Source organism: Sander lucioperca, chromosome 6, assembly GCF_008315115.2.
Source record: "Sander lucioperca isolate FBNREF2018 chromosome 6, SLUC_FBN_1.2, whole genome shotgun sequence".
Classification (NCBI taxonomy): domain Eukaryota; kingdom Metazoa; phylum Chordata; class Actinopteri; order Perciformes; family Percidae; genus Sander; species Sander lucioperca.
Window position 1 is genome coordinate 2543315 of NC_050178.1, and position 260391 is coordinate 2803705.

General features: G+C 39.7%; 17 protein-coding genes and 1 pseudogene across 41 annotated transcripts in view; 10 read left to right on the top strand and 8 right to left on the bottom strand.

Moving 5' to 3' along the window:
- The first annotated feature begins 6366 nt into the window (after nucleotides 1-6366).
- thumpd3 (THUMP domain containing 3) lies at nucleotides 6367-15948 on the top strand. 3 transcript variants are annotated; one of them, XM_031287739.2, is made up of 10 exons: nucleotides 6367-6487; nucleotides 6893-7234; nucleotides 7464-7541; nucleotides 7624-8052; nucleotides 8881-9011; nucleotides 11723-11792; nucleotides 12012-12127; nucleotides 12222-12326; nucleotides 12548-12671; nucleotides 15600-15948. In XM_031287739.2, exons 2-10 carry the CDS (start codon nucleotides 6986-6988, stop codon nucleotides 15789-15791), a joined length of 1494 nt encoding a protein of 497 aa, XP_031143599.1. In that variant the 5' UTR covers nucleotides 6367-6487; nucleotides 6893-6985; the 3' UTR covers nucleotides 15792-15948. The 3 variants fall into 3 exon arrangements, with proteins under 3 accessions (XP_031143599.1, XP_031143602.1, XP_031143601.1); XM_031287742.2 differs by having other exon boundaries at nucleotides 6430-6491; XM_031287741.2 differs by having other exon boundaries at nucleotides 6479-6607.
- A 983-nt stretch (nucleotides 15949-16931) lies between these two features.
- LOC116041731 (prostacyclin synthase) lies at nucleotides 16932-26832 on the top strand. The gene is made up of 10 exons (XM_031287776.2): nucleotides 16932-17183; nucleotides 18527-18650; nucleotides 20362-20537; nucleotides 21156-21299; nucleotides 21826-21953; nucleotides 22653-22834; nucleotides 25235-25388; nucleotides 25645-25826; nucleotides 26239-26390; nucleotides 26530-26832. The coding sequence occupies exons 1-10, from the start codon at nucleotides 17116-17118 to the stop codon at nucleotides 26678-26680; spliced, it is 1461 nt and encodes a 486-aa protein (XP_031143636.1). The 5' UTR covers nucleotides 16932-17115; the 3' UTR covers nucleotides 26681-26832.
- A 942-nt stretch (nucleotides 26833-27774) lies between these two features.
- On the top strand, nucleotides 27775-65713 carry LOC116041720 (potassium voltage-gated channel subfamily B member 1-like). Its single transcript, XM_031287760.2, has 3 exons — nucleotides 27775-28077; nucleotides 28813-29481; nucleotides 61896-65713. Exons 2-3 carry the CDS (start codon nucleotides 28927-28929, stop codon nucleotides 63750-63752), a joined length of 2412 nt encoding a protein of 803 aa, XP_031143620.1. The 5' UTR covers nucleotides 27775-28077; nucleotides 28813-28926; the 3' UTR covers nucleotides 63753-65713.
- Nucleotides 65714-70117: 4404 nt separating this feature from the next.
- On the top strand, nucleotides 70118-73477 carry LOC116041694 (retinol dehydrogenase 10-like). The gene is made up of 5 exons (XM_031287719.2): nucleotides 70118-70695; nucleotides 72173-72271; nucleotides 72373-72518; nucleotides 72608-72739; nucleotides 72846-73477. The coding sequence occupies exons 1-5, from the start codon at nucleotides 70246-70248 to the stop codon at nucleotides 72961-72963; spliced, it is 945 nt and encodes a 314-aa protein (XP_031143579.1). The 5' UTR covers nucleotides 70118-70245; the 3' UTR covers nucleotides 72964-73477.
- On the bottom strand, nucleotides 73340-85248 carry cse1l (CSE1 chromosome segregation 1-like (yeast)). Of its 2 annotated transcripts, none has more exons than XM_031287717.2 (25): nucleotides 85111-85248; nucleotides 84207-84299; nucleotides 83916-84058; nucleotides 83590-83691; nucleotides 83345-83490; nucleotides 83164-83254; nucleotides 82932-83039; nucleotides 82124-82216; nucleotides 81855-82022; nucleotides 81626-81755; nucleotides 81410-81475; nucleotides 80909-81111; nucleotides 80693-80777; nucleotides 80469-80530; nucleotides 80240-80376; nucleotides 78532-78635; nucleotides 78314-78411; nucleotides 78054-78204; nucleotides 77160-77368; nucleotides 75983-76080; nucleotides 75758-75843; nucleotides 75498-75579; nucleotides 74676-74822; nucleotides 74224-74455; nucleotides 73340-74014 (listed from the first exon to the last, which is right to left on the bottom strand). In XM_031287717.2, the coding sequence occupies exons 2-25, from the start codon at nucleotides 84289-84291 to the stop codon at nucleotides 73925-73927; spliced, it is 2916 nt and encodes a 971-aa protein (XP_031143577.1). In that variant the 5' UTR covers nucleotides 84292-84299; nucleotides 85111-85248; the 3' UTR covers nucleotides 73340-73924. The 2 variants fall into 2 exon arrangements, with proteins under 2 accessions (XP_031143577.1, XP_031143578.1); XM_031287718.2 differs by having other exon boundaries at nucleotides 85086-85231.
- Nucleotides 85249-85572: 324 nt separating this feature from the next.
- pbrm1 (polybromo 1) lies at nucleotides 85573-101947 on the bottom strand. Of its 7 annotated transcripts, none has more exons than XM_031287693.2 (30): nucleotides 101821-101947; nucleotides 99727-99777; nucleotides 99104-99201; nucleotides 98848-98995; nucleotides 98611-98760; nucleotides 98131-98247; nucleotides 97976-98044; nucleotides 97786-97884; nucleotides 97616-97701; nucleotides 97457-97542; nucleotides 97126-97342; nucleotides 96146-96287; nucleotides 95959-96053; nucleotides 95580-95859; nucleotides 95358-95463; nucleotides 94604-95243; nucleotides 94259-94470; nucleotides 93974-94159; nucleotides 93197-93354; nucleotides 92839-93090; nucleotides 92182-92327; nucleotides 91859-92016; nucleotides 91544-91727; nucleotides 90916-91117; nucleotides 90630-90831; nucleotides 90386-90538; nucleotides 89533-89694; nucleotides 89081-89127; nucleotides 86336-86549; nucleotides 85573-85982 (listed from the first exon to the last, which is right to left on the bottom strand). In XM_031287693.2, exons 2-30 carry the CDS (start codon nucleotides 99766-99768, stop codon nucleotides 85819-85821), a joined length of 4815 nt encoding a protein of 1604 aa, XP_031143553.1. In that variant the 5' UTR covers nucleotides 99769-99777; nucleotides 101821-101947; the 3' UTR covers nucleotides 85573-85818. The 7 variants fall into 7 exon arrangements, with proteins under 7 accessions (XP_031143553.1, XP_031143551.1, XP_031143552.1 ...); XM_031287691.2 differs by having other exon boundaries at nucleotides 89533-89691; nucleotides 99628-99777; nucleotides 101821-101937; XM_031287692.2 differs by having other exon boundaries at nucleotides 86360-86549; nucleotides 99628-99777; nucleotides 101821-101937.
- A 2361-nt stretch (nucleotides 101948-104308) lies between these two features.
- On the top strand, nucleotides 104309-107625 carry wdr77 (WD repeat domain 77). Its single transcript, XM_031287711.2, has 10 exons — nucleotides 104309-104708; nucleotides 105267-105452; nucleotides 105544-105685; nucleotides 105830-105879; nucleotides 106043-106113; nucleotides 106366-106423; nucleotides 106629-106700; nucleotides 106785-106893; nucleotides 106976-107044; nucleotides 107132-107625. Exons 1-10 carry the CDS (start codon nucleotides 104600-104602, stop codon nucleotides 107280-107282), a joined length of 1017 nt encoding a protein of 338 aa, XP_031143571.1. The 5' UTR covers nucleotides 104309-104599; the 3' UTR covers nucleotides 107283-107625.
- A 931-nt stretch (nucleotides 107626-108556) lies between these two features.
- LOC116041690 (uncharacterized protein C6orf132 homolog) lies at nucleotides 108557-118517 on the bottom strand. Its single transcript, XM_031287710.2, has 5 exons — nucleotides 118278-118517; nucleotides 115284-115372; nucleotides 112222-112312; nucleotides 109629-111588; nucleotides 108557-109543 (listed from the first exon to the last, which is right to left on the bottom strand). The coding sequence occupies exons 1-5, from the start codon at nucleotides 118354-118356 to the stop codon at nucleotides 109447-109449; spliced, it is 2316 nt and encodes a 771-aa protein (XP_031143570.1). The 5' UTR covers nucleotides 118357-118517; the 3' UTR covers nucleotides 108557-109446.
- A 3364-nt stretch (nucleotides 118518-121881) lies between these two features.
- On the top strand, nucleotides 121882-123539 carry LOC116041522 (guanylyl cyclase-activating protein 1). The gene is made up of 4 exons (XM_031287434.1): nucleotides 121882-122190; nucleotides 122693-122842; nucleotides 123111-123201; nucleotides 123409-123539. Exons 1-4 carry the CDS (start codon nucleotides 121993-121995, stop codon nucleotides 123537-123539), a joined length of 570 nt encoding a protein of 189 aa, XP_031143294.1. The 5' UTR covers nucleotides 121882-121992.
- Nucleotides 123540-130054: 6515 nt separating this feature from the next.
- Nucleotides 130055-134880, top strand: irf6 (interferon regulatory factor 6). Of its 2 annotated transcripts, none has more exons than XM_031287735.2 (8): nucleotides 130055-130332; nucleotides 130640-130814; nucleotides 131302-131497; nucleotides 131590-131688; nucleotides 131812-132078; nucleotides 132769-133161; nucleotides 133301-133419; nucleotides 133794-134880. In XM_031287735.2, the coding sequence occupies exons 2-8, from the start codon at nucleotides 130641-130643 to the stop codon at nucleotides 134022-134024; spliced, it is 1479 nt and encodes a 492-aa protein (XP_031143595.1). In that variant the 5' UTR covers nucleotides 130055-130332; nucleotide 130640; the 3' UTR covers nucleotides 134025-134880. The 2 variants fall into 2 exon arrangements, with proteins under 2 accessions (XP_031143595.1, XP_031143594.1); XM_031287734.2 differs by having other exon boundaries at nucleotides 130056-130332; nucleotides 130636-130814.
- Nucleotides 134881-137417: 2537 nt separating this feature from the next.
- On the top strand, nucleotides 137418-145157 carry eps8l3a (EPS8-like 3a). 4 transcript variants are annotated; one of them, XM_036002048.1, is made up of 20 exons: nucleotides 137418-137601; nucleotides 138210-138388; nucleotides 138506-138579; nucleotides 138674-138738; nucleotides 138822-138980; nucleotides 139625-139774; nucleotides 139957-140021; nucleotides 140100-140227; nucleotides 140322-140506; nucleotides 141312-141417; nucleotides 141566-141639; nucleotides 141738-141812; nucleotides 142241-142386; nucleotides 142931-143075; nucleotides 143192-143238; nucleotides 143322-143418; nucleotides 143558-143665; nucleotides 143780-143865; nucleotides 144565-144697; nucleotides 144797-145157. In XM_036002048.1, the coding sequence occupies exons 2-20, from the start codon at nucleotides 138294-138296 to the stop codon at nucleotides 144806-144808; spliced, it is 1950 nt and encodes a 649-aa protein (XP_035857941.1). In that variant the 5' UTR covers nucleotides 137418-137601; nucleotides 138210-138293; the 3' UTR covers nucleotides 144809-145157. The 4 variants fall into 4 exon arrangements, with proteins under 4 accessions (XP_035857941.1, XP_035857942.1, XP_031143285.1 ...); XM_036002049.1 differs by having other exon boundaries at nucleotides 137423-137601; nucleotides 138310-138388; XM_031287425.2 differs by having other exon boundaries at nucleotides 137442-137595; nucleotides 138294-138388.
- A 9-nt stretch (nucleotides 145158-145166) lies between these two features.
- Nucleotides 145167-177710, bottom strand: LOC116041512 (AMP deaminase 2). 11 transcript variants are annotated; one of them, XM_031287417.2, is made up of 18 exons: nucleotides 177659-177710; nucleotides 156838-156953; nucleotides 156178-156308; nucleotides 155525-155593; nucleotides 153419-153530; nucleotides 153120-153306; nucleotides 152386-152524; nucleotides 152218-152307; nucleotides 151999-152128; nucleotides 151655-151849; nucleotides 151383-151514; nucleotides 151115-151278; nucleotides 150644-150770; nucleotides 150388-150551; nucleotides 150137-150257; nucleotides 149599-149772; nucleotides 149371-149481; nucleotides 145167-149087 (listed from the first exon to the last, which is right to left on the bottom strand). In XM_031287417.2, the coding sequence occupies exons 1-18, from the start codon at nucleotides 177699-177701 to the stop codon at nucleotides 148872-148874; spliced, it is 2421 nt and encodes an 806-aa protein (XP_031143277.1). In that variant the 5' UTR covers nucleotides 177702-177710; the 3' UTR covers nucleotides 145167-148871. The 11 variants fall into 11 exon arrangements, with proteins under 11 accessions (XP_031143277.1, XP_035857937.1, XP_031143282.1 ...); XM_036002044.1 differs by having other exon boundaries at nucleotides 156178-156305; nucleotides 177659-177706; XM_031287422.2 differs by lacking the exon at nucleotides 177659-177710 and adding an exon at nucleotides 175092-175181.
- Nucleotides 177711-184941: 7231 nt separating this feature from the next.
- Nucleotides 184942-190310, bottom strand: LOC116041736 (G-protein coupled receptor 61-like). Its single transcript, XM_031287782.2, has 2 exons — nucleotides 189965-190310; nucleotides 184942-188587 (listed from the first exon to the last, which is right to left on the bottom strand). Exon 2 carries the CDS (start codon nucleotides 188370-188372, stop codon nucleotides 186975-186977), a length of 1398 nt encoding a protein of 465 aa, XP_031143642.1. The 5' UTR covers nucleotides 188373-188587; nucleotides 189965-190310; the 3' UTR covers nucleotides 184942-186974.
- A 13815-nt stretch (nucleotides 190311-204125) lies between these two features.
- LOC116041719 (amphoterin-induced protein 1-like) lies at nucleotides 204126-207872 on the top strand. Its single transcript, XM_031287759.2, has 2 exons — nucleotides 204126-204355; nucleotides 204723-207872. Exon 2 carries the CDS (start codon nucleotides 204786-204788, stop codon nucleotides 206316-206318), a length of 1533 nt encoding a protein of 510 aa, XP_031143619.1. The 5' UTR covers nucleotides 204126-204355; nucleotides 204723-204785; the 3' UTR covers nucleotides 206319-207872.
- Nucleotides 207873-211880: 4008 nt separating this feature from the next.
- LOC116041521 lies at nucleotides 211881-212535 on the bottom strand (annotated as a pseudogene).
- A 7151-nt stretch (nucleotides 212536-219686) lies between these two features.
- LOC116041672 (RNA-binding protein 15-like) lies at nucleotides 219687-224357 on the bottom strand. Its single transcript, XM_036002162.1, has one exon. The coding sequence runs from the start codon at nucleotides 224149-224151 to the stop codon at nucleotides 221629-221631; it is 2523 nt and encodes an 840-aa protein (XP_035858055.1). The 5' UTR covers nucleotides 224152-224357; the 3' UTR covers nucleotides 219687-221628.
- A 7120-nt stretch (nucleotides 224358-231477) lies between these two features.
- On the top strand, nucleotides 231478-248935 carry LOC116041695 (sodium-dependent neutral amino acid transporter SLC6A17-like). Its single transcript, XM_031287721.2, has 12 exons — nucleotides 231478-231822; nucleotides 235719-236178; nucleotides 238211-238368; nucleotides 239299-239425; nucleotides 241668-241849; nucleotides 241939-242049; nucleotides 242124-242365; nucleotides 243842-244034; nucleotides 244152-244344; nucleotides 244598-244757; nucleotides 244914-245076; nucleotides 245866-248935. The coding sequence occupies exons 2-12, from the start codon at nucleotides 235896-235898 to the stop codon at nucleotides 246271-246273; spliced, it is 2220 nt and encodes a 739-aa protein (XP_031143581.1). The 5' UTR covers nucleotides 231478-231822; nucleotides 235719-235895; the 3' UTR covers nucleotides 246274-248935.
- A 4092-nt stretch (nucleotides 248936-253027) lies between these two features.
- LOC116041733 (tripartite motif-containing protein 16-like) overlaps nucleotides 253028-260391 on the bottom strand; it is a 7472-nt gene continuing 108 nt past the window's right edge. Inside the window, exons 1-7 of one of the 2 annotated variants that reach the window (XM_031287778.2) lie at nucleotides 259819-260391; nucleotides 257723-257812; nucleotides 257372-257605; nucleotides 257111-257279; nucleotides 256942-257031; nucleotides 255646-255714; nucleotides 253028-253797 (exon numbers count right to left, since the gene is read on the bottom strand). The exon at nucleotides 259819-260391 is cut by the window's right edge and continues 105 nt beyond it. In XM_031287778.2, coding sequence (XP_031143638.1) covers nucleotides 253250-253797; nucleotides 255646-255714; nucleotides 256942-257031; nucleotides 257111-257279; nucleotides 257372-257605; nucleotides 257723-257812; nucleotides 259819-260151 — 1533 coding nt within the window. In that variant the 5' untranslated portion in view covers nucleotides 260152-260391 and the 3' untranslated portion in view covers nucleotides 253028-253249. The remainder of the gene's footprint in view (nucleotides 253798-255645; nucleotides 255715-256941; nucleotides 257032-257110; nucleotides 257280-257371; nucleotides 257606-257722; nucleotides 257813-259818) is intronic. The other variant, XM_031287779.2, reaches the window with a different exon arrangement.

Sequence of the window (260391 nt, forward strand, 5' to 3'; positions counted from 1 at the left end):
CTGCACCACACAGGCTTCAGTGCATATTTCAAGCTGACAGGTGGGAGGACATTTCTGCCACATTTGAAAAAACAGATAAAAAGGATTTTTATTTTTTAAAAATCGTCCCACTTACAATTTATAAAAATAAAATTCAACGGCTGCAGATGGCTTATTAGAACATGAGAAAGTTATTTCATTGTTGTCATTAACAGATTACCTACACACTTAACTGCATTATTACCAAAAAGAAACAAGAAAGAGAAGGATTTTTCCCAACCTGGCAACCCAGGTTGTTTGTTATGGTATATTTGATCTTTAATAAACCATTAGTTATTGATGTATTAAACATTAATGATACAACTGTAAACTATTTACAATTGACTGTACTATAATTTTAACATTTCTGAGTTTTGTTACAATAATTCAGTCTATTCGATAAGCATATTATTCTATCGAGTTTTACATGGTGTGGACATGAATGGTTTTCAGAATGTAGCTGAAAAAACGTCATGTTTCTAAAAGGACCTCAGTATAAGGCACATTACCATAAGCTAGAGCCTAATGTTAATATGCAACCAGCAACACCAACTTAAAAGACAATGCCATTTGAACAATCACAGAGATGAGGAAGATGTCTAGTGTTTCTCCCCCCTCAAAGAATATCTGTTCACACAAATGCAGGCATACTCCTGCTCCCCTGTTTTCCCACCAGTAATGACTTAGGAACTCAGGTTTGAATTCTTAGCTGGCATTGTGATGTACAAAGTTCTGGCCGTTGAACACAGCATGCACGGCCTCTTCGCAGGAATAAAAGCGCCTGAGGATTTTTCAATGGCCTCTAGCAGTGAATGTGTGTGTCTGCATTACCTATATGTCTGTCTTCAGCGAGTCTGGATATGAGAGAGAGACAGAGAAAGGGTGAGTGTCTTTCTGTGTTATGTGTCTCACTGCATCACGCTCTCTTTTGTATCTTCGCAGTTCCATCGGTGAGTCAAAGTTGATTTCCAGGCATTATGGATCATCTACATGTCTGAGGACAGAGTAGAGCAACGAGAGAGCACACACTCCACTTGTGACACATCAGCTGTGACAGAAGAGAGGCCTGCTGGAGGGCCAGAGTGACAGCAGGGTGGATTTTGCTTTTGTTGATGTATACCATAGAGAAGTCAGCGGGGTAACCTTTCTGCAGTCCCGTCATCCCTCCCACAATCCCTCTGCTCCTCACCCCTACCTCTCTCTCATCAGGCATCTCAGGGGGGAAGCCTGGGAAAACTGTGACTTAACTGTTTTTATGGCACAAAGATCCATTGTGAGATCATTTTACTTTTTCTTTCTATAGAACAAGAGTGGGAACTGTTCTTATCTCCATACCCAACATGTGAAGAAATGCCACCCTGGGCTACAGTCTGGGCCTGAATGCTGTAATAGATAATTATTTGTAAGTGTTGAGGCATGCATCCGCATTGTTTTTGGCAAATGGAACAAATGCAATATTTCTAATTATAATGAATTTCTCAGATTTGATTAGTCAGAAATGTCATTGCTTAATTGATTTTTAAAGAAAATTTCTTTGATTTCTTTGATCATTTGACAGTAGAAAGTGACAGGAAACTTAGGGATGACTTCTAACAGAGGTCGCCTGGTGACCCAAATCAGGGTTGTCACGGTTACAGGCATCTCGGTCACCAGGACATCGTACTGTAAATTGCCTTTTAATACTTCAGATTGCCTACGTGTACCGCATGTCAAATAAAAGTGACAACGTGGGCCCAAAAAGAAACTGACTTCACATTAATACATGTTCATGTCTACATTATATGTTCACATACATATACAATACAATTCACACTTGGATCTGAAAAGGTCTAGAGAATAGTTTTACATAGTATATTGAGAAAAAAAGCATTAGTGAGACTTTATGTGAAGGTGCTCAACAAAAGTGTCAGAGTGATTATAATTTTATAATTTATACTGTTTATTGATCCCCAATGGGGAAATTACAATTTACACTCAGTTAGTTAGAAATCACTACACACACATGCTCAGGACCTATTCATGCACAAATGGAGAGATGTCAAAGTGAGTGGGCTGCCAGTACTGGACCAGCACCCTGAGCAGTTGGGGGGGGGTACGGTGCCTTGCTCAAGAGCACCTGGCAGTGCCCAGGAGAAGAACTTGCATCTCTCCAGCTACCAATCCACACTCTGTACTTTGGTCCGTACTGGGACTTGAACCAGCGACCCTCCGGTTCCCAACCCAAGCCCCTACGGACTGATCTACTGCCACCCCCGAAATTATCAAAACTGTGGGAAAGAAGACAGCAGAGAAGCCTTTATAGGGCTGCTTCTTCCTAATATTTTCCTTTTTCTACATCCAGATGAATCGTTGTACGGACATGTGTGGGTTCTCATATTACATAATTGCACCTTTTTTAATTAAAAAGATCTTTGCCCTGTGTGAATCTTGATAAAGGCAGCATGTGATGTGTGATGTGAGTGTTTAATATGTAGTAAATGTCCAAAAATTTTCATATATTGTATTTGGCTATGCTATTCTAAGGCACTAAAAAGCTCAAATCGTCACTATGAGTAACTAATGTGATATGTATTTATTAGATTGAACATTGTTGATAAATGTATACTTAATTACTAAGTTATTTTGAACACAGAAAACTATTGTACCTCTGTCAAGCCAATGTCCATGAAATGCATTACAATCACTGGTGAATGTGATTAACAAACCATAATAACAGAAAAAAACATAAGACTGAAATTTAGGGACAATAAATTATCAATTTATTTCTCCATAATGCCTTTATTCTCTCCCACTAGATCCCCTGAGATTGTTTTGCTGTCTCTTGCATATGTTTTATCCTGCCTTCTTTACTTTCATAGTGGTGGGGTCTCTCTTTTCATACCTCTCTAATTCAACTTCTATATTGTTTGTTGTTTACATATAAGCAGGGTTCAAAATCAGCCAAATGCTGGTAAAATATGCAATTGGCTGGTAGATTTGCTTCACTCACCAGCCAAAAAACAATAGTAATCTTTTGAGTGAATTTGAACATTCACTAGCCATTTGGCTGGTGGACGAAAAAGTAAATTTTGAACCCTGCATATAAGGTGATGTATTATAAGGGGGCGGTTTCCCAGACAGAGATTAAGGCTAGTCCTAGACTGAAAAGGCCTTTTAACGCAGACTAACAGAAATCTGCTTTCTTGGTCATGTTGTAAAATAGTCCTAGACTTGGCCTAGTCCTGGATAAACTAAGCTGATTTCCTGAAGGAAGATCAGAGATACTTCAGGACTAAATTGAGGCTTAAATTAAACCACCCAGGAGGCAGGTTTAACTTCAGATTACAAGTTGTTTGTTAAAGAAGACACATGGATTACTTGGAGTATGTCAATGAAGAACAACGAATACCACCAGCTAGGCAAGTTCTTGCTGACAGAAGTGACCCATTGCAATGCTTTGATGACATTAGTTTTCGAGATCGTTTTCGAATGCATAAAGTAAATGTTGTGGATCTCATTTCACTTTTGGAACCAAGGCTTTCATCTGTTACCCAAAGAGGACGGCCTGTAGCAGTTTGTCTGCAGGTGCTCATAACTTTACGATTTTTGGCATGTGGCACCTTTCACAGAGAAACTGGGGACTTATGTGGTGTCAGTGAACCTACAGTATGTAAAGTCATTCACAGAGTATGCATGGCTATTTGTGAATTGAGAAGACATTACATAAACTTCCCTGATGCTGCGACCCAGGCAAACTACAAGGTACAATTCTATGAATATGGGAACTTCCCAGGAGTCATAGGCTGCATAGATGGAAGCCATATTCCCATAAAACGTCCCTCTTCTCCAGATGCTGAGGAATACAGGAACCGCAAGAACTGGTTTTCTATAAATGTCCAAGGTGTATGCACTCCCCAGTTACAGTTTTCAAACATTGTTGCACGTTGGAAAGGTGCAACTCATGATTCCCGGATCTTCCTTAACTCATCTCTGTGTTCTCAGTTTGAAAGAGGAGATCACAAGGGAATATTGCTTGGTGACAGTGGGTATGCTCAGAAGAATTTTCTGTTTACACCATACTTGCACCCAACAACTACTGAGCAAAGGCGCTACAACCAGGCTCATATGCGCACTAGGAGACTAGTAGAGCGCATGTTTGGGGTTTGGAAGAGTCGCTTTCAGTGCCTTCGGAAAACACTTAGATTCCAACCAAGAAGATGCTGCACCGTTATCATTGCAACAGCCGTTCTTCACAACTACCTGAAACAGCATGGATGCCCAGATCCCCCGATACAGGAGGATGACAATCTAGATATACCACCATTTACAACAGACCACACAGAAGGACTTGCTTACAGAGATGCTTTTGCATTGTGTCACTTTTGACATTGCCTTGTCACACTTCTGCTGGGATCTGACACATTTTCACATGTAATGAGCGAATGACTATTTTAAAAGTATTTGTCTGGTATATTAAAGAAACACCAAAAACATCAAAAATGATTTAATAAACAATTTTTATTCCATATTCATTGTTGTCATATTTGAGACAGTTGCATCTCTCTCTCCTTCATCTTCATTTCCAGTTCTACTTGGAGGATCTTCATTTTCATTTCATGCTCCTCCTTAAGGTACTAAGGTCAACTTGTGTTCATGAAATTCAATGGCCAGCTTTTCGTGGATTGTAACTCTTTTGTTTTGATGACCGGTACTGGCAGACACTGCCACCATAGTTTCTGAGGATGTGGAGGGTAAATTACCTTGCAGCGCTTCAGTTATGTCCCTTTGACTTTCTCCTTGAAAGAAAGAACAGTTCATATATAATCAAATAAATGCACATTAAATGAGAAATGTTCCACATCAAATGAAAGAGAATGAAACAAAGAAAGGAAAGTTTGAAAGGGGAGTATGAAATGCCAAAATATACCCAGTATGTGTAGTATGTGTATTGTAGTATGTGTGTGTGATCCCTCATCTGAACTGTCTAGATGGTCATCATCTGGTATGTTCTCCAAAGGTTGCTGGTTCTCCATTATTCCTGTCAGTAAGTCATCCAACTGATCAGTATCTTTATTTGCAGGTCCTCCACCAGTCTTAAACCTCTCTCTTCGGGCTGCAGTTTTTTATATATATTTTTATATTCTTCCACAAAACATGTACCGAATATAATACTGTAGTGTCAATCCATTGATATCACAGAACAGTAATAAAATACAGCTATCAAGGTAATACAAATTGACAATCCTTACCTGAAGCTGTTGTATTGTTCTTGTGGATGTTTGTTCATTTGCATTAAATTCATTACAGATGGATTTCCATGCATTCCTTTTCTTTGATTCCACAGCAGATGTGTGCTGTTTGTCTTCAATGACCGGGTGTCTTTATACTATTGTTTTTAAAAGACTTTTCTCATGCTCACTAAAGTTTTTTGATCGCAGTCTCTTTTCTGCTGCCATTGCTTTCCTTGAATTTCCTTCTCCAGTTCCTTATGTTTTAGGTGTTTCTTTGTCCATTCCATGTTTTATAGGCAACCTCAGTCCAGCTAATTCAGACTGGCACAGGTGGTTTTAAATTAATCTTGTTTACTTTAGTACAAGACTTCATAGTCCAGGTGTTCTTAATCTCTAATTAGTCTGTGTTTCAGAAAGCCATTTATTGAGCAGTGATTAACTATTCTAGATTAAGGCCTAGTCTTGGCCTAATTTAAACACTGTCTGGGAAACCGCCCGAAGGTGTTCTTCCACTAAACTCAAAAAGTTATATTATGGCGCCCTCTGTCGATCACTTACGGGAAACATGTACCCGGAAGTAGTGAAAATTAACCATAACACTAGATCAAGATGAGTCCACCATGGATGTATTAAGAGCATAGACAGTATAGAAGGAGTCCACCGGCACCAACAGGTTTCCTGTTTGGGCTTTATGGGCTTTCAAAACAAAACCAAAGTTTTTAAGATAATTGGTTATGCAGCAGTTGGAGGCATACATTTAGCAAACATAAAAAACAAAGGACAAATAAATATAAGTCCAAACATAAATAAACACTAAAAAATACTCAGTCAATTAAAACGATAAAAAAAAAAAAAACAGTAAGTCAAACCGTTATGCAAATAACCTTTTCCTCCTAGAGGAGGAGGGATATGGCAGCTGAGGGTATTAAGGAGTGTTTGAATATATTGGTTTTAGCTAATGGAAGTCTGAGGAGGGTTCCTGATGTTCCTATGCATGCCAGTTATTTTGCTGCATACACTGACCACCTTAATGTGTGTGAGTATTTTTGGCATAAAGTATAAAACCTTAACAATAATTGTACAATGGACACTGTACAGTATTTTTAAAATGTCACTCTTGTGCAGGTCATGGTTTTGAGGAGTATTTTTTTGTCAGATTAAATTTGTAGAGATGATGCTTTTATTCTGGAGCATTCCCGTCGGAAGCCTCGGTATTGTTGCAGCTGAGCGAAAGCATGTTTCCGCCTCGTGTTTGACAGGTTGGTCAGTACAGTTAGCAAGTTTAATATAACTAATTCTTAAACTATTGTCTGTCGCTGCTAAAGATCACATAAACACGTATTGCGATGTGGCAGCGGTTTAATATAAAAGCCGTATCTGTGGGTACCGTTAGCATGGTTATTAATCGTAACAACTTTTTAGCTCCTTAAAGCTAACGTTAGCCAGCTAAGTTAACCGGTAACGTTGCTTCTCTAGCAACGACGTTACAGGTTTATTCACAATGTTCAAATAAAAGTTGTTAATGAATTGAAATTGAAAATGATAGTGCTCAATAGATATGTAGCTATAACACGTTGCTCTCTTGCAAAATGACTTATCATGCCTGAGTAACTTGGGGCAAAATATGCAGGATTGACAGTTTGAATACCTCTCTCTTCCACCAGGTTACATTTGACCCTCTGAGCTTGGCACCAGCTGTGATACACATCTGCCAGTTATACCTCTGTGTCTAGTGAAGTGCAGCCCACAAATACAGCATGTCCTCCCAGGAAGAAGATGGGACTGCAGAGCCGGGCCATAACACTGCGGGACCATCCACTTCTTCCTCCACTGAGAATGATAAGATCACTGGGGACATCATTACTGTCACCATTGGAGCAACCGTGCCCACAGGGTTTGAGCACACCGCTGCAGAAGAGGTCAATGAGAAGATTGGGGTTGATGCACGAATCAGCAAAGATCGTGGTCGCATATACTTTCCAATAACCACTGACAAGCTGTATCAGGTAGGAAACCTGGAGCCAATGCATGCCTTGCTCTTCCAAAGTTTTCTTCACCATCAATTTGCATTATACACGCAGAAAACTTTGCATTGATGCTGAATGGCAATAGCTGTTTATATGGAGCCCATTGATTATGTTGATCCAGTTTAATTTTGCCAGGTGAAAAAATGGGTACAGAAAACCTACATCTAAAATGTATCTGTCTACCTGTTCATTGAACTCCCTACTGTAGGTCCATCTTCTGAGGTCTGTGGACAACCTGTTTGTTGTGGTTGAGGAATATGATCATTACCAGTTCAAAGAATCAAAGGTAACTTACAGCCAGCGTTATTCGTTTGTAGCTGATGTTTAGCACATTTTTGTAAGGGTAATAAACACTGTGTTTTGTGCAGGAGGAGACATTGATGGAGATGCAGCAGCTTGCCTCCAAACTCCCCTGGACTAATGCCTTAGAGGTTTGGAAACTAAATGGCGCCCTAAAAAAGAAGAAAGGCTACCGGAAAGGAGGAAATGGTACCAAAGTAAAACCTAATAGTGAGGCCACTGATGCAGCCATTGCTGACACTGAGCAGCAAGAGCCACCGCAGGCGGCGTCTGCTGCTGAAAGCCCGACAAAGGCGGAGAGCACAGCTGACACGGAGACCAGCACGCAGGACTCAGAGGAGACAGCACCCGAGGCCAAACCCATCAAGTTTCGTGTGACGTGCAACAGGGCTGGTGACAAACACAGCTTTTCCTCTAACGAGGCAGCCAGAGACTTTGGTGGGGCCGTGCAAGAATACTTCCTGTGGAAAGCAGACATGACAAAGTTTGACATAGAGGTATGCTTGTTCAGACTAGACCGACACAAAGTGAATACAATCGCATTGGCCAAATAAAACTCTGCCTGTTCAGATACATTTGCAAGGCATAACCTAATGTTTAGTTTAAGGGGTAACAAAAGAAAAAATAACAACTCTGTTAGAGAACATTTTCTGTGAAGATAAGCTGTTCACATTATGTGAGAAGTTGAAAAATGCTTCATTGTATCATGATGAAGATGATGTGTATGTTCCTTGAATTCAAGGCTTCACACAATGATGACAATCTGTGGCTGTCTACATTTTGTAGAAAAGGGTTTTACTGCTGTGTGTGTGTGTGTGTGTGTGTGTGTGTGATAGATAGATAGATAGATAGATAGATAGATTTTTATTGATCCCAAAAGAAATGGGAAATTCCAGTGTTGCAGCAAAAAAATATCAGGCTCACATACAGAATATACATGAAATAATAATAGGATAGAATATAAGAACAGATAATTTAAAATATATACAAGTTTACTACAAAAACTTAAAACTAAAATGTTTGTCCACATCCTAAATTCAGTTTTAGTGCCTACTCTGAGTGAGCAGATATTTAAAGGTGTGGTTGGATACATGTTGAAATATTTTGTAAATTCTGTATGTGTTTGCTTTGTGCTGGCAAGTTTCAGTTTACTAAAGATAATACTGTAGACTGGAATATTAACCTAAGAAACAATAAATCCACATCAAAATAGTTGGCGATAATTTTTGTTTCCGATTATTTCAGCTCCATAGAATATAAGGATGTATGCATGGTTATGTTGATAAGTGCTTTCTAATCATGCACCATATGTTCCTGTACTGTAGGTGTTACTAAACATACACAATGAAGAGGTGGTGATCGGCATTGCACTCACAGAAGAGAGTCTTCACAGGAGAAACATCAGTCACTTTGGACCCACTACTCTGCGGTCTACCTTGTGCTATGGCATGCTCAGGTAATTCTACAACACTGTTTAAGCTCTGTTTTTGAATGTCTCAGGGATTTTATCAGGATATAGTTGATTCCCCAAATTTGTTTAAAAGTCAAGGGTTTTATTAACATGTATATTATTCAAACAAGGTGCAATTCCAAATGTCTGATTGGCTGATCATTGTGGTTCCCAACGTAAAGGTTGTTTTGATGTGACAAAGTTTTAGTCAAACAAATTCCACATTTAAACTGCTGTCATAATGACACCTTGGACAGCTACCAAGGTCATGGAGGAAGGAGGAAGACTCTTTGACAAAAATTACCGCCAAGCTGCAACCGCAGACTCTCATCTACAGTTACAGCAGATTTTAGGCTACGCCCATTCAAACAAATAGATGCAAAAGGTGCAAACAGGCAAAGATAATGACACATACTAAATTCTCATCAGCTGGAATCGGAAGCTGGAAAAACAGTGCTCCATAAAGTGTCCAATCATAATCCGAGAACAATGTCTTTGTCTGTTCACATTAAAGTTGGCCAAAAGACAGAGACAATAAAAGGATCAATTTGTTTTTACTGATACTTTGTAATGGAATATTTCCTGAAGACATTGTGGGGGCTGTGCAACAATTCTTCTCTGAGAGTAACCATGCAGGTGCTTTCCGTGACTGAATACTGGCATATCCAATACCACCATTCTAGCCAAGAACAACACTTCTCTGTTGAGATAAATATGTAAGTCACACCTTAGTTTTTATTTTAAGGCGTAACAAAATTGAGAAATAAAAACACCTCTGCTAGGTAACATGTAACCCTTATTACAATGTAGTAAGAATGTACATTTATGAAATAGCTTGTAGTAGTGTTATGTAGTTGATATCAGTGTGAATTTGGACCAGAATCAGAAGAAAACTAGATTGTTAAGAGCCAGAGAATTGAACATCAATAAAGAAACTAAGACACCAGGATAAAGTTGAGAAATTTGGCATACATACAGATAAAACACAGGTATGAAAAACAACAAACTAAAATAATAAAGTGCACACATAAAAGAAACCCTTTTCAGTTTTATGAGCTCAATTGTTCTTTGACGTGAGTTCAGAGATGTTCAACGTTGGGGCCCATATGAGTTTTGGTTCTGTTTGTCCTACCACCATGAAGAAGGAAATCCAGGGCAATCCGTCTAAGTTCAGATTCTCGATCCTGTAGCTCGCCACCCAGCCAAGTGGACTGGGAATCTTGAAACTCTTGTGATCTCTGGGACCTCAGGAGTCGATGTGGTTCAATATCCTTCTGTGTACTGGACCTCCCCTGCGTAGCATTTCTCAAATCTCCACCAAAAACCTGACCATTAAAATGTAATTCACTGCCTTTAACCCCGTGACCACAGTGGATTCAGGCACACCTCTTTCGCTCGAGTGAATGACGGCAGCCTCCTACGTCCCGATGCAGGCGCCAAAAGGGACGTGAGGAGACGTAAATCTAGTGATCTAACGCAGCCTAGTTGATAGCTGATTGGTCAGCTCACGGACCCAAGTTCACCCGTTGGCTTATTCACAAGCCCATCAAAGCTAACAAAAGAATAAGTGAAAGTTAAATCATTTTCCACTATTTTCTCCCATAGCTTTTACTGACTACTTTTGACCACATTTAAATAACTTGGAAAATAAAAGGAATGCCTTAAAATAATATAGGGGTGTCATTATCAAGCCTGGGCTACAAACAGTTTCCAGGAAGATAGGCACATACATAAACAGTTAAAATAGCAGTTTTTGATGTTTCTGTTTTGAAACACCAGTTTTTCTAAATGATTTAGTAAGCCTCTCGCACAGAGATATGTGCATTTTATCTAGAATATTTGTGTTTTGTTTTGGGCATCATCAGCATCATCAGCATTAGTGACAGTGCTTGCCAGATTTATGGATGAAGCACTGAGTAGCAGTGGGACCACAACAGAGGCTTGTGGTGCATTTAAGTACACATTACAAGTAGAAGAGAGGTGGAATTAGAGACAGTAGTTGGCAAAGGTTATTGACCAAGTTGAAAGCCTTCAGTAATTTTAGGCATCATACAGGGAGGAGAATGGTTTGTCAAGGCAGATTTGTCTAGTCCAGATACATGCGAGTCATTACTTTAATAGTTAATTTAAACACACTACACAAGAACAGTATTATCTGTCCTGAGTTTCAGAGGTTCATTCAGTATATGATCCAAAATAAATAAATAATAATCAGCAATTACACAGGTACTTCATGAAACAAAAATATTGTTTGTGTACATTTCAAATCAGTACAACGAGAACAGTACAAACCAAAGAACTATACAAAATTACTTAGATGAAATTCAAGAATTTTACATTTATAGATTCTACTTGTTGTAATTTGGCAGGTCAAACCTGTATCCACTGCTGCTAAGTGCGGTAGATTTGCGCTTAATTAACGTTAAAAGTTAAAAGTTGGTTATTTGTGATGATAAAAAACAATGAAATCAAGTAAAAGGCTCTTAACTATTCTAGTTTTAAGACAGCATGACTGGACTATAGAAATGTATGTGTAATGTAAATCGTTAGGGGAAGTGCTCAAATTAATCGGGGTCTAATGAGTTAGAGCAGCAGGCATGATGTCAGTCAGGACCTGAAACATGTTGCGGACATCTGAGGGGAAGAACAGCAGAATTGGTGGATGCTATATATTGACATGATGTTGCACTGGAGTTATTTTCATACTGTCTTGACAGGCTGTGTAAACCTCAGGCATCGGATGTAATACTTGATCCAATGTGCGGTACTGGAGCTATACCATTGGAGGTAAGACATAACTTCTGTAGCTAGACTACAGTATTGCCTAAATGAAAAGAAAAAGTGCAATATATAAACAGTGTCATTTGCCTAGCACCTCTTCTGATCTTCATCAAATTCATTTCATGAGTGAACTACAGACTGAAGACTTCAAGTGCCAAACAATCAATGTACTCCTCAACATGCACTTTTACTTGTACTTTCTTGAATTTTGTTTTTCTTCTCCAGGGGGCCATTGAATTTAACAGTTCATTCTATGTTGCCGGTGACAACAATGACATGGCAGTTAACCGCACTGTCAATAATATATGTCACATCCAGAAACGGAGGGCAATCAAGGGCAGGTGAGAGGGTGCACAGCTGGACATCATTATACAATTGTGTGTAGTTGATGATCTTCATAATGATTTATAATCCTTTTTGGATCCTTTCAAACAGTGCTTCTGGATTGCCTATTGACACAGTGCGTTGGGATCTGTGCAATTTACCCATAAGGACCGGCTCTGTTGACATTATCATCACTGACATGCCCTTTGGGAAGAGGTACAACAATAACAGTGGTGTACAGTAAATTATGTTAAATGAGTCGATGTTTTGAATACTTTAATGTCCCAGTCGAGGTCTAAGCTGACTCTAACGTAACCACGGTGCTATAGCTGTTAGTTGACAATTTGATTTTTGAAACAGAAAATACTTAATAGTGGATTTATCTTTAAGCACTTTTCACGTCAACCATGAGGTAAAATCTCTCTGTTTTCTTGAAGAATGGGCTCTAGGAAGAAAAACTGGGACCTGTACCCCTCCTGTCTGAGGGAAATGGCCCGTGTGTGCACACCAGGCTCAGGAAAGGCTGTCTTGTTGACGCAGGACAAGAAATGCTTGGCCAAGGTAACCGTATATCTCATGTAGAAAGCAGGATTTTCAGCTAAGATAAGAGAATTTTTTCCAGGAATATACATTTCAAATACCGGTAAATCACAGTGCAATCCTGTCCTGATGACAATTCATGCTAGCTGTTGTTTGCTTAATCCAAATGTTAATGTTAACCTGTTGGCGGGCTATGCATGCAGCACGACTGCCTTTCCCAGCAGCCGTATTATTCATAAAGCCACACCTAACTCAAACGAATAAACAAATGGCAAGGAAATTCAGAAGAAATGCATCTGGGTTCGACTCCGCCCTGCGGCCCTTTGCTGCATGTCCTTCCATGTCTTCAGCTGTCCTTTATAAATAAAGGCCTAAAATGCTCAAAAAATAATCTTAAAAAAAGAAAGAAATGCCTTTGTTAGAAACGTATCCACATGGGCCGTGCTGGGAAGGGGGGCTAAGCCATGCCCACTCACCCTTCTGTGACCTCAGAGCTGCAGATTGCAGCTCTGCATGGGCTGGGACACACATTCATACAGTTTGATAAAGTAACGTTACTTATTGGACTTAGAACTTATCATTGCACTTACAATAATGAGCGTAGCTGTCCTCAATTTAGGTCATCCTCTACGTCTCAGCTCCGGTTTTTCGTGTGTGTGTGTGTGTGTGTGTGTGTGTGTGTGTGTGTGTGTGTGTGTGTGTGTGCGCGCGCGCACGTCAGTCGCGGGGGAACTTGGCAGCAGCCTCGCCTGCTGCAGAGAGCCAACAGGATCGAAACAGCGTACATTGATGTTAAAATGTATACAGGTTGGCAGGACGGTCTGAAATGCACAGTGTTTCGCTGTACGTTTTGTTGGTAAATGTGAGCTGTTCGAGTCACACCATGGATGTATTAAGAGAACACGTCTCGTCTTCATATCAGAAACAAGGAAATTAATTTGGCAACGTACGTGTGTTACGTCAACCCGTTCTCACTCCCGCTTGGTCAGTGGCTCTCAGTGTCACATAACTGACGCAAAGTCTGGCACGTGGGACTGTTGTGATTGGTTGAAGTTGCGGGAAACTCCAGTTATTGGTGAAATTTGCTGTAAAGTTGCGGTGATTGGTCAAAATTGCGCACCGAATTCACAGTAATTGGTTGAATTTGCGTGAATTGTTGCGATCGCGACATCGCAAATTCCTAGAGGGACTGATTTATCATTAACTGTTGATGAATGGACCGGGTGCAGCTGCAACCTGCGCGTCCACTGATGCTCCGCCATTTGCGTTGAGTAGATATGTGTTCCTAGTACAGAAAGACAATACACACTATAAATACCACGTTCCACCCAAGAACGACTGTATTTGTTTTGATCTCCACCCCTTGTATAATCAATGGTTCTGGTTTTTCCACACCTCAGGGAGCTTAGGATGGAGACGTGTCAAGATTGAACTAAATAGTACACTGTGTGTACAAGATTAGTATACAACCTGTTCCCATGGAAGTAATTCTAAAAATAATTAATTCAAATTGGGTTTTTTCTTTTTTGTAATTCTTAAACAGCAGTGGTCATCTTGTAAGCCTGAGCAACTGGCTAACCACAGTCACTTTTTGCAAATCTGTACATCTATGCAATAATCTATTTTTCTTTCAGTGTTTTGCTTAGTGCTACTTTATATTTCTGATAAATCAGAAGCCCACAGGATATGCCATGTGTGTATGTGTATAGCAAAAACATGAAATACATGTTATTGCAGTTAAAACTTCTCCTATAGGGTTTGAAATCACCATAATGTAAATAGATGAAATAGTGGTAGCCAAAATGCGTAACATCCTTTGCTATAAGCACAGCAGAAATAAATGGCAGTCTGACGCAACATTCGGAAGTGCAAGAAACAAAAGCCACACTTACTCATTACTTCCTTGGCTTCCTGTGAAAACCGTTAAATACAATTCCCCTGGTTTTTACATGATGAAATATCAAAACCTGCCCATCAACTATATTTATTTAAATTTGAATGAATCTGTCAAAAATAATTAAAAGGATGTGCATTGAGACGACTCTTGTCAACAATGAACTGTGAGCACACCTCTTAAGGTGGCTGGACTTTCTGCTGTCATGTCTCATGAGGGGCAGACTGAACATCTGTTCTTTACACATAAATGAGACATACCTATTTGGCATTTTAGGTATTTTAGTAAAGTAGGTGGGCCAGTGTATTATGTCACTATGGGCGTTGTCATATACAGCCATGACAAAAAAAGATGATACAAGTTATGCAAAGTAACATCATTCATTATCTTCTAGCAGTATTTAAAGTGGTGCACTGACAGACGGACTGATAGTGTATATATGAGGTCAATGAGGTGATGGTGGTGTTTTTGTATCTACATTTAGAAATAACAGTACACAGAAAGAATGTTACAAATGGCGAGTAAAATGGTGAATCAGATTAAGAGTGTTAAGTGTGCTATGAAAATGTTGGACCTCTGAATGGGGTCATGGGTTGCAAAAGTTTAACTCTGTTAATTACACAGTTTACTGTTGACACTTTGTGTTATATGTGCTTTACTAGATTTAGTCAAACTCAAATAATGAATATTATTATATAGAAAAATGGTGTTCTATTGTGAAATGGAAAAATCCAGTGTTGGTTTTATTTTCCCTACTGAAGTGTGATCATTTGTAAATGCCAGTGTTTTTTTATGTTTATGCAGCTTTCCATCAAGTTTAAACAACCTAATATAGTCCTGCTTAAAAGTTTGCGTGCAGAATCAATTTACCTTGAAATAATCTCTAACTCATCCCACGAGTTTGAGTGATGCAGGTTTAACTTAGCTCAGTCTCTGAGTCATGGAACAAGACTTACCAGCTGTATTTGTCTAAGCACAGATATCTTTTTTTCGTTTTACACAAAACAAATGTGTAATTTGTTAGTTTGCCCTCACATGATTTATGTTGTCTCCAGGCTATCTCGAGGATGGGAGGGCTGTGGAGGAAGCTGCACACTGTTTGGGTCAATGTCGGGGGTTTACATGCTGGAGTCTACCTCCTCAAGCGAACCGGGGCCGTGTTTGGCCAAACTCCGGAGGATGTCTATGAATCACGAGGGACGGTTAATGAAAAAGGGGATGAGAAGGGCGAAAAGGAGCTCTCTTAATTCTTGCTCTGCATTTAGGTTCTGAATTTATATTTAAGGCCATTACGGATTGACATTTTTTATATTTTCATTATTTTTTTCAGGTTTCAGATTCTCTGGTCAAGCTTGCCAAGCATTTGTGTGTACATTTTTATTTCTCATTTAGTTTAATGTGAAAAATGGCTAACTGGAAAGAGAAAAGCTATTTTTATGTTCAGAAGCAGTGTATTGGTTCTCACACTCTGTATGACAGTTCATTTGTCATATTGCTGTTCATAAACCTGCTGAAGGTGGTTTTAACTGCACCCCTCAGACCGACTCTGCCCCCCCCCCCCCCCCCCTGCACATATTGCCATATTGTTCTGATTAATAAAGATTCAAACAAAATGTCAGTTGATGTAAACATTCTTTGTCAGTGCCACGCAGCAATAAGACGTGCAGAGTAGAATGGGAAGGTGTACTTTTATATTTATTATTAATATTATTTCATATTTGACCTGCTGAAAAAGTGTGTGCTTTCCAGTCTTTTATTTAATGTCTACTTGCGAGCCAGCACATGTCTAGACTCGTTCCTTCTTTTCTCCAAAAGCGACGTGCAGATCTGAGCAGACAGGACACAACAATAACAATATCAACTGATATTGAGTAAAAAAGGAAGGCTATTTGTGTGTAACTCAGACTGAGTAATAGTAATAACTTGTGTGCGTGAACATTTGCACGCGGTATAAAACTCCCTTTGGCCTTTCAATAAAGTATTGCCTAACCCAAAACATCAAAGGGATAGTTCCAAACAGGGAAAATAGTATAGAATTGTGTAGCAGTTATTGTTAATGAAAATCGAGTTAGCATGAAACTAAAAAGCAAAGACAGAAAGGTTGTGCGGTGAATTTAATGTAGATTTAACTCGGGTCTTGATAGTAGGAATGAACTGAAGTTAACATGGGAGGATAATTCTGCTTTAACTATTGTGCTGTAAACAGGATTAATATTAATAGTTTGAACACGAGCATATTTCAAAGTCAGGCAGACGTTAAGTGCGGGTACTTCCCCATCATAGGTCACCACCTAAAGCCCAAATCTCCAGGAACACATACGGGCAGCTGTACACAGCCTGTAAAACCCGTAAAACGTGCGTTAAGGGGAATTAAAAGTATTGTTTCATTTCCTTGTATTAATCAAAGTCACTGGGTCGCAGGTTGTACTCAGGATGACGGGCATGACGTCAACGTCTTCGATTTAGCAATGAGCAGCGCAGATGACAGTGACGTGCCTGTGAGTTCATAAAAAGCCATGAGAGCTGAAGGGACTCCATTGACTCAGCGCAGCGGGAAAGTAAACACACGAGATGATCTGGACCATTTTTCTGCTTGCCCAAGCTGTCCTGCTTTATTTGATCCTCACAAACAGATCGAGGTGAGTTAATAGGCCTATTAGATTCACTTGTAGCCTACTGTCCTATGCATGTTGTAGACTAAATACTGTAATATTTGCCAGAACAAAGAAAACGGGGAAAATACTGCTTTTGACACTGAATCTGATGATGTGCTCATGTCAACTGATTTCTTGTAACATCTATGTGTTTTTGCTGTCGATTGTGATGTAAATTCGCGCCTGGTTTAAAATCCTTTTGACCTAGTTATTTTTTTAAACAGTATTATTAACACATTATTAACAGTAATAGTAACACTATTATTGGTTTTCTTTACATAGCCTACTTTTAAGTAGTGTATGGATAATAAGACTGTGGTGATGATAATAATAAAGGACTCACTGCGCATCATTACGTCAAGTGAACCCATTTATTAGTTGAATGGGTTGTTCTTGATCCTAAGGAATGTGGTTAAACTACAGTGTTACATTTAGAAGCGTCCTATTTGAGAGTCTACACTTAACTGGTTTTTGTTTTCCTCTGAGGCAAATGGTCTACAAAATGAATCTCTGATGTACTCCTTTTTGTGATGTAATTTATATTTTTAACTGATCCCTGTTAATGGGTTTGACTAAAAGGTTAGTCATACAAACAGACTGCACTGTGTGTACAATGACACCAAACACTTGCGGCGTTGTGGCACTTGTGTAGCCTATGTGGCAGACAACGAAGGACATGCATGTGTCAAATAAGCAGTGGTGGAATGTAACGAAGTACAAGTACAAAACATTCTCGGTCCTCCTCAGCTGTGAAGTCACGTACTTGTTGTCCAAGCCCGTGCGTTCTCGCTAAATAAATGTGTGCAGCATTCACTGTCCCGTGGGAAATAATGCAAAGTCGAGCTTCATGCAGATCACCCTGATAGATAACCAGAATTGTAAGTCAGAATGTAAACTGGGCCACAGATGGTAAGCACAATTACATTAACCTAAAACTAACTTAATTAAAATACGACAGCCCATACTGTTTTTTTTTAATGATTAGAATATAGACATTAAGAGAATAAATCGTTATGCAAGTACTTTTACTTTTAATACTTAAAGTACATTTAAAATCAGGTACTTTTTACTTTTACTTAAGTAGAGTTTTCATTGTTGTACTTTTACTTTTACTAAAGTAAATATATCTCTGGTTATTTGTACTTTTACTTAAGTACTGAGATTCAGTACATCCTCCACCACTGCAAATAAGATTCACTGTGTTGTTTATTGTCCACAGGACTGTGTGTTTAAGTATCCCCAATTTACAGTCAGATCAGATAAGCCAACTTTTTCAATACACAAAATCAGTTGAATCATTAATTTGTAATTTTTTATTTTTTTTTTAGATCCAAGAGTGATCCACCTCTAGACAAAGGCGTTATCCCATGGTTAGGCCATGCACTTGAATTTGGAAAAGATGCATCCAAGTTCTTGAATCGAATGAAGCAGAAACATGGTGACATTTTCACAGTGAGTAGAAGAAACCTGAAGATGATGTACTGTACATTTGACAGAACAATCTCACCTCTGTAAATACTTACATTTTAATTTTCCTTAGCACTTTTAAGGATGTCATATTAGTGTAAAGGTTCAGCTTTAAAGTCTTCTCAGAAAAAAATTTAACTTTTACAATTCTGGGCAAACTCCCTCCACTGAAGAAGATAATTTAATACAATTAAAAACTCCATCAGCTACAAAATGGTCCTTGAGGTGAGATTGTTTCCAAAGTCAAGAATTAACTTAATATATTGTATATATTGAATGCTTGGTAGTCACTTCTGATGCTAAATTTAGAAAGATTGAAACAAAAGAAAAAGGCAAGTCCCGTGTTGCGGTTTGGACATTTCTGTTATGGTTTCTGTATTTTGCCTTGTGTTTTGTGCTTTTCTGTTGCTTCCTTGTTGTTTTCTGTAAGTTCCCTGTTTTTGTTGGTTATTCTGTTATGGTTTCTGTATTTTGCCTTGTGTTTTGTGCTTTTCTGTTGCTTCCTTGTTGTTTTCTGTAAGTTCCCTGTTTTTGTTGGTTATTCTGTTATGGTTTCTGTATTTTGCCTTGTGTTTTGTGCTTTTCTGTTGCTTCCTTGTTGTTTTCTGTAAGTTCCCTGTTTTTGTTGGTTATTCTGTATTGTGTATGTTTTGGTTAATCGCTGTTGCGAGGAGTGAGTAATAGTGGACCCAAACGCAGAGAGAGGCAGGCAGGCAGGAGAAAGTTGGCGTAGAGGATTTATTGCAACCAAAAAAACACAGCACAGAGGCTGGAAAAACCACAGGAAAAGAATCACATGGAAAAACTCACAAAAGAACGCAGGGAAGGACATGAACATACACAGGGTGGCAGGGCACGGGCACAAACAGACACAAAACAATCTGACAAGAGGAAAAGGGAACACAGAGGTTAAATACACGAGGTAATGAACAAATGAGGGACAGGTGATACAACAGGTGAAACACATCAGGGCGGGGCAGGGTAATCAACAAAGGCGGGAACACAGAGAGTAAAACTAGACATGACAAGACAGAAATCAGACTATCAAAATAAAACAGGAACTTCAACTAAACACAGAAACTTGACACAACACAAGGGAGAACAGAACTCAGGGATTAACCAAAACATACACAATACAGAATAACCAACAAAAACAGGGAATTTACAGAAAACAACAAGGAAGCAACAGAAAAGCACAAAACACAAGGCAAAATACAGAAACCATAACAGAAATGTCCAAACTGCAACATCCTGTTTGTAAAGTAATAAAGGGAAACTTTAATTCACACTGGTATATACTTTTCTGCTTGTTTTCATATAGAATATAATCTGGAATCTCCAAATGTGTCTGTAAAATACATTTTAGAGATTAAAGAATATATATTCATATCTATGTAACAGCATGTTACAGATACCACCATGCAACATGAATTTACATCAGGATACACTATGATTTTTAAATTATCCTGAAACAGTTTCATGTTTTTTGTGTGACACTAACAAATGATGTTTCCAATAAGTGTGATCCTGACTTTTTTAAGTTATTCAAAAGATTTGAGGAATACTGCATTTCATCAGAAATTTACTGTATTGGGATACAATATAGTTAAACCTTCAGAAATGCATGCAAAATAATTTGCTGCATTATACCTGAATGTATCTCATGTATTTTTACTTTTGCACCGATAATGTACAGGTACGTGTTGCTGGACGTTACGTGACTGTGCTGCTGGATCCGCACTCATACGACACGGTCATCAATGACTCCGACTCCCTGGACTTCACTCGCTATGCACAGGTGCTCATGGAACGGATCTTTAACCTGCGGCTCCCGCATCACCAGCCGGCTAAAGCGAAAGCAATGACCAAAAGGTATGTCCTCATTACTTTATACTCCAAACTGAAAGCTTGTTCTGTATATTTTCATTTTCATTTTATGTAAATGTAAACGGAAAAATTGTTCGTGGGAATCCACCCATTCAAGTCTCATGAATAGCATCACTGTGGGTAATTCAGAAAAACACCATTCCTATTTTTCAGAATTTCGTTTTTAGGGCCTCTTGTTTTGTTATTGCTCAGTTGTTCTACACAGTTGTTCATTGTGTAGAACTGAAAGAAATCTTACTCCAGTGTGATATTGGCAGACATCAAAGAAAGCAGGGGCGAGCCACATACTCAGTGTTATCTTTATAGGTTTATAAGAGGGACGCTTGGGCACACTGCCTTCTTCAGGTTGCATATGAGTTATTTGTCTTTGCAGCTTTCTCCTCCTTTCTTTGCTTATTGTGTTACCACTTTACCCACATTTGCTAAATGTAAAACCTATGTTATATTACCTCAGAGAAAATAAGGCAACTAGGTCAACAAGTAGCAGTAATAATGCGTGTCATGTCAACACCATCAATCAGCGTGACATGATTTACATAGTTCCCCTCCATGGTCCCGCAGTTAACATTTACTTATCGCCGCTGCAACGTTTTGTGTCCGCAGGCACTTCACAGGAATGGATTTGTCCGCTCTCAACAGCACCATGAGCAGACACCTGCAGGCCTCACTGAAAGCTGAGATGCCTCAGAACCAGAAAGACTGGAAAGAGGAGGGACTGTTCAACCTCTCCTACAGCTTACTCTTCAAGTAAGAGTGCCCCCTCCTCCCACACAAACACGCGTGCACACACACACACACACACACACACACACACACTCACACACTCACACACACACACACACACACACACACACACACTCTTAACTATGTTAAAAGAAGCATTCATGTCAAAAGCCTTCCGCTAAACAGTTTACACACCAGTCAACCCTGTAGTCTTCTGTTTGTAAACACAGCAAGAAAAATGTAGGATGACTACACTCTTTCACATAAATATTTGAGGTCACCTTTCCGGTCGAGCATTTTGGCTGAATCTCAATGGAGCTATCATTAGTAAACAAAGGATCGAGTAGATATCTGGAATTTGAAACGCTATATGATAGTAATGTTTCCTGTGAAACCATGAGGAGAGTGGAAAGGGCTTGTGTGCATTCAAACAGAAAAAAACTGTGTGGGCTGGTTATCGTTCCATCAAGACAAAAAACAATGTCCGCCATTCATCAACCGGAGAGTTCCGCACATTCCCACACTTATTGTATCTCTACTTTCTCTGCAGGGCGGGGTATCTGACGCTGTTCGGAGGAGAACAGAACAACAACAGCGCAGATCCCTCAAGCATCTATGAGGAGTACAAGAAGTTTGATGGTCTCTTGACCAAAATGGCGAGAGGCACACTAAAGCCAGGTAGTGACACTGACAACACCTCTCACAATTAAGTCAAAACTTCCCCACTGCCCACTGATATTCTTTATCAGTTGATCAGTAGCTTCAGCCAGGGAGCCTGCAGTTATCTGAGAGCATTGTGACGAATAAATGAGAAAAAAAGTCTGTCACTTATAATAATAATAATAAATTGAATTTGTATAGCGCTTTTCAAGGACTCAAAGTCTAGATTTGGATCATCAGCATTACAGTCCATGAGTCATAAGATGGCGTTGCATGGGTTTCACTGTTTACATCTGTCACTAACTTGCGTTGACGACATCGATGGATGTTTTGATTTGTTTTGCAGTTGCCATGGCGAGTTTCACTTACTCAGTTGCTTGCATAGCGTCTAGGAGCCCTTTTTTTTTTTTTTGCTTTTGAAGACTTAAACAATTCACAGTTCATCATCATAGTCTTCTACAGATTGTGATCTAACTTGTATCGTTAGCTCACTAGATACACCTTATTTCCCAACGGCCTTGTCTTTCTTTGTGTGCTGTATCATTGTTTAGAGTTGCATTTGTTCTATATGACTATACAAGTCGGACAATTACAATACAATGCACACCACCTCCAGTCGTGCCTGTCATACCTTTATTTACACTAGGCTCAAATGTTTATGTTCTGCCTGTGATTCACCCACCCACTCACTCACATTGTGATGTTTATCTGTGACAGAGGAGAAGAGGACAGTCCAGAGTGTTCGGCAGAGACTGTGGGAGCTTCTGGCTCCAGCAGGTCTGACTGAGGACTCGGGGTCGAGCCCTTGGCTCCACGCCTACAGGCGGCTCCTGCAGGAGGAGGGAGCCAATGAAGAGACGCAGAAGAAAGCTGTACTGATGCAACTCTGGGCCACACAGGTGAGTCAGAAGAAACATTCTGTAACAACAGAATTCCAGTCAGTGATCACCTCTAGAGATTAGGAAAAATGTCTGCTCAGTCAGATGACCTTGATGCCGCTGTGTCTCTACAGTATCCTCAGTGGTGGGAAGTAACCAAATACATTTTATCAGTTCAAGTTTTGAGGTACTTTACACAAGTATTTCAATGTTCTGCTACTTTAAACTTCTAATCCACTAGATGTACTTTTTACTTCACTCCTTTTACATGACACCTGCCCTTACTACTACTTACTTTACAGATGGATATTTTACCTAAAACAAAATATGGTAAGCTTATAAAATACAACACATTGTTAAAGATTAAACCAATGGGTCCAAACTCTTTTCTTGTGTGACCTAACAGAAGTTGGGGCCCCAAATAAGTCTCTGATGTCTATGAGAGATATTTCCCCTTTAAACTTCTTATATAGTTTAAATTAAATAGCAGTTTGAGGCCCAAAGAGGTAGAATTATCTAATATTTCACAAATACTGGCAAAGATCAGAGAAAAATCCCCCCAAAAAATAATAGGAATTTATACAGCTGAACTTTTGTTTTTTCTTCTTTCCAACCACATTAATCATCTCAGGACCCCTCAGATTCATCTTGTGACCCTGGACTAAACTACCTAACTGTATATAAAGTAGTTAAAACTAGCTCCACCTCGATCAGCTCCAACAGTAAAATGCTATTTATACATTTGCATCAGTATTAACAATCTAGTAATTTAATCTATCTCAAAATATATCACGCACAGGGGCTATTTTTAGTACTTTTAGTTTTGATACTTTAAATACATTTTGCTGATAATTTTTTAACTTTTACTTAAAAAAGGTTTTGAATGCAGGACCTTTACTTGTAGTTGAGAATTTTCGACTTCGTTGTATTGGTACCTTAAGTAAAAAATCAGTATTTCCTCCCCCCCCTGTGCAGTACTCTTATTTAGCACATGAGTGTGCTGTTCACTTCTGCTTTCACAGCAGTTACTCTGCCTTTAAGTGAGAATTCAAGTCATGAAAGGGCTTCAGAAATATAAGCTAGAGTACTTTACAGTAATGGTTTTGGACTTAGGCTGAATGTTGTCATGACTATTTCTTGCGTCAAAAAAAAAAAAGGATATGACTTGAAATTATTGTCTACTTACAGCTTTTCTGTGTCACTACAGTACCCAGTTTACAGTGTTTCTCCTGAAAAACTGACAAAACCTTTCAATTGGTTTGTCAGGTGTTTAAATGTCAGGTAATACATAACTGCATCTCTTCCAAGAAAATTATTGCTATTTCTAAATTTACAAAACAAAAAGTAGGTTATTAGTTATATTGGTTTTAGTCTTGAATGAGCTGGTCTTGACTTACTTACATGGGACTTGGCATTGACTCATACAGTCTTGCCCATAGCCCTGCTGGAGGGGTTTATTTCATCAAAGGCATTAATCAGATATTTCCTTAAAAATTTGTCTTACCCTGTAGGCTGCTTACTCATCCTTTTTTTGTGGTAATTGTCACTGTGTTTTATTTCCATTTAATTACAAGTCATAATTTTTTTTAGTTATCTCTGAGTCACATTTTTAATTTCCCCAAAACTTAAGTGAAATAAATTAACATGTATTTGTTGGCTAGTTAACTATCCAACAAATCCTCTGTATGTTATGCAAATACATGTTCATTTCACACACATTCATTGCGGTAGGGACAAACAGTATTGTGATCACTGTCAATACAGTGTTATTGGTTTAAACTTCAAGCTTTCCCACACTCAGGTCTGTGATACCTCTGCATAAAAGTTTGGACAATGTCACGTTTTTGTGACGCATGTTTTAACACTACGTTTGTCATCGGCAGTGTTTATGTATGTTAACATAAGCATTAATTACACTTTGTGGTGTAACTGCAGTGACTTAAAAGCCAATACTGTGGTAATGTATTCGCTGTGTTAAATTTCCACAGTGCACTATTTTTTTTACAGTTTGCTGTAAAGAATAAATAGCTTCATAGGTTGCCCTGCCCTTGGACGCAGGCAAATGGCAGGGGACCTCAGGTTTCCAACGGCTTTCCTTATTAAGTAAACGGTTACCGCCAGAGCTTTGCCAGTAGTGAGACTATCCAGAGCTAGCTCCTCTCGTCCCAGGCACATGAAAGGAAACTGTTTGTTTTTTTTATCTCGTCAGCACTAAAGATTCATTAGGCTTTTTATTTAATTGAACTTAACTTTAGTTTACATGTGTGCTTCGTTGCAACTCTAACAGAAGATAGACGTGAGTACCATGGGTGTCATGTTCTTATTTGCTATAACCAAATAACCACCTGCGCTGTCACTATGCAACGCCACAGTGAGAGAGATCTTATCATTGTCGTCATGTTAGTCTTTGTTTGTTTTCAGGGTAATGTTGGTCCTGCTGCTTTCTGGCTGTTGGGCTACTTATTGACAAATCCTGAAGCTCTGACAGCAGTGAAGAGGGAGTTAAGCGGGATCTCCCTGATGGAAACCTCAGAGACCTCATTACTGGACAGACCTGTGAACACCCCTGTGTTTGGTGAGGGCTTGATCCCAACACTTGTGTAAACCTAGAGAAATCTATTGGCAGTAGCTTGTTCCTATTGTCAGTAAGATGAGGCAGAAACTAAAGTCTGGATTCACATGTCAAGAAATCTAATACACAGTATGCACTTAAATGCATACATAATACAAATTAGTAAAAGAATTCATAAAAACCAGAGAAATATTGCGGATGAAAAAAACCCGCTGCTGCTCTTTTTCTGTTATTAACATTTCTTTCTGCCCCTCCCCAGATAGCGTCTTGGAAGAGACACTTAGACTCACTGCTGCCCCCTTCATCACCAGAGAGGTCGTGCAGGAAAAGACCCTCCACATGGCTGATGGCCAAGAGTACATGCTAAGAAAGGGAGACAGGGTGTGTTTGTTCCCCTTTAACAGCCCTCAAATGGACCCTGAGATTCACCACGAGCCACAGGTTAGTTGTCCTGTCTTGTTAAAGTGAAAAATGTTCTGTTTCCAACCTCTTTAGTCTATCAAAACCTTCTTGTGCTGCCAACAGGAATAGTAGTAATTGTCTTTGGGACTATTTGGAGGCAGACTTAAATGTAATCAGCGTAGTTGTTTATGTAAGGTGGAATCAACGCCTACACAAGGCTGACCCTGTATTACCCAGGGAGAGGTCAAGCTTTGGACCATTCAGGGATTAGCTGAGCACGGGAACAGAAACACGGCTAATAGGCGTGGGAAGGACATCGCAGTTAGGCTGCATTAAGAAACTCTGTCCACCAGAAACGAACAGACATCAAACTGAATGCTCCAGCAAATTTTCATACATATATACATGTCCTTTCTAATTGGTTGCATCTCTAAATGTGTTTCCTTTTTAGAAATACAAGTACGATCGCTTCCTGAATGAAGATGGATCAGTGAAGAGAGATTTTTATAAAGGAGGGAGGCGGCTGAAATATTACACCATGCCATGGGGCGCAGGGACCAATGGCTGTGTGGGAAAAGAATTTGCCATCAATACCATCAGAAAGTGAGTGTCCTAGAAGTAGTGCACCATGTAACTTTATGATCTGTTAAGACCTAAAAATGTTCCACAATGGAGAAGTTTGTTAACTTTAATTTCTGCTTTAATGTTCTAATTTCATGTTTCATCCGCGTTCACTCGGCAGGTTTGTTTACATGGTGTTGACCAACTATGATTTGGAGCTGTGTGACCCAAATGCTCAGATGCCGGAGGTAAATGCCAGTCGTTATGGATTTGGAATGCTACAGCCAGAGGGAGACCTGCTTGTCCGATACAAACCTAGGAATACACACTAGGACTTCAAAAACAAGCACATATCTTGTATGCACATTTCAACACATGCACATTATTTATAGTGTTAATATGCTCTTTGTACTTTTATACTCCATATTTATATTATACAGTATCTAATTGTTATTTATAAATAAATAATACATTGTGTACAATATTGTGTTGTCAAATTTCTTTAAGGTTTTTGGGTAAAGTGATTGGTGAGTCTATTACAGTCATATACGTTTGTGCTGCACCCCACATTATTATTTTATGAGTGAAACTAATGACGTTGACATTTGTCTTCACAAGGTGCCATTTTTAGCAGCTCTAAAAAGTTCCGCTTTGGCACATGTTTCTGTATGTTAAATACAGAGCATGAGCATAATGAGGGGACTGCTTGTACTGTAAACAGAACTGGCCACACATCTGTCACACTGACACATGCCCGCTGTTTGCAGAGTGAAGCTGAGTGGAAAGTTTAGAGATATATGTCTTTTGGAAAGCAACTAATCACTTAATGGTAGGAGCAGATCCACCATGGGCCACAGATTGAAAGGTACAGTGCAGGAACAACAAAGAACATGCTCTTATTTGTATTTTATGCATACAAAGTTGGGGCACAATTATAGACTAAATCAGCCCTATAAGTCCCCAATATATTTTGCTTCAGTTTAATTGTGTGTCCTAATTGTTAAGTCTTGTTGCATGGATTAATGAGTAACTTTTCCACTGAGCCTGACTGTGTGCCAGTTACTGTAGGTTGTCTCTGCCAAGACTGATTATACTGTTGCCCAGACTTACTGTATATTAGATATTGTATTTTTCACCGCTTCCCTGTTTAGTAAGCATGCACAGGCATAAACAAGAAATAACATAACTTTCGAATTTTGTAATCCTGATAAAATTACAGTTTTGTTGTAATACTTATATTTACTACCTTCTTAAAATGATTTTGATCCAGTTCAGGCCAAGTATATGAGTTCCTATAGCATTGTTTGCTGGCCTACAACACTGCTGCACAAAGCAGCAACACAGTGTGATGCACTGAGCTGTGGCTCACTGGCTCTGTGAGGGTTAAACTCACACAGGCAGCAGCCGCTGGAGGAACCTGAGTGAAATCAGCCTCCTGCAGGATTCTGTTCACAGTCACAGGCGCCGGCCAGCACTCACACTGTGAGCAGGTAGAGGTGACCGAGAGTGTTCTCCAGTCTACTTGTTGCTTCGCCCCAGGAGGGGTGGACAGAGCGGACTGGACATGGTGATGTCTGTGTAAAACAGTAACATGTCACCACATAGCCCATGATGCCTCCATCAGCTCCCAGCACAGCACCGGAGATCTGCACGGACATAAGTTTTTACGCGTATTCTCTTGAAATGTTGCTGATCTCCGTCCTTAAGGTGAATCGGGAGAAACGGAAACGTATGTATCATATTTCTTTATTGCGTTCATATCAGGTTTCATTTGTATAGGCTATAGGGTTTTATAGCCTACTTGGTTTCACTTTGATATTTTATGTCTATTTGGCGTAGCTGACCATCATTACAATATGTATTACTTTGACGGCCAGCTCATATAGGTATTCATATATTTCCCCAAAATGCAGTTGTGTTGCATGACTCAGATGTGCGCAAAATAATGTAGTTATTATGGCATGTTTACCTCAGCTAAAATCAACTTTATAAATTGCTCTAATTGTCTTTTGAAACTGGACGGTGTTATAATCGGTGTTATTATACGTCGAGCCTAATATCCCTCTAGAGAACAATTCAGCAACACATTCACATGTGTCGTTCACAACTACGCTGCCATTGAATCGGGATTGATCGCTGTCCCACCCGAACTGAGACTTTTCAGCACCAGAGCGTGCGGACAGCAACAGACAGACAGACAGCGGTCTGCAGAGTGACAGAGAGGCGTTTCAGCACCGGACAGCGCTCACAAGTGGAGTCCAGTTAATCATTGGCCCGGAACTCCGACCCCACCGCCACCGCCAGCCTTGTCAGCAAGAAAAGCGGCTGTGCCTCTTAAAGCTGATTAAAATATCTATTTGGTTCTCTGATGAGTGGATAAACCACCTGACATTGCTACTGTAGGACACAGGCACTGGCTGTTCAACAGCGCCTAAATCATTTCTTTTTTTTCCTTTTATTATAGCCACAAGAAGAAACGAGGAGGGACCCTGATGTGGTCATCAACAGGACTATGTCTTCTTAATCTGACGGACTGTATCTTCCAGTCTTTTCTAGTGACCGACTGACTTGAGTGAAGATGATCAAAGAGGGGTCTCGGTCGGCCACCTCGCTGCCACCGGATGCCATGGACATCATCCGCAGCAAGACCAACACCCGCCGAGTGAGACTCAATGTCGGGGGCCTTCTCCACGAAGTCCTGTGGAGGACGCTGGACAGGCTGCCCCGCACAAGACTGGGCAAACTGAGAGACTGCAGCACCCACGACTCTATCATCGAGATATGCGACGACTACAGCTTGGACAGCAACGAGTACTTTTTCGACAGACACCCCGGCGCCTTCACCTCCATTCTGAACTTCTACCGCACCGGAAAGTTGCACATGATGGAGGAAATGTGCGCCCTGTCGTTCAGTCAAGAGCTGGACTTCTGGGGCATCGACGAGATCTACCTGGAGTCCTGCTGCCAGGCCAGGTACCACCAGAAAAAGGAGCAGATGAATGAAGAGCTGAAAAGAGAGGCCGAGAACATGAGGGACATGGGTGGAGAGGAGTTTACAACCACATGTTGTTCCGAGAAGAGAAAGAAACTCTGGGACCTCTTGGAGAAGCCGAGCTCATCATTTGCTGCTAAGGTAATGTTCAACACAGCCACCAAACTACCAGGGCAGATCAAGTGAAAGCAGTGGGTAACCTGAGAGAGGGTAACACTGGCATACAGCCAACAGGCCCATATTACTTAAGTTTTAAATAACGATTTCTCCATCAAGAAGTGGAAGGGGGGTTGCTGAGTAGAGTTTGGTCCTAATGAATAGGGGTTACATTTAGAAAAATAGTTAAAGGTAAAAACAAGAAAAGGTGCAGCATGAGAAATGTAGTTTAACATCCAGAGGCTCTTTAAGACTGGCTTGATCTTATGTCTGACTTTCTTTTAACCTGAACCAGTGCTTTTAAGTACTCCTGTACTCCAGCAGCTGGAGTACAGGAGGGAGAGAGAATGAGTAATGGATGTTGTTGTACTCAGAGGTGAATGTCAAAGCTGTCGGCAAACTTTAGCTTATTCATCAGTGTGTATTGAATAGTATGACTTTGGAAATTATTTTTGTTACTCCACTTAAATTAATATTCTTAACTAGGTGTACTATCCTGAGAAGAAAAGAATCAGGTGGTGCTGCTTTTCTGGTGACTCAATTAAAACCCTTTTTTGTTGGTGGAAACATGACAGCCTTTATTGTCTCCCTTAATTGGTTTCAGTCAGATAGTTGTTCCCAAGCCAGTGTTGTCTGTACACTGGTCTCTGGGGGTAATTATTGAATGTGTGTTTTGCATTGGTAACAGCAGAGAGGATCAAAAGAGTGACACTTATTGTTAATACTTTAATCCTGACTGCAAGAAACTCTACTGCACAGAATATATATTTTTAGAGCATCATATAATGCCCCCATTCTCCCCTCCTTTCAACAGTCACCCCCTCTTGGCTTCATTAGCCTACCCTGCCTCATTTCCAGTCCAGTATTCAATCATCCAGCTTATTAACTCTCAGGCTCATAGCTCAAACTCCAGGAACAAGAGTACTTCACTTTGCTGGATCAATGGATATAGTCATGTTAAAAGCATGTTTAAGTGAACTGGTTCAAAGAGGTGATTGGGTCAATATACAATTAAAATGTTAAATAACTACCCAATTGCATTTTTAACCAATACAACAACTGTTTGGAGAGTCTGCTCCTTCAGAGAAGTTGCCCTTTTCAGTCACTCAGTTACCAGAGAGTAAAATAAAAAGTTCAACTAATGATGTGCTACACTTCCAGTGAGCATGTTAAGCATTTATTTTCAGATGCAATTTAGAATATTTTTACTGTGTCATTGGTGTATCAGTTTAGAAAGCCTGAAGATGTCACATTTGTGTGTAAGATATCATGTCAAATGATTACTCAAAGACATTTTAAACACCTCCTTGAACAGGGGTTCCTGCATAATGTATTCAACTCATCTATTGAAAGAGAACCTGCTCCATCTCTGGCCTTGAATTACTGAAGCTCTTAATCACTTTTCTTTAATATTCAATCACAATTGCTTCAGGACATGATCCATTTATGACATTCAGTGCCCCTCAGAATTCTCATTAACCACACAGACAAAGCAACATCCAACACCAGGTCCTCTGGTATTCAAGCTGACTGATAGAACTCCTGGCATCAGACGAAACCAGTGTCTTAACAAGAAAGAAAAGTCTGAGTATTACTGGTCCTTTCTGTCAGACTTTAATGTTAATACATCTTCCACACATTTTATCTATGAAACAACTCCTATCTCCAAGATAAATAATGTAGCTGAAGCTGTTTATCAGAATTTTTTGAACCAGCAGAGATAGCTTTACCTGAGCCATCTCCCTTGAAGGCTTTTAATATTGTTTGTGATAGTTTTTTATTTAACAAATCACATTGGTAGATTTTGATAACAGCTGCTTTATTGCATCTAATAACTCAGGTTATTGTTGCTAATATTAAATCAACCCCCCCTAAAATTGAGTAAGTAATTGAGTAATTGAATAAGGTTCCTCAAGAGTCTACTCTGGGTCATTTATTATTGCCAGTGTAAATTAATAACATCATTTTCGAATACTGACAAATTTTTCATGCAGATAACACCATCTTGTGTCCACAAGATCCTTTGTTTTAAATGTTAGAATAAATGTGTTTACACAAACACACATGTTGCTCTTCCTCTTCTTGCTATCCAAACATATGACAATAATACAATTTAATGTACTTAACAAAAACTTTGGCTGGGTAGAAATTTTCTCTTTTAAATCCAGCCAAGAGATTGGCTCAAATGTAAAATAAGAATATATGCACAGTACAAAACAATTACAAAGTATGTTTTCTTTTGAAAATAAAAAGGAAAACATTATACAATGGACCGTCATGTCCACATTTGATTTGATGGAGATGAAGTAATTTGTACTCTCATATGCTCATTCTACCCAAAATGACTTGATATGGTCTACAGATGTAATACAGATACAACATTAATTAATATGAGAGACATAACAATGATGAAGACTGGCCTATTTATCAGACATAAGAATGTAACTATGATTATTTTGCAAATTAATAATAGGCTCAAGACATGATCAATGGCACAGTCATTAATGAATAATCAGCTCCATTTTGCATTTATGCAATATTTTGTAAACTTATCACACAACAGTTTAAAAGAAATCGTAACAATCACAAATTCTACCTCATGATGTGCCTCCAGGTTCTTCATACATCATTGTACATTTTAGCATTGGCTCATGTCTCTCCTTCACTGTGGTTGCGTCATTCACCATGACTTTCTTTACACTGTCCAACAGAGAAATAGAAATAGCATGCAAGCTCTTCGCCTTCAGCTAAACAAACCAGAGCTGCACAGTGAGTACAATTAAGGGGCCCAGAAACCTTTAAATGGAAAAAGGCTAGGAAAGCAGCCGTTTTTTGAGAAACAGGGCAATTTCCTCATGGTTTAGTTTTCCCACATGAAACAGAAAAAAAGTCAAATTTAGGTTAAATGGCAGCCATTAAAAGCAGTCTTGTTTCTGAGGCTTAATTGAAGAGTTGCATCGGTGAAATGACTTGTTCCCAAACATATTCTGCCTCATTTATTTTTCAGTGCTGAGATGAAATTTTAATTGCACATTTGCAACACTTGACTTAATGCTGAAGTAAGATAGTGTGATCCAGAATATCTATAGCTCCAGATGTCACCTCATCCTCAACCTTATATAATATAATATAATATAAATACACATTTAATATAATATATATAAATATACATAGGCACCAGCGCCTGCTTTCTCAGACAAGCCATTTTTCAGACCACAGCAGCGGGACACCATGTGTGCAGCACTTGATAGTCTGTCTGGGAGTGTTGAGGTGTTACTGAGTAGTGATAGACCCACTTGAGTCTGCATTTCCACCATGGGTCTGCCCACTAAATTATTTAGTTATTTTATAACAATATGGGCTCTTGGAAACTCATAGAAAACTTGCTGTAATAATTTCATTAATAAAAGAGACGAATGAATGAATGAATGCCCATGTCGTCATTTTTAGCATGGCCCAGGCCAGTGGGAGGAAATGGTAATTGGGCTGTGAGTGAAAACAGTAATACAGCATGTCATAGCATGTCTCTGTTGCTCAATTCTCCCTAAGGTGCAGCTCAGTCTCGGAGGGATCAAAGTTGTCCTATCAATTACACTCCCAGGGGTTTGGCTTTACGGTCATTGCTGAACACCTGTTTCCTCAATCAGTCTGCTATAAGTGATTAAGTCATACATGAACACATCATTTTTTGCATAAGTCATAAGCAGTTTTGGTAAATCCAGAGAGATCTCTGCCAGTTCGGTTTCGTCCGTGCTTGTCTCACTGGTTTTGAAAAGGCGGGGCTTAGATGGAAAAAAGTGATGTCATGTACCTCCATGCACCAATCAGGATTTAGCCAAATTTTAATCATGTGGTGACAGGTGTGATGTTGTTAGCTTGACAGGCCACTATCAATCAAATCTGATTAAATATTTCAAACTTTAAGTTTTGATTTCAAGTTTCAGGTGCTTTCAGAGGAACAAAGAAAGTTAGTTTCACAAAAGCGGTATGCTACAGTATAACATCAAGTCACCTTTCACTGTTGTAGGTCTTAATATTTGTTTAAAGAGTTTTATTACAAAGTTATTATTAAAGTAAATTATAACCAGATTTTCCAAAGAAATACACCTCGTAATTTACCTCACATATCTCACACGCTCACGGCATCCAGAATCTTTAGTGGAGCCAAGATGAATTGGTTAGAGTGAAATGATGACTCTTGTCATGCCTTGGTTTTGTTTTAACATTGTAGATATCAGTTACAGGTCATAGCTTAAAAACATGACAAAACAAAAACAAATTGTTGTGTGAATTCTTTATAAATGAATGATTGTATACAACACAACAAAGAGATTCAACATATCAAAGAGACGCAACACACACAAACATGAACAAACAAACAAACAAAATTGGATTGATAATCCAATTCTGTCATTGAAGGGATGTTGTGAGATATTGAAAAATACTGCACTGCAAAACCCATATTGTAAAGTCACCTACAACAAAGTTTATGAAAATACAATAGTTGGTACGTTAACTGACCATAATGATAACTTACAAACAGAAAAGGTGCAGGTTCTGATTGTGAAGTTCCTGTTAAGTTTTACAGACTTTCACTTAACAGACTTTGTTGACACTTCTACACTCTGGGAATTTGAATTCCTGTCTCCTAAACGCCCTGCAGCGTTCGGAAGCGTTGGTCCAGAACAGGATACTGAGCTATAAAAACTGACACTTAGTTCTCTAGCCTTGGCAGAGGCTGTTTGAAATAATTGCATGGAAACCTCTCCTCTTAGTAAGCCAGAGACAGCCATGACTAGAGGCAGTTAACTGCACTTCTTACCGCACATCAGATATGCCCGGTTGACTTCACTGTAAGCACTTTGCTTTGTTGTTTGTGAAGATTGCTCTGTGCACCCTGGCTATGGCTCTGTGTGGAGATATCCACTGTGTTCTATTACCTGCTGCACACTCACCACATGCAACCTGGCTCAAAACGTTTTGTAAGAACAGGAGGAAATCGATGGCAAACACATTAAGATGTAAGGCAAGCTTGGTTGAGTGAGGACACACCTTGACCAGCCATTAGAGGGACTAGGATGTGTCACTTCCCACGGACCATTGCCTGCTGATAGCTCTGCATGAGGGCAGAGCGCAATCACTCATGCTAACTTCTAGGGCTGTGTCACGGGGAGTGCAGTGGGACCAGACGAGACGCGGCAGTACAGCCACTATGATTTTATGGTCTCTGTGGTATTTGTTTCGAGTAAAGGAGCTGGGAGTTTCCTCTGTCTCCTTGTGTTTCTGTCTCTCCTTCCCTCCCCACCTTTCTCTTACTGTATTTGTGTGTGTATGTATGCTAATAGCCAGGCATGGGCCTATCCAACAGAGTGTATTTTCATTAGTTGTTTTCAAGGGTTGTGATGGCAATTCTTCTGTCATGCTTAGGTGAGTTTTGAATAACCACTAATCAATGGCACACAGTTTTCCAGCTGCCTGACTGATTGTAGTGCCATATATCACCAAGTGGGCTCACTCAAAGTCACAAGGATTGTTTGGCAGACTGACGTAGGGAACCAAAGTCTCTCTGTCTCTTCCTTACTCTCCTATCACCTCATCTTCTTTTTTCTGTTTTCTTCTTTTGTACTTCCTCCTCTTATTATTCAAGTCCAACTAATCAGCATGCAAGCTCTCATTGTTGTATTCTAAAGATAGAAAAAAACTGTTAATATATTTGTTTTATTCATCTAAATGCATCGAGATAATAGCTATCCTCATATTAAATAACATGCATGGATGGTTCATTTTCTAGCTTGTTATAGTCAGCTCTCAGGCCAACAGTTCCCTCTAGATCCACGGATGGATCAAAAATGTATATTTAGTAGAAATATAAAAAGAAATAGATTATGTATAAGTTAATTCTACACAAACCATCCATATACTGATAACAATAAAGGTACAATGTGTTACTACTGCCCATACTATTTTTGGGCTGAAGATCTTCATTTTGCAATTGCAACCTCACAGACTGTAATGAAACTATTCTAAACGGAGAGAAACATTTAGCATTATTGATTTCAAACATGCTTCTGATGCCGTTTGATTAGCATGAGGAAACACATGAATAGAAAGTAAGGAAGTAACACGTCCCATCAAAGTGACTGGTAATCGATAGAGAAAAGCTGCCCAACTGCAGAGAGGAGGATTAAATTGTTTGTGTGTTGGCGAGAGTGTTTCACATGCTAAGCCGAAATGATTTATCTGAGACTTCAAAGACTTATGTTGCAATAAGAGCTTCCACATTGCATCAGAGCCAGTTCCATATAGTACATTTGACCTTTAGATGCTTCATGTGTTTTCATTAAGACCTACTGAAAAGTACTCTACAATGTATTGAGATGTAGAAGAAATCTGCTGTTGGGAACTGAAGTTATACCCAGGCACATCTCTTCTATTCCCTCAGAAATTACAAATGCAGAACAAGATTCTGCTCCTATGGTCTGTAAATTACTTATTTGATGGAGGTGCTGTGTAACCAGCATGGACAGACTGCTTACTTGCCTGTCCTGTCTTCTCCTTCTGGATCTCTTTCGTGTTTGACTAAATACTGTCTGTGACTACATAAATGACCTAATGCACAGGCTGGCTATACATTATTTTATTTCCCTTGTGAGGTAATACATTGCTTCACAGATTTTGAACATTGTAGGGAGGTCAAAACTATGCCTAAAAAGGTAACATTTTGAAGTTAGACCATACATATGGACATGGTTATACTGTACATGATACAACAAGGGTTGCGAAATTCTCCATCTAAAGCCGCATATACATGATACGCGATTTGCTCTCTGCGCACCGCTATGTAGGGGGCAGAGCAAAGCGCAGAGAGCAAAGTGCAGCGCAGGTATTCGTCATCAAGGGTGGCAAGGAAGCTTTTTCCCGTTGCTAGGTAATGACAGGCTGTTATCTCATTGGTTGCGCTTTCAAAAGGTCAGCAGCAACTAGGTCAAAGTTGACATAATTTGAACTTAGAGCGCAGCTCAAAGTGGCAAATCCAAGCGGTGCGTGATGCCAGGGGTAGCGCAGCGTATAGTTGGGCGGCAATGCTCTCCTTGTAGGAAATCAATGGAACAGCCAGCGCAAAGCTGTCATGTGTAGGCGGCTTAAGGTTCAATTAGAAGCTCTCTTTAATTAAAAATGATTCATAAACACAGTCTCACTCATGAAGCATCTATAATCAATACAATAATATCAAACAGACAAAGTTAGCAACTAGTTGGTGAACATAGGGAAGCAATTAGCAGCTGAAGAGCTAGATAATTCCCGTGGTGGAGACCAAAAACAGATCTAAAAGAAGAGTGGCTATTTAAGTTTGTGTGTAGTGTAATATTGTTATGTTTACAGCTGTTTTCCATTGCACCCAAGTTGCCAAAAAATCAATCATAATGGTTTATGGGTATATTATTCTTTAAGCTAAATTATATGAATGATAGTTTCTGCTTGTGGCTAGTATTTGGAATATTGATTCGACTGTGCATTTGCCAAATACCGACATTGTGATTTAAGTTGATAGAAATGACGAATAATCAATCCATTTTATCAGAGTACGGATGTCTCCTTTCTACTAGTTGTAGTGCATATGGTTTTAGGATACGGAACTGCAGTCTCTCCATTGGCCTGCAGTTTCCATGGAGAGAGGTGATCTAGTATGGTACATTAGCTTATCGTGCAAGCCAGTATGCACACACAGACTCCCACTGAATAGTATCTCTGTATGACAGACCTACCAAATCCATGCTTTATTTTTAGTACAATGCCTTATCTGGCTTTCCTGATTTTCCTCACACATTGGTGCAACGGGGTTGCAGGCTATAGACACCGATGCTGACATTCAAAAAGGTGAGAGGCCAATCATAAGGGGACAGAGACATGACTACTTTGCTGCAGAACTTCATTCATTATTCAGACAGGCCTGTCAGCGAGAGAACATCACTCAGAAAGATGCAGAGTGGTGTGAGGCCAAGTGGTCACCCGCAGAGTAAAACCAAAGAGACATAGACATTATAAGTCAAAGCCAATGCATGTTAAAACTACTTCTTAAGCTACAGTTGCACACCAAGGTTTACTCGGCAGGCTGAGACTGAAAAGGTCAGTTTCAAGCCACCTGTATAGGAATGACAGACATGACTGAATAATGCAATGAAATTCTGTAGTCAGTCCAAGACATTTTCTGACAGCAAATATATTTTCTGTCCAGCCTCAATCTATGTAATCCATCGCTGAGCTTTCATAGATTTGTCCTTTACCTTTTTTCCTGCTTTACATGACACTGCTCTCTGATGTTGCTTTTTTGGCTTCTTACACAAACTCAAGTGCTACATGTGCTAGTCATCAATTGGTGACAGCAGAACAAAAAGATGGCTTGTGCATTTTTAAACAGCTGCCTTCAACATGTGCATCTCATCCAGGGTCACTTAGCTGCCAAGCATATAGTAAAAAAGCACAGTGTAGCTGAGGAAGTTTAGAGCTTTGCACTTTTGTTTGGCTATAGTACCAGAGCTCAACAGATTTTCCGATGGTTACATCCACTCCTAGTCTTTGCTCCTCAACCATGATATCCTCTTGCCACATGATATGGTTGAAGGAGAAGGAGAGCTCAGTTGTCTTTAGAGGGAGCTGAGCCTGGGAGAAAAGACTTCAGTGCTATCATTTGTAATGCAAGTTATCCTGAAGCAATTTCCTGCGAAGAACAGTGCTGCTCTTCTCCAAAAAGTTTCTGAATGACAGAGCATAGTTTATTCCAAGGGAAAGAAAATACAACGAAATATACTGTAATCTCACTGAGATACTGACTCCACTCCATGTGTGCTCTGTTGCTCACAGCGGCTGCCAGACTAAAGCAACAGTAATTACCAGAACTTGATACAGAACCCAACACCTGAAAGCTCCATGGACGAAGAGTCAACAACAGGGTTCAACAATATCACCTCCAGTCTCTTACTGTGAAGCATCACATCTGCCATGGTAGACAAGCTGAATTAAGCAAAGCGTCAGGCTGTTGTGAGCATATAACCTGACATCATTTATTTAGGTAGATGCTGGTGACATATTTAGGTATGACAGTACAGTAAACATTCATTTCCAATAGTTTTTTTTTTACCTGTGACAAATGCAGTTTCAAATTAACTGACATACATGAAAAGAGTAAAACAGAGTCTGTGTACGTTATGTGACAGAGTGAAAATGTCAGCAAGAATAGAGGCAGAAGGGTGACAGAAATGCCCATTGTTCTCCAGACACGTCTGACTCAATTGCTTTTGCTCTTTAGCAAATTAAACGAAACGAGCGAAAAAGCAAACAGGGGAGCTATGTTTAAATCCCGTCATCTGCAGTTCAGTTTTACAGCTCGCATTCAGAGTGAGATGTGTGCATTCACGAATAAAGAAATTAGCTTTATATCCTGTTGCGTGACTGGTGCACATTTCAAAATAAACTTTACAATGAGCAGTGTGAGGAGGTTGAGTTTATCAAGCCCCCACACAAATCTTGTGATGCTTGGTTTCTGAGAAAAGTCCCAGCGTGGTTTATAGAAATAATGCAGCTCTTGAGGTCGGGTTGGTTTGAGTGGGAGTTTGGAGGTTTCCCCAGTGTCCCCACCTCTGGTGATCATAACAGATTAAGCCACCACAGGAAGATAAGATCTTTCCTTCGCTTCGCTGTGACCTTCTCACCTTTCTGCTCACCTGTGTGGACCAAAAAAAGAGAGCTGTTGCAAAAGGTATTACCAGAACGGAGGCAGTGTGTCTGCTAAGAGAGAATCAGTCATGGGGAGTTCAATTCGATTTCATGATCAATGTGTCCGCCTACTCTCTTTAATTCTTATGCAACAGAATAACTCAAACAAAGGCAATCAATAATGACAGAATGAATGAATTTTGTATGAAAAACAAGAACCCCAGCATGTATTTACAGAGAAGACTGTGACATTGTGGTGTTTTTAACAACTACTGGTACTATCCCAAGAGAGGTTGTTGTGGGTATTTTTTTTAACGGTGTTTGCACAAAGAGATTTAGAAGGACAATGCGGAAGAGGTCTGGTTGTTGATATTATACAGGGTGTTGCTCATCCTAATGAGGCACAGCCCGCAAGGAGTGATGAAGCCACCTTAGTGTGACATTTAACACAACCCCACCAGATGTTCTACCTTAGCACACTAATGGCACTCCTCTCCCAAGGGCCCTCTATAAATAAATATGCTGCCACACATGTATACACACACACACACACACACACACACACACACACACACACACACACACACACATACATGCATGCACATAACTTGCACATTTTCCCATCCTTTCTCCAGCTTTCTTTTAAACACGTTCCCTTTTTATTCTGTTATTTTCCCACTCATTCTCCCCGTGAAACACACATACACACACACACACACACACACACACACACACACACACACACACACACACACACACACACACACACACACACTTATTGTCTCAATCTGTTTGGCAGTTGTTTAATTTCCCAACAGCAGACTGTCAGATTCCCAAGTATCTTTCTTTTCTAAATCAGAAGAGGGTACAGCAAAGGTTTGCTTTTATACAGAGGGAGACTGGAAGGAGAAAGAGAGGTTTGTTAGACTGGCACTTAACTAATTGGTGTGATAGCAGATACTTTAGCGCCTGTGGTGACGGAGAGTGGTCAGAATGTTGTGGTTTTCCAGTGAACTCAGTGCTCCTCAACATAGCTGGAAGGGCTGCCACATAATGTAATATTAATTTGTAAAGGTAAGCACTGAAATGCAAATAACTTAAAGGAACTGTTAAACATTTGGGAAATATGTTTATTCGCTTTCTTGCCGAGAGATCAGAAGATTGATACTACTCGCACGTCTATACACTGAATATGAACCTGCAGCCAGCAGCCAGTTAGCTAAGCCAAACATGAAGACTGAGGAAAAAAAGTTAGCCTGGCTCCATACAGTATGAAGGTAACTGACTGCCAACAAAACTAATTTACATATTAAAGCTTGTTTGTTTAATACATACAAAAAAAGTGTAAAAACAATTTGCTGTTTTCTGTGGGGGACTATTTCTTGGCCCAGGTGCAGCAAATTTCTTTAGTCTCTGCTACTGCAACTCTGACCCTGTCCAAGAAATAGTCCGGCTCATAACCACTCATAAAACTGCAACCGATTACACATATGTGTTAGTTAGTGAGCTTTAGAAGTGTTGGTCGGTGGATTTTGTTATCTTTGGACAGAAAACGGGTTTCAGTCTTTATGCTAAGATAAACTGACGGGGTGCAGGTGCTGGCTCCATACTGAATGGACAAGTTGTGAGTGGTATTGATCTCGGCTAAATCTATGCAAGAAGGCAAATAACCATATTTCCCAAAATAGACAAACTATTACTTTGAATTGAATTAGCCAGTGGTGTCTTGTGTGCACTTTATCCAAAAGTAAAAAAAAATGTATTAACTTCTTACCTAATGGTTGCTGTAATTTGTACCAAATTGGTGTTTAATTTGCACTTGATGGCAAAGAACAAATTGTACTCTGAAGAATCTCAGAAACCCAGAAACAATATTTGCTCAGAAAACCCACTGAAGTACCAAAGAGTAGAAGATTAGAGGAGGTTATTGACCAACAGAGGCAGTGCTGCTGTGACCTCAACTACATCATCTGCTACTCATCTACAAACTTCAATGCAGGTAACATCAGGAATTAGATGAGAGTAAAATGGATAATAGGCTCCTCATGTGCAAAACAGTTTTTCAAAATCATCACCTCAATTCTTAAAATAGAAATACACAGACTGGTTACCACACCTGTCTGCATGATACACTGCACTGTATGAGTGTTTGTGTGCACTGTTTTTACAGTACCACATACTGTATGTGGGTGTGTGTATTTATCATGCTCGCCTGAGTGAGTGAGTGAGTGAGTGAGAGAGAGAGAGAGAGAGAGAGAGAGAGAGAGAGAGAGAGAGAGAGAGAAAGAGAGGACATGGAAGAGAAGAGTTTTTCTGGGTCAACACAGCAAAGAATTGCAGCTGATTTTGCTTCTATCTAAAACTGAATATAAGGACATACTTTTGTTTCTGTCTCTTTCAAAATGTTTCTGTTGTAGAGGAAGTCTGGGTTTTTCTGCCAATAGACTGTGTATTTTATCAGTCAGGTCACAAAGTTCACTGCCGGGCCTGCCAGTTACCAATACCTAGACATTTAAGTGAGAAGGGCAAAAGTCAATTTAAAATATGTGGAATCCGGTCTTAACACATGGTGATGTGAGATATGATCAAAGGCCACATCCTTGTGGTATTTGTATGCTAATGTTGATGGTAATTATGTGAGACTCCTGTGGTGTGCTGACTGAGGAGGAACTAATGTGCATTTGGTGTAATTACATCCAGAAGTGGTGCTTTTGGTAGCATAGTAATGTAGACGAGCCGTACCAGACTTAGGAGATCACCTTAGTGGTACGTGGCTCTGTCCGCAGGATGAAACCACAGAGGAAGTCCCTCAGGCGCAGCTGAAAACAGTACACCTCCTCAGATAGCTCACCTGAGACTCTGTGGCCACTCGGCACATAGAATGACTGTCACATGCAGGTGTTTCTCATTAAATGGTCCTACGCATTTATCTGAATTTAAATGCTGTCCTTAACATACTGCACTGCGTTATACTAAGAACCAGTGTGGCTGATAGTCTGGCAGTGCAGAGTGGGTGGATTGTGTGAGTTTTAATCACTATCCCACTAATTTCCAGGCAGCAGTCCCAGGAGTCCCTGTTCTCCCCAGTCTGCTGCCAGAGCCCCAGCCTACTCGCTGCTCTCATTTCTCTTGCTCCTTCCTCCGCCTCCCAGACACCAGTCACGAGCACATTACCATACCTCTGTCTGTTGAGAGATATTAGGCCATGGAGATATATAGGCATGTTGGTCTTAAGTGGGCCAAGCAGGAGAGGAGAGGATGTGGGTCGTAGGTTGAAAGTTGGAAAATTATGGAAGGTGAGTGGCCAAAGCTGTTAGATTGAAGCTCGCAGTTCTTGGAAATTCATCATCTGGCTGCCTCATTCTGTGTGCAAAATCCATCTCTCAAACTACCTCAGGCAGCTCCATCTCCCACGAGAACAGAAGCTGAGAGTTGATGGGTCTTGTGTAAACTGAGAAGCATGATGTCAATTGAAAGGATTACTGATCAGTGGGAAACTTGACTCCATTGTCGTCACATTAACACAATTGTGGTTCCAGATGTAGCTTTCTGAGGACAGAAATACAGACTCAACTGGGACAGTTTAGGAAGCCAAGGGTAGAAGCTGAGGACAGCGAAACAACTAAGTGTTACATTCACTGGCTGATGAATGAATTGACTGATTGTTTAACTGACTGTTCACCAAGCCCTGCCCTCTCACTCACTGTCACACTGTCAAGCTTTCTCACACATATGCAGTTTATAGGCATTACGGTAGCAGCTTCACTTCTTGAAATTCTTAATATTCTCCCTCCCAGCCGACGTTGATTTTGTCCGCTTAAATGGCAACTGTAGCTGTCAAATTCTATCAGCTGTAGCTAGCTAACTAATTTAGCTTACATTAGCTTGATGGATTTCAATTTAATGAATGAGGTTCTTAAATATACAATAAATGGCTAGCTACATGATATTGTGCTAAAAGACTGAGGCTAACTTGTGACCTAGGAATGACTTGATGTTATCCAAGTTTCCTCTTAGTCTCATTTTACCACGACATGGTATTTCTTTAAATTCCACCACACCTGTAACCCCACAAAACAATGTTGGCCTTAGAAGTGATGCTCAGTTATTAAAAGTTGTAGGCTAAGCTAGTTGCCAGATATGCTAACAATTGCAGCTATCAAGGAGCATTCCTTCCTTGGACTTTTGCTCTTGTTTTTTGGAAAAGGATAAAAAAATACTCTTCCCTCCAAACACCACCATTACTACAGTGCCAGGCACACTGCTTTAGCATGTAGAGAAATCCAAAGCTTGACAGGCTTGCCATATGGTTGCCACTTGCTACATGTTTAACTATAATAGAAGCTATCTTGTGTTATATGTTATCTAAATAGGACTTGTAATTAACATTGACAGATAACATCCTCATAAGACAAATTGGTGATGGCAACAGCTTTTCCAAGTCATTTTAATCTTGTTATGCCTTTATGTAAAACACTTCCTCTTGTGGTCTCTTGGGTTTGTAGCAGGACAGAGCTTTGTGAAAATGAGACAAGAAGGCTGCTCATTAGAGCCTCTTCATCAACCCTCTGCCCAGATCAAAATCAGTATTAGATGGAAATCCCAGGGGCTATCCCATGAAAACCTTGGCTCTGTGGATAATGCCAGCAACAGCGCTGCCAAATCTCTGCGGATTTGCTTTCTAATCTTAGTGTGATCTCTCACTGTCAGAGTCTAATGCCAAAAAGTGATTACAGAAATACAGCAGTCCTGTTTGTGATACATACTCACTGTGAACAAAGAGGATATATTGCATTGCTAACAGAGTTGTAAATTCAACACCTTTTCTGCCTTGTGTGTAAATATTTCACAAAGTATGAAATAGTTTGTAAATGGAACAAAGAATGATTTTTATATGATGGGGATCATACAAGAGGATATGATCAAGAATATCCACTGGCTAAATGTGTATAGATCGAGGCGTATAGTTCAAATAGGAGAGCCCAACCTTAGAATAAAGATTAATCAATTAGGTTACTTAAACCCCAATGCAAGCATTAATTGTTCAAGTTTGGTATGATGAGACACTTCATCACTCCCATAGCACTGAAAAAGAATGACGTGCATGTAGCGTGTACAGTATATACATTAGCAAAGGGAGGTTGAAATTGGTAGAAGAGTAACCATAAAACGAGATAATTAATTAATTAATTGCACTAAAATGGTGTGAAAGTGACCATGGAAAGAGAGGGAGATGGATGAACTGATTTGGGAATAACGAGAAAGAGAGGGGGAAGATGGCTGGTTAAAATTACTTTATAAGGAGAAATATACTGTTGGCATGTGTTTGGAGTGTCACTGCAATGTGGATGAATATCAGCTACAGCTTCTTTTATACTTTAAGATTAAGATGAAATCTTTGCTATAAATCAATGTCCCAAGAGGATCCGAAATGTGAATGTGGCACTTTATAGATCCCTGCTGAATTATCTTTTCGCTTGCACCCTTCACATATCGAAGAGTCGGGTCACAGTAACAGAACAGGGGAAGACGGTTTCTGTAACAGCCAGGACAGCGTGCAGCCTCACTAACAGCTGCAAAAGCAGCAGAAGAGGCAGATTAGGAGTGGGAAGGATAACAGCTGCAAATTAAAATGGCTCTGTGATTGATTTCTTTCATAAAGGGAAGCACTATGACTGCCCATTGGACAGGCAATAAAGTGCTGTTTACTCGACCTAAAGTAAGGTTTGATCCATAATGGGGAAGTGAAGTCAGATCAGGTAAACTGATGATCATCTTAAATGGGTGGTAATGGATGTAGAAATGTTGTCTTGAGGAGAGCGTAGTGAGGGTCAGGAGAAGCAGGAAGAACAGTTAAGTGTGTTTTAATTTGGGGTCCGAATCTCCATGTATGGCAGTGATTGGCCGGGCCAGCATGCTTGACTGTCGGCCAGTTTACAGGACGCCTGGATGGATACAGGTAGTGTGCGAAGCATCAAGCACCAGTCTGACATGTGTTTAGGCTTTTTTCTAAGTGAGTGTAGCTCTCCATTTGAGCTCCATGCCTGGGAAACTAGAGCGAGAGCACAGAATTAGAGGGACAAAGGTGTGTTTTTTTATCATGATTTTGTCTGGCACAGTTGGATTGCACCTACTCAAATCTGACCAGATACTTGTCTTTATCTCTGCCTAATGTCTCAGCTCCAGGACCCTGAGGATGGCAGTAGCATTACCTAAACACGTCCTTCTATAATTTAGAGTTTTGTTCCACTAGCAAATCATCGCCACTCTTACTTTATACAACTGGGATGCTCGCCCATTCCAGCCTGGAAATCAGCCGTCTGCTAGAGTCAATGCTGGCTCTGTCGATCTGCAGACATTTCTCATTTTGACAATATTATGATGGCAAGAGTTGGTCTGGACAGAGGGAGCACATCATTACACAATTACAGCTACTAGCCCATATATGATATACAAACCATATTTGATATATTTAGATTGGCTGTATGAGCTTGGCAGCCAATCACCTCACTAAAACAGAGGTGATTGGATCTTTATTGTGTGTCATAGTCTGAGGCAATGCCAACAAAGTGGTATAAAGCAAGGCAGCCGTCATGGAAGCTTGACTCCCTATGAGGCTCTTATCAGGTGTTTTTTTTCTTTCCTGTAATTGAGGGTCTGAGCTTGATATTGAGTTTTTATCCTATATTGCTTACATAACACGGGCACTGTGAATCTCTTTGACACTGTTTATTATTATTTAGGGCTGTACAACTTTGAGTACTTGACCTTGTTTAGTAGCAGTAGTAATAATTGTAGCATACACTGAAGAACTGTAGTGGGACTGTTTTTGCTGACGCCAAGAATTTCCCTGAGGCACTTATATTATGAATACACATTTATGTATGTGTGTGTGTGTGTGTGTGTGTGTGTGTGTGTGTGTGTGTGTGTGTGTGTGTGTGTGTGCGTGTGTGCGTGTGTGCGCGCATGGTGCGTACACACACACACACACACACACACACACACACACACACACACATACACCTAGCCAAACACTAGGTTATGTTCGGCATTTGTGCTTGAAAAATGACTGACCCAAAGAATTGATTATTTTTCTGTCAATCTACTAATTGATTAATGGAAAAATTATTTCAGCTCTAGTGTGAATAGTTTTCATAGAATTTGTAGCAGGAGCTTGAACTTTTTACTTACTAACTACTGAGCACTACATTGTCAGAAATTAAATCCAAAATATTTTTTTCCAAATTAGCGGTAGAGAGATTGGGCCTCAGAGAAGAAGCAGGTAGCAGCGTGCCAAATGAACTTTGAGTGTCATTGAGAAGTAACTGATGCAACTCGGGCATTGATTTAATACAAGTCAGAGAGCTGTGCTACCAAAAATTAAAAGAGCTGTGTTTTCTCCATTGTGTGGTTCAGTATGCTCACATGTCCCCTGGCCTCTGTGTCCTGTTTTTGTAAATGTCTTGCTGCAACTGTTATGCAAATGCTAAAAAGCCTCACGTCACCATGGAAACTATCAGCTGAGCTGTACGCCACAGTACTGCAGTCTCGTCCTCTTGAGAAGATCTGTGTGCACCCCGTGCTGCTGACTGCCAGTTCATGTGTGTGTGAGTGTGAATGTATATGTGTGAGTAAGAAGATGGTGGGAAAGATGCAGAGATGGTAAGCCTGTGTTTTCTTTCCTCCTCCATCATTACACCATGACGATTTATTCCACTGCATTCATGCACTGACAGAGCTAGCCCTTTTTTTGATCACCACTGTGCAAATCCTGGTTCATTCACACAGATCGCATGAAGCTACCTGCCATTGTTTAGTTTGCCATATGTTGTGAGTGACGGACAGCTAGCTAGGCACGCTTTTCTGTCTGATTACAAACTCTGTTCTTACTACAGCATGAGGCCCTGTGGCCCCGATGTACGCCGAAAATGTCCCATACTTTCATTTCACTGTAAACACAAACAATAAGTTTAGCCTGCATTGAAAGGCTCAATCTCAAAGTCAGTTGTAATGAAGGTTTTATTTTTGTATCTCAGGCCTCTAAGCTCAAAGTGAATGTTCATCTTTTAAAGGTTAGATCCATCTAAACTTCTTGTTGTAAATGTCAGACTCTCAGTTTCTTTCTTTCTTTCTTCCTTTCTTACTTACTTACTTGGTAAAGTTGTAGGACATAAAACTAATTGTGTTTTATTATTCTATTCCATATATTGATCACAATTAAACAACTTTGTTGTAAACATTTCATTGAGGTGTTTAAGAAAATAGGTCACTTCTGAAGTTTATTTTTCTACATGTGGCCTTAGGGTGCTTTAATGCTTTTAAAAGTGTCCTTTTGATCCCTGATGCATACATTATACACTATATGCTCCTCTCCAAACATCCTTTTTCTCTTGGTCTCTTTCTGCATTATGTATCTCTGACCTTGCATTACCACTGAGGATGATCAGGTGTCTCTGAGTGCCGTGGCCTCCAGAGTACAGTGCAGTTGGACAGAAATGACTGGGAGACATTTAGTTGTCTGACACTGATGTAGGAGACATACTGTACAGACACACACACACACACACACACACACACACACACACACAGAGCTGTGGTCTTCAATGGTCAGGCAAGAAGGTCTTTGGTCTGCCCTTCCATTCCTACTGAATCATTTCAGAGGAGACTGGTTTCACTCCTACAGAATAAAAAATATATGCTTTTAATGTTACACTTTAGATATGTGTTAAGTGTTTTAAAGGAGTATTCTTAGATTTGATTTGTGTAAAGTTGAGTATTCAACACAGTGTTACTGAAGAAAAGTGGCGTGTATCGATGGATATTTTCATCCCAATTATCACTTTTGGCTAATTTCGTTTTACAAAAAAGCAACAGATCTTAAAGGGCTGAATCTAAAGTTGCCATGTTGTGATACTGAGTTTAGATATTTAATGCTGTGTCAGCTGGATGCTTAATTCTCCAAGGAAACGAGTGCTTTTAAAGCAAGACTGTGGGTCAGTTCTGTTTTCTCGTCACAGATTTTTATACAAAGACAATGTAGAATGGAGCACAGTGTGTGTGCCATCTAATGTTAGAACGTCAACGTAGCTATATAAATACTGTGAAAGTATCAAAATCCTTAATCCAAGTAGAAATGCATGCAGCCCGTAATCAGAAACGGTGCCTTTAAACAAGTCGTCAGGACTTCCGTACGGTTGTGATGTCATAACTATGCTACATATAGGTAGAAAGAACCGCTAGAAATTAGAGCAGACTGGGCTTTTTCAGAAGGGGGGCTTAAAGAGCTAAAACGGAGTGTTTCAGACAAAGGGTGAATACAGATCAATTTTGACAGACAGTATGAGAAAAATAATGTGTTTTTTTAACCTTAAAACATATAAACATGTTTTAGTAAAAACCCAAAATACAAGTATAAACCTGAAAATGAGCATAATATGGGACCTTTAAACAGAATTCTATTCTTATTCAGACAGAGAGGGATATGACCGACATGTGCATTAAGAGAGACGTAAAGTAACAGTGTGAGAAAAGGTACAGAAGGAGGTTCTGCTAGACATCCGGTGGTGCAGCACTTTCTATAAATGCAACCGGGTACATTTGTTGTCATGGCTACACTGAGTGGTGGGCCTGGCGCACTGGCGCCAGTTAAAATAATTTGTTTTGTTGCATTAGCAATTTCACAGTTACATACAGACAGATCTCTAAAATGACAAATTATCAAAAGACAGATGACACAGAAGTCATGTTGAAGAAATAGTTTGACATTTTGTGAACTGTAAATTTCTTGCTGAGAGTTAAATGAGAAGATGTACCACTTGGCAGCACTATTGATCTTCTTCTCTAACTTTTGAAAAGAAACAAATAAGTAATAATATACTAATATATTATATATTATAATAATAATAATTTCCCAAAATGTAAAAACATTTCTCTAAAATACCATTAAAGCACATTTTGTTGTAATTACACCTGAGCATCACACCTATTAGTCTTGAATGTCATCAACTGCCTATCACTGAATTTGTAGTGTAGAACTGATATGGCATCATATAGGGTCATGGGCAGCGACCAGGCCTCTCTTGTTTCAGGTGGTGTTCACTGTAAGCAGCCCAGATAACTCTCTCCACTCAGTACTGACACCTAATCATGTCATAGGAACCCAGTGACATCTGCTCTTTATGGTAAACACCGAACAGGGCCGCAGGGGCAGGTCACCGGAGACGGGAAATGTAGTGAACGTTACTTAGCTGTCAACAGAAACCAGATCAGTGAAGGCATGTTCTTGGCCTCTGTGTCCACTGCTTGGCACAGGCTCGTATCAAGCTTCAGGTCTGAGATCCTACTGTACCATATATGATTAGGATTTGCACTTTGTAGCCATGGAGGTGGTTGCCAAGTAAACAGCAGAGCTTGACGACAGAAAAGAGATATTCCTTTTCATCAGAATGGTGTAATGATGTCTAGTCTAATGTAGTCTTGCATTGCCAGACCTTCCTCCACAGCACTGCGGAGGAGGACCTGTCTGTCTTCTGATGTTGATTACTTGCTCTAATTGCAATTAAGCCTGACTTGACTAGACGGATTTAAATATTAATAATGCCACTGCAACCTAGCAGCTTTCTTTACTGGTGCTTATCCTCTTGTGTAATACCACACACCTATAATAAAAGAAGAAAAATAAAACAAAGATTTTGTTGTGCATTGTGCTGCCAAATGGTCCATTTTCACAGAGTTGGAAGTGATTCAGCATGCTACATTCTGTTCATTTTTTTGCATTTGCCTGCCAACACTGCTGCCAGTTTCAGAGTGAGTAAAGACCATAGCAACAAGAGACAGCTGGAGCTCCAGCTGGCACAAAACAAGTAACAAGAACAAAGACAGATTTTGAGTACTTGTCATTTTCAGCTGGGTGTGATGCGTCAAAGCTGAGTGTTGATACAATTGTGCTGTGAACCACGAGTCTTACTGGTGTGCTGCATTTCAGCCATACACAAAAACGCCCTCTGTAATCAGGACTGTACATTTCAGGATCACAGATACCTAATACTTAAGCCGTGTAGGCTGTATGGGCTGTGAGGAAGACCTCAGACCCAGCAGAGTCCAGCGGAGGATGGCACACCGTTCGTTAAAGATTCAGCCCTTTCATTAAAAATGTAATTTAATTTATTAAAAATATATTTTAAATATGCAGTATGAAAGGATTCTTACAACCTGCCAGGGGCTGCAGATGAAAATTAGCCTGTATGGCTAAAGCTGGCACATTTGCATGTTGGACTTAATTAATGTGAATTGTCCTTTCTTAAATAAAATAAACATAAATGTAAAACACCAGAAATTCATATAAGCGAAGCCAAGCTCAGAATGCTGCATAGCCTTTACATTTTCAAACAATACTACAAAATGTCCAAAAACAAAACCGGCCTTCAACATCTAATACTGCCCCCACATTATGAGGTGCACTCTGTTTGAACAGTGCATGGTGCAGCAATGAAGACTAACAAGTTATGAAATAAATAACATAGGTATAGTAAAAAATAATTTGGCCTACCAGATTTGTTTCAACAATAGTGCTTTCATTCTACCGTTCATCAAGAAGACCACTTTTTACCAAAAACGTATTAACATAAGAGGCTGTAACTCACATACTAATGGGAAATATGACCTATACAATCCTAAAAAGTTAAATCAATTTAATTCTTAAATGAATATAAACAAACAAAACATATTGAAAACATATTCATGTATAATACTGGAGAATTGTTAAATAATCTATCTTGCCTTCTTTTTCCGGCTTTTGAGACAAAGTTAGAAAATTGAAGAGCCATTCAAATAATGATCATCTATGCTCCAGAATGTTTCAGGATTTTTTGATTGACAAATCTTTATGTCTGTACAATACAAAAGAAAATGTTACTCACTTTCCACCTTTCCCAAATCACATCATTTTGCCATATGTACCACTTATTATAAAATAAAACAAGTATAGATTATATATTCATCTTATATTGAGATAAATACTGTATGTATGAAATACACATTGATTAAATAAATAGTAATACATTTTATTATTTATTTATTGACATATTTAACAGTATTACTGTAGATCTGTACATATGAAATGAAATTTTTGCTGCAGAAGGGCTCAAACACCCATAATACAGATAATAAAATATCAACACATAGATATGACAGCAGCAGGATGTAGAGTGATTTCTGGGGATCAGGAAACAATTTATAGTTGGATATCAATAGTCTTACATCTTGGTGGTGATTTGTATATGTAAGCCTCTTTTGCTCTGCCAGTAGAAAAGCTCCCGTCTGGTATTTCATCACTTAAAATCTCGGATCAGTCTTTCATTTTATGCTTAAACTGATTTGCCTTGCATACATGAGATAGTTTTGCTATTGAATTATCTAAAATATTGTAAAAATAATCTTACATATAGACCCACAGGAGGGAGTCTGTTGTTTAAATATTGGCATATATTCTTCAATGTACGCCTGATAACACAGATGTTTCAGAGTCAAGGTTTTTTTGTCCCAAGTGAAAGGTTTGTGGCGATAGCAGATAGCAGCCCAGATGTTTGATCAGGGGGAGGACTGACACTCAGAGCAACAGCACTGGTTTGTACATGAGCCACAGGGGATCAATCTCTCATCTCACTTTCTCACTCTGCCACTCTCCTATTGTGTCTTTATTTTTCACGCCATCTATGTCCCTTTTCTCTTTCTTTTCTCTGTCATTTATGCGAGAGAAAAATTAATCCATGTCCTCAGTCAACACTTGCCAGCACCCAATGATGAGCTTGAGTACAGTAAAAAGCAGAGGTGGAAGAAGTATTCAGATCCTTTATTTCAGTAAACGTATCAATACAACAATGTAAAAAATACTTCGCTGCAATAAAAGGGAGAAGTTTAGATAGAAAATCACTCACTTTTTGTAGGGTTACAAGCCAAAAAGTTTGGGAACCACTGTTTTAATCTTAAACAATATGTTGTATTTTATAAGCTTATTGTGTGTTTTTTAGGTAAAATCTTAAACCCTAAAATAACAAGTAACTACAGCTGTCAGATAAATGCAGTGGAGTAAAAGTATAAAGTAATATAAACTACAAAGTACAGTACAAGTACATTAAGTAAAGTACAAGTACTGGAAAATGTTACTTAAGTACAGTACTTGAGTAAATGTACTTACTTAGCACCACTGGTAAAAAAAAAACCGCAATGCACGTACATTTATATTTTTAATTTCACAAACCTTTTATTGAATTACATTTATTCCCAAACTATTAAAACAAACTAAATAGTGTTTTGCTAATGACAAAGAAGTCATTCATCAGTGCACACACAATGCTCTGCGTCTGTGTGCCTCATAATTTTAGCACCACCTTCACACTTCCGAAAGGACACATCCTGTGCGTAGCCGCAAGCTCAGTAATCCATCTCCCTTTCTCCTCCTCAGTACACGGCACAGGATAGGCACATGCTCCCTGCTATTGGCTTAAAGGTGGGACAGGCAAGGTTGACAGGCAATGTGAAACAAGGCAGATGAGGTGGAGGGCACATCTGTGGGACACAGGGGGTCTTGACAATTTGGGAGATGTTTTATCTGGTTTGAACAGATGGGAAAGTTAGACTGGGGGCACTTATGTAACTAGAATCTGTTCATTGCTTTTTAACCAGATTGTGAAGTAAAGTAATAATTAAAATACTTTTCATCATTACGTGATGTGTTATTGTTTATTGTTCCTCCTTATTGTTGTATGGTTGTCATCTTTTCACACCAATTTGATTTTAATCAGGGGTAGGACTGACATGCAACAGCACTGGTTTGTACATGAGCCACAAGGGAGCATCTCTCATCTCACTTTCTCATTCTGTCACTCTCTAAATATGTCTTGACTTGCTTCAGTGGACACCTGCCAGTCCCAATGATGAGCTTGAGTGCAGAAAAAAGCAATGGGAGAAGTATTCAGATATTTTAGTTCGGCAAAAGTATCAAAACAACAATGTAAAAACACTCCACTGCAAGTTAAAGTCCTTCAGTCAAACTATACTAAAAGTATTATCAGCTAAATGTACTTATAGTAGGAAAAGTAAAAGTACTCGTTTTGCATAATTGTATTGTTAATACTGAAGTTGTAGTGTGTGAGTAACATTGTACTGTTGCTGTCTCAACCTTATTCAAGCTTTTTTATTTAGGGCATGACATCTGTGAATAATATGTGTTAGAAAAATACTAAATAATACAATGCTTTACAAAACTAAAACTAAATCAATAAACAGTATTTATAGGGGATGTACTCGATATTCAGAAAAAAACGTTGTTTGGATTGCGTCCGCAGGCTCTCACAGTCCGTTATCCAACTTGTTTTGTCATGGCCCTCAGCGTCAGATACCAACGCACAAGGCACTCACATGCACTAACATGCATGTGTGGCCTGACCAGCTATCAAAACAAAGAACAGAGAAACTCGGATTACAACACACAGCGGGAGTGTGACTTCATTCTCTGCTCAGGACGCCATTACTCCACTATATCTTTACATAGCAAATAGTTGTTTGCTGCTATATTAGTGTTCTAAATATCGAGTACAGCCCCTTTAAGGAAAAGAAGCATCAGTGAATGACAGCTGACCTCTCAGTGATCTCTCAGAGTTTATGTCCCTCTGCTCGCTCCCTAAAAAACCTGCAGGTCGTTATTCCTGCCAATCTCTTGACTCAGATCTGTTCAGTCTCTTATGCCATCATTTGTGACTTGTAACGTCTACATTTCTAGTGTTGACAAGTCTGTTGCTTTTTGTTTTAGGAGGTTTAAAATCCCTGCGGGTCATTATAAATTCCAAACATTGTTTAAAACTACAGACCTTTATTTGAAATTCTGGTGGAGATTCAAAAATGTCCAAAGATACTTAATATATCAGGCTGAACTTTTGGGAAATGTATATAAAAAAGATGCACAAGACATATAGAATATTTCCATTTGATGGATTGGTGCATGCAGTATAAAAAAAAAACAACATGTGTTTCTTCAGCAAAGAGTTGAAACAATCCAATACAGAATGAATACTGTTTCTGTGGATTTCACAGGCTGATTTTAAAGGTGAAAGTCTGGTGATATTCTATGTTTTTCTCACTGTCAACAACTCGCATTAGCAAGCAATGAATTGATCCTGCTAGCAAGTAGGCATTGTTTGTGTAGCTAAAGCCTGATATAGCTTATCAAACTTAGCAACATTAAACTACATAAGGGGAAACAAAAGAGGGAAACGGTATGTTAAGGGTTTCATTGTAATTAGTTTATATAAGAGGGCAGCAGGTGAGAGTAGTTTTACTGCACCACGGTCCCTTTGTGGAACTTTCCAAGAACGTGATCATAACCCTGGGGAGGAAGTGATTACAGCTGCAAAGGGCTTCTCTACTTTGTTTACTTGCAGCGTAATTCCATCCTTCTTTCCTATTGAAGTCTTTGCTAAAAACAAAAACACTGACACTGTATCCCACGGAAGGAACAACAGCAGACTATGTAGGAGGAAGGTCAGCTGTCAGCGCACAGAGCCACAAAACATTTATTGGCAAATCACTGAAGTAGTAGGCCTACAATAAAAGGATTAGAGATGGCACTTTGCACCTAATATGCCCACAGAAAATAAAGTGAGTGAGTCACTGTGATATAATCCCTCTATTGATTCAGCTTGTGTGGTGAAAAGGGCTAATGTACATAGTTACGATGAGGAGGGACCAGAAGTGAATCAACATGTTACACAACATGACGCAAGGGAAAGCCCTAAATACCAGACAGAAAGACTTAATCTGGCAATTACGATGTCACTTTGTTCATCACATCATTTATTATTGTTTTCATTCATTCCTTACACACCAGTCATACGTGACTCTACTCTCTTTGTGTCTGGCTGCTGCCTTCCCTCTGTCTTATGCCTTCTGCCTGGACTTCTCTGTCACATAATATTTCAATATGTAAATCTTTACATGATCCACCAATAACTAGAAATCCTTACCATATCTGCCCAAATGTATCGGCTCAGTTTTGTGACTCTAAACTGCCTTTATGACAAAAGGATACGCTTTGACAGTATTCTGGCAGCAACTTTAATTCCGTCAAGCCAAACACTGGACACTAATAATATCAGCGTATCCTGATCACTCAGTTATTTCGAGTTATTTTATTTTCAGTTATTTTGAGAGTGAGGACGTGATCCTAACAGAGCTGATGCAGTAAATATTTTAAAAAGTAAATTTTGGAGAGAATTTGATGGGAGGTGGACACGCATTTATCTGCATATACAGTTTTGCTGGTACTCCATTTTGCTTTCATTTGTTACATAACCACCAGTATCAATTTATGTTGTATTCCTTGTTTGTTTTGCCTTATGTCTGTGTTTTTATTTTGTAGTGTATTTTGAGCCTGTTTGTTTTTGTCGTATATGTCTCCGTCTTACAATATATAACCTTTTTTTGCCTTTTATGTTTTCCTTGTTCTGTGATCACTTTCTTTCACATTACATAAAAAAAAAAAGATTAGTGTTGATCGGATGAGTGCCGTTTCCACTGAACTGTCCATTTTAGATCAGTGGTTTGGTAGCCAATGCCTCTCTGTCTTTTAAAATGTTGCTGCAATCAATGCACATATATTTCCTTTTTTTCAACCTCTACACACTTTGCAGTGTCTGATAATATGACTATTACTATTACAGTAATGATAATGTTAATGTTAACAAGACCCTATATTTGGGTCGTATTCAAGAGTTTTCATCCATCACTTTGGTCTCGAGGGATTCAGACCAGGAGGCAGGCTATTTCAGGGAATTGTCTGCCCTTTAATTTGCTCTCACAGCTGAACTGCTTGGCTGCTGAAGTTAAAAAAGCCTTTACTCTACTTTTTCTCATGTCCTCTCTCACCTCCACTTCTCTGCTTGTAGTCCCTCTCTCCTAAAATGCCAAGGTAGGTGTACAAGCAGTTACCTGTCAAGATTAATTAAAGTTTATGGCCACTGATTGGTGCCAGAGAATAATCCTGCTCGCCACTGCCCTGGGACACAGCCTCCACAGTGACCTTGTGGTGGATTTTACATCAACTATTGGACAGGAATTATAGGTGTGACACACCTACACACCCACAACTGTGCAGCCTTCTTAATCCCCAGCACTATGGCCCTATGCCCTGCGCGGGACTGCTTTTTAAATCCCGCTGCTGCCCGCTCCAGTTGGATTTCTGACCATTATCGCCCGCTCCCGCAGAGTGTGTGTGTGTGTGTGTGTGTGTGTGTGTGTGTGTGTGTGTGTGTGTGTGTGTGTGTGTGTGTGTGTGTGTGTGTGTGTGTGTGTGTGTGTGTGTGTGTTCTGCCACCGCCCGTTCCCGCAGCTTGTGTGTTGGGTCCCGCCCGCACGGCAAACATTAGATTGATTATCAATGAATTGGCCATTGATTTTGTGTCTTCTCCCCTCCCGTAGGGAAACTAGTTATTTTACGGTGTAGTAATAGCAACGGCATCTGTTGGTCCATTATATATATGTCAATGCTTTTAACGCACTCTCTAACGATTTTATGTTAAAGTCCGTGTTGATTGGATCCCTCAGGTCGCCATAGGAGAAAGGGGCGGGGCCATAGAGTCTATGGGCGGGGCACAGTGCCTCGGGAAAGAAGTGAGTGAGAGAGAGGGAGTAGAGGATAGGGATGGGCGATACCACACTTTTAGGATTCGAGACGATACCGATACTTTTTCTTGCATTTTCATCGATATCGATACCGATACCGATACCGTTAATTTCTTATTGGCAATTTTTGTCAGTAAAAATATTATTACATTTAAGACAAATCACAAGACAAATACAGACCATTTATACAAAATGTATTATGGTCAATACATAATACAATTTAAATTAAAACAAATAACATAAATATGAATTAAATAAATTAAATATGAACAAAAACATACACATTTTCAGGCCCTTGGCTGTGTCGCTGTCGGCTGTGTTGCACGTTGACGCTCATTCGCTCGTCTCCTGTCACGTGACATGGGCCAGCTCAATACGCCGTCAGGTACACGGGTGTCCGGGCACATAGTAATTTAAGTAAGTAATCTAAAACATCTGAAAGTGATGCATACACCCCCAATTATTATTTTTTAGTTTATATCGATATTTTTTTAAGGAAATCAATGCCAAATGAGTAGCGTGAGTATATCGATCTATCGATACCACAGGATCGATACGCCCATCCCTAGTAGAGGAGTGTTAATAAAGCGTTTGGCTGGTGTTTAACTGGATGCACCGTGTGCGTTGCTTTATTTGTTATGAAAACAAGCTATAAGAACCTAATAGTCGGTTACAGCACTGATCAGTCTATTTTTGGACCGCCCGCTCCCGCGATATTTGTGTTGGGCCTGCGGGATCCCAATCACAATTACCTCTACCCCTGAGCCATAGAGATATCTATGTCTTTCTCTATCACTCTGCTCTACCCTATTGTACAGTACTAGCAGATTATATCATTAGTAGGTGGCTCAATGCGTCATAGGTCTCCAGTAGTCTGTCAGGCAGGCTCACTGACCATGGTGTGCATTGTATAACAAGTAATACATTGTGGTTTTCTTGTATCCTTGGGCATTTAAGAATTGAAGCAGACTAAGTAGAAAAAATGGAGAGACGGTGAAGAACAAGTGTGGCAGGGGTCATAGGCAGCGGGTGAGGTGGAGGTTTGGAGTCAAAGAATGTCTGAAGTTCACCATAAAACAAGTATGTGCTGGGAAGAAACTAAAGAAATCTGGCCTTGTGAATATGCTATTTGCCCAAAAGTAACAACAATGTTATCATGTTATCAACTTCCTTGTTGTTCGACTCTACATTCAAATATAAGACCATACATTGTGTTATAGGGACCAAGACCTTATGAGTCTCCCAAATTAATAAAGAAATTGATCCGACAGCTATTTAGAGATCACTGGATTAATGGCCATCTGAAAAAAAACAAGGATTTCAACTTCCGAACCGAGACGGTTGTTACACAGTCACACATGTCAGAATTCAACACTTATGTTTTACCCTTCAAAATAAAAAGCTCTGCGACCTATGAATATTTCACTGAGAGGTTACACAATACAATACATTACAATATTAATTATATTTTCCACACATGGCATATCAATACATTACTGTCATTTAAAAAACTAACCAAGTCTTGCCTTAATGTAGCAATATGCGCTGCTTCTTTTTGGCATTGTAAGCATCAATTATTTCCTATGCTTTGACTTTTTCTGTGAGGTCACTCTTGATGTGTAGCAGGCTCAGTGTTGACAAATTTACGACATTGTCATCAGTATATTTTATGTAGCCTGATTATTTTTTTAGTCCACTCCTGCAGCACCCATTCCCTTTTTCCCGACATTGCCTTTGATTACCATGACAACCAAACCAAACAGACGAACACTACACAGAGAGTGGCCCAACCAAGGGGGTAAGCCAGCCTCCACAAAGCGTACCTCCTATGGAGCCATTTTGTTGCTATCAAGCCATCACCCGCCGTTAGCATCCCATTGACTGCCATTCATGGCGCCACTTTGACAGCGAATAACTTTACATCTGAAGCGCTTAAATACTTTATTTGTCCATTGTTTATTTCTAAAGAAACACAACAATGTATAAAAGGCTCCATTACCTGTATCTCACGTTATGGCTCCGTAGCAGACGTTTTTGTAAAAATAGGCTAACGATTGTGTCATAACCAACAAGCTCGCAGGCAGTTTTGACTTACATTAGCTGTTTAAATTTAATTACTAATGTTAACTAGCATTTTAGTTAGCAATAATTAGCCTGTGTCTATGTTATCTCCTTACATATACCTACGCTCTCCGTCTCTGCAAGATTGGGAATGATTGAGATTTCTCTTGGCACAGCTACCAGAAGACTTACAACTTTCAGACAGGTTGCTCACGTCACATCTACGTCGTCACCGGAAAAGTGCTTCTAATAGACTTCACCGGTCTCTGTGGAAATCTACGGCGTCACATTGTCCATTTCTTTAACTGTCTATGGGTACAAGCCACCCAGGAACAGCGCCATGTCTTAAAGCAACTTAGCGGCCAAAGGTGGAACTGCACCCCTCTGGCTACACTGTTGCTAGTGCGCATGTCCATCATGACGTCATGGGCCAGTCAATGCGGAAGATCGAGCTCCATGACTGCGGAAGACCCGGATATTTTCGAGCTCCATGACTACTTTATGCGCTTTTGAGCAACTCTCATTGAATGAACGGGGCTTTGCGCCGAACGCTGTATCCAGTTCTTAATTTTCTCCTGATGTGTCTGTCTGAAAAATGCCATTTTAGTGTCAGATATGTGGCTTATGAGAATTGGGTCCAATATCGACTTTGGTGACTATGGGGCGAAATAATCGCTCATAATCTGTGTTCACGTTCACTATTCCCATTGGAATCAATACACTCTGACCTGCCGCTAGTCTCCTTAAGAAGCGTGGCAGTGGCACAGATACAGGAAACTACTCCGAGTTGGGGTGTTTCGGTTGTAAACCGTCTCTGTCTTAATACATCCATGGGCCACAGTGCTTCAGAGGCGCATTCAAATAAACGTTAAAGGTGGAGAAGGTGGTCGTAGCGACAAAAGCAGTAGGGTAATACAAAGAATACACAGGGGTTTGTATTCTTTTACTTTAGCGTAATTGTGTGCACAATACTGTAACGGCCTACAGGACGCCGTTGTGTTCTGTGCTGAAGAACTGCAAAGGCTCATGAGACTGTGTTCTGAACGGTTCCTGTCTCAATGATGTTTTGTGTGTGCATTTATGTTACCTTTTAGTGTTGTGGGGTTGATTTAGTGTTCAGGTTTATCTACATGTATTGGTGTAACCATGACCGAGGCTTGGTTGGGGATTGATAGCTTCTGGGCCGTGAGGGTGCAATCAATGTCTGTGAGTAATGTGGGAATTATCCTGCATATTGTCACAATGCAGTATCACGGATCGCCGTCTGTCCAAATTTGTAGGATGGAATATTTGGACTACATGACCTGCTGCCCTGAAAAATGTATCAATACAATCTCAAACTCTCTCTCTCTCTTGTCGCCCTGCGTTACTGTCTATGTCTGTATAAATATGTCAAGAATATGTCTTGAAGCGCAAGAAAAACAAACTGTCCCAGAGATCGCATTAGCTCTGACCTTGACATTGCTGACATGGCATTTCCTGAATACTTTGGAGAAAGTAGCCAGAAAGTTAAATGGGCCATTAACTAATATCATCAGAAAATGCCATCACTAGTTAGGATATTTTAGCCAGTACTAAAATGCAATTTAGTATCACAAATGTAACCGCACTGGTTTGACACGTTAAAATGGAGTTTCTCACGGGACTGACCTTCCTCTGACTTGTTAACGCACTATTTCACTTTGATGGAGCGTTTTTACTTTCAGAATGTAGTTCAGGGACAACTGCTAACTTTAGCTCCAGTGGTCTCCGTCACATTCGTCCTTTAATATACCTTTTAACATTGCAAATTCAAAAGAGGCTAAATGAGTGATACCTGCTGTAGTATATCACCAGGATCCTTTTTTGTTTTGAGTATAATTGTGATCATTTTCAAAATGAAAGCTTAAAGTGTGGTGCCAACTACAGGTTCAAGGTAATGAGAAGGACCCTCACATAAACACAAAACAGATGGCCTTAGACTTATTGCATATTCTGTGCAGTCTTTTAATCTTTAAGTCTTTCAATTGTTTCAGTCTGGCGACCATCATCAGTGCAGCGATGTACTGATGATCAAGCGTTTGCTGCTTGCCTCACTAAGATTAAAAGACTGGATAGAACAGACAATTAGTCTGAAGCCATCCATACTTTTGTTAGCGTGCATACGCTAATAAGTACTTTGCATTCAATTTGTTGCCTGACCAACACACCCTCCAATTTTATAAAGTGAGCTGTTTTTCAAAGTGACCCTCAAAAGAACTCTATGAACTACAGATTGCTAAACAAGACTATGAGTCTAAAGCCATGCTAGTAACTCTGTGAGCCTGTACATAGGCACAGCGGTGCTTTTAGCTAAATGCTAACATCAGCATGCTAACATGCTTACAGTGATGCTACCATGCTGATGTTTAGCAGGTTATAATAACCATGTTCCACATCTTTGTTTAGCCTGTTAGCATGCTAACATTTCATAGTTAGTACTAAATACAAAGTACGGCTGAGGCTGATGGGAATGTCATTAGTTTTGCAGAATTAAGGGTGAGTTTTTGTTTTGTGCATTGCACAACTAAAAATGTTCACTTGATGGTGGCGCTAGATAAAAAGTAATTATGTCATTGTCATTATTAGTTATTGTAATACATTCTAATGGGAACATGAATGTCTGCACCAAATTTCATAGCAATCCATCCAAAAGTTGCCTATACATTTCACTTAAAGCCATAATGTCAACTTTGTAGTGGCACTAGAAGAAAAGTCAGGGGATTGCCAAATTCTGTATGATTCATCCTCTGAGCACCTTGAATATCTGCATACAATTTCAAAATAATTATACCAATATTTGTTGAGATATTTCAGTCTAGATCGACCAACTTTTCTATCCCGAGAAAATGGCACAAGATGAGTAACACTACATTATTGTGTGTTCTTCTATTTTTCATTGTTGTTATCTTCTGTGTTTTGTTTTCCAGATCCTGGCAATTATCTCCATCCTCTTCATTGTGTTGTCTACCATTGCCTTGTCTCTGAACACCCTTCCAGAGCTGCAGGACACAGATGAGTTTGGTCATTCCACAGACAACCCGCAGCTGGCCCATGTGGAAGCTGTGTGTATTGCCTGGTTTACCATGGAGTACCTACTTCGCTTTCTCTCTTCCCCCAACAAGTGGAAGTTCTTTAAGGGTCCTCTGAATATAATCGACCTGCTGGCCATCCTGCCCTACTACGTCACCATCTTCCTGACAGAATCCAACAAGAGTGTGCTGCAATTTCAAAACGTGCGCCGCGTGGTTCAGATTTTCCGAATCATGCGGATCTTGCGTATTTTGAAGCTGGCTCGTCACTCCACAGGTCTTCAGTCTCTAGGTTTCACTCTTAGGAGGAGCTACAATGAGCTGGGTCTGCTTATCCTTTTCTTGGCCATGGGCATCATGATATTCTCCAGTCTGGTGTTCTTTGCCGAAAAGGATGAAGAGGACACCAAGTTCAAAAGCATCCCAGCTTCCTTCTGGTGGGCTACCATTACTATGACCACAGTAGGCTATGGAGATATTTACCCCAAAACTCTACTGGGAAAGATAGTTGGAGGTTTGTGCTGCATCGCCGGAGTACTGGTGATAGCCCTGCCTATCCCCATCATCGTGAATAACTTCTCTGAGTTCTACAAAGAGCAAAAGAGGCAGGAGAAAGCCATTAAAAGAAGGGAGGCTCTGGAGAGGGCTAAGAGAAATGGTAGCATTGTTTCTATGAACACGAAAGATGCATTTGGCCGCAGTATAGAGCTCATGGATATAATGGTGGAAAATACTGAGCAAAAGAAGGAGAAGGTGCATGATAATCATGTGTCTGCTAGTCGGCAAAAAGGGACACTCAAACTCAAGTCACATATGAGCCCCAGCAGCCCCACCAAAAACCTTGAATCCAACTACCAAGAGCAGGCCAAGCCCTCAAGCAGCCCTCAGCATCTCAGTGCACAGAAACTGGAGGAGATATACAACAAGATGGCCAAGGCCCAGTCACAACTCGACATCAACAGCAAGGAAAAAGGGCTGCCATCCAAAGCAGTTGGGCAGGTATCTGAATTAGAGATGGGAAGTATTCCCACTGAAGCCATCTCAAGCAAAGCAGAGGCAGTTGTAGACATAAGGAGCATGTCCAGCATTGACAGCTTCATCAGCTGCGCCACTGACTTACCTGAGAGCTCTCGTTTTCCCCACAGCCCCGCCAGCAGCATGCTAGGGAGGGTCAGTACCAACCCCAGCCTGGAGCCCACCCTGGAGAATGAGCATGAAGGATCCCAGGGTACCACTACACCCCTGACAGGACAAGGCACCAAGCCTGGCCTGCATTCTGACAGCCCCAGGAGTCTGCCCTTCAACAAACCACATAAAAGCCACTCACTCAAGGTCAACTTCAGAGCTCGGGAGGATTCAGGGACAGGGGCTCTCTCAGACAGCTCATCAGTCCGGAGCCCTGAGGTGTCCATCTACACAACTGCCAGCAGCAGGACACCCAGCAAGAGCCCAGAGAATGTAATGCCTAGCAGCCTCTTCACATTCCACGATGCATCCATCAATACATTCATAGATGCTGACACAGATGAGGAGGAGCACCTGTATGATGGTTCAGGCACCAAACCATCCCAAAGACTTCTGGAAAGAACCAGGCACACGTTTGGCCATCACTCCAGCTTCCAGCAAGGGGCCAACCACATGGAGGGCCTACAGAGGAAGCTGGAAAACAGCACACTGCCGCCAGAAGGGCAAGAGAACCATGTGGCTCAGGAACTACAGCCATTTCAGGGAGAGAAGAGTCACTCTAACGCTTAAAGTAGGAGTGACCACGGAGGAAACATACAGGAGAGGAGGAAGCAGAAAGGAAAATGTAAGAAGCACAGTGAACTCAGAAAAACTGAACCTCCCAAAAATATGAAAGACAATGAAAACATTTGCAGGAACATTTGAAGAATTACAACACAAAATGCTTCTCCCATGAAAATAGATGCAGACAATGGGAAATATGTTTGTGTTTTGCTCTCAAACCTTTGCCTACCAAGGACTCCTGAATTAGTTAGTTTAGCAGAGGACTCTGATCTAAGAGGTTTTAAAAGTGTCTGTCTGATAATTTTTACTATTTATACATCTGTTTTAGCCCAGATCATCATATAATAATCACCGCCTAGTTTTAAGAGTATAGGATATCATTTTTATAAGCAAAAACCTATTTTTCTGACATCCCCTGGGTACTACTTTAAAGCCACTATAGCAAACACTGTCCAATCAGTAGCAACCCACAGAGGGCATTGAAACATGGCACTGCAAAATGGGAAACTCATTCAGCTGAGGTATTTCAAATAATTACGTTGTTGTGTGAAACGAGAACTTACATTTGTCTTTAAGTTATTGGTAACACAGTGTATAAATATGGCATTACAAAGGCAACAGTGTGTTGTGAAAATGTATAGTTTGCTTCCTTTAACTTCCTTCCTCAAAACTGGCCTTAGTTTATGTTGTCACCCATGTTTAATGTTTGTATGAGTGAGAAAGAGAGACATATATACGGGCAGACAGTACACACAAAAAACAGTACTGTATATTCATTGTTATGTAGCGTTCTTGATCTCTTAAGTGTGAAGTTGAGGAGCATCAAGTATTTCCGTCTGAGTTTAGTGTCATGCTCGTCCATGTTTTTTTACTGCACAGAAAACATTTAGACAACACAAAGAGACACTGTGAGGCTGCATCCATCGATTTCCTTCTTGTTCCAATGGTGCCCGACTGCTGGCAAGAGAGAGCACTTTAACATGATATTATTTTCATTATAAACAGAAAAAACTCTTTATTCTTGTTTGTAGTGGTGTTATCAGAGTTTTAACCTGCAGAAAATCTAAATTTCTTTATGTGTTATTTCAAAATGTTCTCAAAGGTGTCTCGAAGGAGGAGTCATCATACCTATTGTAGCTGATAACTTCATATAAAATGACAGGTCTGATGAGCATCACTAGCTGGAAAGACAGCACTGAAAATCACTGAGATTTTTTACATTGAACCTCCACTTTTGGAATGTGACTACTGTACATGTATAACTACAAAAGTAGAATATTACACATACAAAAAAAGCATTAAATGTACAAGGTACAGAATGAAAATAATTTATATTTTAAAGATATTTTCTAAAAGAATTGACTCTTAGACAAATATATTGTGCTAATTTCGTAGTTTTGCATTTCGATATATGTACTGCATAATTTTGATGGAGTTGCATTTGTTAGACAATATACTGTAGTAGATGAATTTGTATTGTTTGCTACTGTCTCCCCGTAAATGTCTGTTCCTCTATCCTTATTTACAATGTGAAGAACCAAAGAATTGTTCTTTCTGATAACTTGTACAGATGATGGTAAGTTTTACTGTTTTATCTCAAAAATGTAAGGCATTTAGGCCTTACTTAGGCATTCCTTTTCTAAATCTGACATACTTCAGGGAGCCATACTTGCTCATGCGGTACAAACATGTAAGTAGACGTGAGGACTGCCCTTTGAAGAAGAAAGCTGTTGACAGGGAATGAAAAGAATAGATGGAAAATGAAGAGGGAACATGGCACTTTATTTCACACCCATTTCAAAAGCTAAAATTGGATTATTTACACACTGTGGATCTTGGCAAGTGGTTCGCTTCCAGAGATCCAAAACATTACACTCACATGAGTTCATGTGACATCTCTTACAAACACAAAGCCACCTCGCAGCAGTTCAACCAAATATCCTGCATCCTGCACCTGACTCCAAACATATGACCAATCTGGGTGTTGATCATCTGGTGCTCTCATGCTCTCTGTTACATTACACATGCAAGCATGTTTTTAGTTAGTAGTGAGTCTAGAAATAGAAGTATTTACGCTGTGTGGTTGTTTGCAATCATTAGACATTATATGAGTAAGATATTTCCGTGCCTTTGCTTTTAACAGACGCCTGCCCCGCACACTGAATCTGTCGCTGTCTACTGAAGCCTGAATGACAATTTAACAAACAGTTCAGCAAATAAACACACAGATAACTAGGTCATCAAGCTGTCAGACTGCTGTATTAGATACCCACCCCCTCCCTCTACTGTCTTTCTTGTACACTAAAATGCACCAAACATTTACATGATTAAGGCCCAATCCACAAAAACAAACATGTGCAGACTCAGTGAAGTGAATGACCACTGTTTCCATGGTGATGGTTGAGATGACTCAATGGCTCGCATTTGATACAAGCATGTAGACTAATTTGTAGAGACAACTTGCAAATATACACAGTTTACATTCTGTTCATGCATTCACTCAATCATTCATCTCTTCTTCCCTGCTCACCTGTGGCTGTGATCTGGTGAAGCCTCAATTATCGATAAAATGATGTAAACAGAAAGCTGGATTGTGGGCCTTTAAATCAGACTGCCACACCATCCCTTTACTGCACTTTTTCATAGAAACATTGACACATCTCAGCAAATTACAAAATAATAGGTAGCATGACCACAGCTATGTAAGGTGCTGTTGCTATGGTGTATGCTTACTTCAGCTACGGACCCCCATGGTGGGAGTGAGTGTGAAATGTGAATGGAATAGGAACAAGAGGTGTGTGACAGAGAGAGCTGTGCAGCCTGATGACAACTGACATCACTAATGATGGCTGTAGCACTCTGCTCCTTCACCTCATGCCCAACTTCACATCATCATTCAAGACATGATCTGTGAGCTCTCTCAACTCTTTTATTGTCCTGTCTTTTAAAGACAGGACAATCGCCATCATCCTCTCATTTAGAAAGTTATGCAGCCAGATTATGCACACTCATGCAGTCATGTGGGTTTTTCCATTACAAGCACCAGCCCTGTGCTTGAGTCTTTTGTGCAGAATGACAGTGCAGAAATGCCATGCTTTTGAGGATGTGTTCATTTCTGTGATTCTATTATTATCATCCTGGGCATGCAAAGGGAGGGTCTGGGCCAGAAGGCAAGGCTCAGTTACAGCAATGTCTTTTGTCTGACGATGTCATAGAGGAACCAACTTTGTAACAGAGGACATGCAGTAAATACTCACTGATCTTTGGAATTGAGCCTCTTGTCATCGTGGACTTACAAACAAGCCATAATCTATTTAAATGGTTACAACTCCTTCCTCTGTTGAATTAATGTTAACAATGTCCTTATTGCCCTGTCTTTATTATTATCCTGTTTTCTGAACTGCACTTTATTGATTTTTCTTCTGCTTTCTTGTAACCATGCAAATAAAAATGTCAACATACAAACGGTCAAATACAATTTCCAAAGCACAAAGTATAATGTCAATAAGTATCATAATTTTCTTTAAGCACAATATGCCACACTAGAGGTTCAAGCCAAATGCAGACACATCATTTAATTTTCAGAATCTTCCCCCTTATTTAGGGAATAAATAACCTCTGTTCAACTCACACAGGTCTGTATGCTGCCCTTACTGTGTGTGGGGAAATGTTTGTTTTGTAAGGTTTCATACTTTGTACCAGTTGACTTTATAGAATATTATCTTTGTGGTTTCCTGTTGTTCAACGCATGTAGCTCAATTAAACTTTGACCCACATAACTTGTAAATATCATCTTATAAGCTATAGGAAAATGTCTATGATCAGCAATTTGGAAGCAATTTTCTCCTTTTACTGACGAATGCTTAATAAAAGACAATAATCCAGTGTTGGTGCTGCACTTTATTAACTGAATTGTATTTTCATAAAAAAACAGTGAATTCACACAAGAGGAATGTAATGCATGGAGAGCAAACACTGAGATTGGGCAAGGACTGAGCTTGTGGTTTGTGGAAGGAAACTGCATATCTTATAAAACAGCACCCTCCAGTGTTATCTTCTGTATTCAATGAGAAATATACTGTATATATTAAAATACTCACTACACCCAATGGCACATGATTATTTCATTTTAAGGGCTGCAACTAAAAAAAAATTTTCATTATCAATTGTCCATAACAATTTCCCTCAGACGAAAGTGACATTTTAAAATGTCTTGTTTTGACCGACCAACAGTCAGAAACCCAAACATATTCAGTTTCCAGTTATATAAAACAGAGAGCCAGCAAATATTTGGCATTTGCTTGATAAATGACTTAAATGATTAATTAGTTATCAAAATTTGTTTTGAATTTTCTGTTGATCGACTAAATGATTAATTGATTCATCATTTTGGCGCTGTCTAATGTCTGTATTTTCCTCTATTTTGGTTTAATATAAAGATTGTGAGAACATGTACAATATAACAGCTGTTTCAATCATAGGTTTAACCTCTAACCATTATCGTATTCAATAACTTTTTTTTTTAACCAATAAAGTCTTTTTAGATGGTCAGTTATGTATTTTGGGTCCTTGGCATGTAAAAGGTTGTAATTGTCATTACCAGTGAAATTCTCTTCCAAAGCAGGCTACAGATTCCCATTTGTTATGTTACATTACATTGTGCTACGTCATGACCAAAGTTTTGAACAGGATTACATCACAGTCAATGTGTCACAGTCACAACCTAAGGCTTTTCACAAGACAAAAACTTAACTTACTAACTTCCACGAGCAACAATCACTCTGCAGAAAAAACTTAAACAAAACCACTAAAGTCTGGGTCACTAGTACAGTAACATGTTTCAATATAATAAATTAGATGTATAATGTTATAGAGAGAGCGTACTTATGAAACATACTAAACATTAGGGATTTGTGCACATGTGCTAAGCAGTTCATCACCTTAACATTTTATTCATAGTTGGATAATCCGCCTCACATCATGAATCAGGAATAACTTTGTATAACAGATGAAAGGACTGGCTACATAAGAGGGGACCAGCCATGAATAAAATACTAAAAATATACTTGTGTAAAATAAGTTTATGGTTGTCAATTGTGGGTAAAGATTTTATATAAAAGTCAAACACAGCTCCGAGTAAAAGTAATGAGTTACTTTTTACATAAGACAGCATTGTTGTTGGTGATCTTTTCCAGGCAACTCTAACTAAAGAAATTGAAAGAGAATTAACCCTCTTCTCAGCTGACTGTCCAAAAGCTGTAAATGCCTTATCCAAATCAATACAATATAAGACATTGATATTTCTTTTGGATCTAATGGTTACAGGTAGAAAAGAAGGAAAGCCCTTATTTGAATATGACTACATTTTAGAGTGTAGACAGAAAAAGCTATGACTGTGACTGTGACAACAGTAGCTATATTCAGTTACTTCCATCTTTAAGTGACACTTAACACAGGAAATACCTTTGAACTGTGTCCTTTTTGTCCAGGTGTCTTTCTTCACTATGATTTGGCCTTTAAACGCTGAACACTAAATACCACTTATAATTCAAGGCTGGTTTTGTCTGAGTCAGTGTCCACTGTGTACTGTCTCAGCAGAGTCACAGCAAAATTCTGACACACAAAAAAAACTTAAGGTACTGGCAGTACCTTAAGTATGCAGTACAATACTGCATACTTTGGACTTCACTGCCCAAGGCCATAGTTCATTATTTCAATTCATTTAAAAAAATAAAAAATGTCTTAAAACCACTAGCATGCTCATGTGTTCAGGTGAAAGTTACTGATCACTGTAATCATTCCTCCTCTCCATACTGGTTGTGTTGTGAAGAAATCCCTTCCTAAAGCGATTGATGAAGTGATGGAAGACTAAATTCACAGTCCTGGTCCTGTGTGAACAATACATTCAAAGGATCAGGGTAGACAACTCAAGTGTGTATTTTCCTAAGTTGCAGTATTTTAACTTTGTAAGACTGTCTTTAAAAAAAAGTGCACCTAACCTTCCAGCAGAAAAGGCCTCAAATTAACATGAAAGTGAAATGTCTTTATGGTCACTTGTCCTTTTGTTGAAGGAGTTTGTGCCAAACGTTTTTTTCTGAACTGAACTGACTTACCAATAAATAACAAGCTATTGTTTAAATAAAAAACATGTTATGTTATGTTATAATGTGGCCTGCTCAGGTAGCCACACAGGATGCAGAAGTTTAACATTATAATCTATGCTGGTATATGTACATTCTGGCTTTGGTTCTGGACTTGGGTGTTAACTTAATCCCTGCCTCATACTCAGCCACTGTTTATGAACGTGATATGAATGTGCACGGGTTAGTTAGTCAACTCCTCAGTCATCAGTCAAAAAGACCTTCTATTGGTGGCCACCGCGTCCTAATCCGGCACACACACATTATATAAAAATGGCCATTCAATCCCGCGTCACACAGAGAAACAAGTCTAGGCGGTCTGCTTGTGTGGCTCATTAACAGGACTGGACTGGAGCATCATGAGTGTTATAGTGGACCTGCTGCTGATGCTTATCCACCTGAGCTACTCCATCCTGCATGCCGTCATCCAGACTTTCCTCAGGCCAAGGCTCAAGTGCATTGAGGGGGAGCTCTGTCTGATAACAGGGGCCGGGGGCGCGCTGGGTCGGCTGTTTGCCCAGGAGTTTGCCAAAGAAGGAGCGCACCTAGTGCTGTGGGATTGCAACACGGCTGCCAACGAGCAGACCGCCAAGGTGGTGCGGGAGCTGGGAGTTCAGGTGCACACATACACGGTGGACCTGTCCAAGCGTCAGAACATCTATGAGACGGCGGACAGGGTGAGAGCTGAGGTCGGGGAAGTCTCCTTTCTGGTCAACAACGCTGGCGTGGTGGCCGGACGGAGGCTGCTGGACTGTCCTGACGAGCTTTTGGAGAGGACTCTGCTGGTGAACTGCCACGCGCTGTTTTGGGTGAGACTAACGCACGCACCTTTTACGCACATTTGAAGCCGTAAAACTCCACCTTTGCTAGACACAGAGCAAACATCTTCTACCAGCCTGACATGAATTACGTAACATCTATTCAATTTAGTCCTCCCCGCTGATCTGTATTTGTGCACTGATGTGTGAAGGGATCAGAGCACCCTGTGCCGCCGCGGGGCTCCATTATGTCCTAGTTGTGGCCTTAATATGAGGTTACGCGGCAGTAACCTTAAACACTCAGTCCCCAGAATAGAAAGAGCCCACAGCGAGCCCCCCAGTTAAGACAGCATGTGATTCTGCCCTTGATCATCGTAAAGCCTCAGTCTCATGCTCATATTAAACGGGTAAGCTCATTAGCACCAAATATCAAGGATATCAGCAACATACAGTGGGCGGGTGCTCATTTTTGTGAAAGCACCTCTAACCTCTAATGCACCTGATCTGGCAAAGGAGAATGCCTCTCTGTTGGGAACAGTTGGCAGCTGCAAAAGGGCCTACTGTATGTTGGCAAATGGGCACCACTGAGATGCTGGGCTCTTCATAAACTAGTCGCTTCCACTCTGTGCATTCATTCTTCACTGGCATTCGACATTGCCCCAGCTTTAAAAGATAAGAACATGCACCATATGACCAGTGTCAAGTTAATTAATAAAGGCCTTAAAACTAGATTTTGACACAAGGCCCCTTTTTAAAGACATGGCCTAAACAGGCCCTTATCATGTCAGTTAATATTGTGCTTAAGTGGTGCATATTTTCATATTCCCTAACAGTCATGATTAATGAAATTACCACAGTCCAGCTGCCAACAGTAAAGTTGGGGCTTTGTAGGGCCCCTCTGGGTCTGAGGCCCTTCAACAGTTGCCCACTTGGTAATCCAGCCTTGCCTTTGAGGCCACAGGTTCACGATGTTGTGAATAGATTTGTCGTGAAAAAATAATTTTACAATTTACAATTGACGATATGCACCTTTCAAACACACTTAAATATAAACTCATTGACATGACAGGGACCCTAAAAGGGAGCCGGCTGCATTTGGTCTTGAAGCTTAAAGGTGTAGAGGCCCTGTGTCAAAATCTACAGTATACACTATTGCCATTTCAGTTGATATTGTAATACATGTTAAAGCAAACATATTGATCCTAAGGTGAACCTTTGGCCAAATATACTTCTGTGCAGATGAAGAAGCTTGTTTGTTCAAATACTGGTGGAATATTTCAACATACTTTGCTTCGAGAGCACCAGGTAAACATTTGGGTATTTCCTCACCTGACTCTCATGAAATGCTTTAGATACCATAAAGGTTAAGTAACATTAATGTTGTGCCTGATTGTTGAAGTTTCCCTGCGTTATTTGGCATCACTGATATTTTGTGTTATTCAAAAGGTGGATGGGCTTGCCTCAGGTTGTCGCTGACCGGTGTATCAGGCCATCTATATTTCTGTCTAACTTTTTCGTAACTCAACAGATGACAAAGGCCTTCCTGCCTCAGATGAAAGCAAAGAACCATGGTCACATTGTAACCATTGCTAGTGCTCTTGGACTATTCAGCACTGCATGTGTAGAGGTAAGACATATATGATTAATGACTTCCTCAACCACAAACAGATCCTAGAACAATCCATTTTAGAGAGCATTTAAATGCTGGTATTTACATTCTTCCTTCAGGATTACTGTGCCAGTAAATTTGGCGCTGTCGGATTCCACGAGTCACTGACGCACGAGTTGCTCGCAGAGGACATGGATGGCATCAAAACCACTTTAGTCTGCCCATATATTGTAGACACAGGGATGTTTGCAGGCTGTGAAATCAGGTGAGATGCCATCATTCATCATTTCAACTTTTGTGGATACTGGAAAAAATAGATTCTATATTCTCCACTTTTTGTTTGCCATCTATCAGGAAGGAGCTTCGCAGTTTAATTCCACCCCTGGAGCCCCTATACACCGTACAGCAGTCAATGAAAGCCATTTTAGCTGAACAGCAAATGATCTGCATTCCTCGCCTTATGTACATTGCCTTCCTAACACGAGCGTGAGTATACTGTAGAGTGAATAAGGCCATTATTGATAATTATTTACAGACCAAGACAATAAATTAATGTGGAACATGTTTTGTTTTCCTTCCTTCACTTCTCTAGATTGCTCCCATGGGAGGCAAATGTGGCAACATATCGCTTCATGGGAGGTGACAAATGCATGCTACCCTTCATCAAGAATGTTGAACTAAAGACCTCCAACGGCCACATCAAATCCTAAGACTTCTGTCAGCCTGTTTTACAACCTTTTGGACCAATGCAATCGCCAAAGGCTCACACTGTATATTCTTAATACATACATTTGTAATCTGAAGGGAGAGCCCAATATCTGCATGTTTATCTTTTAACAATGGCCTGAAGGGTAACTTTATTCACAGCCATTGTTGCATATATGTTGGGTCATTTCTGCTTATAAATAACTATAACTGGATCTGAAAGGCCACCAGGGTTTGTTTAATGAAAAGGAAATTCCTCCTTATTTATAAAGTCATTGATTTATCTCTGCACTGGAGGCCAAAGAGTCAGTAAGATTCAAACAACAAGATAAATTCATCAAAATACTGCTTATAGAAAAGAGGCTGCAATGATAACAGATCTATACAAGGGCCTCTTTTTATTCACATTAACAACCAGTGCAGAAACAAAGACTAGACAATAAGAAATTTAAGGGAAACATGCAACAGAAAAATATTATGCATTATGTTTGAGCCACAGACTACAGTCTCCATAACTGTCAAAAGGAATTCAATCATACAAAAAAGCACTAGAGAAATCCCTCCCATATGATTGTGATGTTCAGCTGTTCCACAATACTGTTGAAGTATACCTCTGCTGCTGCTGTTGTTGTTTTTGAAATAAACTGACAATTGTATCGGAACTTAATATCCAATTCCTTGTTAGCCTTTGCCACACAGCAAACATAGGGCCCAAAAACAAAACCGTAATTCAGTCATGTAATTTGGTCATGTCTTTAAAAACCCTTAAAACAACATGTATCAGAGAAAACACCCTAAATTCAGGCATTCAAAGTCAGGCAAATCGATCATAAACTGTCGAGTCAAACCAAATCTGTAAAGATTTATATTCAGCTGAAGCAGGTCTGTGGTGTGACCCGAGGTCACTGTGGCTACTCCTGCAGTGTATTGTGGTCTCCTTGTTAAGTGAACACCATCACATCAGTTTCAAACCAACTGCACAGTGGCTGCCTGTAAGTAGCCCTGCAGGAACTGGAGGGCCTCTGCATTCAGACTGGTGCTCAGCATTGACGGAACCTGCACCAAAAAAGTGAGACGAGGCAAGAATCACTCATTTGCTTTCTGTATCGTCCCATCATCTGTAGCAGAGCACAGCAGTTACGCAATGATCTTAACATTTCTGTTATTACAAGTATAACGTTATGACTTAAAGAAAAATAACCAGAGAACATAACTTTTAGCACAACTTGCGACATTTTTTTTTCCCTGCATGTCTTAAAACATACCCTTCCTGGACAGGCAGTAGAGAGCTTGTGGAGTGACTGAGCCAGCAGGATTTTGGGATTGCCAACAGCGTCTCCTATCGGGTCGTGCTCCTTCTTTCCGGCAAAGGCGAGTTGCGAGAATGCTGTCTGATAGCCTGGTGCGTCTTCAATGTCGATGAAGTGTTCATCATCCGGGATGCTGTCATCTTCTGGCAACTCAAACAGACCAATGAGTGCCTGGAGCAGAGGGGTCCTGAACAGACATATTAAAACCCAAATCGTTAGTTATAGTTTTACTCAGGACAACAAATTAACACTTGTAACTCAGTATGTATCAGGGGAGTATTTCTGCCAAATAGCTGTATGCAAAACACATTTGTACACGCCCACTAAGTACTAATAAGAGGACTTTGGGGGAAGACCTGAAAAAAAAGGAATGCAATGGTTGGGTCGTCTTCATGCTGATTTCCTACCAGAGTTTAGTGTACTCCGTGTCCATCATTGCAGGACATTCAGTAAGGACTTTTGTGATGCCAACAGCGCAGATCTTCTTCTCAACTGGTCCAGACACCTTCTGAACCTCTGGAATAATTATTTTCTCCAACACCATACCAAACATCCTGCAACACAAAAAGCAAACAGGATTAATGCTGTGCATTTTGCCACTGGTCGTCTGCACTTACATTAAAGACAAGATAACCTGGAGACGGGACAAGGACATATTGGCTATACTGCAGGCAGGAGAAAGAAACAAGCATCATCATCACATGGGGAAATTTCAAGCAGCTATTATTATGCATATGAATGCATCGTCTTCTAGTAAACAGTATGCCTCTAAATATCAGTTTGTCTCTTTATTTCTTTACTTCCTCTGGTTTAAGCATAAAAAAAAACATTACGATGGAAGGATACCGGTTAGAAACACCTTTTTCACCAGTAAACTAGGTAGCCTGTGAAATCCATTCTAACTGCTGTAAATCCAACCTGACTACAGCTTCCATCCTTCACCAAGAGCCTCCTTTCAAGCTTAAAAAGGGATTGGGAGTGTTTGATAATAAAAGTATTGGCTGAAATATTCCTTTAAAGTATGTCCTATTCACAGTGAGCAAGACAGGTTTAAATAGCTCGAGGGGCCATCATCTTTTGAATCTTGTATGCCGTTAAAGGTTAATACAACTTGTCATGTTCCAACTGCCTAAACGCTCCACTGATGGATGAACCCACTAAATAACTGCAGTAAGATCTCAGTGTACTTTCTGTCAACATCTTGTGGCCTATATTGAAAATACACATACTTCGGTTGGATGCTGTCAAAAATCTCCTGAAGTGCGATGGCTCCGTATTTGACACAATACAAGTTGATAAACACCAAGAAACCTGTGAGAAAGAAAGAAAGTAAGCATTATGAGACAGTAGGTTATACCAGAAGTGGTGATCATTTTCACAATACTGGCTGATATCACCAGCTAAAAGGCATGTGCTTGGTCACCCGACAATGTTCGACAGATAAATAGCTCTCAACAGAACATGGACATAATGAGATGATTGTACTAACTTTTGATGAACTTGGTGGTTTTGGAGCTTTGTAGCCTCTGGAAGAGCAAAATGAAGATCTGTTTCCTGTACTGAGTGATAGATTCTCTGGCAAAAAAAGCCAAACAAAAAACATGTTCACATGTCATGTTAACTTTATCAATTTCATGACCTAAAAACCAATCAATTTCACAATGTAAAATATTTTATATATGATCCACTGAGAACACAACTATAAGCGACTTACGGGGGCATGTCCTCTATGATGCTGTTGAGAAGGTAAAACCCTTGGTGATCATTGGCCTTAGAGGCAATAAGCTTTTGGAAAACTCCAAGCAAGCCGGGCTGGGAGGGAAAAATGAGCAAGACAAGATCCAAGTGTCAACGTACTGGTCACACAACTAATAAATTATACAATGTATCAGGGTTTCCTGCAGCACTTTGCAGCTCGGGCGGCCACCTAAGCTGGGGAACCCTACCGCCTTAACTAGGTCGTCAAAAAAAAAAAAAAAAAAAAAATCCGCTGCACAAAAGGCCATCAAGTGCAATCTCGGACAATAGCGCAGACGCGTTTCACACCGCGAGCGGCCACGCGCGCCACACGGCCAAAATGAGAGAAAGAAAAAGAGACGTGGTCCGTCGCTGTCTGGAGGATAACCAGTTGATATTGCGCGTGTGTCCGTGAGAACAATCGCCATTTCACCGTCGCGTGTGCGTTGGAGTTTGTCAACAAATGTGCGGCAGCTGGGGCATGCCCGGGCAGAGACGGGGTGATGGACTTACCGGAGTGTTGGCATACGGTGGGCAGAGAACATTTATATGTTTCTCTGTCCTGTTCTTCACATCAGTGAGGCTTTCTTCTCTTGTTTCAACGAAGTGAATACATGATGAAGTGACTGGAACTATCCATCACCTCTCGCGCGTGGATTCTTAACGTCCCGGCTGCTGCCCGGTCTTTGAGACAGAGCTGTTGTCCGTTTTTTTTTTAATCCCTACACACGGTTCACAACACACGGTTAGTTAGCGTAGTTACACACAGTGAAATTACGTGTCCTGTTTTTATTTCACGCATACTATCTGCTGGAGTGTGAGTGGAAGAGAGCGTGTCACAGAGGATAATGGGAGCAATGCCAGTAAAATTGTTATAGGACTTTTTTTGAAAATAGTTTAATGAGCTTAAAATTGCACATTGCAACTGTTATTTTGAAAAGCTGGTTATTTATTAATTATTTATTATTGTGTAGTACAGAGTCTGCACTACAGGTCAGATGGCAAACCTACCACCTTAACTAACACATTTTCTGCAGGAAACCCTGTGTATAAATGTTAAAACATAAAACAAATAGATGCAATCATTGTTATCAACTGCATACAACTAACACATTACCATTTTCTCTGCTGTACACAACACTGCCATCACTTACTATTTTATCTGCAGCAGAGCCGGCAATAGAGGCACCTCCCTTCTGCAGGTAAGCCTGAAGCAGACGCACCAGAGGAGGGATGTTTCCTGTCCGTTCCCATAGCACAGGCTGCAGCAGGTGAGGGAATAAAGCCATGTAGGAAGAGGGAATAGAGTTGGAGTGGATCTCTAGCAGGAGAGACATCACCTGGAACACGTATGGAAGAAACTCTGCAACAGAGGACAAATGGAGGATGAGTGGAGTTGCCTCTATCAGCCACCATCTGTGTTTATGAGCATATCATATACACCAGAGATATTCAACAGAGTTATTGCAGGGGGGCGGCCAAATTATGTTTACAAATTTCAAAACTTTTTTTCAAAAATTAAATATACTGTATGTCTAAAAATATACATTACCATTAATATAACATTTTATAAGCAAAGATAAATTGGCCTATTTGTTTAAATAAGCTTACTATGCCTACTATGGTAGCCATACAGTTAAGCTTAAGGATTCACTGCTATTCATTTTCATCCATGCAGCTCAGTTTAATTCAACTTAAAGCAACACTAAAGCACTTTTCCTGCGTCGGTCCCCCTACAGGTTGGAAGCGGAATTGTCCATTGCCGCTGTCGTAATGTCTCATTATGTCTCATTCGAACTACAGCTACACTACCCGATCTGGCAAACTTGCATAATGTAATACATTGGAGAAATTCCGCTTCCAACCTGTAGTGGGACTGACGCGGGAAAAGTGCTTTCGCGTTGCTTTAATTTTATACAGTATATGTAGCAGGGGGTCCCTACTTCATCTCTCTCTTAGCTAAGGGGTCCTTGGCCTAAAAAAACATTGTAGACCCCTTGATCTACACATACACAGTATAAATCAATTCCATAGGTTAAATGACAAACCCTGGACATCGTTCTGAAGGATCTCAGTGAAGACGGGGAAGAGTGCTTCCTCGAAGCTGCTGACCGTGGTGGGGTTGGCCTTGCAGGTGATCCGGACAGACAGGCACAGGGACTCAAACAAGTAGTGGTTAAAGTGAGGCTTGCTGGGATTCTGGAAATGGATGACAGATTTTGAAATAGTTGACACGTGTATCCCCTGAACAAACCAGCATCTTGGTGAATCTATCTATATACATGAATAGTAACAAAGTGTATGTTACCTTGCTGACTAAGAGGAGCTTATGAGTGAGCTGACCAATCAGGGTGGGAATGTAAGGAACAATGGCCTCCTGCAGCAGGGAGAAGCTGCGCATGATGGCTTTAAAAATTAAGAAAGACATTATGAGGCTACTTAAAATAACTTTGGCGTTGGTCTGACACCGACTTGGAAACAGTAATGGAAAGCATTTTAGATGACAAAAAAAGAAGTCAGGTTTACCTTTCATGATGTATTCATTTTCTGCAGAACCAGGAAGAGCCAGTGCCTTGAACAAGTTGTTGAGCAGCTGTTCAGTAAAAGGCGCCATCTCTGCAGGTGTGATACTGAAAAACATACAGAGGGGATGATTAGCTAAAATAATGTGTTAGTAGCTATACAGATAGACGTTAAAGTCTGAGCAGACTTTCCACACTTTGCCTTGTTTCATCACAGTTGTCCATAAAACTTTTTGTGAGACTGCCATTACTGCAATGCTGTGGGTGAAGGTGGTATACCATTGATCTCTGGAGAAAAGGTAAACAAACAGATAATCTTCCTAATATCAGTTATGGGTGATTACTTCACACATACTAGTAATTATTAAATGGCCTTGTTGAATACTTGATTCTGATTAGTCAATCACAGCACTTTACGGTCTATATTTTTCTGTATAAAGGGCCATCCACACCAAGAACGATAACAATAAAGATAGTTTTAAAAATAGTTCTAACTCAAGTGGGTGGTGGAGTCCACACCACAACTATAACGACAGAGGCGAAGGATATCTTGAACTTGAAACATATTAAAATGTCATGACAAGACATACAAAACATGTGCAATAGAGCATAGAACATAATAAAGTACAATTAATGGTCATAGTGCAACAACTAAGTTCCCCAGACATATTCCAGACTTCCAGGCATCTTTTCAAAAGGTACTGTGCAAAAACAACAACAGTGTTTCTAACAGTTGCGTGACCAGAGACGTTACTAACCCCGGGTAAATATTGGAGATGTATTTGAAAGATGGAGACCACTTAGAGCCCAAAAGGACGCTGAGTTGGCCAATTTCCTCCTCAACTGGTAAGCATTAGCTTCAGGCTAACTTATCACGGCTACAAGGGACGGGCATTTTATGTCAAATCAACATTCGTGTACTCACATTGAATTATATAGCTAGAGTACCCAAGTTGGTTACTCGCAAAAACAATTGAGACACAGCCAGTAAAGTGATTCCTACTGGTCCTCCTGGCTAATGTCTCCATGCTAACCCTGCTAACCGCTAGCTAACGTTACTGGAGGACCAGGCAAGCGGCCATGGCTGTTTACAACGTGTAGCCTGTTCAGCGGCCGTAGTGGTCAACGGTGAGTTATTTGAAGCCAAGAGAGGGAGGCTTTAAATCAGGAAGAGAGGACCGTGAGTTTGCAGTGAACATGCCGTTTTTTAGGTCGGGTAGAATCCATCTCCGTTGACTCTCGTTCATATTTTTTCGAAAGATATGTCCCATGGACCGGAAGTAGAAGGGCGTGACTTTGGCTTGTTCGTGACCTCCTACTTCGGAATGTATCGACTGGAACACTCTGAAGCATATATTCTCCCATCAGTTACAGAAGAGGCACAGCACCGATGCTGCTAACACTGGCATCGGTGCTCATGGTGCTTACGGTGGTTCAGAAAAATGAGCATCGTCGGTGTTTCGTCATTTTAGAACCGAAAGGTAGCGCAAGTATCGGTTCTCGTGACATCCCTAGATGTGAGAGTTACAAAATTTTAATCTCAAGGATCAAAAAAAGAATAAATCCCAACTTATTTTAACATGCCATTATATACTGTACAATCCCTGCTCACTTTTTTTGTATTTGGAGAAAATGCATGTGAGCAAGACCCAGGAACCATTTTGGTTAATTCAAATATCAGTATCTTTTACTATATATCGCTTGATACTTACAGTGTGGTGTTGCTTGAGCCTCTCATGGTGAACAGCCTCTCCAAAGCATGGGCGGCGTAAGTGTGCTCCACTGTGCTCTCTGCCTGCAGGTGACTTATCAATAGAGGAACTGCCTGCAGCAGCTGCTCCTTAGGAAGCTGAAGGATAAGGACAGAGAAGAAGCCCTCTGTAATACATTCATTTTGCCTTTTGAAATTTAACAAGTTGCGGAGAAAGTAACAGTTCATACCTGGCTTCTGAAGATCATGACATACTTGATGGCATCTGCCTTTAGCACTGGGAACTCATTAACTACAATGACAATTGGTGCTTGATGTTAATTAATGTCTATACACAAATAGATGTGGACATTCAAATGTCACCCTAGCTCACTAAACCAAACCTAAAGTGAGCCAGCTGGTGTAACACAGAATACAATTCTACATCATATTGAGGTGTTAAAAGTATTCTTACCATTAGAGGATTTTAGGTCTGAGAGAATGTGGTTCACAAAAAATTCATTCAGATTCACTAACTCATTGGCTTGTGTGATTCCATGCTGGTGAAAGAAAAGAAAATACATAAGGACTGAGCAAATTATACTAATTATGTCAAACACAGATTATAAATGTTCATTGCATTAGCAGTTATATATTCAATAAGCCTCTGAACGTCAACAGTCAATAATACCTTCTGTGTCTGTGCTTTAGACGCCAGTGATGTGACCAAATAGATGGCGGCATCTTTGTGTTTCCAGTTCTCCCCAGGGTTCTTGGCGTACTCTCCCAGCATCGAGTTCACATAGCCAGAGAAGATTGCTGTGACAGGGCCCTCGAAAAATTTACAAAGGCCCCTCACCAAGTCACATGCCGCCCTGCGACGAGTGTCGATGTCTGACGGAGGATGGGAAAAGGGTTAAAAATGGGGACATGGTTATCATTAGCATAGTTTGGTTAACTGTTTTATGTGGAAACCTATTGAAACTTTAGATGTAAGTGTTCAAACAAACCAACCAATTGACTAAATAACTATGAATATGGAGTTTAACTAATCTTATATGCCAGGAGAGAGACTTTCCAAACAGTCAAACTCAAAATGTGAGGAGGAATTACATATTCTTTTGTGTATGTATGTATGTATGTAAATAAATTGCATTAGGGGAGGTGATAAGCAATGATCTCAAATCTTTACCAGATCCTTCAAGGTCCCTCCGGATGTATTCCTCAGAGTTATCTTCAAAGGCCTCCTCATCTGCACCTAATCGGGCATTAAAAGCCATCTGGTCAGTATCCCACAGTATACAAGTCAAGTGCATGCTTGTGTCCAAGCAAGCAGAGCCCTGAATCAGCTGTCTACTAATGACATTTCCAAGTGCAATCTAAATTTGAGAAAAAAGCATTTACTTACTTCTGAACTCCATGTTGGGCACAATGACCTTCTCACAAATGCTAGTAAGTGTATTCTGGTCCTCAAATAGATGCTTGTAGTGTGGCCTTTCACACACAGATGCCAAGAACTGGATAGCATTGCTTACCAGCTGAAACAAAGCCAAGGTCTATTGTTAGTACTGGGAAAGTAAACTTTAAAAAAAAAAAAATAAAAAAAAATAACAGAAGTGAGGGATCGGTCTTCTCACCAGGTCATATTTGACTTCCTGGCCAGTAGAAACTAAAAGGTTCCAGATAGCAGTGACAAAGCGTGGCAGATACGGCTGGAATTCTTCATCGTACTTTTGAGCGTAGAGAGCAGCATTGTCACAGATCTGAGACTTCAGCAGCTCCAGGAGACCGGCTTCCTCCTCATCCTATGGAGTTGTCACGAGAGACAAACACACAAATGTTTAAAGCCACTCTATAGCATAGCAGTGTTAAACAATGTATTGCATGAGTGAAAAAACAAACTCACATCAGTTTGTAAAAGTTTATTATCCAAAGTCAGTAGACCGTGGAAATTGGTCATCCAGGTTTCCATGTTGTCTTCAAAAAACTCTGGAAGGTCCTGTGTAATAACACAGAGTACAGCTGAAGGCAAATATTTCACAATACTGTAAAAATTGTGAATGAATTACTAAACAGAAGCTTACTTTACCTCTACATGGGGCAAATTCATCATACAGTACTGTGCATGATTGCCTTGCATTAATTACAAATGTATTAATGATTAACTATTTGACTACATTTATTTCCAATTCAAAATAATAAATGAAAGCAAACATTACAATGTTAGCTTTAGAGAAACTTTATACCCCTTATGGATGATTTCAACTTATTTCTTTAAGGCTAAGAAATGATGATTGGCTCTTAAGCGCTGTAATTAGTCTTGCAAAAACAACTCTGATACTGAAACATCTGTAAATGAGAAAATGTTTTCATCCAATGTGCCAAGATGGCAATTGTTGATAGGGTTTTCATAGCACAAAAGAGCCAAACAATACAACATCAACTCTTTAAATGGAAAAAGACGTGAGACGTCCCTGACCATGAAGAACCAAAGATACTTCACATTAATCCTTTATGATCAACTTTGATCTTGGGTGCAACTTCAAAGATGTCCACAGCAATAAATGCCATCAAAATATATAATGGGAAAACAGCACACAAAGAGGGTTGGATTGTGATGTAGTGCTTGGGGGTGAAGAAGGCTCAGCTACGAAAGAGACAATGCAGCAGTCCAAACCATCAAAGCCTTGAAGTACAAAGAAAATTGAACTGACCTGGAAGTTAAGACTGTAGAACAGCTTGGAGATGAGTGTGAGGGAAGAGAAGAGGACCTTCAAGGCATTGATGTCTGTAGCATGAGTCTGACACAACTCAATAGTGGCCTACAGCAAAGAAGAGCGAAAATTCACTATTAATATTTCTTCATTTACGAACATTTTGATCATTTTAGATGTTATATAACAACTTTTAAGTGTTGCTGTAATTGAACTGCAAGCCATTACAAACCTTGAACAACTCCGTCAAAGGTAGGGCAAATGTGTCCAGTACTAGTTTGATCTCTGACCAAAGCTCATTTGATTTGAACTCATGGCGGTACCTTGGAAAAAAATAAGGGAGTAGACAGAAAAAACAATATTATATTTATTTAATCATTAAACAGTCTAAACCATTGAGAAGTGAGCTCTACCTCTTGAAGAGGGAATGTGCAGTACGAAGCACTCCATTGATGATGTGGAAGTCTCCACTTCTGAAGCGGGTCACCATCTCAGTTAGCAGGTCAGGCCATTTTTGAGGGAAATCTTCCCTTCCTATAATACTGATGGCATCACTCAACTGTAGAAATGCAGAGGATAAACAGGAGCTGTGTTGAGCATATTTCTTTACATCTTCAAATTAGACCCTTAAAAGGCACTGTAACATGTGAGGATGTACCTGTTTTTGAATCTGTTCTGGACTGCTTAACATCAAATTTATTATGTTTGCTTTGATCGCTGTTCGGTCTGGATCAGAGACTTTGTTTGGTTCATCTTCAACCTTTGGGAAAACATATCACAAAGTCAGATTATCAACTCAGTGTACAGGTCAACAAGACTTAATACGATAATGGTTCTGTTCAGATTTTGAACTAAATGCTACTTTATATAGTTTGTCCCATACAGCCCCAATCTGATGCATGCCATTTAGTATGAATTCAAACACTGTATCTACATACAAGATACGAGAGTCAACATTGATTGATTTTACTTAGTGAGACTCACAATGCGCCAGTTTCTTTTGATGTAGTTCTTGAAGGTAACAGCAGCACAGACACGAATCACGTTGTCTTGGCACTTCTCCAGCAAAGTGAGTAGAAATAAGGGGTAGTTCTGGTTTCCCTCCACAGATTCAAGGAACTTTTCAGCTAAAAAAAAAAAAGATAAATACAAAACAGATGTTGCAAAGCAGAGATTACACAATCAAGTAAATACTTTGCATTAATAGGTCAACGAGAACAATATCCTTTATAAACTGTATTAAGACATGCAAGTTCATGCTATGTCATGTATTACCTGGACGTCTGACTGTTGGGTCTGGGTCCAGCGTTTTCCTGAGGAACTCGGTGAGGGTTTGTAAGTTAGCATCATTCAGTTCCATGCTTGTAACTAAAGGCAAGAAAACGAGCGAGTGAATGAAAGAGATGAACCAGTGTCTGGCAGCAATTTGCTAAAGAGGCTTATAACCTTACTAAACATGAATGCTGAGTAATCATGTAGCTACACAAACTGTAGCGATAGGCTATCAAAACGTGTGTATTGGTTGCTCTAAAATCATAGTACTTAAAAGTTAGTAATGTGTGCTAAATGTAACTGTTGAAATAATTCATGTTGACTAAAAAGTCGGTTTCACTGCTCTAAATAACAAGTAAAAGCAATTCTTGATACCAAGTTTACAGTTCTTCTGCTAGTCTCAGTCATAGTTGACGTTACATGCATTCCATCTGCCGATTGCAGCAGCTAACCTAGCTAGGCTGGCTACTTTAGCCTCAATCTGACATTAGCTCCGTTGGCCCCACTGACTTCAGATCAGTTTATGCAGTCTAACGTCTAAGCTAGCAGTTTTAAGGTTGTATGGTCTTCTGTAAATTGAATATGACGGTCGCTACATCGCATAAACTTTATCTTATATAAAGATATATTTAACAGAAGTTATCTCTTGATTCACGGACCCGAACTAACAACATAATGTACATTATCTAAAGCTGCATGGAAAGCAATATCCCATTTCCAGTGAATAGACTGATCCAGCAGCGGTCCCCTCCAAGACAGCCTGCTAATATTAGCGCTAGCTTGCTAATGTGTTTTGTGCTAACCATAAAGTTAGCTAAATTCCGAACAATAAACATTTACTCGCAAGATGTCGGACAGACCCAAGTTAGAATCCCGTATTACCTAATAAAGCACTGGGACGTCTTACCGTTACAGTAAATTTCAGTCAGGATGGGCTAGGGAGGCACTAACGTTGCCAGCCGCACAGACTAGACGTGCTCACCGTGCCAGCTTTCAAACGTCCAGAGCAAAAGGAACTGCGCGGTCAGTATACTGCGCACGCGTAGATGACAGACTAAAGTTGTAAGACACGCCCCTTGTCTTTTGGTCTTTAGCTCTTTTTTTTACGGTCTAGGATCTTTTTCAAGTACAGAAACGTTACATTAAATACTCATTCAATATTCCAATGCAAGGTTATTAATCATCTCCACTATATGAAGGCTATATAGTTAACTTGAAATGTATTTTCTCCTTTCAATTTTAACAGATGCTTAAATTAAATCTTAGACATTATCATTCTTTACAAGTGACAGCTATTGTATTATAGTTCAAGTGATGCATCTCAAACAACATACAGTAGGTTCTACTAAGTAAATGAATACAGCCAACCTGAGCTTGTCACATTTTAATAGTGAAAGCCTGAAGGCATTCATCACAGAATGACAGCCATTAACAATAATGCACTTAGAACAATATATCTGAAATGTAAAACAAAAAACAGTTTCAACACAGAAAGTAACTCTTATAACTACAAACACATTTTGAAATGACAACACAAAGTTAACAATTTTAGTGAGCTTGATGCTCTTCCTGTCTTACAGGTACAGAGGGAACAGAGGCTCAGAATACAAGCATGCTACAGGTTGTGCGTCTGACGCATGTTTAGGGTGTCTCGCAGCATCAGGTCACGGAGTCGCCAAAGTGCATCTGCCATTGTCTTGTGGGCCCCCTTACTCTTCAGCCAGTGGGATGGTAGTCTGCTCTCTTGCTCTTTTGTGAGGCGCACATCTTGTTTTTGAACTAAAAGTACACAAATAAAACATTAAAATTATGCATCTAGGGATATTCACCATTTAACATTAATTTGTTAATAACCTTTTAGGATAAATGAATATGATGTTGATATATGATATTATTTAAAATGTTTAATTAATGTGTAAAAAAATATATTTCAGTGCAAGTGTCTAAGAGGATCATCGCATACCAAAAAAAATTGAAAGCCTACTGTATGGATTAATGCTCAAATCAAGGGTCACTGATAAAAGTTGGACAAGCAAAACCCAGAAAAACAGATCTCCCAAGCTATGTCAGCCAGTGTGATGGTCATTTTATGAAGACTTAAATCACTTGCAATAAAAAAAAACAGGATTAACCTGAGAGAGCTTGGTCCCACTTGCCAATGGTAGAGGATTCTGCAGTAAGGCCCTCGATGTATCTGAGGTATGCCTCAGAGTGGAGCAGCCGCTGAGACTTGGCTGGAGGGGACACAAACATCGGGGTGGAGGGCTGCTGGTGCGCAGGTTGTCCCATCTGGCCTTGTCCTGGGTAAGGTGGTGGAGCCTGCTGTCCTGGGCCCATCAAACCCATCTAATGAAAATATTAGGAGAACTCGATTATTTTTCTGATTTAGATTGGAATTCACACAGTAACAATACCTTGAGATAATTAAAGCCCCAATCTTCAACTGGTGTGTGTGTGTGTGTGTGTGTTACTTAACTATAAAGGCCAGTAAAACCGGGCTGGTTGGGGTGACCCTGATGTGGGTGTTTTATAAATACTAGTGCTAGTGCAGTTCCCGTTCAAAACGTGCCTGTTCAGAACGGGATTGGTTGCTTGGCCTGTGGTATTGCTGCTTGCAGCTCACTCGAGAAACGCTCATTTCATGAACTTTACACTCACACTGTGCTTCCTTGCATCCTGAGTAATACACCTGCCATGACATAGTTGCATCACATACCCAAGTCGCGGCTCCTCCAGATCAGAAACACAGATGAAATACACTCTGGTTCACAGGAAAAAACACCAAGAGCAGACTTGGCAAGGTAGGCAGCTGCTTGAGCCCAAGGTAAAAAGGCACGAACAGCTCTAGATTTATTATGATGTTTAGATATGACAAATATTGAATAGGTTACTATTCTAACTTAGGTCCCCAAAGCACTTAAAAACTGTATACTACTGACTTGCTGTGTACTTTTACATCATAGGATAACATTGTACTACTACATTTACCTGACAGAGAAATGTTACTTGTTACATTGCAGAATCAGATTTACTCACAAAATACAATAATTAAAATATGATGCATTATTATTCAAACAACTATCCAGAATTGTACTAGAGCTGAAAGCTCCACCTTGAACAGATGTAAATTTAAGTACCTTGTGCTGATATTGCCTCACTTCCACTTTAAGTAAACATTTGAATGCAGGACCTGTACACTGTATTAATACTTATACTTCAGAAAAAAACATTTTGAGTAGGAATACTTCTTTCTGGTTAGAGAAAGGGTGAAAAGTAAAGCAAGATGCTGTTTGCCGGGGACCCAAGTCAAGCAGTCAGTTGTCAGTCAGAGTGAGCGCTCCTGGCATTCACGCTGCTCTCTGGGGGAAAATCATTCCACTACGCCAAGTGACGGTGTACAGGCCGCTCTTATTATGATACATCCATGGTACAGGCGGCTGTGGAACCGGACCCAGGGGGGAGTCTGGGTGAGACTGAGGGAGCTGCCCGGAGGAAGAGAGGCTTTGCACGATCAGGCTCAGAGATGCCATTACCTTGTGCCTTTGTGCCTTTCCTTAGAAGTGGGGAATTTACAGCTCACAACAACGTCATATGATATAGTCTCTGGCTTTGGTTTGATATATAGTTGTGTAAGCTATTTTATTTAGTTTCCTATTAGCGAAGTGGTCGGAGTGAATTTAATTTGGGCTTTTATTGTAAAGGGTAATAGCGGAAGAAGTAAAGCTAGTGTTATGCACTGCTGTTTGTCAACATGGGAGTTAATAAAATTGTGTTGGCTGTCTTGGTTCAAGCTGGTTCAGATTACGGAGCCTCCATGTTTTTGTTTTATTACCCTCGGCTACAGTAGTTTGCACGTACTAGGTGGTGATGGCGCAGTGGATATGACAGATGCTTTTGGTGTGGGAGATCTGGGTTTGATTCCCACTGCGATACATCAACCAATGTGTCCCTGAGCAAGACACTTAACCCATAGTTGCTCCAGGAGGCGTGCAACCTCTGACATATATATAGCAATTGTAAGTCACTTTGGATAAAAGCGTCAGCTAAATGACATGTAATGTAATGTAATGTAATTAGCTCAGAGGGTTAACTTGGCTTGTTTACCTTATTAGATTCCTTTCTTTTATAGATAGATGGATTGGTTTACATCCGTACAACAGCATGCTGCATGTGACGTCTTTCGCATATGAGGGTCGGACAACCGGACAGAATCCAGACCTACTCAAGACAGAGACTCCTGCCTTATAGTACGATGATTCTGCAAATGTGACATGTTACTATTATGATATGATGAATTAACGCTAAAATAATATTGGGTATGCGATATATACTAGGTGTCACTACTACAGAGCAAAATCATAAATTACTATATGAATATTTTAAAAATTATATTAGTAATTGCAAGCTGTGTTTCTTCAAGTCGTTTAGTATTTTAAGCTCATTGTAAGTTACTAAACATATGATAGGAATATTACACAGGGCTTAAAATGATAGTGTGAATTGTGTTCCGATGTTTTGTGATACAGTAGACATACCTTTGACAATTATTTACTGTGTTTATGAACAATATTACTGACTATATTATTCAGTGAAGGAAAAAGTCCCACAAAAAAAGCTCTACCCCCCTCCCCCCAATCCGTCAGTAGGCATCCAAGCCAACTAGTCCACATTTGAGAAAACTAGAAAAAGACTGAAAAAACACTGACACTAAATTTTTACTCTCATTTCTGAAAATATTTTAGAATAGCTTGATGTGAACTTAGCCTAATGAATTTCTTGATGTTATCCAAGAGTGTCATACCTTTCTCTGAAAGCATAGATCTGTATCAGGGCAGCAACATTTATCTAAACTTACACAGCCTTATACAGTAGATTACCTGGGATCCATGAATGTTTCCAAGACCACCTCCCATGCCACTGACACCTGTGGGGATATTCAACATCAACACACTGTCAAAAAGTGCAGCAGGCCACTTGATATCGGTTTATATTACAAATGCTACATTCAAAGTTACATTACTGATATGAACCAGTGTCATTTTGATCTACATTAGAACACTTGGGAATGTCAATTATGAATATATTAACTAAAATATCAGGTTTATTAGTTAGAGACACTGAGTTTCTATCAATGACACATTACCAACAAGTCTACTGGTAATGAGCAGTACAAACAACCAGGCCCCAGCTGAGGCGATATGCTCTCAACTGACTAGTCATCAACTTAAGGACCTCAGCCTATTGGTACAGGTAGCCCCTCCAGCAAGTCAGATTGGTAGACAGGAAGCAACTGGGTGGCAGGTGGGGGTGGCTATAACAGCACTCTTACCAAAGTACAGCATTCCAGGGAACCCAGGCATAACAGGCACGAGATGTTGGGGAAAGACAGGCACCCCCATGTGATGTGGTGGCATGCCAGTCAAACTAACCATGCCTTCAACATGGCCCTGCAGGGGCATCATAGCGGGCCTATATGCACCCATCATACCTTCTTAGGAAGGAATAGTAGTAACACAAGACAGCAACATGTATCAGTCAAACATGCATCAACTATTGCACTACCAAGCATGCGGAAACATGTTACTATATATGATTTAATTCAATCACTGGAGCATTATGATGGATATGAATGGAAATAAAGGCCACACAAATTTGGTACACATGCACTACTGTCAAGAACTCAGGGTTCAAAATTAACTTTTTCGTCCACCAGCCAAACGGCTAGTGGATATTAAAATTTCACCAGCCACTGAATAGAATATTACCATTGTTTTTTTGGCTAATGAGTGAAGCAAATTTAACAGCCACTTCCATATTTTACCAGCATTTGGCTGATGGGTGGTGCTAATTTTGAACCCTGCCAGCATTAATTCATTTGAAGTCCCCAAATCCTCAAATTAGGGTACAGCAACTTTTACACTTCATGGTCTGCATTCAAATACAGATATGAGGAGTCTACAGTACCATGATGCAAAGAATAAAGAATACTGTACAACAATCAAGATTTGGGCTTATCAATTAATGAAATTATGTTAGAAGCAACTTAAAATTAAATCAGGACACAGCAACAACACAAAGGTGTGATTAGGAAACTTAAACGTGTGAATACATCTAGCAGTTCAGCTTCTTATTTCAGCCTTTTAGTGTACACTGGGGATCCATCTGCATCTATGAGGGGTTACCTGACACAGGCGTCATGCTGGGATTTAGCATCCCCATGGGGATTGGGGGAGGAACCACCCCCATCAGTGCCCCTACTGGGGTACCTGCTCTAGGGGACGTCTGATGGTGGGCCCTGTCACGCTCCTGCTGCTCTGCCACTTTAGCTGCTCGCTCTGCAACACAATAAAGACAAGCATATGGTGTTAACTGTATATGGTTCACAATTCTTGAAAAACAAAAATCTTGATCAAGAATTTCGCTTACCTTCATATTCTGCTTTTCTGGAACTCTCCAGGTTCCTCCACTCTGTGCCGACGAGGCGGCTCAGCTCCCCAAAGGAGAAGTCTGGGTGCTGGGCTTTGATGACCGCTCGCATCTCACTGCTGAACAGGATGTAGCCACTCATGTTGATCTTCCTCTTTGAGCCCTCCTTCTTTGAAAGGCCCTTTATGGATTTTGGTGTGGACTGCAACAAAACACATTACATCATTATCGCGTGTTAGTTTGCAGAAAAAAAATTACATTTGTAAGTAAGTACTTCCACCCTGACCTGCGGAGGAGTGTAAGGCATGATATCCATGTCACTAGACATGGAAGATTGCATCCGGGAACGAGACTGGTCCCCTAGCTCGCCATCATCATCCCCAAGATCCTCTAGCTCCTCATCTGTCATATCAGCAAACTTGGCCTCCAGTTCCTCGATTTTCTTGTCCAGCAGAGGGGATGGCTCTTTCTGAGGCACTATGATCTTCCTATACAAGACAATCAGAAAAAAGATACTGTGCAATGTATCCCCTTTTTCCAAACAAATCCCTCATCTAGGAAGAACTAGCTGCCATAGTAAGTTCTTACTCGGGAGGATAAAAGGTTTCTGTATTTAGGATCAGTGCATGTAGTTAATTTGTAGTTATTTAACAAAGTTTTTTTGTCTTTCCTTTTGCCGCTGCCAACAGTAACATTTTACTTGTAACATTTGTTTGGGGCATTTTCAGCATTTATTTTTGACAGGACAGCTGAAGACATGAAAGGGGAAATGACATGCAGCAAAGGGCCAAACTGGGTCAAACCAGTTTGCTGCATCGAGAAGTAAACCTCTATATATGGGCGCCCTCTCTACCAACTGAGCTATCCGGGTGCCCACATTAACAGTTAATTTAGAGTATGTAAAAGTTTTCCACCTAAAATAGTAGATTTCATCCTCCACCACTTTGCCAGAGAGTGAAAAGCGCTTGAGACCCTTGAACTTCTTCATCTGCTTCTCACTCTCAATGTAGCGGCTCTCACAGAGCAAAATGTTCTCTTCAGGCACTTCAGTTGGCCGACATGACAGGTAGTCTTTGAAGCACGACACCACACACTTCCCTTTGAAACAAGAAAATGGACTCAGTGAATGTGTAAATGTTTTCAATCAGTTACATACATGAAACTTTATATACCACAGAATTTGTGAAAAAACTAAATGTTGGTATTCAGTTCAGCAGCAAGGAGGGTACCTATGATGCAGGTCATAGGGCAAGTCTCCTCGAGGTTGCTAAGGAACACTTCCTTCTTGTAGAACATCTTAGTGGGCTCATGCTCCGTTTCCTCTGGATGGATGAAGATTGGACCAAAGAAGTAGCCGACTCCATCTCGCATCCACATTTTCTCAATCCTGTTCAATATACAGTATATTTTTTAAAAAGCTGCATTAGATTGGAAACCAGAGAACCTTTGTATATTTACAAATACACCACTATGCCATTGGGCCAAGCTCCCTGTGTTCCAGATTTTCCAACTTTACTGCAATATGGTCAGAAAAGGAATGTATTTACTCTACCTGCCCACTCGGTGGCGCACTAGTCCATGTGAACCAATGTAAACACAGTCTCCTACTTTCAGCCACAGGTTGTTGTAGTAGAGCTGCTCGTAGTATTGACACCCTGGCTCCCCATTGGTCATATCTATTGGAACATCCTCCCTCTCCTGCAGACACAAATTGTTTTCCTGAATGTAGTCTGCGTTATTTTAACCATATACCCCAACCCGCCCACTTCGTTCTGCATCAGCCAAACTGCTTGCTGCCCCCTCACAGCGAGGGAGAACTAATCACTCAACGAAATCCCGACTGTTCACTGTCCTGGCTCCCAAATGGTGGAACGAGCTCCCCATCGATATCAGGATGGCCAAAAACCTACACATCTTCCGCCGAAGGCTAAAAACACATCTCTTCCGATTACACCTTGGATAAAAAAAAAAAAAAAAAAAAAAAAAAAAAATTCTTGAACCTGCACTTTCATATGTCTCTTTGTAGCTTTGCTTATTTTAAGCTACTGTATTTGCACTTACTACTTGTTGTCTGGAGTTTGAACGTTCACAGTTGAAAGCACTTAATTGTAAGTCGCTTTGGATAAAAGCGTCAGCTAAATGACATGTAATGTAATGTAATATTTTAAGTGTGTACTTAAAAAAAACAAAAAGAAAAACTGGCATTTACCTTGTCTACAATACCATCTGTCATTTTGATTTCATCCACCATTTCTGATGGTTTCTCCTCTTGTTTGGGGGCAAACATGGACGCCACACGGACGACAGGGAGAGGTACCTCTCTGGGAACAAACCGAACAGAGCTCAAGGGCATGGTCCACATCTTGATCTTCTTGAAGGACTTGGACTTGGCAGAGTAGCGCGACTCACAGACATAGACATCCTCGGCTCTGAAGCCTTCTGGGTGAAGTTTGAAGTACTCCTTGAATTCCACACACCATAAACATTTGGTCAACACTCAATATGCAGCCGATGCTCCAAAACAAAACCTTCACCTAACAATTGTATTGGAAAAAGACAGCATTTACCTTTACAAACATGACCACACATTTGCCCAGAATCTTGCTGAGAGGCGCTTTGTTGTAATAGTCGCTTTTAAAAACTTCCTTCTCCAAGAACTTCCTTGTGGCGAGATGAAATGTTTCATTTGGTCTGTAGAACCAGCAGCCATACAGCCACTTTTCACCTGCATTTATTAGAGGTGGAAAAAACTTGAAAATGATTTTACTAAAATGGAACACTAACTGAAGATACTGTACGTAACAAAAAATAAATAAATCGAGCAGAAAATATCCGGTAACACTTTACTTGAAGGTATCGAGATAATGATGACATGACACTGTCATAACTATGACATGACACTGTCATTAACGTGTCATAAACGTTATAAACAAGTATGACTTCTGTCATTAAGTGTCATTCGGTTTTTGTCATGACAAGTTGACATTGTTTGGGTTGTCTTGATTATGACAACTTGACATTAATCAAAGTGACATTACCAGAAGTTGTCTTGGTCATGACAAGTTGACATTAAATTTGTTTGGGATGTCTTTGTAATGACAACTTGACATTTTTTGATTAATGTCAAGTTGTCATAATCAAGACAACCCAAACAATGTCAACTTGTCATGACAAAAACCGAATGACACTTAATGACAGAAGTCATAAACGTTTATGACTTCTTCATAACGTTTATGACACTTTCATGACAGTGTCATGTCATATTTATGACAGTGTCATAACTAGTAAAGTGTTACCAAATATCCATATGCTTTTCTGACAAAAAATACAATAATGAGACTGACCAGTGTCGTCTTGCCAAAGGCGTTCAATGTAGATGATATGAGGCTGGAGGTTTGGCTCTGCAGGCTCCACATACACATAGTCTCCCACATGGTACATGCTGTCTTTGAAGCTGCAATCCTGACTGTATGTGCGTTGCAGACTAGACTGCCATGATCCTCCAACAGAATCCTCTCTCTTCTCAGCTTCTGGGAATTCACAAGTGACTCAGTAAAACAATGCAACAGTATATGCTGAGACAATATATGACAGAACTTCCATGTACTGTGAACTTTAATATATAGTACCCCTTTTTTCCTCTTCCCTCTTGATTTTGTCCTCCTCAAACTCTTTGGGGAGCTTCTCCTTCTTCTCCTTTTCCACATCACTATGCAGATGTTTGGAGGTGTAGCTGAGAGCAGGGGACATCAAGATCTCTCCATTCTTACACAGCTCATCTCTGATCCGGATAAAGAACTGCTGCAGTTCCACAGCATCTTCAAAGATCTCGGAATCTGTCCTGTAACATGCATTTGGTGTAACACAATTTTAGCTTTGTTTTTTAATACAATAATCCTACAACATCGATGCATAAAAAGATAAATCGACAACTGATTTGATTTTGTACAAGGATTGTCAGCACAGCACCTCACCTATTCAACCGTCTAGCCTTTTCCAGAACTTCAAACATGTGGTCTTGAAACACATCCAGCCTCTTATAACGCCCTCGATCTACATTAGTCCTGATAATCTCAAAGTTGAGTGGTGGCTTCTCAGGATTTGTAGGATCTAGGGCGGGAATCTCGGCAAGTGAATCACTGTAGCAACGGCCCTCGTCATCTTGGTGACCGAGCACGGAAACAAAGAGGCTGCGGATAAGTTCCTGGATAAGTCGGGGCACATCAGGCACATGGGCGTCATCTCCTCCCTCCAGGTCCCGCCTTGTCTCTAACAGCACCCTGTGCAGCATAAGGGCGTCGCGGTAAATCAGAGACTCAGGCTCGTTGTAAGTACAGGCATTGTTGAACATTAGCACCAAGTCCTCCACCAGTGCATCCACATCCTGGTACTTATTAGCCAACATGTGGCTCTTGATCTTCTCCATGTCCACAGGTTTCTTGATGGCTATGTAGTAGTCAGGCAGCTCAGCACGAGACGGCAGCCGCAGGAAGATTGTGCTGAGGCGGCGGCCCCGCTTATCTGTGAAGTTCTTGACAGCCTCATAAAGCTCATTCAGCTTCTGCTGTAAGGGTGTTAGGTACTTGGACTTCTTCAGAGTAATGCTGCTCTTTCCTGCAATCAAATAAATACCTGTTTTTTAATAACAACAACATAACTCACACATTTTCTTGGCTTTTATTCAGTAGAATAGTGGAAAAGTTGAAGTAAATCTGGCTGTCAAAGTACTTATTTTCAACTTTGGGGACATCATGTCATCCTCATCTGTCGCTGGCCCAAGATCCTTGCGTCGGTCTTTCATAATCTTCTCCAGGATGTCAGCATCGTTGTAGACCTTGAACACAACAAAGAAGTGCATCATTAGGAGCTCCTGGTTCCTGGATAAAGATTTTTTTCTCAGGCTACATTTGACTTACAATTATTTACATACAAATACCAAACAGATCTTACCTGGGAGCCTTCTTCATTGTAGTGTCGAGCATTGCGGAACATCAGCTTCATTTCCTCCACCATTGCATCTTCAGTCATGTACTTGTCTGAGCGGATGTTGTGCTCAATGGTCCTGAGGTCCATTGGTTCCAGGATGACCTTGTAGTAGTCGGGATAATCCTTCTTTGAGGGCTTGACCATGAAGAGGTCACACAGTCTCCGACCAGTGCCAGCTTCTCGCGCCTCAGCCACAGCAGCAAATAGAGCTTTCATTCGGTTTTTCTTTGTATTCTTCTTGTGACTGGAAACAAAATGCAGATCTGTCAGAACTGTCACTCTACCTCCACGGAAGAAAAAACAACAAGTAGCTACAGAAAGTTGCGTAAGTAAAAGTGCCAACCTTTTTCTTTTTGTGCTGCTGGTGTCAGAAGTGGCAGAGGAGAGCATACTGTCTCCATCATCATCATCTCTCTGTAAAAGCCCCTTTCTCTTCATCTACACAGATAACAGGTAATATATACATGAAATGGCTATAATGCCGCTTACAAATACCACAAAGCTGACAAAAAGTGTGTGTTTGTACTGACCTGCTGAATGTGTTGGAGTTTGAGTGCACGCTTGTAGATGGAGGAGTGGGGAACATTGTAGCGTTTGGCATTCTCAAACATCCGCATCAGATCAGAGTCGATATGCTCGACACTCTCATATTCATTGTTCTTCATCTTGTTCCTGTGGGGAATTACGGGCTCTCACATTTGGAAAGGAGGGCACAGAAATACTGTACTGTACAGTGAGTGTGTGTGATGCCGTAAGGGGTAGAAAATAAAAAGAGAGAATGTTGGTGAAACAAAAGAACACAAATCAATGATGAAAACATGAATTAAACAAAATATAAAAGCAGAGGGAGAATGGGTTTGATCCAAGTTCAATTCTGAGAAATTTCTGCTTGGAAAGGTTGTATAAAATGACAGATTTTTTATATTATTGCCAGAAACATTTTCCATTACAATAAATAGTTTTACTGAACAAACTACTTGATGTAAGACATATTTAATTTTTCTGGTAGATGTGTTCTGACACTGAATTCACAGCATCTATTGAGACACTAATAAAAAGACCTAATTGACATTTATTTAGAACATTTTTAAGGGTAACCTAAATTTCACTTGATAACCAAATCTATTTCCATATGCAAATCCACTATGCAAAATGATTACATATGACAATAAACTAATAATCTAAAATAATCTTTTTTTGCAAATTAATTGATATTCACTCAGTTGGTATTTAACCCCTGAATCGATATTGGATACTTCATTTTCTAAGAGGCTATTTTTACCAATGGGCTTTCCACTTGTAATTCACTTTTAAAAAGGTATTTAGAAAATCCACTTTGATGTAAAAAGAATTTATATATATATATATATAAAAATATGTCAAATCTGTGTTGAATATAGGTGGTAAAACCAAGACTGATTCTAATTCAAGGAGTACATTTGTCTGGGCCTTGTCGCCACAGACATATGAAAAGACATACAACGTTAGATCAGTGCTAGATCTGTCATACTTGATCTGATGGAGGCAGATGGGTTGACTGATCTGGTGGTAGTAGTCGGGGTAGTCCTTTCTGGAGGGCAGCTGCAGGAAAGGCTCAGAGATCAGCTGGCCCTGGCTGTTCCTGGCACCTCGCACAGCCTCATACAGCTGGAAGATGGGATTACTCATGTCCATGTTAGAGGTCATACTCTCTGCTTCAGATTCCCCCTCATCATAGTGGACAGAACCTGAGAAACACAGGAGAAGATGAATAAATAATAACACACCCGTCAATTACACCAATTCATTGTACAGAGCATCTGCATCTTTGATGAACGTAAGATAATGAGGTAAAGATGTACCAGAGAGTATGCCTTCCTCATCACTTTCATACTGAAGAGCCATGGTGATAGCTGAGAGGCGGTCTCCCTGGGCTGACCTTCTATTCCTGACAGAGACAGACAGAACAAGTCAGTCAAAAAGTTAAATGGACTTTATTCCTCATTTAGTCTCATATTCACCTGATACGAATGCTGGACTTGATTGGTTCTCCATGTTCCATCTCAGACTTCTTTTGTGTAAATATCTTTTTGATGGTGTTTGCATCCTGGAACACATACATTGGTGATAGGTAAGCATGTGAAACTCTGCTAATATCCAGCATGCATCATTATCTCATTTACACTCTCACCTTAAACACTTGAGATCCAGGCTCATTATAAGTTTTGGCATTCTTGACCAGCAAATCTACATCTTTAGCCATGGCACTGACACTCCTGTAGTGGCTCAACTAAAAGCAAATACATGTATTGGACATTTTGATCAACAAAATGCATTGAATAACTAAATCAATATCTAACAGAGAAAAGTGAATAGCGTACCTGAATCTTTTGAGCGACGATTTTCAGATCTATTGGTTCCTTAATGATGGCATAATAATCTGGGTATTGCTAAATGAAAAAAGGCAAACTACACATCAAAGCCAAGTCACTCCTTCTAATGATCATGTCTTTAGTCATATGGAAGGTGCTCGTACCATTTTGGAGGGAAGTTTTTGAAACAGCTCGCTGACCAGTCGGCCAGTGGGCTCAGTGTAAGACACCACAGCATCAAGGAGCTGCTCAAGGACTTCTTTCAAGCAGGTAGGTGCACTCTGTCATACACAAGTTGTCACACCATTTAGGTAAGGATATACTACATCACCCTCATTGATATACAGTATAATTACTATGCAAATGAATACAAAATTCTTCAAATGATATGTGCCAGACCAACTCATCCCTGGGTAAATCTATGTTGTATGTATAAAGTTTCAAAACACCATCATAGTAGAACATCTAACAGATTAGAAACTTTGATTCTGACCTAAAGATTAATATTGTCAGCAGTAGAGTGAAGAGTCATAATAAATCTGTGTTTTCAATAATGTGTGTGTGTGTGTGTGTGTGTGTGTGTGTGTGTGTGTGTGTGTGTGTGTGTGTGTGTGTGTGTGTGTGTGTGTGTGTGTGTGTGTCACCTCATCCTCAGTAGACCCTCCGGGGTTGTCTTGTGCATCATACCCATCTTCATCATCATCATCATATTCGCCTCGCTGAACAAATTCATTCTTGGTTCGCAGGTAAAGGTCCCAAAGTTTACAGGCTGCTCTGTACTCAGGACTGTCAGACTAGACGGACACAAGCAATACATATTAGAAATGTAGGTGCATATCATCATTTCATTTTCTGCGCAAAGACTTGTACACAATTTTTACCTTATAATATGTTTTTGCATTGTTGAATAAGAGTTGAAAGTCACTAGTGAGTTGTTCAACATCATCATACTCTTCCATCTTTAATTTCTGCTGGATCTTCATCATGTCAATAGGCTGAGACACCACATGATAATAGTCCGGTTGATTCCTGTAAGAAAAGAGTTTTTTTTTTTCTTCGCTTATCTAATGTTTGTGTTGACTTACTTGACTGATATTAAAGGATGTAATTATATGCACATATCATCCCTTTCCTCACCTTCGTTTAGGGGCTCTGATGAACAGCTCACACAACATCCTGCCCTGATCATCCTTGTAATCTCTGATTGTGTTGTACAGTTCATGACACACAGCAATCTGCAAGGCAAAAAATTAAACACTGAAAAATATCTGCATCCTTTCCCATGTCAACTTGTTAATCTGTGTGGTAGTATAATTCTGACAGTATGTTAAAGGGGCTGTACTCGAAATACTGAAAATGAATACAGCAGCAAACAAATATTTGATATGTAAGGATGTAGTGGAATAATGGCGTCCCAAGTAGAGAAGGAAGTCACACACTCCTTCTATGTGTGTTGTAATAGGAGTTTCTATGTTCTTTGTTTTGATAGTCTGCCAGCATGCACTAACACGCATGGGGCCATTTAAAAAAGACTTAGACTTTCACGTATTTGGGAACGGTCTGTGAGAGCCGTGAGGAGGCAATCCCAGCCTGCTTTTTTTTCTTCAGTATTTTCGAGTACAGCCCCTGAAAAACTGAAAAACTGAAATTTGTAAATTTACAGGATCCACAGTTGGAATGTTTGAGGTCCTTCTCCTCTTTCTCCCAAATGAAGACACTAACGATGAAGTCTGGCTATCGTCAAAATCTCCTCCACTCACACTGCTTGAGGGGGATGTCGCCCTTCTCCTTTTCAAGGCCATGGCGAACCCCTGAGGTAAAGAGCCAGTAAAGTAACAAGTATCACTACATGGAGAAAATCTTACATTAGGAGCTATGAACATTGCATACTCAGTGTCCAACAGTATCTAAACAGTGTACACTATAGAGACTGAGAGAATAATCTCAATTAGGGACACTGGCTGGGCTCTGTCAGTAACATTTGCTGACAGCTTTGCCATCCATGCATAGGTGTCATGTACACTGGGGACATGTCCCCACCACTTTTTGAAATGGTCACTTTTGTCCCCATCACTTTTTAAAAGCAAATTTGCTGAAAATGTTCTGAAAAATAGAACACAGAAATCACAGATATATGGAATATATTTTGAATGTGCAGAAGGTTTATTAATGCTACATAAATATAATATTCCACCATTATTTTAGCATAGAAATTCACCAGAATGCAGGGAATGAAGTGTTTAATGCTAGAAATGTCCTAGGGGATGCTGAAATTGAAAATGCACTCTTGTATGGATAGCGGTTACTTGTGCAGTCAAAATTGTTGTGCATTTTATGCTGTGAGTAGGCCTATTTTTTTTATATTGTATTGCCTTTTGATCTGGCATTATGCACTTTTTTCCCTTACCCGCCGTAATTATCTACTCTGATGTCATACCAACCCCCCATTACATACAAAAAAAATGTTTTCACCTGAGCCCTTATGTCCCCACCACTTTTGAACCCAAAGGGCCCTTGCATCCATGCCACGTAATACAGAATAGTTCCCTTAAAAATAGTGTCATTTATCTAGCTTCCTCACAAACCATTTTTCCAAATTTCATTTTAAAACATACACAGACAATTTTATAACTAACTACAACTGACAAAACTTCTCTCTCCTGCTCAGTGTGTTTGCTAGAAATTAGAAACTGGGAGACATTCGAACAGATGGGCAGATGTTGTCTTATTTAATGCTACAAATATATGGTAGTTCTGCTTTGGCTTCACATAGTCATACTGCATGTAGTCATCCTGATATTGTTTTCTTTCTTTTTTTATCTTTAACAGACTAAATATAAAATTTTAAAATGGCTTCTTCCCCTTTATGACACACCTCTCTCCTATCAAATGCAACAGACTGCTGCTGTGAATGGGAAGCTATGACTACCAATACTGAAGAACTGAGTAATTGTTAATGACAAATTTTTCACAGCAACACTGTTTGTTGTGGTAGTAATAACACAAATGTTCTGTTCACGTGTGTGACAGTGAACCAGCATGCACAGTACCAGGACCCTGAAACTGAAGCACTTAAAATACTGTCAACGCAACTGTCTTAGATTGTTCTGACTATGTTCTACAGCTTCACTTTTACTTGCTTTTTTTAAATGGGGGAAATGGAGGGGTAAGGTAACGTTACCTCTAAAGAAGCATGACATTTGTCAAAATGGTAGAAAACATGATAATAAAAATGTAGGAATATTTTAGTTACAGTTAATATTTGTCTTAATTGTAAGTCACAGATATACTATTATGAATGCTCACATGTCATGCTAAGTAATTTCCTTTTCATGTCACCCCAAATAATTTCTCCTATCAAATGCCAACCGAAATAATGCTATTCAAGGGTGTTTTTCAACAGGCCCTTTTGTCTCCTAGTAGGTTTTATGCTCTTTATTGTCAGACGTTGTCAGAAGGTGACAACCACACCAGCACCTGAAAATGACATTTCTACTAACGGACAACAATGATGCTGGCATGTCTGGAGGTTTGACTCAAAATGTTAACCGCTCTCCCTAATGTCAACTAACTGCGTGCAGACTGCAGTCCAGTGTGCACCCATCAGCAGTAAGCTAGCACACAGTGCGGCAGCTGTCCACCTCCCTGTCACTCAGTGTGGTCAGGTACTTACCACAGAACAGCTAACGTTAGCTACAGTTAAAGGTTAGCTAGCCTACAACGTTAACTAGTTAGAGCCGAGACAAAGGCATCACTGTAAAAACGTCTAACGTTACAAAGCTACCGTTAAGTGAAACTACGACACCTGATGGAAAATATTTCAGTTTTACCACTTGACATAGTTGTGTGCTTACCTTCTTGGAGCACGTTAATAGAATCACAAAATCTTTAATAATCAAGAAAGCCAATCACTTATCGATTTTAGACCAGGAGACAGAAGTGTGAAGGTAGCAACAATTTAACTGTCACTTCCGTTTGTTCAACTTCAGAATAAAAGCGTACTTGATTTATTCCTAGTTATAAGTGCGTTTTAAGTAATTTAAATGATTATTTCCCCTTTTTCTCGCTTTAACGATCGATGTGTGATATGCTGGTCGCATAACGGTGACCACTTAAGTATTTAGAAGTCATGGCACTTTTACACAATTAAAAAAAGGAAAATGTGTAAAGTACGACTTGCGCAATGAGCTCAACAGAGTTCCTGTTAGTTAAATTCAACTTTACACATCGCCATTAAATCTCTTCGTTTTGACTGAACAAAACCACTTCAGCCCTGTAACCTACATAAAATGACACCATCAATTTAACGTTACGTCAAGTAGGCCTATAGTTATTAACCCAGACATGAATCCTGTTTTAAATCATATTGAGCATATATATGCAATGGCTCATTTTTGCCACCTAGAATCACCAAGAAACCCCCTGTTCCCATGAATGATGTGAAGAGACGGTTTTTGCATCTTGAAGATTCATTTTAAAATCCATTAGTGTTTGTTAGCCCAGTAAACAGGTAACCTTCTAACCTTATTTTTTAACGACCAGCAATAATAACTTATTTTGTTATCAGCCAGGGAACGCTCTCTGAAGGTTATCTAAAGGTTTGTATGTGTCTGTGCATGCGTGGTTTACAACCTATACACCGTTGACTTTATCTCCTGTCAATAATAATAGTCTCACTATAATAACTTGCATGGTGAGTTTCACATTACAAGAACTCTGAGGGAAATGGATGACTTTAGCCCTAGCCAATGACACAACTTGTCCTCTTAACATATACTATTTCCTGTTATACAAACTAAATGACGCTGAACATGATTTCCTTTTCCTTGGAATACAACTCATTTGGTCAATAGTTTTCCTCAATGTGACTTCAGACATTTTCATGATGTCATTACAGTTGATTCTTCTCTTGACTGTTTATTGTGATGTTGTGACACTACCAGGCTATTTTTTTTTTCATTGATACACTTGGTCATATTTAAAAAATGTGGTATAACCTGTCCAAGACTGTAGGAGTGACAATCATGAAGGAACATGATCATGAATCAACCTCTTTGGGTGTGCATGAAAGAATGAAAGGACAATTCATTATTTGTGGACACTTTGTGGAGATGATTTATCTCCTTCAAGCTCCTATTTGTTTTTTCTTTAATCAAATTATATCTACTGTTTTGCCAAATGTCATTGATAATGTACTGCAGCTATCATCCTTATTACCATGCAGCCTAGTGTTTCTTCTTCTTTTTCATCACCTATACATAATTACCATTAGTGTCAAGTGCTGCAGCAAATAAATGTTTGGTTTGCAACCATTTTGGCTTGTGACCCCTTAAAACGAATCAACTTTTTTTTTTGACCCATTGTCACCAACTCCATATGTCTGTGATTTATGAGTAGGTCAACAAAAGAGTGATTTTGTCCCATATTTATTTAAACGTCCTAAACACAAGAGTTGCAGTTTATTGTGATTAAGCAGAACATCTACCAATCATCAGTTACCACATTACCAAGTTTTGGAAAGTGATTTGAAAATGTAGCGATTAATAGCCTAATCAAATCAAGTCACCAGGCTTAGCTCGCTAGGCCTATAGCCTACTTAAAAACTCTTACTACAAGAATGGGCTAAGTCCCCTTATTACTACGAAATCTGGCAAAAAATATTATCTTATTGTCTTCGTGATGGCTTTACGGCCAAATTCGAAATTGTATTTCGAGAGGTGTTTGAAACAAGGTTGATGCTGTTTGAAAATAATAAAAAAAAGGAATTGCCCTTTTAAATCCTTTATTAAAAGCTGTATTCTTATACAGTACTCGTTTGGAAATTCAATTATGAATTCCTGTTTTTAAAACTGCATTTTCAAATAGATTTTTAAATGCTCTTTTAGGAATAATTCATGTATTTTTAATTTATGTATTTGTTTCCTGTTTTAAAGTTTAATTTGAAAATTCTTTTATAGTTCCTCTATTTCATAATGGATTTGAAACCCAATTTATTAATTCCTTGGTTTTAATGTAGCTAGGCTACAATTAGATATTAAATAAATAAATGTTCTATTTCAATTCCCATGTCCTCCATACAACATCTCGCCAAAGCTCTACAGCTGTAAATTAGCTAGCTGGCTAACGCTGGCACATTTACAGTATGTTGATCAATATAATGCGTTGTCCTTCATCATAAATAAATGCATTCATTAAATGCTAAAACTTAAAGAAGGCAGTAAAGCAACATTGTGGATGCCAAACTGCCGTAAAACCTCAAAGAAGACATGAAATCAGCATGAAATTCCATTCCAGAAGATGTCAGTAATGCGCCATCAAGGCTATGCATCAAGGACATCAACTGCCGTAAACTCAAAAAGGAAGAAGAAGAGCCCCGAGCAGGAAGTGTTTTATGCCAGTCCCATGCATGTGTTGCTCTTCAGTGTTCACTCAGTCGTTCATTCATTCTTAGAACGTCTTTAGCTAAAGTAAGCTAACTCGTTAGCTATCGTTCACAAATAAGCCAAAGACAAAAACCGTGGTTTCTCCGCAAGCCAACAGCAACAACTAGCTACCTAGCTGGCTAACGCCGACATCGCGCTAACGTTGTTTAGAAAATTACTGCTGTAGCCATTGTAAAAGTGAGTTATCTGAATGAAAAGTGCAGTTGATACTAACATGGTCAAGGAAAACCGATGGAACATACCCCCCAATGCTCCTGCATGCATGGAGAAGCATCTAAGCTCAGCGCAATACAGAGCAGGTAGGTAACAAGGCAAGCTAGCTGAAGGTTACATAGGTAAACACGTGGTGCCGCTAGTTGGTTAACGTTAGACTATTTACATCGGGTTATTTGGTGTATATACAATCCGCCAAATGTTAAATAAAACATTTTGTTTATTAAAGTTGTGCATATGCTCAGCAGCCTAGCTATATTGTTTGTTGCAGGTGACTAGTTACGTTACTACGCAAACAAATTGCATTTAGCAGCTTAAATATGCAGTTTAGTGTCCCAAATTCCCCATACAATGTCCTTAATTAATTATGAACCTGCTAAACCACCTGTGCTACCCTACCCCTAACCTTAACCTGTCTCAAATAAGACCCTCATCATTTGGGACACTCAGTTTTTGGAAAATAATTTGTGACACTAAACTGCACGTAAGCCTAAATATCATGAGCTACTCTGTGAATTGGATGCTCGCCGAATTAAAGAGTGACTCTTAACAATTCAGTTTAGTTATCTGTCGAGGCAGCATTAAAATATAGGGTTTTTTAATGTGTTTAAAAAAAAAAAAAAAAAAAAAAATTCTCTTCACAGATGGTACTCTGCTGCTCGGTGCCTCCAGCCTCAGTGGCAGAAGCTGGCAGGGATCTGTTTGGATCTACAGTGACCCTAAGCAGGCTCCCAATGAGGAACTCTGCAAAGCTGGTGTGCAGACTGAGACTGGAGTCACAGATGTGAAATGGGTATCCGAAAAGGGCGTTGTTGTTGCATCAGACTCTGGTAAGAAGCAGATTCATAGTAGTTATGAATCAAGCACTTTTCTTGAGACTTGAATGTCAAATGGGATTTTCTTTGGTTGGTTCCTGTGCAGGTGCCCTGGAGCTCTGGGAACTGGCAGAGGATGAACGCCTACTGGTGAATCGCTTCACCAAACATGAGCACGACCACATTGTCACCACAGTGAGCCCAGTTACTGGGGCAAATGGTGCTGTCACTGGCAGCATGGACTGCCGGTTAGACACCATTTTACATGGATACACACAGTTGCAGAACAGAAGCATGTCGATTGTTTGTGTTGAACTTTGGCATTATGATTTTGGTAGTCACTTTTTTCACCCCTTTCTCATCACAATGCATTTTCCCTTACTTCACTACAGAGTTAAAGTCTGGGATCTCAGTCAGGAGACTGCTGTCACTACCTACAATGGTAAGGGAACATCTCAAAACTGCTCACAGTATATCTACTGTATATAGTAGTAATATGAATGGTTGCTTTAATTTTAATGCAGTACTGAAAAAATGAATATGCTCATTCTAAAGATGGTTAAAAACCATAACTAAATATGTCATTAACTTTTTTCTTCCTCCAGTGCACACACAGCCAGTCAGTTGTGTTGCCTGCAGTCCTACAGACGAGTCTCTCTTCATCTCCTGTGGTCAAGTAAGTAAACTGATCAACAGTTTGCATGCATCGTTAAAAACACGTCTAATATACAATAATTGCTAGAACTAGGTTTTGGAGCACATTACTGCATAAATGTGCATTTTAATGAGGATGAACAGATTTTGATCTAGTGTTGTAACACAAGAAAGCTACAATAAAATGCTGTGTATCAACACAGTCAATCTGTAATAAAGAGCAAATACGGAACTGTAAGACTTGTCTTTACTCAAACATGTTGTTATCCTTCAGGATGGCCGTGTGCTAATGTGGGACAGGAGAAAGCCAAACAAACCAGCCTCAAGAATAGGTGAGCAACCTGTCCCAGCTTAAACAACCAGGTTCAGACATTTTTACCACATTGTTGACCGCATTGGAATTCATTTTACTCCAGTGGAAATTAGTATCACAGGCTGATAATTGTCTAACTAGCTACCATCAGGTTACCAGCTTACATCAAGACCCAATCTTTTTCTATTTTGCATATGTCATTTCCATCTTTTTGTTTGTCTCAGATGTAGAGTCCCCCTGCTGCTCCCCTACCACTGTAGCCTGGCACCCCCACCACAGAAGCACCATTGCTTTTGGTAAGCCCCAGCAGCAGATTATTGATTGACGGAGACATTACATCAGCAGTCCCTGCATTTCTGATCATGCTTATTGTGCCTCAGGTGATGAGCTGGGCAGAGTGGCCGTAAAGGATTTCCTGGGAACAGAGCCGACACGGGTTGAGAACGTCCACAGCCGCAGAGTTAACGGGCTCGCCTTCTCTACACATAGGTAAACATCAATTTTAGCATAGTATCATTAGCTCTTCTATTCCTCCTCTACCAACTTTTAACAAAACATTTTCCCATCCCAGTGCCTCCTTGCTGGCCTCCATAAGTGATGATTGTTCCCTAGCTGTTATGAACTCTGAACTGCGAGAAATGTGAGTTCTTTTAATTCATACTATAAAACACATGGTTACCCTCCTGTACCATTTCAAAAATACTAATCATATATTCTTCTTCTGCAGACTTAGAGATCGGCGACACCAGGACTTTGTCAAAGGTGTGTGCTGGCTCCACAATGGCTCCAACACTCTCACAACCGTAGGCTGGGATCACCTTGTGCTTCACCACACGGTGAATCCGGCTGCCGAAGCTCCCAACTCTTCTTCCTCTTAGACCCAACAGATGCGCACACACCCTGAATAGAACACATTTTAAGAAAACTACTTTCCCCCCTATTTTTGAGGGGTTCCATCATTTGTATCTAAAAAATTGCATCTGTCAGTCAGAAAATATGGATTAAAGTGTTTCATTGTCATTTAGTACTCAAGATATGTGCAGAATAGTTGGACTTTTGCTCTCCCAGTCCTGGTCTTGGTGCATTTCTACTTTACTCTACGATTATGGTCTCCCTCTATCCACTTCCTTCATACTGTATAGCCTTTCCATGTGTAATTACACTTGAGGCAACCCATTTGTATTGCATAATTTTACATTAAATGTAACGTGTTGAACATTAGGAGCATTTTGACATGTCTTTGTGTTTCCTGGAATATACTATATGCTAACAACCAGTGTGCAAAATTGCCCATAATAAAGGCATTTGCCACTATGAAACACAATCAATGTGAATGCCTACAAATTTCAAACATGAGGGGGAAAAATTGCCTTGTAAAAAATGTTTTTTTCTACCTTACTAACAGCAAGACTACAGAAAGTTTGAAAGTACTGGGCATAAGAGGAATTATAAATTGTATTCATGTATACCATTATACTAGACCATATACCAGTACTATAAATCAGAGGTTTTCAAGGTGTGAGGCAGGCCACTCCTGGGGGGTCTCCAAACAGTTTCAGGGGAGGTTCAGTGAATGGAAGTGAAACATATGACATTGGTTATTAAAAGAAGATCACATAGAATAGCCTAATGTGTGTGATTTGGTTAAAGAGATAGTTCAGAGACACGGTAGTTTTGGGGCATTTCACTGTTTTTCCCAGAGACAAAAACTAATAAATGCCTTAGGACATACCTTTTTATGTATTTTGTGCAGTCTGAAGTTATGTCAAACGGCAATATAAGGCGATCTTGGCTAAATTGTTGAGTGTCTATGGGATCAAATAACAATCATGATCCCATAGGCATCCAGGAATTGATTGAAACTAAGGAGGGGGCAATGAGATCTGCAACTCTCATGAATCTTAACATAACTTGACTAGCCTAAGACAGAAAGAGAAAAGGTTATTTAAGATTGCTGATTAAAATCTTTATTTTGGTGCTTCCCTACTCTTTCCCCCAATTTATTATATAAACTACAGTGCAACTGTCATGCCAGTTCTTTTTCATATGCACTCCCAGAAGCACCATGTCAGCTGTATTTTTGACTATTCTCAACTAACGTCTTGATACTAACACAAAAGCTTCAATCCTGTGCACAAAAAACTCAATGACATTTATTTAAGCATGCAATTACTGCTTGGATTTATTTTCCATTTAGTTGTTTGGTGCTTAAAGACTTTACAACCAATATTTTAAATATGTTGATTATACAACCTTATCATTACATAAAACTACATCTTAAAATATTAAGTTCTTTTGTAATCTTATATAAACTGATATGTACAGTATGAGTGTAGATACTTGGACACATTTTTCTGCAGAAAAAAAACTATTATACAGATGAAAAAGAACAATTGATCAATAAATATGAGAAACAATCCTGGGATAAACATACTTGTCTGAATTAACTGTTGGCTTAGTTCCAGTGGACCTAAATAACGTACATGTCTATTATTAATAATAAATGCATTTTACATTATTATTGTATTTTACAATCAAGAGTACAGATACAGCTTACAAAAACTTCATCCAAGAATTTCTAGTGTAATGTAGATTCATTTTCACTCAGCATATACTTTAAAGCTTTGAGTAACTTAAGCGTGAAGCATTTTAGAATGTGCATATTAAAGTATCACCCGTGTGGCATTGAGACTGAATAAAAAGCTTTGATTAAAAAGGCAACATATACTTTTACACTGAATAAACAGCAGCAGCCAAAAGAAACCAAAACAGTGGTCCTTGGACTGACACTTAAAATACAAAACAGAAAACACTATGTGACAGTGATAGTGTGTTCTCCAAAGATTGATAAATACATTCAGAGTACATTCAGAACTGAGCAGACCATTGTTATGAGACATTCTTAACATATTTTCTAACCACATTTGTTCAAAGTGTTTTTCCCCCCATTGTACAAATTCCATCTGATGCAAAATCACATCATCCAATCACATGAAATGTGTGCTAAACAGAAGAACACCTATCTCAATAGAATTAATCACATTAAGGATCCCCTTTACTGACCAGAGTAATAGGCTGTTTAGTTCCAGGCCGAACCATAAAGGTCATACCATACGGATGTTTTGACTGTGTTCCGTTGCTGAAAAGAAAAACGTACATGATTATAAACTGATACTGTACACAAACACTGTCTCAAAAAAAGTGTCCTATTTGAGCACTCTTACCTGGTGGGAACTTTCACTTCCTGATATTTTCTGACCAATTTATCCTCAAGCTCCTGCATGTCCAGGGTTGCTGCTTTGTTAACCACAGGGTAATTCTTGCTCTGTGGTGTGGCTCTGGGGACAACAGGGACCTTAACATGCTCCTCGGACAAGGGGGCGCCCCAGTCATCAGAACTGGACTCTGCCTCAATCACTGGGGCCATTTTGTTGTCCATTTCCAACATCTTCTTTTGTAAGATGCTCAGGAGTGTGGCCTGACTGGGTGAAAGATTGGCTGGAAGCTGAGCAGGGGCCGCGTTGGCTTTTGTCTGGACTTGCAGCTTTGGCTTGACATTGATGTCAGGAGGTGGGAGTTTTGGAGCTGCTGGGGGTTTGGGTTTTGGAGGTGGAGGTGGAACATGAGATGGAGGGAGAGGGATCTCAGTTGGTGTTGGTGCCTTTTTCATGGGAGGGTCAGGTGGAGGGATGGAAGGAGGGGGCTCCATAATCTCGTCAAAATCATCAAACTCTGGTGGCGGAGGGAGTAATGGCATACTTAAATCCTCATGCTGTATGGGTTGAGACTTTGAGGGGCTTTGCACTGCATTGTGTCTCTGCTCAGCCAGGTTGGTGGTACCTGCAGCTATCCTACTGAGAGCTGAACTGGTGGATGGCATCTGATCGTTGACCAGAGCAGGACTGCTGGATTTCACTGGAGTCTGAATTGTTTGCTTATGTACCACTGGACTGACAGGCTTCAGACTCTCCTGTACTCTCTCTACAGATGTTAGAGAAGAGGATGAGCTGGACTTTGGGGTGACGATAAATGAATTGGGACTGGAGACACTCTGGTGAATGCTTGCACTAGGCTGCTCTTTCATCTTGCCACTGTTTTCTCGCGACAGAGGGTGACTCAGTCTATGCTTGTCTCTTTCTTTAGCTGCCATTAAAAGAGCCAGCGGGGAAGCTGCAGGTCCATCTCGTGCCCCGTGGGTTTCACTACTCTTCAGGTTGCGTAGTTTACGATCTATTATCGGACTGAATCTGCGACCTTGACTTGGAGATCCTTCAAGTTTGTCCTTGATGGACTCTGAATTCACCGGAGAACTGTTAAGTTTCTGAAGCTGTGGTGACGGTAGATGTGGAGTCTGGAGCGGTTTGTCTATTTCTGGTTGTGCTGAAACTATCCCTGTTTTAGCCTCCTTGTTTGGCTCAGGCAAGAGTGATTGAGAGGGTTGGATAATTTGTAAGTTCTCCTTCAGCTCCTGTACATCTTTGAAAACTGGTTTAGACGGTGTAGCCACTTTAGGGGTTTTCCCATCCACCTGGACAAGTACCGGGGCAGAGTTACCAGAGGCAGAATCTTCCAGGAGTAACATCTGCTTGGATCTTGAGTCATGCTCCTCATAACCGCTGAGAATGGAGGTGTTAGGAACATTGTAAAGCTTTGCTGTGTTTTGGGGATTGAAAGTGGATAATGTGGATGTCTGCACAGGGGGAGGTGGGGCAGGACTCTGTGGTGGGGAGTCAAAGTTGGAAATAGAGGACAGTCTAATGGGTTTTGTAGGTGGTTTTTTATGAGTCTTGTGTTGCCTTTCAGGAGGGGGCTGTGGTGGGGAAAAGGTTTGACGCTCAAGAACTTTGGCAGGCGGTGGACTAGAACTGGGTACTGATGATACAGAGCTATTAGTGCAAGTAGATGGAGGCTTTGGCGGAGCCATTGGTGGTGGTTTTATGAAGTTTAAGTCTTCCTCCTCCATGAAGTGTGCCAGTGAGGTCGGTTTTGGAGCAGACATGGAAGGAGACTGAAGGGTTGCCAAATTTAGACTGTTCAGGTCACCCATGAAGTCTGGTGGAGGAGGAACAAAAGTCCCTGGGGGGGGTGGAGGTGCCATAGAGGGAGGAGGAGGAACAAATATTTCCCCCTCTAAGAGGTCAGGCACAGATATAACAGATCCATTGGACAAGCGATCTCCACCGACTATAAAAAAAAAAAAAAAAAAGGAGAAGAGAGAGAACAGTTTAAGTTGAACACTGTGGAGCAGGAGCACACACTTAAATGTTTCATGCATTTACACACTGTAGATATTCAGAATTGTGTAAGAATTATTAAGTATGTCAATAAATTGGTAAATATGCAATAAAAGTCCTGGATTGATTCTGGATACAATCAGGTGCTTCCATTCTATCATCAACAATTCACTAAAAAGAAGATATCTTAAAAAAAGGAGACAGATTATAAAGAATTAACAACTTTTTTTGCTTAAATGAATTCTAGAGTTTAAAGCCTGATAAACAAGTGATATAGTAATCTTATGACAGATTTAGAATTGCTCACAGCTAAAATTAAATGAATGATATCTACTTCTTTTTATAAATGTAAACACCCCCATTTTGTAAATATGCGGTTTGGATACATTCTAGAAGGTTATTGAGCAACAGCCTGAACAAACATTTACCTGCCCTGCATTTTCAACCCTTTATGGAGACATTCTGATTGCTGTGATCCATCAACCGAGTCAGAGTTAAGGCACCGCAAATGATCTGGGTCCTTCAGAGTATAAATAAGGAAGTTCTAGCGTTTAGTACATATTTGAGGTAGGTAGACGCTCACCTGAACCGTTGGTCTTTGGACCGTTGACAGGCGGGAGGAGGGGGACTTTGGGTGTCGGGACGGCAAACCCTTGAAAACTGTCAGATGAGGACTGAGGAAAAAAACATCAAACTGATGTTGATATTTCAACATCTAAGACACAAGAAACATAGCATGGTTCAAGAGTTTGTACCTTCATGGTTGAATGCACATATTGGAAATTGCTTTGGATAAAAGTGTCAGGTAAATGTAATGTAATGTTATGTAATGTAAAAGAACACCAGTAAACATGAAATAAACTCTACTTCCTGTTCTAGAGGAACTTTTTTTTACTGGCAAGTATTCACTCCTGGAGTGAACAAACCCGTTCTCAACTATTGAGAGCAGCGCAATGTTCCCTGAACACAGATTTGCATGTCCAATAGGTGTTACATTATTGGCATCAATAGAACAAAAGTTGCTGATAAATAATTGAAATGGCTCTCAGGTCTTGGTATTATGAGGAACCAACTGTATGGCCTTATTTGCAAATAGTTTAAAGTTAAATTTGTCGAAAAGCAAACCAGTATATATAATAACATTAAAATTTGACAAATGACAGAAAATAAAATGCATTGTTTTAATAAAACTCACTATTCTGTAACACAATGTATGAATTTGTTTCCAAATGGTGCATTTAGGCTGTTCTTAGGTTTGCTGTGACTAAACACGAGGTGGAGGATTCTAAAGGATAATTTTTGTACACCACACATCCCCATACTTTACTCATGAGGAGCAGTCTGTGAATCAGAGGATACACCTGTTATTCATCTCATTGTCCTACTGTTAATGTGGGCCTGGCTGTCACTTAGATACCTGTGTGTTTGTACTGTATGTGCGTGTGAGAGTGAGTGTGAGGCAGATTCGCCGTTCTCTTCAGGGCCCGAATGCCACCAAAAATAAACACAGACTGTGTTGACACAATACAAGTCCATGAGAGTTAACGGGGTATATGCCCTTTGGAAGGACAACACAAAACATATCTTTTCTGCTGTACCTTTTGACATTATTGTGACTTAGACTTACTGTGGACTCTTTGAGTAATCTGCTAATGCAATAATGCAACAAGCTCGCACCACTTTCACTTCAAAATCTTATGAATTAAGCTGGTAATGAATTATGCTACATGTTGCTGGTATGCTGCTTTTCAGCGCTTTAAATGCTTGATTGTTCGAGATTAAAATAAATTGGACTTCTGCCTGATATCACGCCTTGAATGACAATCTTGGCTAATAATCTCAGGGCACTTATGTAGCTTCTTGGAAAGGTATCAACACTGCACTACAGGCCAAGGGTGTGTCAGTAAAGATGGCGTATGATCCAGTTTGAGTTCATCTGTTTGTTCCCTGCACTATGACTCACTTTCATCTGTCACAGCAGTCTCCGCTGTCCTGGGTGTGCCACATCCAACACATGCCACAGACACATTCACAGAACACTCCCAAACACTGAGTTGTGTGAACCAGAGCAGATATGAGCTCTTTATTTATATCTGCACCATGACAACATAATTGGAGGCCTGACAGTAATGTGGACTGCTAATGTAGTGCTAGGAGTTACACATCTTCCCAAACCACTTAAAAATGAAAAATACAGCAGTATATTGGGATATCTACAATTGATATACACAGTGGTGGAAAGTATCGTGACTTTTACTTAAGTAAAAGTATCAATACCACAATGTAAAGATACTTCATCACAAGTAAAAGTCTTCTAAAATTCTACTTAAGTAAAAGTAGCCTACAAACTATTATTAGCAAAATGTTCTTTGATTATCAAAAGTACTTATTCTGTGAGTGTTATACTGTACATGAGGGACCCAACTAGACACACTTTCTTTTCCTAAAAGGTTAGGAACCACTGGTTTAATCTTTTACAATGTATTGTATTATATCATATGTGTTTATGTCAAATCTAAATCTGAAAAGTAATAGTAATTTTAACTGTCAGATACATGTAGTGGAGTAAAAAGTGCAATACTTCCCTCTGAAATGTAGAAGTATGATGTAGAATCAATAACACTACTTAGGTAACTCACAATTGTAAAAGTACTTCATTAAATGTACTTAGATACTTTCCACCACTGGTGATACATTATCACTACAATGGAACCAAATATGGTTCATCACATATCATGATATACGCCATCTTTCACAGTTGATACTCCATATGATTTCAAGAAAAATGTCAGTGTTATCACTCCCACATGAAAAGATATTATAGTTAAGGAAAAGGGACTTTCACCAAACAGACACAAACATCTCCAAACTCGACTGGCACCAATGTTCAACTGACAAAATTAAAAATGATTGACGAACACTGTGCCCTGTGCTTGTTTAAACTGACCCACATTAAACGCAGTCAAACACTAAACTGTCCTTTATCACTTAATTTGCATCTGTGCAGCTCTGCAGATATGGAGTACACAATGAAGTACACAATGAAGAAGTTCCACTTCCGGGATTGTTCCGGTGCCGGTGGAAATGCCGCCGGATGTCCCTCTTTCGGCCGGATGTCCGTTACCTTCCTCTTTCTTTGTGTAGGAATTTTAAACTCCGGTGGATTTATGAGGACTATGGTTAACTGCTCCTCAGATCTCTGCAGGGTAAATCCAGACAGCTAGCTAGACTATCTGTCCAATCTGAGGTTTCTGTTGAACGACTAAAAAAACCTTTGAACGTACACGTTCTACCAAAACAAGTTCCTTCCCGAGGCTAATTTGCAGAGGCACCGTGGCTCTGTCCGGCGCCTAGTTCCGCCCATGACGATTGTGATTGGTTTAAAGAAATGTCAATAAACCAGAGCATGGTTTTCTCCCATCCCTGAATGCTGTGTGGACTAGCCAGACCCTCCTCCGCAGCGCTGTGGAGGAAGGTCTGGCAGTGCGAGACTAACAATGAAGTAATTCTTTAATTGCAGATAAACGACAGGGTGGAGTCTGCTCAAACGCATATTTTATGTTATGTTATGCAATGTCAACAATTGAGTGATAAATGTGAATATGTACAGTATAATGCACCATGAAGCTTTATTGAGATACTCACAGTGTGATGGTTGACAGTGGGTCTGGCCCGCACGCTGGCAGTACCTGACTCGGGGATTGCTGATGATCCCAGCACAAGCTCCACCTTGTCTGAGGAAATAAAAAAACAAAGATTTGTATCCTATTTGTATCCTCTGGCAGTCCGTTGTGAGCAAAGCAAGTTTCAGTTCATGCTTTTAGCCATCACATTTCTGCTCAAAGCTCTGTGAATACTTCGGCCAGAGAGGACAAACAATACGGTTAAGACACGAATGAACATGGGCAGATATCTTTCGACTTAAAAGAACAATAAATTCACCATTGCTGACATTATGCAGTACTTATGATCATTTTTCCAGAAAGCTGTTAGTTTCTAAAATGTCAAAGCCTCATGAGAACATTTCACCTTCCGAAACAGCACTGTGTCCAACTGTCTATTGTTCTCCTCTCCGGTGAAGATTAGTACATTCTGGTTATTGTGCAGGTAATGACATACTGGATGTACCAAAAGTGGCCTCTTAGTAGTTGTCACTCAACCTAACGATCTACTGTGTGATCCCATGTGCTGTTAAAGGCAGTTTTGTTGTTGACAACTAAATACTGTAGTTACAGGCAGCTAAACAGATGACTGTAATCTTTGTTTATATTTCACCATTGTGTTGAAGTAAAAGCTTAGTTAAGGTGGTAACTGAAGTCAATTACAGCAACACAACTTGTAGTATAAGACACAATAATGTTAATTATACTGCATTTCCAAATAGAAATAGTGTATCTGTTGTGACACTTGCCAAATTGATTTTAGGATTTGAACATTTGTTATGATAAGTTTAGGCTCAATTCATTTGAGTTGTATACATTTCTCTCTCTTAGAAGAGAAGGCATCACAGGTCAGCTAAACTTTAATGCTTTTAAATTATTATGTAAGTATTTTAGGTTTGTACTGCAAGCAGCAAAGCATGATGATCCTGCAATTTGAAGTCAAAGTGGCAAAGAGATATTTATATAATTCTTTGTTTTGTGGAAACGGTCAGAAAATGGTCTGTTTGTCTTTATCTTAAATTTAACGAATTTAACCTTTGTGTTGTCTTCCCGGGTCAAAACTGAAATTGAACACTTTTTTGACACTTTTTAAACATGTTTTTATCGCTTTTTTTTTCTACACTACCATCAGTATACTGTACACACCACTCACACCAATGTATTACCACTAGTTCTACACTATTTTTTTTTTTCGAATTCATGGTCAAGAAACCTAATTTATATGAAATTATATCACGACGTTTTGTCAAAGTTTAGTTTAGTTTTTGGGAACAAAACACCTCAAATTCTATAATGTAGTGAACTGATCCTTGCAAGGAGCGTTGTATGGAACCATCCATGTAATTTGTGGACAATTTGGATGAAACAATCCCAAATTTCTGATGTAGAAACTTTTAAAAACAGGTAAAATTTGACCCAAGGACAACAGGAGGGTTAAACTAACTGATATTATCAGAGGTCACTGGGGTGTTCGGAGAAAAGAAAAGTCGTGCATTCTTTCATTGCTCATTCCAATGTCAGTCATCTTGTGTTCAATAAGTGACTGGTGACAGAAACCTGTCACTGAACTGGCATTTAGTCTGCATGCTCTGTCAGCCTTCTATAGCAACACCTTTCATTGAAGAGTGACCAAAGAGCCGCACATTATAAACAAGGAACACAAAGTGTTTTTCCTTTACTTAATAAGTATAAACATCATGTTGTCCTTGTGATGTTCATGCACTTGATACCAAAAATGCAACTGTGGGATCAACTCAGTACGATTGTAGAAAGAATTTCCTGTGATGTTAAACCAGTTTAACCAAATTATGTTTCCCTACTGTGCACCTGGCTGATTTAAATAGACAAATATTCTCTCTCATGTTGCGGTTTTGTATTATTTACCCTTGCTTTTCCTGCTGCTCTCACCAATTAAATCACATGCAGCTGGGCAGTTTATCAGTACATTGATCTCAACATGTGAGAGTAGATATTATCTAGTGTTAATATCGTGGTCAACCTTTTGGTTAATCTTTTCCTGGTCTAAGAGGCTGCTTTAATTAAAAAAAAAATCAAATTTTATGAATACATGGTCATCATTTCACTTTGTTTAGTTTGGCTAAAAAAACTGAACTTAAGGTCTACTTACTATTTTTCTAGAGCTTTCAACTGCATGTCATGGCCTTCCTCAGCAAATGGGGGTGCTTAGTTGTAATAGCATTAATATGCTGTTATATGTTGTTATACTATGTCCTTATAGTACTAATAAATGTTCCAATCACTTAACTAGTGTACTGATATTAAGGCATTTAAACAAAAGCAATTTGATTTTTGATTTCATCTGTGTCATCCAGCCCTACTGTATTGTCATCATATTTCCTTCAATACATTTTATTTACAATAATTTCAGGTTATACCACAATCACCACTAGATAGCATTTTGTTGTGTATATAAGATTATAGCTGACTCATATTCACATAAACTACTCCCAGACAGTCTGAACAGCAAAAATCAGTTAAACAAACACACTAAAAGCAGCTGTTTTAGACATATTATTCCAATTATAGAGTAGGCCTATTGGATCTTGGAGATATTCAGTTACACAAATGTTCTCAAATGGCTGGAGTTTCTAGATATTGTTCTACACAATCCCTTATTTCCTTAAAGCATTAAGGCAACACTAAATAACATTTAGTGAATACAATTGGTGGAGGACAGAGGACATGTCAGTGTGCAAGGTCATCCAGTTTTACCAAGAAGAGATATTTCAAAACAGGTTTCCTCCGCTTGATGGCACCTGCTGCTCCCTAGAAATACTAGAATACTGTTTGGATTTCCTTTAGGATCAACCGGAATGAATAAGTCTATGAGAGCGTCGTGGCATTAACACTTTTGTCAATGTCAACACAAAGTACAAAGGTCGTGTTGTTCTTCAGTAGTTTAAATAAATCTCCCTTATAGCCAATGGGCCCTGTAAGCAGTGTATAGGCTACTCACCCATGTCCTTGATTTTAATATTTGTGTCGAAAAGAGACTGGTTCTTTCGACCCAGAAAATTCAACGTTCCTCTCTTCATGATTATTGATTGATACGACTGGTCGGTTCGGGCACAATTATTGACGCATTTTAAACCAATAGGTAAATCCGAGATAAAGCGCAAGTGAGCTACTTTCGCGACAGGTACAGCGCCGCGCAGCAGTAGCCTGTACCTGACTCCAGTGATTTGGTGCAAACTTTTCTGGACAGACAGAAAATGGAGCAAACCCCGCCTACTCCCCTTTCACTGTTCCTCCCTGTTTTAATACACTCCCAACAGGTGAGGCCTCGGCTCTCCTTTTCACAGACATTCCAGCACAAATCTCACCTGCGCACTGAATGAGCTGCTCTGTGGTGTATGTAGCTACTTGGCAAGGCTGACTGAGAGTGTTTCATTAAAAATGACTTCTCTGGTCTCATGACTAAGTGTGTAATGAAACAATCATACCGACCATAAGTAAGTAAACTTTACTATAGGCTACTTTATGGCTAAAGCACCTTTCAAAGCTAGAATTATGGTAATCCAGGTGGAAAGTAACTAGCTATCTAAAGTACATTTGAGTATTTCCATCATATGCTTTTTATAGGCTACTTGTACTCCACCACATTTCAGAGGCAAATATTGTATTTCTTTTGGCTTACAGTTATAGTTTGATGATCAAGATCGTAAATACAAAACCAATGATAAGTTTATAAAATATGATGCATTATCAATTAAACTATACAAAAGTATATAAAGCAAAATAAAATTCAGCCTATAAAGTATTTTAAAATGCGGCACAGCTAGCTTTGATAGTGAGGGGGGAAACAATAAAAGCACGATCCCCCAATTTGACCGTGGAACAACATTTGGTCAGAAATGTAGGGTTTGTCAGAAACCTTAACAAATCAGTTAGTGCCATGTTATTTATCCCTCTGGGTGTTTGCTCAGTGATCAGTTATTCATTAATCATGGTTGAAACATGACGTTTTTGTTATGAATCCACCTTTTAATCTTTATTATAAATCTGTGTCATCACTCAGGTATTAACTCCGTGGCATTATTTACCTATGGATGGTGAAGCATGTGGCCTATGTAAGCAGGATAACTGTAAAGATGACGTTAAAAGCTAAAGAGGACCAAGACTTCTCTAGCTCAGGGTATGCTGACCCCTGACAGCAAACCTACACCAACTGTACACCTGAGCTAAATGAAGATCTTTGTTTCTTCATCAGTTACACAAAGATAATACCAGTGGTGAACAATGTAGTACATTTATTTTTTTATATAACCTAGAGTATTTTTAGTTTATAATTAATTTAATTCAATGTTTTGGTACTTGGTACTCATATATCATAGATTTTACTTCACATCTTGTATTTTGGAGCTGCAGTTACTAGTTACTTATATAGGCTATGTATACTTATATATTGTGTACTATATCATTTATTGGTATATAGTACATTAAACATTATATTTAATAGTCTACCTAAAACATATATGTGAAATATTCAGGAAGAAAATGTGATGATCTGATGAAATCAAAAATCCCATTACTTTGGTATAAATACCTTGAGATCAATACACTTTTTATATATATATACACTTTTTTATATATATATATATATAAAACTGAACCGCTGATTCTGTTTAAAGCTCCTAAAACAGATAGTAAGTGGACCTCGCTCAGCAAAAATGGTTAAATAAGAACATTGTATCACTTAAAGAAACAGTCATTAATTATACTTTGTGGTATCACTACTTTTACTTACGTCAAAGATCTGAAAACTTCCTACACCACTGGTTTATACAGATCCATGAATCTTGTAACATATAAATAATTCAATATGGACAATTGATCTATTTCCTTGATCAGATTGATATAAAATACAACATGACAAATAATCACATTTAAATATCCATGTAATGAATGCAATAATCTGTGATTAGTGAAGTAAATTTAAGTAGGAGCGGTTTTGGCCCTGTGCTTTTAATTACATAATAGTGGGTTTTAAAATATTCATGCTGTCCAGAGAGCCAGTCACTCATACTTTTTTTCCTACAGTCACAGTTTTTCTGGCACGTCTGTCAGTCACACCTAAACCTCAGTTGTTGAGACAAACCAGACCAGTCCATCCAGTTCCTCTGTCCTCAGTGGAAATTCACCATGGCAACGCAAAGGCCAACTGATGCTGACTGAAATGTGAAGAATGTGCCGGCACGCTTTACCGACCTCAGTGTGGGATGTAGCAGTTCTGTGCATCATAAGCTCTTTGGGCCATTCATTTAATTATTCAGGCATTTATTCTGTTATTTATTGCCACAATATGCTCATTCAATGAGGAAGACACAATGATGGCACTCTTTTCTATGTATTTTAATTGCTAATAAAGCTACTTTACACAGTTGTTTAAAATGTTATGTTTTATTGAAACATGGCTGTAAATGGCAGTGTTTTCATCCCCTTCATTTGTAATTCTAGTCTTGGCTGACATTTACAGATACTTAAGTAAAAGGAAATGAAGACCGAAATAGGAAGACCATAAATACTTTGCATTCCATTGTGATAAGATATAGATCAGTTGAAAATGAAACTGAAGATTATATTTTCACCAAATTTATTGTGTGGAAGAATGTGTTCAGTTACTAAGATGACAGCTGCAGTATCTTTCAGCATAACATATCTGTTACCTTAAGCCTGCTTGAATTTTTTTCTGCAGTAGAGTAGCTCCAATGAAAACTGTTCAAAGTGAGGTCTGTGTGAGCCTGCGTGCTTATCTGATTTATCTGTGAACTGATCCTTTAACTTGCTGCAATAAAATCTGTCACTCGCTAGCATAACTGTAGAGTCTTGTTTATGAAAAAACAGAATAGAACAAAATATAATCAAGTACACAAATTCCTTAGTATATACTATCCCAGCATGTACACATAAATACAAAACGTGCAGGTAACAAAAAGAAGCATAAAACTAGAGACCATCTTGCGATGGGATCACACCAGCTTGCACTAGGTCTCTACAGGACCACATTGATAATACACACACACACACACACACACACACACACACACACACACACACACACACACACACACACACACACAGACTCACAAGGTCAAAACAATACACAGTTACAGAAAACGTTTGCTGCTTAGTAGGCTTACTGCTGGCCACTCACAACCAGCATAAATGCTAAGGAAAGACATTTCTTTCACAAACTAATTTAAGGGAGAAAGATTTGGTCATTTGAGGAGTTTTTGGTTAGGTGAACACATTATAATAATATAAGGCCATGTATGTTGCAAAGTTCATTAAGCACAATATAGCCTACATGAGCAGTAATTATTGATGTTTCATTTATAAAAGCCAGTCAGAAATCTTAGTTTTTGGGTAGCTGATGCTTACACAAGGATTTATTTTACACTACAGGTCTCTTTTATTAGTTAAGTCTTTGCTGGCAAGCAAAGTAGATTACAACTTCTGAGCCTTTTACATAGACACACAGAGAGATGATTGGCTAACACACACACACACACACACACACACACACACACACACACACACACACACACACACTTAATCCTGCTGCTTGTTTTTAGTCTGCATACTGACCATGCCTGGATGCTCGGTAGATGCAGTACATTCTGGTTAGGGTTTTTATAGGATTTTGTACATCTTTATTTTGAAAAACAGACATGGGGAACACACCTGGTTCGACTGTGGAGGAACTACAAGCTTGTGAGAATCATCAGTGGTATAGAAAATTCATGACCGAGTGCCCGTCTGGACTTCTCACTTTTTACGAATTTAAGCAGATCTTTGGCCTGAGGAATCTGTCGAACACTTCAAATGCCTACGTTATGACCATGTTTACAACGTTTGATATAAATAATGTAAGTTCATTTATAATCTTCTGGCAGGGTAATATATTCATCTTAATGTTACTATATCAGTAAAAGTGAATATCTACGTGTACTCATCAGTTTCTTTTCATCTTTCCTGAATAGCATTGACAGTGAAATGTTTTTAAACTGTATCCTTTGCACAAAAAGATGTAGAAGGTTCACATTAATAATTTTCTATTTGCAGGTAGTACTTGGAATAATCCAAGTCATACTCGTAATATAGGCTATCAATAATAATAATCTATGTCATGTCAATTAAAACGCTATGGATAAATTATGAATCTCTGTCCATATGAAGTTTCCAATAAAATGTTTATTCAGTAGTTATGGCTGTATTATTAGATCATTTTTGGGGGTGAAGCAAAGTATTACATTTAAATAAATTATAAAATGGGTGGGCAACAGGTCTTCACTCCACAATGTGCCAGGAGTATAGAATGCTATATTGCTCTGCTAATGACAATGTTCATGGTGTCCCTTTCTTTTGTAGGATGGCTTCATTGACTTCATAGAGTATGTAGCCGCTCTGAGCCTGGTGCTAAAGGGAGGAGTGAAGCAGAAGCTCCGCTGGTACTTCAAACTGTATGATATAGATGGGAGTGGCTCCATCGACCGTGAGGAGCTGCTTCAGATAATTAAGGTACACATGAGCCTTCATGTTAAAGCTTGACGCAAGCTGGCTTAGTGACGAACCAAAGGAAATCCCAAGTACTGTCCTGAAACAACCTGCTCAGACCACTCAGGCCTGAATGAGATACAAGGCACAGAGATCCCACCCATATTCTGTCTGTAATACAAGGTTCACAGACTAACAGCTGGGACTTAGCTGACATCTACTGGTTGAAGAAATGTAAGCAACAATACATGTCAGTTTTTAACATGATCTCATTTCTTTGTTTCATGTTTAGTCCATCCGTGCAATCAATGGAGTTCCTTGCGAGATGTCAGCAGAGGACTTTGCCAACATGGTGTTTGACAAGATTGACATCAATGGAGATGGTAAGACCCAAGGGTGAAACCTTCAGTCAGGTACTGGGGGGAACCCACTGGGTTGAGGGGGTAGATGAAAAAAAACTGAATATCCTAACCTTGGCAAATTATTTACTAAATATGAATCTATGTTACCACCAGCATTAAAATATTTAAGTTTAGTGTGTGTGTGTGTGTGTGTGTGTGTGTCTGTGTGTGTGTGTGTGTGTTTTCCAGGTGAACTTTCCTACGAAGAGTTCATGGAGGGGATTCAGAATGACGAAATGCTGCTGATGACACTAACACAGAGTATGGACATCACACACATTGTCGAAATAATTCAAGGAGAGATAAGGGCCAACAACTAAAATCTCTCCAACTTTATGGACCCTGAAATATACATTTACCGTGCCACAGCTGAAGATGTGGGTTCAGGATAATCCACAAATCATCAGGACAAATGGATGGATTGAATTTACCCAGATGATCCTTGTTTATGTACCCATATGTACCTCTGATGTTTACATTCTTTTTCCCCCATGCGTCGATGACCTCCTCACTGGGAGGTTGGGTTAATGTCAATGTCTGCAGTAACAAAGGAGTAACACATTCAGTGTTGACTGACGGACGGCCACAACTACCTCACTCCAAGGCCCTCAGAATTGCATTATACCACGTCTGTGGCCCCCATTTCACCTGTGAGACAATGACAGCACATTGACATTAAAGACCACAACTCAGTGGAACAATTAACATCTGACAATAAAGCAGGTGAACATCCACATACAAACAGTCACTCTTTATGATTTATGGTTCATGGATTTTTTGTTTTTGCCGAGCTAGTGGCCCTGCTCCGGGGATGGCGATGCTGGATTGTTTTGTTGGCTGGTCGGTCCACCACTTTGGTCCAGACCGAAATTTCTCAACAACTTTAGGATGGATTTCTATAAAAGTTTGTACAGACATTTGTGGTCTCCAGCAGCAGAACCCTACCTGGTGAGCCTCTTAGTTTTCCTCTACCGCCACCATGAGGTGGACTTTTTAGTTCTTCAATGAAATATCTCAACAACTATTGGATGGTTTGCTGTAAAATTTGGTCCACACATTCATGGTTCACAGAGGATAATGTGTAAGAACTTTGATCTCCTGACTTTTCATCTAGCGCCACCATCTGGTCAATCTCTCCTTTTGTCGCACTTCGATTTATAACCAAATACCTACGAAACTAATGACATTCCCATCAGCCTCAGCTGTACTTCCTGTTTAGTGCTAATTAGCCAATGTTAGCATGCTATCACGCTAAAGTAACACGTGAAAATGGAAAACATTATACTTTCTTAACATCAACATGCTAGTATTATCATAGTAAGCATGTTAGCATACTGATGTGAGAACCAAGTACAGCCTCACAGAGCCGCTAGCATGGCTGTAGAGTTGTTCATGAAACAACAGAACAAAACCAAATATAATCAAGTTAAGTACACAAATTCCCTAGTATAATAATACAATCCCAGCATGTACACATATTTACAAAACATGCAGGTAACAAAAAGAGAGTATGCTCACTTTCTACCCCCTATTTCCAGCACACTTGAAAAAACATGTATGTTTATTTGTTTGTATGTTTGTATGTACTTTAATTCCACCAATTACATCTATGTCACATCTATTAATACGCTACGGCAACTTGTATGAGCAGAACTGTATAAGCAAAGAAACTGGCTTATCTCAATTTTTTTTAAACACTGCATGTGTTTTTCCATCGGTGTCTGCCTGTGTTTTCATTGTACCATTTCTGCTAATAGAAATCTAATTAAGACGAACTAAGTCTCTTAGAGAGGGGGCTTATCCAACCAACGCTGCTTACCTAACTGACAACCTCTGTTTACATACATGTGAAATAGGAGCTGGTGTATGCTCACTAAATGGAAATGAATCTCTATCCATTAGGAGTTTCCAATAAAAGTGTGTTTATTCAGTAGTTATGGCTGTATTATTAGATCATTTTTGGGGTTAAAGTAAAGTATTAAATTTAAACCAATTATAAAATGGGTGGACAACAGGCCTTCACTCCATGTGCCATTTGTTTTGCACAGACTTTAATGTGGCAGGAGTATACAATGCCATAATGCTCTGCTAATGACAATGTTCATGGTGTCCTTTAGGATGGCTTCATTGACTTCATAGAGTATGTAGCCACTCTGAGCCTGGTGCTAAAGGGAGAAGTGCAGCAGAAGCTCTGCTGGTACTTTAAACTGTATGATATAGATGGGAGTGGCTGCATCGATCTTGAGGAGCTGCTTCAGATAATCAAGGTGTACATAAGCCTTCATGTTAAAGCTTGACGCATGCTGGCTTAGTGACGAACCAAAGGAAATCACAAGTGCTGTCCTGAAACAACCTGCTCAGACCATTCAGGCCTGTACGGTGGCCGACAGGGGCAGACGCCCTGCAACTTAAGAAAACACACGCAAATAGACAAAACACAAGCAAATTAAGAAAACAACTTCATTAATTTGACAACACGTGCAGCATTCAGCAAACGCACTGCAAATACACACAACACAACCAAATAGATAAACGCACTGCAAATAAAAAACGATGCAAAAAGAAAAACACGCAAACCCCAAAAAAAGAAGCAATGCAAAAAGAAAAACAACTTCATTAATTTGACAACACATGTGCAGCATTCAGCAAACGCGCTGCAAATATCACAACACAACCAAATACATAAACGCACTGCAAATACACACAACACAACCAAATTCATAAACGCGCTGCAAATATGAAACGATGCAAAAAGAAAAGCACACAAACCCAGAAAACAAATGCAACAAAAAAAACGCTGCATCCAGATTACACAACGGAAGTTCTCCAGACCTCTAGAGGGAGCAGCTAGTGGAACAGCTGGATTTTCGACCGTTATTAACCAATATTAAATTCATATTATTATTATTATTATTATTATTATTATTATTATTAATAACATAATATATTATTAATATACAGTCTATGCTCCCGTCTCATGCCCTCCCGGCTGGTGCTGTCCTCGAGCTTCGGCTTTTCAAAATAAAAGCTCGCGTCTGGTCCGCTATGTGTTTGTACTTTGGTGTGTTGGATGTTTGTGAACTAAACAGTACGGCAATCATGCTAATGAATACAATAACGTTTTCAGCAGATGTCTTACTTACAACACATTGGAGTCAGCAAAGCAGTTTTGTGTTTATATGTGCGGGCGGGATTTATTCAGTTTGATAAATCCCACGGTAAATTGGCTGGTTTACTAACAGGGAGGGACTATAAATCCTGTCTGTTTTTTGTATTTCAAGAGCGAATTGCTCCACAATATGAATACAGACTGATCACTTATTTTGTTGGTAACCGTTGTTGTATAATCACAATATTACACTTGAGGAGGCCTACACTTCAGTAATTTCGGACCTCGAAATTAAACCCTCTCATTTAACATGGCTTAAACAAACGTCAACGTTAAACGCTGATGTAGTTTTAAATGTTTTATCACCACGAGGTTACAGACGTCTCTGCTGATTGAGTATCACCTGTGATCTCTCTCTCTCTCTCTCTCTCTCTCTCTCTCGAAAATCCAGCTGTTCCACTAGCTGCTCCCTCTAGAGGTCTGGAGAACTTCCGTTGTGTAATCTGGATGCAGCGTTTTTTTTGTTGCATTTGTTTTCTGGGTTTGTGTGCTTTTTTTGCAGCGCGTTTATCTATTTGGTTGTGTTGTGTGTATTTGCAGTGCGTTTATGTATTTGGTTGTGTTGTGTGTATTTGCAGTGCGTTTATGTATTTGGTTGTGTTGTGATATTTGCAGCGCGTTTGCTGAATGCCGCGCATGTGTTGTCAAATTAATGAAGTTGTTTTTCTTTTTGCATCGCTTCTTTTTTCGGGGTTTGCCTGTTTTTCTTTTTGCATCGTTTTTTATTTGCAGTGCGTTTATCTATTTGGTTGTGTTGTGTGTATTTGCAGTGCGTTTGCTGAATGCTGCACATGTGTTGTCAAATTAATGAAGTTGTTTTCTTAATTTGCTTGTGTTTTGTCTATTTGCGTGTGTTTTCTTAAGTTGCAGGGCGTCTGCCCCTGTCGGCCACCGTACAGGCCTGAATGAGATACAAGGCACAGAGATCCCACCCACATTGTAGTTTTCCTCCAGCACCACAATGAGGATGACCTTTCAGTTTTTTATTGAAAAATTGTGACAGCTGTTGGGTGGTTTGCTACAAAATTTGGTCCACACAGGAGGATTTGTAAGAAGTTTTTATATCCTGACTTTTCATCTAGCACCACCATCTTTCCTTTTATGGCATATGGATGGGAATCCATTAGCCTCAACTGTATTTCTTATTTAGTGCCAATTAGCAAATGTTAGCATGCTATTACGCTAAAGTAACACGTAAAAATGGAAAACCTTATACTTGCTTAACATCAGCATGCTATTCATATATATAGTAAGCATGTTAGCATACTGATGTGAGCACCAAGTACAGTCTCACAGTGCCGCTAGCATGGCTGTAGTCTTGTTTATGAAACAGAACAGAACCAAATATAATCACATTCCTTATTATAATACTACTATCCCAGCATGTAGACATATATACAAAACATGCAGGTAACAAAAAGAGGGTGGGGGGGGCTTCCCTACTTTCTACCCCCCTAATTCCAGCGCCCTTGACAAAAACATGTATGTTTATTTGTTTGTATGTACTTTAATTCCACCAATTGCATCTATGTCACGCCTATTAATACGCTATGGCAACTTGTATGAGCAGAACTGTATGAGCAAAAAAAACCAGTGCATGTGTTTTTCGTTCAGTGTCTTTATTAGATTATTTCTGCTAATAGAAATCTAATTAAGACGAACTAAGTCTCTTAGAGAGGGGGCTTATCCCTCCAACGCTGCTTACCTAACTGACCTAGCAACATCTTTTTACATACGTGTGAAATAGGAGCAGGTGTATGCTCACTAAATGGAAATGAATCTCCATCCATATAGAGTTTCTAATGAAAGTTTATTCAGACAAATGGATGTGGACTATTCTCTGGGTCATTGTCAAAGTATAGCACGGTTGTTCTGTTTTTCCTCACATATTAATGAGCCAGCAAAGACTTTCCATCTACTTCAAATATTAGATTAGACATTTTGCTTTAAAGTTGCATTCAATGAAAGGACACATACTTTGTACTTTATAAATCTGTGTGCAGCTGCATCCTCTGTTGGACTCCAGCTGAAATGACACACAGTATGAGTTCTGTCCAATGTACATTAACTTCCTTACTTGTAGTGTTTTATATACTGTACATAAACCCACCTGAGGTTTCACTTCTTCTGAGCCATTACAGAGAGGTATTTTTATAAAGCCTTCATAGCAAAGCTGTTTGACAATTTTAATGAATTAGATGTATTGTGTTGTATTTTAGAGTACCTTAATCAATATCATGTTCCCCTTGTTCTTTAATCAGCTGCTAGTCTGAATCCTTCACCATCTGAATGATTATTTCAGGGTTGTCCATTTGCAATTATTTCCCTTTAGTTGTCCTTCAAATTGACCACTGAAAACAAAATAATGACTAGCTAACAACTGTTGCATGTTTTAACAACTCTGACAATTACTGTTGTTCTTCAGTTGTAGATTCCCCAGCATTAGACAGTCTGTAGTCTGAGGTTTTTATAAATTAAAATTCCCTCAATTAGACTATGACTCCGTCAAGTTTGTTAGCTGGATAGTTTATATTTGGCAAAAACCATATCCAGCATTAATGTAATCAACATTAACAGGTTTAACAGGGGTATTTTTTTTTTTTTTTATCCCTTTAATTAATCATCTGGTGACACCTTTTATAGGCCCCTTTATGTTACATTTCTGTTGGGACCTCTTGGGCGGATTCTGACCCTAGAGTCCTTCATTCTTTGTGATGCTACAGTTGGTACTACTACAACTTACTTGGACCCAAAACAACCCAACACACCCAAACCATCATCCCAGAATGCAAAAAATTTGCATCACACACACATGGCAACAGGCTCATTATGGACACTATGTCGAAACCAGGAAACCCAAAGGCAAATTTGCCTGGATGTCGGACACACGCTCTCAAAGTTATGAGTAGTTTCAGGGAGTGGCTTGTTAATGTCGGGCTGTTTGGCTACAATTAGCCTAGTGACAGGATCATCATCAACCGTCCTTGTGCCACTTCATGTGCTGTTCTTTTCTATGGAAATTCCCACTTTGCCTGCCGGTTGCCGGATGAGTCATGGGCCTAAATATTGTCTTCTAGAATGTAGGCCAATTTATGAATAACCTATGTCTACACCACTTATATTACACCCTTAAGACAAACAGTAGGCCTATTTGTTTTTCTCTAACACTCTTCAAAGCAAATAAAATTGTAGAAACATATAGCCTTAAATAGGTTAGAAAAAAATCGTAATCAATTGTATAAACACCAGGGGAAGAAAATAATACAAAAGAGGGTCGGGTGATTGGGATGATTCAGTGATTCTAACGTGATCTATTTCCCTGGAGAAAAAAAATAGTTCTCCCAAAATGTCTCTGTGCGTTAGCCAGGCTACACGCCTGTATTAGAATTTCGACGAAAAACAACCATGTAGCATTTAAATGTGGTAAATGCTGTCGACATTAATAAAATATGAATATTGCAATAACTGTCTTATGAGAAATAAACGTGTTTCAGATTTCGCCTTACAAAAGCATTTAAGCAATTTGTCTATTTATGAGATTGCGATCATTGTGACTAATTATTCTTGATGTCTCTGTGTCAGAAGTTGAGGTTGGCTTGCAGTGAGTGAAATGCTCAGATGGAAAATAAAAATAAAGTGTCTTGTCCACGTGCTCAATGAAGAGCTATCCCCTCAGCTGCTCAGAAAAGGTGTGTTCGGCGTGACGTCACGCCTGTACCTGAGTTTCGGTGAGGAGAGAGGAAGGGCCAAGCCGCGGTGAACAACACGCCGAGATAAATTGTTGTTATTCTCACCCATCTTCGTCCAAGTGATTCGCGGTTAACTTTTTCGTAGAGGGAATCTGTAGGAGTTTGGCCATTTGCAGAGGAAACACGTCTTTATCTCCAGCTGCTGGTTAGCAGGCAGTCGAGGGCAGACCTCTCCGACTTCCTGGTTCGCCACAGGTATGCTATGTGTGTCGTTCTTTAGTATCGTGTTTGGTCGCTTTGTTTAGTTGAGTTTGTTTATACTGTAGCCTATGTGTCACATTGAAAGATATGGCGTCCTATCAAACACTATCTAACCTTCAATCAGCTGCAGTAATGTGACAAAAAAGTAAATAAGATATAGGTCAACGGGACGTGCAGGATTTCTGTGAACACGGCATTGTTGTTTGTCACTGAGAAATAAATACCAAAGCTGTTTGGGAAATAAGAGTAACCATTAGGCCTATACAGTGGACTAACCGGTTTGTGCTGTCTTGTCAGTCAGGATGTCGGTCACCCCTCGACGTGTCCGTCTGAAGCCCTGGCTGGTCGCTCAGGTGGACAGCGGCCGATACCCGGGTCTGGTGTGGATTGACCGTGAGGCCATGCGCTTCAGGATCCCATGGAAACACGCTACACGACACACACCCCAGCACGAGGACGAGGACACCATATTTAAGGTTAACCTACACTTGATGTAATCGTAACAAAAAGTTCAGCCGTTGAGGGAATGTATGTCATTTGTTTGTAAAGTGTTTGTTTACCCAAAGGCAGACAATCAGAACTTGTTTGGGCAGTGCTACACATGCAGCGAATGGGGTGCTCGCATTTGTTTAGTCCATATGTTTGCATTCCATATTTAAGTGAGGTTTATACTGGTTCAGACCGGTTGATGATTTTCTTTTTTTTTTTAAACTCAAGATTTTTGCATATTGCTGGAGCAACATCTGGTTTTGCAACCCAGTTACATAAGGCCTCTCTGCTCTCCCTGGCTTCCAGCATTAGGAAAGCCATGTGGGCACAGGGCATTTAGAGAAAGTAGGTACTGACTTTGGGTCTGTATTTGTGTTGCTGCAATAAAAGGTAGAAGACCGTGATGTTATGACACCTTGCAAAAAAACAGGGCTGCGATATTGATACCTTCGCTCTGTTTAAATGTTCCTGCAGGCGTGGGCTGTGGAGACCGGGAAGTTCCAAGAGGGAGTTGATGAACCGGATCCTGCGAAGTGGAAAGCTCAGCTCAGATGTGCCCTGAACAAAAGTCGAGAATTTAACCTAGTCTATGATGGCACCAAAGAGGTCCCCATGAATCCTTTGAAGATCTATGATGTCTGCGAAATCCCACAGCCCCTCAGCAACCAAGGTAAATAAGAGCTGGTTGAATATGACACTTTCTTCATAATTGATTGCACTTTTTCCCCCATTTCACTTAATTTCGCAATACTTAACCCACAGGCTCTTCAGACGCTGGTTCATGGACTCCGCATGAGGAAGATGGTGGAGAGGAAGATATTCCAGATACACCAGAGTCTCTCCCTCCATACCCATCCAATGGTAAATGACTTCTCCTCATACATTACGCATGTATTCTTTATTTTCTGATAGTACATCACAAAGCAAAGCAATTCAGTTTTATTGCTGTTAACAGGGAATTGATTCTTCTATTTCCTCATTTAGGCACCAGTCCTTCTCCTCTCATTATGTGGTCTCCCAGGAGCTCAGAGCCCTCCATGCAGCCTTCCAGTTGTCCCCCTTCTAATGGGGTCTGGCCCAAAGAGGAGCCTGTTAAAATCTGGCCTAAAGAGGAGCCTGTGGATGTGGAGATGCACCCCACACCCCTGATTGACATGCCTTCTGCTCCTCTGCCTGATCACTCAATGCAGCCCCCTCCTCTACCCGACGCCATGTTTGCCTCTCCAGAAATGTGGATCAGTTCCCTCCCGAGTAAGTAGACGCATCTTCTATTGTTGAAATCCAGTGATCGCAACACATCATTAAGGAGACAGTTCACCGAAAAGCACCAACACATTTTTTCCCTGTTTCCCAGGCTGCAGTCAGTCGATTCAGATAGATTAGGGGAACAGGCTGATGAGGTGTGGGGACACCTGCTGTAGTTTTGGGGATAGCTACTATAGCTCAACCCAGTCCTAATACAGCTGGGTATTGTAGTTTTTATTAAATGATACCCAAGAAACGAGTAAATAGTCCCTTTTGTTGAGGACTATTTTTAGCTGTAATTTGGTGAGTATTTACAGCAGCAGGACGGTGTATGTGGGATTGACTCCAAATAAACTACAGTGTTCATCGTAAAAAAGGAATATGTCAGCCAGTGAAACAATGTGGCTCATTGATGTGTTTGTAATGGTTTCTGGACAACGGTTGGAGGTCTATGACAGAGAAATAGGCCCCACAGCCAGTACTTGTTAGAAGGATCAATTCATTTGTTGTCAGTAAGAAAATTACAGGCATATCTTTAATGAAAGTTGACATACACTTAATAATTTCCAAATCTTGAGAGCACTTCAGGTACAGGGGGAGAAGTTTGTGTTTTTTGGGTGATTTGTCCTTCTTTAAATTGATCATAACTTCATCAAAAATGGTTTTAACATGTTCCTACATTTGTCTCTGACCCAGTGACAGACCTGGAGGTACAATTCCTGTACAGAGGGAAGGAGATGTGTCCCACCGCAAATGTCAGTAACCCGCAGGGCTGCAGGCTGTTCTACGGAGACCTCGGCCCTATGGTCAACCAGGAGGAGCTGTTCGGGCCAGTTAACCTGGAACAGCTGCGCTTTCCGACCACAGAGCACATTACCAACGACAAGCAAAGGGTTTTCACTAACCGCCTGCTGGACGTGATGGACAGAGGCCTAATCCTGGAGGTCAGTGGTCACGATATCTATGCAGTGCGTCTCTGCCAGTGCAAGGTGTACTGGTCTGGTCCTTGTGCTCCAAATCCAAATGCTCCAAATCTTATAGAGCGCCAGAGGAAGGTCAAACTCTTTTGCTTGGAGTCTTTTCTCAGTGGTAAGTAGATTTTTCACTTTTATTGGGACAGTTGGTTAAACAACATGAGTTATAAGTAGATTTTATTAAATGTATACTTAATGATGTACTTAATAAATAAGAATTCTAATACTAATAAATCTGTTTGTATGGTGTGCAGGAGTGATAACCCACCAGCGCAGCCAGACATCAACCCCTCCTCACTTTGAAATCAACTTGTGTTTTGGAGAGGAGTGGCCCGATGGGAGGCCCAAAGAGAGGAAACTTATCATGGTTCAGGTGAGAAATGTTGTTTGTAACAATAAATTAATCTTTGTTCTCATCACGGGACAATACAGGCCAGTAATTAGCGGTCAGACTCTTCCCTTCACACCTGTACATGAACAAACTTTATCTCTGTTTACAGCTGTTGAAAGAATAGCGTGCATCACAACAACTTGTGATGCTGAAACGTATTATTTTAAGGAAATAAAAGCTGCAAATTTAACTTAAGCTGCAGCTCTTTACACCGTTTTTACACAACTCTCATATTTCTCCTCTCATACTGAGGAACCACTATTCATCCTTGTTGCATGTGAACTGCAGAACTGCCGAAAGGCTGTACTTTTAGGATTCTCCGATTGTGTGACTCATACCAGTCCTCTGTCCTGCAGATTGTTCCAGTGGTGGCCCGTATGATAAGCGAGATGTTTTCTGGAGACAACACGCGATCCTTCGACAGCGGCAGTGTTCGCCTGCAGATCTCAATCCCAGATATCAAAGACAACATAGTGACCCACCTAAAGCAGCTGTACTGCCTGCTGCAGACCCACCAGGGCCAGGACGGCTGGGCATTGCCTCCCAGCTCAGGCCTGAACATCGTCCAGGCTCTGCAGGCACAGTGAAGCAGCCCGCACTGTGAACTGAACATATATCACTTTATGTTTTTACACTGCTATTGAGTTACCTACTGTTAGCAAAGAAGTACTTATGTGTAATCATATTTAGAAGTGTGCACACCATACTGTAGGATTCTTATTCTTTTCTCTAGCAATGTGCTGTGACAATGCTGATTCTGTATATAGAAGTAGTGCTTTCAAGCCTTGATCACTCTACATTAACTGGCCGTAACCATAGACGAATGTGGTGGCTGCATGAGCCAAAGTCCTGCTTGCTGAAAGGGAACATTTAACGTAGTTAATGAGTTACAGAAATCCTCCTGTGCTTTATTTATCCAAAACGGGTCAGTGATTACCAACTTTGCTGGATTCAAGAAACGGCACAGAATACCTTTTGACCTCCATATCAAATGTTTTGATGTTGGATAAACTCTAGGCAAATAATTTAAGTATGGATGGTTTTCTTCCATTCATTTATGACTAAACGGTCCATCTGTACTCTGCTGTTTGGGATCCATTTATTCTGCCAGTACATGTAATTAGGTGTTTCAATTGTTTATAACAAATGTTTGACAAAATGTCTTTCCATTTGACAGAAGTATCAGTTTTCTGGTTACCTGGCCTAGTTTTGTCTTCAGTTTTATTTTTACATCTATATTGGCAGATATTTTTGTATTCATAGCTTTGATTTTAAGCCATTTATTATATCCAGGCAACCATTTAACTAAACATTCAGCTATATTTATCTGTTTTATTATAGATGCCACTGCACTTTGGGCTGCTGAATAATGTTTTCACATCTAGCTGAATTAATTCTGTGATTGTAGGTTTATTTTATCAATAAAAAAAATGTCAAAATAAATAGAGTTTAAGTTCTTTACTGGTGACAAATATAGTAAACTTTTCTCGGCAGAAAATGTAAAATATTTTGGCTTTGTACAATGCATTGTTGAACAAACATTGTTTATTTTTCTGCTCCAGATGATTGCAAGTGAGTTAACTGCAGCTCTGCACCTCCTGAATGTGCTCATTGCTGACCTCCAGTGGTTTAGTTTAACAGCAGCAGGTCTGGGATGAGTACAATATGTATTGCCCCTCCCACCCTTGTGTTAAAACAGCTGGGCGTTGATTTAGGGATTGTCAATGTATTATTGTTTAAATACAGTGACAAGAAACAGTGAACCCTTAGGATTTATGTATTTTTGCATAATTTAGTCATAAAATGTGGTCTGATATTCTTCAAAGTTAGAATAATGGACAAGCTACATCTGCCTGAAGTAGTATTACAAAAACATTTGCATGTTTTGGTGTATTTATACAATTATTTGCTGGAACATTTAAAGTTAGGTTAGAAAAAGAAAGTGAAGCCTTGGTTTTAGTAACTAATTAAACCATATTTTACAGCAGCGCAAGCATCAGATGACTGACAGCTACCCTTAAACTTAAAACATATTTTCAAATCTGTAAGTGCATTGTAATAGTAATAGTAATGGTCGTTCAGATCCAGGGCAGCAAAATGACTACAGATCACGGTGATTCCTACTTCATGCTTCACGTCAAGGATGATGTTAAGACGATTAGTTTGCTTTATTACTCCAATACAAAGTGTAAGTTGTTTCTGCAGCTAAATACAATAACGAACATTTTGGTTGCCAATTTGAGATGTACAATGGCATCAATTTATTTTAAGGGAGAACTGTGCTTTCCCCATGGTGCCCTTCTTAAAGCACCATTGTAGCCCTCAAATTGTTTTCTTATTGCTTAGACATCAATGGCGATCTCTGTAACTTTGAGATATTTAGATTTGCAATATTGCTTAATCTGAAGTACTCTGAAAGCACATGTGAATGAGAGCTGGTTCACATCCTCTTATGAAGAGATGAATGTCAGTAGTCAGTATTTTTCATGTGTTTTGTACAAAAGAAGGCACAACTAATCACTATCTTCAATTTCAGCTTATCGATGGAAAACTGACTTTTAGTAGCTTTTTTTTTTATAGTTTATTTGTGAAGGGGTTTAATATTAATATTATTTAATGAATATGCCAATTCAGAAAAACAATTATTTGAGTGTTATTGGTTTCTTTGTCTAATATAGAGACTTTGATGAAGATCAGACCACATTTTTGGGATGAATTATGCATAATTCTTTTTTTGTGTGATCCAATCTTTATTTATTTTTAAAACAAACTAGACAGTTTGTGCAGTCCATGTGGAGTATAGAAGACAAAATAATAAATATATATGATATTTATGATTACAAAATTATACTAAATTGGTTTCATGTGGCATACTTTAAATGATGTGTATTTAATTTTTTTGCATGAATAGATTACTAGAAAATAATTAAAGTTTTTTAATAGCTTCCATGTAATATGACCCAGTGACTCAAATTAAATACCAAAATCTAATCACATTTAAATAGGACGATGAATAAGTTACCCGTGTTAGTTCTCTATTTTGTATAATGTTCACATATTATGAGATCCTTTGGGCTAAATATGATCATGGTGTTTACCGTGTGTTCATTACATAACTAAGGAATGTGTTTTGGTTAATGTTTGGCAGTGTGACATAAAAACCAAGGGCTTGTGGTTTTATTGTGGAGCCAGTCTGCCAAGTGGACTGACACAGTACTGACAGAGAAGTGCTACAACTTGACAACACTGATAACATTAATCCTAACTGCTATTTCTTTAGGGGGCATTAGGAAAGAGACACTAGCATTTAAAACTGGACGTTGAATATAGAGATGAACCTGACTTTGGTAGATTAAATTCATACAATTAAATTACAATAAAATGGTAGTGTTACAAAGATATATATGACCTTTTTGACTCTGTGGTGGCATCAGCCATCTTCTCTGGAGTAGTCCGCTTCTGCTATCTCAACTGCTGACAGGAAGAGAATTACTCTTTTTATATTTTATTATTATATTACTCTATTTAAATAGACTCGTTATAGTAAGAGGGCCAGCTCTGTCCTGGGATGTGGTCGTGGTGGGAGAAAGGAGAAAGATGGCCAAGCTATCAACCCTGATGGAAAACATGTCCTATCCTATTTACTGCTTTTTACTGTCTACTTTATTTTTTTATTTTTTTATTTTTTACTGTTTATACATTTATTATTATATCTTGCTTTTTTTAATGATGTTTTTGAACTATCCCCTTTGCTGCTGTAACACTGCAAATTTCCCGCTGTGGGACTGATAAAGGATTATCCATTCTTAATATTAGCAATTCCACAACATTGCATTGAAAGATGGAAAAAAAAATGACAAAATGCTGATAGGACACATAAGTGTATTTATAGACCTGGAGACCTTTAAGCTTTTCCGAGGGTGATTTCCTTCGTATCGGGTAACCTTTGCTCAGACAGGATGCCACACTAAAAGATCTCACACCCTCAACTGAGTCGACTCAGAGTATCCCACAGTTTGTTTAAATACTGACAGTGGACTTTGTCCTTCTCCTTTATGAGGAAGTCTTGGGTGTATGCCGTTGACTGAGTACAGGATTAAAATATGAGTTGTATTTGTCCTAAAGGGTAAATAATACAACAGCATTCATCTACCAGACATACAGGTAAGAGCTTTTGACTATGAATCACAATAAACTGGATGGGTCTTTGTTACTTGTGTGAATGATCTGTAGTGAATGGTTGCTGTGTGTTTGCATTTTATTTAAGACGGTTCAAACAAAATCTACATCACAAAAATCTTCCTTTTATTCATATTGAAAAAAAGGAACAGATCTAAATAGAACAGATAGAAGACTTTTCTGACTAACTGTAAAATTAACTTAACCATTCATACTGTTTTGGTGTTTGAAATATGTTGTGCTTATTTTATTGTATTCAACCAGATAATTTACCTTTAGACTGTTCTCATCTACTTTTGTGTTACAAGATAGTCAGCAAATCTGTCTTTAAAATATGGGACTCCTTGAATATTCCAACGGCACCATAAAGATGTAATGTTGATTACAGTGCTGTGTTGCTACGTAACTATAACAAGTTGATTATTGTCAACACCCATTAATTAATTTATGCTAATATGACATTTATAAAAGTCGTATTTATATATAGTTATGTATAGTCATTTAAACTCAACAAAACATGAGATTTTAAGCTTCAGTCAGCTTTGAATGAACACTGACAGCACAGCAAACATCTTAAAAGAAATTATTTATAGATTTATTTCAGATGCAGGTTGCTGACACAGCTTTACCACTGCTATAACAAATGTATAGTGTGTGTAATTCATATCATACATTATATGACTGGTGTGTTAGGTTCAATGCTGAAGATGCTCAGGAGAAACAGTCCCTTTGGCAACGACACCAGCAGCTATACAGGATCGATCCAGTCAAAGTATGGATTTAACAAAATTTTATGTAGTTGATTGATCAATTGATTGATTGTCTCATTCATTAATTTATTCATCAGCAGTTGATCAATGTTGTAAATTTCTTGTATTTGTTGGGACAGTGGTTACTCCACTATGGATGAGGTCTCATCACAGTTGTCAAGTCTGTCGACGCCCAGTGCAAAGTCAATTTACTGTAAGTTAACACTGCTCTACTCGACATAATCAGTGGTTACACCTGTTCAGTTCAATTTCATGAATAATACAGAGCTCTGGTTCATGATCAACAGTGCAAAGGATGGAGTATGCCGTATCAATAAACAAGATGATGGACAAATTTCAGTACCGAGTGGAGGTATGATACGTTATCCACACAAATGTGACCCTTTCTGCATCATGCAGTGTTTAATCTTGTGTGTTAATGTGCCTCTGCTGCAGCACTTGTTCACCTGTGAGCTGAACGGGAAGGAGTTGAGAAGCGTAGCGGACTGTGTGGAGCGGCTTAAGCTGCTGGACGGGATGGGTCGTGTGTGGGGTCAGAACATGTTGCTGGAGGTGCGCGGTACCAAGCTGCTGCTCACAGACATTGAAACCAAGGTAAGCAGCATGTGAGACCTACAGACAGGTGACATATTGAAATAGAAATCTTTCTCTTCCAAGATGACAATGACCCCGCGCAGGGTATAAAGGGTCACTGAATGATTAGATGAGCATGGAAATGGATGTGAATCATATGTTATAGCTGTCACAGTCACCGGATCTCAACTTAATTGATTGCCACAATCATGAAAGCACTATGTTTGATATAGTCAATCGCAATCTTCTTTTAGAAAGGTTAGAAAATGTGGATTTGGTTATCCGACACAGTTCCAGATGGGTTTAATAAAGTAGTCAGTAAAAAAGTTGTTTCGTTATTATTTATATTAAATTATGGAATATCTTTTGGTAGAATGTTGTTGATCCTGAACAGTAATAGACCTTTTTACTGTATTATTTGTATTTTTAATCGCATACTGTGTTTTATATTTTAAGTTTCCTCTGTTGGTTATAATATTTCTAAATTGAGAGTGCCTTGGTACAAGAAATTAATTGTAATATTGTATATATATTTATGTGGTTCCCACACAGATGATAATAAACTTCAACTTGAAGATACTTTCTTTAGATTTTTCCTTTAATTTAAACGTATGTGCAAAGATCTATAATATGGTTTATGTGTATAAAAACTTGTGTTTTCTCAGGAGGAGCTGGAATCCATGGCTTTCAGTGACATCCTGGAGCTAAAGGCTATGCTGGACACTGGAGTGTTTAAATCCCTTCTCACAATGTCGGTCCAGTCCGGGGAAAAACACACCACCACTGTCTTCATGTTTCAGTGTGAGGATGTCAGGGTGAGGACAAACCAATGGAAATGGCTGTTTCCTTTCAGTCGATTTACTCGGTTGAAAACATATAGTACATATAGTATGGTATATCACGCCCCATACTATATGTGTCTCACCTTGTTCTTCTCCTTCAGGGAACAGAAGTTATAGTCATAACAGTGATTACGTATGTTTTTGGTTATTCACAGGCTGACTATGTTCAAAGGGATCTCTCAGGAGCAATGTCCCGCAGGAGTAATGATTTAAGCATCAGGTAAGAACCTAAAGTCAGTGAAAACAAATACCTGAAATTAGATTTTATTCCTATAATCGCCTCTCACGTTTTTTGAAGCAGCAATGCAGGACTGATAGCGGGTCATCAGGGAATGAAAAACCTTTGTGATGCTGCAAAATCTTCTGAACCTAAAGAGCAGGAGCCTACAGTTGACCCAGTGCCCAAATGGATGGCTCCTGACTATGGTGAGTCTGTGACAGGAGATGTACAACTGCTACATGGATTATTAATAATAAAGTCCAAATCAATACAAACCTTCTGTCTCCTTTGTGCACATAGAGGAGGAACTAGTTGTACCTCAGGAGGAGGAGGAGGACAAGGACGAAGAGGAGGAGGAGGAGGACGAGGACAAGGAGGAGGAGGCCCCACCTCCCAGAGAGGAGGTACCATCACCGCAGCCCTCCACCACCGAAGAAGAACCTGTGTCTATTCCACGCCTATACACAGACCTGGACAGGAACGTAGTGAGTGTATATTTCATACACTGAACAGTCACCCCTTTATAATAACCATCATTGATAAATTGTCAATTGATGCATTAGTTAACAATAAAATTATGATTTATAATGTTTACTAATTAATAATGTATAACATTATTAATAATCAGTTTTTATTTTTATTTGTTATTTTATCATTAGTGTAATATAATTTTGATAGATAGTTAACACTTTGTCAAGGTTATTATACAGTTGTAACTAATGCTTATAAAAGATAAGCTAACGATTAATAAGTGATTGATAAAGCATCAAACAGTAATTTGGCCTCATTAAATCTTTTTTGGTGATCTATGAGATGATCTAGAGATAATAATTTGATTGTGTGCACTGGTAATAGCTATCTATATGTTTATAGATGCTTAACAAAGTATGTATTAACCATTAACAACGTATTATAATCATCAGTTGCAAATTTATAATAGCCATCTAAATAATGTTTATTGGCATTTTACAATTTCTTAAAGGTTTATCATTAACAAATACTTCATCTAATACATACAATGTTTTGATGTGTGCAACAATAAACTGTTAAAATAAAATCAATTATAGCATTACTAACAATTAGTAAACACGATTACTTATCATTTCATTGTTTGTTAACAGTAGAATAACTATTAACTTACATTTAATTAAATATTTACCATATTTACCATTTATTGGTGATGGTTATATTATAACCTGCGACATATAGTAGACGTTTAGTAACATTATTGCTGAATGTGTAAATGACTTATTTCCTTCTTTCTTTCTTTCTTTCTTTCTTTCTTTACAGGATATCTTGAATCATATTGTAAGTGACATAGAAATCTTCATGGGAAAAGTAGCTGCAGTAGTAGCTAAAAATGCGAAGAAAAAGAAGAAAAAGAAAAAAGGAAAAGGTAATTTCATGCAGAAAATGAAGGCAGATATACATAGAATATGTATGTATCTAAATTACAGTACACTGGAATATTCTGTATAAAAATGTGATTTCATAAAAAAATCATCAGATGTGAGTCTTCATCATGTGTTTATGTTGATATTTAGTCATGGATGGTATGCCCCCTGCAGCAGAGTTTGAAGTGTGTCTTCATAAAATCAAATGTGGTTTCAACCTTGTGGTATGTCCTTAATCACATTTACATATCATCATCTTGGGCGGTGTTCTTCCTGTTTGTAGTGTACAGTATGTGTAACAGAAATTTCTTTCCTCTGACAGGCGGAGCTCAATGGTATGATTAACAATCCCAGCGCTCCTGAATTTGTTCAGTCCTTATTCTCCACATTAGCATTCGTAAGTGTCACTTCAATTTGAATAATCCTTAATAGTTGTAATAGTGAGTAACTTGAACACATATCATATATGATTTTTAGAATTTATAATGACTGGTCTTCTTTAAAAGAAAGTTTGTTGTGTGTTTTGTTATAGCTCAGCCTTCGGGTTGAATAAGTGTCACTTAATTTATATATTTTAAATTTTTGTTCATGAAATTTCTCTTTATATTTAATGCATTTTATATGATATCTATGTTTGTAAAATGAGCCTTCATGTATACGTGTTGGATCATTTTATCCAATTAATATGTTATGTTAATATGTTATATGTTAATTTTATTGTCTCATCAACTCTTTGTGGGAGCCGTAATCCAGTGTGCAGACACTGCAGCCGGCCTAATTACAGCACTACTGCACAACAGAGTGTGTTATGCGTTTTCTCACCAGGTGGTATCTCACTGCCCTGAGGATCTGCCACAGACCATTGTGGCGCCGCTTCTGACGCCTCAGTGTATCCGCCTCCTGAGTGAAGAGGCCTCCGCAGAACAGGACCAGCTGTGGCAGTCTTTGGGAGACGCCTGGAACATCCCCAGGTGAGACACTGGCCAGTGTTGGACCTACTAAGCTGTTGCTTTTTTTTATCTGCATGAGACCAAAATCTAAGCATCATCTCACTCCAACTCTGCAGTGAGGAAAAATGTTAGTACAGTTACTCAAGTAATGTGACTTAACTACAGTTTAAAGTACTTGTACTTTAATTTAGTATTTCCATTTTATGCTGACTCTTTGGAGGACAACCACTGGACTAAACTACCTAACTGCATATAAGGTAGTTCAAAATGGCTTCACCTGTATTAACATGCTCATGCCAATTATCTGCAGAATGACTACTTTCACTTTAGATACTATTATTATTTCGCTGATAGTACTTATGCACATTTACCTAACTAGGATTTTAAATGCAAGACTTTTACTTGTAATTATTGTAACATTGTTGCATTGGTACTTTTACTTCCTCAACCAGAGGACTACGCGTTTCAGGTTTCAGTTTGGTTCAGTAAAATATGTCAGACTGCTGTGTGTCTGTCTGATAAGTGTCAGGATAATAATCAGTTATGATTTTGACAATATTACTAGTACCAAATGGCCAGAAGATGACGAGGACATCCCAACATACACTCTGGAGTTCCTTGATGGTTGGCAGCCCCCTGAGGTGACTGCAGCACCTGAACCCAGTGAACCTATAAGAAGACAGGCACCTCAACAACCTGCACCCAGCCAGGTAAACCTTCTCATCAAACATTCAGTATGACACTAGCACAGGTAGACAGGTAGTTTGGAGAGAAGAGGGAGAAAGAAGTAAAAAACATAACAAGACCATGTACTTTTTCTGTGTAGGCTTCAACTAAGTGGACACCACCGCCTCACCCCCCACAAAAAACACGGTAGGCACAAGCACATAAAGTAGGATTTAATGTCATGTAAATGTTCACAGATTTACATTTTTGATGCCCTTTGTGTTTTTCAGCTCAGGTGAGCCAAAACTGCGTCACATACAGGTTACAAATGACTTCATCTCAAGAAACCACAGAGAGCTCACCGTCAGAAAAGGAGAAATAGTTGAGGTGAGTATAAGTGACCTGAACCAACTACTCTTTATGTTCTATTTGAGTGGCATTGGTTACAGAAAAGTTGAACAAAGAGAAAATCACATGCCCACAATTCTCCAAGGCCCTGGCTAGTCTTTGCTTTGTCCATCCACAGCTGCTGGACATGTCGAAGCAGTGGTGGAAAGTGAGGAACAGCAGAGGGGAGGAGGGCTTCGTACCCAACAATGTTCTGGAGGATCATGTCGACCAGCAACCTATCGAAGTGGGTACCACTAACACACCACAGGTCACCTTAAACTCTGTATTCTGGTCTGTAAGACCAGAATGATTACAAAATGTGAAATCACGGTGCTTTATTATTACTACATTTTCTCAGCAGACTGGAAGTTCTCCTGTCCTCACTAAGAAGTCCAAGCCTGCAGAAGTGAAAGCCTGGCTCGAAGACAAGGGCTTTAGTAAGATGTAAGTACATACAGTCATTACATTTAGTATTTAATTCACATAGACAATAAAGCTAGATTTGATTAATTGATTTAACTTGATAAAACCTACTCAAATCTGACACGTTGTCTCTTACCACAAGTATATTCTAGATTGTGAAGAAACAAGATTTATGTACAGTACATGCATCATTAAATGCTGATGAGAATTTACAGCTCAATTGACAAATTAAAATTATCAATCAGCTGTTTCAACAATATGTTTTGTTTCTCCTCACTGCTTTGGATGAAAAGGCATTCAGAGGACAAAACAAGATTGTAACAAATGTAATACTTTCTTGCAAATTTTAAAAAGCTCTTTCATCATTTATTTTTTCGTGTGAAAATCTGAATAACTCCAAGTGTTGTGGCATATTTGCACTTTAAATGGCCAAAATGGAAGACGAGTTGAGTTGCATTATGGGAAATGTAGGATCTTGTGTTTTTAGAGCTTTACCTTTATTAGGAACTAAAAGTCAGGACTCATCTGCTGAGTTTTTCAGTTGATTACACAATTTTGTAGTGCAATACTAAATACTATTTTTTCAAATAAACTTCCGTGGTAACTTGAAACACGTGTACTCAGCAGACACACATTACAGTTTGGTTAGGGGACACTTGTTCTGTTAGAATGAACCCTAGAATTGAGTAACGACAGATCAACATCACTTATCTCTCGCAGCACTGTACGCTGCCTGGGCGTGCTGAGTGGCTCTATGCTGCTGGGGATGACCAGAGACGAACTGAAGACAATGTGTCCAGAGGAAGGGGGACGAGTCTTCTTCCAGTTACAAGCGGTCAAGTCTGCCGTGGCTGTAAGTGACTTACCACAGTGCAGCTTCATTTCTCTCCACCTATGAATGCTGGTGTAAACACAGACAACTGTCTGACTGTTTTGTGTTTCAACACTGTAGGTCGCCATTTAAATGAGACCAAGAAGATAACATCAAAGAGGAGCAAGAATACGAAATCATCATGGACCAAATACTGTAAGCTATTAGATAATATAAAGTAATAATAAGTGAGATTAGCTTTACAGCTTGTTAAGCATATTATCCTCTGAAACCTTGTATCATCCTCTGAAGCCTTGTATCAAATAATGTCATTTTGAAATGTGTATTAGTAGAGTTGTCTGGTATCATTCAAAAATGTTATCAAATCAGTTGACATTTAAACAAAGTGTTGGGTCTTAATTATGTAACACAAAATGAGGTGAGCAAAAGCCTAATCTATGTGGTCACTATATAACCTGTAAATAAAAGTTAACTGACACAATACAAAGTATTGAGTGAATAAACATGCTTTATTCCATTGTTCAGACAGCATCAGAAGCATTTGTTAAACACTGGCAATCCATTTCAGGCAATAATACAGATGAATGGACATAAAATGAGGAAAAAAAATTAAAATCCCATGTCAAAAAGTGACGAGATTGTGTAAAAAAGATAAAATATTAGCGGAACACAAACATATCTCGAGTTTGAGCATCAGAATACCTGTAATTAATGCACAGTGAAATCAATGTGAACTATAAATCGTAGCATATAGGTATTTGAATAACGGGTGTGTTTTTATGTTGGCATCCCAATATCACAGTGGGGACATCCAATCCAGTATCTTTAAATGGACTCAGCTCTATCTCTTGTGGATCAGTACTCACGTGCCATTATTTACTGGGATTAATTGATTAGTCAATTGTCAAAAAAATAATCAGCAACAATTGTGATGATCGATAAAGTAAAAATGACCAATGTATTGGTTTAAGCTTCTTAAATGTGAACTTACATGTGTAGCTTTTTCTTTGGTGTTAATGATAGTGAGGCAAATAGTTTTGAGTTATGGAAAAACAATTTGAATACATCAATATATATATGTATATAATCAATTATGATGGGCATTTTTCACAATTGTATAGATCAAACCATTGATCGATTAATCCAGAAAAAGCTCAGTGGATTCATTAATAGTGAAAATAACCATGTTTTTTCTTTTTTTCAACCTACCGTTGATTGTTCGAGATAAATAAAAATCAAATCAAATCATTAGTTGTGGTTTGCTATTGTTGAGGACAACACAGAGCAGTAACATCACAACTATCATGGATTAGTATTTGTGAGGTATGATGCACTATGTTGCACAGACAAGTGGCTCTGTGGTGACTGTAAATAGACAACATGAAACCATGAAGGGGACATAAGTACAGTAAACAACAGGTTGCAAAGCTGAATGGATGGAAAAGGTTCAGGTCAGTCCAGATTCTAATTGTCTTTCAGTGACAATGCACCACAGCAGGGTATGTTGTCATCAAGCACTTATTCCCATAATTACCTTACAAAATGTTGCAAAGTAGTCAACACAATGGTTGTTCAACATTAAAACTAGGAAAGACCAATAACAAAATGAGGCTGTAATACTTGGACATAATTATAATGTGCTTCAGACTATGGACTGATGCTATTGGACAAGTCAGTCAAGATCAATGGTTGAAACGTGTCTTTGCAACAACAAAAAATACAACAGAAAAAGTCTACGCTATTGATGTTTTTCGTGTGTGTGTGTGTGTGTGTGTGTGTGTGTGTGTGTGTGTGTGTGTGTGTGTGTGTGTGTGTGTGTGTGTGTGTTAGCTGTAGCCACAGCAGCAGCATATCTAGGGGTGAAATAGGTGTGCTATAACATAACAAAGTGTGAGAAAGAACATCTATAATATTAAATAGGCAGGACACACACTCAAATATGGTGTCTGATTAACAAATTAAATAGGCTTACAACAATAACATTCTATTTTCAGGACATAATGCTAATTCACAATGATCTACAGCAACAAAACTAAGTTTTAAACCTTCAATATATTGTGAATATAAAATTTCTTATCTCTAAAAATACACTTTATAAATGAAATCCAACAAACACCATGTTCAGCACACAACTCCAATGCATCCCTAGAACACTTCACTTCTCATCCCTCGAAGAGACTGTGTTCTTGCTGAACAAATACAGGTTATCACCTTTCATCCAGATCATCTATAAAGCAAAACATGTATATATACTGATACATTATGGTTGATTAATCAAATAAAGGCTGACATTTTCTGATTCAAAAATTACTCCACAGTAGCATCTAGCTTTAAGAAGAATGCTCACAGTTGGATGGGAAGTTGGACCGTGTTCAGCAGCAGGGAGAGTGGTGTAATAACATGATGAGTGTACAATACAAAATGTGATCCCAGCTTTGAGCAGATTTGAGGCGAGTTTAAAAAAAAACAAAACAAAGTGCTACAAGAACCATGCAACAGTCTCAACCATGTCCCAGCATGATTTGCTCGTTTCTACATGGTGAACAATGCTAAATTTAAATCTGTTTACTGCAAACATATTTCTGACTCAAAAGCTGGTTGGCAGCCCTGAATTAGTTAAGATGCTTTACATTACAGCTGGCTGTAAACAACTCATTCTCTCCTGCAGTCCTTTACTCATGCACACATGCAAAAAAAGCACTTATAAGCAGAGGACTAGAAATCAAATTTCCTCATCAATTGAAGGCCAAGAGGAAAAGCTATTTTACACCGAGCATGCAGCTAGGTGATTTCAGTTCCATCGGTGTGGATATTCCAACAGCATAGAGGCCTACTGTACATGACTGAGGAAAGAATATGCAATTCAGGTGATGAAGGCAAAGACTGGGCATTTTTTGCCCAAAGCTAAAAATGAAAAGGCACTGTGAAGTCTTGGCTTGGTGCATTATGTACAGTGCACTGCATGCAAAGAGGAAGAAAACTCCACAACTTTCTGCCTTGTCCATAGGGAAGGAATGAGTGAACAGTGTGGTAGTGGTAAGGATGTTCTCCTCTGACAATGCTAAATCCATCCACACTTATTTGTGCTGTGGTTCAAGCCAAGATGACTTGACATTTACCGGATTTGATTTGCAGCTAAAGACGAGTGTTAGTTTTGTGGAATGTTTGCAGTCAACCACCAGGAAGTCTGCTTCTCTCCACACTCGAGGGCTGTGGAATTTCTCTCTTTTATGTCACTTTCTGAGCTCATTAAAATCACGGAAGAACGATTCTTTGTGTGCATTTTGGCAAATAAATGATCTGAAACCACACCAAGCACCATTCATGGGTGATCTCCGGCGCTACAGCATTCAGACAGAAGCTACGCTCTCTTCTCTCTGATTCAGTTACTGTACATCTCCAAGCTTTAAGCTGACCTGAAGTAGCTTCAAACATGAAAGCTTTTTGTGTAGGTATGTCCAGCCTTTACCTGTATTATTTCAATAAAGCTACATCTGTAATCCTTCATTATAAGTTTGTATAATAAAGATGATAGATGCACTAGGTTCAGTTAAGCAGTATGACTGTATAGTGAAGAGAAGCAACATTCAGAGGTCTGCTCTAGAGAAAGTTTAAATGTGCTGGTTGTCAATGTTTCTGTAGTACACAGATACTAGAGAGATACTACATGCTATGTAATGTGTCTGGTGAATTAAAACATATCGCAAACTAACGGAATAAATCACAGGGATCATCTGATGGCTTTGGCAGGACAGGATGAAGAGTCAAAAGCATGGACTAATAAACATTGCCCTAAAGCGTCTCTGACGAGTGTTTGTCTGCTTTTCCTTCAAAAGGAACACTGGTGGTGGTCAGACTGAGACTGTACATGCCACCACAAAGAACAACAAAAACAGAGGTTATAAAAACGAGCTGAAGAAAACACTGACTATGAATTTGGAACGTCAACAATATGGGGTTAAAATCTTTTTCTGCAACCTAAAAATAACTTGAACACAAGGAACATTGACGCTGAAGTGCTCTGGCAGCACTGTATCCATGGCTTTTTAGTAGTGTATGCGGCTATAGTGATGGTTAGTTGTTTTTACTTTATGTAGGACGCAACGCAATTACCCTCACACCACGTCTCTTCAGTGTCATGCTGGGTGGACCACAGGGTTGGGGGTTTACAGGACAAGTCCTGGTTATTGTGACTTCAGCGTTGTCCCGGGAGAGGGCCCATGGACAGGGACTCTTCCTCATTGATAGTGTCGAGCTCTTCAGTGCGCACAGCCTGAATGATGAGCTGAAGCTCCTCGGCGAGTGTCTCGCTGCGGTACGCCACGCGGATATCAGGGACGTTGGTACGACGAATGTCGTTGCTCTCAGGACCTTCCTTAAAATAACTGGGGCCCAACCAGTAGCTTTTGGCCTGGAATTAAGAGAAGAACATGAGTGGGAAGCTCAGATATGTGTAAAACACAGAAGGAAACACACTATGCGACTGATAACTCTTTTAGTCATACATTTTAGATTCAAAATGTCCCCCTACTACTTATGGGTCGACGGAGAATAATGTAGGCTGTGTCAAATACTAAAGATAAACTACAATCAGTGGCCACTTGATTAGGTACAATCTAATACAGCTGTTTTGCTATAATAAAGTGGTGACTTGTTTGAATACACAAAATGAGAAGAGGTATAAACTAGTTTACCTTGTGTGAAAACCCACTCATGAGGACACTGTTTCTGGCCAGCTCACACATGTCACAGGAACTTAGTTTCCACACCTGAGCAGCGATGCTGTACTCCTCCATCAGAGGCTCCTGGACCCAGACAAACAAACAGAGAAAAATGTCTTCTTTTTTTAAATCTCATCACTTTTTGCAATATGTGCCATAAATGTAGGTCATGTGTGGATTCAGACAAACCTTTATACTGACCTTGGTGAAGTGGAACTGAAGAGGATCATCAGTGGACAGAGAGACAATAAGGCCTCTGGACAGGTACTCTGGCAGTGGGTTGCGATGGTAACTAAGGAACAGGCTGTTGTTACTCAGTGGTGACATGGCGATGCCAATTTGAGCCAGGTAGTAAAGATACTGCAGCACTGGGGCCTGATGGATACCAAATAGAGAGAGAGCATGACAGACAAATTCTTCTTATAATCTTAATTGAGTCTATATGTAATTCCATTAGTGAAGGCCAAGCATGAGCCAATAATTTGTATCTCTCTTAATGCTTCCTAAAATATAATGCAGTCCAATCCATTCCAATTATTGCTACAAAATTGCCATGGACTTTAATCAAGCTCTCTGACACCGTCAGGTCTGCAAAAAGGGGACTTCAACAAATATGAAATCTTTAGCAAGCTTTCCAAATTACTTTTAGAACACAGCCAGCATTTGAACAATGCTATTTCAACATGGTAAACATTTCCATACCAGTCTTTGAGAGACAACCAGTATGAGCTGTCCTGACCTTTCTGAGCAGCAGTCCGTGGGAGATGTTTTCTGATAACATGAAACCTGACACCAGGTGGTGCATCGGCCCCGCCTCCCCACAGTGAGGTCGCAGCACAAACGTGTGAAAGCCTCTCCGTCTGTGTCAGTCAAATGTATTTACAGAAACAATATTAAAACACCATGTGAATGATTATGCGTTTAAATGAATAGATGTGAGGTCTAACAAAGGATTATTGTGTGTTATGAATGTATCCAGCTAGCCCATACCTTCGCAGGTGGTTGAGCACAGTCATGTTGGCATAGGTGTAGTAGAGATAGTAGGAGTAGGGTGGGTTGTCTTCTTCTGTCCAGTTGGCTGGCAGCGGACTGTCAAGATTAAAAATGTGGTGCTCAGGTTTAGACTCATCGTCCACGCTGTCGAAGCCAACCACCTGTGGACACACATGCACAAAGCAACAAACACTTAGTCTCTTTGAGGGTGAATCATCAGGAAAGTTTGGATTACTTGTGAAACGATACCCACGTGCTCCAGGAAGAGATGCAGCTCAGGATGACTGCGCGGGTTGATCGTGACTTCAAACAGAGGCATGAAGATATTCTCTAACATCTCCTGGAAATTAGCCAGCTGCTTCTTTGTGTGGTACACGTCACTGGAGAGGTAGTGATTGAATAGTGACATTTGTTGCTATCATAGAGATGATTAGTTTGTTTTTGTAAAAACAACAATTATTTATTTCAAATACAGGCTTTATTGTAGAGGCTAGAAGATACAATTCATGTTGACACTAGTTAAGGAGTTAAGTTCCTTGAGTAAGCTGGAACCAGGATGGAAAGATAGCTTGTCTTATGATGAATATGCATATATTCTCTCATACAGGGACGTAAATCAGACAAATTAATTCCTTTTAATTTGTGCTGTCATTACAGCCAAGTAATTGACCACCAGTCACAATAGTACAGCTTCAAGGTAAAGCAAGTTGGAGGTAGTACTTACAATAGACGGGGCACCTGGATAAGCCAGCGCACATTATCAGAGTACACTCGATGTCTGAGGGCCCACTGAGCCAGCTTATCCCATTCGTCCCGGCAGCGACCGTAGATGGACAGGCGTAGTTCAGAGTTCTGGTACTTACTCTCCTCCAAGTCAAACATCACCTCCTGGACAAATAGTGACAGGAGGTATCAATGCATCAGGTTGTGTATGTGTTGATAAATTGTTTGGAGGAGGGATATAAATACTTTACATATGAATTATTTCACACCTTGACTATGTGTGCAAAGTATTTTCCTTCAATGTGGTTGTCAGTCTTGATGAAAATCTCCCTGAGGATGGATTCTCCAATGGGGTTGTATTTGGCATTGAACTTGTCAAACCGATGGAACGTGTTGCGGTCCTGATAAGTGAAGGGAAACCAGTCAAACCTAATTTGCATCTATCCCAAATGTGTTACACAATATGCATGTGTACACAATATCTACAAATATTAAGCACAACTTTAGTTAGATACTGTTAACTGCTGCTCCCGTTTCTCACCGCATGCATGTCGAGAGTGTCAACACTCAGGTCAAAAGCCGTCAGGTTCATACTCTCAAAAACCTGCTTGAGGGTCTGACCAACGCCGCGCTCAATGTGAACGATCTCCTCTGGGTATTTCTTCATGGCTCTCTTTATGAATCGCAGCAGGTGCTTCTGGTTCATGCAGGATGATGCATGTATGTGTGTGTCCACCTGGAGTTAGGACAGAGCAGAATATGTGAGAGGCAGGTATGTATGGCATTTTCGTAGTTGTGAGAATCTTGGCAAGTAATACCAGTCAATGGATGTTACCAAAATAGTTGTGATAGATTGACTTTGACTGCCATTTTGTTGGCTCTTGCCTTTCGTATGTTGTAGAAGTCTCTGTGTGGAACTTTCTTCTGCGCTGCCAGCTCCTTCATCTCATTCAGTAAGATGTGCATCTGGAATTTAGAGCTCAGGTACTGCAGGCGGCGGTAGCAGAAAGACTTCCTGTAAACACCATACAGAGGAAACACAAACATATTTCATTTAACATTAAACACTGAGCTACAGAATGATGGTATCAAAGAAACACTCACACTGGGCCATTGATAATGAGGGCCATCATAACATTCATGTCTCCAATATACTCCGTCAGGTCAGGATAGGGCAGGTCCAGTTCTGTGCTTCTAAAAAAGGAGAACAGTATATAAGTTATACAAACATTTTTGTTATTAACACGTCATCATACAGGTACAAACACATACTTGTCCATGTTGGTTTTCTTAGTGTAGACATGGACTACTCCATCAACCATCTTGCAACCATATCCTGTGTCGGCCGGCATATTATTGGGGTCCTTGTCATAGGGGTGTGTCTTTGAGACAGGTGGATGGACGGGGGCATCTGGGGAAAGGGGAAATTGATGTTATAGGTTATAGGTTATATCATCTATGTTCCAAAGAAACTCTTAAAATGATAAGTAATGATGTGGTAACTGCTCAGATAAGAGGGACACACTGTAGGAGTTTTTTGTTATTACATAGTGGTCCCAGGTGAGGGGACTATTGTGTTTTAATATAATAATTAAATCTAGATTAGAATTTGGCAAGCTGAAAAGCAGCTGAAAATACTTTTTGGAATTTCCTTTTTTTCGCCAGCTGATGCCATCTTTCCTGATATTCTGAGGTATACCATGGAAAAAAATAAGCTTCCCCTGCAGAACAGGGCCAGGTATTCATGAAACGCCTGTAGCCTCTCTGTTGACAGTATTCCCAGAAAAAATATGGAAAGCCAAAGGAGGAGGCAGTCTAACTAAAGGCTGTATTTGGAGTAACCAAAAATGCTCTCTGTCACCTCATCTTGTCTACAGTTTCAAAATGTATAGCTCGGCCATTACTGCCTCCTTGAGAGATACAAGCTCATGTTTACAGTCTATGGATACAAGTCATCTCTGTGGAGTCTAATATATAAGAATATGTTTGGTGTGTGCATGATATACCAGCATCTACAGGGGTCTCTGCTATATCGTCATAGTCTGCCAGATCCAGAGGCTTCATCCCGAGGTCCTGCAGGGTGTTAGCTGTGGTCTTACAAAAGGACTGCATGGATCGCTTTATGTACTTCTCCCGGATAAATAATGCTTTCACCACACACTTTGCAGCATCTACCAGGTCAGTGAAGGGCACCTGGGAAGATATCAATACACAGTAATAAAAACGGGAATTTACCTTTTACTTTTAGTTTAAGTTTAATTGATGATGAAAACATAAAAATTATATGGAAAAAAAACCTCCTCACCCCGCACTTTTCCTCTCCAGATATTGAGACCCGCTGGTACTCTTTTTCCATTGGCATTTTCCTCTCCCTAAAGCCATCATCAACAGAGTCCACACTCGTCTCGTTCAAAAACCTTAATTGATGCAGACAGAGAAAAGGAGGGTTTAAAACAAGAGAAAGCTAGACAGAGGCAGAACAGATAAATACACACAGAGATGGAAAAACGTGGATATAAGCAAGAGCAGAAAAGTAAATGAAGGAGAAGATAATCCAGATACTACTGGTATTATAAAGTTGTAATGGCAGCAACCGCCATTATTTCAGTTAATGGTTTGAAACAACTGGTTTGGAAAGTATTCAGATCCCTTTTACTTTAATCAACATGCAACACTCCATAACCAACAAGGGGATTTTTTATTTTTTTTTCTAAACAAAACAAATCCAATTTTCTCATTTAAATAAACATTCAGACCTATATTCAGTATTTTGTAGAAATATTATAAGCTGTGACTGATTGATTGTCAGCTTTGCACACATTAAGGTTGACAGTTCTGTCCAGCAGATTATTTCAGGCACTGAAGATTGGATGCAGAAGATTGAACATCATTCTTTAAGTCTGTCCACAGGATTTCAGTGGTTCAGTTCTTGGGGTCTTGGTGAGACAAACTTCTTGCAGCACGATATGTATGATTCTCTTTCAAAACCACGTCACACATAGGGTAACAGCTAGTGAGATGTCAATGTATCTATATTATAAACAATAGTTTAGAATACAACCTACAGAGCTGCCCAATAACCAGGACTGTAAGAATTTCTAGGGATAGAGGAAGTCAAATCAAAATCAACAGAAAATGCTAATACAGACTTTAGACCTTTAAACTAAATAGAGTTTTGTCTTTATAGAGAGTAGAAAGCAGAAGAACAAGGTACCCATTTGTACATCTATCAAGTCACCAGCAGGGGAAGATGTGGTCCATCTCATTATGCTGATAATCTGTCAGTGGTTCTGAAGATAAAGTAAAGTCCAGAGTTCTAGACATTAATAAGCAGTGTTGGGAGTAACGTGTTACAGAAGTAACGCAATTACAGTAATGTATTCCTTTTTGCTGTAACGCAGTAATACAACGCATTACTAATTAAATTTTGGTAATATTATACCCGTTACAATCTCACTAACGCGAGTTACAACGCATTTTAACGCAACATTTAGTGCCGTTTTGTTTTTTAAACAATTCACCGAAACATTTCTTCACAGGAAAAAGAGGGGTGTTACTGCCTTTGACTCTTTTCCTGCTTCCAATGTTAGCTACATGATTGCTGGATATACCAAACTTCCTTTTCTTCACTTTCCTGGAGCACGAGCGGATAGCTGAAAGGAACATCGCGAGTGTTGGCGAATAAGGTTGGCGAAAAAAGGCGCTACGCTTTTCGCTATGAAACTCAACAAAAAGCCATTTGCCAACACTAAATATTAAACAAAAGCCAGACACTATATAGTATTAAGTTGCTGTGAGCTGTAGCCTATTCACCACTTCTAACCAGAGGCAGAATATAACGTAATCTCTGAGATTATTCCTTCACAGCGCTGTGCAATGCAATAAATTCTCGTCACTTTTCATCAGATCACCCTGGCTTAATTCAGTCTACTGCTAACTAATAACATTACAGGCACATTTTCAACGGGCACTGCACTAGTTCATATTAATTATACAAAATAATATGAATAATCATGATGTATTAAAGTGGATAAAGAGGAGACTATTGATCCGGTGGTGAAATTCACAAGCTATCTGCCGTGTCAAACTTCCGCTGTTATTTTGGTGAAAGTAACTCAAAAGTAATGCAAAAGTAGTGTAACGCATTACAATTCAGAGGCAGTAATATTGTAATATAACTAATTACTCTCAAATGACAGTAACTAGTAATCTATAATGTATTCCATTTTGGAAGTAACTTGCCCAACACTGTTAATAAGAATATAGTAATGATAAATAATAAAACATTCAGGTGCGTAGTTGCCATGCCATTCTAAGAAAACAAGTAAAAAATAGATAAACTTAAAGAAAATAAACAACCAAAGAGAAAATCACTAAACAAAACACACAAACTGTAGCAGATCTCACTCACTCTAGGTCTGCAGCACTGTCGATTTTCATGAAGTCTTGTTTGGCGCGGAGCAAGATCTCTGGCTCAAGCCTTGGGGTGATATGCAGTGGTGCAGAATAGTTTGGGCAAGGCAGAGGGGCCCCAGAGGTAGTGAGAAGAAATTGTGCACACAAAGGGAGAGAGACCAGACATATGCGCACACACACACACACACACACACACACACACACACACACACACACACATATATATACACACACACATACAAAGCATATTAGGCAATAAATGATCAAGGAGATTTGCACAAACAGAAAAAAATCATCCGTTAAAAGTGGCACACCCTAATTGTTAAACAGGGGCTTGCAGGGTGGCGTGTCAGATAACCACCCAAACGATCGGCTTAGTGGTGCAGATAGGGTGAACCCTGTCAACCAAGACAGAAACCACCTCCTTATAAAAGATTGAACACGGTGCTTGCTAGCCTAGTCAGCTGATTGCTGGGGGTTAGTTAGCCCACAAAATGGCATAGTGGAAGCTGATAAGCATGACATACATGGGTAAAAGCAAGAGTGTGTGTAAAAGGTGGGGGAGGGGAGAGCTCTGTCTGTCTGAGATACTGTTAATAGTTTATTTAATTGGCTTTGTGTGTGCAATGTGTGTTTGCATTTCCTCACTTAATGTCCTGGCTGATTTGCCTCTCTAGACGGTGCCGCCGCTCTTCCAGCTGTTCGATGGGGCTGTCCTCTGGGAACTCATAAGGAGCGCTTCGCATCTCGCTCTCTGCCATGCTGCGTGTGAACAGCTCCTTGTGCAAACATAAGTTATACCATTTATGGTGTCATAAAACAGGAAAACAGGAAAACATGTTCAACGTCCATGCACCTATGGACTCTGAGGCTCACACAAAATCACCTGCTTCATTTACTTTCAAATAAAGCCATGAAATGCCAAGGAAGATATTGAACTAGTGTGGCTCAATATAAGAAAGCTTTGATGAACATGTGACATAGTTTCTAATGTCATTGCACAATTTTAAGGCAATATTCTTGATTTTACAGGCAGGCAGTTTAATATTACTTGTGGGTTCATTAAGTAAATCATCAAAAGCTAAAGCTGAAATTATTACCCAGGCAGAAGCCAGCGAGACACTATACAGTTGTTAATTGGTTCACTATTAAGGTTTAAAAGATTTTCAAACTTTCCATCCTATATTCAAATAACTGGCAAATTCCATATTCTAACAAATGCCAGTAATAGCTGATTAAAATATCTGAATATTCAGATAAGCTGTACCTAAAAGAACTAATTTAATTGGTGTGGCTTTGAATTCTTACCTCAGCAATCTCTTTGTACTTTTCTTCCATGGATGTTCGCAGGTCGATTGTGTAGTGTGAGAGAGAAACTGATCTCTGGGGCTTGAGGGGCTTAGGACCAGATGCACTACACAGGTCTGTAGGCAGACAGAGCCAGAGTTACAGTATGTGATAGAAACACATAGAGAAACAAAGTGCAAAAACTGAGCCTTTTGAACACAAGCACATTCGATCATAAAACAGCCATAAACAGGCAAAAGGCTGAAAAAAAACGTTAAACATTTAAAATGTCTGGATCAAAAGGAAGGGGTCTGCCTCAGTCATTCGAACTAATTTGTACATTTATTTAGAAAAATAAGTAATGTAACACTGCTGTCATTTGTAAAATAAAGTAACTTGAGTAGTTATGTAAGTACATTTTTCTGTAATCTATGCATATTTTCTTAGCTATGTAAAATTTCAGCAAAGTAAAAACACTTTTACAGTGTCTACTGAATAGTGTATAATTTGAGGAGGTTTCCTTTGACCAGAGATAGTTACATGGTTTAGTTTTCTGCATCTGGAGCCACACAATGAATTAAAAAAATCCATCTTGAACTCTGAAAGACCACACGTAACAATGTTGTCTCTTTTCTGTAAAGTAACACGGCAACTTTTACTAAGCTAGGTTTATTTTATTAAGGTAATCACCCAGCTATATTTGCTTATGTAAAATATGAGTAAAGTAATAGTACCTCCAGTTGACTAATGCAATATTTCCACTATGAAGCATATTTTCTAGGGAAAAGAGCCATATGAATTTTACCAGGTTAGTACAGGCTAAGAAAATACTGTTGTGTGTGCTGAAGATTGATTGTTGGATTGATAAGGCCTGTAGTTTACGATGTACATGTTTACTACTGAAACAGCTCTGACAGAAAAGGATTTTCATAGACTTTGGACAAACAGCTAATACAAACAACTGCTAAAACTAGAAAATCAGTCAACTTCCACCAGTTATTACAGAAGTTGCTGTAACACATTAACTGATCTCACAGGACACAACCAAAGATAGGTTATCAAGTGGTTTCAAGATTGAGAAATCTTTGGCCAAGAACTTCCTTTGTTTCCTTCCTTTGGCTACATGGATACATTAGCCAGTTTTTTTCTTTTATATACACTCTAAAGAAAAAAAAAAGACACAAAGACATCAGTTGCAAACAGTCAGCCAGAAGTTAAACAAATGCAAATAGGGCATAACCATGTTTACCTATGAAGCTCCGGTGACAGTGACAGCATGAAAATCCTTGTATTATGTTCAAGAACAGAAGCCGGTTTAAGGAAAGACAGCTGTACCAATATATACTGTGTCACTTCAATCCCACACGGGTATGCACACACACTTGAAAAAGAACTACCCTAACCCACCTGTACACACTGACACAAGCATACACACACCTGAGAATGACACAGAGGGGCCTTTCCCACTCTAGACCTGCTGAAAACAGATGACGCCTGCTCCACTCCAGACTAAACCAAAGTCAAGAGGGGAAAACTACCAAAAGACAAAAAAACCTTTGTCTCCAAAGACTGAGGGACACAGAGGAACAACAAATTCACTGATTCTTGTGTACGTTCTACAGATAGCCATGCCTTCACTTAAAGAGAACCATACTTTAAAGATTACCATAGTTATGTGCACACACAGTAATTCACTCACTCATAATAAGTCTATGGCTTTGGGAGTGGTGTGTTCACTCTCCTCTGTAATTGGTTGCCATTGGTTGTACTGTGTCTGGCCTGTCACAATTAGTCTTTGCAGTCTGCCGTCTGCCTCCAAGGCTGTGGAGTTTGGAATGGACAGAGGGCAACTCTCCCCAGTATACTAATAGTAGCATGACAATGTAAAACATTTCAATATTGCACAAAGAGGTTTTAAGAGTTTCAGCCTTGCCATGATATGCTGACAATCATATGCTCATTCCTTAAGGACATACAAGAGTGTTTGAACATACATGTGTACAGCATAGCCCAACAAATACTGGATTTTTGAGATAGATAGATGAGTTTTTACAAAATTATTACATAAACACAACATAACTTTCTAAATTACCTATAACATGTATTTGTCATATAGGTACTGACATTTCTTGCTATCAACATGGCCTACATACACACCTATGCAAATATGTCTGCAATAAACTAATATAACCCTGGCCAATTTATCAGATTATATGCAGAGTGCACACATGTGTGGAATGCATATTAAGACATGCCCATTTTCACATGACAAACAGATGACTTCAAGTATACAGGCACACAAACAGAGTCATCCCCAGTATAGTATCCATGTAATCCCTTGGCCTGTCCACCACAGATGACTCTTAATCCAGCACCCCAACTCTATTTATACCAGTGACATCATGGCAGTAAAGGTCTAAGGTCTAAGGATCGAGCGTGTTGTATGTTGTACAGATTGTAAAGCCCCTTGAGGCAAATGATCGTGATTGGATGTGATTTGTGATATTGGGCTATATAAATAAAACTGACTTGCCTGGACGTAGGGAGCACAAACCCACAACAGGCTATAGCCTCACTTCAAACACACCGTTTACTTTGTGAGGGTGTCTTATCTATGTTAGAATTAAATGCTTCAATCCTTCTATCTTTAAGTAGCCATTGTGAGTACATTTCTTAGACCAGTGAGTAATATTGATAAAGCTCTCCATCTCAGCTTTCTCCACATCCCTGGGACCTGAGTCTGCACACCTTCCACATACACTACCCACCTGTTCTTTTGAACCCTACCAGAAAGACAGTCATCTAGAAATATGTGGAGCTGCCTCTGCTTTATAAGGATCAATACAGTCCTTCCAGTCCCTCAGGCCAAAAGTAGCAGCAGACTAGTCAGGCAGCATCATATAGTAAAGTAGTCAAACAAAACATTGTACAGTAATGTTCTTGAAAATATTCCATAACCAGATTAATCTATATCAATTTGACAACTTCTATTTGGTATATGAAGTTAAGTGTATTTTGACAAAAAAAACTACTTTGTATGCAACAAACTCAACTCAAAGTTCCATAAGCCCCACATTGTTCTACATTTATTCTATCCTCTGTAATTGATGAGCATATCAATTACAGAGAAGGAGTATAAGTAATTATATACTGTATGTGTATGCTTGCTGATTAAATCACCAAATTATAAACTGTGTCACATTGCGCTGGAATCTGACCTGGTTGTTAGACAACTACATTATTCTCAAATGTCAAAAGAGGCAGTCTTGAGCAAAATAACAAGACCCAAGGTTCCTGCCCTTTTGGTGAATACATCTGGCTAGATTTCAATCATTTCGTTAGGCACACTGTGCTGGATACAAATACCATGTTGTGGCACTCCTTGCTCTATTCTTTGCCCCGACATATTACTAGAGCCAATTACATGTTGGACAATTTAACAAGTTCATGTCTCAAAGAAATAATGAGAAAAGTATTCTTTTATTTTAAATCTACATCTTACATGCAACCTCACAATGCCAGCCTGCAATTCCCTTTTTTCATTGTGGTCTGGCAATGCTCGATTTAGTTCAGAATGAAAGACAACGGGCGCCCGGATAGCTCAGGTTTACTCCTCGACGCAGCAGGCCCGGGTTCGACTCTGACCTGCGGCCCTTTGCTGCATGTCATTCCCCCTCTCTCTCTCCTTTCATTTCTTCAGCTGTCCTGTCAATAAAGGCCTAAAGATGCCCAAAAAAAAAGAATGCAAGACAACAAGACAACATAGATAATTGATGGGTCTCCTATTCACTCAGATATCAACAAACTGGCCGCAATGTCTTACTTTGTTCTTACTTGATTTTTGGTTTCTGGTGCCAGTCTCTTGAAATTGAAATTTGACTGCATCCATACCAGTATCTGGCCCTTTAATTAAATGCTGTGGATTAATAGCAAATATGTGTTTTTTCCTGCAGCAAGAGGCAGCCAAGTGCCCACATGACCCCCTGTCCAACAGTAAAATGTAGGTGTGGGAGCTCTGCCTCCAGTGGTCCAGGCTGGCCCAGAGCCAAGATGGTCCAAAAAAATTGGATTAAATGAAGAAAAACGGAATATGGCGACAAGTATGGCAACATAGTTGATATCATTATCACAATTAAAAACAACATATCACAATATGGCAAATGCATTCAAAATTACATACAATAAAATCCAGTTCAAATTGGGTTCCACTTTTACACATCGCATGACACCAGACTTCATATGTGTGTCAAAAGCTCAACTTCAAAACCTAATTTTAATACTTATTGATTACAGTTTCATCTACAAGATTAGCTTTGACAATACAGTAGAACAGTGGTTCCCAACCTTTTTTCCTTGGCGCCCCCCCTACTCATGTCTAAGAAAAGCTGAGCCCACATTGCAGCAATGCATGATGGGCATCTTAGAATGAGAGAAACTGTTGATGGCATAAAAATATGCCAGTGTCCCAAAGTAATTGTTTTAATTTACTTTTTGGTCTATTGCGATCGTGGCTTTAATGTTTAGAAAGAGATTTGACTTTATATCCTGGGAGGAAGAGTGATGACACACACTTGTTCCTTAGCAACCACAGATGATAAACTCCTTCAGGTCTTTGTCTCGAAAATATATTATCAGTACTAGGGATCAGTACAAGGGAACAAACATGGCTGATAAAATTTGACAGCTAAAAACTACTGCCTGCAAATTCACTGTGTAAACAGTTGGGGCATCATTTTCTTTTAAAGAAAAACATAAGACAAAAATACATTTCAATGCATGCAGAAAAACCAAGATAATTGTCAGTACAGTGGAAGGAGAAAGTTACCTTAAAGGCAGGGTTGGTAATGTTAAAAAGCTAGCAAGATTTTAAAGTAGCATCTACTTAGGGCTCTGTCTAACCCCTCCCCCTGCTCCGACCCACAGAGCTGCACAAGCACCGCTGCTTCAGAGCAGAGCGGAAAAAGGATCGCAATTTCACTTCACGTGTCATTCACCGGTAAGCAAACACCCAATATTATCATACTGAATGTTTCAAACAAACATGACTACTGTTAGCAATTTCGCAATGACGCCAATTGAGCTCAGGCTCGTACATGGGAGGGGTAGAGTACGCGCAGCGGGCAAAGGAGGCATTTCATTGATTCTTTCAAAGCGGACCGCGAGGCAATGATTGGTAGGTGTTTTTACAGGATTACAGCAGCCACAGATGACGGATCTTTTCAGAGCCCATACGCTATTTATTGCTGTCGGGGAGTAAAAACCATTTCAAAAAAATATATAAAAAAGTATACTGTATATTGTAAATAGTAACCAACCCTGCCTTTACCTGCTACTCCGCAGCTTTCTATAACATAAACAGCCTTTAATAGGAGATGGATAAGTCACTTGTCATTGCCATCACATACGCCGACACACAAAATAGATGCTTTTAAAACTGAGAGCCCAGCAGTTTACAGTATCTGTCTGCTCATACAAACTGCCTGTAGAATACAGTGTTGATGAAGATGCAGTTCTAAATAAGATATTTATTTTTTTCCAGCTTCAGTGGCACCTTGTCAGCAACTGTATGTCTGCTGCGACTGCCTTTCTTGTAGACCGTGTACCTTATGCTGTATGTTTTGTTCATGTCGGCACACTCACAAGGACCTTAGTGATCAATCCACTGGGCATTATTACAGCAACAGCAGCAGGGACTAGATGTCCCAAATGGCAAGAACCAGACTATGCAATAAACTATGGCACACATCAAGCTTTCCAAATATCTGCACAATAGCAACAGACCGAGCTAACAGATGCATGACGTATTTTTCTCTTTCACTTAAAGAAAATCCTCCCCTCACTTCTATATTTCCTCCCACTGTTTTCTACATCAGCTTATTCCAGTACACAGAAACTGTGTTTACTGACACCTCATCTGTCACTATGAGCTTGCTTGTGCAGTATTTCAGGAGTGATAAGTACCATGCCTCACACAGAACTGCTGTAACTTCTAGTAACACAGTATTCACATTCACATTAACAGGCTCTACAGTATATGATGTTTATCATTAAGCAGCAAAGGTTACAGTACCTCTATCTCCCTGTCTTGTCCTGTTCTCACAGTCTCCGTTACGGTTGCAGTGGCCTTGTCTGAGCTCTTGGGATGCTGGGACATGTAACTAGGCCTGGGACGGCCAATGCACCCTCCCCCCGCTGGCACAGTGGAGGAGAGAATGACAGCAAAGAGAGAGAAGGGAGAGACAGGATATGCTCTTTCCTAAACACAAGCTGCTCTAACACCAGAATCACACAATCCCCCCCTTTTCTCTTTTCTTTACTTCTCCTGTTGTAACTGTCACCACCTCCAGTGTGCTGGTGAAGCAAGTTTTTTTTCCTCTCTCCTCTGATTCTCTCTCTCTCTGCCTTCGTCTCTCAGCTGCTTCCTGGATTACACCGGTTTTCAGTGCATGAACAGCACAGCCTCCAAGATCCCGGATTTAAATACTGATTTAGAACATACCACGTGGCAGAAAAGGGGAGGGTTCCGGGGTGAACCACTTCAGCCTCTATTGTGCTGTATAATGGAGGAGGCCCTGCATCTCTGGCCACTCCCACTTCTTCTCTACCTCCCAACTCTTATTCATGATGCACCACTTCCATCACCTCATGACTGCAAACCTTTAAATCATGTTATGAATACCAGTATTTATATAAAACAATTATTACATGTCCATTAAAGGCATGTTTTGTTGCACATGAATGCATGTGCAACAACAACATTCCTTAGTATGTGTCATATAATCACTTAATTAATTTGCCTCCTGTAGTTCCCAACACTTTAGCACTGTAATATAGTCTTTGGTTTTAAATGGCTTATTGGTGTGACTTAAAGGTCCAATATGTAATATATTTACTGTAATAAATCCAAAAATGACCCCAATGTGTCATCAGAAGGAAACATGGTAATGCCAGTATTTTCTCCTTTTGAAATTTCCATTCCGTGATGGAATTTCTGTTTGTGTTTTGGCCTGTGTGTTGTTATCAACTGCCCAGTTTGACAGCCAGGTCGGGTTGCCAGATATACTTGTAAAAACGTAAACTCAGCGCGCTACAACTGTAACGTTAGTACAGCCATGAAAGCAGCAAACAAACGAACAGGATCAACAGAGATAGATTCTACCCAACCTTAAAAAAACCCTGGCATGTTTCTAACAGTTGCGTGACCAGAGACGTTACAAACCCCGGGTAAATATTGGAAATGTATTTGAAAGATGGAGACAGCTTAGAGCCCAAAAGGACGCCGAGTTGGCGGGGGAGACGACTCTCTCCAGTATTTTGAATTTGTATTGCAGTAACTATTTTAAACACTAGCTGTCAGTATTACATATTGCACCTTTAATATTTTAATGCTATTATGTGCTGATCGTTTTTTTTTCTGCTTGCTGTTGATGAGTCTGTGTTGATACATCCATGCAACATGCCAAATTTCCCATGCAGCAAAATAGACTTAACTACATTTTTTTATGATGTAAATCATTTTTATGTGATCGTCAGATGTTTAAATTCAATGTCTGAAGTATGATTACTTGCGTTTGTGAGGTTGATATTCGTATGACTGAGCACACGTATGAGTATATGATTGTGTGTACATGCAAGTGAGCTCATTTACATGCAGCATGCCATGTTGCTTCCCTGCATAGACCACATGATGCCAGGAGGATGTTTCTTTCCTCTCTCTCACATGACTCCTGTGCAGCACAAGGGAAGGCCTGTCTGCTGTATTTCACAATGTACAAGAAATCTGCTAAGCTTCTTTTCAAATTCCCTATTTAGTGAATTTTCAAAGCAACACTCAGAGCAAAGATCATTAAAGGGGTGATAGAATGCAAAACCGATTTTACCTTATCATAGTTGAATAATGACAGTTCAGTGGGTAAATAGGACATACATAGAAGCTCAAAATCCCATTGATACCCCTTTACTATGCAAATCTCACATTTAGAAACTGCCGCTGAAAACGGGCGAATCGCAACAAAGCTAAAAGTTGACGTCAGCATCTCAACTCCTAGTCTTTGTCACGCCCCAACATTTGCATAGGCTACACCACTGACCTGAGGTCAGCTTAGTCTTCTGAATCTAGCTAGGTCATGCAGATCATCACAGGTCTGCTATTTAATTACTAAATTCACTTCTGAGACTTTTTTATGCGAGAAATCAACTATGTAGAGGTCAAATATGGGCCGTTTTATGAAAATTGATGGCTAATTGCAAATTTTGTCTGACTGTGTGTCGCAGTTCAGCAGGAGCTCAGCAGGTTACGTGACAGCGGCCGGTGCTGCCTCACCGCCCGGCGTGTCCTACTTCATAGACTCCGGCTCGCTGTGAGCTAGCTGCATCTTAGTCACAAAGGGAAGCCCGCAGCGCTCCATACCCGCGCAAAGTCACCGTTTCTGGGTTAATGGACTACAAAATGCCGAGGCCCTGATGGGGCCTGCAGCTAGCCGCAATCTTTACCCATAGGATTGAAGGGACAGTAGCAGCTAACGAAATCCCTAATGTTCACAAAAATGCATTAAATTGAAATCGGACACCATTGTTAGCTTTATAAGACCTTGGGGTATATGTTATATAAGTGGCGTGACGAAATTCAAACTGTAAATATACTCTAGTTATGCCGGCAGCTGGCAGCCAGCCAGCTGGTAGTCCAGTAACCGAGAAACGGTGACTTTCACTGGGTATGGAGGTTTCTGTTTTCTCGTCAGACTGTGTGGAGCTCCTAAAGTCCGACACGTCTTACCAAATTTGCAATTAGCCATCAATTTTCATAAAACGGCCCATATTTGAGCTTTATATAGTTGATTTATCGCATAAAAAAGTCTCAGACCTGCTGTCTCGTCTCCAATGTGTTTCTATGGGGTTCGCTCAAACCAATCAGCGCGCAGCTCATCTAAATATTCATGAGCATACCATATTTGGAAGAAAAGCTCTTGTTCCAAATAGAGCCATATTCACAGGGTAGTTAAGGGCCTAATAAATTAGCATTCGGGCAATTTTCAGCCCAACCAATGTTACATACCCTATTAGGAGACCTTAAGGAACAGTGTAAAATACCCTATATAATCATTCTATCACCCCTTTAAGAATTTTTCCACGTGAAGGTCTGTGAACTTGTACTAGCTTGAGGCAATTGTTTTTCTTTGACTTTCTGTTCTGAGCTTGAAAATTGAAATGGCATCCCCTGTTTAGGGTAAATGATGATGAGGAGTAAGTGTTTTGCCATTGATGACATTACTTGCTTACAACAATAAAATCAGATCAAGCTGAGAGATTTGCTGCAAAAATCCAGACAATATACATGTCCACTTTCTGTCTTTAAATATTTCTCGAAAGCAGCCTGAGATTTGGAGTGTTTTTCCAACTCCTTTTTTTTTTACCCTTGTCAAGCAAACCTAATACTAACCCTGCAAAGAAATTCCCATGAATAAAACAGGACAAATATTCCACAAAATACTCATGGCTTTTCAGCATTCAGACTGATGCTGTGTATCTCTCTTCCCGAGTCCATCAGAAAACTTCTCAAAACAATAAATCCTCCCTGCAGCCCATCATGCGCAAATACACAAAGACACTGCCTGTATACTCCCGTATACACACGCAAACATGTACACATACGCTGAGTATACACACGGACAGTCACACACTTCAAAATAAACAGACACGCACATTCCCACCCCTTTAATTCTGTGATTATCCAGAGCCCTGTCCGGTCACCAAACCTCTTGCCACCTCTCAGTGCAGCTCTCACCATATCTGAATATAGAAGAGAGAAGCACTGTGTCACTTGACACTGTCAACATGTAGCACACTGTACTTGGTACTTGAGAGGTTAATATCCCATTCCTGAGACCAAAGGTGTGTCAGGGATCAAAGCCGAAGCCAATAATAAGGGTGTTGCTTCACAGAGATAGCTTCTGATTACACACGACCTGTTTCTAAGAACTTGTCAACTCAAGGCCTGTGGGCCAAATCCGGCCCCTCACAAATTTTGATCCAGCCCGCATATCAATTTAGGTTCACAATACATTTTTGCCCACATAGTTGTGCACCAAACCAAAAAGACGGGAAACTGTTTTCAAACTATAATTACGCGTCACTCAAAGCCAAATTTGGCAGATTTCTGATATTGAGACTTTAAGAAATTTCCAAACAACTGGTCAGTTTATATATTCAGGCCTGTGAAACAGGTTGTTGTAAAAAAAAAATGTAATCATTGTTTTGCTTGATTTGCTAAATTCTATGACTTTTTTAGGGCTTCATGTCGACCAAACTGTAAGTGAGAAAGCTATATGAGACATGCAATAATACAGTCAAAGATATTTGACTGTTTAGATTTAATAAAATCATGTCAATAAACTATACATGTCTAGCCCTTGATGTGATTCTCATTTTCCAGTGTGGCCTTTAGTAAAGTTGAGTTTGACACCCCTGATGTAGACTATCACACTCACCATTCTTGCTTTGATTTACAGTCTTGTTTGGTAAAACTGTGATAACAGAATTCTATAGATGCTAGATAGTCTACTCTACAGAGTCTGTTAAGTAATTGATTAATCGTTTTCTCAGAGCCCAAGGTGACATCTTAAAATGTCTTGTTTTGTCTGACCAACAGTTTAAGACTTAAAGATATTACATTTACATTAATATACATATTTGAGAAGCTGACAAGTGACAATTTATATCATCTATTGATTGATAGCCCACATCTCACCCCACTCTCCTAGAATGAGTGATTTACTCTTAGAGCTTACTGACGATCAGTGAACTGTGATCAGTGTGTTGAGAAACTGTGTGGGTGTTTGCATCTTTTCACGATGCATTAGTGGAGATCATTAAGTTAACCAGGGAAGTCGTGGGCAAGCGATGACTCTTTGAGGTCACAGGACAATAAAAAGCCAGTCAGGGACCAAACATCAGCTGACACTGGATCATCTGTGATCAATGAGGTGGATTAAATGAAAACGGATCTTCATTAGAAGCCATGCTGAGGGCAGAGACAGACCAAAGCAGTATGCTTAACTGTACCTCAGCAATGAAATACAACCCATCATAACCTTGTGTATATAAGCATCGTCTGTCAGCCTGCAAATCACCCCAGTGAGACATGGTGTGTCCAATGGCATGTTGAGTTGTGTGTGTATTTGTGTTGTGGTGACACTAAAAGACAGATATTGTGGCTCTGCTGGTTATCTACTCGCCCCAAGCAACAATAGGCCCACCTGTTGGTATTACAACTTTTGAGGCCTTGGTTCCTGGTCCTCCAAAATCCCTTTTCCAGAACTGACACACTTCCTCTGTTACATGGGAAGCAAATGGGCTATTTATATCAGAAGAAAGCCCTGGAATGTTCCAGGCAAACACAGAACAAAGTGGTCCTCACTCATCTCTCACTGCAGAGCAGCCAAAGACCTGAGACCCAGACAACCAGCCACTTGTTTAAAACTGATGGACTGACTTTACAAAGCACTTTTGTGCCAGAGACTCCCTCTAGTGGTGAAATGAAAAAAATGCAGAACTGTACTTATAAAATGTACTATTAAAAGCAGTTCACAGAAAATGTTCACACATTTTACCAAAAATAAAGTCCCAATGTACAGTACATGCCTAACTGGGTTTGCACATAATGTATTAACTTCGGATACAAAAGTCATTAATTGCCATACCTTTCAGTTGCTCTTAGTCCCAAATGTGTCTTCACTGGTGAAGTTTAATAATATAAATAAATTTAAATTGTGCAGTGGCACTTAGGTTCTGCTTTATCTCTCAGTAGTGAAGAAATACATCCGACACCTCTTCAGCAGGAGTAGGGAACACAAAATTCCTTAACACCCACAAACACAAACATTATGGGGCCCTGGGCAGGGTCTCAGAAGTTTCTGTCTACTGCGGGGCCAGAGGGGTTGGCGGTGGAGTGAGGTGGGCAGGCCGATTGTGCAGGTTAAGGTCCATAGGGCAACAATCTACACGTTGTTGCCACATATGTAAATTAGAACCCTGACAGGGTGATGCAGGACTGTTGCCATTAGCACTGTTAGCGATCCCCGATTCCTCTACCCTCTCTCTCCCTTTGTGATCTGATCAGCGGTATGAGCTCCATAGGCGCACAAATATTGATTTATTATTATTATTTATTATTGATTTTCTATGATCAGAACTCCGTCCATGGCAACTGTCTGTTATACTAAGCAACAGTTTGTTATACAGAAATAAGACTGTAGAATGGCGTGATTGACCAATCAGAACCTCGTATTCAACAAGGCAGTGTAATAATGATTTAGTATGGAAAGCTCCCTAGGGGTAATGGAACAGAGCCCACATGACTAGGCAAGTCATGAGATACAGAACACACATGAATGCAAGAGAAGCCCACAGAGACATGCCATGAGGGGAACAGTATTTCTGATATATGATCAACCAGAACAGGGGAGGCTGGGGTGGTGGAGGGAGTACAGTAACCAGTATCTGCAGCATGGAGCAGATGTATAGCAAGTAGCACGCATTCAGGCTATCGTGGCGCTGTCTTCTAATAGACTTTGTATCCAAATGTACATGCCAGAGACCCTCTACATTCTGTTTACATTATCCAGCACCATACAGAGCACAGAAATCCACAGAGAAAAATCATGGTATGAGGCAGGGAGGACTACTTTGCAAATGTGGTTGAGTTGACAACACAACTTAAAAGAAACAAAGAAAATATATTTAAACATAATCTGACAAGCTAGACGACCAGACAGCCTACAGATAGAAGGTACAGAGGGTAGTGTCAAGTTATAGGCTAGTAAGTTAGTAAAGATCAAGGTAAGAGCCTCTGAATGAGATCAGATGACAACAGAAAGGGCAGAAGTGACTCATGCTGGAGAGAGGAATTCCCTCCACCTCTCTGCCAGATACTCTAATAGCCTCTATACATCACGTCATATAGCTTTGGCTACAAAGCTAGGACATTACATATTCTGCTTCATGTGATGCAATGAAGGTCCAGTGGGAGAGAGCAGCCTGCAGCCAGGGACAGATTCCTGCACTGAGAATACAGAGTAATCAATGTTTCCACCAGCAAATCAACAGCAACACTTACATAAGATAACCATTCTAAATGTGCAGGAGATAAGAATGTATTTAAAAAAAACTAAACTTAACTGCCAAGATTCTTAAAAGGAAAAATGCCGTATAGTGGTGCTATTTCTAAAGGTTGCTATAAGAAGTAACATAGGAAACACTGAAGGCTTCAGTTTATGACATGAATTGAACATCTACTGGTCAGGCTGCAGCAGCTTTTTCTGCAGCAGTAATTTGGCATCATGAATGCTAACAGACTGGTGTGGTCAGATGGAAGTGCTATAATGGGTGGCCTACATGTGGCTCTTATGACAGACTGGGAGTGCAGAGGGCTCAGCCAAGCGGCTAATTGAGAGGACTTGAATGACTGCATGGATGGAGAGACCTCTAAGTTATTTATTACTGCAGCAAAGGCAGGCTTCCTCAGTAAATACAGTAGAGTGTATGTGTGTGTGTGTGTGTGTGTGTGTGTGTGTGTGTGTGTGTGTGTGTGTGTGTGTGTGTGTGTGTGTGTGTCAACGTGAGTTACTGCTTGAGATCGGCTGCAGCATCCCTCCAAACACTCAACATTTGTTCTGTGTTATGGCACACTGAGGAAGTAGCTTCAAATGAAATCAATATTAACATTTAATTGCCTCATAGATACATTGCTGGTCTAACCTTTTAGTTTCTCCCCAAAGAAACCAGTTAGCATCAACTTCAAAGGTAATCACTGAACTACGATCATGTGGCCTGTATCCCATCACACTAAAAAGTTAATGAAACTCCTACGCATACCTTGTGAATCGACACTATGGTTAATTATAATACCACAATGTACCAGGGATACAAGCCTGTGGTGAAAAAGTCCTATTAAAATGTCAATGTCAACAACTAATATATTATTGATAGAATACCATAGAATAAAGGACGCCCAAATAAAAAAGGAATTAGGAAACTTAATTTCCTACATTTTGTAATATTTTGTTGTGATGATGAGAGAGGTGCAGTTGCAACACAAAACGATCCCACTGCCTGTCTAACCCAAGCTAATGAGATAAGGAGAAGCCAGTAGACCCATGATAACCTGTTGTAGCTACAAGGGGAGGGCAAAGGGGCCCATTAAGGGGTGGGCATCCCTTCACAGTGCAAGAATTATCCAAATATACCTTCAACCTTCATAAACTGCCACCTTTTAAAGGTGTCAACATTTGACATTCAAACAAGTACAATAAATGTTTAGAAATAACAACTTTGTTACAGTGTTTTACACTGTTCAGTTAGTTGGTCAACACTGGGGAAGAAATAATCAATATAATAATGGGTGCATATCTATTTGGGCAGGCAACCCACATGACAGCTATCTATGGGAAACACTCAAAAGGCGGTTACTATAGCGCAATAGTGTGTTCTTTCTTCGGCATGCACAATATTACAGTCGAATCAGTAAAAGCAGACTCAGATCCATATTTTAATGTGTTTTAGGTTTAGCTGTATTATAATATAATTTATTGCATGGTATTTATTAACGTACTAACATTAGAGTGTCAATTACAGAGCAGTCAAAACCATCGTCTAGTTTAGAGCTGACAAGATTTGCTGACCAATTGATGAGTCGATTGACAAAACTAATCAACAACAATTTAAAGCTATAGTGCATAATTTCTGTCTCCCCCATTAGGAATTTTAAGTAATGACAACAACACTGTTCGGCGCATCCACACAACGCAAGCGTTCGGTGATCGTACACCACCCCCACCCCCCTCCTCCACGCAGTTGCTAGTAACATTTATCCCGTCAAATCAAGGAGGACTTGGAGGATTAAAAAAAACAGATGAACTCTTCAGAAGAGGTAATTATCTTGTTATTTTTATTTCCTCTTCGTCTCCAACGCTGAGGTTGTTCTTTCTTAGCGGTGACGTAAAACGCATCACTCGAGCTGCTACACGCGAATGTCGCCGGACTACACCATTTTGTAAACATAGGCATACTGAGAAATACAGAGAGTTTTGTGGAGCTGCTTGTATCAACTCATTTGCAATGGCTTGAATGTAACATATTGTAATTGATTGACAATTTCAGATACTTTATCAAATCAAAATGCCTAGCATTTCTTGAGCCATGCATCACCAATACCAGGGTTTGCAGCTCTGAGAACATGCTATGTGCCTTTTGTCCATATTTTGATTAATGATTAATAAAAATAAATGATCCAATAGATTAACTCAGTTGCAGCCCTAGTTTGGCTAAAATAGTATTGCATCACAGTTCCACCCAAAGCAGTATGCATGCTGAATGCTAAATATCAAAATCAGTCAAAGCTTTAAACAAATTACACCAATGTAACAACAACAGATACAAAACAAAACTAAGCACTGACTACGGTTTCCACCTCTGGAAACTCCCTTTCCTTCCTTATTGCTACTGTTGAGCCACATGCATTCTTAAAAGCCACTGCACAAGCATCTGTGTAATTTTCTGACTCCATATTAATGTAAGAGCTGAGAGTTCACTCATTCTATGGGACCCCTCAGACCCACACTCACCAGGGCTGGTGGTGCTCTGCAGGCTCCCCCTCTTGCGAAAGGGGGATTTAGGTTTAGGCTTCCCTTGTCCATCGTTGTTGGAGGAGGAGGAGGTGGAGGAAGAGGATGACATCTTGCCGCCTGTGCTCCTGTTACTACTGGAGCTGAGTGAGTCAGAGCTGTGCAGTGGCCAGCAGAGGGAGAGAGGAGCACCAGCACCAACGCTGGAGCTCTGTCTCATGGTGGGGCAGCAGGGCAGCAGGACCCATACTGGGCCGGAGGAAGCTCCTCTGCAGAGTTGGCTCCTCCTTCTAGCCAGCAGCAGGTCAGCAGGCGTGCCGCAAAGCGACAAGCTGAAAGGCAGCCCAAGGCTTCCCCGGCTCCTGCTGGGGGCCATCCTTCTTGGTTGCCCTAGCAACCAGGGAATGAACTTCTTGCAGCTGATGCAGGGAAAAACAGCCATAGAGGAGGGCATTGCAGATCAAAGTTTGTAGCTAGCATGACAGCCAGCAAGCACGGAGATCGACAAAAACCCTGCCAGTTGAGTACCAAGGTGAGTGAAGGACAAAAGTTTTTCCACTCATCTAAAAATAGCAATTAGATACACTGGATATCATGAGAATGTGTATTAAACCCAGATCCAGCTGAACAGAAAGTGACAAAAAAAGTCAAAGAATACAGATTGGTCCAAGTGGATAAGCACAGCTTAGTGTGTGAGCTCACTAGTGAACTCTCAATCTTCACTGCTGGAAAATTGTGAGGGGAGTCAGACAGCCAAATGATGACATGATGTATTAAAAATAGTGACAACAACCAATGCACAGCAAGGCTACATGTAGTAATGCAACCTGTGACAAGTACCGTATGCACCATAGACTGTAAAAGGTAGGCACACAACTTTCTCTCACGTGGTTCCTGTAGTTTGGAAACATTCATTATTATTACACACTTTTATTTAAAGTGTAGTTACCACACAAGCTTCCACAAGCCAGCCAACCTAAGAGAGTAAAACAAATAAAGCTGTTTATTGTTTTGTTACCAGAACTTTGCTTTATTGACACTTAATGCTTGAGGATTTTATGTTGCAATTTGTGAGAGATTCACCCCTTTTTTCTCACAAAATGCTTGTACTAATAGGGGAATGGGAGGGACCGACGCACCGGATGTGCATCTGGTAAGCCAGACTACTTGACAGAGTAGTCAGAGCAAAGAGAGTTCCAAAAAAAGAGTAAAGATCCCCATCTAGTGGTATGAAAATGTTATGTAGTTTATGCAGTTTATTACACAATTGCTCTTCAAGCAGCTTCAGTTTATCAAATTTTACAGACACTAGACCGCAAACATTTTACTTGCATAAACAATAAATGCAGGATTAAGGGGCTTTGCCATTATTTGAATGCAGAATGATAATTTAAGTATGATCATTTTTACCTGCTGCATACAACAGTATAGGCTGAGTCTTTTTTAAATATGTATTTTTAATGTAAACCAACATATGGTCTCAATGGCCAGAAATGTTGTGCTGTAGAACTTTGTTAGATTCTATGTGATGGTGTTTGAATCACCTGTGCTTTCCCTGTATTTTTAGAACAATGGGACGGGATAATTTGATTGGTTGTTGAATAATGAGGCCCCAACTCCCAGCTGTAGTGACTCTGCCATTTTATGTATAACACTGAATGGAATTATTATGGATTATTTGAAACACACTGAAGAAGACTTTGTGCTGAAATGAGTCAGCCTTGATTTATTGTGATGTGAGCCTAATTAAAAAAGTGCAATGACTATTTTTTCCTGAGATGTGCTACCTTTTCTTCAATTTTGGGTTTAGCACTCCACCAAGAATCTCCATTGTTGAAGCGTAACCTCCTTTTTCAACTCAGAATAGAGCAGTTTTCAGGGATTGCACTTGGTATAGAGACAGCTTAGAATATATTGTACTGTTACCGTTTCCTCGACCACTGTCCTCTAATTACACTTAAACACTTCAGAATACAATTAAATTGACGTAGCAACTAGAGGGTTATGTTCAACATTTTTGCAAGTAAACTGGCCTCTGGTATTACAGTCCAGACTGAACTTGATCAACTCTGAATAAAATGCTTAATTTTTATTTAGAATAAATTAAAACATTAAGAAACTGATAAAATGTGGATCAGATATTTCACAATACAACTGTGCCTGAGACCAAACCCCAAAACCTAGCATACTGATCTCTAAAAGTGCACAATCTAAAACACAATCTATAAAGTTATTTTTCTTCAAATCAGTGTGGAATAAGTCTAAAAACAAATATCACAAACCAGTTCAAACTATGCCCTGACTATTGAAAACAGACTTGTGCATACAGAACAATCAAATAACTAAAATGTAACCTTTCTATCAAATGAGCTTGGCAAAAACATCTTTCAAAGATACATTATGGTGGGTAACTGACAAAAGTGGAAGAAGTCAAGGTTTATCTTTGCTTAAAAATATTGTTTCTGGATGTCTCCAGCTTTTTTCTGTTTTTGACCCAGTTTTTGAGAGAGCTGACGCTCACCATCTGGTACAGCAGCAGCAGCAAGGGAAAAAAACAAGGGCCTACTTTTGTTTGAAACATAAATCTTAACTACCCCCATGAATATGTCACACATGTTGCTAAAAACCAAATGTCTAACATTCTCAAAGCCTTACCTGGAACAGCTGTCAATTATGTTAGCCTGATGGCTCCTGTTATTCCTTCTTTGGTTTTCTCTTTGCCCCTTCTGTTTGGTTAAGCTGTCTGTCTGCACACGCTTTTGCTAAAAATGAGACCACTGTGCACATCACTGGCTGCTTGAGTTTTTTTTCCCCCCACTCCTTCAGAGCAAAGCTCATGGAATTCAGCATTTTGTCCGCAGTGGCATACACCAAAAAACAGTATTCTCTCTTTCCGTGTACAGCCTTTCATAGGAAATGTTTTCACATTTAAAACTTTGCAGTTAAAGGTGCAATATGTAATACTGACAGCTAGTGTTTAAAATAGTTACTGCAGTACAAATTCAAAATACTGGAGAGAGTCGTCTCCCCCGCCCCCTCCTCCCCAGACTCGAAGTTAACGGCGGTTGCCAGGCTGAGACCGCAGCATCCACAACAATGTTGCTACACGCTTGTCTCACATAGCCAGACTTAATTTCAGCTAACGTAGCTAACGTTAGATGCTGGCTATATTGACAGTCACAAAAGCCCATACTCATGTGGAGTTCTGTACCTAACTGACAGACACACTTTTTCGGCTTATGATTACGGTGGGAACCGCTAAAAACGCAACAACCTCGCCGTCCTCTCCACACGCCAGACAGACACACTTCCTCAGCTTAGAATTACGGTATGAACCGCTAAAAATAACACTACCTTGCCGTCCTCTCCACCCGACTGAACACACTTTATTGGCTTAGAATTACGGCAACAATCGCTAAACACACTGCAAACTCAAGGTCCTCTCTTCCCGATTTACAGCCCACCTCTCTTGGCTTAAAATGACTCACCGTTGTCGGCTACGGCCGCTGAACAGGCTACAAGTTGTAAACAGCCGTGGCCACTTGACTGGTCTTCCGGTAACGTTAGCAGTTAGCAGGGTTAGCATGGAGACATTAGCCAGGAGGACCAGTAGGGATCACTTTACTGGCTGTGTATCAATTGTTTTTGCGAGTAACCAAATTGGGTACACTAGCTATATAATTCAATGTGAGTACACAAATGAAATTACATAAAATGCCCGTCCCTTGTAGCTGTGATAAAATAGCCTGAAGCTAATGCTTACCTGTTCAGGAGGATTTTATTAGAATTAGCCAACTCTGCATGCATTTAGCCTCTAAGCTGTCTCCATCTTTCAAATACATCTCCAATATTTACCCGGGGTTTGTTATGTCTCTGGTCACGCAACTGTTAGAAACATGCCGTTTTTTTTAGGTTGGGTAGAATCTATTTCTGTTGATCCCGTTCGTTTGTTTGCTACTTTCATGGCTGTACTAACGTTACAGCTGTAGCGTGCTGGGTTTACCGGCACCCCAGCCTGGCTGTCAAACTGGGCAGTTGATAACAACACACAGGCCCAAACACAAACAGACATTCCGTCACGGAACGGAAATTTCAAAAAGGAGAAAATACTGGCATTAGCGTTGTTGTCAGAAAAGATAGTATTTCAACTTAGCATGTTTTCTTAATATCTGATGATGCATTGGGGTCATTTTTGGATTTATTACAGTAAATATATTACACATTGGACTTTTAAAAGGTTGAGGTTGCCAAACCTATGCGTGAGAAAAGGAAACCCTGGATTGTTTAAGTATTTTACAAAACAGAGCAATGGCATGTTCATATTAATAGCAATGCTTCTGCTAATCACCAGGACTTATAGTAACTATTGCAATAACTTAACTGAACTGAGCACTTTTTATTTTATGTTTCTTGTTTATGTTTAAGCTTGTTTTTGTTTAACTCACTATAAAGAGATTTTTGATTAGGCCTCGTTCTGTACTCAACTGTTTTGATCTGCAGTGCTTTGTTATTGCTATTCCAGTTCAGTTTGCCCTGTCTGTAATCTTTGTTGTTGTGAAAGTCGTGTTACAAACAAAAAACAGTCACCACTTTGATAAACATCACTGAATTGGATACATTAGTAGGGTGTAGTCATGGGATGGTTACCATTAGGTTGCCACCTTGGTCATATCATAGTGACCACAAATGTAACCCATGGTATTCTCCAAAAGCACTACTTTTGCATGTTGTTTATGTATTTTTCAACATATTTATCTTAAAAGATTAGTACTTTAACTACATGTAATATTTCTACCAAGTAATTATCCGTTTGTTCTTATGCGATCGATGGAAGGGTCTAAAAGGATAGAGGGTGTCATATGTTGTACAAATTGTAAAGTCCTTTGGGGTGAATTTGTGATTTTGGGCTATATAACTGAAGATGACTTCAGTATTTTAGTACTCATCCCTACTTATAAAGCCTGTCTCAGAGGATATACAAGCCACTTTGGTTGTTGCAAGGCGACTAAAGACAATAGAGTGCCCAAGAAAGATCTCTGACTTACTGACATGAAGCATATGTAAGCAGTTTTAAGCTGTTGGAGGTTAACAGTTGCCTTTAGACCTTTTAGGTTAAATGTCCTGTATTTAAAAATAACACTGAGGTATGTTTTATGTAAGCTTAACCATAACTAAGTAGGCATTGACAGATGTTTGCACTGTGTCACTGCTTGCTGACTTACCATCTGACATTGAGGACCAGCTGTTAGAAGTAGACAGTAGCATAAGACAGGAACTGTCCTGCAGAAAACACACAGCAACAGAGCACAGTGACAATAGATAAACAAAGTTAGCCTCTAGCTGATTAGCTTTCCGTTACACTGACACCTGGGAAGAACCGGTGTTGTGTCCTTACTGGTTTTCAAACTAACTGGTTTCCGTATGTTGTGTTTACCTAACAGCAGCAGTTGTTACCTGCCTCTATCACCAGATTCGTCACACAATCACAAACATTACTGCCGATTTTGAGATTGCGTCCCAGATCTACTGCAGTGAATATGATGGTATAAGTGAGCACTACATCACAACCACATACAAAAAAGAAATTTAAGAACATATAATGATTGCAAGATCGTGTCGAGGTGGTTTCGATCTCACAAGGGCAAAAACATGTATCACCTGTAACAGCAGCTCTACGCTGTGAGCTACGAGGCTCATGGATATCCTGCTTTCCAGTCGTGTATTAATTAACTACGTCGGCATCCAGGTAACATGTTGTCTTGAGTTGATCTGAAACAATTGGTTACCTGGGTTTAGTTTAGAAAATACCCGAACGTATTTATCAGGTTTTTTTCCTCGCAGCTACTGCTATATTGACCACTAGCCTACATTACAGCCCCCTATGACGCTACACAGGTCTATGTTAAAAAACAAAAATTTTAAATAGTGACGATCTAACTCAGATAAAACTGTCAACATACAGTAGCTACACAAGTGTCGAGCGAGCCACTGAGCCAGGAAAAGTCGAATACAAGTGGTAATATTATACCCACAAGTTCTGAAGGCATGGGTGTAATGATTTACAATAAAGCGTTATTTTGTGTAGGCCTATATTGAATAGTAAAACATACCTGTGTTTGCAAAACGTTCTTGCAATCAGAAATGGCAAAAGTACTCACTTCCCGTACTCAAGTAGAAGTACAGATACTTGTGTTAAAACATACTCTGGTAAAAGTAGAAGTACTGATCAGTACTTCTACTTTTACCAGAAAGAAGTTACATTAATGTAAGTTCTTTACTCAAGTAAAAGTAACAAAGTACAGGCTTGGAAATGTTCTTAAAGTATAAAAGTAAAAGTAGCCTTGCGAATGACAACCATTTTTTATGCAAAGCTACCTGGACCACACAAATGTTAAAAAAGGCTCTTTATATGCCATTGCCTACATTTTAAATGAATGTCTGCCAATATGCCTAAAACATCACATATATGATTATTGTGACAGAGACTGGGACTCCAGGTTAATAAGATTCTGACTGAGTAGCAAGATATGAATTCAATTGGGATTCTGTGAGAATTCACAGATCCAGTTTCTCTTTTTTAATCTTCCCCTTAACATTTAAAGGAATATACATGTAGGCCTATGTGTGTGTGTGTGTGTGTGCTCAAATATGGCTTCTGGAAAGAAAATAAAGGATAAAATATGAATTACTAAACAGACATTAATTTAGAAGTTCCCCGTACTTTTAGAGTTACGCAGCACATTCGCCAGGAGTCATTATTGATGCCTACTATCTCAAACATCTCTCTCAGATAAGGCCATGGATGATTGGGAATGTCTTGCTGCTTGTCTGCCGAATCTCTGGGATCTCCGTTTTCTTCATTTTCAATCATGTCACCGTCCATACTACTATGTGCTAACGTTACCGCCATCAAGCCGCAATGATATGCCGCAAATGAATGCCGCCGAATCTGTCGAGTCGTCTAGTGGTGCGTCAAGTGCAACGTATATTCCCATCCAATTAGATTGAATTCGGTATTGATGAAGCGAAAAAAATAATAACGGTACCTCCACTGAAATTATTTGAAACTAAAGTAACGAGCCAATTTTGTAAAATGTAAGGAGTAGAAAGTACCGATATTCGTGTTAAAAATGTAAGGAGTAAAAGTAAAAAGTCGGCACAAAAATAAATAGTAAAGTAAAACTATCTGAAAAATCTACTTGAGTACAGTAACGAAGTATTTGTACTCGATGTAAGTACATGATGTAAGCGATGTTCTAATCATAGTCTGTTAATATTTACATTCATACATACATATGGTTCTAATCAAACTCCAACACAGCATATAACGTTATTTAAATTATTTAAGGAGCATTGAGCTCAGGCGATATGTTTCTCTCTGGGTTCAATAAGTGCGCCCCTCGTGGACAAAATAAAACACTGCCTAAGCCCAGGGTAACAAGTTGTTTTAGCTTTTCATGTGGCTCATTGTTAGCAATTGTGTATTTTGACAGTATTGTCCATTATATCGTCACTGTTTAAAAGTATTTATATAGTCATATGTGTAATGTTGTAGGGGCTGTAACGTAGTGATAATATAGCTGTAGCCGCGAGAAAAGAATAATGATAAATACTATCGTGTATTTTCTAAGAGTAACGGTTTTCTACAGTCTATGGAGTAACCTAGCCTGGATCAGAGCCATGTCTTTCTCTATCACTCTGGCCTGGACGCCAGCCGAATTTAGCCCCGCCCACAACATTCGAGGTCGGGAGGTTCACACAGACTAGAATCTGAGTATGACGATGTCAGGCTAGGAGTAACCTCCGTAAAACCAAAACGAACTGTTACCTGGATGCTGACGTAGTTAAGTAATATCTATTAGAAACAAAAGTCAGAAGTGTTACGAGTAACTCATAGCGTAGAGCTGCGGACGTGAAGAATATGTGCTTTTGCTTTCGTCAGTTCGAAACCAACTCGACCCAAACTTGCAATTATTGTATTTTCTTAAATTTCTTTTTTTGTATGTGGCTGCGATGTAGTGCTCACTTATACCATCATATTCGCTGCAATAGATATGAGATGCGACCTGAAAATCGCCAGTAATATGTTTGTGATTGTGTGAAGAATCTGGTGATAGAGGCAGGTAACAACTGCTGCTGTTAGTTAAACACAATATACGGAAACCAGTTAGTTTGGAAACCAGTAGGGACACAACACCGGTGCTGATGCTTCACAAGCTTCACGTAGATAGATAGGTTAAAATGTGCTTTTCGCTACCTAACGTTACCTTACTGGCAGGGTTCAAAATTAGCACCAGCCAAATGCTGGTAAAATACGCAAGTGGCTGGTAGATTTGCTTCACTCACCAGCCAAAAAAAACAACTTTAATCTATAGTGGCTGGTAAAATTTTAACATAGCCATTTGGCTGGTGGACGAAAAAGTTAATTTTGAAACGTGCTCACTGACTAACGTTAACAGTTCAACACGAACCCAAAAGTTATCTAGGTAGTTAACGGTCGTTTAACGTCTGATACAGATACTGACGTGTGTTAACTGTTTCGTCGGTTAACGTTACTTCTCGTCACACCTGCATTAACAGAATAACATATAAGCCTATAAGATAGCCAACAGTTACCAGAGGCACTCTCACCTTTGCTCGAGTAGATGGATGTTTGTTTTGACGTAAATGCAGTTCCCTCAAAAGGACGACGTTTTAAAGGAACCGCTTGCTTTTGCTTTCAAGTATGTCGTGGGTCAAAGGTCTCCAGAGTCAAAGGTCGCCTTAAACCTAAACGCTCACACACACACACACACACACACACACACACACACACACACACACACACACACACAATGTCTTCCCAAAGGTTTTTTCTCCGTGAAAACCTTTTTTTTAATAAGTACTGTCACTTTAAATAACACAATCCATTCTTAAAATGGGGGACATTTAACTGTAGTTATAGGTCTATTTGACAGTCACCAGACCTAGCTAGTGGTTGAGGAAATATTCAGACATTTATTTTAAGTAGCATTACCACAATGTAAAAGTAAAAGTCATCAGTCATCAAAATTTGTGTCAAGTGCGCCTAGAAGTTTAATCACTATCAAAAGTAATAGTAGGCCTACCTTTTATGAAAACAGAATGGCTCTGTCAATATTATAGTATTGTCATATAATATATTATTGGGTTCATTATACTGATTCATTAACTTGTAAGCACAATTTTAATGTAGTTGGTCAAGGTGGAGCTAATTTTAGCTGTTTATAAATGAATACATCGTTTTTAATATGCTTAATAAAGGTTTTTAAAATCTGTAATAAATGTGTCAAATAAAAGTAGTTGAGTCAAAATGATTTCGCTGTAATGTACTGTAGTCGAGCAGAGGAAGAAAGTATAAAAAAATTTAATTACTCAGGTAAAGTAAAAGTATCTAAAAGTTACCACTGACCAGATCCCACTAGTTAATTCAACACAATACACCAGTTTTTAAGAAGTAGATTAGCTGTAAAAGGCCCTATAGACTATTGTTTGTGTATTCCATTGAAGCAACACTCAGACAGACTATTTGCAAAAGCAAACTGGAAGACTGCCAGTAAAGTAAAAATGCATACAGAATTGGCTGACTCAATCAATTTTTTATTTATTAGCACCTTCAGACATACAAAACTTGCTTTGTATAAAACAGTGGTTAGCGTATTTTCTAGACATAGTTATGCTTGAGCTCTCTACAGCAAGGATTAACAAAGCTAAACCATCAACTATCAGCCTATGGGAAAGCGCAACAGCACAAATATCAGACCTAATGACTTCAGCGCCACAAGAACTAGAGGAGAGCGACTAGCCACGGTGTGATTTCTGTTTGTTTGTTTCTTTTCTTTTCCTTAAGACCGCAGAGGGTGGGGGGTGGGAGAGGGTTTTTGTTCTTGTTCAATTTGTGTTCATCTGTTCTATGCACCACTTGACATTACCTGGCACATATTGTGGAATGTATTCTGTATGTCTGTGTGATAAATGGTGCTAAAAAATAATAAAAAATTGATCCCAAAAAAAAGACATACAAAACAAATTCCACAATGTGTGACAGGTAATGTCAGATGGCGCACAGAACAAAGAAACACAAATTGAACAAGACCAAAGACCCTATCCCACCCCCCACCCTCTGCGGTCTTGAGGAAAACAAAACAAAACAAACAAACAGAAACCACACCTTGCCTAATCACTCTCCTCTAGTTCTGACTTTCAAGACTGCAGTCTAACTTTTCACATGTATGAAAACTAATGACCCTTATTAAAACCAACAGATAGATGTATAATAATTTTGTAAATCCTGTTACAATATGTTGATATATTCACTGGTACTGTACACTCGCCCCTTCCTCTCTTACAAACAGTATCTCTCTTTTGTGAAATGCTGACAATGTGCCTGGAAAGTTCATGGAAATAAAGAAACCATATTGTCTTTCTTGCTCTCCCCGACTATGTCCTCATCCAGGTTTGTTTCTGCCACAGAATCCGGCTGTGACTCTCTTGTCCACCCGCTGTTAATTCTTCATGATTACCAGCGGCAGTAAACATCTGGAGTCAGCGTTTTGGGTTTTTTCAGTGACAGTATTGCCCTTAGAGGACAAGGTTAATAACTAGATTACAACTTTAATACAATTTTGAGTGAACAGCTTTACAATGGCAGCTCACCACCTGTTCAACCTGCTTCCCTCCTGCAGGCGCTATAGGTCAATGAAAGCACGCACCGCCAGACCAACAAACAGCTTTTTTCCCTGGACCTTATGTTCACTGAACAAACAATAACCCTGTGCAATAATGGCCATTTCCCACCAGCTTGTGTTGTTTTTGTATTATTATTTTTTTCATGTTTGCAGTTAGCTTTACTCTTTACACAAACATGATAATTGTATTTTCAATAATAGTTTAATCCCAAACTATCAGGTTAGATTGATTTTATTGTAAATAACTGGTGCTATCAGCTACAGCACTTTACCAAAACCATTTGACTTTTTTTTAAGCACAGGAATCAATTTGCTCTTACTTTTGCAAAAACAAAAGGCTAATGTAAATGCAAAACACTATTTACTATTTATAAACAGAGACTTTATTCACATCAAAAGCAGCATCTATTTATTAACATTTATGACATCTGTAAATTTGTCAATCTGATTTAACTAGTGCCTCTTATTTATCTGTTATTTATCTTGTGTATCTGTTTTAATCTTGTTGGAGTCCCGGTAGAGCACGCTCCTCCCGCCCACTAGCACTGAGAAATGTCACTAGGTAATAATTTCCATGGGGATGGCAGAGCCTGGCGAAGCTGGGGGTGGTTTGACTGAGGTCCATCGTTGAGGTGTGAGGCCTGTCGCGCACCAGCATCTTCCAACAGAAACACTGCATTAAACAGTGGCAAGATGCATTTTTTTATCTGTCAATCTATCTGACAATCTATACATCTATCTATCTGTCAATCTATATTTCGTCACCGTCCTAAAATAATGGCCTAAGTCATTTTTTTCTTGCCTAAATCATCTCCTCATGGTGCTGGCCACCTCTGGTAAAATTGCCTACATCCTCAGTTGAACAGGTCATGTGATTCTACACCTTTAGTGTAATGGCCTATGTCAAGAGTTTTATTTTGCCTAAGTCAAAAGACAATATGACTTAGGCAATTTTACAAGCTTTTCAAAATGGCAGCCGCTTCAAGAAGAACAAAAATCTACCACTCTATCACTGAAGTTATTTCCATGATTCAGAGCTCGTCCCCAATTGGTAAGTGATGAGGTTTCTGTGCATAAACACACTGATTGTTGACAGAGTTCAAGGTTTAAAATTGCCTAAGTCACAAAGGCATGTTCAAAAAAATCATTTATTCCTCTTATGTTGCATAATTGACAGACATTGTTATTAGTATGTCAATAGTCATCTATTGTCATAACATTTTTGAGTGAAATTATTAATAAATATATATTCAGTATTTGGTTCAGTTTTTTGTGTTTTCTGAAAAACCTGAAAAAATTACGTAGGCCATTATTTTAGGAAGGTGACGATATCTATCTATCTATCTGTCTATCTATATCTCTATCTATCTATCTATCTATCTATCTATCTATCTATCTATCTATCTATCTATCTATCTATTTATCTATCTATCTATCTATCTATCTATCTATCTATCTATCTATCTATCTATCTATCTATCTATCTATCTATCTGTCTATCTATCTATCTATCTATCTGTCTATCTATCTATCTATCTATCTATCTATCTATCTATCTATCTATCTGTCTATCTATCTATCTATCTATCTATCTATCTATTTATCTATCTATCTATCTATCTGTCTATCTATCTATCTATCTATCTATCTATCTATCTATCTATCTGTCTATCTATCAATCTATTTATCTATCTATCTATCTGTCTGTCTGTCTGTCTGTCTGTCTGTCTGTCTATCTATCTATCTATCTATCTATCAATCATATTTCTTATGAAGGTAATACCAATGGCTTTGGCCTTTTGAAGTTTAAATGTTACCTTAAGGTCAAAGTGTTTGAACTGTCTTCCCTCTTTGCAATGGAATATCAAAGCAAAGCAGAGAGATTAAGCCACACACACTGAGATGTTGAGTAAAATAAAATATGTATTTGGCATCACTCAGCAGCCCCACATCATTGGTAAAATTCTGAGAATGCATCCAAAATGTTTTACAAACATAGAAACTCTTTATTACAACAGTATCTCTCACTCAAGTTGTAGGCGTGTATTTTTTCTAAAACACATTCATATCATTGCAGTACAGTGGAATTCATCCTTTTATTTTTATCACAGCATAAAAACAATCTCTGAACATGTGAGAATCCTAACACAAACGTTCAACATCATTCACAGTTTGGGATATTTAGATGTGATGAAAAAAGGATAAGCTCAACAAGCTTTTGATTTGGATTGGCATCATCACTCAAAGAATATCTTAAAAACCCTGTATCCACACTACGTAAGAAAGTCCTTTCAATCAAACATTTACACATATAGTTTATCATATATATCCCTAATATTTTTTTTTTTTTTTTTTTTATAAAATACCACTTCATCTCATCATCAAAAACTAGGCAGAGTTGAGATGCACCCTCATTTCTAATAAATGAGCAAATCACATCTGCTATAGTCTCCTTGCAACATTAGAATAGTGTGCAAGAGTCATACTTGACATGGAACTGCGCAGGACTGTAAAATAATGTTTATTTCCTGCATGTGAGGTACTGTAAAAACCCTGATGAACAGGGTCAAACTAAATCTAAATGTATTCTCAGTCCGGATAAAAATCTCCATAACTGAAAAACAAACGAGGCAGTTACTACATACATGTCAAAAAATATCAGCCTCCTTGTAATGAAATTCATAACAAATACTTACACTCACTAATCAAAATAAAAATGGGCATGCTGAGCTAAACACAACCCCAAACTTACAGTTTTACTAAACATAACATAAAATTTAGCACATTTAACAAATGAAAGAAATATAATCATATTTGAACGTAATGCAGTGGATCAAGAGAATACTGATTTTTAAGATCTATATCCAAATACACTGATAAATACATCACATGGCAGAAAGCTGGGTGACCCTTAGGATGTGTTATAAAGTCAACCTGCATCCTAAACTGAGTCGCCACAGATCTGCTTTTTTGGAAATCAAAAAAAAAGATGTCTTTGGACAAGCACCAAAGAAAGGAGAACTAAATTTCAGGTGGTTATTTGTAAACAACTTGTAGCAATTCCATGAGAGTTAGGCCACAATATGTACGCCTCCTAATTGATTATAATCAGATTGGCATAATTAGGAGTGGCATTGTCATTGATAAAAGCACAGCCATCAATCAAAAGTGACAGTAGTGCTTTTCCCTCAATGGATCCCCTAAATACTCATAATTGTGTGTATTTTATTGCTGTCTTCTTCGACATTACTTATTCAAAAATAATCAACTTTTCCAGAGTCTCAAAAATGATTGATTTGGCAGTTACAGTAAAAATACAGTATCACTTGGTGTGTGGAACCGTTTCATCTCCATGAGGAGCCAGTGTATTTCAGCAAGTGTTCCCTAATTTGAGAGCAAAACGGATATTCTTAAAAACATTTAACTCTTAAGACTATTTAGTTACCTTAACAGAATCAAACATATAATTAATGTTATTTTTTATCTTTAAAAAAGGCTTAACAAGTTACACTAATAGTAATCATTAAAGTCATTTACTGTACAGAACTGACCGGTTGTGTGGAAGGCCATTTTTGCCATTTTTTAAAATCTAGCAGTAATATCCCTGTTCATAAACAACAGAAAGGCATCTTAAACAACTACTGTTTAAGGATGAAATCTAATGAGGCAAAGTGCAATGATTCAAAGATACAATTTAAGTCATGGAGATCATGAACTGAGCTACCTGTTGGACAGCTTTCAATAGAAATAGAGAACATCTTTTCACTGAAATAACTCCTGAAACAGTTTATATCTGAATGATCAAAATTAGTCTTGTTTTCAAACTTAAAACTCAATTGTCTGTATAAATATGGTTGTTTTTAGCCTGTTCAGTCTCAATAAACTCTGAAGTCTCCTCTGCAATTTGTCCAGGGATTCGGAAATCTATCGGTATGGGCTGTGCTGGTTCCGGTGGTTGGGACTGAGCCAAGGGGCAGCCGGCCTCCCCTTTAGGGCTGGAGGTGCTGTGAGAATTTTGAGGATCTAAGTTGCAGCCAGTGCCCTGAAGAAACTGAAGGAAATTCTCCTCAATGGATCCTTCACGGCTGGGCAGTCTGTCCTCCATCTCAACCCCTGCTCGACGAAACAGACAAGGCAGATGCTTGCCCAACTCATCCCGGATCTGTCTGTTGAGACAGCCATAAAAGAAGGGATTGGACGTGAAGCAGAAGTAGCCAATCCAGGTGACCACCTCCTCCAGAGAGGCGAGTGTGGCTGGAGGGCTGGCAGCCAGTGCCGAATACAGGTGGAAAGTAAAGTATGGCAGCCAGCAACAAAGGAATTGTCCACCTACTGCTGCCAACACTGCTGCAGCCTTTCCTCCCCCAAAGGGGCGCTGCGGAGTGGCTCTGCCTGTCCCAGTCCCTGTCCCAGAGCTGGTAACCATCGTGGAACGGCTGCTGAGTGATTCTGATCGCTGGCGACGAGGTGTGTCCATCCAAGTAGGCAGAGGCCCATGGTGCATGGCTGCAACCCGAGCAACTTTGAACATATTGCAGTACACAACAAGAATGACCAATACTGGACACAGGAAATACACTAGAGTAAACAGGGCCATGAAGGCCAAGCGGTTTGACCCTCCCCCTGTCCAATGTAGTGAGCAGCGCCGGTGACCCTGAGCAGGTGGAGATGGGACTGCCCCTCCTCCCCCCACCCCACTACTCTCCAGAAGAGGAGTTCTTCCACCTTGCAGGAACCAAGCGAGCAGCGGCAGAGCAGACATGGCCAGGGCTTTGACCCATATCCCAACCAGCACTGAAGCTACTAGGCCAACAGTCATCTTTACTTCATAGCGCATTGGGTGTATGATGTAGTAATAACGCTCCACATTGATGACGGAGATAGAGAGGATGGCAGCACTCACCAGGCACACACTGAGAAAGAGGTAGCTCCGGCACAGGGCCTCCCCGAAGAAGGCTTGGCTTGAGAGCATGCCAAGGGGCATCAGCACCAGGGCTGCCAGCAGGTCCACCACGCACAGGTGGAAGACAAAGGCAAACTTGTGGAGCTGTGGGGCCTTAGCAATGACCGTCATGACAGCGACATTACCCACCACAGCCAGCAGATCCATGAGCAGCATGGCCAGCAGGGCTAGCGACTGGGACAGAGCCCAGCCCTCAGGCAGATAGGAGGCAGACATGTTGGACATGAGCTGTGGAGGTGGGTGGGAGGAGTTCCACATCGGCTCCATTGAAGGTTGGGATGAAGCAGGCAGGCAGGAGCAGTCACAGGCCCATCACCCATCCTTCAAAGCCAGGAAGTACGGCCAGAAAACAGCGGCTTGAAAATGAGGTCAAAAGCTGCCTTGTAGTCCGGAGGATGATGCTGTGATCGTCAGGAGGTTCAGCTTTTATAATTCCTGTCCATTTAGAAAGTCTTCATGTCTGTCGTCAGTCGCAACCCACCCTAAAAACAAGAGAGACAGATGAAAATATGTGTTTCCCTGATTTTGCATGCGTATCCCTATAATAAGTGACCCCTTATTTGCACTTCTGGGTTATATGATCTAATCCTTTCAATCTGTTGCTCGTGCTGAGTTTCACTTTTGCCCCAGCTACTGTTAAGATTAATACACTCGGATCAAGCTTTATATAAATCCTCCATAGCTTCTCAAATCTCCGTTAAGGCAATTTTACTGATAAGGTAATCCAAAGCCAGCCCTCAAACCAATTAACTCAATTAAGTGTGCATTATTTGAGACAGGGACACTTGGCACCTTTTTTGCAACATGCTGAGAAAACTGAAGGAGTGAAATGATTTAAACAATCATAAATCATGCAAAATAGTCAAGCCACTTGAACAGATTATAGTTCATAATTCTGCAACCAAATCATGAAGCCCCAAAAACATGTGTATGATTATACTAATAGGATTTTGGACCACCTTCTTTACACTTTCATTAATATAAAGGTCAAAGATCTGCTCCTTTGCTGAGAAGCTGCAGGTGATGAATACTTTTCAAGCACACATCCTGTCAATGTACGAATGCATGCTAATTCCCCAAAACCGATCCTATTAATAAATAGGTGACAGTTCTTTTCCGTCACATCTACACCAGCTGTGTGAGCTCTTGTTAAATATGTATACCCAGGATCTAAACTGATTGTGTACGGATACAAAAAAAAATTCAATCACAGATTACTGGAAGGCCTTGTAGCTCCAAGATGCAATGCTTTTGCTTGTGTACATGTACTACAATAGCATGTCTGCCACTAAAGAAGCCCTGGCCACTTAGTATAAGTGAATTTAATGGTTCAAATGGAAAACTTGAGGCTATTCATAGGTTGCAAAGGCTGCCTGCATATTGACTATGCCCAGCTATTGCAGACAACAGACATGGGTGGCTGCTGCTAAGTATGTGTCAGATCAAGGAAATCCAAGGAAATTGCTTGAATGCTCTCTGCCACACATGAAGCACAGGATGTTCTGCCTCCTGTCTGCAGTGACATTAGGAAAAAATGTAGCTCTAACCTCCCTCATTACCTATGAATGATTGCCCTCTGTGAGCAACGTCTCTAAATCACACATAGGGGTACTTCCAATTCAGTTTAACCATCCTGCCTGGTTTAGTCATGTCTTACCGCCTACTCATTTTCATTAATGCATTACACCCACTGTATAAAGCAAGACCTACCTTCTATATATCACAGCACAATTAAATTAGATGTATCGTTGCACTCAGCAGTAATCAGCAGATTAGAAGAAGAGAGTGAGAGCAAGCGAGAAAATGTGGTGATAATCAGGGAGCGTGAAGGGAAGAAACACAGAGAGAGCATCATGTACCAGAATCTGAGTTTTTCCTGATGCAGCTGTCTGCTGCTTTTGGTCTCTGAGGATGAAAACCTGGTGTAGCTCCCACAGCTGAGGTACTCAGTGGACATCAATCCATGCACCTTGTAAATGCTGTTGAGGTACTTCCCACAATACAAGCCTGTTTCTCTTCCCATCCCTTGGTCTGCCTCGTGCCTCCTCCTCCCTGGATGACTTGAGCTGTGGCAGCAGAGGTTTTTCTGAAACGATGCTCATGTAAATGCATGCAAAGACACCAGCTCACTCTCTGCTTTCCCCCTCCACTCACACACAGTGACTGCAGAGATGGAGCAGGAGGCAGCGAGAAACAGGACCAGAGCTGCCGTCTCCGCAGGGTCCTAGTGTCCTCATCGCATTGTCAAACATTACCTTCCGAGATTAGGTACTGAATATTATGATGGTAGGGAAATGTTGTCGCTGTAGTTGTTAACATTGTAAGCAGATTTTTAGTGTGGTATGAGAAAAGAAAATAGTTAGTCTAAAACCTCTCAAAAACTAAAGTCTGGCAATGTGAGACTAACTGTAGGCCTACACATGTTACAAACTAAATCTTCACATCATCACACAGAATAAGCATACAGTGATTGTTATGCAAACACGCTAATCATATGTTGACGTCAGCAGGTTAGCATGCTGATGAGACCCTAACAGGGCTGTAACAGTCAGACATGTTAGCTTGCTAATTTGACATCTCAGCCGAAAACACAGCTGCTGCATGTAAGTAGACGTACACCTCAAATCTGAGCCAAATAATACAGAGCTAAGCCTGTCACTCTACAGAGGATTTTGATTGTTTTACCCCAAGTATCAAGGATCTAAAAACTAGCAAAGTTCTCAATTTTTCATCTATCCAAAAACATATTTTCTGGTGTGTAATGGGCATTACAGCCTAGTAGGGCTGCTAGCATGGCCAGTAACTTTTAGTTTTGTTTTACCTTGAGGGTAAGAGATGTCTTCCAAGTTACCTCTTAACTCATAAATAGGAATGTGCACAAAGCATGATACCTCACCCTCATGTCTAATCCCTTAATTTTTGACCCTCTCCTGGTTCATTATTTTTGTCAGTCAGTAATGATTCGGGTTGTAATTTCATGGATTTAATCGCCCTCCAGTACAAGATTTGCTGAAACAGGGAGGCATTGATTAGGCCAGGCCTCAGTCTCCACCTTCTCATCTTCTCTAACTGGGGCTCTTGTTGCCACGGTGATCTTTTTCATATACAGTCCATCTCATTGCTCTGTCAGTGAAGGACAATGAAATCTGGGCTATGATGGGTAAAGGCTACTCTTCTGAAGGAGCAAGCATGGAGCAGCTTAGTCCTATTTGTTTTATCATTTGCATTTGTAAGGTTAATGATAACACACATAACATTTGCATTTCAATGAAATCACGTCTTGCACCTCTTTCACCATTAAGAAGCATGTTTTAATTTGCAGCACCTCTCATGAATTGATTGATTGATATAGTTTACTAATAGCCTCATAATAATGGAATTGGTTAAGTCATTGTGATAATGCAGATCTTCTGGTTGAAATACTATACAGCTTGTTGCTTTCAGCCCACAAATCAGTGATCTTACTGCATCAGGTGCATAGACGCAGTTACAGATGAACAATGGAGAAAGGCACTTGTTACATGTATTGCGAACTAGGTATTTTATTTTTATATTACCACTTTATGTAGGCTATAACAGAAAGATTAGTTGATGTGTCAAAGAATGAATGTACAACTATTTTAAAAATAAATTGTTTGAGTCATCAAAAATGTCAAAAAATCATCTTATATATATATATTTAATCTTACTGATTATTTAATCAAGAAAGTAATCGATAATGAAAACATTACGATACAACATTGTGATGTTAGTTGCAGCCCTACATATCACTATGCCACTCTTCACCATTATAAACCAACTCTTTAGAATTTCATGTAAGCCTATAATAACTTATGATCTTTTAAACCTGACTGATTACAAGCTAACGTCATCTGTCTCTTCCTGTCAATACTTCAACCATGCCTGGAGAGCAGAACATAAGGAAACACGATGCAACTGGGTGGACCAATTTAATGGGCAGTGATTACTACTGTTGTCATGGGGAAGATGTAAGACGTCTGGCAACAGTGTGTGTGTGCGTGCGTGCGTGCGTGCGTGTGTATGTGTATCAGGTGTTGATTCATGACAAAAATAGTCTTGCTCGGCAGGCAGCACCAATCACTGCCACCAAAAATACAATGGTTTCCATGGCAACCTTGAAAATAGATTCCACATTCGCACTCAGAAATAGCAAAGGACGCTGCACTAACCCCAGAGAGCCCCAACCGCCAATAATAACTACCCATATATATGGATGCACAAATATCAGCTGCACTCAGAAATAAAATCATGTGTTACATTTACCAAAACATAATTACCGCAACCTACACAAACAATCAACTCAAATTCAAATACACACTTAGCATGGGTGTACTGAGGCATGGGAAAACATTAACCAGCTCTGTGTTTAATAACATCAAAGCAAAAGCACAAAAAGGTTGTTCAGAGTGAAGGACAGATTCTTTACAAATGTCTAACATACCATGCCAAAAAGCATTAGTCACATCATATTTTGAGATATCTTGTAACTGTGTTGGAGTGATTCTGGAGATTAAAGGTAAAGTGATAAATGGTGCCTTGGAGCCACTTGGGGTAGGAAGGTTTATATTGCAGCAAGACCGTGACTGTGTGTATCCCAGGCAGAAAAATATTTTGTTGGGTTATTCTTGTTATGCTTCCAGTGAACATTCACCAGTCTGGAGATTTATAATTCCTGAGATGCATGTATTTGGCATTGTTAATTATATACTGTACATGATGTTGGACATTCAATATTTCAGTCCTCAGACCTTCATCATAAATAAAGTGAGTCCAAGTTATTGACAATGTGCAAGATTCTTTTGTTATTTCACAGTCAGAATTTATGATCTGATACAGAGTTTTTGGAGAGCAAGATATTTGTAGTAAGTGTTGTTAAACTTTTGAAATAAAAGCAGATGTCATATATCATGGTAACAGTGACTCTCTGCTTCATAATATGTTCCAACAAAATGCTCCTTTGTGAGGCGCACCCAGTCATTAAATGGTTTGTTGATTTTCCTGTGAGAGGATTAGTGTCCAGGATTTATGCTAAACTGATGCAAATATCCATAGGAGAACTCCCAAGAAATGGGAACGAGAGATGTGCCCTGAGGGAACACAATTAATTGGGAGACAGTTTGGGACAACATTCACAACCCAAATCACCAGTATATCCACTTCAACATATGCCATAGGACATACTGGACTCCTCAGAAGAGATACGTCTCGAAAGTCACTCCCACTCCCTATTGTACATTCAGTCAACCTCAACAAACTGGAACTGTTTGTTTGTTTCTTTTGTTTCCGCAGAGGGTGGGGGGTGGGAGAGGGTTTTTGTTCTTGTTCAATTTGTGTTCATCTGTTCTATGCACCACCTGACATTACCTGGCACATATTGTGGAATGTATTCTGTATGCCTGTATGATAAATGGTGCTAAAAAATAATAAAAAAATTGATCCCAAAAAAAAATTTCCTGGCTCCTTTGTCGCAATGAGACTGCCATCGTTAGCAGTGAAAATGAGTGTCAGTGAAGGACAGAGGGAAGATTTATAGCCTAACAAATATATTTGTTTAATTTTAAAGAAATCTCATTGGACATTCTTCTTTTACTGTAGTCTGCCAATCATTTCTGGCATAAAGTCTGTTCCAAGAAGCAGGTTAACTGAGTTATTTGGATAACAGATATTTTACTCAGCAAAGTAATCCAGATAACTCAGCAAACCTGCCTCTTGATTAGGCCCCTGAACATGTCGCTTACGCCAGATGGTGGCAGTGTGTCCACTATATTGTGCATGTGGTACAGTAGCTGCGTGCTTCACCCACTGTAATAGCTTTAAGAATTGTTTTGGCATTGCATGGTTTTATAGCCACATGCAGTTATCCACATTACAAAGCTTAATTGAACATGCATATACCCAAACCTAACTGTGATACACTTGATACACAACTGTGATTCTCATCCACACACACACAGTTCTCATGTCCATTCTTGTAAATAAACAGGAAATATAGATACACAGGACAGGAACATTACACAGGCACACACGACTGCCTGGGATTTGTTTATCTATTCTCTCTGGCTTTGAGTGAATTTCAGTGTGCGTGATATATTGGACACATTAATAGAATCACTATGGAAAATAAGCCTACATCTGCAATGACTTTCAGAGAAGATTATTAAGAAAGAGTATGATGATAAAATATGCTACAAAAACTCCATCACAAGCATACAAATATGCATGCTCTGTGAGCTCTAATATATTTGTTATTTCAATTCAGTGTATGAGTAAATATAAACCTACCAGTACGCACTATATAAAGTCCAGAAACAAGAAATAGTTTTACCTTTATTTCCATTTTGTTAACAAAAAACAAACACAAAATGTTATTCTGCAGTCTGTGAGTTACATTAAAAGGAGAATGACAAACACATGACTAATTTAATAACTCATGAACCTTTTGCTTGCCTGTAATTCAACACTGAAGTCCAAAAGAAACTGTTGTGTTGATCCTTAACTTCAGTAATTACTAAAGGATTATTTAAAAATATATATATATTATTATTATAAGCATTATTATTTAATGCCACTGTGTATCCACACATGCATATGCACAAAAGCATCATGTCACATCAGCTTGTATCATGACCAAAATATATTATTTCTGATCATCCCAATGACCTGTCAGTAACAGTAACATGTCCAGTATCAGGTCTTACAAAACAATTACATCCACTGTTTTTCCAGCTGTAAGCAGCAAACAGCTCTTCTTGAGAAAAGAGGCTGATCTCATTTTGCTGATGGAGCGCTGTAGGCTGTGTTGGATATTGCCATTACATGCTGCCACTGCCCCAGAGCTGTACCTCATTTATAAATCACAAGAGAACTTTAAATCTCCAGAGAGGGGAACGCCCATCCACCAGGCCGCTGCCGAAGTCAACCCTGCTATCGGATACTCCCCGAGCGAACGTACTGTACTGCGTGCGTACGTGCATGCGTGCGTGCATGCGTGCGTGTGTGTGTGTTTGTCAAGGGACTATTTTCACACATTACATGAGCTTGTGAGTATTTGTAGCAGCAGGACGTTGTATGTGGAATTGACTTAAGATGAATTAGGCCTACACCCATGTTCATAACAATGAAGGAACATGTCAGCCAGTGCAACAGTGTGACTCATTTACATGTTTTGAATAGTTTTTGGACAACAATGGAAGTCTATGGCACAGAAGAATAAGATATATATTAGGTTTTGACTAAACAGTTCATGTTTGTTGGATCAATTTACTGTTGGTCTTGATATTTTCATGGGATTTGTTGTCTATTTGTTGGAATTTTAGCACATTTTAAACAAAGAACAACATTCCCGCATTATAGCAGCAATGCTGTGCATTTGTACAGCAGAAGTAGCATAATGTGCTTGTTTTCGTGTGTGTGTCTTGCATGTGTATCTCTGTGTCCTAACACTAAAAACACTCTGGTAATGATGGGTAATTACTGCTATCCATGTCACATTATTATACAGTGGAGGTCGCAGATGCATTGCTCCTGCACAGCTCAGTCTCAGCAACACAGCTCTATATCTCGCTGAAGCTCAAGTGATTATGATTTTGTAGTCTACTGAAAGCCTTCTATCTCCATATTTGGTGATTTTTAGGTTTTCAAATAACTGATTATGCTAGATGCTCTTTTGTGGGGTCAGACAACTATTTTATGTCAACTAAAAACACTCTAAAAAGCAAGACGGTTATTATTTCATGAGAAACGGGCATTTTGAAGATACATGCTTTTCATGCTTTTAAAGTGGCGACATGTGGTTCTGTAGAGTCGAATGAGAGCTTGATGTTTTTTTCAATTTACAACACAATACAGCATGCGTCACACTTTCCCTTAATGCTCAGCAGCTCCATCATAACAACAGTTTAATTCTGACCCTGCAAGCAGGGCCAGGTGGCTTGTGGCCCAGAGGTAAAATGGTTGCCCTGCAACCACAAGGTTGGCAGATCAATCCCAGGTCATCCGGCCACTTTTCAAAGTGTCCCTGAGCAAGACACTGAACCCCAAGTTGCTCCCCCGATGCTTTATGTATAGCTCTCCACTGCTCCTAATACTTAAGATGATATAGAATTTCACTACATTGTACTGTGTGTATGTGACGATTAAGAATAAAGTTTGATATGATGACGCATGCATTAAATTAATGGAAACAGAGACTGCAGCAGTATTTAGGATAAAGAAGTTAAAAATAAAAAGGTGTCCTCTCCATCTCTTATAAATCCACCTATAAGTCCACAATGTCATGACAACTATAATTTGGGAGAGGATGTGAGCATGGATCCATACTGAATATTAAAAAAAAACGATTAATGATGATGATGATACTATTCCTCAGGTTACAGCACTCTGGCTGAGCTGATCCATACAACATCCTCCTGGGGGACATTCAAAAGGATTTTAATCTATTTCTTATTTGTAAGAGTTTATGTGTGCAAACATTGATCAAGCTTTTATCATTATTCAAGTTTTGACACATTCATCACATCATTAAAAGCATTGCTCATTTTCCATTGTGGAATAAAAAGGACGCGTCAGAAGGAAGGATGAAGGACAGGCTACATTTACCAGCGGTGGAAAGGTTTTTCATCTTCAATCAAAAGAAAGCTCCTAAATTGGTTTTTAAAAATGTCAATGAATAAAGTCATATTCATCTGTCAGATTGCCACTATGGCTAGAGAGTCAATTCATTATCATGGCCTTGGGGAAGAATGCTTTCACTGGGTGGAAATGTTGCCATTATTTTGTATTCAAAGCAGAAAAGGGGAACGACATCACAGTATGGTGCAAGTTATGCCCATATTTGGTATAATCCAAAAGTGACAGAAAGTAATCAAGTTCTATACTTTAATATTGTGATACTTGGATTAGGTTATTGACTACATTTTTTAACAGGTGATTAGTAATTGTATAGAAATATGTTTTAAAGTAACCCTTCCAACCCTGTTCATTTCAAAAGTAGGTTTAATTATTACATATTATTTCCATCTGTAGAGGACTTCTTGCGACGGGACTAGATTATTTAGCTTTTATTTAAAGGAACTGGGGTGTAAACTATCTGGGCGATGTAACATTGTCCTGTAGCCTTAGTGAGACCTCACAGTGTGACTCGATTCACCATTGAAATCGTGGATTTCTTGTCACAGTTTAAACCTTTTAATTGAAGACTTGCAGGACGATGGGCTGCACGTTGACCCTTTGCTACACGCTGACATCATAATGTCCTTTCTGTGTTCACTCTATTTGCCCATTACATGACAATCATTTTATACTGGATATGGTGCTCTCATTGTTTGCATTTTCCACCATCACCTCCTACCCTTGGCACCCATAGCAACCAGACCATTTCATCTTTACATTACGTTTTATGAGAGGGTGTCTCTGTGAAGTGACCTTGTGTTCAGAAGATTGATAACAAGGTATTCAATGTATAGCTGTACATGAGCTGGATGGTTATCTGTCATGTTGACATCTGCATTGTTGCCCTTTTCACCTTCTTCAGCTTTAGACGAATCATAGTCCTGGCATGTGTGTGTGTGTTCTGGCTTTTTTCTTGCACCTCTCATAACCAGTGTGTTGCCTTGCTACTGTAATGACATAGCCTTCCCTGCCCATTTGTTCTATTGTTTATATCCTGCATGCTTATTTTCCTGTCTGCCTGCCAGCCTGATGTGGGATGTAACTCTCACGGTCCTGCTCTGCGGCCAGAGGCCTTCAGACTTTTTGTCGTTAATGTTCTGTTTTTAGGACCTTGTGGCAGTGTTTCTTTTGTTTCATTTGCTCTTAGTCTCTTGAGGATTTTGTGTGTTGGGATTTCATGTTTCATTAATTGTGTTTGAGTTTTCTGTGCTTGCGCTGTGTGTACTTGCTTATGTGTCCCTGTAGCCCTGCCTAACATGTCTTCCCTTGTACACCTGTGTTGTGTCTAGCCTCGTCAGCCTGCCTTTGTGTTGCCAGTCCTCGTTGTCTTGATACCCAATCAGTGTTTTCCTCCTTATTCCAGTTCCCTGTCCACTACAGCTGTGCATTGTCTTGTGATAGCTCCTTGTGTATTTAGTTTGTGTGCTCCCTTTGTCTTATGTTAGTTTAGCCTGGTCCTACCAGACTCTCGTACATTTAATTTGTACAGAGAGTCTGGCCACTCTCCATTGTCCAAGTGTTAACTTCCTTGAAGGCGGGTACTCTGTTGAAGTTTAAAACTATTGGATCTGCCCAGAGCCACTCTGGAGCTGCCATAACCAATCGCTAACTTTTGGTCGTAACGTTGGCTTAGCATCGCTAGCGTTCGCCTTAGCCAACTCATTCACCACTAACGGCGCAAGCTGGAAAATCAAACTTTTCCCGAACCCCGTGGGGAGGAGGGCCACAACATCATGGCCACCAACAAAACTCAGTAAAGAATGTTCTTGCTCGGGCTTTAACTTCTGGATATTCTGCAGCGTTGCCACAACGGACTAAATGGCTTCGCTCGCATCTTTCTCCGCCACCATTACGGAACTACAACTCAAACTAGCGTACAACCTCAACATCATCGCTCTCAGCCACTCCCTCTGTTCGCTGATTGGACCGGTAAAGATTGGACCGGAGAAAACCCAAGAATATACCGCAAACCCAGACGTAGTACTGAAGGAAAATGAAAATTGAGCGGAAGTACGTAGGAGGGCGGAGCCAGGCTAGTGTTAGTTTGTCGTCGTATTTGTCAAAAAAAGTTCTGCCTGTTTCTTTTGCTCTGTTTCCCAATGTTCTTGTTTTTCCCTGTTTTGGATGTATTGCCTGCTTGGACTGTAAGTTTATTTAACTCATTAAGTCACTGTCACCTTGCAACCTTCTCATCTCATCTTCTGCATTTGGATCCTAACCTGCAATTCCTGACACGTGACAGTAACCCTCAACATGAACCAAATAAACTGCCTTTAACAACACATGATGTGTTTTGTTTGTATTTAAGTCTTCCTTATTGCATGCGACTTATCTCAACAATACAATGAGTGAAGCCAGTATAGTTGCATTAAATGTGGTTCACTGGAATATGTCTAAATTTACAACTATACCCTAACAAATTGCTCTGTATACTGAGGCTTCCTATTTTCCATTCAATTTATTTTTCTCTTCTTCCTGCAACATTAATATCTACACGCTGGTACGTTTACAGTTGCGATTCAGTAAGGGGAGACTGTATCTTTTTTGTTTTTGCTTCTTCTGATCCTCATAGCTGTACTTATTAGGAATTAATTGTACAACTAGGAATTAATTGTACAACTTTTTTCTTCTATTTTGGTGTGTGTGCTCATAACGCACCTTCCTCGTGTGTCAATGTTTGTGATGTTTCTGAGCATGTTCAGTTTTTGAAGTTAAGGCTACAGACTGGTCCACATCACATACAATAGCTAAAGTTAGCTGTGACATGTACTTCATGACATAATTTAGTGTTGATGACTTTTAAGATATGCACTAATAATGTGGTAAAGAGGAAATCCGTTCCAAACTCTCTAAAAGATTCAAATAGCCTTTCAAACGCATTTAAACAATGAAGAGCACAAAAAATACCGCAGGGAATGGGTTGGTCAAATTTTCTTCTCATCACAATTAACAAATAGGAATAATTTTGCTGCATAAAAATCTTTAATTTACTGTCACTTTACTTTCATTTAAAGACACTGAAGGCAGATATGTTTTAGTTAAAGGGTTATTACATGGTGAACATGTTCAACTAGGTAATGTATATGGCCCTAATGTCCAGGATGAGGCCTTTTATGCATCTTTACTTAGCCAATTAGCTGACATGGACTAACATGATAATTGGGGGGGACTTTAATTGTGCGTTATGCCCAATGATGGATAGACTCCCCCCTCAGACAAACACATCTAAAAATGCCAAGGCTGTTTTAAATATTAATAAGGAATTAGATCTTTTAGACATATGGAGGCACTGTAACCCACTTACAAAACAATACACATTTCACTCTCAGCCCCATTTCTTAGCTTCACGGATTGATTATATTCTCATTTCTAGATGTCTAGCACATTCAGTCGAACATGTAGGTATAGGCCACATTGCTCTTTCAGACCACGCTCCGGTAGTCATGGCAATGCAACCTCTTAGATCCAGCGAGCGTACATTTTCCTGGAGACTGAATACAACTCTGCTTATGGATGACAAATTCATTAAATATCTAATTTGTTCTGATTTGTTCTTAGAAATAAAAGATAGTAATGGAACTGATCCAAGAACTGTGTGGGATACTCACAAGGCTTACATGAGGTGTATGATTATATCATATACAAGCCAGAAAAAAAAGAGTGAGCTGCCAAACAACTTGAAATAGAAAATAAAATAAAACAACTAGAGGAAGCCTACTATATAACAAAATCAGATGCAATCCTTATTGAACTAAAATCAGCTAGAACAGCATTACATAATGTGATAACAAGGAAGGCAGAAATGGATATCCTATTCGCTAAACAATTTTTTTTTAATCTGCAAACAAACCAAATCGTCCTACATATCAGCGATTGTTGATGAGAATAATCAAACACAAATTAATAACCGTCAAATTAATGAAAGCTTTAAAATATTCTATGCACATTTATATAGTTAAGAGATTGATATGAAGAGGCTCAGGGCAGGGAATTTTTAGATCATTTATGTATTCCATAATTATCAGAGGAACAGTCAAACTTTTTGGAATCTCCTATTTTCATGTTGGAAATAGATAAAGCTATCAATCAGGCAAATGTCCCAGAGAGGATGGTTTTCCAGTTGAGTTTTTTAAAATGATGAAAGGTAAAATTGATAACCTGCTCTTAGGAGTTTTTAATAAATCATTTGAGGACTCCAAACTTCCTGAATATATGTATAGAGCCAATATAACATTAACAGCAAAGAAAAATAGAAATCCAGAGTTATGCTCCTCCTATAGACCCATTAGCCTCCTCAATGTGGACAACAAAATACTTTCTAAGATACTGTATACTCAGGTTGGAGAAGGTTGTAACCTCAATTGTGGATGCAGACCAGACTGGATTTATTAAGGGTAGAAACGCCTACGACAACACAAGACGTCTTTTCCATATTATTCATTATCTTAATACTTCAAAGACCGGTGCTATTGTTTCTATGGACGCTGAAAAGGCGTTTGATAGAATTGAATGGGAATATATGTTTGATGTAATGAAGAGATTTGGTTTTGGCTCAGGCTTTCTGGGCTGGATCAGACTGTTGTATAAGGAACCTAAAGCTTCAGTTCTGACTAATGGTCTGCTGTCCACTCCCTTTAAAGTGACAAGGGGCACGGCTCAAGGAAGCCCACTGTCTCCTCTTCTGTTTGCTCTGGCGATAGAGCCACTGGCGTTGGCTATCAGGCAAAACCCAGATATTCAGGGTGTTAACATTTGGTTCGAAACAACATAAAATTCTGTTGTATGCTGATGATATCCTTATGACACTAACAAACCCTTCTAAATCATTAGCAGCCTTGACTAAATGTATTAAAGAATTTGGCCCAATATCTGGGTATAAAGTAAATGTTGTCACAAATCTCCAAGATCACAAATATTGATCTTGGCCAATGACATAAATACATTCAGCCCTTCTGTTGGGCTCCGTCTGGGTTTAAGTATTTAGGAATTAAGGTCACCCCGCAAATTAACCAACTATATGCAGAAAATAGGAATCCCTTGGTTAAAAGTCTCAAAGAAATGCTAATAAGATGGAAGAGTCTCCCTGTATCATTTCTTGGCAGAATCAACCTTATCAAGATGACAGACCTCCCAAAAATACTATATCCCACATCCATGCTGTTTATGAATCTAACTACAAATTACATTAAAACTATAAATAAAGCAATGTCTTTTCAAAGACTTTATTTGGAATGGCGGGAAGCCTAAAATTAGTGGTATTACAGCTTCCAAAAAGGCAAGGTGGATGGGGCTTACCAAATATAGAATACTATATACTATCCATACAAGCCAGGATTATCTCTTTGTGGGTGAATGAGTGCTCAGACTCCCCTTGGCTTGATATAGAGGCAGCTGTTTGTAAACCCTTCTCTCCTGTGAATCTGTTGGGTAAGAGCCAGAAAGAACTGCCACACAGTGCTAAAAACAACCTTTTGATAACAATTGTATTGTGGGCTTGGAGAAAACTTACGAAAATATTCCATAATACTCAGCCTTTCAATCTTATCAAAACACTGAAGGATAATCCTGAGTTTTCACCACATGGAATGGGTCCAAATTTTACACCTTGGCTAAAGGCAGGTATTGTTAGAATCTTTGACCTCTTTGAGAATGGAAGATTCAAAACATTGGAATCACTGAAAGCTCAGTACCATATATCAAACAAAGATTTCTACAAATATTTACAGGTCAGACACTTTGTGTATAAGAAGAACAACTCGCTGGAAACCCCACATGATTCACATCCAGTAGACAGATTTCTCCTTAACTATAAGCAGCACAAGCATTTTCTATCTAATTTCTATTCTGAGATGTTAAGCTTTAACCTAGGTAAACTTACATGCCTAAGAACATCATGGTGTACTTTGCTGAACTGTGTAATAGATAATGATGAGTGGGATGAGATAGTGCGATTGCCCTCAAATTTTTTTTATTTGCAACAAATATAAAGAGTTGCAATATAATATTTTGCATCGGGTCTACATAGCACCATATACCTATAGCAAGTATACAAATGGAGCCTCACCAAATTGTCCCAAATGTAAATCTCATGTAGGTACCAGGCTGCATTGTTTGTAGGAATGCAACAAAATACAAATGTTTTGGAAGGCGGTATGCACAGATGTCAGTACAGCAATAGGTCAGCAGGTATCAGTAGAACCACTTCTTTGCTTGCTTGGGAAGGTTCCTGTCTCTCTTAAAAAAGATAGAGATGTGATTCAGTCACTTTTAATGCTAGCCAGGAAAGCCATAATGATCAGGTGGGTCGGTGATGACCCTCTTACTGTTTCCATGTGGAGATCTCTTGTTTCAGAGGTTTTGACTTTGGAAAAACTTGGACACTACATCAAGATACTCATATTTTTCTGCATAAGTGGAAGAGGCCACTGGAACTTTTGGGAATGGACTATAATCTGGACTTGAATGGATAGATAATATGATGGACAATTGTCACATTTCAGTTTGTTTACTACACAAACCAGTCTTTTAGCGTTGCTGTTTGTTTGTTGTTTGTATATTTGTTTGTTTAAAAAAAATCTATAAATAAATTTAAAAAATAAAAAAAGCAAGGGTTGAACTCTAACAAAGACAGGCTGGTCAACTCTAGGAGATAACCAGGAAAGAGTGTGAATGACATGATAACTAAATGGTACAAGGTATGGTGCGTCATGTTTAAATCTTACTGGTGACTGTATTAAAAGTGTTTATCCAGTTCCCAGGACATGACTCTTTAGCTGTTTATGTTAACCACATGCTGATATTGATCCCTTGCACACTGCTGCATGCACATCACGTCCTGTGCTAAAGACTGCTGCAGCTGCAGTTCACACACACAATGGGTGTATGCCCTGTCCTTCACCAGCGTAATAAGATGAACCAGAGGGAAGGACTTCAAAGACATCATCACACTGAATCAGCCATGGTGGTTAATGCGTCCCTGAGGACCCCTCTTTGTTTTAGGAAAAAAGCATCATGATAATGGACAATATAATAATGTAATGAGTACTGGGGAAAGAAAAGTCAAAAGGGACAACCAGCCTTTACCAATCTGAAGCTCACCTCAAAGAGTTCATTCCCAGATGTTCCCCACACTGCATGACAATTAACATTCAATATGTAATAATGTTATGGCTGTCAGCTTAATAGTAGTCCACTTGACCATCTGAAGATGACGTGTAATACCACTATTGGGAGAAAGACAGAGAGAGAGCGAGAGAGAGAGAGAGAGAGAGAGAGAGAGAGAGAGAGAGAGAGAGAGAGAGAGAGAGAGAGAGAGAGAGGAGAAATGGGACACACACCCTCCTCCGCTGTTTGCGCCCCTCAGATCAACTATCAGATGGTTGCATTTCCTCATCAGTGCGGACCGCAGACAGGCTTTTCCGGTCATTCTGTGCGTCCCGGTGATTGCTGCTGCTGCTGTGATGAAGAGGTTGAGACTGTCCTGTAGCGGATCATCTCCAAGACCGGACTGTTGACGACTCTCCCCTTTTCTCTTCGGATCTTAAGAAACCGAAAAAAAGGTAAAGTCACTAGCGGGCGGGACACTACAGGCTGCTGGGACAAATGTCTCTGACACAGAAGAGATTTAATGATGGTCGGAGGAGGCGGGTGAAACAGTAGGCTATGTTGATAATCTTTAAGGATCTATATTAAAGGTCTTTTTAATTAATATGATGCCGAGATGTATCTCGCTAATTCATTAATTTGCGTTATGACAACATGTTTTGCTGACCACCCATAACCATTTGACTATCTAGTGACCTGGCTGCTGCAATGCACCCCTGGGTGCATTAGAGCATGATATGATGTGAGCATTAATGGCATAACATCTTTCATTTGGATTCTCAGTGAAACAGTGCTGATTTATTGATCTCATTGTCCATACAGCTCCATGACTCTCCACTGTGAAGACTAGAACACATCCAGACTGCTATAGTTTATAATCCTGACATGATGGGGGGGTCACTATGGATTTCCCATGGTGCCACCGAAGTGTTCAGAGGAAGGAGCTTCATCACAGTTCTACCTCTGGCTTTATTGTTGCCAACAGTGAGAGTCAGTGCACAGTTAATAGGAAGCCCTCTGGACTGCAAGACTTGTGTGTGCGCCAGCAACATCGTCAGCTGTTCCAAAATGAATCTAACCAACGTTCCCACCACTCTTCCACAATATACAGCTGTTCTGGACCTCAGCTTCAACACCATCACCAAGCTACGTGCTGAGTGGACCACCAAAACACTCAGCAGACTACACAGTCTGCTGCTGAGCCACAACGGCCTCACCTTCCTTTCCTCTGAGGCGTTTGCGTATGTGACAAAGCTACGTTACCTGGACCTTTCCTCCAATGGCCTCCGTCAGCTGGACGAGTTAATTTTTGAGCCGCTGGAGCACCTGGAGGTGCTGCTGCTTTACAGCAACCGCATCTCTCAGATAGATCGCACTGCCTTCTCTGGCCTCGTCAGCCTGCAGAGGCTCTACCTGAGCCAGAACCAGATCTCACGCTTCCCCTTGGAGCTGGTGAAGGAGCGGAGCCGGCTGGAAACTCTTAGACTGCTGGATGTGTCCTCCAACCGAATCAAAGCCCTGCCCCTGTATGAGCTTCAGGCTCTGCCCGCCTGGATCAAGAATGGCCTGTACTTCCACAACAACCCTCTGACCTGCAGCTGTGAGGTGCATGACATGGTGGCACGGTGGTACCTTAAGGGGCTCAGCTCAGCCACGGACTTCAAGGGCAACCACACATGTGTGTTACCAGGCCAGCAGAAAGAGAAAATGGTCATAATGGACCTGGACAAGGTCTATTTGAACTGCAGTGAGGTCAAAATGATGGACAAAGAAACCTATCTGGAGCAGTTCCTGCTCCTGGACTGTGACACCAGGGAGAAGGACATGATGAAGAGCTGGGCGCTGCCTGGAAACATCCCACTGTCTCCAGCACACAAGACTGCTTTGATGCGTCCAGATGGCAGCCTCCAGATTGGGCCTCTGAAGGCAGAGGACTCAGGGGTGTACACCTGCTATGCTACCAGTGACTCATTTAATGAGACGCTGTATGTATCTGTAATGGTGATTAATTCCACCAAAAGTGGTGGACTGGAGAACCTAAAAACGGCCTATACCACCCTTGTAGCATGTCTGGTCAGTTTAGTTATGGTTCTCATCTACCTCTATCTCACACCCTGCCGCTGCGCCTGTTGTCCAGGTCAGGGCCTGAATAAAAGCGATCCCAGAGACAGCCTCCACTCTTCAACTGTTAGTATCACTCAGACACACGAGGAGATGGGGCAAGAAAGAGTGGAAGGCGGGGTCTTCGCCTACAGACATGTGGCCTTCCTGCAACCCAAGGACCAGCTGGAGCAGAACGGGAGGTTGAACCCAATAGGCGAGGAAGACGAGGAGTGGCAGGGGGACAGCAGGGAGAGAAGGAGGTCTGACGCAGAGTCTGTCAGCTCTGTGTGCTCCGATACCCCCATGGTGGTGTAAAAGTCAGCGGCACAGCCTGGAGGGTAAGACAGTGATAGCTCGACCCATGTGGCTGCTCCACAGAGCTTTGTATGCTCTGAATGTGTGCAAGAATCAAAAGCTTTAGTTGGCTCTCACAGCTGTTAGCACTGTTACAGTAGCATGTACTGTTAATATATGATAATAATATTATAATATTAGAGCAATGTCTTGATAAAAACAATTTAAAACACCCCCAAAACATTCTGATAATGCAGAGAAATGTGGTTAAAATTATTTGTGACCTAAAATATTTTTGATGTATGCATTTATCTCAGCTGTCACACATGATTGCAATTGTTATTTCTATTACTTAACCTAAATGACCTTTTGAAAAAAGCAATTCATGCTTCTATTGTTTTCAAATTGTTTTTCGTTTTACTGCAAATCATTTGCTGGCTCGGCAAGAAATTGATATGCAAGTAAAAATACAAGACTTTAAAATATTTAAACCTCAAAAAAGTCCTACTAACTCTTAGCACTAACAGCAGCATGAAAACAGCTTGCTTCTGAATAACCTGAGGCTGTAATTTAAATAAAGGTTATCCGGCCTTTTTATGCACTGGGGATCACAGCACTACAAAGATTAGAAGTTTTAAAGCTGTTGGACAAAAGTTGCTGCTTGAAAGAGAAGCTATTTTTATGCAGATCTTGCAGAGTATTAACTCTGCAAGATGTTTAATATTGATGCTATGTTTTACATTCATGTTTGGTTTTGTCAGCCTTCACAGCACACAATACTGTAAGGATTACTCTTATGCAATTTTATCTATTTATATTATTTTAGATTTGAGTGTGACTTAATGCTCAATTAATAATATTTGTGTTTGCAGTCTTGAGCTTTTGTTGAAGTGTTTTCTTTTTTTTTAAATACTGCTTTGTATGCAAGTCTATTTTAAGTAATTTGAGATTCCGCATAATTACAGAATCATTAACCCAGCCTTTTCTGAAACATTGTATTTTTACTGTATTATTTTGACTTTATTCAGAAATCATAATTTCTATAAAATTTAGTTTGAATTGTTTCTCCATAGCAAGAAAAAACAGATAAACAGATAAACCAGACTACATCCAGCATTGTGGCAGTTATTAATATAACAATGACCACATACACACTGTGGGTATTACTGACTGATATCTAGTTGTTTACATCAATATAAATACAACTATTGACTGTTAACAGACAAATGTACATGAAATATCGATTTAAGATTAGCCAGTTATTTGACACAGTAAATTTAATTGCATGGTACTTTCCAGGTGACACTGCAAAAAATATTGAACAATGAAACACCCGAGTTCCAGTAATTGTTAGACAAAGATTTGAATTTCCTGATTGTGTGCTTATTCTAACCATTTTATGCTTATATGCAGTAATGCCCCTTTTTAAAGAGACTTCATTAGTACATTAACATAACCTGAAGGGTCTGGAAAAATATCACAGTTGAGCGCTGTCCACTGTCTGTGTACTGTAGCTGCTGCAGATTTCAGGTTCAATTCTTCTTTAAACTGTTTAGAAAGGGTTTATCATGTTAAAATAAATACTATAATGCCAATTGTAGTTTTAGACTGGATATATAACTACAAATTACAAAAATAACCCTACTTTATTGTTACGATGCAGTGAAAACAATATGTTTAGTGTCAGATTCAGACATGCTAACATGAATGTACATCCTGTTATATTGGACAGTTACAGTAATAGCAGCTGGGAAGCATTGCCCAAGGGAAACAACTGAGAGCGAGTACCAGATACTGAATGCTTCTGGGCATTAGTGCCCAACCCTCAACGAATCAGTAAATGCCAGCCAGCCAACCAGCCAGCCAGCAGTCTCATAAACACAGTCAGAAATAGCAGCTAGTTGTGCAGCCAACACAGGCTGCCTGACGCAGATGAAATTGCAAGAAGTAGCAGATTTCAAACACGTCTTAATTTCAGTTACGTTGCTGAAATACCTTTTAATTGTTGATTTTAGAGGCTCACATCATAACTTAAATGGTGTGAACAAAATGGTATATGCCCACAAGGACATAAATCAGGAAATAACAGAAAATAGAGACCCGTACAAATAATGTTTTCACAAACTTAAAATCACTTTGGCTCTGTTGTTGATAAATGATGGCCACAGAACACTGTTTAAAGTAACATTACTAATAAAAATATAAACATAATTATTAATATTACTAATGAAATAATAATAAAAGTGTGAAGCAATTTAACAGCAAAACACACCATTCCCAGATGATAGATGTAGCATGTACAGTAAATGTACTTTTATTTTGAAGGAACCATTGTTTTTATGCGGTGACTTCTCATGGTGCCTTTTAAAAGATAATTTAGGTGACTCAACACCTTTAATAAATGTTTCTGTGGGAATTATAGCACTAAAATAGTTATGACATTGTGATCCTGGTCTAATAGTATTATAAGCTACATCATGAGAAACTTCATTGACTTATATCTCTCAAAAGGGGAGCATATCTACTGTATGCTAATGTTGTACATATGTCTTTTTCCATCTAAAAGTTACTCATTATAACCAAAGACTAAATGACATGCTATAAATTAATAATCTACACGTTCATTGTTCACAGTCAGCACAGTTATATTGTCATTAGTATGTTGAGGTTACTTTCTGTGTTAAGCCACAAACTTGTATATAATATATGCAATCCTGTATAAGGACATATTATTTTCTGTATCTTGTCTATTATTGTATTGTTCCTGTATTTCATAAACTACAAAAATATGGCAACAAAGAGTGAATGATGTCTGTTATATTCCTGTAAGGTGAATGCACAGAACTTTAAAGAAAAGAAAAGAAAGTTAAAGGAATAGTTCAACATTTTGGAAATATACGTATTCACTTCACAACTCTTAGTGATATCAATCTTCTCGTCTGTCTGCAAGAAAGTGACTAAGCTATTTTCCAAAATCCATTCCTTAAATTGCGTAGTGCTCCAGATGTGACAGAACAGATATGATGATGACTGGACATCTGTTTAGGCTAAGATCAGTTTGTGTATCACACTAATGACACAGCCTTGTTAACTTAAGGGTGAAATGGGAGACCACACAGCTCGCTGGAGCGGAAACTGAACACACAGGGAGTCTTATTTTATTGCACCTGTACCTCAAACTTACTTTCTTCCGCTGGCTTCTCACCCTTATTTGGCTTGTTGACCACAGGATCTCTCTGAGCAGAGTGAGCACTCTGGTCTGTATTCATTCTCCTCTGCCAGGACAGAACAGTCAGTTCTCCATAATCAGTATTATATTGGCCTCCTGATGTTTGACATCAAATTTAGGTCTCACAGTTCAGTTAAAAGACTCATATCTTTAAATTTGTGTAGTTGTAGCAATAATCATTATCATTGTGTGGAACATGCTACATCACCGTTATTCAAGTGTTAGTGCAGAAAATGTGTGCAGAATCATTATTCAGAGTTATTGCTTTGTAAAGAAGCTGGTCCATCTCTCTGACAGACGCTGCGGTGTGAAACCTAACCTGCTGTCCTGCAGCCCCTCTGCAGGATGAATGATTGAAGAGGTCTACAGGGATCTCCGTGCTTCCTGTTTCTGTTGTCATCATGTTACCATGTTTACCCACAGTACATGCAACGGCAGCCAGGTGTGTGTAACTAGAGTGAACCAAGTGGAAAATGCACTGCAGCAATGCAGCATTTACACTGAATTTAGAGTTTAAAAGTATTTCATTATTAAAATGTTAAATGGAAAAGAATACTTAAATAAAAGAGTTCATAGGAGGTAGGAGGAGTGGGTTAATGATCTCTGTGTGGATGCACGTGTTGAAATGGAAAAGAGCTGAATGACGCATCCGTGTAAAATCACAGGTTATAATTAGAACAAATGCAGCAGCCTAAAGAAAATCTCAGATCACTTAACATCACAGACACAGATGGCATTAATGTAAGCCGGCGCCTGTTGACAATGAATGACTGGCGGTTCTGTGTTTTAGAGACTGAATTCTAAGTAAGATGACTCATCCACTCCTCAAGCCCCTCCCAGGAGAATCACATGAATGGTGAAGTGACTGAATGTGCAGCACACGGAGTTCTCTGCCATCCAGTGGCCACCAAAGCACAGATCCATATTGGAGAAAAAAATAAAGACACGCTGACTTTAAGGTCTGAAAGGTATTATTTTATTAGTTTCCTTCACAGATATGAATGCTTTTATAGGAATCGTGGTGATACAAAATAAAGTAAATTAGTTTCTATATATCTCAGACTTTCAGACTAGAGCCTTAGGCAAATGGCTAATATCATTTTAAACTGGCCCAGCTTTTCACATGCATTTACACAGCCTGAGCAAAGCCCACCCTGTTGTTGTTGAAGTCGAAGGCAGCGTAGAACTGCTGCATGAAGACCTCACCCAGGATCCAGGTGCCAGATGCAAACCCTGTTCTGCACCCAGAGGCAGACTGAGGAGAGAGGACAGAGAGCATGACTGAAGGCAGCAGAGCAGGTTAATCACCTTAGGTTATATAAATACTGGAACATATAAATAAATCTGCAGAGGCTACTTTTTAAAGTTTTTCATTGACGAAAATCTGGTACCACTTTCTAATATTGCATCCATAAAGGGTTTCCATGTTGCAACTAATGCATTTTGAAGGATGTACTTTGTAGTGCTATTGAACTGTATTGTATTATACAGTTATTAAGAATACCCTCATTGATGCAAATGGTGTGGACAAAATAATAAAAACACCTGGCAGTATAACAGAATAGAAAACTGAACATTATAACCATATAAATAAAATCCATTTTATTTCTATGGTTATAACCTTTTAGCTAAAACTAATAACTAATGCAGTAAACTGGCAACTGAATGTTTAGTATACATAACAATCTCACCTTTATATATGTAGTTTCTGGAACAGTTCATGCCTGGATATAATAACTATACCACATGTTTAAGTTTGCCTGTATTTGTTTAGCTTGAAATCTCTGTTTAGCTGTATACTTGTGTCTTATTCATCCTGTAAATTGGTTCTCTACACTTTTTTTTTACGCATATTGAGATCTACTGAGAACTGGAGAACCTTTGTCTGGTGTTTAACAGGCTTTGTCTAAGACCATTTCCTCAACCATGTACTTCTGGAAACAAGCTGCAGAACATCCATACCATAACCCATTTATCGTTCATGCCAATAATAAAGGGTTATGGATTTATCACCTTATAAATAGCCATCAAGTCTTGAGTTGAGTATATGAACGGCTTGGTAATAGACAGATTTGTATTGCAGATGCCTTGCAGTGTTCGTCCTGATTAAATAAAGATCTAAAAAGACAAGGCAAGTTATACTGGTGGAGGATATACATTGCTAAAAAGAATTTCTCAAAACCTGGCAATCTAAAAGTTGTCCATATTAATGAATTATTAATACTCTATAAAGCAAACATTGCTCTAATAATGACTTCAATTATTCATGGCTTAATAAATGATTTATAAACATTGATGAAGCCACTAACTATTAACTCTTTAAGTATGCCTTAGAAAGTGGTACCATACATCACTTTGTGCTTAAAACACAATGTCTGGCAAGAGATCTGTGTTACTGTAGCTCACAGCAGCCTGAGAGACAGATACACAAAATGTTAAACCCAGAACAGGTCACTAAACATATTGAATATTATACAAAACATTCAAAACACTTACATCACCATACTGATCTGAGAAGGCTCCCAACCAACCGTTGATGTTGTTAATATCTTTGCTAGGGCCGATGATGAAAGAAGTACCAGAGTCCACTGATGCTGCACATCTCCCTTAGCATGCAACAGTGTTCCCATTGATGGTGATGCTGCAACATAAAGGAAGTATCGATAAAAATGCATCTGTTACATACATCAGAGGCAAGAAGAAGACCTCCAAATAATGTCAATTGTGAAGTGGCTATATTGTGTTTAAAAAAAAGAAAACATGGACATTTAAACATGAAAAGGCAAACTACCTTTGTATTTGGATGTTCCAAAAGTTAGTGGCCTGATACAGGGGGATCCACTGCATGCTTCCGGTGTAATATGAGGAATCAGTTCCTCCCAGAATTAACACACTGCCCTCTATAGACCTGGTGGCACAGATATTGTTTGTAAGAAGATGAGAGCACTGCACCATTCATAAAAACACCATCTTGCACATGAGAAAGATTTTCGGCATCATGTTTCTGTTGTTATTTTGCCCTGGTTCCACATGTTGTTAAATATAGGTGTGCCTCCTTCATGTGACAAGCCAGGGAAGGCCAGACCAAGAATCCCATCCCAGGGTACAAAACCCAGGAAAGCTTCCTCTGTTACAGTGAGGCTGAATATCTGGTGCTCCACGTAGAGATTGCTTATCTGATAGCCAAAATGTAACATCAGCTTTCATGTTTTTTAGGGAAGTGCAAATACAGAACAGATCAGATACGGCATGGTACATACATTGTGTACGTCAGCAGCATTGGTGGAAGAGGTACTCGGATCCTTTACTTAAGTAGTAAAACATAGATATATTAATGTAAAAACGGTAACCAAAATGTACTTAAAGTATCAAAACTAAAAGTACTTGATCTGCAAATTATATGTTTTTGTTATAAATCAATGCAGAAGTATCAGTCGATTTGGAGCTAGTTTAACTACTTTATTTAATTTCCAGTGGGTCCTAACCTAAGGGTCGCCCCCCAAAAAGGGTCACAAGATATAACTGAGGGGTCGTGAGATGATTGACGGGATAGGAAAGTAATGGTTCATTTTTTGGGAGGTTTAAAGCCACTCATAACAACTCACAGACGTCTGAAACGTGACAAGGGGGCCCCAACTAGACACTGCTTTTTCATAAGGGGTTATAAGCCAAAAAGGTTTAATCATAAAAAATGTGTTGTATTACATAAGCTTATCTGGTTTGTTTCATGTAAAATGTTAATTAGAAATGTAACTAATTGTAGCTTTCAAATACACGTTGTGCAGCAAAAAGTACAATGTCTCACTCTGCAATTTTAGTAAAGATGTTTAGTTTCTTTCCACCGCTGGCAGTGGTCCCGTTGTGATTGGGAGGTCGTCAGTTCAATCCCCAGACCGACCCAAATCTGGGTGGGGAAAGTGAAAGAGCAGCGCTTGTCCCTCCCTCATTACCACCACTGAGGTGCCCTTGAGCAAGGCCCTTAACCCCAACCGTCCAGTGGAGCTGCTCAGTGGCCAGCAGATCAGACTGTGGTTGTACTGGGCAGCTTCCAGGTATGAATGTGTAACTGTGTGAATGTAACAGGTCGTCGTTGCAAATGAGAATTTGTTCTCAATCTCAATTTGTTCTTATCTGGATAAATAAAGGTTAAATAAAAAAAAATAAAAAATAGCCAGCAGAAAAATGAATGTTTAATCCTCACCTTTATGAGATCATATCCAGGACTCCCTGCTGCATATCCACTGCCGTATGAGACGGAGAAAGTCTTCACATGTTTGTCTAGTGACAGAGAGAGAGAGAGAGAAACTGGTGAAAGACAGTACATTTCATTACTTTTTTTCGGTTTACAAAAAGGCATCTCAAAGTACTAAGAATATGCACATAGTGTCAATTCAGCAATATAGTAAGAATTAGGGCTGCAAATAACACCACACTCTGCTCATTCCTGGGGAGAAACTTTGCTGCTGGCTTGTATGAAAACTTCCTCCTGTAGTCTTCGAACAGGCCTCCCTCCTCCAGCTGCTGCCTGGCAGGCAGTTTGATAGTTATCTGGAAGCATACTCAAACATTTTTTTTTAAAATATGTCAGACCTCATAACTTATCCTAAAAAGGAGTTTCAGTCTGGGAGTGATCTAGGGAAGTGGAACGGGAAAATAAACTAAAGTGTTCTGAGCTACAAAAGGTAAAGGGCTTGTCTCAGAGAGGGGCTGATCATAAATGGCTGGATTTTCGTACATAACACTTTCATCCAAAGCTTTTTACTATTTGCCTCTCATTCACACACTGACGGCAGTGATACCAGGGTGTGGGTGCGGGTGCTACCAATACAGTCACTAGTTCAACATCTTTAGGGTGGATTTTCTACTGTTTAGAGTATTACACGTCTATTTGTGTAAATAGTGTTTCCATTCTCTGATTAAGAAATCTGAAACTCTTAAACCTTCATAGGCCATTTTGGGCCCTAAACTCTTTTCTTCATAGAGGTTAAAGCACAATCTGAATAATAATTAATTTCTGAAACGGTTTTGCCATGTAATTTTACCTCTTGTCTTAAATTCCTGGCAACACCAGGATTTCATTATTTTAAATATATTTTCAAACATTGTTTTACATAAATCTTCACGAGCGTCATCACTCTATTCTAAATTTCTCCGAATTTCATCACTAACTCTTTGAAATGTTACAGCTATTGACACGGTCAACAACACTCTCAGTGACCGCACACTCAAAAACAAAAAACATATGTTAACCAGCATATTTTCATTTTATCATAGATGAATGTTTGTTGTATATCTTACCTGAGAATTCCCTGCGAGACAGCCAAGAAAGCCAGAAACACAAAGGTGGACTTCTTTATTTCTAAAACACAATAAAGATCTCACAGAAGTGCAGGTGGTGTTTTTATATAGAGGTCAAAGCTAGTCTCAACTCCTTTTTACAGTAACACTTAGAGGAGCTCAACTGATAAGAAACCACTTTACAGAGTCAAATGAGTGAATTCAGATAAAGGAAACAATAGGCACAGAGTATGTTTTTCCTAATGTGCTTTAATCTAATGTCAGTCAACTACGTGTTAAGAATATGTGAGTTTAATCACTTCTTTAATCAAAGTAAACTTGGACCAGATATCAGCATCAAGGCAACACACCCAAATAAAGTGTTAATATGTTGTTGGATAGAAATTGCTAAATAATGAGTTTCACCTTTTCCATTGACTGTTTGTTAATAATGTATCCAAATGTACTGAATAATGAAGAATGCCTTAAGCCTCAAACCACAAAAAACATTTCAAATAAACAGGTGACTAATAATCCCAATAAGTCTGTACTGTATATGCCATTTTTGTCTATATAAAGTTTAGATACGTTTAGATACATACTGTAAAATGTTATAGATGAAAATGTCTATTGTATATTTACAGGCCTGTTCTACACATCACTGATGAAAACAACCCTTCTACAGCTTTATTAAACTATGTGATTTTTAATAATCTGGTGTTAGTCTGTGTGATAAAAGACAGATCAATCCATTTTAATTGATTAAGGGGTTGTCTAGTTCTGTGTTTTAGTTTTATGTGGTGGGAAATGGATTTTATTGGAGCAGATTTATACTAATACGGTGCAGATATAACTGATTGAACAAAATATAAAGGTTTCCCTGTGTCAGGCTTTGAAGTTGCCATGTACAACATAAAATTTACTTTAGCAGACAATTAGGGATTGAAAAGTGCTCCTTTCATTTGATATGGTCAACTAAAAGAAATCTGCAGTTTCATTGCAGCACCTTCTCCCACACTCACACGTATGTACGTTTTATAAGTGGTGAAGGACTGGTGAGGTTTGACCTTTCCCAGACGGCAGTCTGAATGCATTTCTGTTGACTTTTCTCATCTACTGTGTGTCCTTACAGAAAGGAAATGTTAAGTATTATTTAATACAGCAACTTTAAAGATACCTCTGCACCAAATAATAGTGTGCAGTCACATTGAAGGGTGTTTTTTTTTTTTTTAAGTATTAATGGCTTTTAAAAGCTAAAGAGTAAATGCCTGTAGACCAAATGTTATTGATATTAGTGAGAAAGAAGTTTAATATCTCATAAAATTCCTCACCCGTCAACCATAAATCAACTGGACAAGCTTATCACATTACTTATAAAACAAATAAATAAACCAACACTGATACTGTATCATTTTTCCCTGTAGGCATGTCTTCTGTCCGTGTGCTATGGCAGTTTATCGTCGCACCATCCAACTCTGCCCTCTAGAGGACTGAGAGTCTAAAGACCAGAACAGACCACTCGTGGAAAAAAAAGACTAAACGTCAGAAAGTGTTGAGAATAGCTGCTTTTATTCAAACGCAGATCAAATGCAACTTACATTATCAATATAAAATACTAAAAGGTGCATAGTTTAAAACAAATTTGAACTGTACTCACCGAGGCAGTTTCTCATCTGATGAATTCCTTGAATGTGCAACAGCTTTTCAGTGTGCACTCATAACGTCAGAGTTCACTGAAGCTGTGTACAGTAGAGCTCATTCAGTCACACTGCAGGTAAATAGGAGTCTTTTAAAGAGGACACAGAAGGGCTTTCTTCCTTTCATGCCTCCATACTGAGGTAACAACCTGAAATACTCAACATTTTTAATTTAAAATAATTAAATAACAAAATAAAAATTGTTTAGGCACGGTTTAGTCCAAAAGAGTAATACAAACATTTAAAAAGGAAAAATGTGATACCATATTGTATTCACAATTATATAATCATCTTTGGGTGTATATCTCACACACACACACACTACGTTTTAGTGGATTTTCTGAAAGACACTTTAAACAGGACCAAGAAATTTCATTTAAAAAGTGCACCTAATTTTGACTCAACGACCCACACCAATAATACATACACAGTAAATACAGCATAGGATGTTTATCGGTGCTTTGTTTTAAACTTGTTTAGTTCATTGACAGTTTCTGTCAGAGTCACAGGCAGCGTTCTTTTCTCAAACTCAGGAAAGGAACAAGAAAGTCTGAACTAAGAACAGTGAAGTAGGCACCGACTGTGTTGCAAACACCTCAAACAGCTAACAGGTATTAGATTAAGTAAGACCTCAATAACTTTTATGGTTCAGTCAGCCAGTCATTGATTAACTAACTAACATTTAGTGCCCTGATTTCCCAGTTATCTCACCTCGACTCAGGTGTTAGCTCTCCAGCTTCTAGTTTTTAGCTTCAGCCAAGGGTAATGCACATTTACTGTGTAACGCTCATATACAGTAAACAGCCCACTGTATGATGAATTATACCACTTTCATTGTCCCAGGGGAGGTTGTTCCACTGCCTGTTTAGCACCATCATAACCAGTGATGCCTAGGGTTGCGAAGGGGCGGAAATTTTTCAGAAACTTTCCATGGAAAGTTTAGCTGGGTAAATTTGGAAACACTCCAATTATGGGAATTTGGATGGGATGTAGTCATTGGGCTCAAATGCAGTAGTGTCTTCAATCAGCTTCAATCTGCATCTGTAGAATGTTGGACTCTAGAATGATCTGTGCAGTGGGTGTGGCCTCAATAGCCCTGCAGCAGGCTAAGTAGTAGCCCAAACCATTGACCTTTAGCTTAACATATGAAGGTAGCTAGCATGCTGCCTTTGATTTACTATGGTTATGGTTATATGCGTGCCAAGCTAACCATCAGTGCTGTCTATTGTTTCCAGCCTATCAAGAACAAGTGGGCTATACAATTAACACACATAGGTTAATAGCAATGGGTTATGTATTATGTGATTTTAAGTCATCTAAACCTTTTTAGCCCCGAAAGCTTAAGTATTATGTCTTAATAATGAATTGCCATATTTGAAATAGCTTACTTAAACTATCAATTTAAAGAAAGCTAGATGGGTTGGATGATGTAAAAACAGATTGATGAAGCCCACAATAATTTGAGAAAAATTCCCTTGACCATCTTTTTTTTTTCTTCCTGTTTGCTAATGCAGTTTTACCATGCTTTTAATATAAAGTCATATTATTGTATACTTAACATTATTTTGCAGTAGCTAATGTTTCAGTAATTCAAGCAGAGACTATTTGGCCTTTTGTGTTTACACGTTTTCTTTTGTTGCTACTTATTGTGGCGAACTCTACATTTAATTACATTTTACATTTATCAGACAGCAACTACTATACAAAACATATGATTGCCTGACAAAATTTACTTTTGCTGCGATTACTTAAGGACTCACTTGTGCAGCTGCCTTTGTTGTTGAGATTTACAGTAGTTGCTGCACAAATTGCTGGTGTATTTGTGACCGACACTGTAAAATGTATTTGTAATTTCACAAATAGAAGTGTCAAAACCATGACAAAATACACCAAAGAAGGTTGAATCTGCAAAAAGCAACAGTAGTCCTACTGTAAGTAGACCCTCACCAGCACTGACTGACAGGATATTTTCTTAAAAAAAACAAAAACCTCAAAAATGTTGTTTCTTGAATAAATTGTCTGACTGTCTTAAAAAAAAGCTGTGCATTGTGGGCATTGGTTTGCTATTTATGTCAAGGACATTACATTTTAAGTCATTTTGATGATCTCTTCACCCTCCAACCAGCTTTTAAACAGGGCCTAGTGTGTTTGTGGTAGTCCTACACATTTTAATACGTACCCAAGTCAGCAGTTTAGGCCATCTTGATACTTTACCTGTGAGACAGGAACAGGTCCAGCCAGGGGGAGACTCAAACCTTTTTACAGCTCCAGGAAACCTTGAATCCCAGCCGTGGTACTGTGTGGACACATGAAGCTGCTCAGGTCCCTTTAGTTTGGAGATGAAGCTGCGATGAGCAGGAACAGCACTGTCTTGATGATATACATCCTGACTCAATGATAGCAGGATACTCTTCACTTTGCTTTCATATGCAGTTAAAACAAAGTGTGTAAATCAGATCAACATATCAACTAAAGATTATGATTCCCTGCACAGGACTTTGGCAATCTTTTCTCTTCTGTTGCGTTTCCTTTCCATTTTAAGGCAAATAAAGCAGATGCTGTGTCACTGTCTCAACCTCTTCTCCGACACAGGATGAGACACGTTCGAAGTCTGGCCCTAGCACAGAGATCTTCTTCAAAACTCCGATGCTAGAACAATAAGCAACTACACAAATGAACTCTGCTCCTTTCTTGAGCTGCTGCAGACGCTGAAACAATACTCTGTGCTGCTGGAGCCAGATGAGAGGAAGACCGGGGGCCGGCCGTGCTTCCGCTGAGAGGCTGTCAGATGTACGCGACCCCGGTGATTTTGGCAAAACTTGGTGAGTGACAAACCAGATGGTTCTCAGCCACACCTCCAAATAAACAGGCCAGAGGCAACTGAGGAATAAGTCACATATCTGAAGAGACACAGTGACTCTAGATTTGCCTTCGCGAACGGACTGAAAAAAAGTATTCTAGTATGGCCAAATTTCAATTTGAATGAAGCTCTTCACAAAGAGGTCATTCAACAAATGATGATCAACAAAATGAAAACACAGAACCGAGAGGCTGAGCTCCCATTGATTCTCACACTTCCTCTCCTGTCTGTTGGGAAGGCTCCTGCTGTCAAAGTGATAAAGCCTTTAGAGTTTGAAAGACAATTCCAAGTACAGAAAAGGTCACAAAAGCTGTCTTCCGAAGCACTTGTGTTTCCCACGAAAGAGTAAATTTATTGAGACAAAATCTATCAAGTGCATGTTGCACTTTGACAGTTAGGTATACTTCTTAGGCCCATGAGTACTGATGTATTCCATTTCTCTCTCCAGATATCCTGAGTACACAGCACAAATCATCTCTTTTTTTCCATTTGAAACACAGTACTCAAACCAAAGCATGAAAAACAATCATTAACAGTCCCTTCAGAGGAAGGCATGTAAGGCCACTGGAGATCAGCCTTCTCTCCTCTTTCATTCATTCAGAAGTCCACTGATAGTATAGCAATATTTTCTACTGTCATTGTCCATGGCATACATAGAGCTCTTAATTTATAGGTCACATCATCATCTTTTGTAATTAGTGGATTACAACATAAGAAAAGTGACTAATTTAATCAACCAATTACTGTTTGATGTGATGCCAGTAAAAGTACAATATAAAAGGGGTGGGCACAAAAGCAGCTCTGTGTATAATATAGCCTAATGCCACTCAAAACAACAGACTTATAATTCCTTTGAACAGCTTTCAGTTTTGTTGAGACACTCCATGGTAATAATATTTAGAGCTGAAATCACAGTACCAGTCCAAAGTTTGGACACACTTTCCCCATTCACTTAGGAAAGTATGTCCAAACTTTTGACTGGTATTGTATAAAACAATTGATAGATAATTAAACTGCAACAATTTTGATAATTGGTTAATCAATCAATTATATATTATTATATATTTTGGTTTTGGACCGTTGGTAGGACCATACAAAGTTTTTTAAAGACATTAAAAAAACATCATTTCTGATGTTTTATAGACCACATAATTAATCATGAAAATAAGCATTAGTTCCAGCCCTAAATATTAGCCTATAACATAATGCAGTTCAATACAACACATTGAGATGAGAAATAGAGCTTAAAAGCTGCTTTTCTAACATAATTTCAACAAACACTGAACATAACTAGCTTTACAAAGGCAGTGTTCTTTGCACAGCTATTGTATTGAACTGTATTATAATGTACAGATGATTGCTGCTTGTGTCCATCCCTACATGCATCTACCAGTGCTCAGTCAAAATTGTGAAAGACAGACAGGAAAAACTGTATTCATTTCACCTTGTAATGTCACATAAACCTCCAGAGGTGGCTCTGAAAGGAGCCTTGATATTTATGTAATCTATTGTACTATAACCCTATATGTCCTTAAGTGCCCTTTAACACAAATTATTTCCACAATATTCTTTAGCTTTAAGCAGGACTGGCCAAAACTGACAAAAATAGAAAATCTGTTATAAAGAAACTTTGAATCAAAATGTTTACTTGGTCAGCAAAAAGTAATACAGATGCACATCTGGAATATGCCTATTAATGAGCAATGGGTAAAGCTTTAGAGCAAATAGATATATTTCCTAAATCATATGTACATGAGTTTTTCATAGGCTGGCTGTACAAACATTATAGCACTGCAAATGTGTTGACACTGGCCAGTTAAATATATGCCGAGTACAGATAAAATGAAAGCAAAATACTCTGTTTTGGATCTTAAACTCTTTTTTTGTTATATGCAGTCATTGTATGAAATGATATGAAAGAATTGTGTTCTTTATAAATGAGATAAGGCAACATATCGTATTGATTCACAGAACTGTAGCTTGCTCTGAATTAGGCTACTTTAAGCAGAGTACCCTTTAAGTCATTTACATGTATCTGACAACTAAATAGCAGAAAGCAGCGCGTCACCTGTATTATTATTAATCAATCAATTTATCAACATGTATTCAACTCAATGTGACTTTCATTTCTATAAACTTAAAATCAGACCACAATCATTTGTTATTCTGTTTTGCTATCATTACTTATTCTCCCTGTTTTTGCAACACACAGTTTAACAGTTCATGAGTGAGAAAAGAAACATTTAGATATATATATATTTTTTTTTTTTATGGCACTCCTCTGATAATAACCATCACCATGTAGTCGTCCTCTGATTTGGCAAAGGCTTTGGCAGAAGCATCCACAAACTGCTGTGAGAACTCACATGGGGGGAAAGCGTGAAGGACTCCTCCGTGGTCCTTGTCACGGCTGGCCCCGACAGAGAGGCTGATGATGCCGGCCGCCTCCTTCTGCTTCAGGTAGGACACCAGGTTCTTCAGTGGTCTCTCGGCCGAGCTGCTGGCGTCCTGGATCCCTCCGTCTTCAGATTTCCCGGGCACGGCCAGGAGGATGGCGTATCCGCTGGAGCCGGCGGCCTTGATGCGACGAGAAACTTCATCCAGCTTGGACTGTTCCAGGCGCAGGCGCTGGCTGATCTTCAGCTGGGACACTTGACCCCCTGCGGAGCCCTGCAGCAGCAGACTGGTAGCCACTGCCACGTCCCCTTCCAGCAGGTGCAGTGATGTGGGAAAGCTGCTATTCTTCAGCAGGAGGACGCCCTGCCAGATCTGACTCAGCTTCTGTCCTCCAGCTGCCGGCTTAGACTGCTGGCCAGACTTGAAGGAGGAGGAAAGAGGTTCTAGGCGATCCTCCTTCCTCGCTGGGTCACTGGTTTTGCGTTTGCGGTCCTTCTCAGAGTCTGGCGCAGCCGGGCTAAGTGTTTTTCTTCTCTTGTCTCCAAAGACAGTGTTCTGGCGCTCTCTAACAGGGGAGGTTCTGCCAGAGCGAGGCAGGCGTTCAGGGTCACTGCAGCGTCCCCCATCTCCAGGGCTGCGCTCTAATGAGCCGCCATGACGACGCAGACCAAAGTCAGTGTTGTCAGGTGAATGATCCAGCCGGCCGCCATCATCCAAATGTCTTCTTTTGCGGCTTAGATCTCGGCCTTGTAGCTCACGCTCAATTGACCAGGTCTCATGGGAACGCCTGTCCAGACGATCTATGGGATCAAAGCCTGCTCCTCGCATCCTGTCATGGACACCCATGCCAGACCATTCAGCACTGGAGTACAGATCCCTGTCTCTGAAGCGAGAAAGAAGTGGAGGAGACCTCTCCCTCACTCTCACTGAATCAGTAAGGCGGTGGGCAAAGGGCTCAGGAACAAAGTCATAGTGTGGCAGGGGGAGGGGGAGCTGCACATACTGCTGCTGCTGCTGGTAGCGGTGCTCCGTCTCCGCAAAGTCCACCCGCAGTCTTCGGTCAGGGCCACCGAGAGGGAAGCCTCTCATATGAGTACATGCAGCCTGAGCGGCATCCAAACTTTCATACTGGATGTAAGCCCACACCTCACCTTTCCTGTAGTCTATAGTCCTGATGGTGCCAAAGCGGTCAAACTCCTTGGCTAGTGCAGCGAGTGGAACCCAGGGTCCAAGGCCCCCCACCCACAGCCTGGTCGAGGGTGTGGGTTTACCATAGCCAATTTTAACTGTGTTGTGGCCCACCACTTTCCCTGACATCGCTACTTTGGCACGGTGAGCCATGTCAAGATTCTCAAACTTGATGAACCCATAGTTGTTGTTCTGGCCTCTCACTGCCCGCTTTATGTCCACCTCTGTTATCACCCCAAACCTGTCAAACGCCCTCCTCAGGTCGCTCTCTGTCACACTGACGTCCAGATTGCCCAGAAACAAAGTCCGGTTTGCCCTCTGGTCATCCTCAGGGGTCATTAGGTCCTCATCACGGAAAACAGCACAGTCAGGGACGAACGGGGGTCTATTCCTGGCATCATACACAGAAAAATCTCTTGTCTCTCTGTCTCTTTCCAGATCTCTTATGTGAGGTGTTGTTGGAGGAGGAGGGGGGAGACGGCCAAGAGCCAGCTGCTGTAACCGGTAGCCTCTGTACCCCATACCAGTGGGAGACAGAGGCCTCTGAGAGTGGAGATGCCTGTGTCCTGGGGAGAAATTGTCTTTTGAAACAGGGGAGCGGCTTCTGCGTCTGTTCGTGTAAACTGTCTCTATTTTCAGAGGCCGGTCGTACAGCACCAGCTTGCCGCGGGCGTGTTTGGCCGAACGGGCGTCTTCAGGCCTCCTAAAGTTCACATACGCCACCCTGTCGTCGTTTTCTCGGCTAATTTTAACACTCACGTCACCAAATCTCTTAAACTCGTGAAATAGCCCGTCTTCTATCTCCTCGTCGTTCAGCTGGTTGCCCAGTTCACTTATTTTGAGAGTCTTGTACTCATTTTCTGGGGTCGACGAAGGCCGCAGGTCGCTGCGTGAACCGGACCTGGATGTTTCCGCGTCGACGTCAGCGCCGCTGTACGGCTTGTTCCCCGGAACGATCCCGTAGTCGTAGCCGCTACTAGTCCGACTGGATGAATTATGTCCGTCTAAATCCCTCATGTCTCTTTTCTCACTGTGTACACTTCTCCTGGATGAAGCGCCGCTATGAGCAGAGCCGTTGCCGTTGTTGCCGGCAGCAGTCGACAGGGCTCCGATCTTCTTGCTGCCCGGGTGGCTTCCTCCTCGGTCTCTGCTTTCATCTGGCGCGCGGGAGCGTTTCTTCACCGGTGACCGCTCTTTCCCTTTCATTTCCAAATTCTGATATCTGCAGTCTACACTAATCTCTTTCAATCTACTCTCTGCCACTGAAATAGACTTTAACTCTCTTAACTTATACGCGATTTCGACTACACTCTCAAGCGAGCAACATAACCGCCATGTTGGACTACTACTTGCAGTCCTGTACAGGAAGTACCGCCTACACGCCTGTAGAACAAGGTGATTGGCTGAGCGGAGTGTCATTCGTGTAAAAAGGAAGTACGCTCGCCTATTGTGAACAAGGGTGCGGCCAAATAGGTTTTATAATATTATTCGATTAATATTATTGTAACCTCTTTGGTTCGACTACGGATGTATCTGCTGTGGGGTTAGAGTACCGTCAAGGCAGAAGTTGAGTTAGAAATAACAAAAAGATAATGATAGTGGCAGACTAGATTAGACACATTTTATTAGATTAGATTAGTCTAATCTTCGTGAATTAATATTAATTAAAATACAGTATGAGTTAATTGGCCTACATTTAGGTACAGACAGCATAAAAAAAGGTGGAATAACATAAATTGTTCTGGAAAAGTATTGTACAGGCTTCATGGCGACCTTGAAGTAAGGACACTGAGTGTATTGAGTAATAAATGGCAGGAAAACAACACTTCCTTTGGAGGAGGGGCGGACTGTTTTGTGTAGAGCAAAGATGTAACAAGCCTATTGCATTTGTGCAGGAGGAGTAGCAGGCCAGGGCCTAGTCAGGGACCTGCTGTTTCAGAATCAGAATCAGAAAAGCTTTATTGCCAAGTACGTTTTTTACACATACAAGGAATTTGTTTTGGTGTTGTAGGTGCATGTCACACATTCTCTAAAATAAGTTAAACAAACAGGTTAAACAGAACAAACAATATAAGTATAAATATATGTATATATATACACACACACAGAATGTATTAAAAATAAGAGAGTAAGAATTATTCGTAGTAGTTTATAATACAAGTTTATATATAGTGTGTCTGCACTGGAACTTTTTAGATCTTTAAATCTAGTGCATGACAGCGTACAGTAGGCCTATACGACACTCAGTTTTTTCAGTAATAGTAGCCTACTTTATCTGCAGTAGGTAAGATATAATTCACCACACTGTAATATCCATGCAAGTGACAGTGTTAATACCGTGTGACTTTAGTTGCTATGGGATGGATAACTACTGCAGTTAAAATACTTACTGTAGGCTTTGACATTTTTTTCTCTTTTTCTTCCAATTAAAAACATATTTCAAGCGTTGTAATTGTTAATATATATTTTCTATACTTTCTATCCATTTATGGATCGTTTGTGTGTCTTTACCAGCTGTACTCCTATCAGCCTGCTGGATACTGAACAAACACGTTTTTACCAAATTTATACCAGTAGGGGGCAGAGAAGGTCCTCCTAACAACCACATAAGCTGCAGTTTATCACAAACAGGAAGGTAGAGTACTACCTGTCTAGACTAAAAAAAACGTTTGTATCCTGATTATTGACTGGAAGTCTCCTCCATGGCTGCCAGGTAGTGGAGTGAAACTGTTTACTAGAACCCTCAGCCAGAGTGTCTCTATGTCTATCTTCTTGGAAGACTTGTATTGAGTATTTGGCCCATCACTACTTTGAATAAAACATGAAGAAACCACAATAGAACTTAATATAAAACATCCTGATTATATGGTGTTCAAACCCAACAAAAAACATTTAAACCTGGTTTAACTTTAGTTATTTTGTTTAAAAAATGATTTGTTATAAAAAATAAAGTCTAATAACATTTCCTTAACACACATTGGAATCCTTCACACTTTTACATTGCAACTTTGTTAAATTTGATTGTGCTGTTTATTTTCTGTGTATTGAATAATTTGTATTATAAACAGAAATACTGAAATTCTGTTATAATCAAACTAAGAAATACAGAACAAAACACAAGACACATACACACACATCAAATATATGCATATGCATTTTTTTTAATAATATCTATATAAAGTCCTACATTTTGTTACATTCCCTCACAGCATCAGTTGAAGAACACAATGACCTGCCCCTCAGATCACTTTGAATGAAATTAGTTTAAGAGCCTTGAGTTTGCTTTTTTTCTTACAGTAATTACACTACACCAACCCAGGCTGTATTGCAGCCTAAGCCATCATCCACACTACACCAATCTGTGTAGTCAGTGGGGTATTTTTGGATATGTGGGCACTTTTATTATTATTGATAATACACTAATAAAATGCTGAGGCATGTATGTAGGGCACTCCCACGCGTAGGATTACAGCCTGCACAACAGCAGGGGGAGAGGTGGTCGTCCAATTATTAGAGTGTGTTGCCTTATGGACATAAAGGCTAACAATTCAGATTTGTTAGTGACACATGCAAACATATACGCACATCCATGCATGCAATTGTCTTTTTTTGGCTTATTTCCATTTCTTCATCTGAGCTTGTTGAGATTCTTAAAAAAAGAAAATTCTTCTTGAAGGAATGCTGTTTTCTCTACCCAGGCTATCACAGAAAATACATATTCATTTACAACAAAGTTCACCTTTACAAATCAAAACGTATAACAGACAAATAATCACATCTTGATCACATCACTGAGTCTGACCCTATTATTTGTTGCACCAACCTTGTTGCACTAACAATACTAACTTAAAAAAAAAACAGTGGCCTTTGCTGTAGGGGTATTTTAAAAGGATTATGTTGTCCAAAAAAATGGGGACATAAGCTGTGCCCTCAACCCTGTGAGCTGGACTGGCCCCTCTTTGAGAGACCATCTGGTGAAGTTCTTCTATAGACCGTCACATGTCCCCTTATAGGCCCAGCAAGGCAATCTGCCACCCAGTATTTAAAAGATTGTATAGGGGGGTGGGGCAGGGGTTGTTGTTCCTGCTTTGCATCTCTTCCCAATATCCAGGTCAGTTGTTTGTCCTCAACCAAAGCATTCATCCATCATTGAAGTGTGTCAAAAAATGTTTGCTTACATATAAAATGGTGCCAAAATTATTAAAGGGTATTATAATTGCTGTGCTTGTTCACACCAGCAGATAACCAACAGGAAGCAAACATACACAGAGAAACACTTTTAGTAACATATTTAAAGAAAGAGTTATCTTAAATGCAACAAGGCTGCTGCTCTAAATTCACTGAAATATAAAACCCTAAATATACTGCAATAGATAGGCGTTTCATCCGATAATAACCATCAAAAACAGAATGGCATGCAAGGGTTTTTGTTAATGAGCTGTCAAAGAGAAAATCTGCAGTGGATTAGTGAGGGGGAAAACAGCTTTTAATGAGTTTTTATTTTTGTGCATTGCATTAAGGTGAACAGCATGGCTTGGCCCACTGCACCCCTGGCTTTCATGTGAGACAGATGCTTAGTAACAGATCTGTTGCATTTCTGCCAACCAAAAGACAACCAATCCATCACCTGTCTCCTCTGAACCAGTATTGAATCTTGGATGAATTTCCTGCCATGTGTGTGTGTGAAAAATGAGAACCACTCACTGTTTATCATCACTACACTCTATCACTGCTCCCAACTGGTTTTTAAATGCATTCATCTGTTATGTCTCTTATTGTATCTCCATTCAATGACAAGACTCCTCATACAGTACAACAGTTTTGATTACATCCTCTGTTGCCGTATGGTGGAGCACTGCCGTGTGTCTCTCAGAGCCCAACATGACCCACTTTCTCCACTTTCAGAACACCTGCACAACACCAGCATGTCCCTGTGCACTGATGCACTCTGGGAAAGCAGGAGATGCTACAACAGTGTGAGGATGCATTGACAGATAAAGCAGAAAGCCAAGACTGTTGTGTGTTTTTGACAATAAATAAGTTAAGCATTAATTAAAGAGCCTTATCGTAGGGAAAGATAAACATAAAAACAATGTTTGTTTTGTTTTACACATTAATGCACAGGTTTTGCATGATGCTGATGAAGTGGTATTGTGAGAGAACAAGCATTAATGAATTACCAGTGCATTGATAACAGAGAGCAATGGCATGCATGGGCTGATAAATGTAGACATTGATCGCTTCAACTCATCCATTCACATCTGTCAAAAGTGTTAACATTCACTTGCTTTCAGCAGGATCTGCAGTGCAGATGTAATGTTTGTTCAAGTGCTTGTACTCAGAATAATGGACTAGATAAGTGATACCACAGAGCCCAGTGCGGAGTGAATCTTTTTTTAGGAGCTGAGAGTGACCCAGACAGCGCGAAACACAAGGGGAGGAAAGGGATGGGGAGGGAGGTGGGGGGATAGAAAAGAGATGGGGAGGGAGGAATATAAATGAGACTGGAGTGAAGGAAAAGTACTGGGCGAATGTGGTGGTGCAGATGCAGAATGCATGAGTGCACGTGAGTGGAAGTGGGCGAGGGGGAGCACAAAAGAAAGCGGGTGCTGCAAAGCGGGGGGGGGGGACGACAATGTGAAGTTAGAGGCGACTGAAGGTGAACAGTAGAGAGGAGTGGAAATGTGCAGTGAAAGGGTGCTGACGTCAGACACCAAGGACCATGAGATTCAACAAAAAACATTAAGGATATTTGAAGTAAAGATTTCAGAGAGAAATTCTTTATAACAAAAGGAAGGACACTGTGCAGGGACTGTGACAGAGAGCAGAGAAAAGGATGATAAAAATAAACTAAGAAAAAAAATCAAAGAGAAAATAATAACACCAATATTAACACCAAGCTTGCCAAAGAAAAGAGAAATAGGCCCACTGTCACTCAAGCTTTTTTGGTGTTCAGTTTAGATTCATGCTTTATTTGTCATGCTAGCAGTGTGGCTTTATCGATGAAAATGTCAGTCTTTCGTTTGGGCCTCCACTTAAATCCCAACTAAAATATCTCAACAACTACTGGATGGATTGCCATTAAATGTTGTATGGACATTCATGGTTCCCAGACGATGAATCCTGCTGACTTTGATGATTTCCTTGTTGAATTGAATTGAATTGTTGAGATGAATTGTAATAACTTTAATGATCCTGCTAAACTAATGATGTTTACATCAGCATCAGCTGTACTTTGTGTTTAGTGCTAATGATCAAATGTTATCATGTTAACACACTAAACTAAGATAGCAAACATGGTAAACATTATACCTGCTAAACATCGGCATGTTAGCATTGTGATTGTCTGACATTAGCTTTAACATTAGCTCAGCTGTATAATTTTTGGGTGGGACAAATGCGACTGTCTCCAATATTGGAGGGGACACGTCCCACCTGTCACCCCCGGTTCCTACGCCCTTGGCTCAACACACCACTGTGCCTAAGTGCAGCCTCACAGAGCTGCTAGCACGGCTGCTAACATCTGGTGCTGAATGAACAATAACTAAGAACTGATGTCTGGGGTTTTTACCAAACCACAAACTGCAGATTTTCACAGTGGGAGTGAAGGTATAAAAAAAGGTTTAAAAGTATGTACAATAAATGCAGGTATGAGTAAAAGGACACAGGGTAAGTGAAAGCAGAACAAAGCTGCAGCTCCTCCAACCCAGATGGGACTGTTTCGGTCATTTGCTAACCAGAGAGGGCAGCAGCATCGCGTTGCCAACAGTCCCACAGGCCTGCAAAGCTGCTGATGCAGGCTTAATAAAAACCAGAAAAAATTACGAGTGTATCACTGAGTGTATCACTGAGTGACACACCGCTGCCCACTTAGCAGATGCCCTGCAGCAGTTGAGGCTTTACAATCGCCTCATTGTTATGCTACATGACTTTATTCCTTGTTTTTAAACTGGCTTCATCAGACTTTATTATCCTGTTAGACTTGTTTCAGTCTAAATATGTCTCAGACATGTTTTCCATTTTAATCTCAGAGATTTCTTGTGAGACATTTTCTCCCATGAGACGAGGTATCAAAAAAGTTGTGAAAGAAAAAACGGGGTGAGAAAACATCTTCAATCCTCTGTAGACTTACACTACTTTAAGTATTTGGATTTGATAAATATTAATCTCCATCTGTCACATATAGGATCCCACAGAAACCTCAGAGACTATATTTTAAGTTTAGGTCACAAATGTTTGTGGATATTTTAAATGCATTTTGTTGTTCTCCAACTATAGGATTAAGCAATTTATGGAGGGAGGAATGCAGAAAAGAGAGTGCAGCGATGAGGCAAAGTCTGTTATGTGATCCTGAGGTTGCTGTGGCAACTGCTCCCAGCAGTCAGCTCGAAGAAGGTGCATCAAAAGCGTCACAAGCAAACATCAGCTATAGAAATACTAAACACAGATCATAACCTGAGCTTGTCTTAGATGCTACAACAACATCCTACTGCAAGGCTTCACTAATAAAGAGAGTAGACATAAGCTGTGAGTCAAATGTACTGTAGAGGTCATGTCTAATTTAAGGGACTGTTCAAACTGTATTAATGCTTGTTAAACAGGATTTTGTCCTCACAAAATTTAAAGCCACTTATTCCATGTTTACTCCCCTATGTTCTGTATCATCACTTAGACCAAACTGCATAATGATACATGTGTTTGATAATGATGCAGATGAATAGAAAAATCAAGAGGCAAGTAAGGGTATCTGATTAAGACGACCAAGGTGGCAGACGTGTGGGAACGGAGGATGAAATAAATCCATACGGTCAAGACAGAATAACAAATAGCCACTCGATAATATATCTCGGTGGTGTTAAAGAATATTCTGGCGGGTGGTGCATGATTTATGGTCCCCTGGGTGACTGTGTCTGCTGCAGTCGTGTCGCATGTCCAATGTTTAATAGAGAAATGACCACCCAGTGCAAGTCCAAAGTTTGATCAGGGAGATATAGCTGTTAGTCAGAGATTATTAGAGTGAAGTCATCTATGAAGAGAATTAAATGTATATTATCTCAGATAATGGATTTATGTCCCAAAGGAAAAACAGACTTTTATATTGATGTAATTATTGTGTTAACAGTAAGTAGAAGGCAATGGTTAAAAAGTAAATATGTACATTTACTCAATTAATGTACTTCAGTACAATTTTAAAGTACTTGTACTTTACTTAAGTATTTTTTTATGTTCTAAATGTTCAAAATGTCCTTCTTTTCTCCCTTTAACTGTATTATTAATTTATTGTTCAAATATTAATGCTTATTCATTGTTGAGCAGTGGAAAAAAAGCTTGATCGTGTGTTTCACACTGAAAGCCAACAAAGCCTCAACACTATTTTTGTTACCTTAGAAAAGCATGTGTGTGTTTTTTGTGTGTGTGTGTGTGGGGGGTCCTCCATCCTGACAGGCCAGTGTTAAATGGCTTAAATGTTTTATCAATTGAAATGACGAAAGCTGCGTCATACCATCACTTCCTCAGGTAGGAGTGGATAACCTTGACAAATCCCGTTTTTTTCCCTTTCAGCATCCCACCTTCTCGTGCACAGATGCTACGATATGTGCGGAAGCCTCAAACTAAAAGTGAGCGGCAGGTGATCATTCGTCATTGTTGATAATGAGCAGCACTTTGTGCGTCACGGTGCGCCCGGGACTCTCCACCCTGCATGTTAATTGTAGGCAGAGCAGCATGTGATCCTCCGTCCTCCAGTAGTCCTGCGAGCGTCAGTCAGTACCATACCGACACACAACTGCTGGCCGGCGGATGTATTCATGCATCTCTACACAATTTCTGCGTTCATCATAAACCCTGGATATTGTTGACCTCTGCTAAAGACTCACGGTGAGAAACCTTTTTTTTCCTAACATCCCCTCACTGTGCAGCTATCTTCTTCTTAGGTGTTATCACCTGGCTTTAAAAACAAACAAAAAAAGAAAGTTCACAGACAGCTGGAAAATAGTTTTAATCGCTTTGTTTTATGGCTTAAACGCAGCTTGTTTTAAATCGTGTGTAGTCCGTGTGCAATTTGCATCGTCACTGAAATGTGCTCTAGTTTACACAGAGCAGAGGTCAGAGAATAATCGTCTTTGACCTTGATTGTGCATGTTTAAAAGTCGCCGCCTCACTCGTGATGGGCAGGGAAAATCAGAGATGAAAACACTGGGCTATCAGCATCAGCACCAGATGGGTCACCTGGTGTTAACAATGAGTGATCTGTGCTGTGCTGTTGCTTAATAAGGGCATCCACGAGGTTTACACGACCTGCAGTTGCTCTGTTCAAATCAATGTCTTTAGATTTACACTAGGTCTAGGTCATTTGTTTCTTAACGTTCTGAGATCTATGGGCTGCTAAAGTATTAAATAAGTTGGTTGTTAAAGGCTTCAGATATTTAGTTTACCATTAACTGTGGATCAGACTTGTAAAAAAAGTCTGGTAATCAAGGCAAACGTTGTGAAAGTGTTTGACATTTAAACAGGACTGATTACTCTACTGAAGCTGATACCTGCTGAATCTGCTGTTTACATCCCATTATTTATATTGTGTTAGAAGAAGTAGAGGAAATCTCATTACTATGTATTTAAATATAACTTGTCTGACAGTGAAAACAGTAGTGTGTTCACAGTTAGTGGTCAGTCAGTTACTTGGTGGAAAGTTACCAGTGTGATTTCTTAACAGGGATTTATTTACAAAAACAAGCTTGGGTGGCAATAATCATGTTACGGAGGCCCTAAAGGGACATGGGGAATTTTTGGGGAATTTATTTTTTGGCACGCAGGAGAAACTTTCTCGTGAGCAGGAGATATTTTCTGGTGCGCACAAGAAACTTTTTTGTGAGCATGCGAAAGTATGTCGTGCTCACAGGAAACCAATCAAGGTCTAGCAAAATGATGCTAACGATGTACTGCTAACGTTATGTGGCTAAAGTTATTTCCCATTCACAGCTTGAAATCGGTTAACATTTACCTTATCATCTTTAAGTTTGTTGATGACACTATCAGGTACATTTGTTGTGTTTTCAGGAAGATGAATACCTCCTCCTCGGCAGCCATCCTGACTGGTACTCAAATTAGTTACTCGTGATTTTTTGTGCGCACAAAAAACTTTCTTGTGCGCACCAGAAGAAAAAAAAATCCCCCATGTCCCTTTAGGGGCTCCATATTATTCCTTATTCCATTGCTGCTTTTCTTTGTCATACATGTGACCAACCCGTTCTCACTCCGAACTCGTAAAATACGGACGTTTGGACAGTGGCTGTCAGTGGCTGTCAGCGTCTGAAGTGACAAAAAAAGCGGCCTTCAGCATGTTTGTAGAACGTACGAGGGAAAGCAGCATCTACATGGGGTTTAGCGAGTAGCCTAGTATGTAAGGGGGAAATTCCGCGTAGGGAGGTTGGTTGGGGTGGAGATGTGTCAAACATAGGACTTTCACCCAGGAGACCGGGGTTTGTGTCCAGCGTGTGTCTTTAACCGTCCCGTTATTCCCGCGTGTTACGGAAGTGTAAGCCCATCCACGACCTTTTCCTAAACTCAACCGTCCCAGTCTTCACCGCGAGTCACGGGGCTTTTCCTTAACCTAACTGCATCAAAAGGGACGCCAATAGTCCCGACCAAGCGCGTTTAGTTAAAGCGCGTTATATTACGCTAAAGGAGACTTTTAGCGTCAATAGCAACGGCAAAGCCACCTGACCAAGCATCCGTATTTTACGAGATGGGAGTGAGAATGTGTTGATGTGACAGTATATCTTTGGGTTTTGGCCTGTTGGTTGGACAAAACAATGTGAAGACATCAACTTTGGCTTTAGGCATATTTGTGACAGATATTGTTTGTTAGTGTACTTTTTTTCTGACGTTTTAATCGAATATATAATCTGCAGATTAATCAACAATGAAAATAAATGTTAGTTTCATTCCAGGTTGGTACATCCAGTATCATGTCTAAGAACATGGAGTCACAACAGAAGACTGCATGACAAACCGCTGTCCTGTACATTAAGGCAGACATTATTTCCTAAATAAAACAACATTGTTGTACAGAAAATGACTCTATATTGCACCCTCTGGTGTTGATGCAAGTCCAAGTTGATTAGTAGAAGTGGTGTAGAGTATGTGGTGTTGAAGAAATACCCTAACTATGTGCATGCTTTACCTTGTTATGAAGAAGTTATGCAGAATCTCTGAATAGGCAACAAAAACCAGGCAGATATTCGTGCAGGTTATAAAATCATAGGTAATACAATTCTTCAGTTTTTATCTCAGTACTGAAAATGTAGATTTTCGAAAGACAAAACCATGATCGACACAGGAGAGAGAAAACATTGCAAGCACACCCAAAGACTCTTAGCATCAGTGGGGGTTTTTTCCAGCAGGATTATTCATTGGATGTTTTCATTTCTCAGCGTTGGCTGGATGATGCAGCCGCTGATTGATATTACGTGTCTTGTATACTGTAGGCTGGGATTGAATGACAAGACAGAAAGGAAGCACTGGGGGCTTTACAGTTAATGCACACAGGATTATGAACACTTGTGAAATGGCCGTGGATTATTGCATCACAGGCTCATCTTGACATGCACAGAGGAGGAAATCTGCTGTGGGATGAAAAATACAGAAACAAGGAAAGCAAATTTCTGGTGTGTTTCACTGGCAGGAGCTATGAGACTACGTGGAGTTTATGTTTTTTTGTGGGGAATCTGCTGGTAGTTACAGAGTTTGTTTAGACTGATGTAAGCAGTGAGTGTGACGATGAAGGCTCGTACGCATCATTGCTGTTGCGTCACACTCAGCATCTGCAGCATCTTCATTCAGCCCCAGTTCTCTACTGGTTCCTTTTGTCATACATTTTCTTTCTGCTTTGACAGGACTTTGGTGATTTGATCAGCCCCTCCCAACACAGAGAATAAAAAATTGTGAGATAGTCTCTATTCATAGTCTGTTGTTTGTTTTATTTATCTTTTCCTCTGCATGTGAAACAGTGTTCAAATAATCTAAGCTTTGCAGTTTTGCATGTCAGTGGACGGCAGATTTTTATAGTAGAGAAACGACCCACTCAATAAGTAATCAGCCTGCACAGGGGACTCGTGATGTGGATCAAGAGAACACATGACGGCACTTCATCCAAAGCATCATGTTCACTTCCTCCATTATGTTTAGGTCGAACCAACCACTCTCTGAAAGAGGGGTGAGGCGGGATGTTGCAGCAAGGCTTCAGAGGATTAGGGGATTTACAGGGGAAAAAAGCTTCACTAAAGTTAATCTTTGCAGAACAATTTGCAGGATTGGGAATTTTTTTGGATTCAAAAACATTGCATGAGAGACAAAGAGCTGTGGTCTGTTTAATTCCCTGTTGAGTTTTTGTTGAAATAATCGGGTTAAATTAACACACAGGTGTGATGAATGGTCTCCTGTCTTTATGTTGACATCCTTTATGGCTCTGGAGAGTCATAACTATGTCTTACAATCCATGTGTCTAGTAACGAGCCTAACCGAGTGCTAAATGGAAGAATAATTGTGTCAGCAACTGTGTGAAGTGTTATTTAAGGATCAAGGAAAAGGAAGCTTAGAATTACCGTACATTAAATAAGCCTTGAAAAGGGCACAAACCTGACATTCTTTTATTTAAAATGGAGACTATTTATGGGATTTTTGTCCAATAATAGAAAATTATTACATTTCCATTTTTGATGATGTCCTTGAAACACAATTTTCTATTTGGCCTTTCTGTTTTTTTTCTGATGCAGGACTGAGGCCCAGACCTGAAATCTAGCTGTCACTCCTCAGCATCTCTCCTATAGCTACATCCGTCCACCTCTTCTCCACTCTCCGCCTGTATCACCTTGTTCTGTTCCCATCAGACTCTGTCTCGCTGTCTCTTTCTCTCTCCACCCCCACCCCCTTCCCCCCCCTCAGCCTCCCTGATGCCTAAGAACAGCAAGGTGACGCAGCGTGAGCAGAGCAATGAGCATGTCACAGAGTCGGTGGCTGACCTGCTCGCACACGAGGAGCCGCTGGACTACAAGAGTAGCTCCCTGAACGTCGTAGGGGCCACCGGGAAAAAGGTCCCGCAGATAGAGGTGCCCGAAGACGATGGACGCCCCGCCTGGAACAGCAAACTGCAGTACATATTGGCCCAGGTGGGCTTCTCTGTAGGCCTGGGGAACGTGTGGCGCTTCCCTTACCTGTGCCAGAAAAATGGAGGAGGTGAGTCACTTGCATTAGTCCAAGCTGCAGTGTTGCACAAGGCACAGTCAACCAAGTGACTGATCACATTTACTGTCAAAGTAGACATTTACTACATTTCCTTTTCATTTTTTTTTAAAGGTTTTTAAAATCGGTAACTTTATTTTGACTTAAAGCCCACAGTGGAAGGATGTTACCATGACTCTTTGTGATAGTGACAAAAAAGACAATATAATCTCACATTGCCAGACCTATCTCCACAGTGCTGTGGAGTAAGGTCTGGCTACACCACACATACGTCTTGGGCAGCGCTAAGCTCCGGACGCAGCGACAGTGGCTCTTCCTTTCAGGACAGAAATGCCAATAGAGCAGCTGTATTGTGCTGGAAAAAGCCAAGTCTAAATATAGATGCACTATTGATTAATACTGTCGACAGGGCAGGTCAGGCTCCACTGATACTCTGGTAAAAAATGTAACAGTGATGAGGGTTTATTCTTGTGCTTGTAATCGGAGGCATACACTGTGGAAACCTGAGTTTAGGTAGGAAAACATTGTGTCATCATGGATTGATAGACATGTTACTGCTCACATTGATCCAAGTCTTTTGTGTTGTTGTGTTTGCTGCATTACTGCCTGTGTCTGAATAACTGCATATATAGGCAGGATTTATTGCTTATAGATACAGTAGCCTCCCAGACAATTATGTGAGCTGACGAACGGACATTTTTCACTCCATAAGTGTCTGTCTGGCAGCAAATTACAGAAATGTCTGTGTAGTTTCTGTGGAAATATCGCCGTGTGGGCTTCTCTCGGCTATGTTATTTCTTTCCTCGTCATGTCTTTCATGACATCCTCTATTGTTTTCACCTCCGTTGTCACATTTTTATGCTGGTGATAGGATGGATTTGGAAATCCTGGCAAAGGCCCCAAACTTCTCACTACATTTTACCTCACTATTCTCTCTATTTCCACTCTTTTGATTTAGCCCTTCACCCCTCTCTTCTCTCTCTGCCGCATTACTCCACCCACTATCAAATGTGTGTGCCACTGTATGTAATTCCTACTTTTGATGTATTAATAGTAGTACATGTTTGCCTACTATAAGTCTCAGATAATGACACCCTTTACAAAGCTAAGTTGCATCCTGAATATGTCTCTATGGATTAAGCTGCAAAGTGCCAACTTTAGACTTCCATCAAAATGAAAATGAAATTCAAAGAATATTCATCGGTAAAGTCAAGGACCTTACATTTGAGAGGAGCTAATTGTTGGGTTGGGTACATACATCTCACTGAATCACATTTCGCAAGTTAAACTGCTGCAAAGTTGTTGAACTTCTGTACAAATGTTTCTGCTTTTAAAACAGTGATGTTTATACTCACAATGTTAAAGGAACATACCAGTATATTTGCATGTTTTAATCCATTTACTACAAATCATTCATAGAATAACCAGATTTTTTTTATTAAAAAAAAAAGCCTGTGTAATGTGGCCCAGACCTTATAATACAACATACCACTGTTTCAGAAAGGTGCTGATTCATTTCTGTGGTCATTTACATGCAGAGGACCAAAAGTATTAGAAATGTTCGGTCCTCTGCATGTAAATGAGGTAGACAATATTAAAAACTGGATGCAGTCTAATACAACAGCACCACAGCCTCACAACATCTGATTTACTGTAATTTACAAATAAACGAGGAAAGTGCTCTTCTCAGCTAAAGCTGAACATCTGCAGCAATATGGTAATGTCAATTTTACTTTATTTAAAGTAAAAGATTAAATCGTAAATAGTCCACTCTTCCTACCACAACAACTCAATTTTTGTTAGTGAATTAGTTTGTTTCCTTTATTATTCTTTAGGAAAATACTGCCAATTGTCAGACAAATACAACGACAAAAGACAAAATTAAGGACAAGGTTATTTTTCTACACCTATTACTCTGTCTGAGATATATATATATATCTCCATTTTTGTAACTGTACGAATTGACACACTTGCCTTGAAATGCTTCATAGAATGTGCAGTATAAGCTCTGTTCCTCGTTTTTCAGGTGCTTATTTGGTTCCCTACTTCATCCTCCTCCTCCTCATCGGCATCCCGCTCTTCTTCTTGGAGCTGGCTGTGGGTCAGAAGATCCGACGTGGGAGCATCGGGGTCTGGAACTACGTCTGTCCCAGTCTGGGTGGGATAGGAATGTCCAGCCTGATGGTAAGGGGGGGAAAGCACATATTTTTATTTTCAGCATCATCTATCAGCTCTATAGCTGTAAGCCTAAAACACACACTTGACAACACTTTCTTTAGTGCGCTGTAAAGGCTTTATGTCGCCTCGGAAAAGCAGTTTGACAGCAGCGAAGTAGAGAGAAAAGGTGTGTTTCCTCTGATAAGAATCAGGGAGGTTGTAATAAGGGAACAGCTGCCAAAGCCTGTGGTTAAAACAGAAGCACATCTGCTATACTGAATGGGCACAAGTATAATAAGGATAAAAAACATCATACTATGCCTTTTGTCTGCATGAGCAAACCAACTATCTATCTATCTATCTATCTATCTATCTAAGAGACAAATAATAATTTGATCCCCAATTAATTCAAATGAAGTATAGTTTTGTGTGCCTTGCATGTTTATAGCATGTAACAACCATGAAACTGATATGGCAATAAGCAGGATAAAGTCACAGGAACATCTGGACTCACCACAACAGCCATCACACTGCCTCAGGCTCTCTTCGGTTTATAGGAGGTATTGACATGCTTGAAAGGGAAAGGTAGCCTTTCTTTAGAGTTGCACGGCTGGTGCAGAAGTAGCTATAAATATCTCGTAGAAGATCAGTGCTAAATAGAGAGCGCTTTAATTATTCATGCTTTCCTCAACCTTATTTAGCTTGTGAATGTCCTGGCTGGCAAGACTGCTCAGAAGACTGACAACAACATGGGACAAGCATGCTGCCTCATTTGCATGCTTTTCTTACGCTGTACAGATCTTATTATACAATTTAGTGGAGGTATGAAATGTGACAGCTTATATTGACCATTTATGTTAATATAATGTATTGGTAACTATCTATCTATCTATCTATCTATCTATTTATTTATCTATCCATCTATCCATCCATCTATCTACCTATCTCTCTATCCAGGTGTGTGGCTTTGTGGGTCTCTACTATAATGTGATCATCGGCTGGAGCATCTTCTATTTCTTCCAGTCCTTCCAGTATCCTCTTCCATGGAGCGAGTGTCCAATCAGAAGGAATGGGACACTTGCCAGTGAGTGACATTAAATACTAAACAGACACAGGATGGTATATGTGTAGCACATGTTAAACACAGAGATGATGTACTGTAAGGTGGTTTGCATAAAGCAAATTAATGTGTTTCAGCAACATTTAAAAACACAATAAAGAGAAAAATAGATTTTGAATGAAAAAATCATAAAATGAAATAAATTAAAAAAACACAAATAGCAAAACATTCTACAGCCCTGCTAGTGGCTCTGAGGCTGTACTTAGACACAGCAGTGCTTTGAGCTAAATGCTAATCTCAGAATGCTAACATGCTCACAAAGACAATGCTAACATTTGCTAATTAGCATTAAACACAAAGTGCAGCTGTGGTTGATGGGAATATCATTAGTTTTGTAGGAAATATTTCACAAAAAAAAACTAAATGTCAACCTTATGGTGGTACTAAATGGAAAAGTCAGGGGATCACCAAAGTCAGTAGGGTTCATCCTCTCAAAAACATGAATGTCTTCACAAAATTGAATGGTAATCCATCCAATGCTTGTTGAGATATTTCAATCTGGACCAAAGTGGTGGAAGACCGATTTCCATTTCCATTCATAGAGCCATGCTGCTCGCTTAGCTAGAAATCATAGACAAGAAAGACAATGTCAGAAACAAGTTGCCACAGATTTAGTAAAGGAAATACAAGTGCGGTAGAGGAATGAATCAATCAAAGGCACAGAAAAACATGAGAGTTTTTACTGTAATTTAGATTTGAAAGTGGCTAGAGTTGGCGCACATTTTAGCACAAGCTAAATGCAGACATGTTGCAAGTGTCGGTACACGATCCGTTCTGCCTGCACGATCCGTTCTGCACATGCGCAAAATGTTCGCGCATGCGCGGTTGTACGAGGATTTACGACACTGCACGATCTGTTCCACGCTTCCGGTCGACAGCCAAGCTAACGTTAGTTTAGCTAACAGCTAATTCGGCTAACTGCTAGCTGAGACAGCATGTAATAACTTTAAAAGACCCTCAAAATAAAACTTGAAAATAAACGTTGACATATATAACAAACACCTAACATATATAACAGCTGTTACGTCAGTTCTACTTTACTTGTGCTCATTTAAAATACAATCACTCAATACTTGTCTTTATTGTTATTACTGTGAAGTCTTAATTTAGCTGTAGCCTGCTTTTCCCATTACGTTTGAGTTAACGTTATTTTAGACTGAATCTAGCTGTCAGCTAGCGGTTAGCCGAATTAGCTGTTAGCTAAACTAACGTTAGCTTCCCGGTGGAGGCTAGCCATAGGCTAGCGTGGAACAGATCGTGCAGGTCGTATGGATACGTAAAACAGTATTATCTTGCGCATGTGCAGAACGGATCGTGCAGGCAGAACGGATCGTGTACCGACAGCAAGCTTTAGGATTACATTTGCCGCCTCAGCATGTTGACACACCTAGTAACAATCAGATCAGACAGATTGTGTTAACTTCCTTACAACTTTCTGTCACAACTTCACGGTCATAATCCAGATTAAAACACTATGGAGTTCATTTGATAAGAGGCAGCCAAGAAACACTCAGCATGACATATGACTCAGCAAGGTTGAAGCTGCTGACAGGAAGACGGGGAGCAGAGAAACAGACTGAAGAACAGCAGCCGAGTGTAAAACATTTCGCTGTCTGTGTGCTTCTCATACATTCTGTATCCAGTGGGACAGACAAAGCATCATGATGGAACCTTAATTTAGCAGAGGCCATCTTGATTTCATGAGATTTAGATTGTCATACATCTATAAAGAGCTTTCCCTGCACCTGTATGTGTTTATGTGTCTGTGTTTGTGAATCTGCATGAATCTGCACCATCCTGCAATATTACGTGGAGAATCCCAACACTGCTGACTCTAAACTCACACAGAGTAGCCTATCTATATACTGCATATATATATATATATATATATATATATATATATATATATATATATATATATATATATATATATATATATATATATATATATATATACATGTGTTGTGAATTGGAGGTTCATGCTTTGCACACAAAGCATACAGATGACCTTGATTAGCTCCCTTTACATGTGAGAGGTGTAAACCAGCCAAGAATTGAGATATTGACCCTGAGCAAACACTCATTATATTTCTCCTTCTGCACTCTCTGCGACATCCACACCTCCCTACTGCATCTTTACACCCATTTCTCTTCCTTCATTATCACCTAACCTAAAGCTCCATCTCCTTCTGTCTGCACAATACAGTTGTGGAGCCGGAGTGTGACAAAAGCTCAGCCACGACCTACTTCTGGTACCGTCAGACGCTGAACATCACCAGCACCATCGCAGAGAGTGGCGGCCTTAACATAAAAATGACCCTGTCTCTGCTGGTGGCCTGGATCATCGTCTGCCTCGCCGTCATCAGAGGGATTGCCTCCTCTGGGAAGGTAGTGGATGGCTTGATGAAAGAAAAATATAAAGAACACCACCGGTTTCTCTTTCCTGAATGTATGTTTTCCCTTTTCCACTTTCACAGGTGATGTACTTCAGCTCTCTTTTCCCATATGTGGTGCTGTTCTGTTTCCTGGTCAGAGGTTTAATGCTGAAGGGATCAGTGGATGGCATTGCTCACATGTTCACTCCCAAGGTGAGACTTTCTTCCTCCCAGTATTTTTTATCAGTCATGTTGGAAAAGTCTGACTTTTTCTCTCCATCTCACAGTTGGAGAAGATGCTAGAGCCCCAAGTGTGGAGGGAGGCAGCCACCCAGGTCTTCTTTGCCCTGGGTCTGGGGTTTGGAGGAGTCATAGCCTTCTCTAGTTACAATAAGATCGATAATAACTGTCATTTTGATGCCGTGCTCGTCTCTCTCATCAACTTCCTCACTTCCATTCTGGCCACGCTGGTGGTGTTCGCCGTGTTGGGCTTCAAGGCCAACATCATGAATGAAAAGTGTGTCGTAGAGTAAGTTCACACCTGTAGACGCTATTTACTTAAAAAGTTTTGTTGCTGATTTAAATCCAGCTCTGTGTCATGACAGTGTGGGCAGTGTGTTTAGCTTCCTTCTGTGGTGCTAGTCCACGAAGCTCCCTGCTCATCCAGTTGACGTAAAATAGAGTTTAGATTCTCTGCCCGAGCCCAAGCCCGACCGGCCCGACTCAACCCTCAGGCGAGATATTTTCCGCCGCTATCCTCGGGCCGGGCCGGGCCGGACCCTTGACCAAGCATTTGTGTCTTTTTAATCATTACTTTATTAGGCTTATTCGGTGGGGAGAAAGCTATGCCTCTCCAGCTTCTCCCGTAGCTCTGGGTGTCCTGCACTGACTTGAGTGTGAGGTAAACTGTGCTACATCGTGTCTCCCCCATCTGCAGCACTGTTGTCGGCCAGTGCGTCAGCATGCAGACCGTGGCGAAGGACAGTGTTAATTAGGTGATCGAGACAAGAAAGTCTCCTATATGGTTCCAGGGCTTTGATTATGTTGCTGCCTTGATCTGTTACCCTCACTATTCGGCTGAGGGAGCAGCTATAGGGTCGAGTTTAGGTTAGAGGTTTTTTTTACGTTTCTTCATTCGGATCCATTTGCGATCCATTCCATTCTGAATAAACAAACAGCACAGTTTACATGCTTCGTCCTTGTTGCATTACCTGTATTTATTAAGATAATTCTAAACAGATTTCTGTAGTTCAAACAACTCGGAATTGTAGTTGAGAACGTCAGTTATAACGGCCCACGTATTAAAAAAATGTTGGGTTTAAATCGCGCTCGGGCTCATAATTACAGTTAATGTGTCGGCCCAGACCGGGTTCGGACGCAACGTGCACGGGCTCGGGTAGGGTCGGGCTTGATTTTTTGGGCCCGATCTAAGCTCTAACGTGAAATGCATCACGTAAGACTGGCATGACTCATCGGGCGGATCTCGGCAGACCTCCGCTGCTCCACTTCTTCGTGCACTGGTGCCACAGAGGGTAGCCAAATACCGTTCATCTAAACACACTGCCCACACAAAGATGACACAGAGTTGGATTATAAATCGGCAAAGTATCCCTTTAAGCACCATTCTGTATGTAAACAATCTTTAAGACAAAACAATTAAAACGAGCTTGACCATCTCAGCCATTTGTTTGTTAACAATTGTTGCGTAGATAAACCAAACATTTTCACTACATACAGGAAATTAAAAAAACATCATGAGAGTAAAGAAAGTAGAAAATGTTTGAAATCATCTTTAAAATATCTTCATGTAAATACATATAGTACAGTGTAATATAAACATTGTGCAATTTACCATACGTCATTGTCATACTCAAGTAAAAGCATATAGCATATAGGCACATATCTCTGCACTGTGTTGAGAGGGTCTCAGAACCAGACTTAAATTCCTACGATATGTCAACATACTTGACCAATAAAGTTGATTGTGATTCTTTTATCTCTGTAGGAATGCAGAGAAGATCCTGGGATACCTCAACTCTGACGTCCTGAGCCACGATCTCATCCCTCCACATGTAAACTTCTCCCATCTCACCACATCAGACTACGCTGAAATGTACGGGGTCATCAAGGCGGTTAAAGAGGGCGGCTTTGCCCAGCTGGGTCTGGAGCCTTGTCTCCTGGAGGACGAGCTTAACAAGGCGAGTCTTTGGCACAGTCCCGATAAAGCCAAATCCATAGCATGTTCTGTATTCGACTCTTTTCACACCTCAGTCAGTCTGTTACTTGATTTCAGTCCTCTTACCGTCTTTCTGCAGTCTGTCCAGGGCACTGGCCTGGCCTTCATCGCCTTCACAGAAGCTATGACCCATTTCCCAGGGTCTCCGTTCTGGTCTGTCATGTTCTTCTTCATGCTCATCAACCTCGGTCTGGGCAGCATGATCGGCACTATGACCGGCATCACCACACCTGTCCTCGACGCCTACAAGGTCCAGAAGGAGCTTTTCACAGGTAACCCCCCACTGACAGGACACTTTATGCTAATGTATAGTATATAGTAGTTGAAACCCCTTACTCAGCACCGTATTAGGCTTTGTATTATTGGTCAGAGTGTACAGAATAATTTTATTTATGTGCAAAACACATAAATAAAACAGCTTACTGCCAATAAAACCCTTCATTTCCATATTCTCATCTATTAGACTAAAATCTAATATTTTCTTCTGAAGGAGCACCCTTTTTTTGTTCTCTGGGTTTGTTTCAGTGTGTTGCTGCATTGTGGCCTTCTTCTGTGGCCTGTTGTTCGTTCAACGCTCAGGGAATTACTTTGTCACCATGTTTGATGATTACTCTGCCGGACTGCCTCTCACAGTAGTGGTCATCCTGGAGAATCTGTCTGTCGCTTGGATTTATGGCACAAAAAGGTACAACTGGCTGTAGGATTTATGTGCATGTCTGCAATTCATCACGCTCAAATTTGAAATATAGAAGTAAAAGTGGAACAAAGGAAATTTAAATAAGCGTAAAATTGTACAGAGGGATATGATCATTAATGTTTTTGTTGTTCTTTCCTCCATCAGGTTCATGCAGGATCTGGAGGATATGTTGGGTTTCCGACCATGTATAATCTATTTCTACCTGTGGAAGTACGTCTCCCCTCTGTGTCTCATTGTGCTTATCTCAGCCACTGTCATAGAGATGGCCATCAGCCCACCAGGATACAATGCCTGGGTCGAAGAGCTGGTCAGTCACTGTGTGTGTGTGTGTGTGTGTGTGTGTGTGTGTGTGTGTGTGTGTGTGTGTGGGCTTGTTTAAATATATTCGTGGGGTCCAAAAACCGGGCCCCACAAGTTTAAAGGGCTATTTGAGGGTTAAGACTTGGTTGTAGAATTAGGGATATAATTAGGTTATGGTTAGGGTGAGGGTAAGGGTTAAGGTTAGGCATTTAGTTGTGATGGTTAAGGTTAGGGTAAGGGGCTAGGGAATGCATCATGTCAATGACGGGTCCCCACAAAGATAGTGCCACAAACTTGTGTGTGTGTGTGTGTGTGTGTGTGTGTGTGTGTGTGTGTGTGTGTGTGTGTGTGTGTGTGTGTGTGTGTGTGTGCGTGTGCGTGTGTGCGTGTGTGCGTGTGTGTGTTATAAATGACATGGCAATCTATCCAATAGTTGTTAAGATATTTCAGCCTGAACCAAAGTGGTGGGCCGACCGTCCACCAGACTGACATTTTCACCCCTGGAGTAAGGTGACCAGATTTTCTGAAATCAAAACCTGGGACATTTCCAGTTACTGTTACTAGGTAACTGTTGTGAAAAAGACAAGCACAAACCAATTGAAACATCAACAGGTAGGCTCTTGCACAGTCTTTCTTGCCACGGAAAATATGATTTCACTTTGCAGTCTGTTTATTTTTTAACACATAGTTAGAAACAAGGACATTTCCAGGGACAAGCTACCAAAAACAGGGACTATGCCCTGAAAACAGGGACATTATTGTACATAATCACTAAACCCTCTGTTCGTGTCTGCAGGCTCAGGAACGCTTCCAGAGCTATCCCCCCTGGGCACTGGCCATGTGCTTCGCTCTCATTGTCGTGGCCATGCTTCCTCTCCCTGTTGTCTTTATCGCCCGTCGCTTAAACCTGATGTCAGATGGCTCCAACAAGCTGTCTGTCTCCTACCGTAAAACCATGATGAAGGACATGTCCAACCTGGAGGAGCAGGATGAGGCCAGGTTCATCCTCTGCGCCAAGCCTGGCGAGGCGCCTTCATCAGCACCAGCACACAGGGCCTACCTGACTCCAGGAGGGACCAAAACCCTGGATGCCAACTCCCTGTCTCCAAACAGCTGCTACGGTACGAGCTACCAGAACGCTGCCATCAGCCCCACCACACCGACTACACCGACCACGCCCGCCACGCCAGAGTCTGACTCTTGACTGCTGTCCAAACACCCCTCTGACACCCAGTAGCACAGTTTACCTTCCAGCCATAAAGTCTCCACCGAGGGTCACTGCAGCATCGAGAATCCCCACCTCTGCCCGCCTAACACCAAAAACTGTATGTAGCTGCCCAATTTATCTGAACACACGCTTTCCAAAATAATACCAAGGAACCACCTGCAGCAGGATGAGAAAAAAAGACAAAATTCACTCTTAATAAATGAAACACTGAAATCAGGGTGAGACTGACAGTGACACTGTAAGTCTATATCTATTCTGTATATAACATCACAGGATTTATGTGCTTAAGATGAAGTTTTGTGATTCTCTTTTCTTTGACTTAGTATAAGGATCCTCAGCAGACACAGCCCACCACCACACACACACAGTTTAATGTTGATGCACATCCCCATCTGCACAGAGCAGGGGATCTGAAAGAGTGAATGTAGTGGAGTCAGTGTGGTCCTGCTGGTTGAACTGGTTGAACTGGCACAGAGAGCCAAGACGAATGTGAATTTATTATTTTAAGGTTTTAAGCCTGTCCTCCGTAGTGGTACTGTGTGCCATACAGTCTAAGTTTTTCTTATGCAGTGGTGCAGTAAGTACATATAAAGTATATATACACAAGCACCTCTGTTTTTATGTTTGAGATAGAAAACACTTCTCATTGTGTAGATCTGTTTTCACAGAGCTCTGTGTATTGTAAACTATGCTTAAGGCTGCTCTAAAGACATCCATCTATGTTCCATTCCCTGCTGTGTTTTTAATGTAGCCAGTATTGTGTATCTGTAAACAGTGGTATGCAGTATAGTAACATAGATATATGATATTATTTATGTTCTAAAGCCACACTCTCATCATCTGTTACACACACATTAAGTGTAAATTGTCGACAACAAAGCACTTGAAATTTACGGATTTATGTTGAAGTATAAAGAAAGAATATGTTGAGTTGTGTTGAAAGTGAACTAAAAAGAGCTTGTTTTAAGCTCATGAGACTGAAACATAAAGCATTCAAATTCTTCAGTGACAGAAAGCACAGCTTGTTCTTGTAAAGCTGAAACAAATGCCCATTCCTCGCTTAATGCATTTTTAACTTTCTTCCTATAATGCTAAAAAAGCACAAAGAGATTTTACACAATTATTGTGCACAGTTAAATTAATAACCCTAACTGATGACATATAGTTTTGAAGATTTATGCACAAGTGGAATTGAAATACTTGCTGCCGTTGAATATGTCCCACACAATGAGTAAGCAATATATATTTCTATTGCAGCACAAACTATGTTCAATATGGACCAAAAACATAATGAATATGAAATGGAAAATTCAGCAATGGACCAAAAGATTGAGGAACAGATAAGTAATGGAGTATTAATCTTGCACATATGCTCACATGCACACATGCACACTGTTTCTGTATATTTGTGGAATAATAAACCTCATGATTTGTGATGAAGATCTTTGACTCCATGTTAAACTAGTCTGAATGGGTAACGTTAGTAAGATGGACATATTTCCCTGAACCTGATCATTTTTGTAGTGAATAGTTGTGTGCAAAACTGTCTAAAAGTTCAAACTGAGCACATTCACCTTCCTGTGACATGGAAGGTGATACCTTATTTATTTTTTTATCACAATATTCTAAGCCATGGTGTTAATTAAATGGACTATATTTATATTCCTGTATATTTGCAGTGTATGTAGGTGTGATGAACAACAACGCGTTATCTTTAAAAAGTGACCAGTATATTTTCATCTTGTGTGATGCTTATTCAAATTGTATATTTAAAGAGGTATATATTTTGTAGTTTGTGTAGCTAATTCTTGTTGTGGAATGTGAAAATGCTGCTTGGAGGTAGAGGTGATGTGTGATGTGCAGAGTAGTCTTGTATGGGTGGCAGCTAGTTCTCTGTTGTGTCCATGATGAGCTGTGTGTTTTTCTGGCTGTGCCCACTCACCTGTACCCACTTCAGCTTTACTGGTCTGACTGACAGGATATCTCTCAAAATTATTTCAGTCTGCCTCAGCTATACTTGACATGAATGCTAAGATAGCATGCTATAGCAGGTTGTCCTGCTTAATGTATGAAAACAGACACTTTACAGTACAAGCAAAACATTAGCATTTTATCATGCTACCTTTAGCATGACAAGATTATTAGCATACTAACCTAAACTTTGAAATGTTGTATGGAATATCACCATGCTATCCAATAGTTGCTAGCATATTAAGATGCTAACAAACCTTCAGCTAAAATTCTGCGTTCACACAATTTGGGCAGAATGTGATGAACAGGATCCCATTATTCTGACTGACTTGGGAGTGTTGGTTACCCCATTGATTGCCTTGTAGTAATTTAAACAGCCTAAATTAGCTACTTTTGCGGCGTCGCGTATTTGGAGCGGTTCATTAACAAGTTAAATCAGACACAAACAAACACTGTATAGCTCCTTTTAAAGGAGCAGTGTGTGGGATTTAGGGGAATCTATTGGCATAAATTGAATATAGTATTAATAATACTGTTTTCATTAGTGCATTATCACCTGAAACTAAGAATCTTTGTGTTTTTGTTAGCTTATAATGAGCCCTTCATATTTACATAGGGAGCGGGTCCTCTTCCACGGAGCCTGCCATGTTGCACCGCCGTGTTTCTACCAAGGGGGTAAGCGAGCGTCTGGAAAGCGTACCTCCAATGGGGAGTTTCTGAGGCTAACAAGCTATCACCTGCCACTAGCATCCCATTGACTGCCATTCATTTTGGCGTCACTTTGACAGCGAATAACTTTACATCTGAAGCATTTAAAGACTTTATTTGTCCATTGTTTATTTCTAAAGAAACACGACAATGTATAAAAGACTCCATTACCTTGTATCTCACGTTATGGCTCTGTAGCAGACGTTTTTGTAAAAATAGGCTAACGATTGTCTCATAACCACGCAACTTTCTGTCGCACAGTAGACAAATTACCGTATAGTACAGGAGAAGCTCTCAGGCAGTTTCGGCTTACATTAGCTGTTTTAGTTTAATTACTAATGTTAACTAGCATTTTAGTTAGCAATAATTAGCCTGTGCCTATGTTATCTCCTTACATATACCTACGCTCTCCGTCTCTGAAAGATTGGGAACGATTGAGATTTCTCTTGGCACAGCTACCAGAAGACTTACAACTTTCAGACAGGTTGCTCACGTCACATCTACGTCGTCAAGCTCAGTTGGAGGCTGCTCAGTAACGCTCAGCCATCACCAGAAAAGTGCTTCTAGTTGACTTCACTGGTCTCTGTGGAAGTCTACGGCGTCGCTTTGTCCATTATTTTACTGTCTATGGTGTCTACAGTACAAACAAACCAAAAACTGGCTCTAAAAGGATCTTTCGCTTTTCGTTAACTGAAGCCCACCATAGTTTCTACTACACACTTGCAAAGGGAGGGGTGAGGAGAGGGGTATTCGTTTGGTTGCAATCGGACACATCACCGCTACAGTAGATGGTACTAAATCCTACACACTGGTCCTCTAAGTCCTGTTACTTTTAGATTTGATTTAGATTTAACTGCCAGCGTGGCTTGCAGCCATTCTGTTTGCTGATCACTTTTGTTTTTTGTTTTTGTTGATACTTAACCCTAACCCAAGGGGGCGATGTTGTCACTATTCCCAACATCTCAGACTTGGAATTAAAACTCTGAGGATGACATGAAGTTTATTTCCCAACCCTGTCGCTCGTTATTACGTTCTAAATGATATGACATAAACATGGCTAAAGCACAGCTGAGCCTAACTACAGCTGAGATTGATGAGGCAGAGCTTAGACTAAAATGTTGAGCACAAAACCGGAGGAAACACATTCAGACTGAACATGAAGCTCATATTCACCAATTACAAATTTGAATGTTGAGTGTTTTTGCACTTTGCGTTTATTTGACAGAACAGCCATTGTGTTCTGTGTTTTTGTTCCAGCTCAGAGCTTGACTAAATGGAATCCCAGTTCTTTTGTCATTAACCTGCAGACCTGTGTCCTTATTCCTTCTGTCACTGTACTGGAAATGTTTTCTCAAGTTAAACTAGTGCACAAAGATATGAGCACATAACACGTCTTTCCATTAACTTTGTATGCAATCACACAGCTTACAAATTCAGAATGATTTTCCCCCTCTGGTGGTAGATTTGTCTGTTTATTTTTTATCCATTCATCAATGTGTGTGTAAAAAGCATCGCTGTCTTGCAGGACCACTAGTGTGGCTCTAAACTTGTTTTAGTCTGTGTGAGCCAGTCACTTAGTTGCTGCTGAGAGTTTGTCATGTAGCGATCTCTCTGTTGTTCAAGTCTGTAATGTATTCTTGTGTAAACAAACTATTATGAAGATAGATTTTTACCCATGTCTTTAAGTATATCAATGTCTTAAAAAGTAACTATTTTAGCAGTAAATGCAACATAAAGTAATAATGAATGTGATAAATGCACTTTTTTTTCACTAGGACTACAAAAAAAGTAAGCATTTGTTTTTGTTGTCCTCATAGTGTAAAAGCAATATAATAATAAAGTTATTAAACTGGAGAATAATTAAATAAATAATAAAGCTTGACACATTAGTGTCAGTTAATAGCAATGATTAGGAACTGCTACGTCTCTGCCTAACAAGTGCTGGATTGTGTGTGTGTGTGTGTGTGTGTGTGTGTGTGTGTGTGTGTGTGTGTGTGTGTGTGTGTGTGTGTGTGTGTGTGTGTGTGAACTATATAAGGGTGTGTAGATTCCTTCTTATTACCTAGGTGCAGGGCCTTACTGAGCACATGTTTCAAACACTGTACAGGAGACCAATAATGTAAATGGTAAATATAAATGTCCCTTTACAGCGTCTTTCTCTTCCTCTTTCTCTTTCCTCAGTCATATTATGATTGTATCATACTGACAATTATTGTAAAAAAAAAAAAAGTGAACATCACCAAAAATATTAATAATAAAGAGTGGACAAGCAACTGTCAGATTTCTGGATTTTTTTTTTTTTCTACTTTGCTCGAAATTGAGTCAACTCTGTCATGGTAAAAAAAGTAAATTTATAAGTTTACATTTGAAATGTGATCATGACATAGTCAGGAATGTTAATGAACTAGTGAGTTAAACTAAGATTAAGCGAGTTAGCATGCTATCATTAGCAGTTAGCTCAAAGCACAATTCAATGTGATGTAGGTTTACTGTAGAGTTATCAAAAAGTACAATATGTCTGAGGTGTTCCATGAAAAATCAGTCTTTGGGATATCCCTCATTGGTCAATAATCAAAACATGGAACTCACTGAGATTATTCTGATTAGTTATGAATTGAAATTTGAGATTGTGTGACATTAGTTTTACTCAGGTGGAGATGCTATTACACAAGGAAACTACAATATATAACTTAAACGTATGTCAACTTTGACCTCATATTTGCACGCTTGTTATCAGTACGGGAGGGCCAGGTACTTTATTATACAGAGACTCACTCTAAAGTTTCTTCACTAACAAGCTAGAGACTCCTACACTGCAGAGGTCAAGATGACTTCTTACCTTCCTTTGTGTCCAAACCTTTCTGATTCTCTCTGCTCCATATTTTATATCATTCAAATTAACACACATATGGTTATGCAAGCTGCCTAATATATGTTCTATGATTAAAATAAACACATGTTGTGGCTGGTTAGCTCAGTTGGTAGAGCGGGTGCACATATGCAGAGGTTTGTTCCTTGACGCAGAAGGTCCAGGGTTTGAGTCTGACCTGTGATGGTTTTCCTGCATGTCTTCCCCCCCCTCTCTCTCTGCTTTCCTCTCCAAAAAAGGCAGAAATGCCCAAAAATTAAAAAAGTACATGTATGTTTTGCATTTATTATGTCAATGCATTATCAAACTTAGTTGTTCTTATATCAATAGTCATATATCACATATCAAAGTTCAATTGGTCTTATACTGACACACTAAAGTGAGTAAATATTTCCCACGTTAGCATGGCTGTAGGCTCTTGCTTAGCACTTTCTATATATCTACTATCTAAGTTTATTCTGTCTTATTGAAAATGATAAATAATTGAAAAGACAGATTATAATTAGTTAACCATGTCATTCTCTGTAGCTACTGCTTGTTTTCAGAATAAAAACACCTGCATGTGTAGCTTCTGTGTAATGAGGTTTTACATAAACTGAAGTATTAAAGTAACATAAAAACAGCAGGCAGACTATGACATGAAAATAATACCAGGTTAAAAAATAATTTAAAAAAAGGTGTTCAACATGTATTTTCATTAATTAATCTGTTCAGTTGGGTTTGATTTTTTCGAGAACAAGCTGGTTCTTCAAGTTAGGAACTTTAAAACAGTGGTTCCCAAAATGCGGCCCAGGCATCTGCAGAGGTCCTTGAGGTAATCCAAGGGGGCCCCCATAAAACTGATATATTTAAAAAATAAATAAAAGCAGTATGTAGTTTCAGAGGTCTATGTGTTGTTAACTGTTCCACCAAAGAGTGATTTTTCTCTTAACTTCTCATTTTTATTTTTGAGGGGAAATTATCCAATATTTCACAAAAAAGCAACGATTCCAGAAAAATCCCAAAATACATACACATTTCGTGTTGCAGAACTTTATTTTTTAAAGTATATATATATATATATATATATATATATATATATATATATACATAGTTTAAATTCAAAGTTATTTCACAATAAAAAAAAGCAAAATGAGATTTTGTATGAGGATGGTTATGCTGCTAAATGGTTCCTCTTTCTGCATATTTCTGTTCCTTTGAGGGTACACAAATATGTCATTTTGACATTTCATTCATATACCAAAAAATCTATTGAGATATGGCTCCAGAGGGCTCTACTGTTTAACGAAGCTTATTTTGGGGCTACTTTATATTGGGCAACCCCACATGTAGAAGACAACCAAACAATCAAAAGACTACAAATGAGATTCAGTCATGGCCCTGTCTATGAACCTCACAGGTAGTTCACAGTCTGTCCTGTTTCAAATCACAGATCCTGATGCGACATTTCTCTCCAAGCCAGAAACCTGGATACAGAGGCTCTGTGAATTTAGCTTCAATCTTGTAAAGAAACGTCATACTGTCTGACACCTCGTAGAATGACAGAGTTCCCTCCTTAAACTTCAGATAAACACCAAGCCTGCGCTGACTGGGGTATGTTGTCAGTTGAATGCTGTCAGCTCTGTGGCTTACAGAATAGTTTGTGGAGCGATCAAGACTCCAGGATTTTGCATTGCCCCCAAAAGCTGACAATGCAGTGCGAGATTTCCTGTCCATTCCTTTGTAGGCGAGGGCGATCTCAGCCTTGTCTCCTTCCACCTCTATCTCATAGTAGCAGCGCTCTGCCTGCAGTCCCTCTCTGCACAGCACCTGCCGTCGGTGGTTGAACCTCTCCGGGTGACGAATAGCTTGGCTCTTATATTGGAGAGGGCTCAGACTCACCACTTTGTTTCCCTCACAAATAACCAGGTCCTCATGAGCTGTTGTGGGGTCCAGGCTGAGGCCACATGCATCTGAGATGATGAAGGAAAACATGTGAAGGTAAAATTAGCACTTTGAAAACACAGTTGTGGTAGGCTCCATCTATATGCAGTGGTGGAGGAAGTATTCCTTTACTTCAGTAAAAGTATCAATACTACAATGTAGAAATAGTACATTGCAAGTAAGTGTTTAGCCTACTTAAGTAAAAGTACAGAGGTATTATCTGCAAAATGTACTTAAAAAGTACTCGTTTCGCAGAAAATGTCCCTTGCGACTGATGTATTTATAATAGGCCTATATGACATTATAAGATTGTTGATACTGAAGAGAATACAATGAAAAATACTGGCCCGAAGGCCAGAGGAAGATCTGACTCCAATTATCTATACACTCTAATTCCCACATGTTGGTTAATGAGACTAATGACACAAGAACTCAGGGATCAAAACTGAGACGATAGATTAAAGTCAAGAAAGTTTACTGGAGTCCAGCATTTGATTTTACAGAACACAATTGTGGGTTCACAAATGACACTAAGTTTCCCTAACCGCAGACAAATGTATACGGAGTTCCGTCAGCAAAGTCTATGTGAGATTATGAACCCTGTTTAACCATATTCCTAATCTTTTATCATCTTGCTTGAAGATCAGCCACAAGGGGCGAATGTAGTCTTCCACAATGCAAAACTGCATTTGGGAGGACATCATTCTCCTTTATAGCTATAAATCAGTGGAATACTCTTCCTACAGAGCTAATTTCATGCACTAACTTGCACTCATTCTCACGCTTAGCAAAGCATTGGTTGTTAAAGCAGACTTGCTCCAACCAGTGAATTGGTGTGCTAAATTACTGTGTGTTTATGGGGTGGGATAGGGGGACAATAATATCAGTATATTTTTATGACTTTATGTATCTGTATTGTATACTGTAAATACTTTGTATTTTATTGCGCCATCTACCTGCCCAGGGACTACGGGCAGAAACTAGCAATTTGCTACAACCTGGCACCAGACATCTATTCATGTTTTTTTGTGCACTGTCCCTGTTCAAATAAATAAATTACAAATTACAAAGGCGTCCCCCTCCTGTTTCCGGGCAGATCCTCCAGCTCTCACACACACACTGACCCAGGAGCCACCCCACTGCCGTTCCACCTCTCCGTCTGGTAGGGAAAAACAGTTCCTAACATTCCTGAACTATAAGGTAATCAGAGCTTGAGCTAACTATCTGTGTGTCCTGAGTCTATACATTATACAGGGAATACAACTTTAACACTGAGAATAACACATCTAGATTATAGAAATATTTCAACAATACTGATGCAGCAATGTGTAAGTAACATGTTCCTATTGTAGCTGCTCAAAGTGGAGCTAGTTTAAATGACTTTATATACTGTACTGGCAGTTTAGTCTACTAGTTCCCAACATAGGGGTTAGGCCCCTCTAAAGGGTAAATCTGAGGGGGCCGTGAGATGATTAATGGGAGATGAAGTAATAAAAAATAAAGTTCTGCAACACGAAATGTGTATGTATTTTGGGATTTTTCTGGAATCTTTGCTTTTTTGTGAAATATTGGATAATTTCCCCTCAAAAATAAAAATGATAAGTTAAGAGAAAAAGTTAAGATTATTTTTTGGCCATGTTTAGACCTTTATTGACAGGACAGCTTAAGACAGGAAATGGGAGAGAGAGGGGGAATGGCATGCAGCAAAGGGCTGCAGGTTGGAATCGAACCCGCAGCCACTGCGGTAAGGACTAAGCCTTTGTACATGGGGCGCACGCTCAACCAGGTGAGCTACCCAGGCGCCCCACATACTGCTTTTTTATAAAGGGTTACAAGTTAGTGAGCTGTTAGTGTAGTACATAAGAAGATAAACTCACACTCCAGGAACTCTGCTCTGGTTTTAGGCTCCACGTTCTGTTCAGTCAGAGTGTTAACTCCAGAGAGACCTATGAGATAATTTTATAGAATCATTAAGTGTCACTACTGTAAAACTTTAGCCTTGTCATAGCGGGAAAAGCCTTAATTAATGTTATTAAACACCTTTGTTTTAACTACTACGATACGTCAAAATATTTGCCTTAAGTTATATACTCAAACTACCCTCCATCACTGATTGGCACCAGGTGTTGAGAAGCGCTTAATATACACAAAGACTGTACAATAACTCACACATATCCCAGAGCTTATGAGTAAAATAACTCTGTAAGTTAGCACATATACTTTTAAAGTTATGGGTAACCGAAGACACATACTGTATACTCTAGCTGAAGTTGACATCATTATCATTTTCACAATAATACTACTGAAACCTTTGGAATACATGTAATTTATTAATTTTTGTAATTTATGGTATAGAGAATTGGTTTTGTGTTATTCATTGTGCTGTTTTATACAATTGTGGTTGGGAGTCTTTGTACGTGGTGCTGCACACCTGAAGCTAATCAGCCAATCAAGGATCAAACACATTGAGCCCTTTTAGTAGTAAGGTTTAACTCTAGAAGATTTTCTATATTCAACGATTTTACTGAATTTACCAAGTGTGGTAGAATTTCCAGCTTACACACTAATGCTGGTAAGTTGAGACAAGTTGAGACCTAGGTCACATTTAGGTCACTGACTGGTCACAGGTTAAGGCACAACAAGTCCAATATGGCATCACTTCACCACCAGTCTGGATCAACGACAATTCATTTACCGGATAATCTTCCACCAGATGTCCCTCTCCTTGCAAAACTCTGTTGGTTTCGGGAAACATCAACAAACTTCGAGCTAGCAAGCTATTCCCTGAAAATGGCCCGTATTGAAGAAAATTTGGATCGTGCAACAAGGCAGGCCTGCTTGGTTCTTTGGGGGAACGACTGTAAAGATTTTTCGGAAATACGGAATACTCAGAGTTGGGGGGGGGGGGGGGTTCATTACACAAGACTACACTGTCACTGTGGTTGAATTGTATATCTTATTCCTAATACTCCTCGATCGAGATTAATTAAATGCTTAAGTCATCAAAGTCTCCAAAACCTTTCTCCTTCCATCTGCTCTCCAATAATTCTCCAACAGGCATGTGTTTCATATGGTGGTCAATTGTTTCAGGCTAATTCACAGAGGAGATTGAAAGCCTTGCTCTGAAGTTAAAATAAAATGTATTTCTACGTCTAGCAGTTTTAAGTACGAACCATGGGACTGTGAGGTACTGGCTTCCCATCTTTGCTGCATGTCGTCCTCCTCTGTCTCTCCTTCTGATTCCTGCTGCTCTCCAATGTCAGCTATATTGAAAAACGTGTTTTTTTAAAGAAAAATATGATTGATGTCAAAATATTTCTACATGTCAACAAAGATATATACCAGTTTGAGAGATTGAGGCAAATTCTTTGTCGCAAAATTTCTCCAGTTGCTTCCCAAGCTGTTCGACAGCTCTCTCTATAAACTTAAAGGGGAGGAGTGGATCCTCTGAGACCTCGTGGACAAGCTGGAGATGTTCTTTTTCACAGAGGCGCCGCAGGGAGGGCCATTTCTGTGAAGAGAAAAGATTGGGAAAGAGATAAAAAAAAAATGAAGACATCATCCATCACCAGATCCAAGTGAAGTTTATAGTGATAGGATCACCTGCAAGAAATGGACATCGCTGTCGGTCTGTGTCAGACGATTCAGCTCAGCATATCTCTTCCTCATTTCCTGCATCTTCACCTGCAGGGTCTGTAGGGAGATCTCAACCTGAGCTGCTGCCTCCTCCTCGTGACCTCTGATCAGCTCCCTCAATGACATGTAATGTCTCTGGAGGGAGTCAATGACGCCGGCCAAGACGCTCTCACAGTAGTCCTGTGTTTCTCTTGCTTCCTCCTGTTTTATACACAAGTGTGTGGGATCAGTTGGGTCCTGTATCCTTATGTCAGTGGTCTGCATTTGCACTCAGGGACACATGAGTCCATGCAGTATAAAGACACGTGTTCTCCTCACCTGAATCTGAATCTTCCCCATGTTCTCCCATTTCTTTTCTTGTTTCTGGAGAATCTGCTTGGATTTTGTTTGCATGTTCTTCAGCTCCTCCTTCAATGTTTATTGGATAGAAATACACATTATTTGTTTAGTTTTGTGAAAATGGTTTTGGCCTTGTCAGTATGATAAAGCTTTTCAGTATGGCATCCTTTTTAAATGCATAATGTTGTGTGACCTGGTCAGTTTGGTGGCCTTTTCTCCACCATATTAAACATTTGATTCATTCATGTTTTTCTGCAAACTGGTCGTGAAAGTGTATTCAGAGGTAACTGATTACCACCATCTTCCAGAGTGTATTAGGAGTAAGTGGTTGGAAGTTTGGACTGAAGCGACACTAAATCAGATATAAATTAACTTTTATTCAACCAAATTCATTAGGAAATATTATAGTATAGTTACAGCTGATGCAGTTGTTTTTCTAGGTGAAGGTGTGGCACAGGATGAACTGTAATGACATAGATCTTCCACACCTCACAGACCGCTGACTGTATACATGGCAGATCCCTGTTTTAAGGAAGCCCATAGGGGACTTTATTAAAATTGAAATGCAATTGTGGCCGGGTTGACTCAGTGGGTAGATCAGGCGCACATGCACTGAGAGGCTTATGCCTCGACGCAGAGGTCCATGGTTCGAATCCGACTTGTGACGATTTCCTGCATGTCTTCCCCCTCTCTCTCTCTCCCCCTTCTCACCTAGCTGTCCTGTCAAAAATTAAAGGCGGAAAAGCCCCAAAAAAATTGTAAAATGTAAATGCAATCTATCAGTACTCTCATCGAGGCAGATCTTTAGTTAGGACGTCACTTCCTCCTTCACCTACCGACCTGGGCTAGCCTTATGCTGCGTTCATGCCACCTAGGAATAACAGGGACCGCCCCCGTGATTACGTTGTTTTTCCGACTGCCAGCGTTCACATGGTTGGGATGCGTGTTCTTCTGTTATATTGGCGTTTGGCATAACAACTTGTTGCATGACTGCCACCAACGGTTAGCCGTAGCCTAGAGCATCAGGTGTGTGAAAACATGGAGGCCACAATAACAAAACATTTGCTGCTGTTTTCTTATACGAGCACAGAAACAGCACATGGACAGGTGTTTGTTTATACATGGGCCTATTTATGAATAATTTGAAACATGTTGTCCACAATAAACAGTTTATTGTCATTGAAATATGTTCAGTGAACCAAAGTCGCCTACATCAAACATCAACTGCTCAAACTGGGAAACTCGGTTAGCAAAATCTAGCCCAAGTTTCCCACCTCTGATTCCCACAGGAAGTGACGTGAATGATGACGTTTTCACTCGGAAAAATGTTTTTCCGATGTCTATGAACGCAGCATAAGTGACATGATGACGAGAGAACTGAACAGACTGCGTTTTGATTTTGACATGTAAATGTAAATGCAATAGACTGGGGGCGCTGTTTCGCTTATTATATTTTTATATTATCCTACTGCTGCGACCATTAAGTTGGGTTTGAAAAAAAAAAAAAAACCTGTATATAGAAGACACCAGCTGAGTTGTTCACCAGTTACACTATTCCAAGTCCAGATTATATAAGATATTTCACCCTAATACGACAGCTGTAAAATTGCTTAAAGTGCTCTATCACAAACATTTTGGTTCTGTCACACACTGGCAGACTGTTCAGAATCTACAGCTTGTCCATTTTTATTTGAATATGGTCATAGAACAACCATACAAGTATGTGAAAATGAAAATGCTAATTATTGCATTTAATATTGCATTTAAAGTGTAGTTCTTGCTCAAATAACACATACATATGTGGAAAATTATAATGCTATATTGTGGAATTGCATTTTCATTTTCCAAGTTTACATTTTCATGTTAACACAGCCCCCAATGGACGTCCACACTGTCTGGTCACACTGTGAGAGATCGGATCGCAAAACCTTTCCCAAAGCGTGTTAATTAGTACAACTAACAAAAAAACTATTCTCTTTTTATTTTTTACAGACGGTTAAGTCTCCCTGCTGGATTACTAACTTTAAAAACAAATACTATTGTCTGTGCTTCTGTTTGTTTTACTAAAACGTTACCTGTTTCCTCCTCCTTTCCTCCCTCACCGACCCTATGGTGTGTCCACTGTGCTCAGCTTGAGCACACAATGCACATATGATCTGCTCGTCCGTGCAGCAGTAAATATCCAGAGGGCTGCTGTGCCTCACACACAAAGTGCTTCCTGATGATGTTCGTGTTTCAGTACAGCTTCGGGCTCTCTTCAGGGCCTGCTTTGACGCTTCTGAATGCTTCCTCTTCTCACTGGCAGCATCACGCCTCGCTGTGTCCCTCTCGAAGTCAGCTAGAGTTGTGTTCCTGATCAGCTGTGGTCTGGAGCGGTTCATCCTCCCAGGGATGCGAAGCTCTGCCATGTCTGAGTGGAGAAAGGCGCGCTTTCACAAGTTAGGTTTCATTTCTTCCTCAAGTGATTCAGTCTTAAACTGTTTGTGTGGTTTCCTGATGTCAGAGTGGATATGGGTGTGACTAGCATTTGAATTTTTTGTAGAAGGGAAGGGCAAAGAAAGCAACAACGGTGGTGGTGTAGTGTTTTCGAAATGTAATGTGAGGCAGACAGTCCTTTATCCCTGAAATCAGTGCATTTTGAAGTACGT

Coding starts and splice junctions, on each gene's coding strand:
- thumpd3 (XM_031287739.2), top strand. CDS start 6,986: ATGTCCTCCCAGGAAGAAGATGGGACTGCAGAGCCGGGCCATAACACT. Junction 9,012..11,722: donor TTGTGCTATGGCATGCTCAG/GTAATTCTACAA, acceptor CTGTCTTGACAG/GCTGTGTAAACCTCAGGCAT. Junction 11,793..12,011: donor CTGGAGCTATACCATTGGAG/GTAAGACATAAC, acceptor TTTCTTCTCCAG/GGGGCCATTGAATTTAACAG.
- LOC116041731 (XM_031287776.2), top strand. CDS start 17,116: ATGATCTGGACCATTTTTCTGCTTGCCCAAGCTGTCCTGCTTTATTTG. Junction 17,184..18,526: donor ATCCTCACAAACAGATCGAG/GTGAGTTAATAG, acceptor TTTTTTTTTTAG/ATCCAAGAGTGATCCACCTC. Junction 26,391..26,529: donor GCCATCAATACCATCAGAAA/GTGAGTGTCCTA, acceptor TTCACTCGGCAG/GTTTGTTTACATGGTGTTGA.
- LOC116041720 (XM_031287760.2), top strand. CDS start 28,927: ATGATCAAAGAGGGGTCTCGGTCGGCCACCTCGCTGCCACCGGATGCC. Junction 29,482..61,895: donor GCTCATCATTTGCTGCTAAG/GTAATGTTCAAC, acceptor TTTGTTTTCCAG/ATCCTGGCAATTATCTCCAT.
- LOC116041694 (XM_031287719.2), top strand. CDS start 70,246: ATGAGTGTTATAGTGGACCTGCTGCTGATGCTTATCCACCTGAGCTAC. Junction 70,696..72,172: donor ACTGCCACGCGCTGTTTTGG/GTGAGACTAACG, acceptor GTAACTCAACAG/ATGACAAAGGCCTTCCTGCC. Junction 72,519..72,607: donor TTTGCAGGCTGTGAAATCAG/GTGAGATGCCAT, acceptor GCCATCTATCAG/GAAGGAGCTTCGCAGTTTAA.
- cse1l (XM_031287717.2), bottom strand. CDS start 84,291: ATGGAACTGAATGATGCTAACTTACAAACCCTCACCGAGTTCCTCAGG. Junction 83,491..83,589: donor CAGAACAGATTCAAAAACAG/GTACATCCTCAC, acceptor GCATTTCTACAG/TTGAGTGATGCCATCAGTAT. Junction 81,112..81,409: donor GAGGGACCTTGAAGGATCTG/GTAAAGATTTGA, acceptor ATCCTCCGTCAG/ACATCGACACTCGTCGCAGG.
- pbrm1 (XM_031287690.2), bottom strand. CDS start 99,768: ATGGCCTTGAAAAGGAGAAGGGCGACATCCCCCTCAAGCAGTGTGAGT. Junction 94,471..94,603: donor AAGGCTAGACGGTTGAATAG/GTGAGGTGCTGT, acceptor TGCATGTTACAG/GACAGATTCCGAGATCTTTG. Junction 91,118..91,543: donor GATGAAATCTACTATTTTAG/GTGGAAAACTTT, acceptor TGTCTTGTATAG/GAAGATCATAGTGCCTCAGA.
- wdr77 (XM_031287711.2), top strand. CDS start 104,600: ATGAAAAGTGCAGTTGATACTAACATGGTCAAGGAAAACCGATGGAAC. Junction 105,880..106,042: donor TGCTGTCACTACCTACAATG/GTAAGGGAACAT, acceptor TTCTTCCTCCAG/TGCACACACAGCCAGTCAGT. Junction 106,701..106,784: donor CAGAAGCACCATTGCTTTTG/GTAAGCCCCAGC, acceptor ATTGTGCCTCAG/GTGATGAGCTGGGCAGAGTG.
- LOC116041690 (XM_031287710.2), bottom strand. CDS start 118,356: ATGAAGAGAGGAACGTTGAATTTTCTGGGTCGAAAGAACCAGTCTCTT. Junction 115,373..118,277: donor TATTAAAATCAAGGACATGG/GTGAGTAGCCTA, acceptor TTATTTCCTCAG/ACAAGGTGGAGCTTGTGCTG. Junction 109,544..109,628: donor GAAGTGAAAGTTCCCACCAG/GTAAGAGTGCTC, acceptor TTTTCTTTTCAG/CAACGGAACACAGTCAAAAC.
- LOC116041522 (XM_031287434.1), top strand. CDS start 121,993: ATGGGGAACACACCTGGTTCGACTGTGGAGGAACTACAAGCTTGTGAG. Junction 122,191..122,692: donor CAACGTTTGATATAAATAAT/GTAAGTTCATTT, acceptor TTTCTTTTGTAG/GATGGCTTCATTGACTTCAT. Junction 123,202..123,408: donor GATTGACATCAATGGAGATG/GTAAGACCCAAG, acceptor TGTGTTTTCCAG/GTGAACTTTCCTACGAAGAG.
- irf6 (XM_031287735.2), top strand. CDS start 130,641: ATGTCGGTCACCCCTCGACGTGTCCGTCTGAAGCCCTGGCTGGTCGCT. Junction 130,815..131,301: donor ACGAGGACACCATATTTAAG/GTTAACCTACAC, acceptor ATGTTCCTGCAG/GCGTGGGCTGTGGAGACCGG. Junction 133,162..133,300: donor CTTGGAGTCTTTTCTCAGTG/GTAAGTAGATTT, acceptor TATGGTGTGCAG/GAGTGATAACCCACCAGCGC.
- eps8l3a (XM_036002048.1), top strand. CDS start 138,294: ATGACTGGTGTGTTAGGTTCAATGCTGAAGATGCTCAGGAGAAACAGT. Junction 138,981..139,624: donor TCACAGACATTGAAACCAAG/GTAAGCAGCATG, acceptor GTGTTTTCTCAG/GAGGAGCTGGAATCCATGGC. Junction 140,022..140,099: donor AGTAATGATTTAAGCATCAG/GTAAGAACCTAA, acceptor CGTTTTTTGAAG/CAGCAATGCAGGACTGATAG.
- LOC116041512 (XM_031287414.2), bottom strand. CDS start 172,890: ATGCCCTCCTCTATGGCTGTTTTTCCCTGCATCAGCTGCAAGAAGTTC. Junction 153,531..155,524: donor GACAGTGCTGCAGACCTAGA/GTGAGTGAGATC, acceptor GCATCAATTAAG/GTTTTTGAACGAGACGAGTG. Junction 152,525..153,119: donor AGAGACCCCTGTAGATGCTG/GTATATCATGCA, acceptor CCCTTTCCCCAG/ATGCCCCCGTCCATCCACCT.
- LOC116041736 (XM_031287782.2), bottom strand. CDS start 188,372: ATGGAGCCGATGTGGAACTCCTCCCACCCACCTCCACAGCTCATGTCC.
- LOC116041719 (XM_031287759.2), top strand. CDS start 204,786: ATGATGGGGGGGTCACTATGGATTTCCCATGGTGCCACCGAAGTGTTC.
- LOC116041672 (XM_036002162.1), bottom strand. CDS start 224,151: ATGAAAGGGAAAGAGCGGTCACCGGTGAAGAAACGCTCCCGCGCGCCA.
- LOC116041695 (XM_031287721.2), top strand. CDS start 235,896: ATGCCTAAGAACAGCAAGGTGACGCAGCGTGAGCAGAGCAATGAGCAT. Junction 242,050..242,123: donor CTCACATGTTCACTCCCAAG/GTGAGACTTTCT, acceptor TCCATCTCACAG/TTGGAGAAGATGCTAGAGCC. Junction 244,758..244,913: donor TGGATTTATGGCACAAAAAG/GTACAACTGGCT, acceptor TTCCTCCATCAG/GTTCATGCAGGATCTGGAGG.